General features: G+C 42.2%; 8 protein-coding genes across 19 annotated transcripts; 6 read left to right on the top strand and 2 right to left on the bottom strand.

Annotated features, from left to right (window-relative positions):
- Positions 1 to 14,679: 14,679 nt before the first annotated feature.
- RMI1 (RecQ mediated genome instability 1) lies at positions 14,680 to 18,991 on the bottom strand. 2 transcript variants are annotated; one of them, XM_028749604.2, is made up of 2 exons: positions 18,862 to 18,991; positions 14,680 to 17,063 (listed from the first exon to the last, which is right to left on the bottom strand). In XM_028749604.2, exon 2 carries the CDS (start codon positions 17,027 to 17,029, stop codon positions 15,317 to 15,319), a length of 1,713 nt encoding a protein of 570 aa, XP_028605437.2. In that variant the 5' UTR covers positions 17,030 to 17,063; positions 18,862 to 18,991; the 3' UTR covers positions 14,680 to 15,316. The 2 variants fall into 2 exon arrangements, with proteins under 2 accessions (XP_028605437.2, XP_028605436.2); XM_028749603.2 differs by lacking the exon at positions 18,862 to 18,991 and adding an exon at positions 18,513 to 18,672.
- HNRNPK (heterogeneous nuclear ribonucleoprotein K) lies at positions 18,719 to 35,924 on the top strand. Of its 5 annotated transcripts, none has more exons than XM_028749606.2 (16): positions 18,719 to 18,853; positions 21,026 to 21,089; positions 21,202 to 21,274; positions 22,040 to 22,137; positions 22,776 to 22,832; positions 24,110 to 24,153; positions 25,036 to 25,108; positions 26,068 to 26,181; positions 29,028 to 29,156; positions 29,346 to 29,647; positions 29,916 to 29,970; positions 31,780 to 31,830; positions 33,449 to 33,470; positions 33,550 to 33,632; positions 33,936 to 34,105; positions 34,850 to 35,924. In XM_028749606.2, exons 3-16 carry the CDS (start codon positions 21,226 to 21,228, stop codon positions 34,881 to 34,883), a joined length of 1,281 nt encoding a protein of 426 aa, XP_028605439.1. In that variant the 5' UTR covers positions 18,719 to 18,853; positions 21,026 to 21,089; positions 21,202 to 21,225; the 3' UTR covers positions 34,884 to 35,924. The 5 variants fall into 5 exon arrangements, with proteins under 5 accessions (XP_028605439.1, XP_028605444.1, XP_028605438.1 ...); XM_028749611.2 differs by lacking the exon at positions 18,719 to 18,853 and adding an exon at positions 19,043 to 19,177 and having other exon boundaries at positions 34,910 to 35,924; XM_028749605.2 differs by lacking the exon at positions 18,719 to 18,853 and adding an exon at positions 19,043 to 19,177.
- Positions 35,925 to 40,469: 4,545 nt separating this feature from the next.
- On the top strand, positions 40,470 to 51,840 carry QNG1 (Q-nucleotide N-glycosylase 1). Its single transcript, XM_028749006.2, has 5 exons — positions 40,470 to 40,619; positions 43,199 to 43,550; positions 45,111 to 45,370; positions 50,446 to 50,641; positions 51,133 to 51,840. The coding sequence occupies exons 2-5, from the start codon at positions 43,214 to 43,216 to the stop codon at positions 51,363 to 51,365; spliced, it is 1,026 nt and encodes a 341-aa protein (XP_028604839.2). The 5' UTR covers positions 40,470 to 40,619; positions 43,199 to 43,213; the 3' UTR covers positions 51,366 to 51,840.
- Positions 51,841 to 55,114: 3,274 nt separating this feature from the next.
- Positions 55,115 to 83,497, top strand: KIF27 (kinesin family member 27). 3 transcript variants are annotated; one of them, XM_077936013.1, is made up of 18 exons: positions 55,115 to 55,385; positions 56,613 to 57,009; positions 58,907 to 59,107; positions 61,751 to 62,733; positions 64,039 to 64,182; positions 64,966 to 65,166; positions 66,711 to 66,886; positions 67,563 to 67,687; positions 68,270 to 68,425; positions 68,982 to 69,187; positions 69,884 to 70,081; positions 71,342 to 71,449; positions 73,140 to 73,316; positions 74,910 to 75,125; positions 76,557 to 76,763; positions 78,122 to 78,320; positions 79,115 to 79,270; positions 79,907 to 83,497. In XM_077936013.1, exons 2-18 carry the CDS (start codon positions 56,712 to 56,714, stop codon positions 80,341 to 80,343), a joined length of 4,188 nt encoding a protein of 1,395 aa, XP_077792139.1. In that variant the 5' UTR covers positions 55,115 to 55,385; positions 56,613 to 56,711; the 3' UTR covers positions 80,344 to 83,497. The 3 variants fall into 3 exon arrangements, with proteins under 3 accessions (XP_077792139.1, XP_077792138.1, XP_028604435.2); XM_077936012.1 differs by having other exon boundaries at positions 55,116 to 55,385; positions 64,042 to 64,182; positions 79,112 to 79,270; XM_028748602.2 differs by having other exon boundaries at positions 55,116 to 55,385; positions 79,112 to 79,270.
- Positions 83,498 to 84,617: 1,120 nt separating this feature from the next.
- On the top strand, positions 84,618 to 99,431 carry GKAP1 (G kinase anchoring protein 1). Of its 2 annotated transcripts, none has more exons than XM_028749453.2 (12): positions 84,618 to 84,984; positions 87,512 to 87,778; positions 89,045 to 89,188; positions 89,749 to 89,826; positions 90,432 to 90,564; positions 91,390 to 91,412; positions 92,386 to 92,535; positions 95,074 to 95,175; positions 96,397 to 96,460; positions 96,728 to 96,798; positions 97,485 to 97,562; positions 99,120 to 99,431. In XM_028749453.2, the coding sequence occupies exons 2-12, from the start codon at positions 87,560 to 87,562 to the stop codon at positions 99,165 to 99,167; spliced, it is 1,110 nt and encodes a 369-aa protein (XP_028605286.2). In that variant the 5' UTR covers positions 84,618 to 84,984; positions 87,512 to 87,559; the 3' UTR covers positions 99,168 to 99,431. The 2 variants fall into 2 exon arrangements, with proteins under 2 accessions (XP_028605286.2, XP_077792137.1); XM_077936011.1 differs by having other exon boundaries at positions 84,618 to 84,988; positions 87,516 to 87,778.
- A 1,775-nt stretch (positions 99,432 to 101,206) lies between these two features.
- On the top strand, positions 101,207 to 126,144 carry UBQLN1 (ubiquilin 1). Its single transcript, XM_028749452.2, has 11 exons — positions 101,207 to 101,661; positions 110,157 to 110,308; positions 115,820 to 115,929; positions 118,027 to 118,289; positions 119,392 to 119,550; positions 120,976 to 121,216; positions 121,489 to 121,631; positions 123,083 to 123,166; positions 123,428 to 123,543; positions 123,820 to 124,018; positions 125,007 to 126,144. Exons 1-11 carry the CDS (start codon positions 101,503 to 101,505, stop codon positions 125,160 to 125,162), a joined length of 1,782 nt encoding a protein of 593 aa, XP_028605285.2. The 5' UTR covers positions 101,207 to 101,502; the 3' UTR covers positions 125,163 to 126,144.
- A 1,873-nt stretch (positions 126,145 to 128,017) lies between these two features.
- On the bottom strand, positions 128,018 to 139,489 carry IDNK (IDNK gluconokinase). The gene is made up of 5 exons (XM_028749454.2): positions 139,354 to 139,489; positions 132,246 to 132,276; positions 131,531 to 131,617; positions 129,334 to 129,377; positions 128,018 to 128,516 (listed from the first exon to the last, which is right to left on the bottom strand). Exons 1-5 carry the CDS (start codon positions 139,395 to 139,397, stop codon positions 128,165 to 128,167), a joined length of 558 nt encoding a protein of 185 aa, XP_028605287.2. The 5' UTR covers positions 139,398 to 139,489; the 3' UTR covers positions 128,018 to 128,164.
- Positions 139,490 to 153,266: 13,777 nt separating this feature from the next.
- FRMD3 (FERM domain containing 3) lies at positions 153,267 to 283,946 on the top strand. Of its 4 annotated transcripts, none has more exons than XM_077936010.1 (16): positions 153,267 to 153,892; positions 207,579 to 207,683; positions 220,505 to 220,547; positions 230,489 to 230,567; positions 236,017 to 236,114; positions 237,706 to 237,829; positions 250,585 to 250,672; positions 252,109 to 252,197; positions 262,282 to 262,345; positions 263,070 to 263,158; positions 264,878 to 264,952; positions 265,910 to 265,978; positions 266,787 to 266,908; positions 268,555 to 268,698; positions 271,923 to 272,032; positions 279,944 to 280,027. In XM_077936010.1, the coding sequence occupies exons 1-15, from the start codon at positions 153,743 to 153,745 to the stop codon at positions 272,030 to 272,032; spliced, it is 1,449 nt and encodes a 482-aa protein (XP_077792136.1). In that variant the 5' UTR covers positions 153,267 to 153,742; the 3' UTR covers positions 279,944 to 280,027. The 4 variants fall into 4 exon arrangements, with proteins under 4 accessions (XP_077792136.1, XP_077792135.1, XP_028604271.2 ...); XM_077936009.1 differs by lacking the exon at positions 279,944 to 280,027 and adding an exon at positions 274,290 to 274,393; XM_028748438.2 differs by lacking the exon at positions 271,923 to 272,032 and having other exon boundaries at positions 153,277 to 153,892; positions 279,944 to 283,946.
- Positions 283,947 to 288,358: the final 4,412 nt, after the last annotated feature.

The following is a 288,358-nucleotide window of genomic DNA, read 5'->3' as shown; positions in this document are numbered from 1 at the left end:
GTGCCTATAAAACCCCTTCTCATCCAGTCATGTCTGTAGGGCAATTTGGTGTGGCTTGGCCAAAACAGCCTTGCAAGCCAAATAGGGCAAGCTGGTGGGCTTAATTACACCCAAGGGCCAAAGACTCCATGCAGCTGATCTGCACTGACTTGGCTTTCCAGGGTCTCAGGCAGGGGACGTTCAAAGCCCTACCTAGAGATGCCAAGGATGGAACGTGGTGCTTTCTGCATGTAAGCAGATGCTTTCCTACACGGCTACTTCATCAGATGCCTCCATCATCACAAACCAGGCCTGAAAAAAGGAAATGCTGAAATGCAACTATTTGGCAATGATGTCATCTGGACTGTCTGTTGCAACCGAGTGAATAAGTGATGTCAATGCCAGATAAAATGACTCTTGGGGAAGCAGCCCTAATCCATTCCTTTGCGTGAAGAAGGATCTCCTGTTTAACACACAGCAACGGTCCGACATTAATCTCTACGTTAATCAGAGTAATCTCTAGTCCATGAAAGCTTATGTCATAAGCAATCTGCTAGACTTCAAGGTGATGCAAGCCGCTGTTAATCCCTATCATCCAAACACTGGCTGTCCTCCAAAGAAGAGATATGGTGTCTAAGGGTGGAAAGCCCACGCAGTAGGCTTTGGTTTTGCCAGACTCCACCGGATGAAGAGGCAAGCTAGTGCTAAGATAAAATGCACACTAAAACAAAAGAACAGCTTTCAACCTTGGAGGCTGAAAGAGCTACTGCTACAAAAATGTCAAAGAAAACACCATCTGTGTGTGGTTATTGTGGTTTGGGGTCCCAGGATGTTCAAAGCAGATGGTACTTCCATTGCCACTAGATGTGTTGTTAAAAACACACACACACACACACACACACACACACAAATCACATATGTGCATAAACGGATTATTAGTTTGAAATCTCTTCAGACAACCACTTTTCCTGTTTCCGCTTATTGCCATCAGCTGAGGAAGAAGTATATTTAGGTTTGGAACTTTCGTGCCTTTTGAATAAAAAACTAAAGGAGATCAAGATGAGATGGAAAGAGCACTAGAAAACTTTCTCCCGTTTTTGTAATGGGATGCGTGACCATTACGCAGGGTGTACTACAATCTTTTTAAAAGGCTCAGCGGTAGAGTACATGGTTCGCATGAAAAGGTCCCAGAATCACTCCTATTTTTTTACTGTGCGTGGGTGATGTCTCAGAACATCAGAAAAATGTTGTTAATCAATATAGAACACGACGCATAAATGTCATTGGCTGCTCATAACTACATTTTCTGGAGCGGAGCAGCCCACCCTGACTTTGCTTGGGTCTTTAAAGTAATAGTTTTCTGATTTTCTGCCTTTTTATAAGTCCTTGAAAACTAAAGAAACTTTAATGACCACCTGCGTCCCTTGACTATACATCACGAATACAAAAAACCCCCTCTATTCTCAGATATTTTGCTATTATTGAAGGAAATATTTCCCGTTCTTCAATTTCAAGGACAGCACAATATATAAAAACATGATAAAAGGATGACTCAAGGCCAATTTAAAAACTGAGCTCTTCAGTCCAAAGGTTGTTATCCAACCAAATCAGAGAAGACCCACAGCTATCAATAGACATATAATGTGCATCCACTGATTTCAATGTATCTTGCTTTGAGTATGATTAACTGCTGAATACCACCCAAAGTCTCAGTGACCTAGCTAACTATTTTAATATATAGGGAGGCTGATTCTGCAATCTTATACGCACTCAGGAAAAGACCACACCAGATGCGGTGAGATTGACTTCTTTATAAATGTGTTTAGAATTGCAAATTCTTTCAACTTTATTTTTTCCCCGTGAACACAGGATTTTATCAGATCTGTCCACACAACACTATCCCATATTTACTGATTATTCCTCATCCCATTGTTTCATGTCGTTTCTTTGTTTTTGTTGTTTTTTGTTGCCAATAAGTGTCACAGGTGATCGAAGTCCTGGCTGGGGATGTCAGGACCGGGGGCAAGATGGAGGGGTGGGAGCAGGAACAGGAGTCCAGAAGCCAGGAGTCAGAAAGCCAAGAGTCCAAGAGTCCAAGAGCCAGGAGTCACGAAGCCGAGGGTCCGAGGGTCAGGAAGCAAGGAGTCACGAAGTCAAACGCAGCAAGGCAGGGAACGTGTTGCTGTGGCAAAGAGCTTAAGGGAAATGCTGACCTTATATCCCTTCCCAGCTCTTGCCCCCAGGTGCTGTGAGTTACCAATCAGCCTCACCTGTGAGGTCGCACCTTGCCTCTTCAGAACAAACTTAGGAAGGCCCCAGTCCTGCAAAGTCCTATTGGTCACAGGGCCTGGCTCCTGCACACACACCTGACAAAAAGGAAAGCAGAGAGGTGGCCTCCCATGGACGTGAATTCCACAATCTGGGAGTAGCCACCAAGAAAGCTCCCTCTCATGTTCTCACCAAATGTGCCTCTGGCAGTGGCAGTGGCAGGACCAAGAGTAAGGTCTTGTCATCTGGTAAGGATCATCTGGTAAGATATGGTCCTTCAGAAAGCCTGGACCCAAGCCATATAGGGTTTTGTTGGTCATGACCCACAGTTGGAAATGTGCCCAGAAATGGTCTGCTAGCTGTGGAGCTGCTGTAACAAGGAATTTCTCTTCTCCTTCTTGTCAGCAACCTGGCTACTGCATCTTGGAGGAACTGAAGTTTGGAAACATTTTATTTTCCAAAGGCAGCTCCACGTTGAGTGTGTTCCAATAACTGAAGCAGATCAAATATTCCCAGTAAAATAAAGCAGGCGTTTGACTTGTACAGAGTTTTAAAAGAGGTGGTTTACAACAAAGAGAACACTGAGGCGTTCCCACAGAGAAATCTGATGCATGTTTACTGAAGGGGAAAAGCTCCACTGTGTTCAGTGAGGCTACCTTCCAGGAAGGAATGGGTGAATCTGTCAATTTTTAATTCTCTCTGTTTCTCATTTTCCTGAACTTAAAGTCCAGTTCTCCACATTTTCCACATCAGTTTGGGATTTTTTAAAAAAATCACGAGCGTTTTAGAAATTCAAATTTCTCCTATACACATTTTTGTATACAGTTTTGCCTAATGTTCACATTTTTGCAATTTCCCCAAATATACATTTTTATGCTGCTTTCACAAATATATTCATTTTTATGCACACCCTACCCTGCCGCATGCATTTTTGTACATGTCACTGGCTAGATAGCTGCATTGCAAAATTCAAAGAAGTTTTGGTTTTGAAGGTTGGCTGTGCGTCAGTTCGCACTGGAAAGTGTAAATTATGCAGTTTCGCCTTTAAAAGCAAACCAATTTGACTTCTCCCCATCCCTGCTTCTAGGTCTAAGTGCTTGTCCAACTGCAACCCCCAACTCCTATAGCATATGTGGCATCAGCATGCAGAAACTTCAGCACATATATGAATATGCATTCTGGGTTGCCGCTGCAGTATTTGTTAACTGACATTCATAGTAAATGTTCTTGTCTAGAGAAGTTCCTCAAATGAAAGAAATGTTAACAAATCCCAAATTAACCATTTGTTAGCGAAAGAAAGTTCACCACACTGCGCGTCCTTTTTTTCAAAATAACTTGAATCATTTTAGCATTGTGTGCATCGAGGACTGCACCCCGCCTCAATTAATTAAGTACGATTACACTTGAAATGTGGACTAATTACTCAAAAAGCATTAATCAATTTGTTAAGAACTCTCAAGAAATAATGCAGATCTCTTTACTCCTGCCCCTGTAAGATTTATGCTGCACAGCCATAATCTACTTATTGATACAAATGTCTCTCCCCCTCCCCCTTAGTTAATTTAAGGGAAACATTGTCAAAGTACCCTAGGATGAAAGGGATAATAAATAATTTTTAGACTCAAAGTTGAAGTGGATTGATTAGGAGCAATTTTTATGTTTTGCACAATAAAAAGATGAGCTCCCAGGGTTCGCAGAGCCAATTTGCAGAGCAACCTCTTTTCTCTAATTGCTGCTAGACTAATGTAGAAGCACACTCCTAGGAAGTAGAGAAATCCATTTACCCAACCATGTCATTTAAGTAGGGCGCACAAGTACTGGATTTTTCTATTTACCCTTCCTATTAGCCCTGCCACACTCCACCTGTGACCCTCATTTTACGAGGGCAGTGCTCTTTTATACAATTTTGCCACTATAATAGAGGCCCACTTTAAAAATTTTCAGAGCAGACCAAGAACATTTTTTTAGGGGGGAAAAAACATAATTAGGGTCCTAACCAATCTCACTAATTCCTGGTAATGCATTGTCAGGCCAAATTGTTTGATAAAAGGCCTAATAAATCCACATCTTCAGGAGCAGAAAATAACATTTCCTCTATTACAAGAGCGTAGTGACTACCCACGTCGGATTACAGTTTGACATTTCTGCTACATACATCTATCTGCCCTTGAGCATTTGAACGCACAGAGCAATGTCTCTAAGTGAAAGCAGCAGGGAGCGGGGGGGGGGAACGGACGGACGACATTAGTGGAGCCAGCTGCAACCTGAAGCACACCAATGAGGGAGAAAGCCCCCTCTCGCTCAGTGGGACTTGCCCACTGTAAGAGATCTCATGACAAGCAGTGCGGACAGGTATCCACCATCACTTGCATATGGAGCCTGAGTAGCGCGGTTGGTTAGAGCATGGTGCTGATATTGCCAAGGGTGCAAGTTTGATCCTCATGTGGGACAGTTGCATATTGCTGCATTTGCCGAGGGTTGGACTAGAGTTCAGGGGTCAGCAAACTTTTTCAGCAGGGGCCGATCCACTGTCCCTCAGACCTTGTTGGGGTCTGGACTATATTGGGGGGGGGGAGTGAATGAATTTCTATGCCCCCACAAATAAATAAAAGCACACATCTACTCATGTAAAGACACCAGGCAGGCCCCACAAATAACCCAGAGATGCATTTTAAATAAAAGGACATATTCTACTCATGTAAAAACATGCTGATTCCTGGACCGACCGCGGGCCGGATTGAGAAGGCGTTTGGGCCAGATCCGGCCCCCAGGCCTTAGTTTGCCTACCCATGAACTACTAGACAATCCTCAGGGTGCCTTCCAATTCTATGATTCTATGAAACAGCAGAAAGCAAAGATTGCCAGTTCTTCAAAAGGGAAGGGGCAAACGGCACAGACATAGGACTTGATGGAATATAGCTCAGCCGCGTTTGGCTCCCTAATTCCCAGTCTAAAGGGGGGGGGGGAGGCCCATGGAGGGAATTCTGCCTGCAGCGACAAGAGATGAGGGCTGAGATTCAGAACTTGGTCTTTTCATCTTCACTCCGTGTTCAAAGTGGCCCACTAACAGCCCGATCCTATGCAGTTAGGTCTGCCCAAGCCTACTGATTGCAGTGGGTTTGTGTGTACCTAATATAGGAACATAGGATGCTAAATAATAATAATAATAATAATAATAATAATAATAATAATAATAATAATATCTTTATTGTCATTGCCCCCTCTCGGGGACAACGAAATTACTTGGCTGCTCCATCCACCCAGGTAGGGCACTCCACACAAAATCAAAACAACTATAAAAACACTAATTAAAACAATACAGTATAATACAGCAAGGAAGATTAGATGACTTTCAAAGTCCAGGCTTCCCATTCAGGGCCGAGATCGCTCTGGAGAAGAAGCTGTTCTTAAGACGGCTCGTTCTTGTCTTCATCGTCCTGTATCTCCGTCCCGACGGCAGGAGCTTGAAGAGACAGTGACCATGTCATCAGCTCAGTGGTGCACCCAGCTAAGTATTGTTGAAACTGATTGACAGTGGCTCTACAGCGTTTCAGATAGGGAATATTTCCATCCACAAAATATATGCACAAAGTATCAAATGTGGTGACAGTAATAATAATACAACAAAACAACAACACCACAAACTGGCTTATAAGTATAAAACCAAATTTACTAGAATAATAGCTAGAATAGAGATAGACTTGTAACCATTCAAACAACAAACATACTCAGGTGCCATGTGCAAGACAAAGCCTGGAGATACTGTAAACATGGAGTGGATAATTGTACAACTCTATCTTAACAAGTTACGTGCGCAGTAAACGTTATACAGACTGGATAAATGAACCGTTCAACAAGTAGGGTAAGTCCAATCACAGAACGGCAACCCCATGCCGCCACAATGGCAAGGGTAGCACACTGGAGAATATGAAAAACCTTTTCAAAGCTGTCTTTCAAAGATTGAACTGGATGAGATGTTCTTCAAGGGGTCTTGAGTTGGAAACACAAAGCCGTGTGCATGGATCAGTCACGGGAAGGCAAATCAAAGCCACCACCCTGGTGAGAATAACGCAAGTGGGGAAAAGGAGACCTGTTCTCTGGATATATGACAGGTTTCGCTACACGCTTCATCAGTCCGAAAAGCTGCATGATACAAAATAGCACTCCAATTACAATGTGTGGCAAACCATAAAAATTAGAAAATATCAGTCTCGTACTATACCTTACCCAGTCATACAAAACGGTTTGATTCTTTATCCTGTTTTGTATGTAATATTTCCATCCACACCTGGAGATGCTGGGGGTTGAATCTGGGACCTCTTGCATGCAAATCAAATGCTCTACAATTGACCTACAGCCCTTCCCTGAACTTTGGAGAGGATTGGGCTGCAATAAAACTTGTGGCTGACCAGGAATCTAGAGCAGGGGTCTTCAAACTAAGGGCCGCAGGCCCACCAGGGTCCTAAATCCGGCCCGCTCAGCCATTGCAGAACCTGCCACGAAGCCATTGAGGAAGAGACTCAACATGCTTTGGAGAGCTTGCACCACTGTGCCTTTAAGCAGAGTAGGCAGGAGGGTAAGAGGCGGGTCAGGATTTGTCCGCCTCCCTTGATCCCCAACCACCATGCTGCTTGCTTGCACCATGCGCTCCGCCGCGGTGTGCTGCCCGATCCAGCCTCGGCCGCTGTTGTCCTTGCAGCCCAGTTCGGCGGCCCCAGTCACCTCCTCCAGCCAGGCTCGCCCTCCGTTACCTGCGCCTGTGGTGGCCTCCACACTGATGGTGAGCTACACACGAAGGGTAGGGGAAGGGAGAAGAAGGTTGCTCACAAGGAATGCAGGGCTCTGGCGCTTACTCACGAGGAAGCCCCCCTTGGGGGTCACTGGGGATCACGTTTGAGGAAAAAGACGGCCGCCATCATCCTAGCCAGTTTTTGTCCTGGGAAAAGTGCTTGGGGGCTGGGCTGCGATCCAAGGTGTGCTTGCTCACGAGGATCCAAGGAGCGCTTGCTTGTGAGGAATCCCCCTCGGCATCGGGTTGCCCGTGAGTAAACGTCTGCCTGCCATCCAAGAGGAGCCCAGGCAGAGGCAGGCTTTGAAAATAAAATAAAAAATGAATGCGGTGAAAGTCTTTTATAACATTTTAACTAGGATTTATATATTATAAGGTTTGAAGCATGAATTTGGTAATATTATTGGTTATGAAAAGTATTTCTTTTCTTTTCTTTTGTCTTTTTTTTAGTTTGCATTTTGGAAAATGTGTATAAATGTGTTTACAGTGTTATGTATTGTTCTTTGTTTCTCTTTCTTTTTTTTATAAAATTCAATAAAAATCTAAATAAAATAAAATAAAATAAAAAATGGGTATGGGTTCATCCGAATCACCCCACCCCCAGAAGTGGGACTGAGCAGTTCCTGAATTTCCATCCCACATTTTTTCTCCCAGGAGCTCAAGGTCTGTGGTTTTCACCCTCCGCATTTATTCCCCACAACCCCCAATGAGATGCATTCAAATCAAACAGCCTCACTAATTTCTATGCATCTCCCCCCTCTGAGACATATCTTAATCTCAGAAACCATGCACTCAAAATTACAACCATCTTTGGCAACACCTATGTCTGTGAACAGACTTTTCCCCAAATGAAACATCTGGAATCTCCAACCAGATCCAGACTAACTGGTGGACACTTGCATCACTTGCTACGACTAGCAGTGACAAATAAGGAACCGGATATTGATGATCTCATTAGCCAAAAGCAGGTCCATACTTCCCATTGGAATACTTATAAGTTTATGATTCAATTAGGTAGCAGTGTTGGTCTGACGCAGTCGAAATTTAAAAAATAAATAAATTTTATTTTTAATTTTATAAGTTTATGTTGATTAAAATCATTCTTCATTTTAAATATTGTATTGTTTTTCTTTTCTTTTTTTGCACTAAAATTAGGAATTTGTTCATATTTTTTTCAAACTATATTTTTTATATGATATTTATTAAGCATTTTTCAAAAAAAAAAGAAAAAGGAAAAAACACATAAATTTGCAAAGTAAGAAAATTACAAACAAAAAATTACAATATTAAAAAAATACATACAGAATGTAGAAAAACTAAGAAAAAAAATACAGATAGAAAATACATACAAAAACAAAAAAAACAAAATAGCTAAAAAAGAAAAAAGTTTAAGAGCAAATTCAATTTTCAAAATTTTTAAACTCATTTGCTTATTTTCTTGACTTCCTCACACCTCCCCTTTTTGTATTCCCATTTATATAATTGCTTCAGCAAATCCTTGCCTTCTTTCATTTATCTTAACTTCTGGTCTTAACCTATTATAACAATATATTTTCATCCATTTATCAGTCCATATTTACATATTCTTTTTACTCTTATTGCCAACACCACTTATTTTCAATCCAACCTCATTCTAACATTCATTAATTTTACAGTATTTCTGCAGATAATCTTTAAATTTCTTCCAATCTTCCTCCACCAACTCTTCTCCCAGGTCTCGGATTCTGCCAATTCCATGTAGTCTATCACCTTGGTCTGCCACTCTTCCAGTGTGGGTAGTGATATTTTTTTCAAACTATAGCCCGGCCCCCAACAGTGTCTGAGGGACAGTGAACCGGCCCCATTTAAAAGGTTTGAGGACCCCTGAACTAGAGCGTCAGTCTTAATGAAGGTTGGTTAAATTTTTATGGTGTACAAGAATCTGTCCAGAATCTTCTTTGGTGACTCCTCCTGGAGGCTTCACCTTCCTTTGCAGGATGCCAGAGAAAGCTTCCCTTACTGTTTTGGGTTTTTTTTGCACAGTTCCTTTAACTGGGATTACTTTAAAGTGAAAACAAAGGATGGGCCGATCAAAGATTGGATTGAAACAAAACAAAGAAAATACAATTTCCTTTCAGAAGGAGAAATCAAAGCTGGACAAGTTTAGATTTCCAAACAAAACGGTTTCATTGGGAGATTTCCTGACATGAATGAATTATGCAAAACAAACAAGACTCCTGTCAGTATAAAAAAAAGTCACATGGGAAGTATTCCCCAAACTAGTGGAAATATTAAGTAACAAATTGGTTAATATTAACATGTGTGTTTGTTAGTAATTGGTTTATTACTAACTTTGAGTTGCTAATTATGAATATGGAATTTGGTGTACATTTCACTTTTAAAAACCAATTATTATTTCTAGAGCTGTGATAGTAACTAGTCTCTACATGTTAAGTCACAAATGTAGGCTTTTCTGACTTGTACTACAGAAATTCCCATTTCTCTCTCCAACAATATCACTCTAATTTTTGTGTATTATACTTATTTTGTTTACAAAACCTTTTCTCACACACCCAGGAGGCAATATTCTGTGTTAACCTTGGCATTTATACATGTTTGTAATGTATTCCGAGAACTCATTAAGACTCATGCTTGGGAAAATCTCATTTTAAGTGGTATAGTTGTTAAGCAACTTTACAATTTAATTAGAACCCTCTACTGCATTTCATTAGAAGGTTATTCAGTAATTACTCAGCAGGTCTTGGGTGTTTACAAATGGAGAAGTGACAGTACATAACACTCTTAAATTATAACTGCACAGCGGGAGAAGATGCTTTAAAATGAGGAATACATTGTTTTAAAAGCAGCATGGGAAAATTCAGTGTCAAATATGATCACCTTTTCCTAGCTATAGTTCCCTTATCAGACAGATGCTTCTACATTCAGAAAATGGAAGTTATTGTATAATTTGCCAATGCCTGCTTTAAATGTACCTCTACAGTAGAACTGATACTAGCCGCCAGGCGCTGCCAGCCGCAGGATTTTGGTACCACATGGGTTGGGCATGTCTCCAGATTGAACAAATAACAATCTGTCCATGCCATTGTGATAAGATTGGACCTAAAACCAAAGGTATCCCATTGACCTATTTAAAAAAGTACATTGAAAACAATGTTGCAAGCAGCAGATGCTATTAGGACTCCAAACACTTGTTGGATATTTCATATTCCTACTGCAATGTGAGGGTCTAGGGCAAGTAGCTAAAGGTAAAGGGACCCCTGACCGTTAGGTCCAGTCGCGGACAACTCTAGGGTTGCGGTGCTCATCTCGCTTTACTGGCCAAGGGAGCTGACGTTTGTCCACAGACAGCTTCCGGGTCATGTGGCCAGCATGACTAAGCCGCTTATGGCGAAACCAGAGCAGCGCACAGAAATGCCGTTTACCTTCCCGCCAGAGTGATACCTATTTATCTACTTGCACTTTGATGTGCTTTCGAACTGCTAGGTTGGCAAAAACAGGGACCAAGCAACGGGAGCTCACCCCGTCGCGGGGATTCGAACTGCTGACCTTCTGATCGGCAAGCCCTAGGCTTAGCAGTTTACACCACAGCGCCACCCGCGTCCCTGGGCAAGTAGTTACTCTGCCCTAACAAATTAGCACATCCCCAGCACATGAATTACCTGGGGTTGCCATATGTCCAAAATTTCCCAGACACTGCTGGGATTTGGCTGTCAGAAAGTGTCCGGGTGGAAATCGCTGGAATAGCTGGGGAAGTCCGGCTATATGGTTGCTCAGGTCGTGCCAGAGGGGACGCGGGTGGCGGCGGCTGCATCAGTGGTGGTGGCTTCATGGCCTCTCCGGTCCTTCCTGGGTTTTCCCATCCGATGTGGCTTGAGCACTCTGCTGGGGCACTCTGCTGCCGCCGGTGAAGGGCCAAGCAAGACCAGAGAGGCCGCGAAGAGATGAGCCTCCCTGCCTGGGCCTGATCCCAGGCACAACCTTACCAATGGCCACTTGGAGGCCGAAGGCCTGAGAGGGAGAGGTGGCTCCATAGCGGAGTCCGCTCAGTGGCCCAGAGTCAACCCCCAACACTGGCAAGCAGCAGCCCTGTTGCAAACCACGAAGCTGGAGCAGGTGCAGGAAAGGAGTTGGGCAACAAGAGGGAAAAAAACCTCCGCTTGGCTGCAGCCTTCACGTCAAGGGTAGGTCTGTCCAGTAAGGCCATTTTCAAAATATGGCAACTCTAGAATTACCCAGGGACGCGGGTGGCGCTGTGGGTAAAAGCCTCAGCGCCTAGGGCTTGCCGATCGAAAGGTCGGCGGTTCGAATCCCCGCAGCAGGGTGCGCTCCCGTTGTTCGGTCCCAGCGCCTGTCAACCTAGCAGTTCGAAAGCACCCCCGGGTGCAAGTAGATAAATAGGGACCGCTTACTAGCGGGAAGGTAAACGGCGTTTCCGTGTGCGGCTCTGGCTCGCCAGAGCAGCGATGTCACGCTGGCCACATGACCCGGAAGTGTCTCCGGACAGCGCTGGCCCCCGGCCTCTTGAGTGAGATGGGCGCACAACCCTAGAGTCTGTCAAGACTGGCCCGTACGGGCAGGGGTACCGTTACCTTTACCTTAGAATTACCCAGTAAGAACTGTGGTATTAGTTGGAAAGTAGCCTTGAATCCCGATCTAGGTTTGTGTTGAGACGATCAATGTGGCTGATAACATCTTGTCTCTAGCTTTGAGTATTTTCCTGAGGGTCTCCCTGTCAGCCATTCAAATTTACAATTCTTCCAAGTTTCTGTGTTTTCATTGCTTCTCTTATGGCAAGGTTGGGAACCCTTTTCAGTCTGAGGGCCACATTCAGTGGTGGGCACTGATATATATATGTTTTTAAAAACTGCTCCTTTTCCCTTATGGGGTATCCAAGAGCCCATATAGGGTCCTTTTGTAGGTTCTCTATTGGTAGGAAAAAATAACAGAGACCAACCAGAGAATATTGAGAAGCAAAGCAGCTAGTAAGCTTGATCTTTATTAACTGTTGCAACAGGGTGCTCCCCCCCCCACACAGCAGAGAGGAGGAGGACCCCGAGCCATGCATACAAGCCCTTATATAGACATTTTAAATTTCCTGCCCTAGAGTCCAAGACCACCCCAGAAACATCATACACACATCACAGAAAAGGCAGTTTACAACAGAAATCTGAATGCGTTTTTACCCTGCCTGCCAGGTTACCTGTTAATGGTCACTTGACTGGATTACCTGGGAAGCCTGGCTATCCTTTTGTAATGATAATACGGTAATTTCTGAGCCAGGTCACAGGCTCACCCTATTCACACCTTAAGGCAGGATTTGTGAGGACAGAGACAATGGGGAGGTTTCTGCATTTCCTTCGACTTTGTAGAGAAATATTTGAGGTGACTGAAAGAGTCAGAATGGCTTTAGGACTTTTCCAGCGGGTTTTGGACATGTGGTTTATATATTTATATATGTGTTTGCTTGGTACATTTATGAACATTTATTATATAGAAGACCTAAAAATTCTTATAACACACACACACACACACACACACACACGGGAACAGTTAGGGCCAGAGGCTACAGCAATTGGGGGGGAGCATCACGATGTCCTGATATCATGTATGTGGGTTTTATACTTCCTTCCTTACCCTGGGCAGAAGTTTCCCTGACTTTGGGAAGGAGGTTCCAAAGCTCTTACAGGATGCTGGGTGGGCTTTGGGAAGGTGGTGGGAGGGCTCTGCTCTTGAAAATTTTAAAGAAATGGATTTTCCTGAAGTCAGGAATGCAGGTTTCATATATTGTTCTGCGGAGCAGTTCCAAAAGTCAAAAGGTCCCCTCCCCATTTCAGCCAATCTCCCTTCCTTTTTGGAGAAGAGATTTTGTGTAGGAAGTGGCTGCATCCAAAGGCCAATCTGCCTTTTGGAGATTCATTTTTTATTTTTTTAGGGTATATGTACCAATTCCCTGGGGCCCGGAGCACCCACAAAATTCCCCATGAAGGGACTGGGCACTTGCACATTTCAGTGCCAGAACCATGCACACTGCACGCCACCCACGGCCCTGGGCACCCACAGTTGCAGCGCCAAGCTGGTTTGGGGGCAAAAAACAGCCATGCGAGGTTGGTTGGTGACTGACCCAAGGTAGGAAGTGAGCAAAGAAAATGATGAGTTAAGTGCACATGCTCATAGTATTTTCTTTTTGTTTATTAAGGCCATTTGTGATTCAAATCCTCCACCAATCTATTCAGCATTCCTCAGCATGCCCTCTCTTTTTTTCTTTACAAGGCAGATTAGCCTTGTAAACAGTTTTTTTGCTACAGCACTGGGTCCTTTCTTGGGCTGTGGAGCATGAGGTCCGCAGAACACAATGGCCTCTCAGCCGACTTTCCTTTTAGCATAGAATAACTCTGTAAAGGTTCAGACCTAGAACGTATCTTGAACTACAATCTGCAATCTAATTTTTTTTACTCAAATGTGACCATTTTCTTGTCTTTCTCTTAGTTGAGCAGGTGTAAGAAAAGACAGGGCTCCTATAGTGGAATCAGTTGTGTAGGAGCAGGATTTGGGGCAGGTATTGGTTATCATACAGAGCGTGTCTGCAGAAATTCCCTCCTATAAAACTACTGTATTTAAAGGTATAAGGCAGAAGTTGCTTCTGGAAATCTTTTCTTTTTTTCTAAATCAAAGATTGAAAATGGTGAAGATGCCACCACTACAACCCACTTTAGGTCAGTGTGACTCATTTGTTGCTCCCAGTGCGCCAGCTGAAAAGCAGTATTCCAAAAGTATTAGGATCAACCAACCCAATTAATTATGACTTTGACAAGCTTACAAAATAATGCAAGCACTCAGTGTGAAGAACTTACATATTGTATCACTAAAGGTATGATGAACCTGAATGATGGGGGATATGCAAAATATCTGCATCAGAAATGCCTTCCTGAGAGATGCCTGGATCTCCCGACAACAAATGATCACAACCTGCAATTATTGCACAAAAAATAATTGCCTAAAATGTTTTGGATCCAACTGGGTTGACTCACAATGGATAATTAAATAAACTCAACTATCAGCTATTTTAAATTCTAGATATTATTTGAGCTGTTTGACTAATCAGTGTTTATAAATAAGATCTGCTAAAGGCACATAAGTCCTGACACTGTTACCATGAAGATTTTAACAACCTTAGCAAAGAGGGAGATCAGGTAGTCATGGTTTATCCTGCTAGTTCCTTCTGCCTTCTCTACTCCTAGGGCAGTAGTGTCCAAACTTTTTTCGGAGAGGGCCAGATTTGATGAAGTGAAGGGCTGTGAGGGCCGACCAAAGTTCAAAGTTATTGATATTTTTTTAGGATTGAAGTTGTTGAGGTAGTTTTAGGATTTTACCCCAGGAAATAAACTGCCACAGGGGCCATATTAAATTGACCAGAGAGCCAGATTAGGCCCCCAAAGTGGACTTTGAACATGCCTGTCCTAGGGGAACCAGGCGAAAGAAAATAGGGCTCTTACACCTCGAATAGTTGTGTAGAAAAGGGAATTTCTATAGGTGCAGATTGTTGTGCAAATAATACCCACTGAAATTAAAGGCACAGGAGCCTAGTCCTCTGTTCCAGGCTAGCTTGGTTGTCTTTTGTGTTTCAGCTCAAGACATTGGTCCACTAGGCTTACAAATAGTTTTATTTCAGGTTTTTCAAAATGAGTAAGATAGAAATGACATGATGCACAAATACCTTAAAAGTAGCAGAAAAACACATTGCAAATTGAACAATTCTGACTTGCCCATCACAACAGTTTAAGCATCAATTTATTTTCAGAAAGCTTATAAAGTCTTAGAAATGCGCTCCGGTAATACTGGATTTTCATTTACAGTATTTCCAAAACCTTCAGTTATGTCCAACAGTGTTGCTTAGCCGATAGTCAGGTTCTCATCAATAGAATAGGAGGTAAGCAATTTTGAGTGATTCCCCGTCCCACCTAAATCCACTCCAGAATGTTGAAGGACCCTCCAGGGCAGATGTGGGGTGAGGGCATAGCTGAATATCGCTTCACACTCTTATCACTGGCTATAACTCTTGTTTTTTCCTGATAGCATGAGAAAGTATTTTTGAAAAAAACCAGCACAAACCTTTGTTAAAATAGACAAGTACCAATGAAAACACGCTGCAGTACTCAAATATTTTCCTACTATCCCACTGATTTTTTCTGAATTCAAGCGCCCACAAAACGCCATTTCACCTAATAACTAAATATGATTTGTGATTTAACAACTTTATGGGATCGCAAACAAGAGTTTTACTTAAATGCAGCATGTATTTAGGCGTTCTTTTAAATTATTGAAATCATTTGCATTAATGTCTTGCAAAACTATTACTGTTGCTTTTGTCTGAGAAGGGATAAATTTGATGGTCATCAAACAACAGAGGTCTATTAGTGCTCGTTGGCAATTCTGTAAACCTTCCTTAATTCTAGGGCCTAGGATAGGATCTTTCTTTAGTTGTTTCATTTCAGGTGCTGAAAACCCGATCAAGCTTGTTAGAATCTCATCAGCAAAATCAACTTCTAAATAAGCTGTACCATCAGATATTTTTGCTGATAAACTTGAAAAGCCACCACTGCTTGTCAGATTTCTGGTAAGAGTTACTATAAATGCTCTAATTTTCAGAGTTGTAATAGCCTTGGGCTTGTTACTTAATAAAACTGATAAATATGTGAAGGGAAGGGCATTTAAATCAACTTTGTGGCACTTCTTTTGTATTCTGCAAGTCTGTTCAGGTTGAGGATATTGTTCAAGTTCTACATTAATGTCTGTTAGCCTATTGTTAGAATTATTGGAGGGCTTTTCATTGTTTTTCCCTTGTACCATCATATTTCCAAAACGGCCTTCCATGTTTTTGGTTCTCTGGGCATTATGTTTCATTAAAAAATCTCCTGTGCTTTCTTCATGTATATCACACATTATTGTTTCGCCAGATTCCCCAGCACTATTTATGCTAGGGCTTCTATTCAGAACCTGTATCTGTTCTTGCATGATCTCTTCTTCTAAAAGTAAATCATCCTCCAATGGAAACTCATAGAAATCTCCTTCCATGTTTCCCAGAACTGGAACACTTTGTTCTTCATTTTCTGCAATGAACGCTGCAGGGTCTTGCTGCAAACAGCTTTCAGTAGTGGGAAGCAGAGATGTGGTGGAATTTAATCTGGTACTTCGGGTGCAGCATCTACTTTCAAAAGGGGCCTCATTTATCATTAATTCTTCATTTCCCCCAAGACTTGCCAGCAGCTCTTCATCAGAAGGGCCCACTTCATCAACAGGTATTGAAATGTCACATTCAGCAGCATTTGGTTTCTCAGCATTAGGATTTCTGTCTTCTTCTCTAATAAGCCTAGCAAGAACTCTTTCTTCAGAGTTTTCTTCCACAAGGCTATCCACTTCACCCCCCAGCAATCTTACATTTTCTGGTTTAAGCAAAAGAACACCTAAGCGATATGCAACTTTCCCCTGTATCATAACCTTTGTCCCTGGAGGAAGATTGCTATGGAGAACAGGAATAGGCTGGTATTCCATGCCTTGAATGTCATGTATGCCATCTGTCAATTGCAGCATCAGCATTCGAGTAGGCTTTGCTTCCCAGGGCCTCAATGTTCCCTGTGTATTAGCAGTTATTTCCTCATTTACAGTATTTTTCTTTCTTATCTTTTGCAGTTGGGAATAGGCAGGCTGACTCACATCAACAAGTGAATCAATCTGTATGGAATAAAAGCTGTTCAATTCTCCCTTTGGATTGTTTGAAATGCAGTCAGGCAGAACTGGGTATTCGAGATCTCGGAGATCTGTAAGAAGCCACTGTTCAAAAACTTGCTTGTTAATAGAAGCCTGAGCCAAACTGCCACTGCCATTTTCTTGTTGAATCCAATCAATACATGCTTCTAGCCATGGTGCAGGAACCTTCACATGCCATGTAGATGAAAGCCAAGTTTCCACTCTTGCTGCCAGACCTGATGCAGCCATTTTCTTTTGAGGTGAAAGGAAAACTGTTAATGCCCTGGAATGAAACAAAATAGGTTTGCTGACTTTGTTAAGTTTTTACTAAATGTCTGTTTAAACAACCTATTGCCTGTGGAAACTCATGCAGCAAAATTTAACCAATCGCAACTATCTGGTAAGCTAGCCAAGTAATTTGCCAGCTCTACCTGTTCATTTAGCGAAAGTAAGTTGTTTGTAGGTCAGCAACTGAGCAGCTAAAAGTATCCCCCCCCCAAAAAAAAACTATCATATGATTACTACATTTACTGGACTAGTGTCTCTGAGGAAGTGTCTAACAGCCCAACCCTATGCATACTTTCCTTAGAATTTACTCCTTTAGTGCAGAACTATACTTCTCCAACACCCAATGCTAATTCTAGACAACAGAGATAGTTGGTTGGCCACTGTCATAATCCAGCACTGCAGAACAGAGAGGGAATGAAAAAGCAAGGGATAGAAAACGAAGAAGCAAAAGACAGAAAGAAGAGCAGGGTTTATAAAACCATCTGAATATGTATAGTTCTATCCTAAATATATTCCGATGTAACCCCAACTGAATTAAGGGGTTCGGCCCTATCAGCAAGACTGTGAAGAATTAGAGAAATCAATCCACAAAGCATTTACTTTGAAGTAGATGCAGTCACTTAACTAAAACCACAGCTAGATAAATGATGTGTGAATGACCAGGCCACCCTGTGCACATGTGCAAATCTTATGCAAATAACTGAACCATGGAATGAAAACGCGCACAACCAAAATTTTAAAGGAACCAAAGCAATAGAAAATTGGGGTGGGGACATAAAAATTGTCTAAATGATGAAAACATTTTGTTGATTTGAAAACCCTTCTTAGCATTGTATTAGAAAGTAGAGGTTTTCTAACTTTTTTTAAAAAAAAAACACCTCTTTTTTGCCTCCCACAGCAGTCTGGATTGCAGAAATTAAGCACATGAGGTGAAAGTTGCCCTCAGACAATTAAAGGCTGGTGGAGTTGTTTTTTGCAGGCTGTTGTTCCACAAATCATCTGGAAGGCAAGTTAAGGAAAGGCGGTGGTTGTTTTCCCTCTTTAGTTCCTTTTTATTAACAAATTTGCGAGAATGGGCTAAATATTATGACAGGGGAGGTTCTCAAACCTCGTGGCCTTTGCAATCAGACTGCGATACGGATTCCCCACAGCCAACATTTCCATAAACGGATTAAGACTGCACTACTTCCAACCAGCGAACATTTAATGACCGCGCAACTCTTTTTGTTTCCTAAGCTCAGCTATTTAATAATTATTTATTATTTATTATTTATTATTTATTATTATTATTATTATTATTATTAAGAAAGCTTAGCCCATGGGTGGGTCATCCTCTCATTGCGGCGCTCTCTCTCCTCCCGTTCCCCGGACTCCCCGGGACCCGAGAGCAACGGGAGACGAGAAACCCAAGGCTGCCCCTTTCCCCCGCCATCCCGCGACGTACGTGAGAAGCGCTCGACTCGCGTCCTGCCGCCACACGCGGGCCCTCGGGAGCCCTCCGCCCTCCCCCGCTTTTGTTTTAAGCGCCAAAGCGAACTTCCCAGGCTCGCGAGAAGTCCGCCCCGCCGGCTACCCGGCGGGAGGACGAGACGGAGTTTGCGCCGGCGCCATTTTGTTTCGCTCCGTCTCTCTCGCTCCCTTTTCCCCTCACGCGCGCGCGACCTCGGATCAGTTCCGTTCTCCTTGAAGCCCTTCGCCCCCTTGTCATTTCCGTAACGAGATTCGGACTGATCGCTTTGGTTCTTGCGGTTTTTGTTTTGTAATATATATATATATATCTTAAATGTAAGTACCAAGCAAGTATGTGGAAAATGGAAACAGGCCGGGGGATAAGAGGATGACGCCTCAGGCGCCCGGCCGGCCCAGAACCCCGTTTGCGAGGTTGGCGCCGCCGCGGCAGCCGCCACGGAGGGCGGGCCCCGACGGCACAGCGTGCCTCGCTTCGAGAAGGGCGGCGCCGTCAGCCAATAAGGGTGCGGCGGCTGGGCCGGCGAGCCAATAAGCGGGCGGCCGTGGCTTGTGTGAGTGTGTGCGCGCGCTACGGCTGCTTTCGGCTCTTTTCTCTCGCACTCCTTAGCGACGGATACGGCGGAGTTAGTGCGCTGCGCGGTAAGGGCCTTTTTCCCCCTCAGAGATTTTCCGTTTGCGGCGGTGGCGCGGTTTGTGTGTGTGTTTCTAAATATTTCCGTATGCTGGGTCTCCGCCGCGTCGGGCCTAGGAGGTTTTCGGGGCGCTTGTGCCTGAGGGGCGGGTGAGGGGCCTGTGGGGGAGGGGCGACAGGAGGCCCCGCTTATGGCGGCCAAGGGGGGGGGGAGGAAGGCCGTTTCGGCCGTTGCGCTACGTGGCGCCGCCCGCTCAGCGCCACGGCGTCCGCAGCCGCCCGGGGAAAAGGAGGCGGCGCGAGGAAACAAAGCTCCCCGGGTTTTGCAGCGGCTGCTGCTGCTGCTGCAGAAATCATGGCGGCCGCGGTGGGTGGAGAGGCGGCGGGGAGGCGTTTCCTTCCCCCTGGCGGAGCCCAGCAGCCCCGGCGCTCCCTGTAGGCTTTTCCCGCCGGCGAACCCGGAGCGAGGCGGCGCCGGGCCTCTTTTGTGTGCTCTTGCCCGTCGGGCGGGTGGGCCCTTCGCTCGGGGCCGCCGCCGCCGCGTGGCGTTACTCCTTCCGCTCCCGGCTCCTCCTAGCAGCTCGTGGTCGCCATTACAGCCGAAGCTGCTCTTGAGAGCCGCCATTTTTAGTCGCGTTGCTCTCCAGTAAAGGCAGATCAAGCTTATGCAACTAGAGGGAACCTTCCTTCTCCCCCCCGCGCGACCCGTTTATTGGGGGTTTGTTAGCTTTATTTTGACGGGTTGTGGCGAGGGTTGTTGCGGTTAAAATTGGGCCCTCCTGAAGCCTCGGGGTCCCTAACGGAAGTACTTGAGTGTCTTGTGCTGTGGGCCGCCTTGTCCGCAGCGCGACGGGGAGGAGAACGGGGCGATCCTTTTTGTTGAAAGCTGTTTATGAGGGGCTTGTGACACCTTCCACCCCCCTGCTCCCCACCTAGAGCCCGTGTTCATACGTCGTGTTCTTGCTTGGTACTGCCTACTTGGTACAATAGCTCCTTCCCTCTTGCTAACACCGTTAAATCGCTTTAATTGAACTCTACGTTATGGTAGATCCCGAAATCCGTTTGTATATTGCGCTTGTATGTGTTGGAGTTTATCTTGTTTTCCTCAAATCAAATGACTTGCACCAAACACAAAGATGAAATAGTAAACCAAGGTGCAGTGAGGTTTTTTTTTTTTTTTTTTTTTTTTTTTTTTTTTTTTTTAAAAGCAATATCTAATTTATGGAAGCAAAGCCACTTCTTCCCAACGGTCGCAACTATTTTCTGCAGTTTATCACTGTTGCAATTATTCATCAGTTGCAGTGCCATGAAAATGAATTCAGTTTCTTTCACTTTGGGATAGGAGTCCCTGGCTTATATTGAGCTGTATTCACTGTTGCGTTGCTTTAAGAAGAAATAGCACCTTTCAAAAAATTCAATAAAGGGCATGTTTTTCATGTGGAAATAAGTTCTGAAGTTTTCTAGGATAGAAGTTGCAACTAGCAAAAAATTTAAAGGTGGTATTAATTAGCTGAGAAAACTAATCAGATCTGGGAAATAATTCAGAGGAATTTCTTTAGTTCCTGAAACTGAGAGAACTTGGCTTCAGTAAGAAAAGTGAACGGGCATTAGTGTTTTTTTCCTGTAAAACTAGAGTGAAGTCAAGATTTTGCATGAGATGCAATTCATAACTGGGCTGCAAATAAATATATTTGATATAGTATGTACTCTTATACAATTCTTCAGAGAGATTAACTTAGGAGAAAAGAGGCATTGTTGGACAGACATTTGATATGTTTCATTTTTTTCTGTATTCTGGAATACTGAACTGTAAAATAATGAACAAGACCAAAATGGCTGTATGTTGCTTTTCATAGGCTGGCTGATCTTTGATCCCGCCCAGAACGTTTAAGGTTTGCTTGGCGAAGCTATATAATATTGGTAAGTGCTGGAAACCAAATGTCACTTCATTTCTTTAGCAAGCTGCAGAGTTGGCTGCTCTCTACTAAGCACTTATGGGGTTTTATTTATTTTTATTATTTTTATTTGACAGGTAGTATCTGCGAGGCTAAAAATAATGGAGACTGAACAGCAAGAAGAGACCTTCACTAATACAGAAACTAATGGTAAGCTATCTTGTATGTAATCAGAAATTACAGCTCTTATATGTGAAAGTAGTAACTGTATGGAATATCTGTGAATAAAAATCTCGTTTACAATCTGCACTGCAGCCACCGTAGACAATGGATGTTGGTTTAATAAAAACCTAAATTAGATGCTGCAACCAGGTCCTATTCATTGGTCATTTTAACATGTGGATCGCTCAGATTTCTGAGGGCATTTGAATCGCCTGGGGGTTTTGATTTCCAAATGTTGTATGGACTGAATGCATTTCCAGTGTAGATACTTAAAATTATTGCATAAATGATGAAAAAAACTTGGTGTACTTAAAATGGTAACCATAGTGAGCTTTTTACATTCCATAATTGATAATCCCAATATAAGCATTTTGATGGGTTAGATGCTAATTGGTATTGTTACTGTTAATGTGACTAAAGCTAACTTCACAAACATACAGACTTATAGTTAGGTTTTTTAGAGCTTTCAGTAGAAATGGACAATAAGGTTGCTTTGTTGTCTCTTCTATTGCACTTACTGTCTGGCTGTTCATTAAAGCTAAAAATAGTACTGAACAATATGGATTTGCCAAAGTTACTTTTATTAATGCTGTTAGGATAGTAATTGTTTATACCTAAATAGCCTTGGCTTAAACTTTGAGATCCCCACATTTAAAAGACTCCTTATTCCATTTAATAAAATGACTTGTGCCCTACAGCTTGTAGAAGCTAAAAATTTGGATTGTTAATCCTCTCTGTTTTCTAAAATATTAGGCAAACGTCCAGCTGAAGATATTGAAGAGGAACAGGCCTTCAAAAGATCAAGGAACACGGATGAGATGGTGGAACTACGCATTCTGCTTCAGAGCAAAGTATGTTCTGTTACATAATTGCAAGAAAAGTTATTGAGTATGTGGTATTTTGTTGTAATAATTTTACTATCCACAGTTGAGGATGAATAGTGTTCAGAATAAAGAGAATACCTGATAATCAGTTTAAGCATACCAGGGGTTATATCACAGAACTCTTAACAGATTTCTGTTTGGAGAAACAGCAAAATGTTTCTGCCATGTGAGACAATAAACCTGATTTTAAGAAGGACCTGACATTTTTTTAAAGAAAAGATTAAGCTGTATGACATATCTGCTTTTCTGAATTTTGGGAAACGGCAGCTCATTTATAGGGTTGAAAGCTGGTTCCTAGTTAAGCATTACAATATTCTGTCATAACTTGTACCGTATTAAAACATATCATTAGTATTTAAATTTGAGCAAATCTGCATTAATTGTTTGAATTTATTTTTTATCAGGAAACCAAAGGCAAGTCTCTTATGTTTGCTATAATAACTTAAAGCTCTGTGTTTAGGTTGGATTTATTTGCCATATCCACTTTTAAAAATCTGAGAGGTTTACTAAAATGAGTGTTAGTGTCAGCTTCCATGTCTAATCACAGCCTTATTATCATAATTGTATTTGTGAAAATCAATTTCAATTTTGGCTTTTTTTTATAGAATGCTGGAGCAGTGATTGGCAAAGGTGGCAAAAACATTAAGGCACTTCGTACAGACGTGAGTATTTACAAGTTAAACTAATTTGCATAGCTATTGTGAAAATTTTAAATAGGTGTCTAGTACAAGCCACTTGTATTGATTTTTAAAAAAATCTTAAGTGTCAGGATATTCCATTCATATAATTAAAACACAATAATAATTCATATGGAAAAATTCCTGTCCCTTATTTTACAAAGCATTAAACTAAATTGTATTTCATTGCTTTGGCTTGCAATACCAGAGAGCTTAAGCTTCCAATTAAAATAATTCAAACCTGGATGGCCATTCTTTATCCAGCTATAGAATTAACTTTGCTTAAACAGTCTATCTCTTCAGGAGAGAAGTGTTCAGACTGGCATGATGCTATGTACAGAACCGTTTAGCTGCATTTAATCTGGAATGAATTTTTCATGAACATCACAGTAAATATACCTACCTTTTTATAGTGGGTTGACTCCTGTGAATAGACACTTTCAGTATTAAGTCTCAATAGTTAAACGCTATGCTTTGTAAAAAGCAATTTTTTATATTGTGCATAGTCTTCAGTTTTTGAAAGTGTGATATTGGTATTTAATGAAATATTTGGCACGATATCATTTCACATTGTGTTTGATATTTTCATTATATTGTAAAACGCCTGCAGAATGTTATAACTGTCAACTTTGGTTACTAGATCTGAGGTATAAGAATGAACTTGGGTAGTAATCACATGTGCATTAACTGACCTTTCTGAAGCTAGTGTACTTAAAAATTCACCTGCCTAAATCTAGATTCCATACATATAATTCATGGATTAGTGGCTTTCCCAATTTTCCCAGGATTTCAGTAATCTGAATCTCTACAGATTTTGTGTCTACCCTCACGAGCCAGCCTGCTACTGCAACTTCTAATGTTAAAAGTAGTTTAGGCCAAGTAACTCATTTTTACGGTCCATAACTGTTAAGCCACAGTCAATGTAGCTATCCGTTATTGTGTTAGTCTTCAGAACAACTTAAGCTTGTTTCATTGAGAGTAATGAGTATAGTTTGTATTAAATTAAAATTTATTGCTTTTCCCCCTCTTCCCTCTCCTTGTTTTTTTGGCCATATATCTCTCCGTTGCCCATGTACTGGATCGACATGCCCCTGCGTTGCCCACCATGACGTTGGCCCATCCGCCCCTGAACGCCCATGTGAAAACCCTGGTTGGCTATGCCCAAAAATGTGCTCGTTGCCAAACGGGTGCCTTACTTGACAACTTCTGATTGAATGCCCATGCCCAATGCCAACATCCACGAACGCCAATGACCAATGCAGTACAATGCCAGTGTTTCAGTCCCAGACAGCAGTGGCCCCGAGCGGTATGTCCCAACAGTTTATGCCTCACTGCCTGATTAGAAAGAGAGAAATGTATATTATTACCTGCCTTTTATATAATTAAATAGTATCCCCGTAGACGGTGTATTGTTTTTTTTAAGTTTTCTGTCTTATTTTCCCCATTAAGTCTTTTTTGTCACTGAACTTTTACGTGAGTTGCCCACCCAACAATCCACTAATTTTATTTCAATGGAAGGAGCACAGCTTCAATTGTTGTATATTTGCTGCATTGTAAATCAGATTGTTTCAAAATAGTCTCTCGCTCTGCTCTGTCTTTGTGGTCCACCTTGCTCCCCCAGCATTGCCTGTTCATAATTTTTTCTGATGAAATGCTAACTCCTGGTTCACTCTCCTTCACTTCTCATTTGTGTTGTCTTTTTTGTCTTGCATTTGTATTCGTTTTCTTGCAGAGCCCATTAGTAACCTAATTTCTAACTGGTCTCATAACCCTATTCCAAATATAATGTTCACCACTTGCATATTCCCATGTTTCCTATGAGAAGGTGTGCCAGTTTAACAATGTAATAGTGAGGGTATCCTAAATTAGTGGTGGCGGGGAACATGAGTATTCACTCCTGCTTTCAGTTCTTCGTTAATTTCTTGTCCACTTAATCTGACTCCTTCCAAGAAACTCATTCTCTTATCTCCAAAACCTTATTTTAAACTTGTATCGTTTATATTATTGGGCATAAACAAAGGTGCATGTGCTGTATCTTCAGTAAAAGGTTTACTTAAGTGGGGAATATTAACTCGTAAGTTCAGCTCTGTAAAGTTGACTTATAACACATAAAATTATGAATACACAACTTACTTTACCTTTCCCCCTATCTTATTTGTGACACCTGATGCTTAATGCTATTTGACAGCATACTGAGTATAAGTGCAGATATCGAAACAATTGGAGAAATCTTGAAGAAAATTATCCCTACTTTGGAAGAGGTAAGTGTATTTGGGTGTATACATCTGAATGGCGAGCTTCAAATGCTCTTGTTTTCTGTCGCTAACTTGCCCTCTATTTAAAATACAGATATGTATCCCAGTTGGAGTGTCAGCAAGAGTTGGTTGTGTATAACACACCAAATAAAATTAAGTTTGAAATTTTAATGTACTGAGGCAGGCCATAGGTCCATATAACTCAGTATTGTTTTGTATTTTGATTTTATTGTGTGAACCGCCTTGTCATCTCTGGGTATAGGGTGGTATATATATTCAGTTAATAATAATAAATCATCATCATCACCTTGCCTACACTGATAGCAGCTCTCCAAAGTTTAAGAGGGGACTTTGCCAGCCCTTTCTGAAGATGCCAAGGCTTGAACCTGGGAGCTTTTTATATACAAATTCTATCACTGAGCTGTGGCCCCTTATTTTCTTGGGGTGCATTATCAATAGCAAGGTCACTGTGTGTGGTCATAGACCTTGATAGTAGGGGTTGATTTTATTTCTCCTATATGCTGAATATTCCTTGACTTAAATAAAACCCGCTAAGAATGGCAATCGGAAAGTATTTTAGGCTGGTCTACTTACATATGCACTCCTTCCAGTGAGATTTTCTACTTGGAATATTAGGAACCCCCGCCCCGCCCCGCCCCCACTACAATATCACAGCTGTGTTTGAAACACCTTTTAGATTTTTAAAAGCAGCTGGCTGGACTGCATAAACTTGTGTTAGAGTAAAATCAGGCCCCTGAACTCTTGGATAATGGTACTACTTTAACATTTAAATCGTAATATATAAACTGTTTGGAGAATGATGTCTGGATTTAGTGGGTGATAGGTACTGGAAGTTGGAAATCAGAAAAAGTAACAGTATGGTACTGTACTGGGTAGTAAATGGGTACTTATTCAAGCAAACATCTTACTACTTTTCTCATTCTTCACCCTGAATATGTCTATAGTATCAACATTACAAGGGAAGTGACTTCGACTGCGAGTTAAGGCTGTTGATTCACCAGAGTTTGGCTGGAGGAATTATTGGTGTCAAGGGTGCTAAAATCAAAGAACTCAGAGAGGTAACATAATTTTTGTCTTTTGATATAAGCATAGTTACCTTAAAAACAATCACTTTCTTGAAGATGATGTTCAGTTCATAGTTGTTACTAGTCATTGGGTGGCAAGAATGCCTCAACCTTACTAGAATTTATTCATCTTGTGCTGCTAAAGAATTACAAACCCAAATATGTGATTAATTTACAAACACAGAGTTTCCTTTGAGTAAAAGAAAGTGTAGAGAAAGAGATCAATTTTATTCTGGTTTTAACTTTGGTTACTAAAATTGGTGACAGTTTCTAATACTTCTGTAGTATCTGAAGCTGTTTCTCATTGTACAGCTGAAATGGCTAGCGCAAAAGGTTTGTTTGTGGGTGCCTGATCCCCTGATGGAACTTGTACTCCAGAGATTCTAGAGAAACAATTTCTTAGCAGTTACTGCAAAGGTGGTGGTTTCCACATAATTTGTACACCGTAGTTGGAGGTTCACCAAAATCTGAGCCTGTGTAGTAGCGTCACTAAGTGTAAAAATGGAATACGAAATCTATAGAGTGAAAACATAGCCTAATAATTGTCAAACACTTCACAGTGGTCTTTGTTAATCACATTTCACTCCTGGTATAAGGAACCAACTTGGGCTGCTGACAAAATAGCTCCTTAGAGATTCACTCAGTTTCTGGAGTGCAGGCCTCTCTATAAATTAGGGTTCCGAGGCTAAAAAGTCTGTCTTTGATTTGAGCACTCATGGGGGAATACTCGGGCAAATCCAACTACAGTGGTACCTCGGCTTCAGGTTACAGAAGCTTCAGGCTACAAACTCTGCTAACCCAGAAATAGTACCTCGGGTTAAGAATTTTGCTTCAGGATGAGAACAGAAATTGTGTGTTGATGGCGGGAGGCCCCATTAGCTAAAGTGGCCCTAAAGATTAAGAACAGTTTCAGGTTAAGAACGGACCTCCAGAACGAATTAAGTTCTTAACCCAAGCTACCACCATAAACATGACTTGTATACAACTTACGAATGTGTTTAAAGTTGATGATAAAAGCAAGTAGGTCTGCCACAATTGTGTCTGCACAGTTTTCTTCAGCAGACCTTTTTATGACTGTTGAAGTGCTTTTGCAGCCTGGCGATCTTTCACTGGAAAATTTTGAACCTTTAGACTCATTGTGAAGACTTTCTTTTACTCATTTTATTAATAAAGGACATTGTTTCATCTACTCTTAGAGGCAATAGTAAGACCAGTGTTGCAGAAGCTCGCTTGATCCCCAATTAATTAAATACTTAAAGTCAAACCATTTGCTAGCTGTGGTGGCTGAGCACTCAATTACTTAGACATTTAAAGACCAGGGTTTGGTGCTGGGACTTCTTTGGCTTCATCTTCTTTCTGCATCTTTGTAGGAGAGAAATTTAATGTGGCCCTGTTGAATGTCTTGCACGCTTTGAGGTTATTGAGAATATTAAAAATATAACCACACTTTATTTCAACCCTGAGTTAGAGTTTTTTTGCAATGGTTCCTTCTATTTCGTTGGGACATTAATGTACTTCTCGTCATTGGCTCTTGTGGACTTCTGCCGGGGTTTGTCCTAACTAAAACTGCTGAAAAAGTTCATCTTGGATTTTGGAGCGGATTCATGATGGTCCAGCTCAATTTATTCTGAAGCATTTGTGGCAATATTCCTTGAATCACTTAGCATAATGTAGCATGCTAGTATTACTTAGTAAATAGTAATACAGTTGTACCTTGGTTTTCGAACGCCTTGTTGTTTGAACATTTTGGTTCCCGAACACTGCAAACCTGGAAGTGAGTGTTCCAGTTTGCAAACCTTTTTTGGAAGCCAAACGTCTGACACAGCTTCTGTGGCTTCCAGTTGAGTGCAGGAAGCTCCTACAGCCGATCGGAAGCTGTACGTTGGTTTTTGAACATTTTCGGAAGTTGAAAGGACTTCCTGAACAGATTCCGTTTGAGAACCAAGGTACAACTATGCTTAGCATGATGTCATTAAAATGTCCAATTTAGAAGAACAGGATTTGTTGGTAGCCCCAGAAGTAGTTCAGGAAAACTGCTTTGTGATGTGGTTGTGTTACACTTAAAAGAGCAGACACGCAATTGGAAGTGTTACTATGTCCAGGCCTCCTATATCAGGTGGAGTTGGTAGCCAGGAGTGTTTGTCTACTGACTTTGGCTAATGTACCAATGGTTTGAATGCCTGCTAAAGAAGGATTGTACAGGCTCTAATACCCTCTTGACTGGACCACAGTAATGTGTGGCAGCTTGGAAACTTTACTTGGTTGGTTAGATATGTCAGCTGACAGAAGCTTATAATAATAATTTGTTGGTGCTCTTCTGGCAATAAATTTTTTTCCCAGACCAAATTTAAGCCCAGAAATCAAGCTTTAATGCAGTTAATATATCATAAATGGTTAAATTTAAGGAATAATCTTTGGAGGGAGTATGTGACATGTGTAGCCCCTCATTTGGGTTGGATGTAAGTTGTGGAACCAAGCATGTGAAAAAAACATCAGTTCTGCTTTTAAATGCATTTTACAAATTTCTATTTTGAATTGGGGAGGAAGGAAGGAAACTCAATAGGGGTGGGACCATAAATCATTCCTGTATTGTTGAATTTTAAAGATATCAAACAGTGAAAAGTAGGTGAACCATAACTAGTGTAATTATATGGTTTGTATGTACAAGCCATGAGAGTGCATTTTGAGAATGGAGTTTTCTTAGCTTCCTGTTTGTATTTTTTGTGCCGCTACTTGTTCAGCATACAAATCTCAAAAACAAACTATGTTAAATAGTTTTCAGCTTTCTTATTGGTTAGAGTGGATTCTAAATAATTTTTTACTTAAAATTTTCTTGGCAGAACACTCAGACCACCATTAAGCTTTTCCAAGAATGCTGTCCACATTCTTCCGACAGAGTGGTGCTAATTGGTGGAAAGCCTGATAGAGTTGTGGAATGCATCAAAATAATATTGGATCTTATATCAGAGGTAATTTAATCTTTACAGTAATTTGTTTTCATACCCCCACGCCTTTTTTGTGCAAAGATAGTTGCATTTTTTGCTTGAAATAAGCTATACATGTAACTTCAATAATTGGTAGTCTTTTAATATATGTGTTAAAATATAATTGTGGGAAATGTTCAGAAGACTAAAGTTGTTTTCCTTTTTTCATATTAGTCACCAATCAAAGGACGTGCACAGCCTTATGATCCAAACTTTTATGATGAAACGTACGACTATGGTGGATTTACAATGATGTTTGATGACAGAAGGGGGCGTCCTGTGGGATTTCCAATGCGTGGCAGAGGAGGCTTTGATCGAATGCCTCCAGGTCGTGGTCGTCCAATGCCTCCACGAAGAGATTATGATGACATGAGCCCTCGCAGAGGACCTCCTCCCCCTCCTCCAGGCCGTGGTGGTAGAGGTGGCAGCAGAGCTCGCAATCTTCCTCTTCCTCCCCCTCCTCCTCCCAGAGGCGGGTACGTCAACATTGTAATGATTCCGAGTGCTTTTATAGAGCAGTTCAGCTAACAGCCGCTTAGAGTAAGGTTTGTGCTTGAGGGAGAACATAGTAGTTGATAAATGGAACTGGTTTTTATGTTTGTTTTAAGTGGGATGGATGGATTTATAAAACATGAATTTCTGTGACATAATATTAGTCAAATTGCTTATTTATGTATTTGACAATGTCTTTATGTGAGACTTTCAATTGTCAACACTCTAAATTATATCATTTGCTTTCTTAAGGGATCTTATGTCTTATGACCGAAGGGGCAGACCTGGCGATCGCTACGATGGAATGGTAAGTTATGTTCAATAGAACGCCGAATACAGTTTTTCGGTAATTGGGTATCTTGAAAGCATTGTTTTATGTATGACTTGGGATATCAATGCCCTTTTACAATTTTACCTTTCACAATTAATTTTCAGTTTTCTTTAAGAAAGTGTTCATGAATCTTGAGTATTTGGAGACTTTAATAGTATTGTAGTTCAAGTTTTTCTCTTCACTGGCACTTGTGTACTTAGAACAGAGCTTTTGAAACTGTGTCACGACAGGTTAATGTGTTGGCTGCAGTCTGTAGGCTTTCCTGGGGCTGGAAAGGGGTTAGTTTAACCTCCAGTTTCCTAGTAAAACTGAATTACTATGTCACGAAATGATGCATGTCTAAAAAGTGTGTGGCCAGCATGAGAAGTTTGGAAAGCTCTGACTTACAGGATCTTAATCTTCAGGGTTAGGAACATGATTCTAATTGTGGGTCATCTTTTTCAAAATGAGTAACAGGTCTGATGAGGAAGAAATGTACTTTGACCAAGTTATTTAAGTCAGATTCATGTAGGGCTGTAGTTCCATAGTATTTTATGTTTGCAGTATGAAAGGAATATAAAGTTATATTTTACTGCTACCAGTTACCGGGGAAAAAGACCCATTGACTTCAGTAGGATTATATCTAGGTGGGCAGGTATAGAACTGCGCTGCAAGGCTCTTAGCGTATACAAGATTTCAGCCTAATTTACTGTGTACAGAATGCTTGCTTTCCTGCATGCCTAAATCAGAATTTACACTTTCTTAGGAATTACCAGAGGGGAAATGAACTCAGTAACTGCCCATAACACAAGTTCATTGAGTGACTCAGAAGCAAATGAATTTTAATATAATATAATTATATAATATATAATTAATATAATATAGACAGTATAAATTTTAATATAGTTAAAATACATAGTAATATAGTACAAATTAAACCAAACCCCAAACTGTATTTTAACTTAAAACATGTAATAACTGTTTGATACATTGAACCAAGTCAGGCTTATTTATTTTATGTTACTTTATTCGGGGCATTGTGAGAGGATTTATGTAGGTAATTGAAAAAATAAGAGCAGTATCCAATATTGCGTGTGTACAGGGCCTGCCACTTACATGAGGGTTCAGCTCCTGGTGTCCATATGCAAAGGCAAAATCACGTAAACCCAGGAAACCCCCAGAACTACTCCCTCACCCTGCGCAATCATCCAAACTTGTCCAGAGCAGGCCTGGCCTCTGCCTTGCTTTCTGAGCTCTGGGAAGGCTGTGCAAGGCCCTGGCGGCATCCCATAACCCTTGAACATCCTTCCCAGAGGCTGGTAAGCAGTGAGTTTTCCCTGCCCTTCTTTTATTTCTTTTTTGACTGCCCAAGGTCACAATTGTGTAAGTAAATTATGCATAAGTGGTGGCCACTGCACACTTCTCACACAATTGGATTTTCCCTGCACCCCCACCAAATCTCTAGGGATTCTCAACCTTTGTAACAGAATGGGGTGGTCTGCATGGGGAAGGTATGGAAAAAGGAGCATTCTCTGCATCTGATTGAAGTCAATTCTGCTTGCATATGGACTTCACTCACGTTGCTTAAGAGCTGCACTTGGCTGCAGAATAATATAAGTAGTGCATATGGAAATTGCCTTAAATTGTCACCTATCAAGCTTGTTTTGCATATATTCTAACATGCAAACTGGTTTATGCAGTCTGTATCACATAAGTTTACAGGCACATAAGCTTTATGATTTATGAGTCTATAAAGTCCCAAGTAACTTGTTTCAAATGTATTTCTTCTTTCTTCTCTTTGGCAAGATGATGCAATGTCATGTCAATGCTTGCGATGACATAGAAACGCCAGAAATGGTGAGTACACTAATTAAAAAGCCTGCTTTGATTGGTGTTCTTGATGGTAGGAGAGAGGCAATAAGGAACTGGTTTTGAGCACAAACTGCCATTGCTAAAAGCTTCCATTTGGGGGTTTGCTAGATTTTAAGCAAGTAATACTTTTAGCAACAACTTTCTCCTACATCTTCTCCTAGAAGCTTGTAGTTGAAATGGATATGTTTAGATTAAACTCAAATACTTGTAGAGGCAAAGGAAACAGTTGCCTTAAGTATGGATGATGCAAAATTTCCCACCTACTGCTTAATTTGTACTGTGGAATTCCTTCTCATATACTCTTTCAATCCCAGAAATGTTACAACATATTGTTTGTATAGTTAAGTAATATGGGATGAATGAAACATTAAAATACCTGAAGCAGTGATTTGAGTTCCTTAATGTCTCCTGAAATGTGTGTGCCTCTAAGTTGGCAACTGAAGACCTGAAAGATTCCAAAATGTTTTTTTCTCTTAATATGTTGTTTGATAGGCCTTAACTGAAAATGTTTAAAAAATTTAAAAACCTGTGTGCGCACACTGCCATGATGAATGTATGCATACCCATGTGTATGCATAGGCTGCTTGAGCTGGGTGGGAACAGAGGGAGAGCTTGCCAGTGCACCAGGAAGGCATTCCATCACATGTTAAATTAGCGGAGCTGAATTTGTAACCTACCTCTGACGAGAACTGAGAATGTTTTGAGTGTTGATGGGAATGTAATTAGCATTACTGCCTGGCTTTTTTGTACAAGGTTGTCAGAATGTTAAATAGGGGTAATAGACTATTATTGAGGGCTATATAGTTTAGTCATTATCTGGTATTGGAATCTAAACATTTCCACTAGAATTGTTATTGCTGACTTTGCATGAATCATGCTGCATAAAATACGCCTGATCAGTTACTGATTTGGTGTTCTCCATTGGAAAGTACAGTGTGGTACCTTGGGTTACAAACTCCGCTAACCTCAGGATGAGAACAGAAATCATGCAGCAGCGGGAGGCCCCATTAGCTAAAGTGGTACCTCATGTTAAGATTGGTTTCAGGTTAAGAACAGACCTCTGGAACAAATTAAGTTCGTAACCAGAGGTACCACTGTATTTTGAGATTGTTGAGATACCTAGATTCATTGGGGAAGGAGTTCCACAATGCTGGTGCTTTGGTGGTGAAAGGCCCTTGAAATCCAGAAATGCACAGATTTTACCTATGGTTTTATGGCAGAGGTCCAGTTATATATAGGTAGAGCTATATAGATATATATAAAGGTAAAGGGACCCCTGACCATTAGGTCCAGTTGTGACCGACTGGGGTTGCAGCGCTCATCTCGCTTTATTGGCCGACGGAGCCGGTGTACAGCTTCCGGGTCATGTGGCCAGCATGACTAAGCCGCTTCTGGCAAACCAGAGCAGCGCACGGAAACCTTCCCGCTGGAGCGGTGCCTATTTATCTACTTGCACTTTTGCGTGCTTTCGAACTGCTAGGTTGGCAGGAGATAGATAGATATAGATACAGATAAAGATATCAGCTGTTTAGAATACTTTCGTTAGCTTCCATGTTACATGAAAAGCTGCTAAGACTTTTTCTTTTTGTTTCCTTTTTGCTAGTTCGAGGGTGGATCAGGATATGGTAAGTTTTAATGCATGTGTACTATATACAATTTACTGTTCAGTCATTAAAAGAGCAAGATGCATACGTTTTAAATCAGACTATTCTTATGCAGGGGGTCGTGGCTCTTACGGTGATCTTGGTGGACCCATAATTACAACACAAGTAACAATACCCAAAGATGTAAGTATATTCCCTGTAGTTAAAATATTTTCAAATCTTGCGACATACGGTTTTTTAATCTTTGTGCAGTATGTTAGACTTACTGTTATCTTCAGGGTTATATGTTAAGCTTGTATTCTGCTTTGAAGGAAATGAGCTAAAATTTCCTCCCCAACTTGTTATTGAACATACTATCCAGGAGTGCTGCCTAATAAATTGTCGTATTGTGTAATGGTATGTTTTTGTACTCTGGTAATAATTTTGTATGTTGTAATGTTGCAATTACTAGCTGTTGGTAAAAAAAACCCTCACTTTTTTTTCTAGCTGGCTGGTTCCATTATTGGAAAAGGAGGCCAGAGGATCAAACAGATACGCCATGAATCAGGAGCTTCAATCAAAATTGATGAACCCTTAGAGGGCTCGGAAGATCGGATAATAACTATCACAGGCACACAGGACCAGATTCAAAATGCACAGTATTTACTGCAAAACAGGCAAGTTGCATAGAACTGCAGCTGTAAACTAAATGTGTAAATCATTACTGAACTTTGTCTCTTGTATGGTATGCCTTTTTAAAGAAAGCTATTTTTAAAAACAAAAAACACCTTTACGCTGGTAGTGTATACTAACTTCTGCACTTCGTAGTATGCCTTTCTCTTCTGTTTTCCATTCTTACTCTATGAAGACACCCTCAAAACTAATCTTGCTGGAAGTGACCTTAACCAAGCAGTCCTCATTTCTCTGGTGAAAACTGCTGCAAAAAACCTACTTGTAATCTATTACATAGAGCCTGTAGAAAATATAGAAGATTTCAGTGGATGTTGGTCTAGTTCTGTGTGGAAGACTAGTGATTTTGTTGTTTTTAGATAACCAAATCGACAACAAATCGCAGTCTGCCATATGGCACAGACCATGCCTCTACAGGACAAGTTGAAAACTATTGGTGCTGTTTAATGCAGCATTTCACACCTCACTGGCATTGCTTCCTTTTCTGCCATGTATAACAGCTCTAGGTTGTACTTGCTTTATTTCCTCTAACATCAGCTGTCTAGTGAGCATTTTGCAATGTGTAACTTGTCTTTTTGAAAGTAGATAGCTACTAATTACAAACTGTAAAATTTTAACCAGTATGTATTGTCTAATATTTATAATTGTGTAAAATGTATTTGCAAATATTGATTCAAGTTGTTTGTTCAACCATTCTAATACATGCCTTTTTTTTTTCTTTTTCCTTATAGTGTGAAGCAGTATGCAGATGTTGAAGGATTCTAATGCAAGATATTTTTTCTTTTTTATAGTGTGAAGCAGTATTCTGGAAAGTTTTTCTAAGACTAGTGAAGAACTGAAGGAGTCCTGCATCTTTTTTTTTTCTTAAATCTGCTTCTGTTTAAAAAGCCAACATTCCTCTGCTTCATAGGTGTTCTGCATTTGAGGTGTAGTGAATTTTTTTTGCTGTCACCAGATGTAATGTTTTTAGTTCTCTACATATAGGTGGGTGGGAGTGGGGTGGCTTGCAAAACTAACATTGGTATTTTGAAACAGCAGCAGAGAAGGTGGATTTTATTTTTGTTCTATGTTGGTTGTAAACTGTAATGTTTTTTCTGTCACGTGTGAACCATCTGCTTTATACCTTTTTTGTTTTGAAGAGGGAGAAGAGTACTGGTAGTTCACTTACCTATCCCTGGCATCCATTCAAAGCAGTGTGCAGAATGTAATGCTCTTTTGTAAGATGTTTTATGATTTTAAAAATAAATTTAGTGAACCAATTCTTGCAGTCATTTTTTTAATGCATACTTCTGTAGCTAAAATACACTTTCTACACCATTAATTGAGCTTGGCTTTTTCCCTATACCAGAGAAGCAGAACACCCAATTTCATTGTTTTTGCAAATTGGGAGTATTGATAATGCACTGACTCCAAAGTTTGATGTGTGAAGAAACTGAAAAATATTGAAACAGTTTTGCGTTCTTGTTACTCCAAATGTATGCCCCTAATTATTGTACTGCAACTTGTTGGTTTGAATAAAATTTCACAAAACTTGGTTTGTCATGGAATAGCAATTAACTGTAGAGGCTATTGGAATTTTAGTCCTTTCTAGCATTGGCAATCTTGCCCATATCCGACTGTAACTTGTTTAAAATGTTTCTATTGTATAAAAACTGAATGACAAAACAATTGTATCTCACTGTTTGAGTTGCATAGAAAATGTGTGTGGAATCAAAAGAACCTGGATATTTTCATGTAAAAATCTCAGCATTTGTATTAATAGTTTACAAGTTTATTTGTCTCGAATAAACATTGTAATAACATCCAGCTGCATGTAACTTCGAGGTTTCAATATTTACTCTAGGTCTAATTCTCTACAGACTTAAAATATTTTCCTCTTTGTGTTTCACAATAAATTAAAAGATAAATTGAAATCTACCATGCCCTTCTTTCTTAGCTCTGAATGCTACACTGAGAAGCTATAGAAGAACATTTGCCAAAGATTCCTTCATTTGAGATACCTTTAGTATTTAAGGAAGAACATCTTCATGAGGGCTTTTTGCAAAACCTGATCATGTAAGTGCTACTTATGTCAAAGTTAAAAAATGGCATATAAAGTTGCAAGTGGAGAGGAAGCTGTGCTGCAGTGGAGTGCTTTAGAGCAAAAAGAACAATGTAGATCTGGATTGTCGGCAGATCTCTGATATGAAGTGGATCGGCAGTGATACTTGATACCCCATTGGTGAAATGAAGACTTGGATTAATCGAAAGTGGATTTTGAGTACAGAAGAGCTCCATTCAGTTTTGGTCCTCGAACGGATATTTTTGGACTATTAAGTTTTATGCCATTTGCACTAAGCTCTGATTAATGGACCTTTAGGTTTTCACAGAAAATGAAACGTCCTTGCATTAGAGTGTATTTTTAATACCTCCGGTGAAATTCACCTAAAACAAAAGACTGCCTTTAGCTAGGTGTTTGCATTTCATGTAGGAGGGATGCATTATGCATCAGGATTTGACGCTGTTGTGTCCTGTTTCTGAACATTGAGTAAATGGGTCTTTAATCAGAAGATTTATACCCCTGTGCAGTGGTGCCTCGCAAGACGAAAAGAATCCGTTCCGCGATTCTCTTCATCTAGCGGTTTTTTCGTCTTGCGAAGCAACCCTATTAGCGGCTTGGCTGCTAAAAGGCTATTAGCGGCTTAAAAAAGGGGGGGAAGCGGGGGGGGGAATCGCAAGACTAGCAAGACGTTTCGTCTTGTGAAGCAAGCCCATAGGGAAATTCGTCTTGCGAAGCAACTAAAAAACGGATAACCCTTTTGTCTAGCGGGTTTTTCCGTCTTGCGAGGCATTCGTCTTGCGGGGCACCACTGTACCTCTGTTTACGAACTTAGTCCGTTCTGGAAGTCCATTCTTAAACTGAAACCGTTCTTAAACCAAGTTGTGCTTTCCCTAATGAAGCCTACCACCACCAGTGCCCTTCCACTGTTTGGACTCTGCTCTTAGACCGAGATAAAGTTCGCAAACCGGGAGACTACCGGTTTTGTGGAGTTAACGGAATCGTTCGTAAACAGGACTGTTCTTAAACCAAGGTACCACTGTATTTGCTGTAGCCTTTGGCTATGTTGCCTTTTAAGTGTGATTAAGGGAAAGATTTTTAACCAGGGGTGGTACTTTTTGTCAAGATGTTTATTTTGTCCTAGCATGTTTTCATGATAACAGTTAAGTCCCAACAGGTATGGAAGGGATGCTACAAGCAAATATTTTGCCTCTTCTAAACTTCCTTTAGGGAAAGGTGGGCAGAAGGCAGATGGGGTATTTTTGCAGTACTGGAATGGGTTGGTAGCCTTTTCCCCTCCTAAATTGTGAAAGGGAGAAAAACATGTAAATGTGAGATCTAGTTCAACTACTGAAACCTGTTCAGAACAGTACCTCCCCACTCTCCTATGTTCCTCTTCCTGAGTTCCAGCTGGTGACCTGGGTTCTAGTGAAAACCAACCTAGATCCTATGAGACTGAAGTCTGCTGACTCTTGCTCTATGGAAATACATTGTAAAGGAAACGAAAATATAGGAAGTTGGCAACCATTATAATAAAGGACTCAGTTTGATGGCAAGGTTAACATTTCATTAAATGCAACTACAGTACTTCTTTAAAAAAATCAATCATTTGTCATGTTGAGATCCCTTTCTACTAAGAATTGAGTTCTTCTTTGTCCCTACAACCAGGCTTTTGAAAGGTTTGCAGAGGAGTGATACTTTTCTCACGAAAGGAGGCAAGAATCTTGAGTTTACAAGTGAAGCCTATAGTGTGAAACAGACTCGCAAAGTCACTACTGAATAAACGAGCCTGCTTTCTTGCAGGCTGTTTAGACATTGTCATTTTTCATTTATTAAATGCGTATATTATTTATTAAATTTGACATCCCACCACTATTCTGTAGACATAAGTTCGACGATAAGTCCATACTTGTTCAATCGTGTCCACTTCCAATAGGGCTTCCCCCATGCTAAGAACTAAGGTGCTGCTGCTTTTGCTCGAATGCAGCAAGTTCCCCTTGGAACAGTAACACGAAGGGGAGCTTCCCTTCCAAACCCTTTCCTGATTGCAGGAAGGACTCGGGAGGGGGGGGGATTCGGCCTAGGAATTAGCAGGTCAAGGAATACAGCCCACTGCACTTGGCAGTGCAAGGGATCGGGGTTGAGTTCTTAAAAGTGCCAAGTAATGTGCATAGTTGGGCACCGGCTATTTAAGCTGATTTTTAAATAAATGCAATTCCAGCAACCTTTGAGAAAGTCAAGCTGAGCAAGTGATTTGCAGGGACTGGAAGCCCTAAACCCCTTTGATGGGCACAGGGCCAGATTTAGGTTTGATGAGGGCCTAAGCTACTGAAGGTAATAAAAAGGTAAAGGGACCCCTGACTGTTAGCTCCAGTCGCAGACTGGGGTTGAGCCGTTCATCTCGCTTTCTTGGCCGAGGGAGCCAGCGTACAGCTTCCGGGTCATGTGGCCAGCATGACTAAGCCGCTTTTGGCAAACCAGAGCAGCGCACGGAAACGCTGTTTACCTTCCCACTGGAGCGGTACCTATTTATCTATTTGCACTTTTTTGGTGTTCTTGCTGGGACCGGACAACAGGAGCTCACCCTGTCGTGGGGATTCAAATCGCCGACCTTCTGATCGGCAAGCCCAAGAGGCTCAATAGTTTAGACTACAGTGCCACCCGCGTCCCACTGAAAGTAAAAGGGCCATTTAAATGTCCAGCTGTCCTTTGTCAACAATAAATTGCCGCTGTTTTTTGTTGTTGAATATATGCTATATGTCTAGTTACAGGAAGGTAGCCATGTTGGTCTGCCATAGTCGAAACAAAATAAAAAAAATTCCTTCCAGTAGCACCTTAGAAACCAACTAAGTTTGTTATTGGTATGAGCTTTCGTGTGCATGCACACTTCTTCAGATACTTCTGAATAGATTGTAGATAGATTGTATCTGAAAAAGTGCATGGACGCAAAAGCTCATACCAATAACAAACTTAGTCAGGTGGCGCTGTGGGTTAAAGCACAGAGCCTAGGACTTGCCAATCAGAAGGTCAGCAGTTCGAATCCCCGTGACGGGGTGAGCTCCCGTTGCTCAGTCCCTGCTCCTGCCAACTTAGCAGTTCGAAAGCACGTCAAAGTGCAAGTAGATAAACAGGTACCGCTCCGGCGGGAAGGTAAACAGCGTTTCCGTGCGCTGCTCTGGTTCGCCAGAAGTGGCTTAGTCATGTTGCCCACATGACCCGAAAGCTGTACACTGGCTCCCTCAGCCAATAAAGCGAGATGAGTGCCACAACCCCAGAGTCGGTCATGACTGGACCTAATGGTCAGGGGTCGCTTTACCTTTAAGGTGCTACTGGAAGGAATTTTTCTTATATACTATATGGTAATTTATGGACATAAGGTAAAGTAAAGGTAAAGGTACCCCTGCCCATACGGGCCAGTCTTGCCAGACTCTAGGGTTGTGCGCTCATCTCACTCTATAGGCCGGGAGCCAGTGCTGTCCGCAGACACTTCCGGGTCACGTGGCCAGCGTGACATCGCTGCTCTGGCAAGCCAGGGCAGCACACGGAACACCGTTTACCTTCCTGCTAGAAAGCGGTCCCTATTTATCTACTTGCACCCGAAGGTGCTTTCGAACTGCTAGGTTGGCAGGCGCTGGGACCGAACGACAGGAGCGCACCCCGCCGCAGGGATTCGAACCGCCGACCTTTCGATCGGCAAGTCCTAGGTGCTGAGGCTTTAACCCACAGCGCCACCTGCGTCCCTATTTATGGACATAATAGGTATCTAAAACCAGTGATATTTTACAGAGCAGTCTAGCAGGCGGGGCCCATTACATCATAGGAGCCTACACAACACAAAACACTGTTGAAACAAAAAAAATCCTTCCAGTAGCACCTTAAAGACCAACTAAGTTAGTTCTTGCTATGAGCTTTCGTGTGCAAGCTATCTGAAGAAGTGTGCATGCACACAAAAGCTCATACCAAGAACTAACTTAGTTGGTCTTTAAGGTGCTACTGGAAGGAATTTTTTTGTTTTGACTATGGCAGACCAACACGGCTACCTATCTGTAACTAAAACACTGTTGCTGTATGTAGGTTTTATTTTATTCGTTTTTAATCTTATGTTTCTAATTGTACATACAGGGTGTTTTTTCCCCTTTATTTATTTATTTTTTTGGGTGCCCCCAAGAGAGTGGGGCCCTAAGCTACAGCTTGTTTAGCTTATAGGCAAATCCGGCCCCGGGTGGCCACGAGGCCTGCCAGGCTGCACGCAGCTACTTTCGCTTTCCGAGTCCGGCCCTCCTGCTTGTAAATACAGCTAATTCTGATTGGATCGTGAAAGTGGGAGGGGGCTGGTACGAAGGTGGGGAAGGAAGGCATTTGCGCGCGCGGAAGCGGGGCGGGGGGGGAGGAATCTTGTCGCCTTTCCCGCAACCGGAGTCCAGGTATCGTCTGAACGTGGTAACACCTGCTCGCTTGCGGAGGTAAGAGGGCTTTGAGCGCTCGGAAGCGTCGCGATCTTTGGTTCAGGAGAGAAAAGCGGCGCTGCAACTCTGCAAAAAGTCACAGATCCCGCGCCCGCACCTATTTTCCGCAGGCCTGCGGGAGAGCAGCGGGTCTGGCGCGGCCACGTGCGTGGGAGAAGGGGGCCCGATTCTCTTCTGCCCCCCCCCGACTCGCGCGGAGACCCTCCACTGGGATCCGGTTGGGGAAGGGAGCGGGAGGGAGGAGAACAGCGCCTTTTTTGGTATTGTCTGAAATGCCTGGCTTTGTAAGAATCCCCGGAAATCGGTAGATCCGCTGGCATTCCGCATCTGGAGGCCGCTTTGCACAAGACGGCAGGATTTTAGATCAACGCTTTAAAAAAGAAAGAAAAAAAGGATAAAATGAGAAGTGAAAAGTCACCTGGAAAGCCTAGTTATGAGTGAAACCATTAATCTGAAGTAGGCGGTGGCAGAGAGTCCTGTTGGCAACCCTGGAGAGCCCCTGCCGGCCAGTGTCGGTAATGCTGGACTCTATGGGGATAAGTTACAGATAGGAAGCCGTGTTGGTCTGCCATAGTCAAAACAAAAAAATTTCCTTCCAGTAGCACCTTAAAGACCAACTAAGTTAGTTCTTGGTATGAGCTTTCGTGTGCATGCACACTTCTTCAGATACAACTTATGGGGATAAGTTGGCCAGGGAAGCTAGAAGAAGTGCTGTCTCTTCCTCCCCTCCCAGATTATTAAGTGGGCTAGAAGAGTACGTACTGTATTGTACAAGAGAAGCCGTCTTAAATGAGCTCCCTCAAGTTCAACGCTTCCCTAAGTGCAAGGAGAAACAAGCTCTTGTAGGCGATGTTCATTCAGTTTTTGTTGAGGCAGGTTATACCCGGAAGAGCGTGATCCCAGAAGCAGCAAGATGGGGCTATTGGCAATAAAATGCAACAATTGTGGAGGAAGTAACGCCTGCTCAGGCATCTGGCTGCATCTCTGTGGGGCACCCTGGATTTCTTTGCAGGGTTGCAGGTGCTGTGGGCCAGCGAAGGGACCTGCTTCCTGTTTTTGTGGAGCTTTTTCCTCTTCCTCCTTCTAAATCACAGGCCCTGCTTTGGGTCCTGTGCTCTGAGCTGATAACTAGATAGTCCAGCAAGCTGAGCCTGCAATAAGCTATTTCCTTGGAGAGGCTTGGCTGGTTATTTGCTTGACCTTTGAGACTCTTGGACCCAATCAGAAGCCTATTTATTCGATTAATGAGGGCTGATTCACGCATATTCCACTCAGTGGTGCAAAGTGTGCTGGAAAGCTTCTGTTAGTCACACATCCCTAATCATGGAACAATGAATGCGTGTTCTGCTTTTTTTACTGACAACATGCAGTATCAGAAATCATTCCCTTGTTCTTCAAGTATGTTCATTTCCCCTGCACCTACTGTCCATGTGCCGCAAAATCAGCTCAGATGGGAGTCCTGGGTTCCACTTATGTTCCACTTATTGTTCCACTGTGTTCCACACGGCCTAGGACCCTCGTACCTACGGGACTGCCTCTCCCGGTATGCCCCACAGAGGGCCTTAAGGTCCATAAATAGCAACACCCTTGTGGTCCCGGGCCCTAAGGAAGTCAGATTAGCCTCAACCAGAGCCAGGGCCTTTTCAACACTGGCCCCGGCCTGGTGGAACGCTCTGTCTCATGAGACCAGGGCCCTGCAGGATCTGATTTCTTTCCGCAGGGCCTGTAAGACAGAGTTGTTCCGCCTGGCCTTTGGCTTGGAGCCAATTTGATTCCCTCCCTCCCTCTCTGTCTTTTCCTTTCTCCTCCTGTGATGAGGCTGCATTTTAATATTTTAATGTTTCAGTATTTTAATGTTGTCTTTTAATCTTGTTTTTAAGTTGTATTCATTCAACTTGTTTTTATTATTGCTTGTTAGCCGCCCTGATCCCGGCCTTGGCTGGGGAGGGTGGGGTATAAATAAAAATTTATTATTATTATTATTATTATTATTATTATTATTATTATTATTATTATTATTTTACTGGCAACATGCAGTATCAGAAATCATTCCCTTGTTGTTCTTCAAGTTTCTTCATTTCCCCTGCACCTTCTGTCCATATGCCACAAAATCAGCTCAGATTGGAGTGCTGTGTTCCACTTATGATGTCCCAATCCATTACACTCAACATACAGATACCAGAGCAAAAAGCACCCACATGTACAGCCTACTGAATGGAAAACTGACCAATGGGTGACATCTAATGCTGTCCATGTGGAGGGTGGTACAGACTTCCACGCAGAGCATCCTTTTCCTCTCCCTGCCACCAGCGGCCCTTGGCATAGCTGTCAACTTTTCCTTTGTGAGGAATCCTATTCGGAATAAGGGAATTTCCCTTTTAAAAAGGGAAACGTTGACAGCTATGGCCCTTGATGAGCCTGAAAATCTGGTACAGAAGGTTGAGGGGGGCATGGGGGGAGGAGAATAAGGACTGGGGGGCGCTTGGGGAGAAGAGAGAGCAGAATTAGTTTTTCTGCTTGCACGATAATTGGATTTCACCCAGATCAGATTAACAGGCAATATTATCTTTACTTAGAAACGTAAGAAGACCATGGAGCCATTCTTGAACCCTAAAGAATCTGCCAAATTCATAGCAGAACACAGTAAAGATGTGTACATCGAAGATGATGGTGTACGGAAAGTTGCAGAGATGTTATTTGACAAGGTCTTGGAGAAAGAGTTCAGTGTGGCCGGCTGGAAGTCATCTCATGAGCTGAACCCTCAAGCGGCAAATGAAGATGCAGTGAACTGGGTGTTCCTTGCCGATACCCTCAATTTTTCCTTTTGGTCCGAGCGTGAAGATCACAAATGTCTGGTGAAGTATAAAGGCAAAACATACAGTGGTTACTGGTCTCTTTGCGCTGCCATCAACAGAGCACTTGATGAGGGTTAGTTCTTAATTTTCAAAATTAAAGAAGAGAATTTGTGGGCAAATAACCTTGATTTGGGGGGAAATGCAAAGCTCCATTCAAGTCAGCATTTGAAATCTTTGTGTTACTCATTCATCTGCAACTTTAGGTTTGGATCCCAGAGTCACAGGTGTGAGTTTCATCATTATTTTAAACAAGCAGGGCACTTGATACCTAACCTGCCATGCTTCAGAACTCCAGTACCAAAGGACCAGAATTAACAATAAGTCACAGGATTTGCCTCTCACAGTCTCTGCACCTGTGGGATAAACCTGAACACTGCTGGTACCTGTGTGGTCTTTAGGTAGCTTGTGGAGCCTGGAGGCAGGCTGGACTGGATGGTACGTTAAGTAGCTGCTGAGATTGGGCAGCAGCTATCATTCTTAAATTCCTTGTCCTGAATCCTACAGTCCGACACAGGAGAGCTCTGGTGAATGACAGAAATGAGTGAGGTGAGAGAGCAAAGGGAAATGATAGTTTGTGGTATGAACAGAGTATTGATAAGAGAGAGGCGATTGCCTCTGGGAAGCCTATTTAGCAGAGAGTGCAAGGGAAGTGTCTTCGTCGGGTGGGAGAGAGGTAACAGCCTCATTAGATCACAGAAAAAGCAGCTCCTCTGTTGAATAGTGGGTAGACATAGCAGACGACACAGCGATTCTTCCAAAGCAGCTCTTTATTTGGTAAGCTGTCACAGAACTGAACAGCAAACAGCTCAGCCGGCCTGCTTTTATAGGCAGCCGGGTGTCAATATTGTAGCAACAACAACCCAGGGTTTCCCGCCTAAAATAACTGACGTGGACCTGAGTGAAAACTACATACACAATACTCCTGGTGGCCAGGGTGAGAACTTCAATACATAACATCCTCGTTATTAGATCACCATCATTACGAGATCACCAGAAAACCAGTTGCTCCTGTAATCAAGGGTGAATCTAAACAAAATATAAGCAATATTTCTTTTAGTAGGGTTGAGGATTCATTTGGAAATAATATTGTTAGCCCGTTTGGACTTTCTGTGAGTGGGGATTCCACCTTCTACGAGGTGGCATTTCGAATACAGTACTGGGGGCTGCATAGGCTGCCTAAGTGTTGGGTTAATTAATATTTTGGTGCTTTTGGTAGGGGATGGGTATGCTAGAGCCTTCTTCCACTCGTGTATCACCCTCCTTGGCGGCTGTGCATAGGAGAGTTAAGTTCTGCTTTATATTGTTTTTAGGTATTTATTGTGATTAAAGTTAGGTGCTTTCAGAAGCTGGAGCTGAAGTTAGAAATACATGCAATAATAAACACAATTTGAAGGGGGGAATAAAAAAATATATTATTATATAATAGGTTAACTCAGGTTCTGTTTTCAGGCTTTCTGTAGGCATCTGTCTGGCAGGAGCAGGATGCTGGGCAATTTAGAAGTAAACAGTTTAGTTGCTTTAATAACGCGAGCAACGGTAAACTTTGCAGTTCTGTAGCCGGGATATAAATAAATAGAGCTTCATCTGTTATTGTATGGTTGTTACTGTTCCTTGTTGTTTTTGCTTTCTGAAGGAATACCCATTACCAGCGCTTCATATTATGCCACTGTGACCCTGGAGCAAGTGAAACATGTCTTTCGCTCGGACACAGAGGTTCCCATGCCTCTAATCGAGGAGAGACATCGGGTGTTGAATGAGACTGGGACAGTTCTCCTGGAGAAATTTGGAGGCTCTTTCCTCTCATGCGTTAAGAAAAGTGGGAAAAGTGCCCAGACATTACTACAGCTAATAGTAGAAAATTTCCCATCTTTTAGAGATGAAGCTTCATTTCAGGTATTCTTTTTATTTTTATTATAGTTGCTTTTTTATTTTTTTACAAAATGTAGTTCAGCTAAAAACACATTCAGCATAGCTGTCAACTTTCCCCCTTTTTAAGGGAAATTCCCTTATTCCAAATAGGATTCCTCGCAAGAAAAGGGAAAAGTTGACAGCTGTGCATTCTGATTTATTAAAAGACAGGATTAAAACATCCCACCAACTGAAGGGAAGCCACTTCAGGACAGGACACCACTAAATATTGTGAGAATGACGCTTACCTGTCTCTTGCCTGGGTGGCAGCCATCACCCATTTGGGGGAATATATTCTGGATCTACTCTAATTTTCAGTGTAGAAAAATTTCTCTTCTAAATATTCATAACTTCCCATTGCAATTAGACACCATTCTTCTCTGGGGAAATAAAATGCAAACACTGTTAAATATTATGGATTGGTGTTTCATTGACTTCACAAGACAGTGGCTCTTCTCAGACATCACACCAGGCAATGGCCTGTTCCAAATGTAGTTTAGAACCCAAACAATGGCTTGGGCTTTCAGATAGTGAGGAAAGCGTGGTTTAGAACTGCTTGTTTGCTTTGCTTTTCTGTCTGCTCAGCAGTCTTGTATCCAGGAGCCTTAGCCATATCTGGTTTATTGTCATAAAGCAGTTTATGGTCACACTAATGGGGTCAAACTATCTCTTAGCATGAGAGAGGAGATTGGGGCCGCTTTGTTCTTCCTCTAGTTCTCCTCCTGTTATTGCATTGCTATGAGCAAAGTGTGTTGCCTGAACCTTGCCTTACAGTTTTTCTTGCTCCAGAGAAACCATGAGCTGTCAGCTATGTTGTTCTCAGTTTACAGATCATGGTTTGTTTGGAGAAGTCAAACAAGTCTTGGTTCAGATGACACCATAAGCCAAACCATGGCATACTCACAGAAGCTCAGCAACAGTAGAAGCAAAGAACTAACAATATATTCTCCGACAGCCCCTGCATGTGTGTTTGCTTTAAGCTGCAGATTGCTTTAGTGTTAACATGCAAACTGAGCCATGGTGTTTTTGAAAACTCACTTTAAACCATGCTTTCTGATTTGCTAGTGGATCACAAACTGTGGTTTGTTAGTTGACACTTCGCACTAAACCATAATTACAATGCAATCCTATGCACGTCCACTCAAAAGTAAGTACTTTCTCCCATGTAAGTGTGTAATTATAGCCATAAGCACCATTAACCAGGGTTTAGTGTGATCTTTGAATAGAGCCAGTTACCTATACATTTACAACTATATAGATATAGATATAGATTAGATATAGATAGATAGATGATAGATAGATAGATAGATAGATAGATAGATAGATAGATAGATATGACTTCAGTGTGCAAACATGGGTTGTATAACATAATATATTAAAATGTAGTAATTTGTTTTCAGTGTCCATGGATTTGAACACTGTGGCTGCTGCGTATTCAGCTACAATATCATTTGTCATTCTTGTATTATTTAACTTGAGACTTGAAGTGTCAGTTCAGAATCCTCGTTCTGCCAAATGTATGCAGTTGTTACTTATTTGCATACAGTGGTGCCTCGCAAGACGGAAAACCCGCTAGACGAAAGGGTTTTCCATTTTGGAGGCGCTTCGCAAAACAAATTTCCCTATGGGCTTCCTTCGCAAGACGAAAGCCCATAGGGAAATCTCCGGGACAGCGGGGAAGCGCAGCGCGTCTTCCCCACTGTCCTCGGACCTCCTCCGAAGGCTGGCGGCGGGGCGGAGAGACCTCCTCCCGCCGCCAGCCTTCGTTTCTCCGCTATCCCGGACGGCTTTTGAAGGCAGGTGGGGGGAGCAAAGACTTTCGCCCCCTGCCTGCCTTCCTGGGGGCTTTTAAATCGCCCCGGGACAGCGGGGTTTTTTAAAATGCTGGCGGGCGGCAGCGGAGGCTTCGCTGCCGCCCGCCAGCATTTTAAAAAACCCCGGGACAGCGGAGAAGTCTCCGCTGTCCCAGGGTTTTTTAAAATGCTGGGGGTGGGAAGAAAAGCCCTTGTCCCCGTCCCCCCCCCCAGCCTTCAGAAGAGGTCGGGGGACAGACTGTCCCTGGACCTGGTCTGAAGTCGGTTTCCATAGGAACGCATTGATTGATTTTCAATGCATTCCTATGGGAAACCGTGCTTCGCAAGACGAAAAACTCGCAAGAAGAAAAAACTTGCGGAACGAATTAATTTCGTCTTGCGAGGCACCACTGTAGTAGTTTGTTACAATTGAACTGTCTGAACTTTTCGTTTGTAAAGTTTTAGGTCTTTTTAAAATGCAGAATTTAAGGCCCCTTAAGGGTTTTTAAAAATCCAGCGTTCTCTAAAAGCAACAGTAGTAAACAACAGCCTCTGTAATAGAAATAAGTCCTCTCATCTTTATACAATTGGACTGTAACTTTCTAAGGGAGAGTCCTTGGCTATTTTATCCTACCAGGTTACATGTTCTGAAGGAAGACCAAATTTTCACCATTCTTCTAACAAGATGGATGCTAGTATCTGTTCGCATTGTCAACACAGTTGCCCTGGCAACAGATTGAGATATTGCAGAGATTTGCAGAACCAGGAAGGGGTGTGAGACAAGATTTAAGTGGTGAAAATGAATTAGATTTCACCACTTTAGTAAAAATGCATACTAGAACATGGTAAATTTATTAGAATTGCATCCTAATCCTAAACATAATTATATTGAAGCGAGTTCTGTTGATTTCCATGGGATTTCTATGTATCTGTTTTGAGACATAGCCATAGATTTTCTGCTCATTTTACAAGGTGCTATATGAGATCTCAGCCTGTGACAGCAGCTGAAAACTATTATTCACCTGAGGGAGCTATGAAAAAATAAAATTAAGTATTAGTTCCATTATGTATTTTGGGTTGTGTATAATTTTGATTTGCACATTACTTCAATGAACTTGCTTCTCAAAGCATCCTAGTCAATGGATAAATATTACTTTTATATTGTTAATTATAGATATGAAAATGTTTACAGTTAGCAATGTAATGAATCATTTCATGCTGGTGCATTTTATGGTGACGCACTAATGTTAACAGGTGTGCTGAATATATCTTAACCACATCTCATGCAGTATAACTAAACCAGTAATAGTTTTGAAGTTCTTAGCCCCAGTGAAATCTACATACAGAAGTGTTATTTGCTGCATTGGAATGTCAGGTATAAATCAATCATGCACTTTGACCATATGCACTGCATTACTTTTGATGAGATGTACACATTTGATGGCTTGGTTAGTTTGCCCTATGCTATTTTGCAAAATTTAATTAAAAGTGAAACATAAATTATGGAAGTAAAATAATATTGTGACAAAAATTCTGCTTTTATTCTTGATTAGAGCTGCGTCAGGGCACAAATGTTTTGGAGTTGTTTCTTATTACACTGCTAGTTTTTTAAAGATTGGAACTTTTGTAAATTTTACAGCACACTAACAAAAAGCAGGGACGCGGGTGGCGCTGTGGGTTAAACCACAGAGCCTAGGACTTGCCGATCAGAAAGTCAGCGGTTTGAATCCCCGTGACGGGGTGAGCTCCCGTTGCTCGGTCCCTGCTCCTGCCAACCTAGCAGTTCGAAAGCACGTCAAAGTGCAAGTAGATAAATAGGTACCGCTCCGGCGGGAAGGTAAACGGCGTTTCCGTGCGCTGCTCTGGTTCGCCAGAAGTGGCTTAGTCATGCTGGCCACATGACCCAGAAGCTGTACGCCGGCTCCCTCGGCCAATAAAGCAAGATGAGCGCTGCAACCCCAGAGTCGGCCACGACTGGACCTAATGGTCAGGGGTCCCTTTACCTTTTTAACAAAAAGCAAGGAAAACTTACATAATCATTGAAATCCACATTTGGGCAATGCAGTTTAGTAGGATCAATCAAAATGTTGCAAAAGCAGTGCTTGAGCTTTTAAGTTACTTATAACTCTTCACCAAAGTAGATACTACACAAAGCTGAAGTTGGATGAATGAAGGAAAAATCCATTGAAAAAATAGTCTGGATGTTAAAGCCTTGAAGTCTGCATTTATACTCATTCTGAATATAGTGATTGCAGATCGATTAGTCTCTACTGTATGTTTGCAAGTATCAGGTTACACCTAGAATTCTGCGATGAAGAAGCATCGGCTGCCTCCTATTTTTGTACACGAAAAGCCTGTTGTCTTGTCTCATGCCTTAGGAAAACACACAGGTCAGGGAATAATTTAGCAAGTGTAATATTTTGATATGGCACTGGAGTTTTGAGGTAATGAAAGGATCGTTTCAGATCAGAATGTGTGTGCAGATCTGAATAGATAATCTGACCTTTGAAATTTTCCAGAAACATGTTGCTTCAAATGAAATCCAATATATGTATAGAAATATATATAGAATCCAGAAATATACTGATGTTTGGAGATTTACAAAAATAATCCAGTGTAGAGCACAGATGCAAACATTAGTATATCAGCACAACCCTTTGCCAAAAATGCAAAATCCCTGAAATGACTGAAGTAAATAGGTTTATCAGTGTATAAAGCAGGCATGGCCAAACTTGGCCCTCCGGCTGTTTTGGGACTACAATTCCCATCATCCCTGACCACTGCTCCTGTTAGCTAGGGATGATGGGAGTTGTAGTCCCAAAACAGCTGAAGGGCCAAGTTTGGCCATGCCTGGTATAAAGTGTGCATAAAGTCTATGATCCCTCACCTGCACCTAGAGCTTTGGCAGGGCATTGCAGCAGCGGTTCCTACTGTTGAAGAGGATTTCTTTATTATTGAACTGGGCAAAAGATTCCTGCATGGCAGGGGGCCGGACTAGAACGCCCTCCTGGTCCCTCCCAACTCTATGATTCTGTAACATTTATATTGCACTCCAGAACCAGATTAGAAGCCAGTGTACATGACTAAGTGCTGTTGTAATGCAAGTGAATCGTCCAGTTCTAGTTGATAATATAGCCCCCCTCTTTGGAAGTCACTGAAGTTTCCAGGCTGTTTTCAGAGAGAGGTCTCAACATGCACCTATGCTATAAGTTGTCGAAAAGAACTTTGAAGTATCATAATAGTGTATATTTTTCCTTTGCCTATCAGGGTAGAAAGGTGGCTTTCTACAAACGAGCGCAGATTCTTGTGGCTGACACTTGGAGTGTTCTGGAAGGAAAAGGAGACGGCTGCTTCGGTGATATTTCCAGTGTGACTATATTTGCTGATTATAGAATACCACAGGTGCTTGTTCACTTGGGAGCAATGAAATATTCCGATGAACTAATGAAAAAACTCAAGGAAGGTATGAAACCATTCAGGATAATCAAAAAATGTAATATTTGAGAATTTGGACCACATTGTTAACCTCTTTTGCTAAATGTATCACCACCTATCTTAGGCTATGTACACATTAGTGGTTTAAAATGAAAACAGGTTGTTTCCCCTTCTGCATTTCAAGTTACATTGGCATGTTGCTGTACACACTAGTGAGGAGGCATCCTCTCCTGTGCATTATCTGTTTTACCCAGGCATGCGCACACACACCCCACACGCATGTACCAGCAGTGGGAGTGCACGAGAGCCAGAGCAAACCGTATTGTGTACACAGCTCCTGTCAGGTTTGCAGGTTAAACCATTGAATATATATAACCTGAATTATCCTGATTAAAGTTGAAAGCGTTAGAAATGCCACCTCTTTTTTATATATATAAAAGTGCTGTGTACCGCAGGTATGTTTAATATTCTGAGCGTCCTCCCTCTTCTGTTTTACTAATTTATATTCCTCTCCTTTAGGGCACATGTTCCCGTCTGGAGACTATCAGGAAGTGGAAATCCGAGGTTGCTCTATTTGGTGTTGTGATCTCATTTGCAATCACTTGCTGGAGCTTTACAAAAAGAAAGGCCAGAACATGGATGAGAAGATCAATGCAGTTCTCCTTGATTATTATCTATGGGACTATGCCCGGGATCATCGGGAAGATATGAAGGGAGTTCCTTTCCATCGTACACGTTGCATCTACTACTGAATACTATTTTAATGATTGAGGATAAAGTATAGTATCAAAAATCTAGATGCTGAGTTCTGCCAAGTAGTGTAGTGCCATTGAAATCAGTAAGACTTAAGTTAGTCATGACTCATTTAATTCCTATTTGTTACCCAATAACGGTTTTGTATACAAACTTGCAAAGAGTAAATTGAGAGCACTTATCATGTATTTTTCAGAATCTACTCTTTTAAAAGCTATTATGCACACTATCTGTATCACAGGAAAGGTGTTTTCTCGTAATGTTTACACCATTCCTTTGCTGCTTTGATTGCTTTGTTTCAAGCGCACCTGAGTCTGTAACTGATAAAGTTTCTATTTCTGTTTCAGCAATATTTTTGTATTCAGTTCAATGAAGAAAATGGTGTGAAATAATATAAAACACAATTCTGGATTATATCTCATAATGTACCAGTAAGCTGAATACGGCATCGTAGTAAATGCTTCTTCAAATTAATCACCTGTGTGCTTGTGCATATATGCATATATACATATGCCTCATATACCTTCTTGTACCACATATCTGCTGAACTAAAACCACCAAGTTTTATTTTTATGTAAAGCATGTTTGTTTTTGCCCGTTATCCCAGTGGATTCCAGGATACTTTATAATTTTGTTTATTAAAAAAATACAAATATACAAAATAAAACTGCATAAAGGAGAGACCAACAACCAAAAGGAGCAGTCAACAGCACTTTTGACTTTTAAAGACAAAGCTAATGAAAAGGTTTTGGCATGATACCTAAAGATATAGGAGTTGGTACCTTCTGCATGCAAAGCATGTGTTCTACGCTCTGATGACTCACCCTTGCAAGGATGCAAATTTAGGCACACAAAATGAAGACAATTGTACGTTGCTGTATGTAAGGGGCTTTGGATGGATACTTTCTGAGACCTGAAGAAATCCCTGCTGTCAGGAGCTCGTCCTACACTCGAGTAGGACCCTGGTAGAGACACATGCCCGACTGGCATGTTCCCTCCCTCCTGGTCGATCGTTCGGGAGCTTCAAAAGCTTTCTTCAGCCCAAATGTCACAGCGACTGATGCCAACAGACGTCGACACACTTAGGGATCTGGAGAGTCTTTGCAGCTTGCATAACAGACCTCAATAACTCAGCATTTTGGCTAATCTACTTTATATGTAAATAAACACGGAGCACTGCAACATGGCTCCCTCTCTCTCTAGCACCAGACAGCAGAGAGAGAAAACAAAGGACATTAGTCCCACTTCACGGAACACAGTAACACAAACATTCTGTCTCTGTCACTTCTCACACTCTGGAGTCAAAACATACACCGTCATGTGATAGACAAAAACCCCATGACTGCAATCACGGCGCAGGAATTCTAACACCTGCTGCCGTGGCACATGTGAATCAGAGCACCCATATGCCTACGTGGAGCATCTGTGGTCTCTAAACCACTGAGCCCCCTGGGCTTGCTGATCAGAAGGTTGGCGGTTTGAATCCCCGCAACGGAGTGAGCTCCTGTTCCTCTGTCCCAGCTTCTGCCAACCTAGCAGTTTGAAAGCATGCCAATGCAAGTAGATAAATAGGTACAGCTGCAGCGGGAAGGTAAATGGTGTTTCTGTGCGCTCGTTTCCCTCATGGTGTCCTGTTGTACCAGAAGCGGTTTAGCCCAGCTGGCCCCATGACCCGGAAAGTTGTCTGTGGACAAACATTGGCTTCCTTGGCCTGAAAGTGAGATGAACGCCGCAACCCCATAGTTGCCTTTGACTGGACTTAACAGTTCAGGGGTCCTTTACCTTTATGTGGAGGATCTCCACATAAAGCGGGGAGAGCCCGGGCGGGCGGTCTATGGAACCAGTAAACCCATAGCCTGGTTGTACAGGAGTGTGGCCACTTCACACACTGGCTAAACACGCAGCTGGCAGAGACATGAGCTGGCAGAGTTGTGAGAGTCGTGGCAGCTTCACACAACACCGTTTCCTCTTTTGGTGGGTGAGGAAGGCAGCCTGCCAAAGCTGAAATGGGGGCGATTGAGGCCTAGTAGTCCATAAACATCCAGTAATAGCTCCAGTTAAGCCCTGCCAGGGCCGACCCACCCCTGAGGCAAGGAGGTCAGGACTCAGGTGGCAAGATCCACAGGGGCAGCAGCAGCAGATCCAACTGTCAATCTTCCACCCTTGTTCCTGATATGTGGGTCGTCCCTCACGCCTTCTCCCCTGCTGGGCAACCCACTTTGGGGTCCGCCTTGGGTGCTAAAGCCTCTTAGCCCAGACTTGAGCTCTTCACATGTGAATGGCCACCCGTGGATACCACAAAACGTTCCTGTTGCCTCGGAGATGGCCAGGATCAAGTGCTTGGGCCGGTTCCATGGGCGAATCCAGTGTTTTTATTGGGGGGCGGCAAAAATTGTTGAGCTTTTTTTGGGGAGATTGGGGGGGCAGGCCTCTGCTGGGGGGGCAGAGAACCTCAGTTAATGGAGTATTTTTCATGCTTTTTGATACTTTTTGACAGCCCGCCGCCTTGAGCATTGTTTTAACTATGGAAAGGCGGCATACAAATAAAACGATGATGATGATGAAGAAGAAGAAAGGAGAATCTGGCGGCAAGGGCAGGGGTCAGCAAACTTTTTCAGCAGGGGGCCAGTCCACTGTCCCTCAGACCTTGTGGGGGGCCGGACTATATTGGGGGGGTGAACGAATTCCTATGCCCCACTGATGATAATAATAATAACAATTATTATTTATTATTTATACCCCGCCCATCTGGCTGCGTTTCCCCAGCCACTCTGGGGAAATAACCCAGAGACGCATTTTAAATAAATGTACACATTCTACTCATTTAAAAACATGCTGAAGGTGAAAGACTTCTGGGAAAAGATATATAACGAATTGGAAAAAAATGTTGAAATATACATTTATAAAGAAACCAGAGGCCTTTCTTCTTGGAATAACAGGTTTGGAATTGCCCAAGAAAGATGTTAAATTATTTTTGTATGCCACAACTGCAGCTCGTATTTTGTTAGCTAAAAAGTGGAAAACCCAAGAATTACCAACGATAGAAGAAGGGCAGATGAAGATGATAGATTTTTTGGAGCTAGCCGATCTAACCGGAAGAGTCCGCGACCAGAAGGAGGAGGAGTATCAGGAAGATTGGATCAAATTTAATGATTACTTAGTTAAATATGTTAAGTTAAATTAACTGAAAACAGCTTGCAGATACTTAATTGGCTTAGGATTTTATTTAAGTGATGAATTAATATGTTTAATTTCATAATGTGAAGATCTAAGGGTGTTAATGTTTAAGTTAATTTTTTTTTTAAGAACAGATTTGGAAAACCGTTAAAAGGACATGCAATGAAATTCAACTAAGGGGAAGTGGGGAAGTCACTTAACAATGGGAATAAGTGTAATTTTTAATAAGGCTGTGATTTATGTTTGTTTGTTTTATGTGTTTATTTGTTTATAATGTTGTGAAAACCAATAATTTTTTTTAAAAAAATAACATAAAATAAAAACACGCTGATCCCGGCCTGGATTGAGAAGGCGATTGGGCCGCATCCGGCCCTTAGTTTGCCTACCCGTGGGCGAGGCAAAGCGCACGGCCTCGGCGGGAAGCGCGGCTTGCGCCTGCAGGGGGCGCTGCGCCCCGAGGGCCGCGGCGAGAACGCGGAGGCGGCGCCGCTCTTGAGGGAGCCGCCGGCTGCCCGTCGCCAGCGCGAGAGGCCCGCTCGGTTGCCTAGCGACCGGTGTAAACAAACGTGGGCGCGGGGCGAGGAAGCCGCGGATCTTTGCGGCGGGAGGGAGGGAAGGAGGGCGGTTTCGCCTCGGGTGCGGCGGGACGCGGCGCCCCGCTCCTCCTCGTCCCGCCAGCAGCGCAGGCTCCGTGGCGGCGGCGGCGGTGGCCGGAGAGGCGTCGCTCCCGGGGCGGGCGAGGAGAAGCGCGCCTCGCCGGACGGAGAGTTTCCGAGTTCATCCTTCCCAGCTGCTGCTTTTCTCTGAGGGGCGGCGCGGGGATCGCAGCCCGACGGCGAGAGGCAACTATCCCAACTTTTGCTTTGGGCCATTTAGCAGCATCTGAAGCGCTTGCTTGGGAGGGAGCCCTCTTGGCCGCTTTGGGAGGGGGGCGAGGCTTACTTCTGAGTAAACAGGCCTAGATAGGTTCGGGCTGTAAAGGATCTTTAGGCTGTGTGGCTTGTGAAAGTATTTTGCAAACTGTTTTGTTCTTTGCGTGGTTCTGTTGCATCCCTTTTCCCCTTACAGTGGTACCTCGGGTTAAGTACTTAATTCGTTCCCGAGGTCCGTTCTTAACCTGAAACTGTTCTTAACCAGAAGCACCACTTTAGCTAATGGGGACTCCTGCTGCTGCCATGCCACCGGAGCACGATTTCTGTTCTCATCCTGAAGCAAAGTTCTTAACCTGAAGCACTATTTCTGGGTTAGCAGAGTGTGTAACCTGAAGCGTATGTAACCCGAGGTACTACTGTACTTGTTATGAGGAGGGTCATACTGTAATATTATGCTTTTTATTGGTTCCAGACAATGTTTCTTACACGAACTTGGGGGGTCCCCGCATGCTCCCAACTCCACCCCCCCACCCCACAAAAGAGGTAGGTTAGGCGAGAGATAGTGACCTTGTGTGATTCTGGGTCTCCCCAGTCCTGTTTGTATGGTATCCAGTCTAGCATGGTCACACACACACACACACACACACACACACACACACACACACACCTTTGATTCCTGTGGCTATTATACAGTCCTACCTCGGGTTACAGACACTTCAGGTTGTGTTTTTTCGGGTTACAGACCACCCAAATCCGGAAGTACCGGGTTACTTATGGGTTTCAGTGGTCGCACATGCACAGAAGAGCAAAATCACACTTTGCACATGCGCAGAAGCGCCGAATCACAGCCCGCACGTGCGCAGATGTGCAGTTGCGGGTTGCGAACACTGCGGGTTGTGAACGTGCATCCCACAAGGATCATGTTCGCAGCCCGAGCGTCCACTGTATATGCATAACACGTGGGAGTTCAACAGGTTGTGGCTCTTGACAGCATTTAGAAAAATGTTCCCCTGTCAAAGTTCTGTCTGTTGGTTTTATTGATCTTGAAGAGCCTCCAGGAGTTCTGGGATATAAAATGAGAGAAGATGCTACTTCTGCATAACTTTTCAGAGCAGTTCTTCATTATAGGTAAGAGTAGTTCTTTTCTAGGTAAGAGAAAAGTAATCTCTAATATGTTGCTCTTTGTTCCCCGTTAAGTGCTGAAGACTGAGAATATAATGAGGACAGAAATAAAAAGAAACTCTCTCAAAGTGAAGTTTGCAAAGTAAGCGGGAATTGTTTCACACACAAGCTGCAATGGAAGAGATTCCAGTTAAAGTAGCAGTAAGAATAAGACCTCTACTTTCAAAAGAAGTCCTTCACAACCATCAAGTATGCGTGAGGTTAATCCCAAATACTCAGCAGATTATTATCGGAAAGGACCGTGTTTTCACTTTTGATTTTGTTTTTGGAAAACATTCAACCCAAGATGAAGTGTACACAACATGTATTAAGCCATTGGTGGCATCTTTGATAGAAGGGTATAATGCTACCGTTTTTGCCTATGGACAGACAGGCTCTGGAAAGACTTACACTATTGGAGGAGGTCATGTTGGTATGTGTTTGAAACCTTATATTTTATGATTTAATCATAGTTTTCTTGCAATGTTATTTTATGTCTCACCATTGGTAAAGAGACAATAAGGAAACTTCTGCATAAACTGCATACTCTGTTGATATCTGTTGTGTTTTTGTTTTTGTTTTACTTCTCTTCCTCTTGAAAAAAAGACGTAGCCAAAACTCTTCACTAAAATGTGCTTTTTCTGTTATGCAGTGCAAAGAGTACAGCAGTCTGCCTAACAGCATTTTTATGTTAATTGCTGCCATATTGAAGTATTCTTAATTAGCCAAAGTATTTAAAATGTACCAAACTATTCTAATCTTAGTTTTCTGCTGAAACATGGAATACAGAAGCTATCCAGAACAGAGAGTTAATCTAGATTACTCTCATAGTAGTTAAAAATAGAATTTATGAAACACCACTTTCTTAGTAAGGGATTCACTTTCGTACAGTACTTCCCAATAAAATAAAAAAAATCTATTAGCCACTCATTATCAGTTAGATTTTAGAGAACATAATGTGTTTGTGATAGGTGGTCTATCTCCTGGCTTTCCATAGTAAGATTTCAAGTTGTACTGATGTGAAGCTGTGCCATAGGTAACGACCACAAAGTAATATGGTGTTTGTGCCAGTCATTGTCCATAAGGATGCAGAAGGAAGTATCATTGTCAGGTCATTCTGTGCTATGGTGTCATGTGACATTTTTAAAAATGCATTGGCAGTACTACAATTTATTTATCTATTAAATTTATATATCTCCCTTCCTCCCAGAGGATATAACAATGAGCACTACCCACTTTGTACATTTCAGCAATTTATTCTTTTGCTGAAGAAATTGGGAAAAATCATATTGTGTCATATTAAATTCTGTTAAACTAAGCAATAAATTTTGCACTCACTTTTTAACTACACATCTTTAGGCGATTTGGATAGTACCAATTTGATCTTGAATGCAGACTTAGGAATATAGAAAGCTGCCTTATACAGAGTGAGACAATTGGTTTATCTTGTTCAGTATTGTCTATGCTGACTGGTAGCAACTCTCCTGGGTTTCAGACAGGATTCTTTACCAGCCCTGTCTGGAGATGCCAAGGATTGAGCTGTCTGCATGCAAAACACGTGTTCTACCATTGCTCTAAGCTAAGGGTCTTGGTTGTTTTTGTACCATGACTCAAAGTCAGAAATGCTGGCCTTTTAAAAAACAAAACATCGTGGTTTTTTTCTTCTTTCTTTTTTACTTCCTGCTAAAGTTCAGAGCGTGGTTTGACTCCACAATTCTAATAGCAGGAGACTGTATCGCTTCCAATATGTTTGCAGAATTCTGAAATCAGACTCCTGCTGTTCAAATATTGATGTTGTCAATAGATAGGCTGTTCCATTGTATAGGAAAGGCGCAATTTTATGTTTCCAGTGACCTGGGCTTAGGTTGATTATAATATCAAAACTAAGTATTATAATGAAATAATTGAAGACAGCATTTACTCTCTTGAATCATGTTTACTGGCTGTACGTAGCCATCAGTACTGGACTTCATATTTGGTTCAGGCCATTCTCTGAGGGTGTTGAGGGCTCTTTTTGGTCTTGTACATTGTTGGATATTTTCAGTTTGGGGGGGCATAAGGATGTGCACAATGTGCTCTGTAGGCTTTGACCAATTCTTTCCCCTCTTGGATGAGCATATTTGGCAAATACTTTTTTCAATTTGTAACCAACTATTTGTTATCTCTGAGAGAAAAGAATTATTTGTGTGACCTTGACAGGATTAAATGACTCATATTCATAAAGCTAAGAAGCCTTCAGAACCTTTGTGGAATTTCCCTGTGTACATCTTTAGCATTTGAATGTACAAATTTTAGCTGGGTGCTTAGGCTGTTTTCTTGTTTCATTTTAGCATCAGTTGCAGAAGAAGAGAGAGGAATCATTCCACGTGCAATTGAGGAAATATTTCAGATTATTTCAGAAAACCATAATATTGATTTCACTGTTAAGGTTTCTTACATCGAGGTCTACAAAGAGGAACTCAGAGATCTTTTGGAATTAGAAACCTCTATGAAATATCTACAAATTAGAGAAGACGAAAAGGGCAATACAGGTAATTATTTAAACTTAATTTGTCTGTTTGCTCTTGCTTGCTTGGCAGTAAGCAATGTTATAAATGATTTTTTAAAAATTTGTTTAATCATTTTTTCGATACAAAACATCAACAAGACACATACAACAAAAACCATAATAACAATAATAACACAATTTGACAATTCAGATTTGAATACACTGATATACCTACGACTATACCTTTTTAAACAATATTTTCCCACCTCTCATCCACCTACTTCCCACCACTATCCGCCTTATTGCTTAAATATTCGTTCCAGATTTCTTCATATTTATCCATTCTTATTTTGTGTTGACATGCAATTCGTTCATATGTAGCTAATCTGTCCATATTATCAATCCATGTGCTCAAAAATAAAAAAAATGAATTTTTAAAACATACAAGTATTGATGTCAAAAGTCTACTGCTAATAAGACAATTCTAATAGCATATCATTACATCCAAAATATTACATGAAAACAGTTGCCTCTGCTGTGGTATGAATGTAACTTCAAGTCTTTACAGAGATGAAAATATATATTGGCTTGGAGCAAGAATTCTCCTGCAGGAGGAAGTGAGGAAGGCAATATACTCTGATTTCCCTTTTCTCCTGCAACCCAATGTGTCCCCTGTAAAGCTGGTCCCCAGAAGCAACTTCTTTATGCTGTGCATCATTGTTGATGATAATGTCACTTGTGGTTTAAGTAGATGCTTGAAATTAGGCAAGTCTTTAAAACGGATGTGATAACTTGCTGTTTTAATACCTAATAACATTCTGTTTATAGCTTAAACATGTCCACTGTTGCCCTATATTTTTTAGTTAGAGTAATTTTTCTCCACCTAAACTGTCTTCCAGATGTAATATTTCATGACATTTTCATAGAACACATTTGGCCCTCCAGGCCCCTCTATCCCCACACCCCTGGTGTACTGGTTTTACGGATGCCGATGCTTGTTCCGAAATGAACAGGGACGAGAGAGTGACACAGAGTTTTTTAAAGGTCACCAAAACATACAGCTATGAACTTGGGAAGCAAATTACCTGTGCTTGAGCTTGCTTTTCCCTTCTCCCTCCTCTTCTTTTTTCCTTGTGTGTTGTGTCTTTTTAGACTGTGAGCCTGAGCGCAGGGCCAGTCTTAGTACTGATTTTTGTGAGCTGCTCTGAGAGCCCTTTTTATTGGCTAAAGGACAGGGTATAAATGCTGTAAATAAATAAATAAAATATAACTATAGAGCAGCATTGTCAGCCTTTTGTCTCCCATTAATTCCAATCCCATTTTTTATGCCATTTTATTTTTTAATATTATTTTTATTACATTGATCAGTCACTATATACAGAAGAAAAAAGATATAGTATGAAACTTAGTGTGTTTTTACCAAGTCTGACTCTTGCTCCATCTAGCTCAGTATTGTCAACACTGTCTTGTCAGCAGCTCACCAGTTTTAGACAGGATTTGTTCCCAGCTGTCCCTGAGATGCCTGAGATTAAATACACTTTGTGTGATCAGCTATGGTGTGTGTGTGTGTGTGCACACTCACTGTTAAGTTGTGGGTGAACATATCAGACGACACAGCGATTCTTCAAACAGCTATTGTTTATTCAGAGGCCAGAACAGAACTGAACTGAAGAGTTCAGCCAGCCTGCTTATATAGAGCTCCACTAGAAAGTAACTGTAACAACTTTCTGTAACTATCCAATCACTGAACGTCACTCTCGATCCCTTATTTGCATATGTGGACCTGAACTATCTGCAGTATCCCCCTGCTGGCCCAGGGTGAGAACTTCAGTACATAACACTCACAACACTCTTCCAGATGCTCCTAGTGATTCCGAATTATTGCTTTTCCATTGTAAGCTACAAGTGGAATTGCAACTGATTTTCCCTGCTGTTAGGAGCATTGTGCTTTCTGTCTACGCCAGTGAGTGTGACAGAGTTGCTGTAGATAGGATCAATTGCAGCTCAGCACACATTCCCTTGTGGAGAGTGTCATTTAATAACCACACTGTTATTTTTAAAAATTAAAGAGGTATAGTGCTATAAGAATACTGTTGTGGTGCTGTAACACTGTACTACATTTTAAAATGTAGGCAGAGAAGCATTGGCAATAAGTAGATTTAACAAACAAATCAGGGTCATAAAATGCTGCCCACAACAAATGTTGCAATGCGTGTTGTGTGGTGATAGGTTCACTTTCCCAATACATCACTGCCACTGTCAAAACTTTGTCCTTTTTAAAAACCTGAAAGAGTAGTATAAAAAGTGACTGAATGTGGAGATTGTGCTTCTGAAAAGAGGTGGACTTTCTGAGGTTAGATAATAGGGAAATCTAGTATGACAGTGACTGGATGATGGTGTTGTGTGAGGGCCCCATAAAAGGTAAATGAACAAAGTGGGGCAATTCACCCTAAATACCTAATGTGGAAACACACATAGAACACACCCCATTCAAATATCCACTCTTCAAACGCTTGCAGTTGTTTATAATTAACAGCTGCATACTTCCTAATGCCATAATTAATTTGTCAAATGTCTTCTTGAATGAGGCATATGATTTTTAATAGTCTATATTTTGCGGTTAGCTTTGTTTACTATTCTTTATGGTTTGCTCTTTAAAAATGTGTTTTTAAATTTATTTTTAAAGTAATTGTTGGTGCCAAAGACTGCCAGGTTGAAAACGTGGATGAAGTAATGAGCTTGTTAGAAACCGGAAATGCCGCTCGACATACAGGCACAACCCAAATGAATGAGCATTCTAGCCGATCTCATGCGGTTTTTACAATCAGTATTTGTCAACAACAGCAACCGGGTCAGACTCAGAAGGACACAGATTCTGCGCAAGATTCACCTCAAAGTTCAAGCCAGCTGATTGCTTCCAAGTTCCACTTTGTTGATCTTGCCGGCTCTGAAAGAGTAACAAAAACTGGGAACACTGGTGAAAGGTTCAAAGAATCAATTCAGATCAACAGTGGCTTATTGGCTCTGGGAAATGTGATAAGTGCGCTTGGAGACCCAAAGAGAAAAAGTGCGCATATTCCATACAGGGATGCAAAAATTACACGTATTCTTAAGGACTCCTTAGGAGGCAATGCCAAGACTGTCATGATAACTTGTATTAGCCCATCATCTTCGGATTTTGATGAATCACTAAATTCCATCAAATATGCCAACAGAGCCAAAAATATTAGAAACAAACCTATTGTCAACTACAACCCAGACTGGGACCTTATTGACGAAATGGAGTTTGCCATCAAGATACTCCGCGAAACTGTGCAAAACCAGCAGATTAGCGGACAGGTCCCTGGCAGTCAAGGGTCACAGGATTCATTTCGGGACAGAAACAAAATCCGCTCTCTTGAGGAGCAGCTTGCCCAGCTTCAGGTGGAAAGTTTTAACTACCGAAATTGCATGGAAGAAGCCTATGTGTTCCTTGCCGAATTAAAAAATATTGCCAGCCTATCAAAAAGTCAACAGGAAAGATTGCAAGATTGGATATGTGTGGCTCAGGAACTCAGGAGAGAGGCTTCTTCAGTCATTCCCCAGGTAAACTGTGGAGGTGGAGGTAACCAAGAAGGACCACATCACATCACAATTCTTCAGCTGAAGAGAGAGCTGAAGAAGTATCAGGTATTTTACTGTAAATTTAATGCAAGTGGTGAGAGTACATAAAAAGGAAATCTACGCTGTAACTGGAAAGTTTATCCATTCTTAATCAAGGTTCTTTGTAAATTGCACATACATTGTTTGCTCATCTGGAGGGCAAATCAAATTTGCTAGATGTCCAAAAATTAGATTTTATTCATTGGGATAATACTTTAAGCAGAATTGTAAGGTTTGGAGGAATAAAAATCTGCATCAGCTTTACATGGCTGAATTACATATTAGTTCCTTATTTTTTATATTCTTCTGCAGCTTGAATACAGACAATACAGCAAAATTGAAGTATTGGGAGAGTCTGACATAAGGGTGAAAGAATTATCTCATACAAAATGATGTCTTATATATGGTTTGATGTGGTGATACCTGTTTGTAAGGGAGGAAATTTGCCTTTACCTTATTCAGAATTTGCTTTAGGACACTGATAAAACACAATGCGCTACATTTATTTTCTACTTTTATTAATAATAACAAATTGGCTCCTAATTCATTGACAAAATTGCAGAATCTCATTGAAAATAACTGAAATATTAATAGTTGTTTAGTTCTGTGGGGCATCTTTCTTTGTGTGTTGCCAATTTGCCTTATATTTACAGTCTTATCGCTGCTTGGCTAGTGCATGATTCTTTGTTATGTATTGTGGTGACAGAAGGAATCAGACTACTGTATATCTCTCTGCATTCTGCCGCTGAGTGAAAAACTAAAAATTCTCAGCAGGGGTGTTATACAAGGGAAGGTGAAAGTGCACCTCCCATGCTGGTAGTTTTGAACAGCTGTTTCTGCTAGGTCGCACATACCTCGTTGGTCTACACTTCATAATAGTGCTAGACACAAAACCTGTAAAGAGAAACTCATTTTCCCTTTTCAGCCAAGGTTTACTGTTCTCATTCTAGTCCCTACAGCCAAAAAAAAATCCCACATGAAACACAATATATATATAGAGTTGTTGTTTCAGCCAGTTTTGATTACTTCGTAGAAAAAAATCCCTTGTTTTTGCTTCCTGTGACTTAAAGTCATATACCCTAATCAAAGGCTAAGCATTAATAACCAATAACATCCCTCTTTTAACTTGCTGTTGTCCTAGATTGTAATGAATACTAAGGGCTGTATTTAAATTATATATATAGTAGCTTTGCTTTCTAACAGTTTCTATTCAGATAAAACATATCTAACTAATGGAGGAGTACGGTAAATACATTCAAGTTCCAATGTGCAATTTGTGCAAGACCCTCCATTTCATATATTTGGTATTCTTTTTAACCCCTTATTACCTAGCAGGCTCTTGCTACTGATGCAGAAGTGTTTAGTGAGAGAGAGCTTGAGATAAAAGTATTGCAAGATCAAATACAGAAGCTGATAAAGGAGAATCAAGAATATATGGAATTGCTGAAGGAGGCCCAAGAGACAAATAGGCTACAGGTAACTTTCCGTTGTGCTGGTTATCGGTGAAGGCTGTATGAAGTAATATTAAAGTTGTCAATCTTATATAAATTATTAAACCAACATAGTGGAAATAATCTTAACCCAAGGGAAGTAATCTGCAACGGGCATTATCTGAAAGTCTTAATAGTGATATTCATGTTCGTTTTTAAATGTAAGTATGTGTAGGATTGCAACCAAAGTTTGGGTTATGCTGTGTCAGAATTGCACAGTATCGTTCTAGATTATTTTTTTAAAGGTGTGTGTATAATGTATTTTGGTTTTTGAACTACATTTATTATAAAAGTTTAAATATTACATTCCCAATCATCATACTGTTAACGCTTTGGTGGACTTGACTTGAATGAATCTCAGCATTGCAGTATCCCAACTATTTAATTCTTAGCCTGAGTTTTGTTAAGTTATATAGCAATTCTTAATGCTGTTAAGCTCACAGAGTTCTGTTTACTTACAGGCAAACAACTCTAGTGCTTAAATTGACCACACCTCACAACATTTAATTACCAATTAGAGCAATCAGAACTTCTATTTATTATACTAACTCCAAAGATGTATCAATTCACTAGAAAGGAATACAAGAGAAATTCAGTATCTCAGCCTAATCTACCTCACAGTGTTGTTGTGGGAGGGAAGGAAGGAAGGAAGAAAAAATTCAGTAGCAAGAACTGTTCAGGCTTATGTATTGGTCAGCGAGGGCAGAAATTACTTAGTTTTGCAATTTTGTCAGATGTTTGATAAATACATGTTTTGTTTTGTTTTAAGAATGATAAAATGGTGGAGCAGCAGCTTATAATTGACCGGCTAAATGACAAGTTAGAGAAAATTACAAAAGCCTCTGCCTCCAGTGGTGGTTGTGGAGATGGACCAGCTGGTGTAATATCTTCAAAAAGACCATACAGTGTTCCTCTAACTAAACGTTTGGTGCAATCCTTTAATGCTACCGTGGGGCTGGATTCTCGAAAGGTATTTTTTATTTAACAAGTTTTATACAGTGCTTGATTGTAAGAAAGCCTCTAAGCAGTTTAGAAAAATATAAAATAAAACATTAAACTGCCAAATAGACAGTTAAAAACAGGTATTAAAAACATTCAAAATTTGATTTGAAATTTGATATGAAAATTACCATCTTTTTTCTGATATAAGTACGGTACAAAAGTGACCATTCTCCACGACAGTAAATGGTATATCTGACTTTTTGAATGCCACTTCTCCAACCATATTGAGAAAGTTTCTGGTAGCCTGCAGGTTTGCAGCTTCATCTTTAATTGAAGAAAACCATCTAAACAGAATTCCTCCCATTGGATTCAAGAGGCAGGGCAAAGGTGGCAGATCTCCTGATTCATCTGGAAGGTTTTTAAGAACATTCGAAGAGCCCATCTAGTCCACAATAATGTTCTTGCACCAGCCAGCCAGATGCCTATAGGAAGCCTGCCAGCAGGACCCGAGTGCCATACCGCTCTCCCCACCTGCAATTCCCAACAGAATTCAGGGTATTCTGGTATTCGGAGGCATACAGCCTCCAACAGTAGAGGCTGAACAAAGCCATCGTGGCTAGAAGCTATCAATAGCCTTATTTTCCATGGATATCCGGTCCTCTTTTACAGCAATCGAAGTTGGTGCCATCACTATGTTATGTTTTATGTTACACTATGTAACAGGGACGCGGGTGGCGCTGTGGGTTAAACCACAGAGCCCAGGACTTGCCGATCAGGAGGTTGGCGGTTTGAAACCCCGTGACGGGGTGAGCTCCTGTTGCTCGGTCCCTGCTCCTGCCAACCTAGCAGTTTGAAAGCACGTCAAAGTGCAAGTAGATAAATAGGTACCACTCTGGTGGGAAGGTAAACGGCGTTTCCGTGTGCTGCTCTGGTTCGCCAGAAGTGGCTTAGTCATGCTGGTCACATGACCCGGAAGCCGGCTCCCTTGGCCAATAAAGCGAGATGAGCACCGCAACCCCAGAGTCGGTCACAACTGGACCTAATGGTCAGGGGTCCCTTTACCTTTATGCTACGGTTTATAGGCTGCCTTTTGGCCAAAAAATGCCTCCAAGACAGCTCATAAAGAGTAACAAACAAATACAGGGTGGAATTCAGTATTGCTCTATGGTGAACATAGTGACAGCGCAAGCATTACAGCTTGCCAGATGGAACGACGCCCCACTTCCCCATCCTGCACTGCTCTGGAGGCTCTGCTAATACCATCACCACCACTGCCCAAGCCAATATCTGGTTAGTATGTATGATTAGGACTGTGGAGACCCAGGCTCAGATCCCCATTCAACCATGAACCATGAACACCCACTTAGGCAAACCTATCTCACAGGTTTGTTGAGAGTAAGATGGGCAAGTGAAGAGAACTCTATACCCCACTTTTTATTTTGTTCTGTGTATATCACAATGTTCTTTTGTTGCTATGGCCGATGGCTGAATGAATGAATGAAGTTTCATTCATTCATTCATTCTATACCCCACTTTGAGTTCTTTGGCAACCATTTTTTAATGTCTCTAAAGGTACACACAAGCCCGCCAACATATTCGCTCAACAGAGTAATGGCTGGATTTCGAACCCGTAGCCAAATAGTGTTGGATCATGTAGAAGAACAAGATGAAGTTCTTCATTGCTGCTTTTCTGATCAGAGTGATGAAGATGAAAGAAATGCCAAGAACAGAAAGAGAACCCTATTTAGGTACATATTTTGTCCTGTTTTATGCCTGTGTATTTAGGAGGAAATACTGGCCTACTACAAACCTGGGTCAAAATGTAAATGCATATCAGTGTTATGCTAGGCATTCATACAAAGTTGAATGTACAGGTGATTAGCATTGGAGTAGCTCCAGGTTGTAACAGAGATGTACTTGAATAAATAGGGCTGGCCTGTTAAATATGTGTCTTTTAGCACAGGGCATTAAGTTGAGGTGGGTGTAAGGCAGGAACAGTGGAATTCTAGCTCTGCACCGGTAGAACAAACCAGAAGGCAACTTGGCTACAAAGGAACATCAGAGCATTCAGTGTAACTATTTTTAGTAGTACCCCACCCATCTGACTGGGTTGCTCCAGCCACTCTGGGCAGCTTCCAGCATATATAAAAAATATAGTAAAACATTAAAATATAAAACACTTCCTATAAAGGGCTACCTTTAGATGATTGCTAAATGTTATATAATTACTCATCTCCTTAACATCTGATGGGAAGGCATTCCACAGGGTGGGTGTCACTACTGAGAAGGCCCCCTGCCTGGTTCCCTGCTTATGGATTTGGCAATCGTGAAGCATCGCCAGAGAAAAACACCTCATACATGTGGTCTCAAAACTGTATTTGTAGGGTTTAATCAATTAAAATGCGTGGTTTAATTTTACTCTAGACGCTCCTTAAATCGTACCTGGACACGAAAACAAGCTCCTCCCAGCTCTACACATGAACCAAAAGAGATGCAGCACAATTCCATTTCACAAAATGAAAACATTTTACAGATGGAAACTGATACAGGTAAGGAAAGGAAATGGATGCTACGATGAAAAAACATTTTCATGTATCATGCATTCTACTAATAATTATTAGGGACATTAGGGTCTTGTAGTGTGGAAGCATAGCTCATAGCTTCTCTGAGTTATTCAAGCCCCTTCGCCATGGCAAGGCAGTGATCCATGAAGGGTAAATTTCTATACCACCCTTCATTTAAGGATTGCAGTATCTACTTCACAACATTGATTGCTCATGTTCAAATGTGAGTGGCATTGAACATGCCTTTTACCATGTTCTAGCACAACATACTACCACAAACATATTAACCAGTGTGGCACAAATTGTTAACCAAGGTCTGTACCAGGTGTGGGGAAGTGGCTGTGGCTGGAGGACTAGATTCTGAGTTGGTTCATCCTCTGTAGACTACTTTGACAAGTGGGTGGTATCTGAGTGTCCTCTCTTGTTCAAAAATATAAATTAATTTTACTTACTAAATATGTAATCTACTTTTGCTCCATGGGTGCTAAAGCAGAATTATAGCTAAAAATCTCATTAAGTTCTGAAATGAGCTGTACATTCTTTAAAAGATGATTCTTTCTTTCCGAGGTGCTGATATTGAATGTATTCAGAAAAGTCAAATACTGAATAGGCAGAAATTGAAGAACTCAGAACTAAAGCTTATTGCTGCTAAGCAAAAAATGAGTGAACTGGCCCTTAATATCAGAATGAAGGAAGAACTTATTAAAGAGCTGGTGAAAACAGGTAACTGGCTTTTGCAAGTTGAATTTTATAAAACTGGAAACATGTCAAAAATGATACCTTAATTACTGTTAACAGTCAAACCTCGGTTGTCGAATGTAATCCTTTCTGGAAGTCTGTTCAGCTTTTGAAATGTTCAACAACCAAGACTTCTGATTGGTTGCAGGAACTTCTTGCACTCAAGCAGAAGCCACATTGGATGTTTGGCTTCCAAAAAACGTTCAAAAACCAGAACACTTACTTCCAAGTTTTTGGTATTTGGGAGCCAAAACGTCCCAAAGCACAGAATTGATAACTTGGCCCTCTATTCAAGGAAATCATCCATATGCACAAGGAGTTCCACTTATACAACAGAACTTCCTCTTGGAGTTCCTCCAATTTCCTCCAACTTGGAGGAAAGGGTGGTGATATATATGTGTATACAGAGAGAGAGAGATAAAGATTAATAGGTTTGTGGGGTTTTTTTTAAAAAAGGGAAGACGTTCCTTTTGAGCAGTGAGCTGCTACATTGTCAAAAGTTACAAATGATGCCTTTGCTTTTAATTTGTGGATGTTTAAGGTAATGATGCCCAATCTGTAAGTAAGCAGTATTCACTGAAAGTAACACAACTTGAGCACGAAGCAGAGCAGGCCAAAATGGATTTAGCCGAAACACAAAAGCAACTGCAGGAGCTAGAGAACAAGGAACTACGAGACATTGCTGAAAAAGCCAGGTTACAAAAAGAATTTAGAAAGAAGATGGATACAGCAAAGCTAAAAGTACAGGTATGTGTAGTTGGGAAACTAATTTCCCAATTTCCTTACATGGCAAGTTAACGTAGGATCTTATGTACTCCATTGAATCAACTTTATGATAGTATTCTCTCAAACAAATGAATAGTTTCGGGTTGGTAGAGCATGGTGGCTTAGAAACAGAGCCATTGATCAGGAAGTCATTGGTTTGGAATTACTAGGTAGCATCTATGCATACCACTTCCTATACTACCCACAATTCTCTTTCAGGCTTGCAGCACATTCCCATCTATCGTGCATTTTGTTTTATTAGCCAGGTAATTCTTCTTGTATAGCCCAGGTGTATGTGCCATATAAAACCAGCAATGCAAATTTAACTATTCACAAGTGATTTCCCAGTCAATAGATTACTTTTGTGAATATGCAGTGTTAATAAATTCTGCTTCTAGGCAAATAGCCATGGCCGTGGTTGATGATATTTATACATCATAGTACCCATTGCTCCCCACCCCATGCAAGACTTGGTTTATGTTCCGCCTACATGTTTTTCTTCAAAGTAAAATATATTTTGTACAGCTTGCCTTTCTACTTAAAAAACAACTGCAAGGAGGCTTAACAAAAGTCACATAGTTAAACATATTAAAGTGGTCCACTTTACAATTATAAGCAACACAATAATAGTACAATACAGTATAGCAATATGGACTAATGATGGCTATGTTGCATTAGGACTTGCAAAGAAAACAGCAGGACACTAAGAAACTGGCATCGCTGTCCACCCAGAATGAGAAACGTGTAACTGAACTGGAGCAGAATGTCAGTCACATGAAAAATCAGCAAGCCCAGCTTCAGAAAAGATTGCAAGAGGAGAGTGAAAAAAAGAAAAGCTTGGAGGCAGAAATTCAGCAGGGCCAGCTGCAGATAAAGGCAAGAGATTTCATTTCTGTATGTCCTAATAAAACTGTAATACCAGTTTCACAGTCTTCTGTGAGACGTATCTTTGGCACTTTTCCTGTAGAACATCATGCAGTGCTAAGATGATTTTTGTGTCATTTGTAAACCAGGTAATCCCTGGTTCAAATTTCACAACGGCTCTGAATGCACTAGGTAACCTAGGCAAATTGCTGTCTCTCAGGATCACCACCCACCCGCCCTGGGTATGAAGTACAGTGGTGCCCCGCAAGACGAATGCCTCACAAGACGAAAAACCCGCTAGACGAAAGGGTTTTCTGTTTTTGAGCTGCTTCGCAAGACGAATTTCCCTATGGGCTTGCTTTGCAAGACGAAAACGTCTTGCGAGTCTTGCGATTTTTTTCGCTTCCCCCCCTTTTTCTAAGCCGCTAAGCCGCTAATAGCCTTTTAGCCACTAAGCCACTAAGCCTTTAATAGCCGCTAAGCCGCTAAACCGCTAATAGCACTAAGCCGCTAATAGGGTTGCTTCGCAAGACGAAAAAACCGCTAGACGAAGAGACTCACGGAAAGGATTATTTTCGTCTTGCGAGGCACCACTGTAATAAAAATCTGCCTTACAGAGTTCTTTGTAAAGATTACTGCATCCAAAGAACTCTGAAGATTCTGAAGTGATACATACACATCTTTTCTTGATATTTATATTTTAAAATACTTGTAACCCATCAGTTTGTTTTAAGGCTCATATGTTAGAACTTCCAGTGCTGTCACGACTACTTTCTGTTACTAAAATAACAGACATTAACTACCAGGCTAGGTTCAAGGGGCTGGTTCTGGTGTAGAAGGTCCTGTACAGCTTGGGACCAGGATACCTAAAGAATAGTTCCATGCTTTATACGCCCAGTCAACCACTGCACTCTGCAGGAGAGGGTTTCCTGCAAATACCATCTTATTAGGAGGTCCGTTCCACACAATATTGGATTTTGACCTTTAGTGTTCTGTTTAATATTAAACACGTGCCATCTCTGTTATCTTTTCGGCACCCACTAAAGACCTTCCTCTTTAAACCAGCCTTTTTATTTCCCAAGCTGCATCAGTACTGGAATTGTTTTTGGATATTTTAATTGTTTTATTGCTTGTCTGATTTCTGCCCTGGGCTCCTTTGAGAGGAAAAGCAGGATATAAATTTAATAAATATATGTAGAATAACAACTAAACTTTAATTTTCCTTTCAAAAACTGATCTTATGTGTGAAAAGGATTCTTCCTTTACTTACAGGAGCTCCAACAAAAGACAGAGCAGCAGGAAAAGATTCTAAAACTAAAAGATGAAGAAATTGCTGCATTTAAGAGAAAAAACTCATCTCAAACCACTCAGCAACTGCAGGTATGCAATATTTTGTAAAGTTGGCAAGTTGAAATTCTACTGACTGATTTTTGTGGCAGAAGCATCTTCCTTTACTAGGATTTACTGTAAAGCTCAAGGGCTGCAACTTGTTAACTTAATTTTTTAAAATAGAAATTCACAAGGAAAAAATGCTTCTCTAATTGAAAACAACAAGATATTACAGTGTTTCAGTTATTTGGTGTGCTTAATCAACCATTTTTTAACTGTACCATTAAAAACCCTCTGGTTGATTAAGCAATTACTAAAAAGCTTGAGATGCAGTTCTTAACATGTACACTACCCTGCAAGCCACACAGATGGAGACTATGTTGACATGTAGGGCTTGAAATACACAGGGTTCTTTTTTTGCAGAGCGCTTTTATATATAACACTTTGCAAAGGTGCATTCCTTTGCATTCCTTCTGACAATATTGTTGCTTAACACAGAAGTTGCCGTTTGTGCTGTGTGGATGTACAGGTGGGCATGTTGACAAAGTAATCTGCACCAGTGTTCTCTGCTCCCCTCCTCTGTTAACACAGAGTCATCCATATATACCTTTTCAACAGAAAAGGGTGGGTATATAGTACAGGGTGCCTTTTATGGTTGCCACTCCTGCTGCTCTAGGGTCATTCCACGCTTCGAGTCTGACACTTATTGCCTAAATCCTTTGGTTTCATTCACAAGAAACTTGTTAGACGTTTTTAAAGTACAAAAACAAATGAATCCAATCCATTTTTTTCTTGCTGATTCAGAAAGGTCATATTGCATACAGTGGTCAAAACAGCAACACTGACCACATTACATGTATGGGAAACAAAATAGCTTTGACGATATCATTGCAGAAGTGTTTTACACACACAAAATGAACAAGGGCTCTGAGAGGTACTTTGTTTTTATTAAATAATCAATAAAACTTAATTTTTAAAATAACTTCAGATGACATTGTAACATAATAGGGTACAATTTTAACTATTCTCATGAATGGGTGAGTTATTTCAGGTTCAAAGAGCCCTTAAACCTGTCAAAAAAAGTAATATTTTTTGGTAAAAAATTTACCTCAAAATCTATTTATTTTATAACCACAAAAACCCTCCTTATTTTTAAAACATAACACGTACATGGTTAGCCCACTCTACAACAAAAGTATGATACACGTGTTAGTTGTGGTTTGCGCACAATGGCTTATTGAACCTACTAGGAATAAAATGAAAAAAATCACTTTGAATGAATTTTTTTGATACCAAAATAAGCCCAATCGGTTGAAAAATAAGTGAAACAGGAGGCTTTTTCTAAACGGACGCAGAAATTGCATTAGCCTAAATCGTGCAAAAATTGAAATTTTCAAAAAAATTCTCCTTTTTTTGTAATTGGTCTGAATACAAAGGTTTCATATGAAAGTGTCCTTTTACTGAGATTTGTTAATGTGTAGAGTTGATTGATTATCCGTTTATTTCATTAAATTAAATATCTAGATGGCAGTTCAGTACTTAGTCAACTGAAACCGAACAACTGTCTGGTCTTAGTTCCACCCCTTCTAGACATGTCAATATTAGTTCTTGTCCAAGAAATCTGAGATTGTGCTATTTTTTTTTAATGTGGGGAAAGTGACTTTGTTGAAGACCATGTAACTGAGAATATATTTATGAACATATACAAGATTCCTCTGTTTTCTTCCTTGCCTTGATAAAGAAATTAGAAGAGAAGAAGAAATGGCTGGATGAAGAGCTAGAGAAAGTTTTGCATCAGCGGCAAGAGTTAAAAAATTTGGAGGAAGATTTAAAGAGAAGAGAAGCTATCGTTTCCAAGAAAGAAGTGCTGACACAAGAGAAGAGCCATTTGGAAATTAAAAAACTGAGATCCAGCCAGGTGCCTTATTTTTGTAATAATACTTGCTGCTGTCTAATTGAAGAGGTGTCATGGACGCTCCCCAGCCAAACAAATGCACATGGCAGATAGCTAACTCATTATTGCCAAAGCTGACCACTTACAGTCATTTCTATGGCTCACGCGCACCAGTCTTGCGTGTAGGCAGCTATTCCCAGGTCTGCACTCTATGGAGCAGTTGCAGCAACAAGAGGCCACTTCCCCTCCATCAGTTTATGTAGCTTTCCCCAAAAGGCGCCATGCATGCAGCCTAAGACTGTGTGGAAGTTGCTTCTGCTCTTCCCACTTCAATTATCTCCTGGTTCTGGGAGACAGTAGTGCAGGAGACAATGGCGAAGCACCCACTTCACTTGCCTGGCCAGGCTTTGGCTCCTCTTCTTCTGACCTATTCTGTGCTCCACCCTACTGCTCTGAAGCTTCCCCTGCCTCCAGCTCTTGCCTCCTGGCTGGTACAGTTCCCCCCAGATCACTGGCCCAGACTGCTATTCCCCTACATCAGGCACCCCCAACCTTAGCCCCCCAGATGTTTTGGGACTACAACTCCCATCATCCGTAGCGAACAGGACCAGTGGTCAGGGATGATGGGAATTGTAGTCCCAAATCATCTGGAGGGCTGAGTTTGGGGTTGCCTGCCCTACATGGTGAAACAGCACTGCTGCTATGGTCAAGAGGTTGAGGTTCAGACAAAATATACATAATTCTCCCCTTCCCTTTTTTTTGTAAATTTGGGCTACGCCCATACGGGGTGAGATCTCACGTTATGGCTAGCTCAGATCCGGTTTTCAATGTGTGCATTGGTGCAAGGACATTTTACATTTTCTGCCTAATTCCTAAACCACACAGCCACACAAGTGGGCACTCTTTGATGGGGATGCATGTGCTTAGTACATACACACCCTCCATTACCATTCCCCCCCCCAAACTGGACAGGTGTGCAGGTATTTCTTTACCAACTCACACACATTTCTCTCTATATATGGACACCTCTTTTTATTTGCAATGAAAAGAGAGTCCTGCAGAAGTTTCCCCCTGGATCTGTCACCGGACAGGCAGCTGAGGAAGTCTACCTGCCTGCTTTCCTCCCTCTCTTCCCTGGTGTGCTCTCCTTTCAGTAGGTGATGGCTTTCTAAGAAACCCTTAATGTAACTCAGATGTATTGCAAAGATGCTCCACTTCAGGACCCTTCTGATTAGGGAGAGCTGCAACACAAGTTGAAGGGAAGGAAGATCTCTGAAAATGGAGCAGAGGCAGCTTCCACAAGCAGGAGCTCAGCTCGCTGGGATCGCTCCCTCAGCCCCATCCAGCACAGTCCCCTGACCTTGGGAAGCCATGGGAATCCAGCCCTGTTATGTTCAATTAGCTTTGGATCCAACCCTATACTGTCAGTGAACTTTGGAAGGATTTGTGTGTTAGTTGCTAAAACTTCTGCAAGTGCAGAGTTTCCATAGACATGATATGGACCATATTCATTGTATTGTTTTGTAATCAAACACTCTCTAATAAAGTGGCTATTATGTTCTATTTCGGGGAGGGGTTATCCTAAAATAGATTTTGTTTTCAATTGCGGCTTTATAGGCCCTCAATAAAGACAGCTTAAGATTATCGACTCGTCTGAGTATGCTGAATCAGGAGTTGTGTGACAAAAATATGCAGCTGCAGAGCAGCAGCACTGATGAGCAAGAAAAGATTATGGGAGAGATCCAGGCTCTACAAAAGGAAAGGGATCAGCTGTTGAACAGAAGGAATAGTGTGGATGAGAAACTGAAGAATGGCCGGGTGTTGTCACCAGAAGTAAGTAAACTTTTCCATTCAGTTAAGCACAATTATCAACCAGCTGGAATGACTCTTTTATATTAATGGTAGCTAAAGAGCTAGTGTTTGGAAATGCTAAAATAGAAATGAACCCCAGATTTTTTCAAAACACAGTTTAAAAAATAATTGTGAGGATACGTATCTAAATAACACTGAATTCAGCGCATACATACATTGTACTAAGGTCATTCAACTCAATGAGACTTAATTCTCAGGAAGCATTCAGAGGACCAGGGTGTACTTTAATAGCACAATTTTAGAAGTCTGACACTGAAGTGAACCTACATGAGGAATGGATACTATTACCACTTGTATCTCTGGGCTGATTTTCCTAGTGCTGCAAACATGTAAATAATTTGGGGGCTTTTGACCACAGGTTGGGAGTATGAGAAATCTTATTTCCTGCTGACAATCATATGAAGGATTTTTCACTATATTGCAAAATATCCCAGGGGAAAGCAACCCTATCCAATAGTATTGCCACCACCTCTAAAGCCCCCAAATGTAGAGGCAGGGGAAGCCCAAGTTGTTTCTGGGATCTTTTGGCTCTTGTCTTTGTGAATCCCAACAGTCTGGCCACTGTCTTTTGAGCCCCAAGTCCAGTAGCATATGACCAAGCAGCCATATACCAGATTCAGAGCCAGGCTTACCTCAAGAAGCCACACAGGGAATGAATGAAATATTTTATTGAGGTTACAAACAACAGAATAAGAACACTTTACCAATAAAAGGCACTTGAGGAAGCCTCACCATGTAAATACACTTTTGGGAATTAAAGTACAGAAGAAAATAACAAAGCTACCGGTAGCTTGCCTCACCTTAATCACAGCCATTAAAGCAAGCTGCATCAGGCACATGTGGCTTTTGCAATATATGATCCTTCATCTGATTGAAGGCTACTAGATCCAGGTAAAAAAGATCTGGATATAGAAGGGTATATTTTCCTTTAGCCAGTCGGGGCGCAGGGGCATATTTCCCTAGCATTAGTGGGTGTCCATGCTGGAAGACAATGCAGCTACTCTCTGGTTTTCAGCGCAATCATTGTGACCTGGACACAATCTTGCATGGGGCACTCACACATGTGGCAAAATGGACTAATTAATAGAACTTTCCTTCCCCAACAGCCTGCACCCAAATCCTAAGTAAAAACTTTAAACTGAGCCAAAGAACTGGAGATTCCTTTACACAGCTTAACTTAAACTATATACTGTATTTTTCCATGTAAAAGACGATGTTTTTTGCTTAAAAAAATTAGCAAAATCTTCTATACGCCATTTAGAAAACATGGTCATATGCATGTTGTTTGCAATGTATTTTGAACGTTGACAAATTTTAATAATATTTCAAAACTTTTCCAATAGCCTTCTGCTGTGAGCCGTAATGATTTGATAATCACTGCTCTCTTGCCAGGAGGAACATGTTTTATTTCAGCTTGAAGAAGGGATTGAAACCTTAGAAGCTGCCATCGCTTACAAGAATGAAAGTATCCAGAATCACCAGGACTCCATCAGAGCCTCCTCTCAAATCCTCACACAGAGTGAGGCCAATGTGATGGGAAAGTTGGTTTCCTTGTCTGCTACAGAGCTGAGAGCAATTCTTTTAAAGTATTTTAATAAGGTTTGTTGTTTGAACAATTTATAACAGAGAAAATTCTGAACATGCTTTCTGTTGGCATAAAATGGCTTCATGGAGAACTTTCTTTTGCTAATTAGTGATCGTTGTGAAGATACTTAATTCTGAATAGGGTGTATTTCAGACACACTGTATATTCTGAAGCATGGATAGGGACGTGCAGCCCTTGTTCTCTTTTCATGGGCTGGTTGGTAGGAACCCAGAAGAAGAAAAGTGTGGTAGTGAGAAAGCAATTGAGGGTGGAAGGGGGAAAAGGGAAAGACCTCTGCAAGCGATCAGGTAAAAGCTCAGGCAAGAGTGATGTTGCCCTGTCCTGGCAGCCCAGTGTGAGCGAGGGTGAGAAATAGGGATGTCAGAAAAAAGAAAGGCCACCGTGAACTCTGGCCCTACCCATCACCAGCTGTGGCCCATAACAGATTATCTCTGGGGCAATGTGGCCTTGGAGAGAAGAAAAGGTTCCCCACGCCATTGTAAAAGATTACCTTGCAAACTATGAGTGATATCCATTGTGTTATACTCAGAATGAGGTAAAGGTAAAGGACCCCTGACAGTTAAGTCCAGTCGTGAACGACTCTGGGGTTGCGGCGCTCATCTCACTTTACTAGCCGAGGGAACCAATGTTTGTCCACAGACAGTTTTTCCGGGTCATGTGTCCAGCATGACTAAGCCGCTTCTGGCAAAACCAGAGCAGCGCATGGAAACACTGTTTACCTTCCCTTCCGGAGCGGTATCTATTTATCTACTTGCACTTTGACGTGCTTTCGAATTGCTAGGTTGGCAGGAGCTGGGACCGAGCAATGGTAAGCTCACCCTGTTGCGGGGATTCAAATCACTGTCCTTCTGATCCGCAAGCCCTAGGCTCAGTGCTTTAGACCACAGCGCCACCCGCGTCCCTACTCAGAGTACACACATTTAAATCTATTAACTTAAGCAGGTCCACTCTGAGAATCACTAACTGTATCCTGTATACTGTCCTCTTGATAAATACATGTAGCGTAGCCACAGATAAAGCCCAGTATGTTTTGTTTCTGTTTGTTTTTCTTTTTGGAAGTTTGACAGTTGTGGAATCTATGATAGTTAATAAATTATATATGTTTCCTGGACATTTGGATTGGATGATTAAATTGACTTTCAACTCAAGTATAGGACTCAGAATATCTTATTAGTGAGACTATATAAATGGTGAAAGATGTAATGTATTGGCTTACCATTGTATTTTTTCATACTTGGACTCATTGCAAATATGACCTCCATATTTCATTATTATTTTGAAGTGTGGTTGCCTGATTTCCATGGCCAGGCATGCTTTGATTTGTAAAAAGGAATGGCTGTTTCTTTTTTAGGTTGTCGGTCTCCGTGAGACTGAACGCAAATTGCAACTGCAGGCAGAAGAAATGGGAATGAGGGTAACGGAAAAAGAGAACATAGTAAGAGAACTTGAATCGGCACTTGAGCATCTCATGCTTCAGTGTGACAGGCGTCTGACCCTCCAACAGAAAGAACATGAGCAAAAGATGCAGTTAATATTGCTTCATTGCAAAGGTATTTTGGCTTTGAGAACTTTGAAGTAACATCTGGTTAATAATGATCGTGGGAAGCAGGATGTCAGTCTGATCCAACAGGATTCTTCTACTGTTCCTAATTTTGAAATTATATCTAGCCACTACTAAAAGTGTAATTCCATCAGAAATGTTCATATGACATGGAATATTTGTATATTTTACAGTCGTATGAAATTACAAATTTCATTTCACTCTCTTGCAATCCAAGGATATCATGTCTAAGAAGCTTACCCACATCCCTACAAATTCCTACCCAGTTTTAGGCAGCCAGACAGTGCCTGGCCCACCAAGCATTGGATTTTATTTTAAGATACAAAACATAATTGTAACAAGCAGAAGTATTGAAAGTAAAATTATCTGGGTTCCCTACCCTATTCTATAAGAATGCAAATGTTCAGATTTGCTTAATATTTCCCCCCACCTTTCAAATAAGTCACATCTTAAACTTGTTAATGATCATCTTCCTTTGAGCTGAAGTATTAGTATTATGATTATCATTTTCTCTCTCTACAGCTTCAGTTATTTTTCTTTCCTCCATCTCTCCTTCCCTCCCTCCACTGCTAATCTCTTGTTTTTATTGGTAAGAACAATACCTATCTTTCTGCTGCACTTCTACTAGAACGTGATTCTTAGATTTATACATTTAAACATACTGTAGCACGTAACATTTACACTTTGAGACAAATTACAAATGAGATTCAGTATACACTATCCGCAACTCTGTTTGTGCTATAATGAAGTTTGAATCTAAACTTTGTTCTCTCTTTCTAGAAGAAGATGGGGAGAGTATTGCAGAAACTTTTAAGACATATGAAACTAAAGTCCAACAACTGGAAAGAGACTTGTTCTTCTATAAGAAAACTAGCCGTGAATTAAAGAAGAAATTAAAGGAACTGGTTGCAGAATCAATACACCATCCTCTGACACAAAGTAAATATTAGAAGTATTGTAATTCTAAAACATACATAGCTGCAATGTAACTCTTACTCAGCTTGGTAGCAAAACTCCTATTAATCACAATGAAGTTGGATTTATTTTAACATTATCAGTATAGAGGATATTTTAGATTTCAGGTCTCTTTAATTTTCTTAATAGGTTTCAGATGCATAAAAAAACATTTTACCCCTTTAACTTTTGCAGACTTCGATCATTAAGTTCGTATTCAGAAATGGAGATGAGGGAAGACAATTTTCAATGATTTTCCCCATGCTCCCTGATTTTCCCACTATTGAGAGCTGGTGTTGGGGGCTGCAGGGGAAATGGGCAAAAATAATTCCCCCCTTGTTTCCTCCAGCAGGAGCCTCTGCTAAACTACACTTCCTTCCATGAATGCAGCGAGCCCTTCTGTTTTCCAGCAAGGTAGCTAGGGATCTCAGTATATTTTACTCTTTTTATTTTTTTAGCTAGCAGTGTTTTTCATTTATTAATTAGCGCCCCCAGGGGATACTGTAATAACAGCAAACAGCTGAACCAAGTTAGAGTCATAACATTACAAAACAGAACGAACCATAATAGTTCCCTCAAAGCATCTAAGCCAACTGCATTTTTAAAAATATTTCTTTTTAGGTAATTGTTCCAGTGATGGGATACTGAATCGAGAAGAAGTAATTACCTTGTCAGAAGAATTCAAACAGACATCCACACCAACAGGAAAATTAAAAGAAATAAACTCCCCAAGGGGTGATTTAGGAGCACAACAGAATTCATACAGATTTGAAGAGGAAGCTGCAGAACTGGGACCTAACACATCCAGCAGTCACGAAGAGCAAGCAGGAAAAGTACACCAGCCTGCAAAATCTCACCCACAAGTGTGTTGCCCTTCTCAGGCCAGAGAGACTATGACACAGCTTCAAGGAGTAACCCCAGTAAAACTTCCTCGCAAAGAATTGCGCTATATCCCTGCTTCTGAGCTTTCCTCAAGGCGTTCCGGCCTTGCAGTTGGTATAAATTCTGTTCCTGCTGATTCTATTGAAATGCCTAGAAAGTCTGACTATAATATATAATTATCCTTGTAATATTTCGAAAGCAATTACACAGTTCCCTTTATTTCCAGTTTATTTCAGGCAGCTACGATATTTGAGTTATTTCACATTGCGTGTCTCACACTGCTGATCATTTATTGTGCCCCATAGAAATCTGACGCCTTAATAGCAGAGAGATTATATCAGGGGTTGAAACCAAAGGACTTTTTGTCCTTAAAGAGTAAATTTTATTTGTACTGATTTTTCCTTCAGAGTAACTGATGGATTTTTATTCCACATCTTCATAAATGCATTCTTCTATACTGCAAAGAATCTTAGGGCTGGTTCACAAAATACGTTTTTAGCTGCATGAGTTATCATGATCATTCTTGAGTGCATATTTATGAAGACAAACAATGTATAAAAGCAACCACAGTTACAGTCTTATTGTATAGCTGTGGGGGGCGGAAATCACATTAGGTTAAATGCTGCTGACTGTATAATTGGTTATTTTTACACATTATTTGTCCATATGAACATGGTGGTGCTGACAGCCTGGAACACACACATGGAAAAAAGAAATCTGGTGTGAATCAGCCCATTGTAATAAAGGTCTTCATAGATACATCAGCAATACTTGGTTTCCAGTCCAGGCATACTTATGCTGAAGTTTGACAAAGCACTTGTGACTGACCAAAGCCTTGGGTTGTGAATGTCCTTTAAAAACAAAACACGACTACAATGTTTCTAAGAAATTAATGTTTTCGCAAGGAAATTTATTTTGCCCAACTCATATTTTAAATGAATAAAAGCCCCAATTTCTCTTTCTTATAACTAACTCTGTTGTTATGTGACTTTGAAACTTTCTGTGGGGATAAAGTTTTTTTCCATAATAGAAAAGAAACATTTTTATTGGCTCCAGGGAAATTACTCCCTGCTGCTAGAGCTTGCCAGAGCTATGTCACGTATCACTGAGATAGATGTAGATGTGTTGTCAGTGAACTAGGGCAATAAAAAGTTACCCTGCTTGGAAGGCACAGCTGTGTATCTCTTAGCGTGAAGTACATGATAAGTTAGAAAACTGCTTTGTCTACTCGACTTGGTGTAGACATAACACTTACTGTGGATAAAGGGACCAGGAGCAGACTTGCATCATATATACTCACTCTTCCTATGATAATTCCCTTGACCCCCGTTTGTCAGTACATAAGGTCATTGTTAGTTCTAGATAAAATGACTCCAGGGGCACTTCTAAATTTTTGTTTTTCTCATTGGTTCCCAAGTTGTTTATTATCTGTGCACAGGACGTGTTTTGTGCACGGAAGGTATTCCAATCCAGCAGAGTCTCCCGCTGGCCGAAGATGGGTGACTTCTCCCATATTGTCCCCCGGCCTCCTGCAGTAAATTTGAAAGACACAGAATGGTCAACTAGCAAAAACTGCCTCCACCCCCCCTTTCCATTGGCTGGAGCATCCCAAGTGGTAGTCCTTTCATGGGTCCTCTAAAATCTAAGCCAATGTGTGCCTAGTTTCTTAAAAAATAAAAAAATAAAATACAGGATTGTATCAAACTCTGTCCCTCTGCCAACAAATGACACTTTTGATCCAGTAGATGCTTGCATGAGTGGGAGGTCAAAGGTGATTTGGGCAAATTTCCTTATTCCTACTGCTCTCTCATTCTTTCCATGTTGTTCCAGAGGATCCTCTAGCCTTCTGGAGCAGGGTTGGGAGACATAAAAAGGGAGGAAATTACGGCGGTGAGAAGCTCTCCAGACTCTCTCAGCACCTGGATGAAACCTTTACTACTGATCTTTGGGGTAGACTATTGTGCATTAAATATTTGTCATGAGTGTGAATGTTCAGATGTACTTTACAGATAGTTAATTGCCATTTTTGCAAATTTGGGCACATCAATCTTTGCACTTAAAAATATTGAGTACATGGCACTCTGCTGGAAGAAGAGTTGTCAATTCTGGCCTTTTCTCCCTCCCCTGCTCTGCCTGCCAGAGTGGCAGGGAACTCTGTTCAAGAGTGTAGGAGATTAATTAATGAAACCCACCTCTATCCTCCTTACTCCAATGGGAGCCTCCTCTGGATATTGTACCTTTTCCCTTTCCACAGGAGTCTGTATCCAGCCCATTGCTTTGAATTATTTTTTTGCTTAGGTTGCATTTTTTTAAAAAAAACTGGATAATATCTTACACAGTTGCTATCTATCCACTTGTAGGCATCATTAACTTCCAGTAGTGATTCTTAAGAAGAAACCTTTCTGGTCAGGATATCAGGATATCATGTTTTAAGTTAAGCTGTGAACATGCTAAAAACCATAGTTCATCCTACTCTGTGTCAGTGTGTCCAACTGCTTTATTTGTAAACTAAAATATTTTACAATTTCTCAAGACGGAAATAATTGTTTTAATTGCATTTGTTATTTGTTGCTTTGTTGAATCGTGATTTGAGAGTTTTGCAAAGGGGTGTGGTCTTAAGTTCAAATATTTTACTCTCTTAAAATGTACTTCTACAACCCAAGTACAAACATTCTAAAACACAAAATGAAGTACAGTAAATGGTTCCTACAGTATGCAACTTATTTAAAAAGATGCAGCAAAGGGGGCTGTGTGGGTCAGTTCACAACATCACAAAGCTAATCAGCACAGTGAACAGCTGCTGTAAATGTATGGAGCTTTCTTTTTTCTTTTTAACCCTTAGCTTGATGCTGGAGAGGAAATGGTGCCGAGAACCTTTCAGCATGGTTCCACTGTTGAAACAGTATTATCAACTAATTGCTATAAATTACAAATGTCTTAGCTTTCATAACACATACCCACATACTAAATTAATAATCATCTTTTAAAGCATGGGTTTCCAACATGGACACTAGGGCTTGCTTGAGGTCTTCCATGGGTGTCCATTCCTTAAAGCCTCTTATGTGCTTTTCAAGGTTCATTATTAATTTTCTTGACTCTGACTTTTACACAGCAAGGTGTGTCCGTGGGTGGGTGTTCTCCGTTTCAGGAGCAGGGATAGTAACTTTAAAGGTGTTTTAATCTTCTCACTGCTTAGGGCAACCAATGTGGACACCACCACCTGTTCAGAAAATGTCTTAAGTCATTGCAGCGCACAAGTAGGCATGTCTAAATTGATTTCAGAGGTGTAAAGCAGCACTATTGGCCTAATAAAGTTTGCTTTTTAATTTAGCCTGTGTGTGTGTGTGTGTGTGTGTCTGTATCTGTACAGTGGTACCTCTGGTTACGTACTTAATTTGTTCCGGAGGTCCGTTCTTAACCTGAAGCACCACTTTAGCTAATGGGGCCTCCCGCTGCTGCTGCTGCTGCGCCGCCAGAGCACGATTTCTGTTCTCATCCTGAAGCAAAGTTCTTAACCCGAGGTACTACTTCTGGGTTAGAGGAGTCTGTAACCTGAAGTGTTTGTAACCTGAAGCATATGTAACCCGAGGTACCACTGTATCTACCTACCTACCTACCTATTGTTGTTTAGTCGTGTCTGACTCTTTGTGACCCCATGGATCAGAGCACGCCAGGCACTCCTGTCTTCACCTATTAAAAAGGTAAAGGGACCCCTGACCATTAGGTCCAGTCGTGGCTGACTCTGGGGTTGCGGCACTCATCTCGCTTTATTGGCCGAGGGAGCCGGCGTACAGCTTCCGGGTCATGTGGCCAGCATGACTAAGCTGCCTCTGGCGAACCAGAGCAGCGCACGGAAACGCCGTTTACCTTCCCGCCGGAGTGGTACCTATTGATCTACTTGCACTTTGACATGCTTTCGAACTGCTAGGTTGGCAGGAGGTATAGGTATAAGTAGATACATAGATAGATACTGTATAGATACACACACACACACACACACACACACACACACATATACTGTATTTCTTTCCAGAGAGCGCTACTAACTCTGATTTAAAAAATATATGTAAAAGATAGATATTGTATAGATATTTATATACACACACGTGCACACACACATATATACTGTATTTCTTTCCAGAGAGCGCCACTAACTCTGATTTAAAAAAAAAAATGTAAAAGAGCATATATTAAAATGCTAAAACCACAAGTGCGCAGTCAACGCCAATAGCAGAATGTCAACCACGTGTTTCCCCAAAAGCGCAACGGAACAGAACCGTTTTGACCCCGGGGGACGGGACCTTCCCCCGCCCACGGAGCGCACCTGAGGGAGACCCAGCAGAGACTGCGGGGGTTTAGGGGGGGGGCGTCTCCCTCTCGCGCCCCCGCCCCGCCCGCGGCGACCACGTCAGACGTCACAAACCCGCTTTGTTGCGCATGCGCCCCCGCCCCTTCTCCCCTCCCTCCGCGTCGCCCCCCCCCCCTCGAGCGAAGCGGCCCGAGACATAAACAAACTCCGCGAGCGAGTCCGGCGCGGGAGCCTCTCCTTCCGCCTCCCTCCGCGCGACCTCCGCCCCTCACGCGACGCCCCGAACCGTTTCCCGAACCGCCGCCGCCGGTTTCCCTCAGCCCCTCCGCCGTCCGTGAGGCGGCCTCCGTGGCCCCTCGCTCTCCGCACCCCTCGGAGCCGCCATCTCTCTCTCTCTCTCGCTCCGGCCGAGACGGGGCCTCGTCGGAGGGGGACCCGGAGCCTTGCCTGCCCCCTTCCAGCCCCTCAGAGGAGGCGGCTGCCCGGCTTCAGCAAGGCGCCCTCCGCGGTGGGTGGCGCCCAACGGTTTGCCTTTGGGGGTTCAATTATTATTATTATTATTAGGGGGTTCAATTATTATTATTATTAGGGGGTTCAATTATTATTATTAGGGGGTTCAATTATTATTATTAGGGAGTTCAATTATTATTAGGGGGTTCAATTATTATTATTAGGGGGTTCAATTATTATTATTATTAGGGGGTTCTATTATTATTAGGGGGTTCTATTATTATTATTATTATTATTATTGGTTCAATTATTATTATTATTATTATTAGGGGGTTCAATTATTATTCAGACTAGTTTTTAACGTGTGACATTTTTCTGTATTTTTAATCCCCGTTGGAAGCCGCCCAGGGTGGCCGGGGAAGCCCAGCCAGATGGGCGGGGTACAAATAATAAATTATATTATTAAAATTATTATTATTATTCAAACTGGGGGTGGGGGCGGCATGCTGCCCTCTGGGGAGACTTTCTGCTGAAACGAAAGAGCGGGGAGAGGGGCTAAAGGTGTAAGCTCACCCCACAATTTCTGATCATCGCCTTAGCTTTCATTAATGCGCTTTTTTATTTTTACAGGGTCTTCTCCAAAAAGTAGGGGGATTGGGGTTTGCTTCTGGGCCTGTTCATCTTGGGGTGTCTCTCAAGTCACCCCTTTCTCGAAGGCAGAACCCAGAACTGGGCGGGATATATGGCATTTCAGGAGCGCCAACCTCCACCCAGTGTCAACTCGTTTATGTGGGGCAGAATTAGAAAATGGGTCCCCAAACATGAGAACTTTAAAGCTTTAGCTGGGGTCGTGCCCCTGTTGATATGGGATAAAACTGCAGAAAGCTATTGGCATTGGCAAGTGTGTGAATGATCTTTTTAAATGACATGTTTTCTTGAGAATGTGCAGTTGTCTGAGCTTTGCAGGACTGTTCTTTAGGTATATACCGTATATATATAAGTAATTTATAAGTAATAGTTTAACTGCATGTCTTGCTATGTTTACAGACACGTAAAGCATACATATTCATTTTCATATATTTATCGTTCTGAAATTGTGTTTATTTAATCCATTTTATAGAGCAGTGTCTGCTCAGTGTTTGTACATTAATGGGGCATTCCCAGGCTACTGCAAATAAGATTGCAACCTATTTAGCATCACAGAAGGCAATTTCATCCACTTTCTAAAACATTTTGTGAAAACCTTGATTCTCATAAGTACACGCCTAAAAGCAGAAGATGGAAAGACTGTTTTAAGAAGATCTCTGTACCTTTTGAAAAAACTTGCACCTTCTTCAGAAAACATCTACATGGAATATATTAGCGCTGTAGATTTTGATCCATAGTTTCTTGTTATTTGGGCCTTCTTGCATGTGGAAGAAGAGACACCCTTATCATATTGAATTCTTTAGAAAGCAGGGAAGATGCCTCATGCTTATTCCTCTTGATTAAAAGATCTGTTAGTTTGAACCTTGGAGCTTCCAACAGTGGTGCAGCAAGATCCACTATAAACATTTCATCTGATACTTTTTCACAGTTACACTTCCATGAAATTATATAGCTCTTTTTGTTCAAAACATGTTCCTTTGATGGGAACCATAGTTCCACAGACTCCTAAACTTAATCCTTAAGAGTACATGATACTTTCTTAGAAAATCCTTGTTAATCTTCTTCTGAAGACTATGCTTGTGTGCCAGTGTTTTCAAAAGATCAATGAGCTTCCCTTTTGAAATCGTACATAGGAATAAAATGACAGCTACATTGTCAGTAATAGTTCCTATTGGTGACCTTTCTGTCATCTGAAGTGTTTAATAAGCACAAAGTTTAGAGAGTGAATAACAGTATTTATTTAGTTATCTATTTTCCAAAAAAACCCCTATAGTATTAAGTTAATTTTTTTTGCTTTATTTTTATCACCATTCTTTATATTTTGCACAGAAAGTAGGAGTATAAATTAGTCATCCAAGGCTGCTACAAGAAATTCAACAAAAGCTACCAATTAAAAATATCTGAAGAAGTGTGCATGCACACGAAAGCTTATACCCAGAACTAACTTAGTAGGTCTCTAAGGTGCTACTGGACAATTTTTAAAATTAATTTATTTCAATTAAAAATAGTTATTAAAGAAGTACTTTGGGGCTGCAATTCCTCATTCATTAAAAGTATTTCTGCTTTCTTGCAAAAATTATTACCCTGTCCCTTGAACAACTTATTCAGGGTGTTGTCCAAAAAGGGGCCAGCTATTTCTGGGCCTATTAATCTTGGGCATGCTCTCAGTCACCACATTGATTAATGCACCTAGAGCTTAACGGGATATGGTATTTCTAGGTTACATAACTCTGTAAAATGGGGGAAAAACTTATCAAACCTGATTCAGAAAAATGTGGTAGTTTTGTTTGTGAGATCTTTTGGTTACTATATAAAACTCGGTAATCCATTTTTTAAAAAGTGATTTAATGTACCAGTTCTCTTATAGTAAAATGGTGGATCTTTTTTCTTCCCCCACTCCACCCCACCCCATCCTTATATTGCTGTTATTTATCCAGGTAGCTTCTTGAAACAGCGGCTTGCTTCTAGACGCCTCCAAAGTTAAAATGGCCTCTGCAGTTATTAGTTCGGTTCCTACTACTGCATCACGGTTTGCTCTTTTGCAAGTTGATAGTGGCAGTGGATCCGATTCAGAATCTGGAAAGGGAAGAAACAGTCGAAATGGTGGAAAGTCCCAAGCTTCAGGCAGCAAGTCAACCACAAATGAAAAGAAAAAAGAAAAGAGAAGAAAAAAGAAGGAACAGCAGCAGAGTGAAGCCAATGAGGTGGTGTGACTGTTATGTTTCAATACTCAGTTGGGCCAGGTATCCACATACATGCAAAGGAAAAGTCAAAAAGTGAGGGATCAAGAATTAAGTATACTTGAGATGTGGTGAAGATTCCAGCAGGGGTTAGAAGTGGGAAGGTGTTTATGATCAGGTGAATCCTAAACACTTTTCTTTCAAAACTTTCTTTCAAACGTTTATCTTTGGAAGGAGATGTTTCTGAAGAAATCTGCCCTAAGGTAGGGCAGATGTTTGAGTGCTTGTTTTCTTTAATGTAGGTGTCTAGGTTCATAGCATATATTGGTGCATATGGTTCAGATAGTTTAAAAAAAAATACTGTTTGTGGGTGACAATGCCTATATACAAATATTATTGAGTAGTATTAAATGTTATTCAGTTTTCAAACAAATACTAAATTAGCAGTACTTCTAGAACATACTATGAATTATTTTGAACTTGGAAGACTTCCTCAATTTTGCTTCCTATCTTACTATATTGTAGCTACTCATGATATTTGTAATGCATCTGTTGCTGTGGAATTCATGTCAGGTTATATCCAATTGTGCTAGCAAAAGCACTTGAGGCAGGGCACCTGATTTTCACTGATTGCCCCTGAAGGTTATGGGACCATGTGGAACAGTGGGATATGGCACAGAGGACTGGAATTGATGGGAAGGGTTTGTGGCAATGGGGCACCTCACTTTACCTTTACCTTTTGAGCTTTACATTAGGAGAAGCACTTCAGCTTACATAAAACCACCATTGGCTACAACCCACCATTATTGATATTTTAAAATACCATACTTTTATTCCTATTTTCAGAGAAAACTAGTCTCCCAAAGCATCATGTCATTCAGTAATTCAGTATAGTTCTGGTGGTAGGTGCAATACATAAATGAAAAAGAGATACAGACCCTGCATTTGTGCTTACTAATTACAAGGGGAAGGGGAAAGGTAGGGGGGGGTCAGTTTGAGAATGCTGGAATGATGTGGTGAATTGTATATTTACACTTACAGTTTGGGCCCAGCTGATCTTTCCTTGTTCCTCTGGCCATTAGTCCACAGGGAACCTAATGTGTGTTTATTGTTCTAGCCAGTTTAGACCACCAACATTATGTGAGGGTTTCTTCTTAAGCAAATCACCAGAATAATGTAAGGCACTTCAGAGCAAACCTACACTGAGGTTTCACAGTGTTTGATACACAGTGTTTGTCACAGTGTTTGATACTTTATAAAAATATTTATTTATGTTCATTGTTTTTATAGCTCAGAAATCTCGCTTTTAAGAAAATCCCTCAGAAAAGTTCCCATGGAGCTTCTTTGTCTCAGCACGAGCAAGCATTAAATAATTCAGCAAGGAAAGATTCTCAGGAAGAGAACTGGCAAGAGTGGAGACAAAGAGATGAACAGGTAATTCATCAAATATGTTATTTTAAAGTTTTAAGTGTTTGTGATTATTCATTTTAACCACTGCACCTGCTTTGTATGCAATAGCATTGGCAGGCATTTGGGTCAGGTTTGAAAGAAAGCTCTATTAAACACAATAGGACTTAATTCTGCATAAATGTGCAAATGATCAGGCTAATACTTTCAGCAATCATGAGCGTGCGTGTTCTGAGAAAAAAGTTATGTTTAGTTCATTGAGATTTATTCTCTAGTCAAGGTGCCAAATAATATCATTTGCTAGCCACCCCTTCACCCTTTGGTTCCCGGTAGGTTACAACAATTAAAACACAATGCTAAAAGCAGTTTAAAACAACCAACAATCAAATAAGGTGGATCCTAAAAATATACATCTCTAGCGTCAAAAGAGGTGTGTCCTCGGCGATTTCCCAAAGCTATATAATGAAGATGCTAGATGTACCTCTTTTGGGGAGGGAGTGACTGATAAGTAACTGACATATGATACTAAGAGGGTGGTGTACGTAAAACCCTGCCACATGGTACACTTTTTCATCTTGTTTCTTCAGTTGACTTCTGAAATGTTTGAAGCCGATCTTGAAAAAGCTTTACTTCTCAGCAAACTGGAATATGAAGAACACAAAAAGGTATTCCCTTCTCTAAGTGTGATTAAAACACAAATACAGTGGTACCTCCGGTTGCGGACAGGATCTGTTCCGGAGCTCCAGTCAGATTGAGGTTTCCACAACTGGAGGGACAGCTTCTGCGCATGCACGCATGGTGGTAGACCGCTTTTGCGCAGGCGCGTGCAGCGAAACCCCAGAAAATACTTCTGGGTTTGCCGCGTTCGCATCCTGAAGGATACGCAACCGTAGGTGTGCGTATCCAGAAGTACCACTGTATTAACAGTGCACTTTTTTGAGCCTATGTATAGTTGTAGTTTCTTTGCTAGATTCAGTTGAGTTAATAGCAGATCAAGAAAATATTGCCTATGGTAATAGTAGTGGTGAAAACAGAATTATTTCTTATGTAGTTTCGTGTACCATGCTGGATGTGTGGTTTACTTGTTTAGAGAGCCAGTTGCATAGACACAGGTTCAAAATACTAAGCAAGCGACTAAAATACTTTATATTGTTTCAAAATATTTCTTTGCGTAGCTTGTTTTCCCTTTGGCAGTGTTTAACCATAATGTCCTATGATTTAGCCTCTCAAATTAAAGACAGATGTATAAGGTGTTTTTTTTTCTTTACAGGAATATGAAACTGTTGAAAGTGCTTCTCCTCCATCAAAAGCTGTACACAAGAAAGAGAAAAGAAAAAATCAGCAGGGAAAAGACAAACCTCTCACTGTGTCTTTAAAAGATTTCCAGTCTGATACTAACATTGGTAAGTTTTTAGTGCTAAATGTTTCGTAGAATCATTAGGTCTGTTAAAGAGTCACAAGATGTAGACACCTGTCAGGTTAGGAATTCAGATTCAGGATTCAGGCTTCACTTCCATCGCCAACAGTGTGAGTGGGGGGACTTTTGCCAATTCCCCCTTTGTACCCTCAGATATGTTCCAGAGTATTGGAGGATTAATTGAAACAATCTGAGAAGTGTTTGTGTTCTTGGGGTAGGTGGAGAATTGGCAAAATATGCTTTTTCCCCTTTGATTAGTGAGATCTCTCTGCTTAATCAGAAGTCTCCCATGGACAGAATGCCTGTACAAAGACCTAAAGTCTTAATGAAACTTTGCACTGCTTTGATCTTTTATGTTTAAATACTCCTGAGAGAAGGATATAGTAGAATTAGCATAGTTGGACTCTCTCCTTCTATTCCCCAGAAAAGGTGGTCCAGCAGGACAGCTAAAGCAGTTTTAGTTTCAACACCAAAAACTACTTTGAAGGATCTCTAAATTGATTTCATCCCGGAAAACCAGAGGCCATTTTGCAAATCACACACTTCATCACACTTTGTGGCAAATTTGATACCGAGTTGCAGTAGTTTAGTTTTGGTGGATCAAGTGGTGCTTTGTTACTAGATTTATAAATCTGGCAAAACAGAATGCAAGGAATTTAAAGTACAAATGAAAATGTTAGCTTAGACTTAGAGAATCTTATTTTATAATTTAGCAGAGTATGGCACTGAAATATTCCTGGATAATCAGTTTTAGGGTTTTCGTCCACAAATTAAATTTAATCTGTAATTTACATTTTTCATGTTGTTTCAGATCACCTTCCCAAAAAGCAGGAGGTAAGTACCTGATCAAACAAAAATAATGCTTGAAGTATCTAATGAGTGAATTCTTTAAATGGCACCGTTAATTTTTCCACTTTCTTGGCAAGCATTAGGGCATGCTCTGTTCTAAATAAGTCACATGAAAATATTGTTTGTGGTTCTGTTGTGGAGACTTAAGTGAACAGCAGGAATCTAGATATTGTGAAAAAAATGTATATGAAAGATTGTGCTATTAAATTAACATTTCAGCACAAGTTTTTTAAAGATTTCTCAGTGAATAATTTCTGTGGCTGCACCAATTTTTTTGCACTTTATATTTTTAACAAGGAAAGTGGGCTCTTGAAAGTTCAAAATGGTCCCTTGAGAAACCTAATCAGTTCTTATTAGCTGTCTCTCTTGTACCTGTTCACAGCCTGATCTTTGGTTGTTTAGTTGCTATAATTTTTTGTTTCTAGCTTCTCTTTTGGCTTTTTTCTGAATGACTATGTGATCTCAGCTAATCATTGTCCAGGTAGTGAATGTGATGACATCATAGTACGCAGCAGTCGGTCTAAGTGTACTACATGATGACATCACTTTGGGCAAATTAAGCCTTGGCTTTACCCTCAAACTGAATGATGCAACACTTTCTTGCTGTGCTGGGAAGGCAAAGAATGAAAGCATTGTAGCAAGAGAATGGTTACTTGGTTGTTTCTGAAAGACATGAATGTATTCCATGTCTTGCTGCATTACAAGGCCAGCAACTTTAGAATGTGATTAAAATAGTATCTAAGCATTATTAAAATAATGCTAAGTTTTTGCCTGATGCAATTACCAAGACCTATTGTAAGGATGAAGGGCATTTAGGAAAAAAAATGTATTATTGTAAATTGCTTTAAACCTGAAATTTCATATTTAGATTGGGATTTCATATATAAGCCTTAGAGTAATTACTTATTGTTAAGTTGCTGAATTGTTTTACTAGAGATTAATTATAGTTTCTTGGCAGGAATTGAGCTCTTCACATACTGTCTTGCATGATGGTGAATTCTTCAATAGACTGGAAGACGATGTGCACAAAATAATTACTAGGGAGAAAAGAAGAGAGCATATCACAGATAATGGAATGGATAACAGTACATCACGTGATCCCACACATGTATGTTAAATGTGTTAAATTCCTGATTATAATAGAGGAGGTGAAATTGAGTAGCTGCTTAAAAGTGCATATAGGTATGAAAAGGCCACTAAATTTCCTCCTCTGAGAAATATCTGACAAGGAAACTGTAAGAACGGGTGCCTTAGTTTCTCTGTTTTACTCTTCCATTTTTCATTTTGTGTAGTGCCTTTGGATTGTAAGCCTCTGGCACAGATTGCCTTGTTTTTACTTTTTTATTCATCTTTTTGGCTGAAGAGTCGAGTAAAAGTGGTTTAAATAATGTGTGCCACAGGGATTGGTGTGTTCGTTCACCTACCCTAGGAGTGGAGAACCCGTGGCTCGCCAGATGTTGCTGAGCTACAGCTCCCATCATCCCTGGCCATTCACTGCCCATGCTTTCCAGGACTGATAATATAAGCATGAAATTGTAGAGTTGGAAGGGACCCTGAAGGCCATCTAGCCCAATCCCCAGGAATACAAGAATCTCAACTAAAGCATCCATGGCAGATGGCCATCCAACCTCTGTTTAGAAACCTCCCTTTCACAGTAGTCCATTCCACTGTCGAACAGCTCTTAACATCAAAGTTCTTCCTAATATTTAGTTGGACTCTCCTTTCTTGCAACGTGAAGCCATTGGTTCAGGTCCTACTCTCTGGAGCAGGAGAAAAGAAGCTCGCTCCATCTTCCCTGTGAAAGCCCCTTAGAGATTTGAAGATGGCTATCTCCTCGCTAGGCTAAACATACCCAACTTCCTCAGCCGTTCCATATAAGGCTTGGTTTCCAGACCATTGATCATTTTGGTCACCCTCCTCTGCATACATTCCAGCTTGTCAATACCCTTCTTAAACTGTGGCACTAAGATCTAGACACACTATTCCAGGTGTGGTCTGACCAAGGCTGAATAGAGTGGTATTATTACTTCCCTTGATCTGGACACTATTCTTCTGTTGATGCAGCCTAGAATAGCATTAGCTTTTCTTGCTGCTGCATCACACTGTTGACTCATGTTAAGCTTGTGATCTGCTAAGACCCTTAAATCCTTTTCACATGTATTACTGGCAAGCCAGGTGTCTCCTGTGCAACTGGTTATTCCTGTCTAAGTACAATACATTTGTCCCTATTGAAATTTATTTTGTTAGTTTGGGCCCAGTTCTCCAATCCGTTAATGTCATCTTGAATCCTGATTCTGTCTTCTGTAGCATTGGTTACCCCTGCCAGATTGGTGTCATCTGCAGATTTGATGAACATCCCCTCAATTCCTACGGCACCCCACTTGTCTTTTCTCCCCCAGGATGACAAGGAACCATTAATGAGTACCCTTTCAGTCAGTCAACCAGCTACAAATCCACTTCACATTTACCTCATCCAGCCCTCATTTTACCAGTTTCTGCACAAGAATATCATGGGGGACTTTATCAAAAGTGTTACTGAAATCAAGATTTACTACATCCACAGCATCCCCCCCCCCCCGATCCCCTAAGCTTGTACAATAACTTGGTCAAAAAAAGAAAGTGGATTTCAACAGGCATTACTTGTTTTGAGAAACCCAGGCTAGGTCTTAGTAATCACAGCATCCTTTTCTAAGTATCCCTAGTCTATCTGTTTAATTATATGTTCTAGGACCTTTCCTGACACCAGCATCAAGCGGTTCAGTAGTTGCATGGGTCTTCTTTCCCCCCGTTTTTCAAGATGGGGACAAGATGTGCCTGCCTTCAGACTGCAGGGACCTCACCTGGGAGTTGGTTGTAGTTGGCAACATGTGTAGAACCACAGGTTCCCTATACCTGCCCTACCTGAACTCTGGACAGGTCACCTTTTAAAGCTGCTCTGAATTTCAGGGGCAGCTTACCCTCTGGGTAATGATTGAAATTCCTTTGTAGTGAAATAATTTTTGACCAACTGTAATAGCTTCTTGAGGGGACGCGGGTGGCGCTGTGGGTAAAAGCCTCAGCGCCTAGGGCTTGCCGATCGAAAGGTCGGCAGTTCGAATCCCTGCGGCGGGGTGCGCTCCCGTTGCTCGGTCCCAGCGCCTGCCAACCTAGCAGTTCGAAAGCACCCCCGGGTGCAAGTAGATAAATAGGGACCGCTTACTGGCGGGAAGGTAAACGGCGTTTACGTGTGCTGCGCTGGGTCGCCAGATGCAGCTTTGTCACGCTGGCCACGTGACCCGGAAGTGTCTCCGGACAGCGCTGGCCCTCGGCCTCTTGAGTGAGATGGGCGCACAACCCCAGAGTCTGTCAAGACTGGCCCGTACGGGCAGGGGTACCTTTACCTTTACCTTTAATAGCTTCTTGAATGAGGAAACATTTTGGACTAACAATCAGTGTTATATGCCAGTTTCCATAGAGGTAATGAGACCATATAGTAAGTTCCATTCTATTTTTGAAATACGAAAAGTTTAAATTGCTAACATTTTAAAGCATACCTATGTTCATTTGTTACTTTTGAAAATATTTTGAATGATAGTTTACATCTCCTCAACCTTGTTAAAGGTGTAAAATTCATTTTACATTATATCTCTCTTTTTAAAATCTGAAGGATTTTGTATTGAAAGACGGAAGAATAGAGAGACTAAAGCTGGAACTTGAGAGGAAAGATGCAGAAATCCAGAAATTAAAGAGTGTAATCACTCAATGGGAGGTATGTAATGGGTTTCTTTATGCAGCATTTAATTTAAACAAATGTTTAGATTGAAAATATTTATTGTATTAGCCTTTTCAAAACACTGCTTTTCAAAATAAAAATTACATTTAATCTATATTAGCAGGAGAAGGTGGCATCTAGATAAGGTTATTATTTCAGAAGTAAATAAAAGATTTTTACTTAGTAAAATAGGCTTATCATTTAAAGGCTTTCAGTGTACGCTGTCAGTCCTCCATCCCCAGCCTCAGAAAGTCCACGTGATGACATAGTAGTTGTAAATCAACCTTTTTCTTACTGTTTTCTTACATAGATATTCTTTATTCTACCAGTTAATGCTGCTGTAAGGAGAGAACTTGGTAATTATAGGTGTTTCTGCCACATGAGAGAGTTGGACATGTTGCATTAAAAGTCCACATTTATAAATAATTAACTACTTGTCAACAGTTTGTTAATGTTCAGAAGAATTTGGTTCAGTGGGGGGGGGGGAGAATAACCACAGACTTGTTATGTGTTTACTAGAATCGTAGAGTTGAAAGGGACCCCAAGGGTCATCTAGTCCAACCCCCTGCAATGCAGGAATATTTGCTAAAGCATCCATTGACAGATGGCCATCCACCCTCTACTTAAAAACCTCCAAGGAAGGAGAGTCCACCACCTCTCATGGGAGTCTGTTCCACTGTTGAACAGCTCTTACTGGTCAGAAAGTTTTTCAGAATGTTTAGTCGGCATCTCCTTTCTTGTAACTTATTAGATATTTTTGTTGCATTTATGAATGTTGCCAAGAGTAATTATATTTAGCACATTACCCACCTCATCTGTTTAATTGTCAGTAGGGATCAAGGAAGATTAATTGATCTTTGAAGGCAACAGTCAACCTTATATAAATGGGGCAATTTTGTGACTTTTAAGCTCAAAAATATATTTCTCTTTTTCTCTGCCATCCTCTCCTCTTGATTCTTGAAGCTCACCCACACATACACTTTTATCAGAAATGGAATTTGGGGGATCTTGAGTGTGCTTGTGTTATTATATTTTCCTTTTGTCCCATTGATTAGAGATTGATTTTGAAATGTTAAGGCACCAATTCTAAATACACTGACTGGGCAGTAAGTTTCAGTGAGCATAGACATGGATAAGATTGCACTGTACAACTAATACGCTAATGTCCATATTGTTTAAATATGCCGTTTGCATTAATTGAACTTTTAAAACGTTTAGGCAAAGTATAAGGAAGTGAAAGCACGAAATGCACAGCTGTTGAAAATGCTGCAGGAAGGAGAGAGTAAGTACTGCTTTGTTTGTTAAATATTAAAATTCTTTTAAAAACCTATGTTTCTTAAATCTATCTGCAAATTGTTTGGACAGTGCTAAGACAAATAGGCTTGTTCAGTTTTTATTTCATAGCAGCCCGATGCAATCTGTGACCCTGCATGGCTGAATGCAGCCCATCAGCCATGTTTCGTGGTGCTTGAAAAATGTGCCTCTAACTATTCTCAACATCTTTAAAAATAGCAAGTCTAACCTTTTTTGTTTTGTTTTAAAACTTTAGTGAAAGATAAAGCCGAAATACTGCTTCAGGTCGATGAATCTCAGAGTATTAAGAATGAGCTGACTTTACAGGTAAACATTTCTGCAATAAATTTTAAAAAGCATATTAAATCAAAATATCAGAACTGGGTTGGAAGAACTATGAGTAGTGTTACGTTCATGGAACAGGACCTTCCCACTGCACCCAGCTTAGATGGATTAATTTCAGTGAGTAAAAATTAGTAAAATGCAATTCTAGCTTTTCTCTTTGCAACAGCAACTTTACTGAGAGCCAGTGTGGTGTAGTGGTTAAGAGCGGTAGTCTCGTAATCTGGGGAACTGGGTTCGCATCTCCGCTCCTCCACATGCTGCTGCTGGGTGACCTTGGGCCAGTCACACTTCTTTGAAGTCTCTCAGCCCCATTCACCTCACAGAGTGTTTGTTGTGGGGGAGGAAGGGAAAGGAGAATGTTAGCCGCTTTGAGACTCCTTAAAGGGAGTGAAAGGCGGGATATCAAATCCAAACTCTTCTTCTTCTTACATAGCTTCCAGTAATTCTCAAAATATTGTAAACTTGCTGCCAGAAATGGTACATGTTGCCACATTTCCAGGAAAAGTTATCAGGCAAGAATTTTGAAACTCAGCTAATGGGCAAAATAGCACATACTGATTTTCTTTTTCATTAGCGCTGTCATAGGGATGTAACTTTATTATCTTCAAAATGTCACTCTGTTAAGAGACAAGACAGTAGTTGTTGAGCTTTTGTTTTGTTTTTTTAAGGTTACCAGCCTTCATGCTGCTCTGGAACAAGAACGATCTAAAGTGAAGTTACTGCAAGCAGAGCTAACAAAATATCAGGTAACGTTACTAGCTACTTCATAAATAAACAGAAACTCACAGGAGAAACTTTTATTATACCCATCCCACCACTGCAGCTGCCTGTACTCCTAAAAAGCCTCTCCAGGAAGGTTGGAGGTCTTGAACAGTGTCAGGGAGGCAATGGGAGCTGCTAGAGGAAGGGGGACAAGAAACTTTTCCTTCAGTGAACTTACTTAGGATCCAAGCCTGTTTGTTTATGTTTACATACCAAGTTTTTGTCCTTTTGCTCTAAAAAGGAGCTTTTAAAGCAGACTTTACAAATATTTCCTCTGGATCCACTGTATTCAGTGAATCTCCTTTTCTGTCTTGTCGCTTAGTGATCTGCACAATTCCCCCATCACCATAATTGTTTATTACCTGTTATCTCTAATTGACAGTTTATACACACACACACACAGACACACACACAGAGAGATGATACCTATAGATACATATATAGATACACACACAAAATTACCGTATTGGCCCAAATGTAAGACGCACCCACAGATAAGCCCCACCTTTAAAATTCAAGGCTTATTTGCAGGTGCGGCCTGCCTGCCGGCACTACTGCCCTGAATGGGGGGCGGCCGGCGCCCCATTCCCCAAGCCGGCGCTTGGTTTTGAGTGCACTGCTCACCTACCTCCCAACACAAACCGCCTCCCAGCACTACCTCCCCAAGCCGGTGCCGGGGGAGGCTTGGGAGCAGTGGGTGGGCTGCGTGTCGTAGCCCCGCTCTCCCAGGATGCTAGGGGGGGGGGGGGAGGAGCTGTGCTGCTTTGCCGGTGGCCTCCACCCCTTCCCCCTTCCTTACAGAGGCTCGGGGGGAGGATTGGGAGATGCAGTTGGGACGGGCACTGCTGTTCCACACCCCCGACGGCCCTCGTGGGCAGCTGTTTCAGCAATGATACCGTAAGGTTGCGAATATAAGCCACACTTTTAACTTTTCACAATCAGAATGGGGGGGGTGTGGCTTATATTCAGGCCAATACAGTATATATCTTGTGTGAGGGAGGCATCCAGACATGGGTCACTTCCACCCAGGACAGGCAGGGTCACATAATACAGCTATGAAGACCCGGGCAGGCAGTTCTTAATTCTCCTCTCACACACATTCCTTTGTTTGTGTATATGTTGTACTTCAGTGTGCAATAAACAGCAACTTGAGGATACTATTAAGTCTCCTCCCTAGTATTATGCTCAGGATCCACAAGCGTATTCACTTGTTTCAGCAACAATGAGCATCCGTCTAAAGAAAGTGGTGCTTATGGGTGATGAATCACACCTTGAGAAGGGAAAGGACAAGTGATTTCTATTCCTCCTGGGAAAAAATAACCTGTGAAAAGGGAGAGAATCCACCCATTCTTTCAGGAGTGTTTCTCTCCCTTCCCAGAGGGCTCTTGTGGGAAGTGGCAGTATTGAAGAGGCACAGCTAGTGCTTTCTGCAAAAGCCCTGTTTTGGGGGGGGGGGGGAATAGCTTTTTTTTTTTTTTTTTTTTTTTTTTTTTTGATACTTAGGTTTTCATAACACAAGCTTTTTTCCTTCTCTGTTATAGGCTGGAAGAAAAGGGAAAAGAAATTCAGAGTCTGATCAGTGCAGGTGATCACATTTGTACCAAAATCAGAGCAAAAAAATAAATTTGATCTTCAGGGGTTTTGCAGAAATGTATTTGTACTACTGCTTAACTATGCAGTTTTCTGGGTTTGGGAGTGAAGTTTAATTGACTAATGTTCTGAATATTCAATCTATTGCACTTCTAGTATAAAGAAGAGAAGCTGGAAACTAATGTTACAGTGATGCTCAAACCTTGTTTGTCCTAATGCTACACCTAGTTTTTCATCACTCAATAAAGTTTTTGTCATTTTTATGACCCTGGTGTGTTTAATGTTTTTAGCCTTATTGAAATTGTTGGCCCATACTGTATTTCTATGCCATTTCCATCCTTTGTACCTTCTGCTTTTTCACACATCCACTCAATGATGGGTGCTTGACTTGTTTAACCTAGTACTGAAGAGGGCATAATAAAAAAGGGCAAAGCAGTGGTTCTGGACAAGGCCTTCTGAGGGTAACATCAGACCACAGGGTCTGCAACAAGAACTCCTGCCAACACTGTTTTGAAGAGTTCAGTAATTATGTAATGAACTTTAAATGATTAATGCTGTCACTTCACCTTTAGTCCTATATATAAACAAAATTCCTTAAGCTAGGGTTGTCATGTGCATTTATTTGCTTTGTGTTCCCTTTTTTGCTCTTCAAGGTATGGCAACCCCGCATGGTACGCTTCTTTCCAAAAAGAAATAAAACCTTTTCCCCTTACTCCTGCCACATAGAAAATGTCCTAGATTTATTTATTTATTTGGTGCAAAAAGATTATCTTAAACCATGAGATTTATAAAATTTTATTTAACAGGTTTATAATTCTACAATTCTTCAACATGGCTTACAAACATGTTTAAGTAAACATATTTATACTCTCATTAAGGGCTTGCTTAGAGTAGAGCAGCAAGGAATCCTGTGCCCAACACATGCTTTTTCTTCAGACACCTTTCACTTTAAAGTCCCAAGGCAGGTTACAACATTAAAAGGCAACATTAAAAACAAGTTACAACATAACATTGGAGCTGTTCCAGTTCTTCCTACAAATTGAACAGAACCTAAGAGGACAATTGGGTTCCCTTGCTAATTTTAGTGCAGCTCTCATTTAGTTTTTCTTTAAAACACACCAACCAAACATCAGTTTATCAGATTATGCGGCTCATAGAAGGTACCAACCCCCAGGTGTTTCTTCACACCACCTACATACTGGACAAGCAGTAGCTTTGAAGATACGATCAGTATGCAAGGCTCAGCCCTGTTCCTTTGGATAGAAGTTGGCAACAGCTCTTATTGAACCCATTCCTGAACTTGTCAGCGATGGACATCTACAGCATGAATAACACTTTTAAAAAGTGAAGCTGGAGGACAATGACAGATAACAAGCTGCCACTGCTGTGAGATGCAAGCAAGTACCCTTTTCTTGAAGGTTAACTGAATAGGAACAGGCTTGCTGAACAGGAAAAGAAATAAGGCAGGGGTGGGAAGCGCCAGCCCAGGGGACTGCACTCAGGGCTCTCTCTATCCAGCCTGCAGGACTCTTGACTTGCCAGGCCCACCTCAGTCCTTAATCTGTGGCCCCAGACAGCTGCTGTCTGGCTGGAGCGCCCTTTGAACCATGACAGCGCCTCTTGCTTGTCCTCAGTGGAGCCCAGAGAGGGACGTGGTTCTGCAGAAACCCGCCTTGCGTTGCTGCGTCCAGTTGAGAGAGCACTCCAGCACCAGTTCCTCCCTACAAAAGGTGGGAGGCCAGTATGCGCTGAGGCTGCAAAAGGCAAATGGCTGTACGGGGCTCCACGTGCAGAGTAAAAAGCAGCGCCACCGTCACGTGAGCAGCAGCAGAGATACCGTGTCTGCGCATGCGCGAGCACCTCCTCACGGTGTCGTAGCCAGCGTTCGCCTAACAATGCCAGCCTGGGCCTTCCGTGACAGCTGCGCTTGCGCAGTGGGCTTCCGATGTGCGCAGGCGCACCGTGCTCCTCTTCTCTCTCTCTCCCCTCCCCCCCCCACCATTTCTTTTTTTTTTACACATGCGCAACACGCTCCCGAGTCCCAGCTCCTCAGTTGCCGGCCAAGTCGGTTCCTCTTTTCTAGTAACTTCCCCGATTCCTGACGTCATCAGCAGGCGCCGCGGCTGAGCCGGGCTGTTTCCGTTGAACTCTCCGAGAGTGCGAGAGCTGTGGCGGCGGCGGCGTCGCGGAGAGAGGAGGCCGCGAAGCGTGAGGCGAGGCGAGGGGAGGGTCTGCCTTTCCCAGCGTCCCCCGCGCGGCTGGGCTAACGAGTCCCGGAGGCCCCTCGGCCGCCCGTCCTCCCTCTCCCCTCCCCCCCCTCCGCGCGCGCGCGCCATGTCTGAGAGCGGCGAGAGCCCTCCTGGGCCGCAGAGCCCCGACGAGACCCCCGGCCCGGCCGCCTCGGCCTCCGAGCCGCGGATCATCAAAGTCACCGTCAAAACCCCCAAGGAGAAGGAGGAGTTCGCCGTCCCGGAGACCAGCAGCATCCGGCAGGTGAGGCCGGGGACGGGGGGAGGGGCGTGGCCGGTACCACCGCGCGAGTGGGCGGGGGGGGGGAATGTGTGTGTGTGTCTGAGGGGGGAACCGGCGTCTCCTTTATTTCCACGCCCGCCCCGGGAGAGGCGAAGACGGAACCCGGCCGGCGCCCCTGCGTCGTCGTCGTCCGTTGGCGGGCGGAGCTCTTGCCTCACACCGAAGGCCTCGGAGTGACTCGGCTGCCAAGGGAGCGCGTCTCCCTCGTCGCTCTTCCAGGTGCGTTTCCTCTAACGACGCCGCCGGCGAGAGAGGCGGGGAGATGGCTGGCAGCCCGGTTCTGGACGACGTGTCCGTTTGCGAGCGCGGCCCGTGCGGTTCGGAGAGGCGGACTCCCAAGCAGGCGCGCGTAGGATTGAACCGGTCGAGGAAGTCTTGGTGGTGGTGGCAGGCGGAGAGAGCCTGGCGGGGCGTCGAGGGGAAGCCCCGGAGATGCGGTGGCTTTGTCTGGGAGGGGAACACAAAGGAGCCAGGCAGATCGGCGAGGCGGGAAGGCGGGCAAGCGACCAGCCGGTTTTAAAGTGTAAACCTCAGGGGAAAATGTGGACTCTACAAACATAGAAGATTCTCTAGCACTTTGGTGTAACACTGCTATATAGAACACAAAAGTACAAGCTGCGCCTAGGAGGTTAAATGTGGTAGAGGATCTTCTATCTGTATATGGCTTCTATGCTGTTCCCTACATGGCGGTACTTTCTGACAGATTTTAAGTGCTCCTCTGTATCTTTTCATTACAGTGGTGCCTCGCAAGACGAAATTAATTCGTTCCGCAAGTCTCTTCGTCTTGCGGTTTTTTCGTCTTGCGATGCACGGTTTCCCATAGGAATGCATTGAAAATCAATTAATGCGTTCCTAGGGAAACCGCCTTCAGACCAGGTCCGGGGACAGTCTGTCCCCGGACCTCTTCTGAAGGCTGGGGGGGGGGGGACAAGGGCTTTTCTTCCCACCCCCAGCATTTTAAAAAACCCTGGGACAGCGGAGGACTTCTCCGCTGTCGGGCGATCTTAAAATGCTGGCGGGCGGCATTTTAAAATCGCCCCGACAGCGGAGGACTTCTCCGCTGTCCGGGGCGATTTAAAAGCCCCTGGGAAGGCAGGCAGGGGGGACAAAGACTTTCGCCCCCTGCCCGCCTTCAGAAGGTGTTCCCGCCCCCCGCCCCGCTTCGGAACAGCGTTCCGAAGTGGGCGGCTGGGGCAGGTCTTCCCGCCCCCCCCGCCCCGCTTCGGAACAGCGTTCCGAAGTGGGGCGGCTGGGGCAGGTCTTCCCGCCCCCCCCGCCCCGCTTCGGAACAGCGTTCCGAAGTGGGGCGGCTGGGGCAGGTGATCCCGCCCCCCCTCCCCGCTTCGGAACAGCGTTCCGAAGTGGGGCGGCTGGGGCAGGTGATCCCGCCCCCCCTCCCCGCTTCGGAACAGCGTTCCGAAGTGGGGCGGCTGGGGCAGGTGATCCCGCCCCCCCTCCCCGCTTCGGAACAGCGTTCCGAAGTGGGGCGGCTGGGGCAGGTGATCCCGCCCCCCCTCCCCGCTTCGGAACAGCGTTCCGAAGTGGGGCGGCTGGGGCAGGTCTTCCCGCCCCCCGCCCCGCTTCGGAACAGCGTTCCGAAGTGGGGCGGCTGGGGCAGGTGATCCCGCCCCCCCTCCCCGCTTCGGAACAGCGTTCCGAAGTGGGGCGGCTGGGGCAGGTGATCCCGCCCCCCCTCCCCGCTTCGGAACAGCGTTCCGAAGTGGGGCGGCTGGGGCAGGTGATCCCGCCCCCCCTCCCCGCTTCGGAACAGCGTTCCGAAGTGGGGCGGCTGGGGCAGGTCTTCCCGCCCCCCCGCCCCACTTCGGAACAGCGTTCCGAAGTGGGGCGGCTGGGGCAGGTGATCCCGCGCCCCCTCCCCGCTTCGGAACAGCGTTCCGAAGTGGGGCGGCTGGGGCAGGTGATCCCGCCCCCCCTCCCCGCTTCGGAACAGCGTTCCGAAGTGGGGCGGCTGGGGCAGGTGATCCCGCCCCCCCTCCCCGCTTCGGAACAGCGTTCCGAAGTGGGGCGGCTGGGGCAGGTGATCCCGCCCCCCCTCCCCGCTTCGGAACAGCGTTCCGAAGTGGGGCGGCTGGGGCAGGTGATCCCGCCCCCCCTCCCCGCTTCGGAACAGCGTTCCGAAGTGGGGCGGCTGGGGCAGGTCTTCCCGCCCCCCCTCCCCGCTTCGGAACAGCGTTCCGAAGTGGGGCGGCTGGGGCAGGTCTTCCCGCCCCCCCTCCCCGCTTCGGAACAGCGTTCCGAAGTGGGGCGGCTGGGGCAGGTGATCCCGCCCCCCCCCCTTCGGAACAGCGTTTTAAAATGCTGGGGGTCGGGAGCGAAGCGCTGCCGACCCCAGCATTTTAAAATCTCCCCGTGTCCCGGGAAGGTTTTAAAATGCTGGGGGTCGGGAGCGAAGCGCTGCCGACCCCCAGCATTTTAAAATCTCCAAGGGACAGCAGAGAAGTCTCTGTCCCGAGGAGATTTTAAAATGCTGGGGGTCGGGAGGGAAGCGCTGCCGACCCCCAGCATTTTAAAATCTCCCCGTGTCCCGGGAAGGTTTTAAAATGCTGGGGGTCGGGAGCGAAGCGCTGCCGACCCCCAGCATTTTAAAATCTCCAAGGGACAGCAGAGAAGTCTCTGTCCCGAGGAGATTTTAAAATGCTGGGGGTCGGGAGGGAAGCGCTGCCGACCCCCAGCATTTTAAAATCTCCCCGTGTCCCGGGAAGGTTTTAAAATGCTGGGGGTCGGGAGGGAAGCGCTGCCGACCCCCAGCATTTTAAAATCTCCCCGTGTCCCGGGAAGGTTTTAAAATGCTGGGGGTCGGGAGCGAAGCGCTGCCGACCCCCAGCATTTTTAAATCTCCCCGGGACACGGGGAGATTTTAAAATGCTGGGGTCGGCAGCGCTTCCCTCCCGACCCCCAGCATTTTAAAATCTCCTCGGGACAGAGACTTCTCTGCTGTCCCTTGGAGATTTTAAAATGCTGGGGGTCGGCAGCGAACGCTTCGCTCCCGCCCGCCAGCATTTTAAGATCGCCCGGGGCAGGCGGGGGAAAGGCAGGCGGGGGGGAGCAAAGACTTTTGCCCCCCGCCGGCCTTCAGAAGAGGTCCTCTTCTGAAGGCCGGCTGTGGGCGAAAGTCTTTGCTCCCGACCGCCAGCATTTCCCTATGGGCTTTCGTCTTGCGATGCAAGCCCATAGGGAAATTCGTCTTGCGAAGCGCCTCCAAAACAGAAAACCCTTTCGTCTTGCGGGTTTTCCGTCTTGCGAGGCATTCGTCTTGCGGGGTACCACTGTACTTGATACTTAAACTAGCACTACAGCATGTTTTTCTGATTGTATACAGTATTCTATGTGTATGTATTACTGAAAAATCAGTGTGTCATTATACTTGAATATGGTAGCTGCCGAGTCATCTGCACGACTACTTCAGTGCTTTGAATTCGTTTCTTCTCAGCCTTTAATGTCTTGGACGAGTCATATTAACTAGGCCTGGTCATTTGGTAACAAAAGGTTACTATAAAATTTTAAGATTCTAAACATGCTAGCTCAAACACAAACTCCGGAGACGAGAAGATATATGCTAGCAAGATCTACATTGTGTGGATGAGTAGCCAATCCTTTGATCATGCAAATGATGAGACTCCCAATCACATTGTCATTAGAATGTGCTAAAGACATTGTATAGTATGTATCTGAAATCTTAATTTTTTACAGCTGTGAGAAGACTTTCTCAAACTGACACTTGGTAGTAGAGGGGCTACCTTTGTCTAGGGTTCTGCAACCTTGATTACTGTCTAGCTCATAGAGCAAGAATATGCAATTGGGATGACACTAATTTACTACTACCCAAACAATAATAACAGTTATACCAGTCAGTATAACAAAACACTGCAGTTTTGTTGCTTCTAGGAATAGGCCATTTAATATTTAAAAACAATGCAGGTACCTCTGTTCTCTCTGGAGTTGGAATTTCTAAATTGTAAGTAACTGCAGTATAGGGTCATTTTATATACTCACTTGGTAGTAAATAAAGTCTTGCAAGTCTTTAAAAAGAGCTTGTGGACTTCAGTTTTCTTCCATTGCTATTAACACTGGACTCCTTGTAATAGGTATAAAGTGGTAAACTTTGTTTGACTCCTTGATGTAGAAGGAATTTATGAACTCTTGTCCACAAATGACTTGCATTTATAAATTACTTAAGTTTCCCTACTTAAAATATGCAGGATGTATATCTTGGTTATGGCTATTTTAATTAAGCTAAAACTAGTTCTACCTGAAAAACTAAGGCTTGTTATCACAAGTACTTTGTCCAGTTTAATAAACTCTTTACTATTACTTTATTTCTTGCAAGCACTTGCAAGACTTGAATTAATGATACTGGAAGCCAATTTGTATTCAACTTTTCCTCTGAATTCTGGCATATAACCCAGTTTTTGTGTATTCTTGGGAATCACTTCCTTCAATCTCCCCATTGTAAGTAAGAACATATGAAGGTGCCTTGTAAAAAGTCAGATAATTTGTCCATCTATTTCAATATTGTCAACGCTGCCTAGCAGTGGCTCTCTAGGATCTCAAACGGGACTTTTGGAGCCCTACCTTGGCATGCAAGGGATTGAACCTGGAACCTTCTGCATGCAAAGCAGATGCTCTGTTACTGAGCCAGAATTTTATTGCTGAGCCAGAATCCTTCCAGCCACAATGCACAACTGCAGTTTATGGGATATGCACAGATGAGCAGGGGGAGAACGTGGGGCATCAGCAGGAAAAATAACATAAATATGAAATCTAGATCAGAGTAGTTATGAAAAACCGTGAGAAAGTTCAGCTTTGGGACACATCTTTGAATAAAATCTTGAGAAATACTTGAAAGCCGTAATCCTGTTATTCCAGGTTTTCAGTTGCTGTACACCTTGGGGTGCTGTTCCGGTCTCAGCTATCTTTTAAATTATGGTGGGTACTGCACTAGCGCAGGAGTGGAGCCTAAGTACTTGGATTTAAACAATTTCTGTGTAATCAGGTTCATGTATAATTGGAGATACATTGATTCATTTTGCCTATAATTTCAGCGCCCTTTAATATTACCATGACTAGCTCGAGAAAGGTTATGTTGATTTATCTAAAAACAGTTCTTAAAAATGTGTCTTACTCAGTTCATGCAGAAAGGGTGATGTCACCAATCAATAGATTAGATAGTTACCGGTACTTTGATGAAATTTGCTAGTGTATTTTGTAGATGAGTTTGTGTTATGCCTATGAACCAAAACCACCAATATTCAGGGTGCCTGGTTAGCCTGTACAAGGAACAACCATTTTGTACACTACCATGGCTTGCACAACTGCCAACACGGGCACCGCTTTCTGCCCTGGAAGGGTGCAGAACAGGCTTACTTCCAACCGCTGACATGCACAAACAGAGAGTTGCCTGTAGTATTGTTAGCTTCCATTCAGAAAACCCAAACTGTAGTCACAATACAGTCATTTCCACAGAAATTGAAGCATTTCCGCTTTGCTTAACCTGTGAAGACAGGTGTAAGTTATTGGGAAATTGATGGTCATGAGGTCTGCCTGTGGTTGCAAAATCACATAGGAATCCACAAATAAAGCATGGTGTAATTGGCCACAATGTAGCATGGTCAGTGTTTTCCTTGCTTCCACAGTATGGTGCAATGCATTGCATGTTGATGTGGGTGGACCTTTTTGCTGTTTGATGTGGTATAGGTAGGACTCCTAATAAAGCCATACAGTACTCCCCTTCAGCAAAAATCTAATCCATGTTCCTGGACCAATAGAATTGTGTGCTGTGATGATGGCAAGGCTAAGGCCAAAGTTAGATTCCAGTTTCTTCAAGAAAATTCTATTTTTTATTGGTGGGAAAAGGACAATCATGATTTCCTGGAGTTGTAACTTTTCACATCCAGCTAAGCAAAATTATAGTAAAGAACAAGTGATTTCAGTCTCCACTGGATGATTCAAAGCTAAAAACTTTGTTTGGACAAAGACTGGTATGCTTGGGTTGCAATAGTAGGTGTCCTTGGTAACATTGGTATAATCCTGATCTACTAATAGTAATCCTAACCACTAGACCTGCTGTCTGAATGTAATATAGGGCGATTGCAACCAGAAAAATCATCTGATGCTTTAGAGAGTGATCTAATTAAGCATGTTTGCTTTATTTTATATTTAGCAAATAAAAGCTTCTTGTGTTCATTTTTTTTTTTTTGTCCCAGTACCACTGTACTTTTCCAGGGCAGTTTCTACATGTTATTAAATGTTTCTACATTCTTGTTTCATTGTTTGCAGACTCCTTCCAATAATATTTACATCTATTTAGTTTTTAATTTTTTTATACCGCTGTTTACCTGCAGATCTCAGGGCAGTTCACAACATAACTTCCCTTCTCAGTGGCTTCATTATGATGATGCCAAATACTAGGTTTTTTCCTAGTTCAACATTGTTATGACTCAGTAACCAGATGAACTACCAAAAAAAAAAAAATAGAGGGGGGAAAAAAGATTTTAGACAAGCATTTTCATCTTCTCCAGCTCAAAAAAAGAAATTATATAATGCTCAGGAATTTTTGCTTTCACTGAAAGTGAAATTAAAATGAATCTCCATTTTACTTTCACTTTCACTAGCAGTCTGAGGGTAAATAAGACTGGTTTGATTTAACCTGCATAGCAAGTGAGGTGAATTCAGTTAATTACTTGATTTATATAAGGATGATAAAATCTGTCTTTATAAATGTTAAGGGAGATAGGACAGCGGTAAATAAATAAAAACAATAATAAATAGTAAAAAATGTAGAATAGTTAAAAACCAGAACAATACATAATCATTCATGGCGAAGTATTCTAAAATTATACATTTGTTGTTTCAGTGTTCTTTCAAATACAAATCAGTGGCATATATGTATTATCTCACATTAAAGTTTTGAAGCTGTCAGCCTTGCCTAATGTTATACTTGCATTTGGCATCTATTCATTTTTACTAACGAATTTGTGGACCAGTTTCCACACCACACCACTGGGCCTGAAGTTGGGCTGGATAACCTTGGATGTGCTTGATCCACAGCCGCTCTGTTCTCCCAAGAAGGCCCAAGATTAGACCTGTTAACTATGCCAACCTGGAAGTAGCACGCATATTGGTTTTGTTAGGCAGTGGGGGTTAAAAGGGGGGGGGGGACGACACACTGGGAAGTATCCCACTAAGTCATACCCAGAGTAGACCCATTGGAATTAATGGACCAAATTTAGTGATGTCCATTTATTTCAATAGGTTGTATCCAGCACAGTTCTGCTGGCACAACCAGTTTTAGCTGTGCAACTAAACTTCCCTTCCCTGTCCTCTCCCCATGCACTCCCTAAATATGTTCTGGAGAACAACAGCAGCAATTCCTCCAACTGTCTGAAGCAGCTTTGGGGGAGGGGAAGTCCATCATGTGCCATATCATATTAAAGCCTATGAAGTTCTAAAGAGATTGGTACTTTTAGTTTTGAAATATCTAAAATCTGGACTGAGCTTTTAAGGTTTTTGTGTTTTTTAAGGCCAAAAATGTAACTTTTTGAAATTTTAAACCCTCATAACTCAAAAACTGGATGAGATAGAAAATTAAAAACAGAGACCCGGGACCTTCTCTTATACTACTTTTAGGAAACTGAAGCTGAAAGCAATATAAAATTGTGAGATAAAAGTCCCTGGATCACTTGACATGGAATGACCCATTGAAAAGCCCCCAGTTACTGCAAAGTTTGAGCAGTCTCACCTCCCTGCCAAATCTGAAGGAGAATTAAATGAATAGTGATTTTCTGGAAACTGAATTCTACAGTTGATAACAGACTTGCGGTGATCTACTGGAGTAATCTGTTTCTCTACATTCCCATTGATATGTATAAACCATTTCTTAAGTATTTAGCAGCAATAACTTATAGCTAATGTGGTGTTATCTTTAAATATATATATAGAAAATGTCAGTAAAATTATTCCACACTCAGGGTGAACTCCATTGTACTTTTAAGGCTATTGCTCCAACAGTACAATAATTTCTGCTTGTACAATTGGAATTTTCTCCACTCCCCCAAACACCCTCCTCCAGTCTTTTCTAAGATTTCCTTCAACCCTGGATTAATGTTGGATGTGTTATCTCCTTAATGTATTTGTGCATACTTATAATACTACATATCTTATCTTTAAAAGACATCTGAAGGCAACCCTGTTTAGGGAAATTTTTAATATTTAATGCTGTATTGTTTTTAACATTCGATTGGGAGCTGCCCAGAGTGGCTGGGGAAACTCAGATGGGCAGGGTATAAATATATTATTATTATTATTATTATTATTATTATTATTATTATTATTATTATTACTACTACTACTACTACTACTATGATACATTGGTAATGCTTAGAAGAAGTGTATTAAATAATTTAATCCTGAGAATGAAATTATGCACTCTTTTCCAGTTCAAGGAAGAAATCTCGAAGCGTTTTAAAGCTCACACTGACCAACTTGTGTTGATATTTGCTGGAAAAATTTTAAAAGATCAAGATACATTGACCCAGCATGGGATCCATGATGGGCTTACCGTTCACCTTGTCATCAAAACACAAAACAGGTAGGCTGGGGGGGGGGTATTATCTCCTGATCAGTTAGTCGTGGTTACTTCCATCTGTGACAGTCTTGGTCAAGTTGAATTGCTAAAGAATTGTATTTAATTTAAACCAATAGAACAAAACAAAGCCAGTAAAAGGTTGGGTTGCTGCAAATGGCAAAGGTATCTTTATGTATCTTATATCTGTGTGTGCTTCCTGGGTAGTCTGAACTCTTGGCAGTTTGTGTAAAATTTCCGGGTGCATTTGGCTCTTCCTGCAGAAGTCATGCTTTCTCACCACTCATGTCCCATTGTAGAACTGAAGGGGTTGGTCAGTCTCAGTCTCTCTATCTGCCAAGTTGTTGTCTATGTTACTTTTGCTTAAGGAGTGAAAGTGTGATGAAGAATAGGCAGATTCCAGAGAAACTGGGCAAAATACAACAGTTCACAAGCAGACAACATTGGATAAGCCTTCAAAATCTGTCAGCCAGGTGCAAAATGCGCCTATTGGCCACTTGCAACCAAGTGAAGATACCTGGGCACTAGGATGGCACCTGACATCTTCACCATCTGGAGGTGCATGCCTGGGGATCCTTGGATCTTCACTCTTTTCACACACTAGCAACACATCCTGTAGAATTCTATTCGTTATATTTTATCTGCACAATCAGAAACTGAACAGAATTGTTCTTGCCAATAAGTGCAAGAACGTAGTCTTGTTAACTCTAAGTTCTTGCACTTAACTGACAAATTTTAATAAGCTACCATGTCCAGATGGTATCATAATCTGTTTGAGTTCACACGGACAAAACCTGACCTGCAAGTTTCTCCTAAAATTTGCTTCTGTAACACATTACTGGAAAATAGCCATTGAAACACTGATCTTTAGAAGCAGATCAAGGAATCAACAGTCCAGTTAGCTTTGTATCAGCACTGAGTAAATTGGTGGAAAGAATTATTAACTGTTCATTTTTAGACACACAGAAAAACACGGTTTGATATGGAAGAATCAGCATGGTTTGTCCAGAGGGAAATCCTCGCTCAGCATGCATTGGGAGCTCTTTGAAAGTGCCAGCAAACATGTAGTTAAGGATGATCCTGCAGACTTTATTTATTTGGCTTTCCAGAAAATGTAATGATGGCCACTGGTATAGATGGCTTTAAAAGGGATGATGTATAGCTATTGACAGCTGTTAGTAATGATGCCTATATGAAACCTCTGGATTTGCTGGAGAGAGGCAGTGGGAGAGAACTTGCTTTCTTGTCTTTATTGTGGACCTCCTAGAAGCATCTGGTTAGCTATTGTGGGAAAACAGGATGCTAGAGTGACCCTTTGGACTGATCCAGCAGAGTTCTTATGATCACGAATGGCCAGGATTTCAGCAACATTAAGAGCTACTTTCCACATTTCGCCCCAACATGAGCACTTAATATTGTGTTGGAAAGACTGTGTACCTTGGAAGGGATTAAGACTACAGGAGTGCCACTTGTAGTGACATCCTGTTACCATCATCTGCATCATTAGGAGATGTGCTTGTAATAAATAGCACAAAATCACTATATGCATCATTTGTACTTTCCCCCAATACAGTTGGTCATATTTATGTAGGAAAAAATAATTTATAAAGTCTGGTGTCACACAAGTGGAAGCCCACTTGCACAACAATATTTATTCTTCCCAGCCCCGCCCACCTTTTCACAGAAATTGAGTCTACTTGCTTGTGGACACAATTGGGCAAGACCCTTTCCTCTTCTCACATGGTGGAGGAGGAAGAGAGGGAAGGGGAACATACAAACCCAAAGCTGGCTGTGGTTCATTCACTATCATTTAAAACATAGCTAGGGTCGTCTGAACTAGGCCTTTAAAACCCACACAAGGATTCACCAGTCTCTTGTTGGCATCCATCAGTCTCAAGAGACAGTGGACGAGTCAAACCGTTGGAGAGTTCCAGCACTTGCTTTGGTTCTTAAGACACAAGTTTTTCTCTGTCCTTCCTACCAACACTTAATGGTCACACAATTCAGCCTTGTAATTAAATAACACATACTTCCTTTGATATGTAAAATATTTTGCATTCATTAGGCTGATTGAAAGCCAATTTTATGCAAATGCATCCAATAAGCCTGGTAAATATTTAGAACTGGAGTGTCAGACAAATGCAGTTCTGTGAGTCAGCTCGACTCACAACGAGATATTTGACTATCGGGAAGCATTTGTGTTTGAAAGATTACTGGTCCAAGAGTAGCATCAAGACAGACTGGCTTCTAAATTCATGAATCTAGGGAAGAACGGCAAGCAACCCAAGCTGTTTCATGTTGGACATGAGTTAGCCGAGAAAAAATGCCTCTGCCGTTTCAAAAAGCAGATCTGGGCTTTGAGGAATTTTCGTTTTCCACGTGGAAAGAATCAGGAGCCTGGGATATATTCCATTCTGTGTTTACTGCCTTTTAAAAGCTTTGCTGTGTCTGTATGAGAAATGAGCCCCAGGAGCAAGAATCCTTCTGGAGTATTTTTCTTAGCAGGCTGACTAGACAGCAATCCTTTCCTGCTGTTGCATCATGTCACAGCTATTCCAACAATTGTAATACTAATTAATTAAGCAATGAGCTGCAGCAAACATTGGATGTACTCAGAGTACACCCATTGAAATTATTAGATAAGGCTAACTTAGGTCTCTTAATTTTATTAGGTCTACTCTGAGTAGGACACAACAAATTAGTCTTATAGCTTGGAAACTTGCCACATAATTTTGCTTGTAAGTAGAATAGTGTTTTGATGCAGTAGCACCACTATTCCCTGCATGTTGAGGAAAGTGGCTAATTGAAGTGCTAGATTTCCTTTGCAAGTGTTGATTCCACAATCATCCTTTAGTTTCTCTAGCTAAATTTGAATGGTTAAGTTATTTTTTTCCTGCTGTCACCAAACCAGATTGTATCAAAAAGAGAAAGCCAGGTAATCCAATAATGAAAAGAGAATATTGGAGCTAGTTAGCATGTAACTTTGAGTTTGGTAACAATGAGTTTTCAACTAGCTTGTGAAATAGCGCAGATGATTACGTGAATGCAAATACTATTTGTCTTCCAGCCCTGTACCTCTGATAAACATTACAGAGACCTGGCAAGCAGCCTATTCAGTAGGAGCGGATCTAAGTTTTTAGTGCTCTTGCTTTCATCTTTCTTTTTCTGGCCAGTATGTGCTACTTGCATAGAAAAGTAGGAGGCCTTTAATACAATAACTACAGACTACAGATGCCTGTTAACTACATGCAAAATTGATATATTCTCATTTAACCACGGGTTATTAAGAGCTAAGGGACGCGGGTGGCGCTGTAGGTAAAAGCCTCAGCGCCTAGGGCTTGCCGATCGAAAGGTCGGCGGTTCGAATCCCCGCGGCGGGGTGCGCTCCCGTTGTTTGGTCCCAGCGCCTGCCAACCTAGCAGTTCGAAAGCACCCCCGGGTGCAAGTAGATAAATAGGGACCGCTTACTGGCGGGAAGGTAAACGGCGTTTCCGTGTGCTGCGCTGGCTCGCCAGATGCAGCTTTGTCACGCTGGCCACGTGACCCGGAAAGTGTCTCCGGACAGCGCTGGACCCCGGCCTCTTAAGTGAGATGGGCGCACAACCCTAGAGTCTGTCAAGACTGGCCCGTACGGGCAGGGGTACCTTTACCTTACCTTTATTAAGAGCTGGTAATGGGTTGGTGCAAAGGTTTTCAACCTTTTTTAGTCCATGGCTCCCTTGACTAACTGCATTCTTTCTGCAACACCCCCATGGGGCTCAGGAGCCCAGTTCTGTCACCCCTTGCCTGCAGACCTGGCAGCCTCTCACCCTTTTTTGAACACCCTCCCTTGTGGAGTGTTCCCTCAGCCTCCTCTCTCCTCTTCTTGGGAGTCCTCTGGGCAGCCGCTGCTGCTGCTCCTGGTCTCTGAGCTGCACCCCTCTGCCCCACAGAGAGGTACCACCTCACACTGCCCCACAGGGGCCTGGGAAGAGGTTGCCCTCCAGCCTTAGTGACCCAGCGAAGACTGGCCAAAAGTGGATGTAAGGCCAGCACCTTACCTTGGGAGGCAGCAGCGGACGCTGCCAGGCCTGCATGGCGGAAAGGCTCTCCTTCAGCACCGGGCACTCAGCTCCCAGGCAGGCCTTGCACACAGCAAGCACAAGAAAGTTCAGCATGGGGCCTGCCTGCCCGTCGAGCCTTCCACTTGTCCATCCAATCCCAAAAACAAGGGCTGTCGGAATGGCTGGCTGGGCTCCCTTGTCCACTTGCTTGCTTACTCCAAGGCGGCCTCAGCTCCTGGTAACCAGCACCCCCTGGCCAGCCCAGAGGCACCATTCGCCTGCTGAGCTTGAGGCCAGGGCTGCTGCAACAAAAAGCTGTGCAAGACTTTGGGAGGCAGAGACATGAGAAGGCATCAGAGGAGGGAGGGAAGGAAAGGGGGACAGAGGCCAGTGTTGCCCACAGCACCCCTGACCATCATTTAAGGCACCCTAAGGTGCCATGGAGGGACACGGGTGGCACTCTGGGTAAAAGCCTCAGCGCCTAGGGCTTGCCGATCGAAAGGAGTGCTCCCGTTGCTCGGTTCCAGCGCCTGCCAACCTAGCAGTTCGAAAGCACCCCCGGGTGCAAGTAGATAAATAGGGACCACTTACTAGCGGGAAGGTAAACGGCGTTTCCGTGTGCGGCTCTGGCTTGCCAGATGCAGCTTTGTCACGCTGGCCACGTGACCCGGAAGTGTCTCCGGACAGCGCTGGCCCCCGGCCTCTTGAGTGAGATGGGCGCACAACCCTAGAGTCTGTCAAGACTGGCCCGTACGGGCAGGGGTACCTTTACCTTTACCTTTTAAGGTGCCATGGCACACTGGTTGAAAACCACTAGGTTGGTGTGTCATGTGCTGTACTAGAACAATAGTCATTAACTTTTTCAGACCAAGGGCTTCTCTTTATCAGCACCAGACGGTATACTCTTACATATTGAAATAAGCTACTAAGTATATTCCTCTCTGTAGTAGGACCACATGCAAACAGTGGAATCTTCTCCGTGTAATGATCAAAAGTAAACTAGCTGTAGTCTCCTTTGCATATGGCTACCTTATCCCCGTTAGGGTTTTTCCTTAAGATGAAAGTGAAGGCAAAAACAAACAGCGAACAAAATGTTGGTGGTACTTAATTCATGTGACTTGTTTTAGGTTGGAATACAACCTACATATTGGTCCTGACCCACCTGCTGAAGACCAGCCTACTACTAGAAGACACTTTACCATATCATTTCCTCATTTGTAGTGCATTTCTTCTCCCGTGATAGGCAAAAAATAGAGCCCTGCGTTTAATTTTATATTCAGGAAATAGTATTGAAGTGATCTATTAAAATATGAATGAATAGTTCTGGTTTAATAGTTCGTGTTTAACATAACTGTAAAATGAGAGGATTGAATTGCTAGATATTTGTAAATTGGCCTTTCCAATAATCTTTTTGTTTTGAATCTCCTTTAAAATTCCTCATTTGTTGACGTGTTCTTGTTCTGTATGTCTTTAGATCACATGACAATTCAGCTCAGCAAACAACTACTGCAGGGAGTACTGCTACCACAACCGCATCCACCAGTAGCCCTACAAATTCAACAAACACCAGCCCTTTTGGTTTGGGTAAGGCTCCATAGTGTTCTAGAGCTTCTTCAATAAGAATGCTGCTTTTCCTAATGTCGTTCGGTTGTTTCAATCGTACAAATAACTTTTTCAAACATATTTATCTTGCTGTAGCTATATTTTTCAAGTAAAATATATATTTGTATGTTTTATAGAAGCTGTTTCTTACTAGTTTTTAGTGAGTAGCCGTGAGACTGAACTGTTCTATATGTCTTTTCTCACCTTTAAATAAGGAGCTGTCGAAAAATCTGCTGGGTAGCTTAAGAGAATAAGAAGATGGGTGTTTTCCAATTGAGCTCTAGCTGGATATGATTATACTGCTGGATTACTAGATACATGTGTTCTCTTGAGCGAACAGATGTGTGTAGGTAGTCCTAGGAATAAATGGTTCTAGGTTCCTGGAGTCTGTAGTGAAATCCAGCGGTATCTGCCAATGGATCAAACACTGCAAGTGGAAGAGAGTTCCTCTCTTAAGGCCGTCCCCAGAAGGTCTTCTGGGGTGTTTGTTTTTCTTTCGTCTTGTTAAAAGTCACAAATAAATATAAACAACAATAAACAGGTTCGGAGTGCACAGGAGATTAGAGAGGAAGGAGAAACCCCATTGTACGAGTGGAGGTCTGATTGCACAACATTGGAGGTGTGCATACAACTGTACATGTTTCAAGCTGTACTTTTCCAGACAGCCAATGGAATGGCCCTAGGCCAGGGGAGAGCTTGCTACTGTGTTCCTACTCTCCTTCTGAGCACATTCTGCAGGACATACTGTGCGAACAGGACTAGTGAATATCAGGTTTCAATAAAAGGTGTTAGTTTTTTGAGTTGTCAAGACAACGGTAAAGCACTAATTAATAGTACTGAATGGCCCAGTGTAGCTTTTTCACTGAATGAAGGAAAACAAATGATAAACTCTACATCTTCTCACAAGTAGAAGGAGGATCTGATTAGCAGTTCAAAATATCAGGGGTAAACTGCTTTTAATACAGCTTAGGGTCAGATTAGTTATTACCAAGTTATTCTAGGCATCAATATACCAATGCCCCAAATCTGAGTACTAAAATCAGAGAACAGCAGTATGTTTGGAATAAATTGTATAATTTTGGGCCGTTTTGTACAATCCACCTTGATTTACTTCATTGCCAAAGTATGTTCAGTGCTGTGTGAAAGAATTGGTGCTATGAGTTCTTAACATGTAATTAATGTAGGTGGGAGAAAACTTTGGTGCAAATGTTTGGCTTCATTCAGTTAGTTTGAGATGTTCTGTTTGATAATGGATAGAGTGTATTGAATGTCCAAGAAAAGAGAGAAGTTAAAACAGGAATTTTGTGGAGGGAGAGAGAGCTCCACTAGAGGTTTTTTCAATATTTAACTCTTCAAGAGATACATTCTGAATCAAAAGGATTGGAGCTTGCTTTTTAAAACTAACAGAATATGCCTTTTTATATATTTGAATATTGAGAGAAGATTAAGAACAGCAACTCCTTTTCTTCATGTAAAACTGAACAAACAAGTGTGTTGTATTGAATATTGTAACCCTAGATAAAATGTGGGTAAAAGCAAATTGCTGTCACAATAAAATTAGGGAAGGGAAGAGAATCCTTATTTATTTTTATTACATTTCTATCCTTGTTTCCTTTTGTGAAACTCAAGGCATACATGGCGTTTCCATGCAGTCACTGACCAAGAGCTAGGCTAGCTTCAGCAAAATTGCTGCATCATGGGTATACAGACCAGGCTGCAGGGGACCTATGCAAAACTTCCGCTCTCCAGAATTAGTTCTGATAAAAAAAACTTCTGGTAGATAACATTTATAGTGTGTTATTGAAATATTCAGATACTTAGAATGCAGTCAGTTTTATCAGTGTCCTAGTCCTTATTTTCAGTAGACTTAGTAGTTAGCCAATACTTCATAATACAAGTTGTCAATCAGTTGAATATGAAAACTAGCACGGGGATAGAGTATTTTGGGGGTGTTGCTGCTAGAAAATGGTTTCTGTTGTTTTATGATACGAGAAACATTTGCACAAATAGAAACTGATTGAGGAACATGTTTAGAAAGTGCATTTTCTTCTTTCTCCCCCCCCCCCCCCACCCCCCAAGGTGGTCTTGGAGGACTTGCAAGCCTGAGTAGCCTAGGACTGAACACATCAAACTTCTCAGAATTACAGAGTCAAATGCAACGACAGCTCATGTCCAATCCAGAGATGATGGTTCAGATTATGGAGAATCCCTTTGTTCAGAGCATGCTTTCAAATCCAGACCTAATGCGACAGTTAATTATGGCTAATCCTCAGATGCAGCAGTTGATACAGCGAAATCCAGAGATCAGCCATATGCTTAATAATCCAGATATAATGAGACAGGTATGTGAATAGTTGATCTATAAAGAAGGTGTTTGCAGTTTGTATACTGATTCATCTCTACACACTACAAATTCTGTGACATGTTAAACTGCTGAAACATTTGCTAAGAGTGTTTTTCTTGTTTTTGCTACTTTCCCAAATTAAAAACTTACTTTCTATTGACTTTTCAAACCATTTAGCCCAGTAATGTCAACTATGGCTTGCTGTGACCCTCCCAAGTTCTTAGGCAGAGGCATTTTCCAGGTCTGCCTACCTGAGATCCTTTAATTGGATTTGCCACAGATTGAACCTGGAAACTCATGCAAAACATGTGCTCTGCCATTGAACTAAGCAGGTTAAGGCCCAGCACCATTCATCCTGACCATGTTGGTTGATCATCCATGGGTTCCTAAACAATAGTGCCATGAATGTGCACTCCTCCATCTCCCCTGCTAATATTCTTAGCTTCTTTATCGACTTTAAGAGGGAGTTGTCCACTTCAGACATAGTGGAGTACCCTGGTTTAATGCAAGGTAGCGTCTGCACTGCTAGTATGTGGCAAAAAGAAGGAATGTAAAGTGCCAACCTTGAGGTAGTGCCTGTTATATTTTAACTACACTGTATACCTAGCGGTTCGAAAGCACGTCAAAGTGCAAGTAGATAAATAGGTACCGCTCCGGCGGGAAGGTAAACGGCGTTTCCGTGTGCTGCTCTGATTCGCCAGAAGCGGCTTTGTCATGCTGGCCACATGACCCGAAAGCTGTACGCCGGCTCCCTCGGCCAGTAAAGCAAGATGAGCGCCACAACCCCAGAGTCCGCGACTGGACCTAATGGTCAGGGGTCCCTTTACCTTTACCTTTATATTCAGCAATCAGAAGAGCCACACAGCCAATTCCATGCATCCAGGGGAGCTTTGGACTTAGTTTTGCTCAAATACTTTTGAAACTGACTAATTAAAAAAGAAAAGAAAAGCTTAATACCAGCTGGGTTGTAAACATTTCTTTAAAAATATGTCCACTCTACATTTGCAAGCCTCTGAGCACCCCTAAAGTAGCTCATTGGACCCCAGTCTTAGACCTTTAAGAATAGTTGTATTTCTAATGTGAATTATTTTATTTCCCAGACTTTAGAACTTGCTAGAAACCCTGCAATGATGCAAGAAATGATGAGAAACCAGGACCGTGCCTTGAGCAACCTTGAAAGTATACCTGGTGGTTATAATGCTTTGCGACGCATGTATACAGATATTCAGGAGCCAATGCTCAATGCAGCACAAGAGCAGGTGAGGAGGACTGGTGGTGAGGGCCCAAGCTGAGTTAAAGTGTTTTACCTCAGGTACAAATAAGGATTTGTCCCTGCTTGGATTCTTTCTTTCTTTAACCTTTGTTTCATTCAGAGCTGCTGCCAAAAACAGCAACCATGTCTCTTCCCACTTCCTGTAATATATCAGTACATTTGACCTTTGCCATTTCCCTGCCAGCCACAGTCAGTGATAGTCTACATCACTGGGGATGGGAGAACATAAGACATGATTTCATTATCTGTTAAATTCATACTTCCTCTCAAAGGAGTCCAGGGTGACCAACGTATGATAAAACAATAGAGTTAAAAATAAAATCAAGCAGGTAAGGAAGCTTCATGACACAGCTAACAGTGTCTAAATGTTATATATGATGGGGGAGAATGATCACAAGGCTGCTGTTTTTCAGTTACAGCCCAATAGTTCTGGTCTAAGGTGAAGAAATGGTTCAGCTTTAAATCTGTTATTTTATTTCCTTGGTGCTTCAACAGCTTTGGAGTATAACATTCTGCTTTTAAAAAATGATAGTGGTTCACTTAAGTTGCATCAGATCATGGGTCAGACTAAAAGTCCAGCCTTGTCTTCTCACTGTGGTCAAGCAGGTATTTGTAGGAAGCTTGCAAGCAGGCCATGAGTGCAGCAGCACTCTCCCACTTGTGTTCTCCAATAACTGGCACTCACAGGCCGACTCCCCCTGACAGTGGGGGTGGCAAGTAACCATCATGGCTAGTAATGATAGCCTTATTTTCCATATACTTGTCTAATCTCCTTTTAAAGCCATCCAAGCTGATGGTCATTACTGTATCTTGTGAGACTGAATTCTACAGCTTAACTCTGTGCTGTGCTATAGCTTAATCTCTGGATGGCCAGAATCTTTCAACTTTCAGCTTTGTTGGATGGCCTTCATTGAAAGTTCTCGAAAATGACTGAAAACGTTGCTGAATGTTTTGCCTTCAGATACATGCCCTGCTCCTCAGTTGCTTGTTCAGATAAAATAAAGAGATGGTGTAAGGTGCTCCATCTGGACAACATCTGGGGACTACAGGTTTCCCATCTGTAACTTAATCTGCACCAGACAAGGAAGTGTCCCAAATTAGTTTTGAAAGGTAGCTCATAGTAGGACTCTAAAACAAGAAGAAAACTCATTACAGGACTTATTGTCTGTTTACGGTGTGCTGTAGGAATTATAAAAAAATGGGACCGCTAATCTTGACCATGGCCACTTCAAAATCTTGAGCAAGCTGTTGGCAACTCTTCTAAGGACCACAGTTCTTTAACAAGCAGCAAAGCAGTGCAATCATGGTCATGCACCTAAGTGTGTATTCAGGGACTGCTCCAAAGCAAGTTCTGTTGAATAAGAATGCTTCTCCTTAATCCTGTTTATCCATAAGCACTTTTCTTTTGTAGTTTGGGGGCAACCCATTTGCTTCATTAGTAAGCAATTCATCAGGTGGAGACAGCCAGCCATCTCGCACAGAAAACCGAGACCCATTGCCAAATCCTTGGGCTCCTCCGTCCACCACACAGAGCTCCCCAAACAATAGCAGCAACAGCGGAGACAGCGGGGGAGGCAGCAGTGTTGGAAGCAGCAGCACTGGAAACACAGGGCAAAGCTCAACAATGCCGAATTTGGGACCAGGTCTAGGAGGTATGTTCACTACACGGCAGTTATATTGGCTTCCTTGCAAAATGATAGCCCCCAAGGGCATGGCTGTTAGCTCTTTTCTCACTTCAGTTTGGACTTCAATTATGAGTTAAATGTAATTTTTCAAGGAGTAGTGGCTACTGTCCACTACAAAGCAGCCACAATTTGTTGGTTTTCCTTTTTGCCGTTGGTTTGTGTGTTACTTTGAAGTGCTGTTAACTCACAACTGGTACCGCATCCCTGAATTGCTGAAAGTTGTCTCCTCCTCTTTAAAGCTGGCATGTTCAACACACCCGGAATGCAGAGCTTGTTGCAGCAAATAACAGAAAACCCACAGTTGATGCAGAACATGTTGTCTGCCCCCTACATGAGAAGCATGATGCAGTCATTGAGCCAGAATCCTGATCTTGCGGCCCAGGTAAGTCCTGAAGTGCATAAAGATTTGGAATGCAGAATTGCTTCTGGTATGGTATCCTATCCTGGACATCTACAAATACAATTTTCCAAGTCTCTCATTTTATCCAAATTGTCATTCTGGAAGGGCTGTAGCTCAGAGGTAGAGAACATGGTTCAATCTCTCTGACATCTCCAGGTAAGGATAGGAATGTCCCCTGTCTGAAGCCTTGAAAAGTGGCTGCTAGTGAACTGAGCCAGATTGACCAATGGTCTGATTTGGTATAAGGCACTTCCTATGTTCCAACATACTGATGGGATGTTACTGGATTACTGGTTGTAGCTGGAGGTTATTCCAAAGCTTTTTGCTCCTTGGATAAATTGATGTAGACAAGCTTTGTAAACAGGATAAACTTGTACATAGCCAGATCACCACCAGCAACAAAAACTACAGCCACACTGGCTCCCAGGTTGTAGACATGATCCTTGTGGATGTTTGCACATCCCACTGGTCAGTCCGTCCCGTTTTAAACTGTATAACATCAACACAGTTGTGCAGATTCTCTGAACTGTCTCCTAACTATCCCGTGACTGACAACTTCTGTTTCATTGCTCCTGACTTCTGGCTGTTCTTGGGACTGCTGCTACTAATTGCCTTTTCTAGCAGCTCTAGTCAACTGCTTTTTTGTTTTTAATCTATCCTGCTTTTCAAGATAACTCCTTACAAAGTAGCTTACAAAACTCAAAAGCAGTATCGCGTCTTGCCCTGCTTCGGGGCCTTTTCTCCTGCACTTCAAACTGCATCCTGTAGCTCATTTTTGGTGGTTAGATGTTTGTCTTTCTGAGGAGCCAGCAAAATGTGCTGAAGGATCAGGTTGGAGGGAACAAAAGCTGAACCTTGCTGGTACATAACCCTCACCCCACCCTCTGCACCCCTGGCTCCCTTTTTTTGTTGTTCTTTTTCTTTGGCTGTGCTTAATTTTGTAAAATGCTGTCAGACACCCATCCTTTTGAAGAGTATGTATGGGAAAGCCTTGATCAGAAACCAGCTTTTCAATACCAGGCATGTGTGAAGCACTAGTATCAGAATGCTTCTGAGTATATGCCCAGTGAGCATGTCTCACCATTGAATAAATGCAGCTATAGAGGAGAGGAGAGGAAGGGAGAGGAAAACAGATTGCTGGTTTGGTTTAGGGACAGTTAGGAAGAGCGGAAAAGGAAAACTGAGGTGGCTAGCAGGCTTGGGGATGCTGTGGAGGAGAGAGAAGTGTGGCTGCTCGCTGCAGTTAATTGATGGAAGGGAAGGTTTTTAAGTTGACTGAGGCATGTGTTAATATGAGAAGGGTGTGTGTGGCTGCTTGGGGAATTTGAGGGGTGGGCTGGATGGAGGAATGAGAATAAGCAAGCTGCCAATTTCTGGTGATGTTTTTAATTCTGCAGCTTTTTATAGATAAAAATACTCACTTATCCCTACAGATGATGCTGAATAACCCTTTGTTTGCTGGGAATCCTCAGCTTCAAGAGCAAATGAGACAACAAATTCCAACTTTCCTTCAACAGGTAAGCCACCTATTAGGTTCTTATCACAATTCTTCCCTTAAAATTCTTAAAATCCCTTAAAATTCTTAATTCTAAATGGTTACAAAGGTTGCAAACCACTTTGTGGTTGCAAAGGTGTAGAGCCATCATGCAACCACCCAAAGCATTTTACTGGTCTCCAGGGGTTCATGCATTTGCACATATTTCCATAACCAATTGTTACCAAATGATCATTTTGACATGTCTGCACATGTATGACGCATCATATGTTTCTCTTAATAGATGCAGAACCCAGATACGTTATCTGCAATGTCAAATCCTAGAGCTATGCAAGCTTTGCTACAGATTCAGCAAGGTTTGCAGACTCTAGCAACAGAAGCACCAGGACTTATACCTGGGTAAGAGTTGGCAAGATTTTTTATTTTCATAGTCTGACTGTAAGTTTGCACCCATACCATTAATGTACTGAGCTGCTTGCAATTTTAAGAGTTTGGCTTCTGAATTGGTAACTAATTTTTAGTAAGGAATAATTTGAGATTCTGATTTCATGAAGAATTTGATACTTGGGTGTTCCTTATATGTGTTACAAATAAAATTCTTGTTTGTGGTAAACTGAGGTACGATTCTTACCTCTCGGGTATAAACAACTTGAATGTGTCTTCTATTTTGTGCAGATTTAACGCTGGAATAGCTGGATTAGGAAACTCTGGCTTAGGAAGTGCTGGACTAGGGAGCACTGGCCTTCCTACTGCAACAGCCGTGCCCACTTCCGTCCCAAATGAAACGACAAGTCCAGCGTCAGGAACTGGTGAAACTGGACACCAGCAGTTTGTTCAGCAGATGTTGCAGGCTCTTGCTGGAGCCAACGCTCAGGTAACATAGTAGATTGTTATGTTTTTATTTCTCTCCTATTGTATCACTAAAATAAGCAATCAGCATATACAGCTTTCAAGTCTATTCACCAAGAAAGCTTCAAGTTTTGTTGATGAAACATTACCTTTTGTCTTCTAAACCACTGTCTTATGTAAAGGGCCCTTTGCTCAAGATTCTGCTTAATCTTTGGGTTCTACTAGTATCATAGGGGGGGACGCAGGTGGCGCTGTGGGTAAAACCTCAGTGCCTAGGACTTGCCGATAGCATGGTCGGCGGTTCAAATCCCCGTGGCGGGGTGCGCTCCTGTCGTTCGGTCCCAGCGCCTGCCAACCTAGCAGTTCGAAAGCACCTCTGGGTGGAAGTAGATAAATAGGGACCGCTTACCAGCGGGAAGGTAAACGGCATTCCGTGTGCTGCGCTGGCTCACCAGATGCAGCTTGTCACGCTCGCCACGTGACCCGGAAGTGTCTGCGGACAGCGCTGGCTCCCGGCCTATAGAGTGAGATGAGCACACAACCCTAGAGTCTGGCAAGACTGGCCCGTATGGGCAGGGGTACCTTTACCTTTACCATCCTAGGACCCTGACTACCTCCCTGAAAGATGTGTCCCCATTTCCCATGAGATGGCTGGACTTTCCTTCTTGCTGATGAAGTCCAAGTAGCATTGTATTCCTTGAGTTAAATATATAGGCATATCTGTAGTCTGGTCCCTAAAACCTCAGCTTCAGGAACTAATTGAAATACTTGATAGCCCCAGTGTCAGTGTCCTTAGAATAGGAGGTAACCTTTGAATCCTTATAACTTTGAAACCTGTCCATCCTTCAGCAACTGCTTCAACATTTTTCATTTCAGCCTGTTTAGAAAAATAGTTATTTGCAAAAAGACTGGCTGGAAAAAAAAATTCTAACTTTGGCTCCTTCTTTAGTTTTGCATGTTGGGTAGCCATGTTTGTACAGAAATAACACCAATTTATCTTTTTATCTTTTTAGCAATTACAAAATCCAGAAATCAGATTTCAGCAGCAACTGGAGCAGCTCAGTGCAATGGGCTTTTTGAACCGTGAAGCAAACCTACAAGCTCTAATAGCAACAGGAGGTGATATCAATGCAGCCATTGAAAGGCTACTGGGTTCCCAACCATCATAGCAACATTTCTGAAACTTGAAAAATGTAATTTATTTTTGATAACAGCTCTTAAATCTTTAAAATACCAGCTTTATTTCATTCTGACTCTTGGGAATTGTCTTGTTCTAACTAAACCCAGTCTGATGCATTAAGGTGGAGTGCAGTAGTTTTCTTCGAACAGTGGGAATCAATGCTTTTCACTTGGTTGTTGCATGCATCAAACACTTCTTCATTCTGCATTTATTGTGATTTTTTTAAAAATGGAAATTGCTTATACAGTTGGGTGACCAGGTTTTATCTGACCTTCAACTGTCCAATTTAGTTGCTTCTTAAACATTAGCCTTTGATAGTAATTTATGTAGAATACAAATTAAAGAGGAAACTAATTGAAGCTATGATTTGTGGGTACATATTGCTTATTGTGACTTGGCATGTCTCTCTTGCTAGGAAAATGCTGTAAGATTTATACCACTTGATTTAGCTACTTTCTTGCTCTTTTGTCTCTATAAAAAAAATGTATAACACGGAAACAATATTTTTCCAAGCAAATCTTCATCTCAAAGCCAGAATAAGTGAAAGACATGAGACACCGCCAATGGAGTAGAATCTTACAGCATCTTTAGCAAGTATCTCTTAGCAGAAGTGCTTTGGCAAATTCTTTTAAAATACTAGGATTGCTGACCTGATCTTTACAACTGTACAGAAACCTGCATTGTAACATTGTCTCAAATATTCACAAGGATTGATTGTAAATTACCTTCGTCTTTGTGCAGATTGAAGGGGCACAGCCTTTTGCTCTGAAACTGCTTTTGCCTAAAGCTCTTTGGCTCCCCCCTTGAGATTCTAACTTGCATTATGATTTGTAATTGGACGCATACTTTCACTGACACTGTCATGTGATATTCTAATTACTTTTAACCACCATGTAAAAATACTGTATATCTTTTGGGTTTTTATTGGTAGTTATTTCTCTTGTGCACAGGTAATAAATGAATTAAACTTCTTTGTGAGCAATTATTTGCAGTCATTTTATCCCTAGCGGCAGAAATTCAAGTCACCATATTAAAGGCTGGGACCATCTTTGTTCATCTTGCCCTTAACAGTAACTTGCATTTGTAGTTCTTTTCAATACGCTATGATGAAGATTATTGTCATAAAGCAGGCCGCCCTCACTGGTGTGAGCTCCTAACATTCTGTCAAACATTTTTTAAAACTGTTACTAAGGGCTCCATGTAGGCATTTCTGATGTTCTATACCAGCAGATGTGTTCCTGAATCCATTTCTTTGGAGACCCCTAAACCACAGGAAAGATGGTTTTTACTGGAACTCTTCTTGTAAGAATGATAAACATCATGAAGTGGCTCACTTAAGATGAAAAAATCATGTAAAAAATGTAAATTACTCATTTTAACCTACATCCCTGCATCTAGGTTCATTTAATAGAAAAATGTGGAGTTGCATTTTAGGGTGTGCCTGTTATTATACCACAAGAGGGCACTCTTTATTTGAATTTTAGTGAGACTTGGAGTAGTCAAAACATGAAGCAATTGTTATAATAGTAGCTGGGGCGAGTTAAATGTTCAGATTTCTCATTAATAAAAAATCTACCTTTGCTTCCATGAGGCAGGCTCAAGTGAAGCAAATGTTGTATCACCTCTAGGTTTTTTTATCCCTTCCCAATTTTACTTTGGTGACATGATGGCTCTACAAATGTGAGAATCTCTATTGCTTGAAGTATTGAGGTCATGTATTTCAATTTGTTTTAACTTGTTTTATGTGTGTTTCAAACAGCTGTATGCAGCTGGCTAAAAACATTTATTACATAACTGGTTAGATTTTCACACTGGGTGGTATCCATTGCTAGTCACTCAAGTAGACCCGCTGGAATCAAGTAAGTTAAACCAATTGTATTTGGTCTACTTGAGTATGACTTATTTGGCTACCCCCCATTTCCCCAAAAGCAAAATAAAAGTGTGTGCTCTAGAAATTTCTTAATGTTCTATTGAAGTTAGTGAGTCATAGGCTGTAGACAGTGGTTAATTTCAGCTGGTAATGGAGCACAATTTCATGTCAAAGAACGTGGCTTGTAGATTAGAAATTGTGTACCTTATCAGAGTTGCAGTATCGGAGACTTTTCACACTTTGCCCTTGGAATACTTTAGAATTGTTGGAGGCAAAATAGTTATGGCTTAGAAACTTAAACACTTACTAAAGAGAAAAAATGCCAAAGTTCCCTTCATAGCTGACGATCAGTACAACTGATGATGGGATGATTCTAGAGTTAATATCTGTATATTATGAACATCTCTGTTGTTATGACTTGTGTGTGACTTGGTACAGTCACGATAATACTGACACACACACACACACACAGAGAGAGAGAGAGAACTAAAACTACATCCACATCCTTTGCTTTTAAACATCTGTCAGCTGCTATTTCCAGTTTTTGTGGAACTCTGCAATCTTAACTCGTGGAGGTGGTAAACATGAGTCTGCTGTCACTTTAACTGCAAGTGTGCCACTTATTTTGCACATAACTCTGCTGTTGCTGCAGAACTAGAGACCAAGCACTTCCCCAATTCCACCTTATTCTCCCATCTGTTCTGCTGCCAGTTTCCTACCACTGTAAGGATGAAAAATAATAGTTGTTGCCAGCTCAAAAGGTTGTGTGTGTGTGTGTGTGTGTGTGTGTGTGTGTGTGTGTAGAGAGAGAGAGGGAGAGGGAGTCAGAAATAAGCCTTCCCTCATCCGACACGTGGAACTGTGCTTCCCTCTTCTGTTGTAGTTCCTGGAGTCAATTGAACTTTTTAGGTCAGTCTTAAGTGCTTTACAAAATCCTCACAACTCCAGCTTGTGTACAAAAGTTAAATATCATATGACTTAAAATGTCTTTTATTTTGTGCTCTTCATGGGGGGGGGGGGGAGCCAATGCATAAAATTCTACTTCTTAATTAAAGAGAAATTGTAGGAGAGATGTCTTTGTTTTGAGATGGTATTGTAGTGCAGGAACCAACTTGGTACAATTAACAATTCAAGTTTTTAATATATTCTTCGATTTCAGATACAATTTCTGAAGCGGACTTTTCTAAACTGACAGTAATAGACTTTTCTGGGGGTGATGGAGGTTCGAGAGTATCAAACTGAGACTGGAGTAGAGCAGGTGGCATAAAATGTCCCTTTCTTTTCTCCAGCCGTTTAGCAATTAGGCTCATAGGGCCGGCTAAGTGGACAAAAAGGATATTTAGTGATGGAGGTGTCTCATGTTCCTCTGGGTGACCACGGTCACCACCAGTCCCTCTGTTTTCCAAAATGCATCTATACATTTTTTTCAGGGCTGAGCAGGCTAAAATTGCATTCTGTCCTGATGCTTGTTCCCTACAAAAAGGAAAAAAATATTATTACTTGCACACCTCAGTAAAATATTATGCACATTGTGATTAAGCTTCTTTAGGACCGAGTTTAAGGAACAGCCCAGCTAGTTTGCACTACCTTCAAACACATATAGTATTTCTGAATTCTCGCTCATGCAACAAGCCCCCTGCATGTAGAAAGGAAGCTAGGGTAGAGTAGAGTAGTTTTTCCACAAGCAGAAATAGTGACATGGGGGAGCATTTAGTCACGTATCCCCCCCTGACATACACAAGTGGTATCATCCCCATTAGGGCTATGTTGTATGATCCTTCCTGCAATTAAGCCATTTACGGTCAGTTTGCTAGATTACACAAGATGTTACCGCAGAACTAAGCTTTGATTCCAGCTCTCCAAGACCTCTAGCAGGGCTGGGGAACCTTTGGTCCTCCAGCTGTTGTTGGACCAGAACGTCCCTCATCAATGGCTGTGCTGGGTGGGACTGATGCGAATTGGAGGCCAACAACATTCAGAGGCCCAAAGGTTCCTTGTCTATAGTCCTACCTACTGGCTTTCTAAGAGTTTGCTCTCACTATAAGCGGTTAATGTGTGTTACAGAAATCTGTCCTAGTCATGGAAGCAGAGCTAAGTAAGGCATTTAAGACTGAGCTCTTGACTACTGGAAATCCTATTCAGCTATATAGTCTTAGGGGCTAGAAATCTATCTTTCAACAAAACCTAATGCGCTCCATACTCAAGCAGCAGTTTTTGGCAATTGTGTGGTTTCTACAGCAGAATGCACAACACTGGTTTCAAGTTTCTTAAGATTCAGTCACTTTCATACCTCCTTAATATGTCATGCAGGTGGCAAAGCCATGGGATTCTGTCCTAAGAAACAAGACAGACAAAACAGACAGGCTTAAGCAAATTCTGCCATTTTACCTGAAATAACAATGCCTAATACTCTCAGGTTTTCTGCCAGAAGTACATCATAGCCTCTTCATATTAACAGCAATCACAAATCATCATCACCATAGCCACATCTGCTTCAATATGAATCTTTAGTGAGGGATTAACTTCTGCCTGCTAGTTCACTTGGCTCAAATGAGTATGGCAAATACAATCAAAATGATTGATCAGCTTCTCAACGTAATCCAATTTAAGCTTTATATTGCCTGCAGATTTCTTTGTAATTGCTCAGCATTAAAGCTTCACCTTTCTGTCTAGCTTGTGTTAGGGCAAGTTTTATAAATGACAGCTCGAAAGTCTGCCGGGCTGGGAAGGAGGTGGGAGACTGTTCATTCACTATGAAGCGCACACCTGCCTTCCAGGCGGCTTTCATGCTACCAGTTCATTCATCAGAAAGCATCTGCTCCCTTCACCAGCATAAGCTTCGTAGTGTTGGCAAGGCCAGAAAAGAGACACCTATAAAATATGTTCTTAGGTGTATCCTATGAACTGTTATTTTGAGGGTGATACTGCTCCTTGCAATGACATCCTTAGTAAATCTTAAGTTTAGCCATGTGAAAATTGTATAGTAATGTGCACGAGAGATATGCTGGATGTAGCATAATCGTTTCATCCACTTACGCAAGGTAGCTATTTCCGTATACAGTATTAAGAAAATGGTTGCATTTTTGCGTGTTATAAAAACGATTGCAAAGGTGTAAGTAGAGTCTGCTTTTGGCCAGCCACATTCCAAAGCAGTGGCTGATATTCATATGTTCAGTTTCCTTTAAAAAGTTGCCTGTGCTGGTATGTTATATAATATTTTTAGTTGATTTTCACTGGCAGTTCCTGTTAACTTGTGCATGTCGATTGAAAAAGCAGAGGCACTAACTGATATAAAATGGAAAGAAGGAAGATCCACTGTGATGGATCTTTCTAGTTATTTCTAAGCTGGTAAAAGTATCCTGCAAAGAGGACAATTCACAGACAGTGTCTAGCAGTGTAGTCCAAATGGCTTCCAAGGAATTAAACCCAAAGAAGTAAGATTTGTAGACCATGCCTTCGGAAACGGCTTCAGTGAGAACATTTTTACTTCACTGGGTTTGCACTTGTGTAATAAGTGGGTGTTTTTGTCTGCGAACACAGCTCATCCAACCAAAGCGAGGCTGCAATCCTATTCACTAGGGGTAGCCAATGTGACTACAACTTCCACCACCCCTGATCATTGACCAAGAAACATCTGGAGGGCATCACATTGGCTACTCCTGCTATACACACCTGGGGAAGTAACACCACTTGTTTCTGAGTTAAATGTGCATAAGATTATGCTGTCACTAAATTTTAAAATCCTACTGATTACAATGACAGAGTTAAACATATGCAATTATTGCACTGCTAGAAGTTAAGAATTTTTATAACCAACTAAATCACTGCACATGCGGAACAATTTCCACAACTTCAGTGAAACTTGCCTTCCCTCTACTTCCTCTGTGCACCCCCACAAATCTCTGTGTTTCCCCTAGCCTCCCAGAGCAGATTGGGGAGGGGTGTGGGTGGCATGCAAGGGCAGGAGAACGTGGCTCATGGAAGTCATTTCGCGTGCACAGCAATTTAGCTGGATGCAACCCAGAGTTGTATAAGAGGAAAAACACGGCTCACCTATTCAAATGTAGCCGGCATGTTTACTCAGAAGTAAGTCTCCCTGTGTTCAGTGGAGCTCATTTCCAAGTTAAGTGTGCACAGGATTGCAGCCTCAATTCAACAGGCAAAAGAAAAAGAGAGTTCTTGGTCTACTGGCACAGCAGCAATCCATCAGAGCCCAAGTAACCTGCAGATTATGGTTGACTGGGATGTGGGATACAGAGGCTTCCTGTTTCCCCTAATTGTAAACACTTTGCTTGTTCACAGGCAGCTGAGAGGGGAAGATGAGGCTTCTCTGTCTATAGATGCTGTATTCATGATGCATAGTGAGTGATGGTTACATGAAAAAGGACAATGGTGTGTGCGCATGTGTCCATGCAGCTACTCTGCAATCCATTTAACTGGGTTTGCTGTTTCAAAGAGTTATTTGGCTTCTGGAATATATGCCATACCTGGTCATTCAGAGGTATTCCTGCGGCCATTTTCTTTTTGTTTTCTTCTGGATGATAGTTGTCGCCATCATAGAATTTCCATCCGAGCTAAATAGGAATTATAATTAGGGATTACTTCATCTTAGTTTTGCAGCAACAAATCTTAGCAAACACACAATAAGGATTACACAATCCTTATGTCACAAAACGAGTCACCATTTATATCGGCCTTTCTCAACGTTAGGTCTCTAGAAGTTGTAGGACTCCTATCATCCCTGACCGCTGGTCCTGCTAGCAAGGGATGATGGGAGGTGTATTCCAGCAACATCTGGGAGACCCAGGTTGAGAGAGGCTGATTTACAGTCCTGGAAAAAGAAAGTGCACATTCCCTTCCAGGCAACCTCCCAGGGTGGGCAGGGCTAAAGGCAGAAAAGGGTGGAGCAGCTGATGTAAATTATGCCTTTGCACAGTGGGCTGGTTTGTATGCACACACTCACAGCCCTCTCTGCATATCCAGGCAGAGTTACAGGGCATATTCCAGCCAGGCCAAAACATTCAAGGAGAGTGGAGTGGCTGGGGAAAGGGTGTGCCTTGCAGGGAGTCCCAAGGGTCAGGCAGAAGGCTGGGGGGCTGTACTTTGCCCCTGGGTCTGAGGTCCTTCACCCCTTCATAAACATTTGGAAAGCGCAGCAACAGACAATGTACCCATGTATGAAAAGTAATATATCAACGGTACCTTATCTCCCAGCTGGGAGCCCACAGTTGATCTGTAAAACAACACGGAGAAGTATAAGTTCTGTATCTGGAGAATAAATTCACTAGATAAAATCAACAGTCAATTCTGTTATCCTGCTTATAAATGCCAGAGGTGTTTAAAATCTAAATCTAAAGTGGAAACTCTCAAGTGGGAGAATTATGCTGGTTAACTGGAGATAAACGTATAAGATATAAGTTACAAATGAGTAATATATGTAAGTGGGTGACTCACAGAAACTTCACTTCAATTAGCCTAACTGAAGTTACTATTCTAAACAAATGCAAATGGCCCAGCTGAAACAGAAATGAGTGTAAAATGCAAATTATTATTATTATTTATTAAAGTTGTATACAGCCCTATAACCATAGATCTCAGAGCAGTTCTCACGATGCTGGCAGAATATAGGAGCTGACCAGGTCTCCTCATAAGGCACCAGAATCATCTTGTTCCCCCTTCCTGAGGGAGAAGATTAAACTAGTCCTGAGATGTGCTACTGGTGAGGACTAGAGAGAGCTAGAAACACAGAAATGGCAGTAGCAGTGAAAAGCTGAGCTGATACAAAGTTTGTGAAAGTCATGGGTGGGATGCTAGAATGCAGAAAACACAACAGAAATAATTCATCATAAAGCAAGGTATTTGCATCTTCCGCAGTGCTATTTTTCTAGAAAGAGAGATGCCGGAACTCGCCATGAATGCCTCCTTCATTCTCTTATAATGGCAATGGTGCCAGAACTGAGTTCTGGTAAGTTTCCCCTGAAAAAAACCCCTTCAGCTAGGCAACTTTTGTTCAAGTTGAAGGCCTGGGAAGCTTTCTGTCCCTGTAGCAATGTTTGAAATGTAAAGGCAGTGATTGCTAACCAAGGTCAATGAGCCACATTTGGCTCTCCAGAAGGTTTTTTAGGTTCCCCCCAAAAGTCATATTTTAAATTAAATTTATTTATCACTCTTGCCAGTCGCCAGCTGTGATGCCATGATTCCCCCCCCCCTTTTTTTTGCCTCTCTGCCCCCACCACTCCCAGCATGAGAGATGTACAATCATGGCTGATCTGTACCAGTAATTGTAATCTTGACTCTATCACAATCTCCCCAGGTGGCCTTAAAACAAGCCATATATTTCCAGCCTCAGCCCCAATCTATATCATGGGGAAAATAAGAGTGACCGACCTCACAAGGTTCTTGTAAGGCACACTGACATAATTTCTGTGAAGTTCTTCAAACACTCAAAAACACTGAATAAATGCTGTGAATTGTTATTAGAATAGATATCCATCCCACCACTGCAAGTTTGTGAGGAAATATTATAAATTGCAGCACCTCTGGTAAACTTCAAAGTCTCCACATCTTTTCCCTCTCCCCGCCACCCAAAAACAGCAGCCTGTCTTTCTAGTTCATACCACTTTGCATGAGGCTCCCAGCAATATTTTCAACCGTAACAAACCAATTTCAATTTTCTCATTGCTGAAGCACAGAAAGAATAATGTACATTGTCACACACAGACCCAAAAGCTGAGACAGGCGAGTCAAGACGCTTCACGGAGACACTGAACATCTTTAGAGTCTTCAGGCTGAAGTCCTATAAACACACTTGGGAATAAACTCCACTGTAACTAAGGGAGGAAACTTTCTAAGGGGGGAAAATGCATAGGATTGGGTGCATGCTAGCCAGTTTTCGGGTTGGTGCTTAATCCTGAACTAAAATAGATCAGGCGCTAGAGTGCTGGAGACAGAGGTAACGGGTTCAAATTCTGTTGTAGGTGTGAAGCTCACTGGGTAGTCGAGGCCTGTCTTATACCGAGACAAGCCATCGGTCCATGTAGTTTAGTACTGTCTGCACTGAGTGGCAATGGCTCTCCGGAGTTCAGACTTCTGTCTTTTCCAGCTGCACCTGGAGATTTCAGGGATTGAACCTGGGAGCTTCTGAATGAAAAGCTTGTGCTGCACCACAGTCACTCCTAAAACCTCAAAGAATTGTCGTTCTTGGTGTCTGCATTCATGCCTATGGGATCTGTGCTAGAGATTTCTAAAAACTAGCACTCTTTCCTAGAATGGTGAGGTACCCTTACATTAAATGGAAGGGTAAGCACTTTCCTTCCCAGTTCTAAACAGTGTGCGGTAGCACATTTTCTGCAACAGTATATTCCTGTGAAGATCACTGTGTGACTTTGGGAAAGTCTGTGTCTCTCAGTTGAACCAAACTCAGAGGGATGTTGTAAGGGTAAAAGCAGGAAGGAGACTATGTATTCTGATGGGATACAAATGCTAAACAAACAAACAAACAAACAAAATTGTCTTTTTTGACACTCTTTAGTGAAAACCTGATGACTGTATCTGCATCATTGAGGCTGCAACTCTATACACGCTTACCTAGGAGCAAGGACCACAGAATTCCCTGATTAGACATGCATAGGACTGCGCTGTTAAGTGACCGACACTCTTGGTGTGTGCAAATTGCCACAGATAGAGGATATTGCCTCTGATCTCCTTTAACATGCCCTGTATAAGCCAATCAAAGGTTAGATCTCTGTCCCCAATTCTAGATAATGGGAGCTTGAACAATGCAAAGTGTCAGTGCTGTTATCAGGTTATGATCATTTATAGTCTTCCTTTTGCTACTGCGGCGAACCGAACTTTTTTCAAGAGGTTGCCGTGTCTTCTGAAGCAGAATACTTAACCTAGGCAATGACATGATTTGTACAATAATTGTTCTTCTGTCTGTATGTTGAATAGGCTGGTCCTTAAGAGTGAATGGGGCAATGTCCCACCAATGTCAGCCAGCCTCCACTTCCTCCTTACATCCAGCCCAGGGTACGGCACTGCATGACATCTGCTTTAGCTGAATTTTGCTTTAGCTGACATTCCCGCATTGCAGGGGTTGGACTAAATGACCCTTGGGGTCCCTGCCAACTCTACAATTCTATGATTCTTAGATTCCTAATCTCAGCGCTGCCTTTGCATAACTCAGCTGGGAGGTAGATGTGTGCAAAATTAGAATTTGTTGGCTCTGCCTGTTATTGGCCAAACTCAGCCTACTGCTCCTCTCTCTGCTTTCTGCCCTACCAGCCACCACTATCAATAATAATAATAATAATAATAATAATAATAATAATAATAATAATAATAATTTATTTATACCCCGCCCATCTGGCTGGGCTTCCCCAGCCACTCTGGGTGGCTTCCAACAAAATATTAAAATATCGTAATACGTCAAACATTAAAAGCTTCCCTAAACAGGGCTGCCTTCAGATGTCTTCTAAAAGTCTGGTGGTTGTTTATCTCTTTGACATCTGGTGGGAGGGCGTTCTGCAGAGCGGGCGCCACTACCGAGAAGGCCCTCTGCCTGGTTCCCTGTAACTTGGCTTCTTGCAGTGAGGGAACCGCCAGAAGGCCCTCGGCACTGGACCTCAGTGTCCGGGTAGTACATATGCTTCAAGATTTGACGAGATCTGTAAAATCCTATAGTTCCATAGCTGTGTAACTGTGAATGACTGTGCCAATAGCCAATGGCATTCAACACATGAACGTGACTGAGGGGAGCTGTATGTTTCGTCTACCCTATTCTGGTGTATGCTTCAATAGGACTAGCATTGCCCTGCAGAATCAGTACAACACGGAGGATTGCTACAGGGCTTGCATCAACTTTCAGTACTAAAGGTCAACGAAGCAAGTCTCAGTTCCATGCAAGCTTACATTCTCTTCCCACTGAGCCCTGCACTTTCTTTTATTCTTTGTGAAGTATTTGGCCAGACTTGCTTTGAGGAGATCCCAAAACAAACAGCAATTATTCACATTTAGTAAATAACCCTATATATAAAACTGATGTACAAAGAGTTGCTCCTGCGAAGCAACACCCTCTCAACGTGCAATTTGAACAGTACAATTATGGCAAGAAGGCCTATTAAAATACATACTGTCTCTTCCAAAGTAATATTTGGTAATAGGTTATCAGATTAGTTTTGACATGCATGTGTGGGTGTTGAACACGCCCACAAGGGTTTTTTCATGCAGCATGGAATTAAGTTTTCAGATCACAAGCTCCCCAACATACTCTGGGGAAAAAGAAAGCTGCTTTAAGTGCACATATCAAAAGCATGCAGATATGCGAGTTCATTTGGTGGTATCTGAGCTCGCTGTGGAGCAACGACTAGACCTCTGCAATCAAAACATTTTTCACTGTCATTCTAAATGCTGTTGTTTTAGCCTGTGATGTTGCCAGCACCACATAATGTGTTTTGCCATCTTGTGCTAGCAAAGCTGGAGGAACACCCAGTTTCCACACACAGATTACCACTATCCATTAATTAACTGATTAAAACAGTGTATTATTGAAATGTAGGTGATAGTTTGAAAATAAGGAGTAAGGACCTTATGATTTCCAGTGGAATATTACACGTCTACGAAAAAGGTCATTGTGTTCCTTGTGGTTTATTCATAGGAAACTGTGCATAGGATTGCAGGCGCCTTCATTGGACTACCTAATCAATCCTGCCAGCCTACCATTTCCACTCCTGGAAGAGTATGCAGAATTATGACCTGAATCTATAGGTTGCCCTTCAGAGAGTTCTGGGGACCTGATTCTAGATTCATCTCTGCCTCAGAGTAACTCTCAGGACTGCTGGGCATGCAGACACTTCACCACAGCAAGGGGAACAACATGATTGTTGCAGTGCTTACAACAAAATCCCTCCCCACAAATGGCTGCTTGCTACCATTTTTCCTGCCCAAGGCTCTGTGGCTTTAACCTGACAGGCAGATGTTCAAGAGCTCCATGGCTTCCCTAGCATGGAGATGCAGCGAGACAGAAAAGCTGTCATTTTTTGCCTGTCCAGTAACATAGCCTCTGTCAGTATATATTTTAATGGCTCCCCTTAAAAGCCACGGTGCTTGATATAAACCCACATTGGACATTCCCTAGAGTAAGAATGATTAGAATAGGGTTTGGATTAAACAAAAACAACTTTAGTAGCTACTCTGTTTTAGAAGGGGGGACATTGCGGTCTATGGAAGAACAAACAAGGAGGGGCATTTGGGAAAGAGGCTCATATAGCCTTCCCACACAATGAAGCAACAATAATTGTGAAATGGATTGAGATGTCTATGCTAAATACATATGCAAAGAGTGAGGTATGATGTAATGTGGCAGTTAAGTGTGTGTAATCCAGGAGCCTTCTGTTTAACTGCAAGACATTTTATGTAAATATATGAGAATTCAGTGCACAAATTTTAATGGGCAGGATTCAACTAATGAGTCCTGTCCGCCAAAGCCCTGCACACAAGGACCTCCGCTTGCACAATGAGGCTTTTTCCTCCCTCGTCCTGCTGTGTTCCCCATATGTTTTGTGGGATTTCAGGAGAATCCTCAGAACAGCCCACAGGTGCAGAGGAGGGCGGATCATGCCATCCAGCAAGCCAAATCGCTCATCCCGATGGAACCATCAGCCTAGAACAATGTGGAATTCCTCCCTGTGCCATTTATTTGGGAAAGGGCAGAACAGCAGCAGTTTTTAGCATGGCTGACAAATTGAGGTATCTGCAACTATATGAATCCAGCTATTTCTTGTGATCACCCACAAAGCCCCTGCTTCATGTTTCCCCGCAGGTATGGTGAGTGGGCCCAAGAGACAGAGCCTTTTCTGTGGTAGCACCAATACAGTAGAACAGACTGGCAAACATGACTGGATGCCTGGATATATCCTCTGTTCTCCTGCAATCAATGCCCTAGCCAGCACTGGTTTAGCATCTACGTCCCCCTCCAACTACAGCAGCATTAATAGCTACAGCCGCAGAATGTGTGCCTTCTTGTCCCTCTCAGTCTGGCTGGGTACTGTGTGGGCTGCTTTGCTCTGGCAGCACTGCTGGGAAAGTGGAGTGAAAATGCTGACACGTTCTTGCAGGAGAGCAGACGGAGAGTCTTGCACCCATTTAAACTAGGTTAATTGTGAGATAAAAGACATGCTGGCGGTCACTACTGCCTAAGCAAGAGAACTGCTGTGGGGAATGAAAGCTGTGCTCATCCAGTGAATTTTCTTGAGGTAAAGTGCTTATGGGGCTGCTGTGAGAGGTGGGGTTTGGGTGGGAGGGCAAAGTACAGAAGATGGCTAAGAATGGAGTTTTTCTCCTCCCATTAAGAAAGCTCTGAAGTAAGGCAATCACTGATGCCAATGAGTTTCTGAAGCTGGCTAAAGACAGATATGCTCTATGTTTGCTATTAATATGGAACTTCTGATGCAGCACTGGTTCAGAGTAGATGGCATTTTAATGTGCTGATTTTTATAAAAAAATATCTTTGTACTGCTGTGAACGGCTCTAGAATGACTGATGAAGAGCAGTATAGAAGTAGTTTTAAAAAACAAAACCAGACAAGATTTTAAAGATTTCAAATTGGTAACCTGGCAACTTCCCCAACTCCCGCCAGCTGAGAATGCATAGGCAGTTCTTTCCCACAGTTTGTCAACTCAAATCCTTCTTCCAGGGCAACAGCTGTAATTAAAATATATTCCAAACCGGTTTTTAATCTCCAGCTGGGGGGAAAAAACCCAATAATTAGCCGGCTCTTCTATTCACACACCTTTGTTTATGTTTTAAATGGCCCCATTCCTGCTACTTCAGAGCAAAAGAAAAGTGAAAAGGACTTTGCTCAGTTAGCAAGCAGGCATTTGACCCCTTCTTCTTTCCTTGCTCATCCATTTCCTTCAGCTGCTCATTCCAGAGGGCACAAATCTCCCTGTGCATGGAACTCACACACGTGTCCTGCGTTGCTGGGCATCCCCTCGAGCGTGAACCCAGCAAGACAAGGCACGTGGGGACGGGGGAACACGGGAGCTTGGCGGCACATTTGTCTCCGCGCCTCGCCTCTTGCGCTTTCACACTGTTGCAAACCCCCCCGGGGACCTGAAGGCGAAGGTCGGGGAAGGAGAACCACGCTGTCAACATAGAGAAGAGACCTTTCAGAGCAAAGCTGCCAGAGGGCAGTTCTCGGAGACCCGGATGAGGAGGAGGAGGGAGGCGGCGAAACGAGCTTCTCCTCCTCCTCCTCTCTCCCGCGCCCCTCGCCGCCCCAGCCGCCCGCTCCCCCGCGCCCTCTACCTACTTCCCGGAGCCGCTCACTCCCATGACCACCAGCTGCAGCGCCATCACGCCCAGGCGGCTCCGCTCCGGCTCCCCGGCCGCCTGCTCTGCTCTGCGCGGCCCCGCCTCGCCGCCTGCCCCGCCCCGCGAACCTGGCGGGCGGCTCCGCGGGCCAAGTGCACGGGGCGCCGCGCGCGAAACGCGCCCGCTTCGCCCTGGCGGGCTGTGCAAGCAGCGCCTGGGGAGGGGGGCTCCGCCTGGGTGTTCGTGGCTCCGCTTTCCTGGGGCGCGCGCGCGGGGGGCGGGTACATCTTGCCCTTCCTCACAGCAGCCAACTTCTAGGGGTCCCAATAAAATACTTGAGGGACCAGCTTACCTCCCTCCCCCATATTTTATTCAAGTGGACCTCCCTGCCCCTCCTCGAAAGGAAGGATGGCTACCTGCCGTCTACGGTTGCCCAAAGGGTGCCAAGGCCTTAATATTAATACTATGTAATAGTAGTAGTAGTAATAATAATAATAATAATAATAATAATAATAATAATAATAATAATAATAATTATTATTATTATTATTATTATTCTATTATTTATACCCCGCCCACCTGGCTGGGTTTCCCCCAGCAGCTCTGGGCGGCTTACAGCATATATAAAACATAGCAAAATATCAAACATTAAAAACCGCCCAATAACAGGGCTGCAAAAATTTCTCTCCACCCTCTAAACAAGCCATCAATGCAACCTCAGCAACCATTGCAATTACAGTGGTACAGTACCTCAGGTTACGGACGCTTCAGGTTACAGACTCCGCTAACCCAGAAATAGTACCTCAGGTTAAGAACTTTGCTTCAGGATGAGAACAGAAATTGTGCGGTGGTGGCAGTGAGAGGCCCCATTAACTAAAGTGGTACCTCAGGTTAAGAACAGTTTCAGGTTACGAACGGAAGTCCGGAACTAATTAAGTTCTTAACCTGAGGTACCACTGTATAGGTAAACATAAGGCTGGATTAAGGAATAGCTGTAGAGCATGAGACTTCTTGTCAGGATTGCCCCCTTGTGGTCCCTTCCAAGTCTATGATTCTAAGGTGGTTGGGAGCCCTGGATGGGGCAGCCTGTGATTCCCCTCTCCCTTCCCTATTGAACCCCAGCTCCCCTCAGCCCCAACGGGCAGCAGCGAGGGAAAGGGTCCAGTTTTGGTCTGGCATGAGTCTCAATGGGGGATGAGGCCTTTCCCCCCTAGCCACTTGCCACACACCAGACGTATGAAGTAGAGGAGGTATGGACCAGACTGGATCGACTGCAGAACAGGATTGGAGCACAAAGCTGCCTGGAAGTCACCGCCCATCAACTGAAGCCTGCCCAGCAGTGTAAAGTCCCAGTGATCATCATCTGACAACAGGTGATTGAGAAGTGGGTGGCCTCGCCCCACCCATCTACCTGTCAAATGAGCTTGGGAGAGGTAAGGGAGATAAGGATCTGGCCTGCTGGCATCTGGAGGACCTCAGGGTCTCCATCCCTCCTATACTAGGGATATAATCCTACCCACTTTGGAGTCCCTTGAGGCCAGGGAAAAAAACCCAGTATCAGTTGAAGAAGGAGACATTTTGCAGTAGTTTCATATGTTAAGTTGGAATCATTACCCTATGACAAAATAAAAACTAGGAATGCAACACTGACAAAAGAGTATTCCAAGACTGGCTGCTAAAACATATATTTTTTTAAGCTGTTTTCTCCAACCTGGTGCCCTCCAGATGTTTTGTTTGACTACAACCCCCATCAGCCCCAGCCAGCATTTAATAATAATAATAATAATAATAATAATAATAATAATAATAATAATAATAATTTATTTATACCCCACCCATCTGGCTGGGCGTCCCCAGCCACTCTGGGCGGCTTCCAACCAAATATTAAAATACAGTAATATTTATGTACATTCCAAAACATGAGACAGCACCAGGTGAAGGCTGCTTTAAGGCTTGACCACAGAGTAATTACTGTAACAAGATTATTTGCTTTTGTTGCACGGATTATATTGCAGGGCAGTAATATATCTCAAATGGAAGAGATTAAGACATTGACTCATTTTATGCATGAAATCATTCATGTAGTGTTAAATTATACTCACAACTATATTTATATTAAGATGCAATTTTTAATAATATCATAAGTAAGAGTGAATTTTAATTACTTTTCTTATAGTTTCTACTGTTTGTAGTTTCTTATATACAGTTTCTTACAATTTCCACAGTTGTCTATGATTTCCACCGTTTATTAGGATTATATGCAGGTTTATCTAGGAAAAGCTGCATATCACCCTAAGAATAGAACATATCCTTTCTCTGTCAATACTGCACTCCTGATCAAATTTGCAGGAAATGAACTTCAGTGGAAGATTTAAAGCAAGCCCATAATTTCCCCCCATTTGGATGATGCTCAGGCAATAGCTGGAGAAAATTTAATTTTGCTGCCTTGATGACAAAGCACCTCCCTTTTGTTTCCAGACTTGCTTGTGATAATACCTGGGGCTTGGCTTTTTAGAAATCTTGGATTGAAATGGAATGCTTATCTGTATATTTATTCATGAAGTCAAAGCCAACTTTGGATAATTTTTTGGACACTGTACTATGGTCATAGATAGGCAAATGAAGTATCAAATTAAAGCACAGAACAAGATTTGAAGAAAAATAATAGAGACCTTGTGAGGGAACATGGCAGTCCAGATGACCACTGGCTGTCAATGTCCTGTGCCACTTGAAGTTGCATTAAAAAAATTATATTGAAGTAAAAACAGCTTTTTTGAAATAAAAAAAGTTGACACTGCCCTTCCTCAACAGTTCAGCCTCCACAATCTCTCCTCCAGATTGATTTTCTTTTCCAACTTTCACCCACTCCCAGTCTCCATGAAATTCAGCAAAAAAAGCAAAACAAAAACAAGCAGCTGTTGCATGATATCCAGTACATTTAAAGAAATATGTTCTGGAGCTTCCTAATCGGGGGCAAGGTTGTAAAGGGGAGGCAGTAACTAAGTAACAGGAATTAAGAATGAAAATGAAAAAATGGAACTAATCTCCCAGCAAACAACTTGATCATGTAATGTGCTTTTTTTAATGCACTCCAGCACAGAAGAAGACACAAAGTTGGTGGCAACATTTTAATTTCCTTATGGCACCTCAACCCTTTAGGCTGGCCTTGGCCATGGGCATCCTAGGCACTCTGCAGAAGCTTAGTAGGAAAGGAAGAACTCTCAGGTGGTTGGAACCTCAGTTTTTTAGGGTCTGCTATATTTTCTATATTTGGGACGCGGGTGGCGCTGTGGGTAAAAGCCTCAGCGCCTAGGGCTTGCCGATTGAAAGGTCGGCGGTTCAAATCCCCACGGTGGGGTGCGCTCCCGTTGCTCGGTCCCAGCGCCTGCCAACCTAGCAGTTCGAAAGCACCCCCGGGTGCAAGTAGATAAATAGGGACCGCTTACTAGCGGGAAGGTAAACGGCGTTTCCGTGTGCGGCTCTGGCTCGCCAGAGCAGCGATGTCACGCTGGCCACATGACCCGGAAGTGTCTCCGGACAGCGCTGGCCCCCGGCCTCTTGAGTGAGATGGGCGCACAACCCTAGAGTCTGTCAAGACTGGCCCGTATGGGCAGGGGTACCTTTACCTTTACCTTTATATTTTCTATGAGGGACATTGGTGGCGCTGTGGGTTAAACCACAGTACCTAGGACTTGCCGATCAGAAGGTCGGTGGTTCGAATCCCCACGACGGGGTGAGCTCCCGTTGCTCGGTCCCTGCTCCTGCCCACCTAGCAGTTCGAAAGCAAGTCAAAGTGCAAGTACATCAATAGGTACCGCTCCGGTGGGAAGGTAAACGGCGTTTCTGTGTGCTGCTCTGGTTCGCCAGAAGTGGCTTAGTCATGCTGGCCACATGACCCGGAAGCTGTACGCCGGCTCCCTTGGCCAATAAAGCGAGATGAGCGCCGCAACCCCAGAGTCGGTCACGACTGGACCTAATGGTCAGGGGCCCCTTTACCTTTACCTATATTTTCTATATAAGAACAAGCATTTGTCCAAGGAGTCAAGTCTTGGAATTTGCTGCTGAGCAGTCTTCAGCCTGAAACAATACTGATAGTCTAATTTTGCATGAACATATCTAACATAGATCTGATGTCTGGACTGGCTTTCAGTTTAGCCACCTTCATTGAAGCCATCACTGACTTCAGGCACTCTTTAATGAAAGCCATAGCTCCTCCTGGATCTCATAATAGTAAGATAAATAGGGTGAGTGTTATCAGCATAATAATGGCACTTGTTTAAAACCAGGAGAGACAACATTATCTCTGGAGGCAGTCAACAGGATAATTCTCAGGAGGAGCAACGAAAGTGCCTGCCATGTAGAAGTGGAACCACTGCAAATTGGAGCCCTGGCTACCAACCCACAGAGATGTATCTGTTTGTTTATGAAATTGCTATCTTGCCCTTTCTCTCAAAGGAGCCCAGAGTGGCAGACAAGAAAGTAGTAAAAGCAATACAATTCTGATAAAAGAAAACATATTTAAAACAAATAAAAGCATTTAAACACAAAAAGAGCATTTACGAACGTTGAAAAACAGCCACAAACCCTCACAACTAATCATTTCAGAGTTGCTAGGAACGTATCTTTCACCCATCAAATGACCCAGAAGGGCACATATATTTAATATATTGGGCATCTTACACTATTTTTATGATTTATACATCACCTAATATGCTTACAAATTATAAAATACCAAAAACAGTTGTACGTCTTTCAGATTTAAGAAGTTATATTTAAGCTCCAGTTGCAAAGAGAACAGTCCAACTGGTATGGGTTTTGATTGGGGAAGCGGCTAATATGTGCTGATTGCTGCAACCCTAAATTATGTACATGTACCAGGGAGTAAATCTCATTAGACACAATGAGATTTGCTTCCAAATAAACAAACATGGGATTGCTTCATAATCTCCACCACATATATTGGTACTGTCTTTATGAATTCCATTTCTAGGCTGTTATCCCTGTTGAGTTTGCTAGATGGAAAAAAGCAGGATGGAATTCTGAAAGCATGCATACATATGTAAACATCACTGTTGCTGATGAACTACTGATGTTCTGACTGTGCACTTCTTCAAAAATATGTCAGATTCCCAGTAAATCACACAGGAATAATTTAGATTCTCACACCCGAATATTCTTGTAATACAACAGATTCCTGTAATACAGTATTCCCAAAGGCCGCAATTGCTTTCAGATTCCTCTATACATAGATATATAAATTTTCCTCATTATCTTCAGCCTCCATCAGAACACCCTGGAAACACATTCTGCAATCTTATGGGAACTCTGATGCCACTGATGCAATACGTGGTGGGGGAAGTTCTCTGAGGGCAGTGCTTAATGAGAATGCCAGCCTCTAGGCACCAACACAGTGCCACTGCTGTTAATTAAACTTTAATATGTAGCATAAAAGAAGCGAGGGAGGAATGCATGACTGGTAGAATTTACACCAGAACAAATTTATGACGAAAGACCATATCTCTCTGCCCCCCCCCCCATTTTGTTTTTGAAGCATTCCAACTTCATCTAAGATACAGTCTCCCCGACAAAATTAATCCTATCTTTTGATCTTCTGTTTTATCAGCTGGAACTTACAACTTTATTTCAACGTCACTTGGAATTACAGTACCTTTTAAAAATGAAAAGTGACAAACGGAAATCCACTTGTGCAACACAACTTCCACTTTCTGTTCTTTCCCCTCCAACCTCTCCTCCAAATTTGCTCTGGCGGGTTCTCTCCCAACCTTTCACAGCAGACCTGGGTGATGTGTTGAGGCCTTCCCTTTCGCATGTTGGGTCTCATTCACAGATGGAGGGCTCTGTGATCCATGAGAGGATGTGATTTCTTTTTGCTGATTCCCCTTCCTTTCACAGCCCAATGCACACACACACCCCAGTCTGCTCCAGAGGATTGGAAGACACTTTGGAACACCATGAGTGGTGGCATGGGAGACAAAAGCTCTTATCCCTTTCCGTTCATGGAAACCACTGCATTCAAGAGTCCTCCATGAGTGGAGGGATATCGTTGGTTACAACTCGCTGCATATAAACTCAGAATGGCCCTTATTCTGATACTTACCTTGCACACATGTTCTGTACTAAAATAAGTATCAATGGTAGCTGAAGCCATGCAATTTATACTCTCACTTGTTGAGTCTGGGCTAGTTGAATCAGTCGGGATGGGTGCCTCTTCAAAATATGCCGCTAACTGCATGTCAGCTACCTAAAGCATACAATAAAGTAACTGTTTCCTAAATGCAGTTTTCCATGGTAAATCTTCGTGAATATGATTAAATTTATAATCATCTGCCAAGGGGGTCCAGAAACATTAGAGGAGTGCAGGAATGGAAGCCCAACTCTGGCCAGAAGTATCATTTTTTTCTCGCTTTGACTGCTCTTAAATTCTCTGCGTAAATGTTGCGTGTATATTCCCCTCCCTGCAAAGTACACATTAAGGACCTGTGTTCTGCATTACAATGAGAGCGTTACTCCTGCCATATCTGAGAAAGAGAATGTTGAGCCAGATTTGAGTATTGTGAAAGTGGCTCGATAGCACAGAATAACTCCTGTGAGATAAGCATATTTAATTGGTACAGAAAACATGTACAAAATAATTATCTCTATATAACACGTGACACCGGCCTGTTATTTGCATTCATTTTGTCTCATATACTCTCAGAGCACCACATTAATTCAAATGAATTCAGTAACTCTCTTTCAGCCTCAGCCCCACCCCACGGCTCCTTATACCTATGTGAGCATCTAGCACATGTTTTCCCACCAACACAGCATTGTGATGAGAGATTATGTTCCTGTGGAACTTCTGTCTTCCTCAGATGTTTTCCAGAGACATAAAACTTATTCCATTTGGTGATAGGCAGCATAATGTTTCAGCCAATCCTTCTGTTAGAAAGATCCATTCTATTCCTGTTAGGGTGGGCAGCTTGGGTAGCCATTTCCCAGGATTCTTTGGGAGAAGTGCTTTGACTGCATGGTGTAGATGTGACTTACAATGCAGTGCCTTTATTCATTCAGTCCCAAACACTGAGGATCCAACATGCTGCCTTACTTTTGAGGTGACCCAACTTGTATAACCTCATCAAACCTTTAGTGTTTGTTTGCTTTTTCAAAGTACCATCCAAGGAGCCTTCAGTGGAGTGGAGCAGAGCCATGGAACCACGCTCCTGACACTGCCATTGCTACAGCTTATCTGGACTATGCTGGTGTGAGGCTGTGGGGGGTGAGATGAGGGCTGGGGTGTGTGTGCACTGCTGAAGTCAATCTGGCAATCCTACATAGGCCTGGCCTTCATGGCCTAGGATCCTGGTACCTACGGGACCGTCTCTCCTGGTATGTCCCATGGAGGACCTTACAGTCTTCAAATAAAAACATCTTGGAGACCCCAGGCCACAGGGAGGTTAGGCTGACCTCAACCAGAGCCAGGGCTGTGGCTCCGATCTGGTGGAATGCTCTGTCACAAGAGACTATGGCCCTGCGGGACTTGACATCTTTCCACAGGGCCTGCAAGACAGAGCTGTTCCACCAGGCCTTTAGCCAAGGCACAGCCTGACCCCCTCCTTCTGTAATCCTCATAGAACTCTGGCCCAATGGTTGCCATTAATTTGATTTTGAATTAATTTTAGAATGAATTGATTTTAGAATGTATTTCAATTAATTGATTGTGATTTTATGAAAACTATGTTATTTTTACTGTTAGCCGCTCTGAGCCTGGCTTCGGCTGGGGAGGGCGGGATATAAATAAATAAATTATTATTATTATTATTATTATTATTATTATTATTATTATTATTAATTTTGCCCTGCTCCAACCCAATGCTATTCAGCTAAGCTGCTGCAATGCCGTTACTGGGACGGCAGCTTCATATTCGCCCCACTATAATGGGCGCTATTACTGCTTTAAAAATATTTTTTAATAAACATTCTTACATTGGTCTTGAGGTTTGGCACGTGTCTGTGACAGGCTCAAGGGATGATGTTTCCTCCAAAGTGCTTAGATTGCTTTGGCTCCATGCTGCCCCTGCATTAGAGAAGCCTCAATGAAAGCAAGCAGATCCCTGCCCTGCAAGAGACAGCGAAAGTGGGGCACTCTGGATGTTGCCTTGCCTAAGTAAGCAATGTGCTGGCATTGTTCTGGACTTCTGGGAAGAAGCCATGACTGTTTAAAGTGGAATGAAACTGCTTTAAATGTGTAGCGCAGATGAGGCTCAAATGTGTACAGTGGTACCTTGGTTCCCAAACTTAATCTGTTCCGGAAGTCTGCTCCAAAACCAAAGCGTTCTAAAACCAAGGTGTGCTTTCCCATAGAAAGTAATGCAAAATGGATTAATCTGTTCCAGACTTTTAAAAACAACCCCTAAAACAGCAATTTAACAAGAATTTTACTATCTAATGAGACCATTGATCTATAAAATGAAAGTGATAATCAATGTGCTGTACTATAAAGTAAAGAAGACAGTATTGTAGATGAGAATTTTTTTTAAAAAAAAATTCTTACGTGCACTGATGATAGTCATTGTTTGGATGGGGGGCTTTTATCCATTTCTGCAGTCACACAATCAATCAATCAATCAGTAGCTGAACTGGCTTCCACACAGTCACAAAAACGAAGTCACAAGCCACAGTCACAAGTCAGTCCCATAAAAGGAAGAACAAGTCGGTCAAAAAAATGAAAAAGCGACACAAACAAAACTGCAAAAAATAGCAAAAGCAAAAGCTCCAAATATCACCTCTGTGTTGCGTGGGTGCTCGGGACTCAACAGCCAACAGACTCAACAGGAAGCCTCTGATTAGCAGCAGGGGACTCAATTTAGAAATGGAACACTCTCAACATGTTCAGCTTCCAAGGCAAAGTTCACAAACCGGAACACCTACTTTTGGTTTTGCAGCATTCAATTTCCAAGTTTTTCATAAACTAAGCTGTTCTAAAACCAAGGTACCACTGTATAGGATTGCAGTCTAATTCTCACAGACAGCAATGAGGTGATAAAGGTAAAGGTACCTTTACCTTTACCTTTAAAGGTACCCCTGCCCGTACGGGCCAGTCTTGACAGACTCTAGGGTTGTGTGCCCATCTCACTCAAGAGGCCGGGGGCCAGCGCTGTCCGCAGACACTTTCGGGTCATGTGACAAGTTGCGTGACAAGTTGCATCTGGCGAGCCACCGCAGCACACGGAACGCCGTTTACCTTCCCGCTAGAAAGCGGTACCTATTTATCTACTTGCACCCGGGGGTGCTTTCGAACTGCTAGGTTGGCAGGCGCTGGGACCGAACAACGGGAGCGCACCCCACCGCGGGGATTCAAACCGCCGACCTTTCGATCGGCAAGCCCTAGGCGCTGAGGCTTTTACCCACAGTGCCACCCGCGTCCCTATGAGGTGATAAACCTGTATCTTAATTGGGGGGGGGGGCGGCATTTCTACAGATATTAAACTGTCATGCTAGGCTAGATTAAAATCCTCTCCCTGACATTATCATCTACATAGTGCATAGTTGGTTAGAGAGCATGGTGCTGAGAATTCCAAGTTTGCAGGTTGGATCCTTGTATGGGACAGCTGCATATTCCTGCATTGTAGGGGGTTGGACTAGAATGTTCCTCCCTGCTGTCTAGTTCTACTGGTAAGAAACATCTGCTGAGAGAATTAGATCTCTGTAATGCAACCTTTCAAATCAATGCCTTACATTTATATTTGTGCTCCTTCACAACAGTTTTATTTTTTAAAATGCCATTACGTCAGGCATAGGCAAACTCGGTCCTCTAGATGTTTTTGGGACTACAACTCCCATCATCCCTAGCTAACAGGACCAGTGGTCAGGGATGATGGGAGTTGTAGTCCCAAAAAACATCTGGAGGGCTGAGTTTTCCTATGCCTGCATTACATTATAACTATTAAGTGCTCAGGTGTCTACTCGTTTCATGCTAAGAGCAGAGAAGCTCAATGTTTCTAGTTGAATTCTGATGTTGAGGTCTGTTAAGAGGACCTAAGAGGACTGAAGCCCCAGTGTTTGTGGACTGTAGTAATGAGATACAACATGATAGTATATCTGATTTTAGCATGGTGCAGATGCGTTTTAAGAGTATGCCTCATTTCATGGTTTACATATTTGATTTCGTGCAGCATTGCATATAGCTTATTTGGGCTTGTTTACTCCTTCCTGGGCTCCTATATTATGCACATTGTCTGAGCAGAAGGAATTTGCTGCTTCATCCTCCTTTTGAAATTTTTATTACGCTGCCAGAATTGCACAGATGTGCACTTGTGCGATGTTGGGAAAATGTGATTGTGACAGCTTTCAAATTACTCCATTAACATCTTGATTGCCACTGTAATTAGCAACAATCTTGTGGTTTTGGAGTTCCACAATGTGAGTCCTACAAGTCAGTGACTCACTGCAAATTTGTTTTGTTGATAGTTCGACTTAGGCATGGACAAAAAGTAGGAAAAGACAGGCGACAGACAGGCAGACAGATACGTACACTCCATAAATCTGTGAATGACCAAGGTTTACTTACTGATTTATTTACGGTAAATAATTCATAAACGATGCACCATTTGAAAATATTGAGGCAGTGTAGAAAACAAAAAGATAAAAACAAAATATAAGGTTTTAAAAATGCATTAAATCCATCCATATGAGAAGGGAGAAAGGATACACTTGCAGGACCATAAGGAGAAAATTAATTGTGACAGGATTTTCTAGTTGTAGTTCTGGACAAGCACAGTGGTAATAACTGATTCCTGGCTATGCTTATACAGTACAGTCATACCTCGGGTTGAATGCGCTTCAGGTTGAGAGCGTTTGAGTTGTGCTCCGCGGCAACCCGGAAGTAACGGAGCATGCACAGAAGCAGTGAAAAGCAATGCACGCGTGGGCAGACATGCCATCGTTAGTTACGTTTGCTTCTAGATGCGAACAGAACTCCGGAATGGATCCGTTCGTATCCAGACGTACCACTGTAGTGGAGACCAGGCCTTAAAACTGCACCTATCCGTAGTATAGATCTTAGGAGTCAGCTGATCTTTCTCATAAGTATCTATCTGTTCCGCTAATTATGCAGATGCAGAAAATGTCAGGCCTCTGGCCCATATCTGACCCCCTGGGACAATCTTCCCAAGGCCTGCACACAGTCCAGCAATTCTGATTGTTCAGAGAAAGCCTTGATGAGCAGTCACAGCCTGGAGATCTTAAATTGCTCCTCCAGATTTAATGCAATTAACTCTTGTATATGATTGGGATCATGTATAGTAAAACCAGCACTTTATTAAATATTAACAGAAGCAGAGGTAATTAGCTTTTTATCCTTTCCACTCTGCTTTTGCCACTCTATCCTGAATTCACCAGGACATGGTTAGGTCTTGATTAATATACTACTATATCAGTTGTTTACTGGGGAAGGGGGTTTAACTGTACATTCCTCTCTCCCTTTCTTAATTACTTTACTATACAGTTGCCTGCTTATCACATCAAAGGAGAAGTACACTGAATTAAGTGCTTCTCTTCATCCTTATGCTGTTTCCTGACACTTTCCCACAGGTTGGTAAGGTAACAGCTGAAGATTCACAGTACGAAGCCATGACCCCATTCTTCCAGGCCTGATTTGGGTGCCAAGAAAGGCGCCAAGGAGCTAATAATATCAAGATTTACATCCTTCCACTTGGCAGAACAAGTCATTTTTAGGAACTGGGAAAGGCCGGCCCCCAACAGCTGCCAAACCTATTGTGTCTAGCTGTTACTCGAGTGCAACAAAGCAACTAGATCAGATGAAGGATGGGGTAGGGGACGGGTAGGAGAAAACGGAGAGGGTGCAAAAGAAAATGACCGGTAAGACTTTCTGTTGTAATTTACAGTCATACCTCTAGTTGCGTTAGGTTCAGGTTGCGGATTTTTGGGTTGTGAACGCGGCAAACCCAGAAGTGTATACTTCCAGGTATCGCCATGCGCGCACACACAGAAGCATTTTGCGTGCTTTGCGAATGCACAGGAGTCCTCTATTGCATCATGTGCACATGCAGAAGTGGCGCTCTACTTACAGACTTTAGGGGTGCGAACGGCACCCCGGAACAGATCGCATGCACTTTGTTGCAGTAGAAGTACCACTGCATTTAAAATATTTATGCACCTGCCCTCACATTCAAAATTCCCAAGGCAGTTTATAAGAACTAATACAAATCACTTTAAAAACAGTAATAGGCAGTACCAAAAAACGATCTATGTGCGGGGGGTTAGGCAGAGGTTAATAAAGCCTGGGGAGATAAAAAGGTCTTTGGAAGGAAAAGGAGGAATGAGTAAAAGCTTATTTATTTGGCACAAAGAGCATTGCCATACTCACTGTGAAATAAGCAGTGATGCTCCTTCCCTGCCTGCTCCACAGAGCTGTGAGTGCCATGCAGCCTGCCCTGTGCCCACTAGGCCAACCTGTTGCAGTGACCGACTCTGTTTTGTTAGCAGTGAAGTTTCATCTGCCAGTCTGGTGGGCCTCTGTAGTGTGGTCTAGTGGTTAGAGGATCAAGGAGAGCAGTGTTCAAAGCCACTCATAGGCCCAGCCTCTTAGCCTAACCCAGGGGTCAGCAAAATTTTTCAGCAGGGGGCCGGTCCACTGTCCCTCAGACCTTGTGGGGGGCCGACTATATTTTTTGGGGGGGAGGAATGAACGAACTCCTATGCCCCAAAAATAACCCAGAGATGCATTTTAAATAGAAGCACACATTCTACTCATGTAAAAACAGGCTGATTCCCGGACCATCCGTGGGCCGGATTTAGAAGGCGATTGCGCCGGATCCGGCCCCTGGGCCTTAGTTTGCCTACCCATTGCCTGGCCTCTTCTATAGGCCTGTTGCACAGATAATGGGGGAAAGAGACATGTATGGGGAAAGACGAGGTAGAAACCCAACGAATTACTAAATGCATAGGATGGGAAGAGTGAACTCTCCTCCTTGGCCTCAGGCGGCAAAATGTCCTGCACTAGCCCTCAGGGGAACAGCTCAGCAGGAGACTTTCATCAGATGTCATCAGACGCCCTCCCATCAGATGTCAAAGCGATAAATAACTACCTGACATTTAGAAGACATCTTAAGTTCAGGGAAGTTTTTAATCTGTGATATTTTACTGTATCTTTGGTTTCTATGGAAGCCGCCCAGAGTGGCTGGGGAAACCCAGCCAGATGGGCGGGGTACAAATAAATAATAATAATCTCAGGCTTGTGGGTTTGAGCCCCATGCTGGACAAAAGATTCCTGCATTGCAGGGGGCTGGACCAACTCTACAATTCTACGAAATGCAGAAGCCCCATTGATAGTCACCCCCCCCCCCCGTTTTCGCCCAAGAAAGCTTCCTTATTGCTTTCCAAAAGCAGTAGCCAAGGGAAGCGTCCCCCAAGCGACTGGGTCCCCTCTGGGTCTCTGCCTGGGCGCCAAGGGGAAAGGAAAAGGGACTGAAGGAGCTGAAGGCAATATAAGGCGAGGAAGCGAATAATATGCGACGGAGGGAAAGTGGGGAAAACAAACGAAGGAATGAGGGGAGGAGAGAAGAGATAAGTTGCGGAGGAAAATGGGAAATGGCGCAAGGAAGGGGGTAAAGTGTGAGTGGCGAAGGCTGAAGGAATCTGAGGCTGGGGTGGAAGAAATGGAAAGGACGCGAAGAGGAGCAGGAAAGGAGGAAGGGAAAGGGCCAGGAAGCGAGGGAGAATCCGGAGGAGGCTGAAGGAGAGCGGCGGCGCAAAAGGAGGGCGAGAAGGGGAAGAAGGAGCGAGGGGCGAAGGGGAAGGCAGGCGCCCGAGGGAGGGGCAACGGCGAGAGAGAGAGAGAGAGGCGGCCGGGCAGGCGGGCGGGGAGGGAGGCGCGAGAGGGAAGAGCGAAGCCTGACGCAGCGGCGGCGGCGGCGGCAGCGCAGTGAGCCCAGCCGTCCCCACCGCAGCCGGCCGCTGTGAGCGCGCGACGGGCGCTCTTCCTTCGCCCTCCGGCGCCAGCGCTGCGCGAGGCCCCCTTTAGGCCGGGACAGGAGCTGCCTTGGGCAAGGCGGGGGGGCAAAGGGAGGACAGCAGCCGCCGCCTCCTCCTCCTCCGCCGCCTCCCCTTCGTCTCCGCGCCTCCCGCCCCGCTTCTTCCTCAGCATGATGTTCACCCAGCAACAGCAGCGGGAACCGCCGCCGCCTCCTCCTCGGGCTTGAGGCGCCCGCCGCCTGGCGAAGGAGGGAGGCGCTCGGTCCCTCCTTCCTTGGCTCCCTCCCGGGGTCTCCTCCTCCTCCTCCCCGTCGTCCATCTCCCCTCCCGGCCAGGAGGGGCCGAGGCAGCAGGGCTGGTCGCCGGGCCCCCCCCGCTCCGGACTGCGGTGCATGTTCGCGCCCTGCGAGTGCGTGAGGCGAGGCGGCAGGAGGACCATGAAAATGATCCGGTTCCGGAGCTCGAGCATCAGGTCTTTGAGCCAGGAGATGAAGTGCACCATCCGGCTGCTGGACGACTCCGAGATCTCCTGCCACATCCAGGTGCTTCTAGCCGGCTGGGCTGCGAGGAAGGGGCTCTGGGGCGGGCACCCCACCCCACCCCTTGCAAAAAAGGGGGCTGGCTGGCGGACGCCCCCCGGCATCCCTGCTGGCTTCGGGCCACCCCCTCGCCCTCCCGCCGTCGCGCAAACTCTCCCTCTCTCGCGCGCAATTCCCCCGAGCGCAGCAGCGCAGGGAGAACTTCCTCGCAGGCGAAGGGCTGGGTACCACCAGGTGGGTGGGTGGGAGAGCCGCGCTTAGAAATGGAAAACTGGTGCTAAAAACCTGGGAAGTTAACCAAGGAAGGGCCTTCCCAGGCTATTGGTTTGCAGCGCAGCGATTCCATAGCTGCTGCGCATTCCTTGCGTGACATCCAGACGTGCTTCCTCGAGAAAGCCTTTCTGCTTTGCAGGGGCTGCAGCTCTGCGATAGCAAAAGCTGCATGATATTGTTGCTTTTGGGGGAAAAGGAGGGGATGCGATCCTTTTCCCCACTCAGAGGGGCCATTGTGAGTTGGGGTTCTCTCTGGATAGCATGGGTGGCACAGCTCTGGTTGGGTGATGCCCGTGACAATGCAGATGACGGGAGAAGCAACTTTTCTCCACCATTTATTAGTTGTGTTGTGTTTTCTACTACTATAGGAAACTTGTGCATGCTGAATTTGACTCTTGGTCTGTCTGGATGGTACTGATGATTCTGAGTCAGGGCGGTCAGCACTTTTTATTTTTTAAGAGTTGAGCACCGCCTTACTGTGCTGTTCAAATACTGCACAGGAGTGGTCATGTAGTCCTTTGAAAGAAAGACATAAATAAAGCGGAAGCACCACAAGAGAAGACTAAAGTATTCTGGTGACGAAATAGTGTGCCGATGATTTTTGCTCATTGAAAACAGGCTGTTATGGATAGAGATGAACTCTTGCTATTATACTTCCCTTATATGCTCCAGAATAGTGTATGGTATTTCTAGGGACATAGAATTCAACGGGGTGCTGGGTGGCTGGTCCTGTTGCACAGGAGGTTTCAGAAAAACAAGGCTCTTGGTATCTATGTATGGTGTCACTAGGTATATTGCAGCACAGAAATCCTCAGCCTCTAGATGCTTACTTATATTTACATTTTGCATCTGTATATCGGGATGGTTAACAGTATGTGCAGCAGCTTTCCCTTTTCCCTGTGTGGTTAAAAATAAATAAATCTCAGACCAATACACAATTCAGCAACTGAATTAGGAGCTAGGGAACCCCCTGGCAGCAGCTCTAGCTGTGTTCGGTAATAGAAAAGTATTTATGCTGTTTGTGGGGCTTAAGCAAAAAGAATCATCAGGGCTGGCAACCAGACAGAGAATGTATACTGTAGTTGATTCCTGACAGGTTAAATCAATTAATGAATTGATCACCTGGAAATAAATTTTGAATATTATTCCTTTTTGAGATATTGAAAGGAGTACAATATAGCTTATTAATTAATAAGCATACGGAAAGCCAACATTCGCTGTGCAAGGGCCATTTTTAGTTTTCTCATTTTCATGAGCTCTTACATGAAAACCAAAATAGCATGGAAAAATAAATATCCCAGCAAATTAAAACTAATTATCACTTATTAATCAACAAAACATTCAGTTGATTAATCTACTAGCCTAACTGATGAAAGATTTCAGTTCTATTCTAGAAGGAATGTATGGGAAACATAACCTCTGCTGAGAGTGGTTGGTAGACTGCATTTTTCAATGCCTCTCTGACAAGTGGAGATGGACAATACAATTAAGAATCTATTAACCTCTTCCTCTCTCTTTATTTCCAACTGCCAGGAATTTTGTTCCAGTATGTTGTGCTGTTAACACACCCCAATGGCTTTTAACTGGAGGATTTAGTAGCAGGCTTCATTTAATACAGGAATGGCTGAAATCTATTGAATATGAAAGCTACTATCTAGTTCCCCAAGGGGGGAAAAGATTAGTGAACCACTATGCACTATATAGAAATGGTTGACTGAGTGTGTGTGGTGTAAAGGAATTTATTTACCTGTAGTAGGAAAACATTCATTTGATATATGTTTACTACAGAAATGTTGATTTGATAGATTGCCAGGGAACTGTAACATGAAGAGGTGGAGTTGTTGATATATTGGCCATTTAAAAAATAGAGTACATATCTGATAATGTTCAAGATGGTTTAGCACAAGTGGATAAGTATTTCTGCTTCAATGGAAGAATATTTTGAAAGGGATAGTTGTTTCTTTGTTACTTGCAAAGGTTTGGAGATATTAAGTAGGTGAGGCAATATAGCTTAAATCACTAACTTTTGTTTTTGTAAGTATATGTAAATGTCTGTGTTTGATAGCATTTTTTTCATAGGGCAGAAAAGAAAGAATTTGCAGTTATGACAGCAAATTTACTTATAGCAGATAAGTTACAGATAAGCTGAGTACACTGATAGGGAGGGGGCTATCAATTGCTGTACAGTGGTACCTTGGGTTACAGATGCTTCAGGTTACAGACGCTTCAGGTTACAGACTCCACTAGCCCAGAAATAGTACTTCGGGTTAAGAACTTTGCTTCAGGATGAGAACAGAAATCGTGTGGCAGAGGCGTGGCGGCAATGGGAGGCCCCATTAGCTAAAGTGGTACCTCAGGTTAAGAACGGTTTCAGGTTAAGAACGGACCTCCGGAACGAATTAAGTTCTTAACCAGAGGTACCACTGTACTGACCCAAGAAGCTGATGCCAAAACATAGGGTTTGATCCTGTCCTTTGTACATAAAGATGGGCTTAACTGCAGGGACCATTCCTAGGTTTCCTCATCACAGTTGGTTGATCAAGTATAGGAGGTCAAGAAGACCCTATTCAGTTACTGGATGATGGAGAAGTGGGTGAGGATATATTGACCTGCAGTCCAGAGTCTATGATGGCTGGCCAAAGTACACACCCACATGCATCAATCTCTGCTCTGCTTTGGCCCCAATCAGGTATATGGACCTGCAGAATCCCTTCCTCACACAAACCAGTCCCCAATTGCTTAGACTGCCAGTGGATTAATTACACACTGCAGGCAGGAATAGCCTTGGCTGCTGGACACCATGGTTGAGGTATGCGATCAATACTTTGCTATGGCCAGTGAGGAATCATATGCATATGATACAGCAGCAAGTGGGCTTCTTTCTGTACACTATGTGTGCTGGTCCCAGGGGGATAAGGTACTATTACCGTAGCCCAAGATCAGTCCAGAGTCTCTAGCAGGGTAGACGAAGGAAGCCAGGCGAGGAACAGGAACACTGGTAGGGCAGAAGCAGGAGTCCAGGCGAGGAACAGGAACACTGGTAGGGCAGAAGCAGGAATCCAGGCGAGGAACAGGAACACCGGAGAGTCAGAAACAGGAAGCCGGGCGAGGAACAGGCACACTGGGAGTGCCGAACAAGGACTGGGTAAAACAGGTACTCCACAACGACGTTGCTCCCGCAACCTGGGACCGGGCTGCCTGACCTTTATCTTCTTCTAAGGCCGGGGGCGGTCCCGGCCCCCAGAAGCCCCGCCTCTCTTGGCCTTAAGGCGAGCACTCCTCCTGGGAGACACCAGTTCCCTTCGCCTCTCTGCCCTAAGCCTCTGCAGTTCAGGAGAGGCCGAAGGGTTACTGGGCCCCGGGGGAGGCTCACCTGTAGACACTGAGTCCTCAAGCACCTCTGGGGCCAGAATGGTTTCACCTGGTGCCTGCTCTTGAGGTTCCTCAGCATCTAGGCCTTGCCCCAGTTCAGCCGGCCCTGGAGGCGGGGACTCCTGTGCCGGCTGGGATTCCTCCGGATCGCTCTCGGACTCGGAATCCCAGGCCATCACACTATGTCTAGTTGAGAGGTGGGAGTCAAAGCATATACTCCTATTCATATTTGTTGTCACTCTGCACCATGATATCTATAATTATGGGGTAGAATCTGGATCATGCTCATAACATGGTGGAGTGGATGACCCAGCCTGGGTACTTGGTACAGCAGCAATGGCCAGGGAGACATAGCCATGAAACTTCATTCTCCTTTGCCAGAACACTTCTCCACCCTGGGGCAGGATTTGAGGACCTGTGTCTGGTGTTGGGCCAACAAGACTAATGGGATGCAGCTTTGCTTGGCTTCTGATACCAGTTGAATGCTTACTGGTTACTCTGAGTGTAAAAGTTGTTTTTATTAGATTGCTTCAGGAGGAGTTATGGGGCAAGGTGCTACCAGTAGGCTGATGACACTCAGCTCTATTTCTCCATAACATCCAAATCAGGTGAGGCTGTGCAGTGCCTGGGCCAACGGTGGTGGGATGGATGAGGAATAATAAGCTGAGCTTGAATCCTCACCGGTTGAAGGCACTGTGGGTCAGTAGTTCCTGTGGTTGGGAACTTGGTCAACTGCCTACCCTGAATGCAGCTGAACTCCGCTTGAAAGAGCAGGTTTGCAGTTCTGGGTGATTCTGGATCCAGCTTTGTCCCTGGAGTCTCAGGTACCCTCAGTGACTAGAAGTGCCTCTTCCCAACTACAGTTGGTACAACAACTGCACCCATTGCTAGACCAGGAAGGCTTGTCCACAGTAGTTCATGCACTGGTTACCTTAAGACTGAATTAGTGTAATGTGCTCTATGCGGAGCTCCCCTTGCACTTGATTTGGAAGCTGCAGTTAGTGCAGAATACTGCAGCACGATTACTGACGGGAGCAAGATCTTGTTAGCATGTAACACCTGCGCTCTGAGATCTGCACTGGTTTCTGCCTTGTACTGGGTCAGGTTCAAAGGTTTAGTATTGGTATGTAAAGCCCTTAAAAACTTGTGACCCATCTGTCTGTGAGATTGCCTTACACCCTTTTGCTCTGTGAAACTGGCACTGTTACAGGTGCCACGTAATACAGTGGTGCCTCGCAAGACGAAAATAATCCGTTCCGCGAGTCGCTTCCTCTAGCGGTTTTTTTGTCTTGCGAAGCAACCCTATTAGCGGATTAGCGCTATTAGCGGTTTAGCGGCTTAGCGGCTATTAAAGGCTTAGCGGCTAAAAGGCTATTAGCGGCTTAGCGGCTTAGAAAAAGGGGGGGAAAGCGGAAAAAAATCGGAACACTCGCAAGACGTTTTCGTCTTGCGAAGCAAGCCCATAGGGAAAATCGTCTTGCGAAGCAACTCAAAAACGGAAAACCCTTTCGTCTAGCAGGTTTTTCGTCTTGCGAGGCATTCGTCTTGCGGGGCACCACTGTACCTGTTCTGCAGTCGTAAGAAATCGATCTTTTAATGTGGCAGAAACTACACTTTGGAACTTCATGCCTATTGACGTTAGGCAGGTGGCTTCACTTTATTCTTTTCAGTGCCTTCTAAAACTATTTTTGTTTCAACCAGCCTACCCAGATATTTAGAATGCTGATGGGTTTTTAGTTTATTGCTAGTTTTTAATTCTTTGAATGTTTTAATTGTTGTTACTAATAATCTTGTTGTTTTATTCTTTTTGTAAGCCACGTTGAGGTTTTCTATAATCAAGCAGTATATAAACTTTATGTAATAAATAAATATTGTATATTTTATTGTTTTCCAGTGGTTTGTACCAAACTGTTTTGTTGAACACCGCCTTGGTATTATTTTAATAAAAAGTACATAAAATATTTTGAATTACTACTACTGTACTATTACTACCACAAACTATAGCAACAGCAACGTTGCAAAGTTTGTGCTGCATCTAACGGAGTAGAAGTGCAACTTTCATACAACTTTAGTCAGTTTTACTTGGGTTTCAGTCAGTTTCGTTTCGTTCAATCAGGACAGTTGGAATTCAGATTTGCTGGTGTAAGGGAAAGCTCAGGGATCAAATTCTTCTCCAGTCTTGGGGAAATGGTCCTTGTTCTGCAGAAGTTTTAAAAGCTGGGTCCGTACAGACTGTCATGGCTGCTGGCTTTTAAGAGGTTTCACATCAACTTTTATGTTTTTTTCTATATGAATGGAAAGCATTCAGCATGTTTCTGTTAAATGTTCCTGGGACAAGTAAATGAAATAAAAATGTACATGTGGTTATGTGTGTTTTACACATTGTAAGTTACATTAATATTTTTTTTCTGACTTGTGTTATTTATATTCATATTGCAGCCCATTTCCAGCAATTCAGAGTTTGGATTCTCTTTTGGGGGAATTCTCCTATCTCATGCAAATTTTTGTGTGCTGCTATTGATAAAACAGCCACGGAGGCTTGTGTAAACATCCACTCTTTACGCTGCCCGTATGAATCTAATGACCTTAATGGAGTCATTTGAGGACACTTCCTGACATTTTATGCTAGAAGAAAAGACATGTACTTTGGGAGGTTCATGTTCTTGTAGCTCCAGCTGGTTCTGTTCCATGTGGACTAAATTCTCTGCAGATAGTGCCGTGAAGCATCATGCGCTGGCATGTGTTCACTGACAGGCTGCCAAGAGGGTAAATGAGTATGGAACCTGCCTCAGGTTTAGTGGAATGCCAAGCAATAGGAGGAACAGTCTCTGAGACATTGTATGTATATCAACAATTATTTCATAATGGAATGTTATAGTGATGATCTCAAAGCTTACATGAGAAAGTGAGCATTAATGTCCTCCATAATGCCATTAAATGAAGCATTATTAGAAAAATAAAGTAAAACAGTCTCTAAATATAGGATTTGAAACCAGCTTTTCAGCTGTGCTTGTTTGGCATTGCATATTACTAGACTGTGGGCAAATTCATGTTGATGCACATAGAGAATATGGGATTTGGTGCTCTTGGAGCTGCGAAGGGAGACATATGCTGAAGTGAGCATGAAGTGACTGGCTTCCATCCAGTTCAGACTTCTATTATCCCTATGCACATCTTGCTTAGATGTGTGTGTTGTTAAATATAGAAAACTGTTACTTTCACAGTCACAAAGTCATTTTAAAAAGAGAAGAAGCAGGAGAGCTGTGAAACCTGATATTATAGTACATGGTGCTCTTTGGTTCAAAATATTCTGAATTACCCAGTCTGCTTTCAGGTGCCCTTCAAAGCCTCTGCAATAGCCTAGGGACAGCAGCCAATAGGTGCTTCAGAGTATACTTCCCTTTTAAGATTTTGATTTACCCGTTCCAGCCAGAAGCACCACAAACGACTAACTTCCAAAGCGCCCTTATGCTGTCGTTTAGCATTCTATACCAATAATCTTTCAAACCAAACATCTGCAATGACTCTTATTTGTAGTGCATGTGAAGTTCCAGATAAACACTTATTCAAAACAATCCCTTCTCCAACATTACAGAAAGTGTTACAGCAGCATATGGAGGTATAGCTCAGTTGGTAGACTATGAAACTCTGGATCTCAGAGAGTCATGGGTTTGAGTCCTAGGTTGAACAAAATATTCCTCTGTTGGACTAGATTACTCTTGTGGTCTCTTCCAATTCTACAGTTCTATGTTTCTATTATTAAATCAAAGTAGCAGGCTATTAAACACACCAGAAAGGACATTATTGGTTATGTGGGATGTCTTTAGTTTATTCTTTTTTTGAAAAGCAGCAGCAGTAGTTTGCCCTCTTTCCCCAGTGTAATTTTTTTTAGTGTTCCTGTGAAAGTAGCACTAGCACTGGAATGTTAATGTTCTTTGAAAATTGGATCTCAGGCACTCAAAAAGGAACGTAGTGCCTAACACGGGTGATGAGGACTCCCTTTGTGGAATCATTGAGTGGGCTGAGGAATGTCTCAAATGAATCAGGCTATTACAGATTCTAACCAGCTGGTTAAAAGGCAGTAGCGCTATCATATAGGTTATTGCATGGCTTAGGGCTAGATTTCTTGACCAAAGGTCAACATTCAATATGCTGTTTTTTCATACATGGGACTTGATGATTAGCAATTAGGTGAACCAGGCAAGTGGCAGTGGAAAGGGTCAAGACCCATGGCAAGACATAAGCAGTCTTTCTGATGACATAGTTGCCCTGGTGTTTGATTTATTTCTTAACCCCCCTTGGGACTCAGTTGCTTTGCAGCATCGTTCAGTAAAACTGCAGTGGCACAGCGGAAAAAGGAGACAAGTAGAATGGAAAATGACCTGAAATAATAACGGCCACAGTCTGTAACACGCAGACTCTTTGTAAAAGATGGTTGACCTGCCTGACCAAACGCAAAGCTAAAAGGATTTCAGTGAAGATTTAAAGAGCAATTGTAGACAGAGGTAGCTTAAAGCAGTGGAGGATTTTTTTCCAGTCAGGTTGGCAGATAGATAGTCCATGTCTGCAAATACAGGAATTATAGAAAAACAAATCAAAGACTTCTTATTCTTAATTGAATTTATATACTGCCCTATACCTGGATGGTAAGTTTGCCAAACCCATGGATAATACATATATTTCAGTGCCTGTAATATAAAGACCTTAATCTAGTGTGGGCAGTCTTCAAACTTGTAGGATCTTTTTCTTTTTTAAAATAAAATAAAATGGTGGCCCAAAGTTTGCCAACTAGAACCAGGTGCACGGCAGTAATTGGTGTGTGTGCCAAAGGCGCTATTGAGGGGGGTGATGTCACGTGACATTGTGAGAAGTGCTGACATCACCACTCAAAACTGAAGGGTTCTCAGTCCTCTCCTTAAGAACTTGGGGGGGGGGGGCAAAATGCTTCATCCCCCCCAGCTGGTGCACCAGATATGGATACAGGCGTACACTTAGAATTAAGAAACAGAATGCCTCTGGGCATGATTCTGTGCTATGATATTCTGTGTGCTCAGCCTGGGAATTTGTTTTCAGCTTACACTCCCAATTTTTTTTAGATTTCTCATTTTCCTGGGGCTTTTAATTTAGATTTGGACCAACATACTTAGGTCGCTTCCAGAAGACTTGCTTATTGAGCATTCATCCTGATTTGTTTGCAGGGAGATTCGACAAGGTTGATGATTTAGTGAACATTCAATCTGATGTGTTTGCAGGAAGGCAAGACCTTGTTAAATCAAAGCAAGTGTTATCCCACACTTTCCACTGCGCACCCCCCCATCACTTTTCATATCACAAAATTCTGACCTTTTGGGGAAGCGTGTTTGTTGTGCAAGTCCTCCCAATCAACCTGAATTTGTGACTCAATCTTACCCCCCCCAAAAGTGGCAGCCTGGGAGTGCCTTTGAGTCTCACTGCCCTTTTGAAGAGTGCCTGCCCTTTGTCCCACCACTAAGGCCAGCCAGGAAGTGCTCCTGAGATTGACAGTGAAGGAGGGCAAATTCATAGCGTATAGTTTAATATCAAACAACACCAAACTAAATGTAAAGCTTTCAAGTGCTTGGTGTTTAATGTTGCCATATTTTTTGGAGGGATGTGGTGAGGAATCCACTTTAGAAATAACAACAGGGCTGTGTAGATTCTGCACTTTAAAAATATCGCAACGATACCCTCAAAGCTCAATTTTGTGGTTTATATTCATTACCCAAATTAAGAAAATGTGACCATATTTGCTTGTTCTGCCCAACTTAATCTGCTGCTGCTGAATCTCAGGGAAAGGCTTCTGAGATTTCATGAGCCCCGTCCAACACACTTTCAAGAACATCGTCTTGCTAGTTTTTAAATAAAAGCTGTGATTTTCAGAAAGTTAAATTCCATGTCAGTACCAACTTCTGTGTTTATGAAGTGATGAAGAGCTGCAAAATGCACACAGCCATGCATATAAATAATTCAAAGTCATGTAGCTTTTTGCATTGTGGGAATGCAATTCAGTCTTCTTTCCTTTTCCTCTCTCCTTTTATATACTTAATTTAAACTATCATCTTATGGCTGTGTGCGAAGAAAAGTTTTGTTTTGTTCAGAGAATGCACAGCTTAGCTGCCACCACCAAATTTGAAATAGAGGTTCTTAAGGAATTTGAAAGCACCACTAGTATCTGTGGTTCAGGAGAATAAGCCCTGTTGAGATCACTTTTCATCTGGCAATGGAGGATGTTCTCACAGTAGTTAATAAATTTGCTCCAGAAAATCTGGACTGTAGGGAATTCCCATCACAGATGGTAGAGTGATCCAATCTGCCTACTCACTTTCCAACAAAGGGGACTTAATGTCTTTTTGATTATGTGCAGTCTGACAGGTGTTGTATACCAGTGGTTTAGCAGCTCGCTCTGGCAATTCTTCATGCAGATCACCCAACTCTTGTTCCAGACTTCCTCCTCTAGTTTCTCATTCAGGTCTGTGTTCCATGCCAGGGTGTGAAACCTGCATTTCCTAATGAAAATATCTAATAAAAGTAATACTTCAATGAAAGGGGTTTTCTTTGGGGGGGGGGGAGTGAGTTTTTCCAAGGCTAACTGAAGTAAGTTAAGAAGTGACTCTGACTGATTTGCAGAGAGCAGGGCATTTTTGTAATACTCTTGGTGTGTGTGTGGGGTGTGTGTCAGATTTTATTAAATCATCATAGATCATGTTTTCAATGTTTATATTGAAGCCTAACTTTATTCCTTGCTTGATTATTTGTAGCAATTATTCTGTGTGCTGGTTTATATATGCCAGCCTAGTTGTAAAACGCACGTAAAAAACTCTCTTGACCTCCTTCAGTAGCAGATGTTGCACCAGAGTTGTGCTTTCATAAATATAATACAGTAGTATTTAACATTCTTATAGGCTCATTATAGGTTATTTCTACTCATTCTACTGTGATTGTATGTTTAAATTGTTTTCCCTTAGGAGCAACCTGTGGTGTAAAAAATGAAAATGTAGGATGTTGTTTTGATATACTGCTAGTTATTGTACAATTAATGTGAGATTGTCTAGTTTTCTATTGCTTTTATGCAGTTTTATTATGTGCAGTTATTGTCTTTTCTACACAGATTTTAATTGTTTAAATGTTCATTTTTTAAAAAAAAACAACACCAAATCAATTACATTTGATAGTACATTTTCAGAACCATTTCCTGTAAGCAGAGCCTCTCGGCAGCGCACCTGATATCTGCTTGTACACTGCGCTCTGAATTGCACATAGACTGATCTTTTCAGCTTGCAGGATATCCTACTGGGCAGGAAACTATTATGGAGGCAATTGTAGGATATGATGACCTTTGGTAGCATCTAACTCTGTTTCTGACATTAGTGTACCTTTGAAGAGTTCACTCAAAAGCCAAGTTATTTATCTGCAAAACGGAACTTCTGATTACATGTGTTCCATGAGCCCTTTACTGCAACAGGCAATGACACAGTTGACTTCTATCATTTTCATCTGCACAGTTACCATTGTAATCACCTACTCAGATGGTCTCTCCCCCCTCCCCGACCTTGAGCATTCATGTGATATGCTCTTTTAAAAATATATATTTAGTAGTATGTGCTAGGCTTCATATATTATGGATAGGTTCTCTTAAAAATTAGTTCCCTTTCTCCAGAATCTCTTATTTGAAGTTCCTCCCCTTAAGTGATGCTTCATTGCAGCATATGTTGACGGCAGCCTTGAGGCACAGGGCCAGTGGTGGCTGGGAGATGAACCCCACTGTCAAGAGGCGACAGTTTGAGAAACAAGGAAGAATAGGAGGACAATAATGGGAATACTGTAGAGACCAATGGGGCCCATGGGTATGTGTGCAGAAAAGTGCCTTGGACATGGGAAACAAAAGGTTAAAGGATTATGCAGACAGCACAGCAGGCAGGAGATTTAGTGAATTTATATTTATCCTGCGAGTGATGTCAGAACCTCAATAAACAAGAGCTCTGATCTGCTGTGACAGTTAGCTCATAAATAGTAGCGATATAAGAACATAGAGTGGACACATTTAAAGATTGCTGTTGATGCATGATATGCTAGACTCTGTGAATTCAGACCCTACTCTTTTCTCAAATAGCAGACGGAGCACAGCATTTCCTCTTGTCCAGTTTTAGTGCCTGCATGTTTGTAACTTATATTTATCAACAGGATGCTCCACATGAGGCCATATTTTAGGATAAATTGGTCAAGCTGAAAATGTCCCCAGAGCCAGTGAGAAAAAAAATTATTGAGCTCTGAAAAATATAGTGCCCATATGTGGTGGCTCTCTCTCTCTCTCTCTCTCCCTCCCTCTCTCTCTCTCTCTCTCTCTCTCTCCACCCTGGGTTCCTTCAGGAGGAAAGGCAGGCTATAGATTAGATGTAATTCAATAAATGGCATTTTATTGAATATTTTGTTTTAATATGTTTTCTGCTGCTTTGGGGGCCTTTGGGCCAAAATTTGATATGCATAGAAATAAGGAAATGGCGCTGGTGGTGATGCTAAGTTTGCAGAGGAATTGTTGTTGTTCCCGTGGTGCATCTGCTGGTTTGCTTACTGCTCACATGGATTGGTCTGCAGGTGTGATAAGCAATCTGAATAAATTTTAAGTGAAAAGCTGGTCATGGGGAGCACCTAGACAGGCAAGTGCCCTGTTTAAATAAGTTGGTCTACTGTATTGGACGTTAAAATATGCATTGTTTCAAGATATCTTTTTTGCTAAATACGTTTATTTTAATTTATTACTGTTGGATTTTTTTCTCAAACTGACTTGCCTATTGTTTTGAACATCAGGTGGACTTGCTATGCTTTCTGTGAAATACAGCTATCTAATCACGTACAATCAAGTATAACACTGCTTGTTTTCTGACTCATGCTGATGTCTGGGGAATAAATTGGGGAGATGAAATCCCAAAAGTGGACAGGAAATAATTTTTTGGGGGGGCCAGAGCCTTTTTTTCAGCCAGAACCCACTGGAACTCAGTTCCAGCGGCTCTCAAGTGGGTGCCATTGCCATTATAAGAGAACAAAGGAGGTGTTCATTATCAGTTCTGGCACCTCTTCTTCTAGAAAAATAGCACTGTTTGGGGCCAGCACACTTTGAATTAAAATTATTCTTCTTGGACACTTAAGAAGCACATCACTATGTGATTTAGTGAACTATATTTGTTTGTATTGGGCCAATTTATTTTTCATTTTGTTGCATCCTTGATATTTTATCCCTCCCCCCTTCATTGTAATTTGTGCCTTCCCTTTTTTTGGTTTTCATGCTAGTGGGTACCCACCTCTCTATTTTTGTTGTTGTGGCTTTGATAGATTTGTTAATCTCATACATTCTGAGACTTTCATAGTAGCATGAAACTGGATATACATTCCCACCACAGTTCAGCTGGTCTCTCTGTGTGCAGATTCTTTTATACTTTCTCTGGAAAACTTAATTACTTCACCTGAATCCTTGAATTAATTTTCATTCTTGGTATGACTATTTGTATCGCAGAGACAACTCTGGGGGCTGCTGAGGTTTGAAGGATAAGAGTAATCAGTTCAAAGTTAAACAAAATCTACCCAGCTGAGCAGAACAATATCCCTAGAGAAAAAGAGGCAGAATAGCTAAGTGAAATGTGAAGTGTAAATTGCATAGTTGCAGAGCATTCAGTTTCAATCAGTTTTAAAAATGAACCTTCTCACTGGCTTAATTCTTCTTAGGAGCAACAAAAACCTCTCGTAGTCAAATTCATTATATTGCAGGTGCAAGACAGGCAACCAGAGCACATTCTATTTGATTATATGCCGTTCTGTTGTCCCTTCATCACCATGAAATTTCTTTTGGAAGTCCAGCTTCTATCACTTTGTTTATTGTAAGAACACAGGAAATTGCTTCGCATTGAGTCTGTTTCATGGTCAACCATTCAGTACTGTCAACCAGACGGGTAGAGCTCTCCAGCTCACAATCGCATACCGTATTTTTCGCTCTATAGGACGCACCTTTTCCCCTCCAAAAATTGAGGGGAAATGTGTGTGTGTCCTATGGAGCGAATGCAGGCTCCTTGGCTTCAGCAATGGCAACGCTAAGCCTCCGAAGCGCAGAGGGAGCACTCCCTCCATGCTCCAAAGGCTTCACGTTGCTTTCGCTGAAGCCTGGAAAGCGAGAGGCATCGGTGCGCACCGACCCCTCTCGCTCTCCAGGCTTCAGGGGTAGCCGCGCGCAGCCCCTCCGGCAGGGAGAGGCTGCACGTGGCTATGGCTTCTTTAGCCCCACGCAGCTTCTCCCGGGAGAATATTCCCCCCCCCCTAAAAACTGGGTGCGCCCTATGGTCCGGTGCGCCCCATGGAGCGAAAAATACGGTACTTTTCTTTTTTTAAAAAATGTTTTTATTAAAGATTTCCTTGGCTTACAAAAGTACACCCCAGCCTTCAGGATCTTTAACGTTCAGTGTGTTTTACCACTGAGCTTTTGCTCCTTCCTTGAGGTAACAACCCAAAGGACTGACATTGCCTTCTGTGGAGTTCCACTTCCTTTGAAGACAGGTTCACAACTTAAGTGTCCTTCTGCATCCAACTTTGAGTTTGGATGCCCAGGCTCCAGCAGTACAGCTGAGGCTTGCCCATCCCTTGAATTACCATACCCAGCCATAGTGGAACATGTCTTCTGGATTACTGTAACATGGTCTATGTAAGAATGCCTTTGATGAGTGTTCAGAAGCTTCAGCTGGGTCATTTATTAGGATAATGAGACTCCACTGCTTCACTGACTAGAAATATATTCCTAGGCACAATTCAAAGTACTGGATTTGAACTTTAAAGCCCTAAACAAAGTGGAACATGGGTGCCCAAAGTGGTGGCTTCTCCTATGTGAACCCTACCCAGGTCTGAGAATTTATAAAACCTATATGCAGTTGGAGACGTCTTGACTCTCTTTCAAAATCCCCTGATTATGTGGGCACCAGTAGCATAAGTTGAGCAGAGTTCCAATGGAGATAAGCTTCAAGACAGTATGCATCTGAAAAACAGTGCTGAAAATCAAAGGAGAGAGAGAGATAAATTAATTTGTTTTACAGGAAATCAGAGATGACATGGCAATGGAAAAGGAAAGGAAGAAAATGCTTCTAAAACTGACCGAAACATGTGAAAAATAGAAAAAGAGCAAGGTTCTTTAGACAAGTGTCTTACTGCATTGGCTGGTAATGATGAAACATTAAGTAGGGCGCTCAAAACCTCCATTAATTCAGGAGTACTTTTATTCTCTGGGATTTTGATACTTCAAGGAAACCATACACTTTACCTAGGTATCAGAAGGAAAAGCTTGATTTGAGAGAGAGAGAGAGAGAGAGAGAGAGAGAGAGAGAGAGAGAGAGAGAACTGAACTTGCTGAGACACCCAAGTCCCGCTTTTTACAGAAAAAAGATCACTATTGACAAAGGGTATCGGCTCCTATGGTGATTCAGACCAGCTGATAGCTTGTAAGCCCTCAGAGAGTCTGTAAGGATGAATGATGTCATATCTGCAGTAAGAGAAATCTGCCCAGCAGGATTGCCCCTTCAGGTGGTACAGGGGGAGTCCTAAGAGAGGAACACAGACAGTCAGAATTTATAACGTTTCTTGACAAGGCCTATTTGATAATTTGGTTTTCACATGTGCTGAAATGATGAGAGTGAGCATTGCCAAGTCCCAGCCCTCCAGTGAACCAACTCTCCTTCCACACAACCCACAAATCAGAATTTGTAACAATATCTAGTAAAGGTAAAGGGACCCCTGACTGTTAGGTCCAGTTGTGGCTGACTTTGGGGTTGCGGCGCTCATCTCGCTTTATTGGCCGAGGGAGCCGGCGTACAGCTTCCGGGTCATGTGGCCAGCATGACTAAGCCGCTTCTGGAGAACCAGAGCAGTGCAGGGAAATGCCGTTTACCTTCCCGCCAGAGCAGTACCGATTTATCTACTTGCCCTTTGATGTGGTTTCGAACTGCTAGGTTGGCAGAAGCAGGGACCAAGAAATGGGAGCTCACCCCGTCACGGGGATTAGCTCACCCTGTCGCGGGGAATATCTAGAGCTGAGTAAATGGTAAACAACTAATGATTTCTCTAACTGGTTATGCTGTGATACAAAAACAGGTTCCCTTTCCCCTCCCTGCCAAATATGGCTTGTCCACTGAGAAACTCCCCCCGGCTTCATTGGATTTAAATGGTGGAATGTCAGTTTGTGAAATCCAGTCCAGTGAATGGGAACTTTACAGACGGGTGCAACTCTAAAGCAAAGTGCTGCAATATGTCTTAGTTTGACAAGCAATCTTCATGCTGAAGCAGCCTCACACAGACTGGGAAATTATTGCCAGCAATTCCATTTGATTGGCTGGATACTTCTAGTTTTAATGAAATATTTATTATTTGATAGTGCTAATCATTATTTTATCATGGTGTCCTTCCTGTTGACAAAGAGTTTCTTTCGTTAGAACATTGAGAACTGCCAAGGCTCTGATTGTTTTGCCTTCTTGCTTGTTTCTTTCCAAAGGATTTGTCAGTGTCTTTTGCTGGGAATTGGAGATGTGTTTCAGAGCGCAGTTGTGCCATTTTTGAAGCAGCCCAGTGAAGAGAAAAGTTAAACACTTCTTGTTATAAGCAGAGAGGGTGGGTCATAGGACATGCCAACCTCATAGGATCATTGGAAGAGGCCGGGTAGTTAGTGACTCTAGCTCAGTGGTGGTGAACCTATGGGACACGTATCAGAGAGGGCACTCAGAGCCCTCTCTGTGGGCACGTGCGCCATCGCCCCAGCAGGGCCATAGCTTCCATGTCAGGGGTGGGCGGGGAGGAGGAGGAGGAGGAGGAGAGGAAGGCTCGTGCACGCAGTCCAAAGCCTGCAGCACCAGAGCCTGGCGAGCATCAAGGGGCTGAGCAGGCATTGACTTTCGATGCGCCAGGGCCTCCCACAAGTCTCTTTTTCCTACTCGGGAGCAAGTCGCCTTGAGTTCAGCAGGGCTTAACTATCAGGTCAGTAAGCATATAAAGACGGCAATCTTAAGAAGGGGCTGCTGGGTTTACATGTTCGCTGGGCTTTCCCGCAGAAGCCAACAGAGAAATTCATTCCGTGGAGGCTGCGATCAAACAGCAGACAAAGAAATGGCAAAATATAACAACAACAACAACAACATTATTATTAATACCCCGGGCATCTGGCTGGGTTTATTTATTTATTTATTCATTTATATTCATATGTATGTGCGCACGCAATCATTATTATCTCATATTAAAAATCGGGAGAGGGTGACTCTTAGTACAGCCCTCGAGTGTACACTAGTGGCCAGAATTGTGGAACTTTCTGGAAAAAATGTATTTCCGAGGTTTGATGGCTGATAACATCACTTTGTTTTCGAGTAATACCAGTGCTTTTTTTTCCTGTGGGGACGCAGACCCTTAAACATTGTGAATTTAACGGGAGAAGAAATTCACTATATTTATTTTTCCTGATTTGAACTGTATTTATTTCCCCCCGGTGGCGATTTTCTTGAGTCAAAATGAGAGTACCCCTAAACATTTTTTTAGAAAAAAAAGCACTGAGTTATACCACAAAATTATATATCAATGGAAAGATAATTTAATGAAGAATGCAATGCAATAACTTTTATGAAGGAATATTTATTACAACAGCAGTCATGAAGAAGAAACGAGAAACACACAGGAAAAATGAGATATACGGGTTAAATTGCCGTGTTGGCACTTTGCGATAAATAAGTGGGTTTTGCTTTGCAGTTTGGGCACTCGGTTTCTAAAAGGTTTGCCATCACTTACTCTAGCTGTTTGCTCCCAAGGCAGGGGTGGCGGGAGGAGGGGGGGGGGTGCTGTTTGCCCTTCATCAGCTCCTCATAAATCAAGCTACCCAATCCAGACTGTGTGTTCCTAAAAGAGAACAAAAGTTAACAATGTGACGACAACTTGCATGTGTAGCGGCAGTGTTGGCTCTAGCTAATTCAGATAAATCATCCTAGCTACATGCTCACTAATGCAATCCTGTGAGTGTACCACATTTAGATTTCTAAACTATTAAACTCAAGACTGGGTTGCATGGCACCTGATAATCAATATACAAATTGAAGAGAATAATGGGATATATTTTTCCTGGATGGTAGGTGAAAGATCTCATGTTTCTAAAGATAAATAAATTGTGCTTGTAACCTTTCTCTTTAATATGCATGTTTACTACAGGTGTGGGGTTTCTGAGATTTGAGGGATTGGGAGGGGCATTCCAACATGAGAGATTCACCACCCGCACTTTGGGGTTGTGGCGCTCATCTCGCTTTACTGGCCGAGGGAGCCAGTGTGTGTCCGCTTCCGCAGACAGTTTTTCAGGGTCGTATGGCCAGCATGATTAAGCCGCTTCTGGCGAAACCAGAGCAGTGCACGGAAACACTGTTTACCTTCCCGCCAGAGTGGTACCTATTTATCTACTTGCACTGTGTGCTTTCGAACTGCTAGGTTGGCAGGAGCTGGGACCCAGCAACAGGAGCTCACCCCGTCACGGAGATTGATCTAGGCTCAGTGGTTTAACCCACAGCACCACCCACATCATAGATTAAATACATAAGATTAAATAAAGATTAAATGCATCCTTCACTGATGTAGGGTAGGGTTAGGATCTCACACTCATGTTACAGGGCCTCTCCAACAGATCTTTGGGTCCAGTTAGTGTTTTAGCTATGCTTTGGGTTTTTCTCTTTAAAATTTGTGTCATACCCACTATAGTCGAGTTCTCAGCTCCCATTCATAGTTACAAGATAGTTGAAGGTGAATATTAACAAAGGTTTCGAGATAACTTCAACTTTCTCTACTTTTCATTAATGGACACTATAGGACATATCACTGCTTTCTATGTTTATCAATTTCTCCAATGAAAATAGGGATGTCCTATTATTTTATTTTTATTTTTATATTATTTTATACTCCACCCATCTGACTGGTTTGCCCCAGCCACTCTGGGAGGCTTCCAACATATAAATACAGTGGTACCTCTGGTTAAGAACTTAATTCGTTCTGGAGGTCCGTTCTTAACCTGAAACTGTTCTTAACCTGAAGCACCACTTTAGCTAATGGGGCCTCCTGCTGCTGCCGCACCGCCGGAGCACGATTTCTGTTCTCATCCTGAAGCAAAGTTCTTAACCCGAGGTACTATTTCTGGGTTAGTGGAGTCTGTAACCTGAAGCGTATGTAACCTGAAGCGTATGTAACCTGAGGTACCACTGTAATAGTATAAAACAGCAAACATTTAAAAAACCCTCCCTATACAGGGCTGCCTTCAGATGTCTTCTAAAGGTTGTATAGCCTTGGCACGGGGGGGGGGGGGTCACATAACTCCATACCCTCCAACATTTCTCCAATGATAATAGGGACGTCCTAAGGAAAAGTGGAACATTCTGGGATCAAATCAGAAACCGGGACAGCTTCTGTAAATCTGGGACTGTCACTAGAAAACAGGGACACTTGCAAGCTCTGTACCACCACGCATTGCTTAATGCCATAACCATACAGTTGCTATAACCTTGGACTTACCAGCTCTACATACAGTGGTACCTCGCAAGACGAATGCCTCGCAAGACAAAAAACTCGCTAGACGAAAGGGTTTTTTGTTTTTTGAGCTGCTTCGCAAGACGATTTTCCCTATGGGCTTGCTTCGCAAGACGGAAACGTCTTGCAAGTTTGTTTCCTTTTTCTTAAAACCGTTAATACAGTTGCGACTTGACTTCGAGGAGCAACTCATAGCACGCGGTGTGGTAGCCTTTTTTGAGGTTTTTGAAGACTTTGGTGATTTTTGAAGCTTTTCCAAAACTTTCCCGACACCGTGCTTCGCAAGACGAAAAAAATCGCAAGACGACAAAACTCGCGGAACGAATTAATTTCGTCTTGCGAGGCACCACTGTAGCTTTGTTTATCCTATCTTATTTACAGTATTTATATTCATATGACAGTTCTCTGAGCAGTTTACAAGTAAAAATAAAACCCGTAACATACAAAGTTAAATAGTAAACATGAAATCTAAAACATAATAAAGACAGCAAAATCCAAACAAAAGTAGCGGCAGAAAATAACATAATTAAAAAGCAGTAGAAGATTTTAAGATTCAAAAGGCTGGAAAAATAACATGCCTTTGCCTGGTGCCAAACAGACCACAATGTAGGTGCCTGGTGAGCCTCTGGGAAAGGCATTCCGTCACCAGGGAGCCACCATCAAAAGGGACCTGTTCCTTGTATCCACCCCCAACACGTCTGCACCCAGAGCAGGGCCACAGATGGCAAATGTAGTAAAATACATAAAGCAGAGTCATTATGATGCCTTTCCGCTAATGGTGCTGTAGACTCTCTTTCCACGCACTGCTCTCTATTACCACTTAGTGATGCTTCCAGAGTGCTAAAAGCTTGGATTCCATGGAGGTCTAACATATTCCAAAATGTTTCCAGATTAAATAGGAACTTCTTAAAGTGCGCCATTTGTGATGCTGACTTCCTAGCTTTTAAATGATCTTTATCGTAACATAATAAAAACCACACATTCACATTTAAGGAACAGTGCTTATTTTAAAGTCTGGAAGTAATGCTCAGACATTACTGGCTCATTTACCTTGGATAAATGCATAAAACATGCATGGCATCGTAACGGGTGTTCTGTTCAGATGAATGTTAGGAAATGGCAAGGTTCATCTTTGTAAAATAACATTGCTAATATGTACTCTTTTTCAGCAGCTGCTAAAAACATTCATGTTTAGATAGATCTACCCAGATGCTTAGAAAGTTAAGGGAATTTCTTAAAAAGCAACAAAAAACCCCTTTTGTATGTTTTGAAAGTAGGGCTGTGGGTTTTCCCTTATTTTACTGTTTTATCTTCTGTAAATCACTTTGAGTTTTTGTTTTGTTTTTTCAATCAAGCGGTACATATTTTATACAAAACAAACAAACAATGCAACAGGTTAGAATCTCACTTTATTTAGGTTCACACAAATTACTTCTCACTTGCAAAAATATTTTTGGCATGCAGCATTTGGGAGAGGGGGGTTGCTGTTTAGGGGGGCTGGGGGAACCCAATTTCCTTGGTTTAATTTTAGAAGGATGTTGACGAGCTGGAACACGTGCAGGAGGGCAACCAAGATAATGAAAGGTTTGCAAACCAAGCCTTATGAGGAACAATTAAAGGAGCTGGGTATGTTTACCTTGGAACAGAGGAGACTGAGAGGAGATATAATGGTCCTCTAAATATCTGAAGGGAACAAACTTTGCTTTCTCTGCAGAGGCGTAGCAAGGTCAGGTGGTTCCTGGTGTGGAATTATTTTGCACCCCTCCCCCATATTGCAATTTTTGGGAACGTTGCCCAGAATTGTTGAGCTTTTTTTAGGAAGGGTTGGTCGTGAAACAGATACACCTGCAGATCACGCCCACAGGCAGGTCAGTGCCGCCAGCCCGGGGGTGTGAACACTGCCCCCCAGTCAGCACCGCCAGCCTTGGAAATGATGTTACAGGTGTGGTAAATGAGGATACACAGAACTGCTTTGAGTGTGGCCCCTTCAGTGGCAGCAAAGCTTTTACTTGTTTTTTTAAAAAAGGGCAAGGCTGTCTGGTGCCTTGTCTTAAATAACTATCAGCAGACTCGACAAAAACTCACTTTAAGTCAGTAAAAACGTTTATACTTAATGACCATGCCAAGATGGGAAGAGGGAATATTTGGCCCCAATCTGCTTTCAAGTCCCTTGAGCTCTTCCATGAATTTGCTTTAAAATTACTGGAAAGTACAACAATTCTGGTGTGAACATTACCATTTAAAGCATGAAAAAAGGATGTTAAAAAAGTTATTGTTAAAAATATTCTGTAGCAGGAAAGTGTAATTTAAATTGGATGCTGGAAACTCTTTTGATTCTTACTGTTCAATCCCGAGCAGCCACGTGCTGACTCACTGCACAATAAGAAGTGCAGGTTGTAAGTGTGTTGCTTCAAAAGTTCCTAATGCTCTGAACAGGTGTCATTGCTTAGTCTGTTGACAAATTTCTTGGGAAAGAAGGGCTCTGTAAACATAGTTTCTGGGAGTAAAAATAGAGAACAATTGGCAGCTATCAAACATGTTCAGTTTTGAATTTGTTTGTTTGGAATGAAATTGTAGGGCAAATGAAGCAGACTGACAGCGTGGGCAAATATCCCTCTTTTCAGCTGAGGTCAGGAAGTAGATGGATTTGGGCAGAAGAGAGAAAATAAGAAATGTTGTTTAAAAAATGTCTTTTATAGCAGCAGTTTCCAAAATTAGACAAGTGCACAAAGGAAAAAAAGGGTTACCAACTTGGAGCTAAAAGAGAAATAAACGATTTCTGTGTAATACAGTACAGTATAGTAAATCTTCCCTATTAGACATTTAATGAGCAGAGGAATGTAAATGTTTTTTAATGAAACTTTTACAGTTGATTTTTAAAAGCATAGTTTAATATGATTAAGGACAAGAATGCTACCAGATTGAATCCCAGAGATCAAAAATATAAAGGGAATTGGTTTCCTGCTTGTTCCATTATTCATATCCCACTCTAGGATATTATGTATTAAATTTAATGTGGCATTCATGAATTATGAAAGCAATTTGCTTATTTGCAACAGATTCTCCCATAGCTTTACTGACTGATCTATAACACCAGAAGTGAACATGAAAACCTGAGCGAGCATTCATTGCCAAATCAAAATCTTCAGGGTACTCAGAACTCTAAGTGAGTACAATAGTTTTTAAGATGTAGGAATGTTGCCCCCCCCCCAAAAAAAAGAATTACAATGGACCAGATGTACCAGCACAAGGTCTTTGCACCATTAACAAGAACGGGGCTTTAATTGAATGGAAATGCTTCTATGTGGCGTTTGGTCCGGAAATCTGAAATAACATTAGTTTAATTGCCAACACCTTAAGCTTATGTTGGAAGCACAAACCAAATACAGTGCCGCAAACCTGTTCTTTGCTTCCCAACAGCTGTGGGAACTGGAGCATACACTTGCTTAGCCTGAGGCGGGATTACAAATGCCTAGGGAGGAAAATGAAGCTATAAAACTTTTTAGGAAGGTGGAGTAGCTGGGATCATAGCTTTACTTTGTCAGACTTGCAGCCCAAAATCCAGGGCAGATGGCACTTGCACCTTCCTACAAAATATATGGACAAACAGTCTCCAATGGAAATGCCATACAAACAGACATAGATAAGTTGGTGAAGGAGTAAGTACCAGTCTGAAGGAAGGAAGCTTAATGGTTTCAAGTGTTCCACCCAGCATAGCATTTTGCAGTTGCCTGGACCTAGGGCATTCCTAGCCAGCTTCTTTTTCCAAGGCATTGGACTACTTTGGATTTATTGGCTATCATGTGTGTGTGTGTGTGTGTTCTCCTATAGTTGTGACTGTAGGTAAAGGTAAAGGGACCCCTGACCATTAGGTCCAATCGTGGCCGACTGTGGAGTTGCGGCGCTCATTTCGCTCTATAGGCCGAGGGAGCCAGCGTTTGTCCACAGACAGCTTCTGGGTCATGTGGTCAGCATGACTAAGCTGCTTCTGGCGAACCAGAGCAGCGCACAGAAACGCCGTTTACCTTCCCACCGGAGCGGTACCTATTTATCTACTTGCACTGCGACGTGCTTTCAAACTGCTAGGTTGGCAGGAGCAGGAACCGAGCAACAGGAGCTCACCTCGTCTTGGGGATTCAAACTGCAACCTTCTGATCAGCAAGTCCTAGGCTTTGTGGTTTAACCCACAGTGCCACCCACGTCCCGCAGTTGTGACTATATTTTCCTTCAAAAGAGCATGCATTTCAGCTTTAATGACACACCCAGCAATATTTTAATTAAAAAATAAACTGGCAAGGAGTTGCTCCTACCTCGGTCGTAAATGGAGAAGCTGGTCATGAGTGAAGAGAAACAGACAAGGGAGTTTATCCAGGACCTCTAGTACCAGAAGCAAGTGGGGGGGGGGTGGAGTAGAGGAAGGATGGATGGAGAAGATATTGGCAGAGGGAGACAACGTAGACAGGCAGAGAGGTGGTTACACATCATCACTTACTCCTTGCTGGTCTTCGGTGCAGGGCAGATTGGGCCAATATCCAAGGCAGGCAAGTGGAGGAACACGTTTCTCTCTCACTTTAGCTGGAATGTGTGTGATGACATATAAAGTGGGGAAACTTTTAAGCTGTGAATGGTGTTGATATGCAGTTACTGAAATGGGGAAATATTCTTGAATGATGTTGAGACACCTTAGAATGAATGTTAGATTTTGCCTCTGGAGTTGACAGTGTATGCAGGGCCTATCATATCTTAATTCGAAAAAGGGGAAAAAAAGCTGTATGTGAAGCATTCCTGACACATCTGCCCCCATCCCTCTACAAAATAAAATAGCTGGGAGGAAACAACATTTGCATGTGGAAACATCTGAACATTCCAGTGGTCTATACTGCTTCCAACAAAGCAAACAGGTATTTAGCGAACTGCTTATTTTTAGCAAAAACCAACATTTCTCTTCACCTGAAATATATACTGCCTGTCATATAATGAGAGGGTGAAATGTAAAAATATTTCAACAAGTTAAAATTTGGCCTGTAGTGTTTTTAGTTGAAGATGATCTGCATTGCAAATGAAAATCTGGGGTATAGCTACCATTTAAAATAAAAATAAAATAAAAGTGAAGCAATACATACAGGCTATTTAATTCTTCCAGCTCAATAAGTTATTCAAAACTAAGGTGCAGTTGCATCTGCTCAGAGCAATGTCAGTACATAATAAGCAGTGCATGTCAGGTCTGTTGTACTAAGTGGATCTCTTTTCTATCTCGTTATAGATATTAAGGTAGCCTGTTACTATAAAATGGCATGGGAAAAGTAACTCAGAAATCTGATCTAAAAGCGTAACTATAAAAAATCTATTTGCATATTTTGCTTGCTCCAGAACTACAGCAGGCAGTTTACAGAGACTCCACGTTTAAGAAATTGTTTGGAAATATGTTCTGGATCAACATTAAAGTATTGTATAGGTGATTAATTTGAACTTTCTCTGCATCATGTACAAACCTGCCAAGAAGAAATCTGAGTGCTCTAACATGTTTTACATCCTGAAAATTGGCACATTCACTATTAGTTATGCTGTGATGGGTGTAGCTGTTAAAAGCTGTAAAAAAACCCAAGTAGCTTTGAAGATATGGGTGGCCAGACTTCAGTCGTGTTGCATCTACTTTTTTATCTATCAACTAGAGTATTCCTTCTCAACCTTGGGTTCCCAGATGTTGTTGGACTACAACTCCCATCATTGCTAGCCAGTATGGCCAGTCATCAAGGATGATGGGAGCTGCAGTTCAAGAACATCTGGGGACCCATGGTTGGGAAAGGCTGAACTAGAGTAAGGTGCAAAAGACAGCATTAAAGAACAGGATTCTTCTGAGCACCTTCCGAGCCTAGCAATTTGTTTCCAGTATCAGAACTGTACTAATGAGTTTACAGTTATTTCACCCAAAAGCCAACTACTGATTCAATTTCTTCATTTCAGCAGCCCAACTTAGGTGGGAAAGGTATCGATGTTATTGTTAAATAATTGGAAGACAGAAACCCTTGGTAATCTACTGAAAATCAACCTAGGATCTACCTTCTGCTCACCCGTGTGTTAAGAGGATCAAGCGTTGCTTTAACCCAGTCATTTTTAAATTGCAAATTCTGACTCATGGATGGCTTGCTGAAGGGCCTGATCTATAGACCACTGCAGTATCCCCACTCCCAGCATATTACTTGAGTGGCAAGGAGGCACACAATAATTTACTTTCTACTGTTTAGCTTATTTTGTTCTTCCACGATAAAGGAAATATATTTGGCAGTTTTATGTTAGTCAAACTCTGTAAAATATCTTAGTAAATAGTGTGCATCAGGCTGGGAAAGAGACCTTAGAAGCTGCAAGAAACAGACTTAAGAAGGGTATCCTGAAGAGAAATAAAATATTTTTTGTGCCTTCCACTTAAAGTAATGGCTCATTCACACTTGCACTTGTCCCACACTTTCTTCTGCTTGTCCTGTGCTTTCAAGAGGATTTTCTTTTGCTCCACCACTTTCCCTGGGAAACCCCACTGCTTACCACGGAATCAGAACAAACTTCAATTTGCAGAAAACCTGATTGACATTTGTTATGATTCAGCTGTGAACAGGAGAAAGCGACAGAGCAAACAAAAAACCTATTTGGACCGTGCCTAGAAAGCGTGAGACAAGTGGGAATGTGGGCAAGCCATAAGAGGTTGAGAAATAATTCTTTATGAAGTGCTTGGTCTGTTGCAGTATAATTACAATTACAGTAACTGACATTACTTTGAGGTCACTCTGTGTTGCCTGGACTGCAGTCTGACTGTTAGAACACAACGTGGGAGTATAGGAATGCTGGATATCTACTGTCATTTATTTTACAGTTGGTCTTGTTCTTTGGACTTGACTCATACCACTTCACTTTTCAAGCCTTTTGTGTTAAAATGGGTATTATCCCTAATTCACAGAAATAGCTGCCAGAAATAACACGCAGAGGTGTAGTATACAGCAGTGCAAAAGAATTAAATTCTAGTGCTTGAGGTTTGTTGGAGTGTTTGCCTTTTCTACTTCCTTTTGTGTCCAGTGATCTATTTGCACACATATGCAAACCTTGCCTATATTTAATAATTGTGGCATTTGAATGAGAACCATTTCCAAACAAAGAGCATATGATATAGTGAAATCTCTTTTGACAGATATTAGTGAATACCTTTGAAATGAGATGAGGCACTCTGAGCAAATCATCTGCAGGTTAAAATGTGCTGTTGGGGTAAAAAAAGAGAGATCATTAAGGGAATGAATGCTACTGTTTGCTGCAAGAGCAATAGCTTGGTTTCTTTAATTGTGAGACACATAACATTTGATTCACTCTGCCTAAAGCAGCGAATCAGAGCTTGCTAGTCAAGTACTATGTCTGAGATGGCAATTTTCTGATTAAAGAAAGAGGGCACATCCATGCAACTCTCTCCTAAAAATGCAAAAGAATTCATTACACAGACTTTTGTGGTACATTGTTACCAACAAGCTAGCTCACAGCATACTAAATGAATATGCCAAGGGTTAGAAGATAACAAAGTTACTAATCAAATAATACGCCCGCAGCATAATTGGGTCAACTTTCCCAGTGAGATTGGATACAGTATTCAATTATACAATTTTTAACAAAAATACGCGGTCAACTATCAGCACCTTCCCATGGTTTGCACTTCATTTTTACAGCCAGGAAGGGGGTGGCATGGCATGTTAGCATAACTGAAAGCCAAACAAAACACGTGACAATGGAGAATATTTTAATGGTTGGTGAAACATACTCGGAGTCAAGAGTGGATTTCATGCTCTTTATTCAGCTCATAGTGGTGAGGAGGAATGGAAGTTCCCCCACAATATCTGCTTTATATACATTATTTACACAATGGGCTGCACGTGATTGGCTAATTCCAGGATTCTCCTGTAAGCCAATCAGGTTGTGGATTCACTTCCACCTGGAGCTGGCTTGGGTGGCTCCTGCGGAACAATCATACTGCTGCAGTGTTCTAGGACCAATCAGACTGCTGCATTTTGGACCCTATTGTTCCAGGACCAATCAGACTGCTGCATTTTGGATCCTATTCAACTCAATACATAACAGTTGGAATATAGAAACTGGAAGCTAAGAGAGAGAGCAGAGTTTGAGTTGCTCATGTGTAGGACTGGTGACATGAGTGGTGTTCCTGGTGATGCCCTTGGCCAATCTGGAACATCTGAATGGCTCAGGCCCGTTTGGCTTCCGTTATACTCCAGGGCTTATGAGGAAAAAGGCTGGGAGATGGCTCAAACATAAGTGGAGAAAAATTCCAGTCAAAATTGAGCCTACATAGTGGCAATAAAAGCAGCAAAGAAGGCATATTTTGCTGCCTCCATTGCATTCTAATTGTGCTGTCTGGCAAAACCTTTCTGGGTGCTGGGGGCCTTTTACAGTCTGGCCCAATGGAGGTGACAGATGGTAGCTTGTTGTGACTTGTCTGCAAAGCATTTTGAGGATAAAACTACTTGTGTGTGCCTTGACTCCACTGTTACGGCAGATGAATCTCAAGGGGTGTTCAGAGCAAAGTCAACTCCTAGGGGCTGGGAGTCTTTGGCGCCTCCAATAAAATATTTGAGGGGGCCACCTCCCCCAATGTTGATGGACACTGCCATTCAAATGGTGTGTATGTGCCATATCATGTAATCAGTTATACTTAACTGCCCCTCCCAATATTTTATTCAAGTTGGCACCCCTGCCTGTTATGTTAGTTTCAGTTAGTAAGGCTCGAGGATGCGTACCAGGTGCTTGGATATGTCTGGGTGACCACTTGGGCTCTGGACCTGTGTCCCTCTTGGCTAACAAAAACTAGGAGAGGAAGGGTCAGCCGTCTGGGCCAGTGGGGTGATTAATACCGCCTTGTGAGAGGCAGTGGTGGGATCACTGCTCAAGAAAACCTCCCTGGATTTGGAGTAAATCTTAAGTAATTACTGGCCAGTTGCCAGTCTCCCCTTCTTGGGCAAGGTTCTTGAACAGGTGGTTGTGGACCAGATCCAGGGGCTCTTGGAGGAAACTGATTTTCTAGATCCATTTCAATCAAGGTTTTGGCACAGAAATGGCTTTGGTTGGCCTGTATCAGGGGTGCCAGTTCCTGGGGGCTGAGCCCTTTCCCCAATATTTTTTGGGTAGGAGCCAGCCCCCCCCAATGTTCAAAGAGCACAGAGGTGAAGTGCAGAGCTGACTGTGGCACAGCTCCAGTGGCCAACTCCTTCCCCTCCTGCCGTGGAGAAGGAGGAGGTTCGAAGCAGCCTCCTGCCAGTGGCGTCACTAAGAGGATGTGGTGGAGGAGCCTCTGACCATGGTGTGGCCATGTTCAGCTCTGCTCCTGGCTGCTCCCAATGTCCTGATGTCATGCCTGTAACATCCACCCCATCACCCTTTCAAGCTGGCACCTCTGCCCTTTATAGCAACCTCTGTTGGGGGAGAGCCAAGGGAAATGTGTCCTTGTTAATTCTCCTCTACCTCTCAGTAGCTTACAATACCATTGACCATGGTATCCTTCTGGAGCGGCTGTCCAAGTTAGGGGTGGGTAGTGCTGCTTTGTGGTGGTTCCTGTCCTACTTGGTTGGTCGTTGGGATCATTTGCTTGCGGAATGCTCTTTGGCCCCATGGATCCTTCAGCATGGTACTCTTCAGGGTCTGATTTTATTCCCCCATGATGTTTAACATCTACAAGAAACCACTGAGTTGGATCATCCAGAATTTTGGAGTACAGTCATACCTGGGTTGAAGTAGCTTCGAGATGAATATTTTTGTGTTGTGCTCCACAGTGACCCAGAAGTAATGGAGCACATTACTTCCGGGTATCGCCACTCACGCATGTGCAGAAGCTCAAAATGATGTCATGCGCATGCACAGAAGCGGCAAAATGCAACCCGCGCACAGTTGCGTGTTACGTTTGCTTCAGGATGCGAACAGGGCTCTGGAATGGATCCCGTTTGCATCCAGAGGTACCACTGTATGTTGTCATCAATGTGCCGATGGCACACAGCTCTACTTCTCCTTTACAATTGCAGGTGTGGCAGTGGATGTACTGGACCATTGTCTTGCCTCAGTAATGGACTGGATAAGAGCCAATAACTGGAGCTCAGTCCAGATAAGACTGAGGTACTGTTATTGAGTGGTTCTCTAGACTGCACAGATGGGAGATGGCTTTCTCTTGATGGGATTACAGTCCCTCTGAAGGAGAGGGCACACAAATTGGGAGGGTACAGAGGTGTTGCTTGAGGAGGCCTAAGTGGTGCTTCTCACTGCCTGGTGTGTCTGCAGGTAACATGACATATTGCTCTGCCAGTTTCTCTTAAGTCCAAGTGCCCACCCCTTCTGTGAAGTGATATATCTATCACAATAATATAACATTTCGTCTTAAGCTTACCTTATCTTCATTTTAAGCAACAAATTTGGTTGAGTCATACAGCATATTTTGATCAAGTTATCTCAATTTGAGATTCTAAACTGTCACTTGTTATTTATTTTTCGGCATTTCTCCCACTGAAATTAGCATTCATAATTCATGAAGGAAAAAATAATGAGTTGATTATTTAGGGATAACTAACATAAATCTGAAGGATTGTATGTATGATTAAATGAATTTAGCTATGAAGAGCCAATTTAATGTGTATTAAAAATGAGTGAAGTCTACAGATTAGAAGAAGAAAGTGTCTCATGTCTTCATTCTCCACGTTCAGCTTTTGCTTTCTGCTTAAATGTGTTACTATGTGTTATACATTGTATAATATAACAAGTCCATGCTGATTTTAACAGAATAAAAATGGTACAAAAGAGTCAAGAAATAGTCAACAGCAGAAGCACATTACTAGTGGATAACAGATCTTTTTGATTAGTTTTCCCCCTTTTTTCAGCCAAAAGATTGTTGATAAGCACCAATTATACATCATTTATGTTTTATTGAACTGCTTAGAAATTTATGATTGGGTTGACATCAAGGTTAATTTCTTCCTGTAGAAGAGAGCTAAGTTAAAATTGCAAAGAAGTTCTGGAACCTAAAAAAAAAGTCCCAGTTTGTTATTTAGTAATGGTAATTACTGTTATATACACAACTAGGGGCTATTTACAGGTCAAAAATGTCCCTCAATGTGGAGACTTAAGAAGTATGAAATACAGCTTGCTTGTAAGCAGATACTTATTTCACTGTAGCATTAAACATCATATCCTGCAATAGTGATATTGTTCTTACATAATTTTGTGGATGTCTGTGGAGAATTTGTGATCTCCAGATGCTGTGGTAATCCAGTTTGTACCAGCCCCTGTCAACATGGCCAGTGGTCAGAAATGATGGGAATTGTATTCCAATAACATATTGAGGGTCACAAGTCCCCTATCACTGAATTATGATAAATATGGCTTAATCCTTTCCCTCAAGCTGCTGCGCCGCTCATTTTATCTTCTCATCCATAATATCTAACAGGATTTCCCTCAATCTATATTTCCTAGCCTTATCTATGCAGAATATTCTGATGTCACAGCTAGGGATGGACTGACCAGTCTATGTCCATTCTGTGCCAAGTTCACTGGCTCCGAATTCTAGATCCAGTCCATCCCTTTTTACTGACTTAGAGAATGCCTGAAAGATATGCTTGTAAATTGGACACATTTAGTATGTACCTGTTTACTTAAAATACACATCTCCATTGTACATATTTCTGTGCAGTTACCCCTTAAAGTTCATATTTTATATGCATTTTAACATAAAGTATTATTTTTGAGAGGCACTAGGTAAAAGGTAAAGGTACCCCTGCCCGTACAGGCCAGTCTTGACAGACTCTGGGGTTGTGCGCCCATCTCACTCAAGAGGTCGGGGGCCAGCGCTGTCCGGAGACACTTCCGGGTCACGTGGCCAGCGTGACAAGCTGCATCTGGCGAGCCAGCGCAGCACACGGAACGCTGTTTACCTTCCCGCTGGTAAGCGGTCCCTATTTATCTACTTGCACCCGGGGGTGCTTTCGAACTGCTAGGTTGGCAGGCGCTGGGACCGAGCAGCGGGAGCGCACCCCGCCGCGGGGATTCAAACCGCCAACCTTTCGATCGGCAAGCCCTAGGCGCTGAGGCTTTTACCCACAGCGCCACCCACGTCAGTACTTGAGAGGCACTATTTGGGACCAAAGCTGGCTCAAATCCAGAGAAGTGTGGTATCTTACTGATAGTTGCATTCCGATCCACAAGCAAGTTCAGGAACATCAGATTGGGTTGGTCTGCTGTGAAAAGTGGGCTGAATGAATTCCTGCCCCAACCCTAGTCACACTATGAAGGGTAAGGGGGAACCTAGATATTCAAGCTATTTGGTGGCAGTTATGCATTCTCCTAATTTCTAGGTTGGCTAATGTCTAATTATTTTAGTATAAGCTGAGGTCATATTCTGCCCATTGTTTTATCTCCCTTTTCCTGTTTTAGCTTTGGATGACTGGGCAGAATTTTAGCTGGTTTTTAATGCTCAGCTGAAGCACTGGAAACCTTTGAATCTCTTTCCATCTGACTCTGACGTCAATAGAGTTGATACAGAGCAGTACTGTATTATGAAGCTGGCAAGGCATGTACATCAAGTTAACTTTTGGTGAAGGGAAGTAAATGTTCAGCACACTTCATTCAGCACACACAGTTGCATGCAAACACTTTGGGGGGTGGGAATTAGAATTAAGGCAGGTGATGTTTGCCCATCAAAAATATGTATGAGAAGTTAGTGGAGACTGGAATTGTGACATGAAGAATAGGATTCCCTGACTAGAATTGTCATGCATAACTAAGCCTTAAAGGAGCTAGCAACTGCTAGTTCACCAAACAAAGAAGGCAGTATTTGGCATGAACTCTTATTTTTTCCCTTTTAGTAAACACAACATCCAAGGGCATGCTCTAGATAGGAATTTATCTTAGCCATTGCCTTGTGGAAGATACAAAGTACATCTTCTAGCTTATTATGAGATCTTGAGCAGTAATTTGCTTTCAGATTTTTCCTGTTTGTTATTATAAGGAACATCAGATTAAAGCTTTAAAAAAAACTTGATTGTCATGTTCTGTCCTTACAAATTGCTGCCAAAATTTGCAAATCTTCTTTTCCCTAAGTGCCTACTTGAAAAAGACCACAATTTTCCCCACAGCCTACATCTTTGACCATTGTAACCATGGAAACTTCCCCCCAAAACTCTTGGAGGTCCCAGGCCACAGAGAAGTTAGGCTGGCCTCAACTAGAGCCAGGGCTTTTTCAGCTGTGGCTCCGATCTGGTGGAACGCTCTATCACAAGAGACCAGGGCCCTGCGGGACTTGACATCTTTCCGCAGGGCCTGCAAGACAGAGCTGTTCCACCAGGCCTTTGGCCAGGGCACAGCCTGACTCCCTCCCTCGGCAATCTTCGCGGAGCTCTGGCCCAATGGTTGCTAGTGGCTTGAATTAATTAATTTTTATAATGAATGATTTTAGAATGTTGTTTATGTTGTACTTTTGTACTGTTTTATTGTTGTTAGCCGCCCTGAGCCCGGCTTCGGCTGGGGAGGGCGGGATATAAATAAAATTTATTATTATTATTATTATTATTATTATTATTATTATTATTATTATTATTATTCCCTTGTGCCTCTGAATGGCTTATCTCCCAGGCGATGTCTCAGTCCGGAAAAACAAGCTCTGCCTGTATTCTTACACTGTTACATCGTCTGGCACCCAGGTGAAGACTCCCAGCATTTAGTAAAGGTAAAGGTACCCCTGCCCGTACGGGCCAGTCTTGACAGACTCTAGGGTTGTGCGCCCATCTCACTTAAGAGGCCAGGGGCCAGCGCTGTCCGGAGACACTTCCGGGTCACGTGGCCAGCGTGACAAGCTGCATCTGGCGAGCCAGTGCAGCACACGGAACGCCGTTTACCTTCCCGCTAGTAAGCGGTCCCTATTTATCTACTTGCACCCAGGGGTGCTTTCGAACTGCTAGGTTGGCAGGCGCTGGGACTGAGCGACAGGAGCGCACCCCGCCGCGGGGATTCGAACCGCCGACCTTTCGGTCGGCAAGTCCTAGGTGCTGAGGCTTTAACCCACAGCGTCACCCGCGTCCCTTCAGCATTTAGTAATTCCAAATATTCAGTAATCTCTGACATTTGCTAACTCTAGGAATTATGGATGCCTTTGCACCCACCAATTCTGGGACCCGAACAAATAACAGTATATAATCTTTAAATGCTTCAGTTAAAAACGTAAGAATTGCTTTTCTGTATCTGATGCCTCATGCCCACCCAGCCTTGCACTTGTCTCCAGTGGAGGCCAGAATTTTTACTGTAAAACTCAAGGTAGCATATTATGCAGCCAGGATAAAACTAGCTTCACTGTGTGGCAGGATGCTGGAGATTACCAGCTCTTCTATGGTTGCAGTTACTCTGTAGCTCTTTACATGACTTTTTACAGAGTAGGAACAAAAAGGCAGATCCGTGTCCCAACACAGGGAGCAAGAGGATGTGCTTGTTAGTAGTCAGAGGGGCTGCATGACAGGCCTCTTCAAGTACCCAAGGGGCCATCAGATAGAAGAGGGCAAAGACTTCTGTGCTGCCCCACAAGGCAGGACTAAATAAGCTGGGCTTAATTTACAGAAAAGGGACACGGGTGGCACTGTGGGTAAAACCACAGTGCCTAGGACTTGCCGATCGTATGGTCGACGGTGCGAATCCCCGCGATGGGGTGAGCTCCCGTTGTTCAGTCCCTGCTCCTGCCAACCTAGCAGTTCAAAAGCACGTCAAAGTACAAGTAGATAAATAGGGACCGCTTACAAGTGGGAAGGTAAACGGCGTTTCCGTGTGCTGCGCTGGCTCGCCAGATGCAGCTTGTCATGCTGGCCACGTGACCCGGAAGTGTCTGCGGACGGCGCTGGCTCCTGGCCTCTAGAGTGAGATGAGCGCGCTGAACCCTAGAGTCTGTCAAGACTGGCCCGTACGGTCAGGGGTACCTTTACCTTTTACCTTTAATTTACAGAAAGGTTGGCGTCAGTTGAAGATTGGGAGAAACTTCTTGACAATAATAGCAGTTCAGCAGTGGAACCAGGTTCTCCTTTTGCTGAAGATCTTCAGTCAGAGGCTGGACAGGCATCTTAGACTAGATGGCCTACAAGACTCTTCCAACTTCTGATTGTGTGGTTATTAATGCTGAAAGATCTGCTATGGCTGCCTATCAGCTATCAAGCCATGTTCAAGGTTTTTGTTTATTAACATTTGAAGCCCTAAACAATTTGGGACCAGATATTCCCAGGATACTTCCAGTATAGACCAAACCAATCTTTAAGGTCTTCCGAGGAGATCCAGCTTTACATAACCAGCAGATTATCTCTTAGTAACAACACAGAAGCAGGCTTTTTCAGTGATAGTACTCACCCTCTGAAATGCCCTCCCTTGGGTAATTTATAAGTGGAGATTGCAATGATTTTTAAACACAGCTTATTGAAGCTTTCCTGGACTCTGACCCTCAGTTTTTAATTCTTGTTTTGTACACTACACAAATTTTATTTGTGATATACACGTGTTTTATTTTTCTCTCATTTTTCTCTTGCTTTTAGGATATTTTATTGAATTTTTTGTATTTTTATGTAAACCATTTAGAGAATTTTTTTATTATATGAAGTGATATAATTATAACTAATATATAAACCATGGGACAAATTACTGATTCAGCATCCTATTTGCTTTCTTGCTGCAGTTCCTATAAGACAATTTAATTTAGGAATGCTTTCCAGGGGGAAAACCTATCCCAAATGTTATATGACATCTTTAAAACGGTAACCGTGGGTCCTGTTAACAACAGATACTATAATGCAAATAATGTATCAGCAAACTATAACTGTATATTAAAAATAGCATATTTAATGTTGGCTTTTCTGTGTATTCATTTTCCTTTGTGCTTTTAAACTGCTGTAAGAGTATTTTGTGTATGTGCAAACTCTGCTATTATTTCTCCTCCCTTCGAAGAGCCATAGCCAGCAGAGATACAATATGTTTCTGAACTGACCAGAAACTTAATCTTATTTTTCATATGTTCTCTCTGGATGATGAGTCCCCACTTTCTTTCCTGTATTACATCATCTGCTTACTTCAGCCTCCTTGCTTAATGGAAGTGCTGGTGGTTAGCCGGCATCAATAAGTGCCTCATCTCACTTTCCGTCACCAAATCCTTTAATACCTTGCACTCCTTTTTCCTTTGTTGTTCTTTCTAGCAGCATTGCTCCTGGGGGGGCTCTTCTTGCAGCCTTTACATTCCATATGCTTCCCTGTGCTCTTTAGCACACTCCTCTCTACAGTGTCTATAGTTCAATGCTGTCCCATGAGGTATCATGTTATCTGGCTCAGGTTTAGAATTTGACAAGAGACACGGCTCAGTTTCAGCAGCTGATGTGAACCCAGTCAGGTATCGCAAATGCCTCTTCCTATTTATTTCTGCTCACTCAGTTTTGCTATTGTCAGTTTGCTTTTAATGGATCTACTTAGTGTATAATCCATTGCCAGTCTGTTTTTATCTGTCAGTAAGCAATTTCTGCTGTCCTGTATTTCTCTCTTCCTCTTCATCTTTGCCACAGGTACACACAAGTAGAGAGATAAATTATGCCGTCGATCCGTGGCCTGAATGTGCTGCTGCACTCAGGCTTATGAGGAACGGCTAAGGGAGCTGGGCATGTTTAGCCTGGAGAAGAGGAGGTTAAGGGGTGATATGATAGCCATGTTCAAATATATAAAAGGATGTCATATAGAGGAGGGAGAAAGGTTGTTTTCTGCTGCTCCAGAGAAGCGGACACGGAGCAATGGATCCAAACTACAAGAAAGAAGATTCCACCTAAACATTAGGAAGAACTTCCTGACAGTAAGAGCTGTTCGACAGTGGAATTTACTGCCAAGGAGTGTGGTGGAGTCTCCTTCTTTGGAGGTCTTTAAGCAGAGGCTTGACAACCATATGTCAGGAGTGCTCTGATGGTGTTTCCTGCTTGGCAGGGGGTTGGACTCGATGGCCCTTGTGGTCTATTCCAACTCTATGATTCTATGATTCTAGTGGGAACAGGATACTGGGTTAAATGGGTCCTTGGCCTGATATAGCAGGACTCTCCTTATGTTTTTAAATTAAACAACCCCACACAGAAAATGAGGGTGTTTTCATAGCACACCACTCTTGGCATCAGCACAGATGAATTCTTAAGCTTTCCCAGTTTCCGTTGGTAGTGAATTAAGTGTACACTTTGGAGGAGTCCTAGTGTGACAGCTCCACAGCTTCCTCAGAGGACTTGCTTGTGCCTCAGGGCTTGTATACACGTATGCTTCATTTCCATGTTTGCAAGAAATAAATATTCATTAAATCACAACATGCACAAGGCTTGACATATTGAAAGTATCTTGGGACCCCCTCTGTGAATATAAATGAAAACAAAAAGATATATCTTTGATCTTATCAGTTGAGTTTTTGATTTGATGTATTTTTAATTTTTCCATCAGTTGGTCTGGACTCTTAGTTCTGACACTCCCATGATGCTTCCATAGACTTAAGTAAATTGGACAGCTTAGCTCTATATCGGCTTCTTTCCTGCCTAGGAATGGGTAAGCTGAAATAGACAATATCCTCAAGCACATTGCAGTGTGGAAATAGTGATGTACAGATTCAAATGGGTAAGTACGTGAGAACACACAAATACACAATGTGCAAAGCATAATATTGGCTTAAAAGAACCCAGCATTGGTGGTCTTTGGGGTCTCAAATTTCAACAGCACCCTGTGTGATCCCCAAATTCGGCACTCCCAGCTTTTTGCCATCCATTCTACATCATAGCTGACCAAACTGGTCGTGTTCCCTTAAATTAAGGTTACCAGATTTTTTTCAATGAATCCAGGGACACTTTTCAACTTCAATGGATTTTGTACGGGGACTGATTTGTAAATCCAGGGACTGTCCCTGGGAAATGGGGACGTCTGGTAACCTTACCTTAAATCCGCCTCTGAACCTAGTCATAAGGGTTTTTTTGTTCTTTGTTTCTGAAGACATGATTTAGAAATTATTGCAGCCTTGTCAAAGGAAAAAACACATATCTTTAGCAATGCCACACGCTAGAAAAAGAAACAAAGAATAACACCTCACTAATCTATATGCTGGATGTTGCCTTGCTGTAGGGGGGCTGCTTCAGATGTTACAAAATAGGCATGTAAAAATGTCATTTTTGAAAGGTGACGCCTTGCATGCATTCTGCAGATAAAAGCATGATTTATTTACATATGTTCCCATCATAAATGACATGTGCAAAGGAATAATTTCCTTGGTATAAAGTGTGAAGCAGCACCTGCAGTTGGGTAGAACTATGGAAAGGTTTATTTTTTTAGTTGCTTAATTATAAAGATTGCTCACTCATTCCAAGGGTGGGTGATGGTTGACTCCAGCCTCAGCCAGCCGCAGGCGAGAACTGGATTGACCAACCAAAAATGTAAATCAAATGGACCAATAGTGGCCTTTTGGGAAAGCAGGGTTTCAGCGATGGACTAGAGGAAGCAAGGCTTCACTCTGGTCCACTGCTACAATATATAAAGGGCCGCTGTGCTGAGGGGTAGGCAGCGCATTTGGTGATAGATAGTCATGCAAACCCAAGCATCTGTTGTTTGGATGTTACATGTTCACAGCACTCAGATGTCAATGTGCGATTACTGCAAAAGATACAATTCACCCAGTCAGCTAATAGTTATAAAGCAGTTAGGATGAGCATGTGGAATCCAATTGTATGAATGGGCATCTGTTGGCTTTTCTCTGTGACACCATTTTCATTAGTAGGTTGCTTTGGTTGTATACTTTATATTTTACTTTCTCCAGTAATGTTTCATTCTGGGTTGTTCTGTTTGATGTTTTAATGTGCTGTAAACCACTTTGAGATTTTTTTCTTACAAAAAATTAGAGTGGTATAGAACTGAAATGAATAATAATAATAATAATTTTTCATGCTGAAAAGATACATTTTTAGACTCTAGGCTTTACAGCTATTTCCACTGGCTCAGCAGACCACTCGTGAATAAATGTGGGGTTGTTTTTTTTACTCCTTCTTGCTACCACAAGCCAGATAACTACTTTAAGTATGCCACATCTATGTACGCATACCAAAGATATTTTTTTTTAATGGCCATTTCCTCCTGGTACACTGCCAAGTTGTTTTTCCAGATGCTACCAACCGCTACAAAAGGTATAGAATTTATTGTGGTTTTCCAGCTTGCGGCCCAGTATCAGTAGCAAGAACAAAACTGAGGAGAATGCTTATATTTATGTATTCTTTTGCATGCATTAAATATTTTACACTGAACATATGACTGGCTCTCTCATATGACAATGTGACACAGCCTTATTCTTTTGCCAAGTATTTCTTACATAAGATTTTTTTTGGTGTAATTTATTGGATATACTGAGTTGAAATGGTTTGCTGTTTAGCCGTGCCTGTCTTATTACCATATGCTTTATTCAGTAAGTTGAAAACGCTTTCTAATTTTTCTCAGTCTAAACACTGGGGAACCAAGTCTGCATCCTCCCACCAACTTTCCATCAGGGAAAATTGTGTGTTGTAGCCGTAGGCTGTCTTCCTGCCTTGGAGCCAAACTACAATTAATACATAAATTTGTCTTGCGGTTATAAAAGAGGGATCCATTGTCTGTGATGGAGGTATTGCTTTTCTCATTATTTTTTTTAAACTGAATTTTTATTGAAGTTTTAACATACCAACACAACACAATAGCAAACAAAACAAAAGAAGAAAAGAAAAGACATAATAAGAAATACAAAATTAAAACACGTATAACTTCAGTTTTTACTTTCTTTTAGCTTACTTTCCCGACTTCCTCATGCCTTCCCTTTCTGTATTCTAATTTCTGATTAAATTGTCAGCAAATCCTTCCCTTACTTTTAAAATAATTTTAATATTATTTATTTTCTTTAAATTATCCCTTGCCGTTTTTAACTCCTTAATTTTCAATCCAGCATCATTCTAACCTTCATTAATTTTCTTTTCTCATTATTTTCATCCTGGCAATCGGCATTCTGCACAGAATTTTGCTTGATGGTTGCCATTAATTTGATTTTAATTTGATTTAATTAATTTTACAATGAATGTTTTTAGAATGTCGGACTATTTTGATTGTTGTTAGCCGCCCTGAGCCCAGCTTCGGCTGGGGAGGGCGGGATATAAATAATTTTTTTTATTATTATTATTTCCATTTAGTTAAAGTGAGACCATATGCTTTCTAGAGTATTGCAGGTTTTTTTTTTAAAAAGGTGAGCTGTTTGTTCACAGTTTGTCACAGCTGTTGACCCAAATTCTTGCATTATGAATCTCTCTGCTGGGGTCCAAAATAACAGGGGAGTTTTTATCTTTCAAGGCACCTTTGTACATTTGTGCAATTTAACTTGAAGATTTGGGCCACAATCCATATCAGAGTGAAGCACACTTTAGCTCATGGAAATAAATGACATTGTCTGTTGGCAATTCACATTGTACTTTTCTTACATGTCTCAGTGAGACTTGTCAGGATGACCACAACTGTACAAGCATCCCAAGCAGATGGCCAGGATGGCAATATTTGGATTCCTGCTTACATAGTCACACAATGTGATATGTAAAACTCAGAAGTAGACTACACTAATCGGATCATGCCCAATCGGATCATGCAGAATTTGGGAATTGCTCTCTGTCATTTGCAAGCTTCAAGAGATCTTAGGATGGATTTTCCAGGTGGTGCTTGGGGCAGCAAAAAGTCTTGAGCCAGCTTCGAGGCTTATACATAGTTTCTAGCCCACGGAATTATGTAATTGGCACAGTCTACACATTAAATGATGTGAGTGCATCTCGATACAAACATGCAAGTTTGCAAATCTGAAAATCCCACCTGATGTCATTTGTACTGAGGCCTAATTTTCTGAGCATGCTTTGTGTGCCGGTTAAGTTGTTCATTTTTTAAAAAACAATTAAAAATGAACCATTTGATTGGAAATGTTTTTAGCAAACATTTGTAAGCTGTTCTGTCTCTCATATCTTATTCTAGTAAGCAATTATAGAAATATATATCAAGACAGCATTTTTCTTATATATAGGAAATGGTCATATTTCTCAACAATTTTCTCAAATTACATTTTTCTTTCTTACCCTTGAGGATTTTTCATAAATGGGTAGTTCTCTAATCAACTTGTTTTGGGGAAGAGTCTCTTTAATAACTTTCTGACATTTCTCAGCAAGCTTTTATCTTGACAGGTAGCACTAGACATACGCTGAAATCAAATGGATGCTTGCTGCATGAATAAGAGCGATTTTAAAAAATCAGCTCTGAAATTTTGTTTTTGTTTCTTCCCTTCTTTCAATCAGTGGAACAGAGCATTCCCTGCTGTGTTTGTAGTAGTAATTCATTGGAAATGTTTCAGTGGTTTTACTACTGTTTCAAGAAGCCTGCATGTAGCGATGGATAAACCATGCGATGTGCCTGAATCTGGGAGGTGAAACGGTTGTGAGATTCCCTCAGCAGATATTTCCTGAAACAACAGAGCTGTACGAGGAATGATGATGTACTGCATATTATTCTCCTCCCCTCATATTCATCTCCCTGCTGTTTATATTCATTTTTAGATAGATTATGCAACTCAGATTATGCACATGACATTAAAAAAAGGTTTCAGAGTGGAAAAAAAGAGGTTTGCATTCATTCAGGGCTTCACAATGAGTAACACATAATCTTTTAGGAAACTCTGATCTACAACAATTTCTCAGAGACAAAGGGTGTAGAAGCAGTCACCTCCAGGCCAGGCGATACTCCTTTAAAAAGCCACACTCCTTAGAGAGGAGGTGGTGGAGTTCAGGAGAGGTATATCACACTCACTCCATACAATTTATAGCATATTTAAAGCACATGACTTTACCCAAAGAATCCTGGGAACTCACAGAGCTACAATTAGTTTGTTAAGTACTCCTAACAAACTACAGTTTCCTATGATTATTTGAAGGAAAGCAATGTGCTTTATCATATGGCTGTCATATAATGTGATGTATGTTGTGATTGGGGCAGGAGGACTTATACGACCTCAGCCAGCCTCCACTTTTTGTTGTAGCACTTTGCTATCACAGACATCTCCAAGGCGCTTCCCAACCATGCCCCATTGGTTTGAAGAATAGAGAAAACAGTGGTTAGCAACCAAGAAAATCAGGTAATTGTGATGTGATATTTAAATCCGGTAAAATTGCTACATGTACACATGAGTCTTAGAGTTCCCTTTGAAGAGTGACTGGTTCTTAAACCACTCTGAAAATTGTAACTCTGAAAAGGAAATAGGAAACTCCTAACAACTCTCAGCATGTGTAACAAACTGAAGTTCCAATGATTAGGGTTTTTGGGGGGGGGGCATGATTATTAAAGTGGTATAACAGTGCTTTAAATGTTTGGTGTGAATGTGTCTTTAACAGAACAGCATTACATACCCAGTACATTTGAATGTGTGTGTGTGTGTGTGTATAATGTTATTTCAAGTACTGAATATATACTGGAAAACACTTATAATGCATTTTACTAAACCAAGCAACCTAGGAGTTCCTTACCTAAATGATTATATTTGCAGGTTTTGCTCCAGGATAATGTATTAGTTGGTACAAATGAGCAGCAATCATATTTTGGCCTCCTGTTCATACTGGGCACTGGTCTACCCTGGAGTGAGAGTGCCAGGCAATGGCCTGTGGGCACTGATTGGGAAGAATGGAGTTGGCTGGCAGCCACTGCAAGTAGGAGGTGCTGTAGCTGGTTGCTGGTAACAGAGTTGTGAGTATGAACTGCAGGACCCAGGACAGCTCCCAAAGATTGGTAGAAACTGAATGGAACTTAAATGTACTTGCCTAATGTCTTAGTCAGTTAGACTGAGGCCAAGACAGGTACCAAATCAAGACATGTTACAAATGACATGTACCAAATCTTCTGATTGCACTACTGTAGTCAATAACATCATTTAACAGAAGGCGTGGAGATGTGACTTGCCTCTGTTTGGGACAGTGTGAAATTCTCTGCCTTTGGTTCAAGGCTGATCTTTACCTAATCACCTGCTTCTTATTGCTACTCTGTAAATAGGATGATATTCTAGTTTGGCAAGCTGTTGAGTAAATGTGGGGAAAATGAGATAGTTCAAACCATTAAATTGTATATTAGCGTTAGAATTTATTGCTCAGAGTGCAATCTTACAAAGTAGGCCCCAAAGAGTTCTATGGGGCTTACTTCCAGGTAAGGATTGCAACTCTGTTAAATCTGCTATCCAGTATCCAGTTTTTCCTAATCCTAATGTATTCTTAAAGCATTAAAACAAGTCCAGATGTCCTGAAATAATAATGTAACTAAAATATGACTAAATGCATCTAATATATCTTAGCCTTTCATTAACCCCTCTAGTGTGATTATTTTGCAATCTTGGCTGTTTATGAATTTGCTTAAGCAATTCCTTTCTAGAGATTGAGTAGTTTTGCTGCAGTTCCCTATTTTTTAATTTAAAATTTAAAATAAACCCAGAACTTCACCTTTAACACTAAAAACATTCAGCAATGTTAAGGATGGTGTCTATTAGGGGATAATAGTAGGTAACTTCATAATAAAATGATTTCTCTTTTTAGGAAGGAGAATATGCTGCAACTTTTGCAATTCCTGACTACCAGGGCAGGTGTGCAAACAAGGGCCTCTGGAGTGAGGGTAAATCCCCCTGCTTAATTTATAGAAGACTGGAGAAGACACTTCTGTGATCGAGTTCATAGCCTCTGGGATAAACCAAGTGTACGTGAGAGTAGTCACAGCCTTTTCCTCCTGCTTTTTTCTAAGCTTGAAACTGACATTAGAGACACTGGGGAATCATATATGATCTGAAAAGTGGATATAAGAGGAAAATATACAACACCCCCCCCCCCAACCTGAGCTTCAAGCCATTCTAGCCTCTGGTGTATTAACTCTTGTGCCAGCATTTCAGATAAAAGACTTAATCCAAATCCAAAACCCTTCTGCTGAACCGGCCACTGTGATAAGGAGAAAGAGATGAATTTGCATAAACTGCACATAATAATAACCAGCAGCATAACTAAGGTCTCATGGGCCCTTTGGCCAGGAATCAACAATGCATTTATATAAGCTTGTTTCCGTAGGATAAAAATATGTAGAAGAAGCTCTGAATTTAGTGTAGCAAATATCTCCAGTAATTTAATAAGCATACAGAATATGAATAGCCCCTCATTTAAAGTAACATCATATCCTGTTCAAAATGTGTTTTGAAAAAGTATCCTAAAGAAAACGGAGAGTAGGAAGCCCACAAATGCACCCTCTGTCCTTACAACACCAACATTAACTCTTCAGAAAAAGCATGCTAAACTATTAAATGAGAGCTAATTTTCATACCCAAACAAGCCCATACCCGCAAACCATTATGTCTTTGTCAATTAAAACTGTTCTGAAATTTCTAGATGTTGACCTGCTAAATGTGGTTTCCATTTTTTTAAAAAAAGATACCAGTTCTGCATTTGATGGCTGGAAAGGGACTGTAATTTTGCAATGGTTTCCTCTTCGTAAAAATAATTTTGCCACTGGGATAATATTATTCAACCAAGGATGAAGTATGGTGCACGTCTCCGCAAATAGCATGAGCTAGGAACTGGTTTAGTGGACTAATTAAATGATTTCTTTGCATGGATTTACTCTGATGCTTTATAGTGCAATCTTATGCACGCTTACACAGAAGTAAGTCCAGTTGAGGTCAATGGAATTTACTGCCATCCTAAGGCAGCCTTAGCAAAGAAGCTATTTGTCACTTGATAAATTTCTCATATTTGTCAATTGATAAATTTGCCTGCAGAGGCATGTGCTGTTTACACATGACAAGACAGTTTCAGATGCAGCAGCGATTTAATGCAACCTTTCTGTTAGGTGAGAAATTGCAGCAGTTGCTGGTCAGTCACATAAACCAGGCTATCTCATGTGGAAGAATGCACGTTACTATCATAGTGGCAATGTGCAATTGAAATAAGAGGGCAAACAGCAGAATAAATAGCTTTCTCTCTCTTTTAAAAAAACGAGCTTTAGAAAACTTGTTTAAAACACTCTCATAAAGAAGGCAAAACACAAGTATTCATAGCAATAAGCTTGTGCGTCTCCCCTCCCCCTGCTCTCTGAGTCACTGCAGTCATGGGAAATTATTTCAGAGTGTTAAATTTAAGATAAGAACTGGGACCAGCTAAATAAGAGCAGAACGTATCTTCAAGGCAAACTTTCCCATTAATATGAATTAATTATACAATGTGACAGAAAATCTTGGCCTTAGCTGTTAATGCTCTTTTCATCTAAACTGGTTTTTCACTGATATCTGTATATTAATTTCATGAAGTGTATTTATTTAAATTCCGAATTAATAAAGTTTGCCACAGATGGCAAGAAGCATTTAATTGGCTTCCCCCCTATTTTTCACACTTTAGTTAAAAAGAAAACTGTCCAATTAATTATGAGCCACGTATATCTTCAATATTTGAATAGTAACAGGATTCAGAATTTTCTTCAATTTTCTTCATGTAGCTGGGTAACAAAATTAATATTTAATACAAGGTAGTCCTTGGAGTTCCTTGTGTTTCGATATTCTGCAAACCACTCTTCCTCATCTAAAATTTATTACTGGTGTTGTTTTACACAACACAGTCCAAATTAGTTTTAGAAGTTCTAATAACAAAAATCTTACCCATGTATGGTTTTGAAGTGTGGTATGTCCAGCTGCTGAGACTATCCCACTTTGACAAAGTCTGACAACTGCTGCTGTATGTAATTTTTTCTAAAGTAATGATTAAAACTTTTTAGACCGTTAAATGCATTTAGGAGACGGTTTGCATGAACACATTTCATACAAAGTGAGTTTGTTGTTGTTATTGCTGTTGTCAGTCAGTGTATAAGTCAATGTTTGTCTTTTCTAAGGAATAACTACTTACTGACCAACATACATTTATGAAGCCTGACATTTCTATGTTAACTAAAATATTAGATAGGATAAGGAAGCTGAATCAGTGGTGGGTAATATCTTAAGATAATGCTTTTTATAAAACCTACAGAATCCCTATACCCTGCCTCTACCTTTTATGATAGAGTCACATCTTGAATGTCTTATCTCCTTCCCTGTTCTGATTTTAGTATTTATCTCAGCCCTTCTGTCTCTCTGCACCCTTCACAAGTGCTGTTGCATAAGTACCTGATTCAGTTCTCTGGAGTGGCAGATATATTGCTGAATATGCCAGATACTCAGTTACAGTGCTGAGATAGATGGACCACTGGAAAACAGCTGCCGATATGTTCCTAGATGTGGTTTATGTGTACAACAGCTGTCATGCCCCATCAGTTCCAAAGAGGTGCCTAGAAAATAACATTTTTGAGTGTTTGTAAATTTCCAAATGAATTTTTTTTTAACGTTCAATTTTGGAAAAAAATAGTTCAATTCCATTAGTACTGGTGTTTTTCTTAAGGAAGCAGCTTTAAAAATAATAGATGTCACATGACGTGGTCTTCAGAATATTGTTCTACCATCTTCATTATAGTTTCTTTTGAATGCTTTTACTAAGGTCCAGTCTTAATATTTGTCATGCTAGAAAAAAGGAATGTATTTTGTAAAGCAGAATGGGAGCATGAGGGTGATTTCTGAACAAGTTTCAAATGTTTTCTGACTGACTTTCAGATTTGTAAAAAAAAAGCAACCCTTCCCTGTTACACAGAGGCTATCTCCACATAGGAAACCTTGTCTACTACAAAGCTCTCACCGACTGAAAATACTGTCTCATCATTTAGGAATTCCTAAATGTCTCAGTGCAACTCAGTACACCTAAGATATTGTAGCAGTTAAAGGTGTTTTAGTAGGAATTCAGATGGCATGTCATATACTAGCATGTTTCTCTTGCCTCACAAAGGGTGTCATGTCTTGACGAATCAAACCAATTACTTTACAGCTTATGAGAGCCAGAGGATATAGTCATGATAGTAGTTCAAAACGGCCACATATCTGCTCATCTGTGGAGTAAGATTCATAGCCTACAGATGACCAGGAAAGGTAACTCTTGTACAATGAAATAATTCAATCGTCTCTTCTTTCAGGCTGTCACAAATGACTATTCCAGGTTTATGCTGCCTGGCCGACATATCAAGATGTCTGTGTCTTGTGCTGATAACTTATGTGGACTTCAAAGAAGATTTTGATATTATTTCCCTTTTCTTACCTGGATAAAAATGCTTTTCAGTGGTCATTCTCTTGAGCAACATTTTTTGTGTGGATCTGTTCAGAAGTAAATCCCACTGAGTTCAGTGGGACTTACTCCCAAGTAAATGTGTATTGAATTGGAACCCAAGCTGACTTTGGTTTTCACTGCTAGATCTTAAAATAGCGACCACATTTAGTTTATGTAATTTGGATTAAATGTTACAGATGGGAAGAAATATAATCTGGTACTTTCGAGGTCAACAGACTCTCCTTTTTATATGAATGCAATTAATTTAAAGAGGATTTTAACCACATGAATTCTGTTTGGGACTAAAGTGTGCTGTGTTTTCTAGCTGCTGAATGGTCTGATAGAATCATTAACAGAATACTATTTCTCCACTGATTTCAAGGACTTGAATGTGATTGATGGATTTGATTTTTTTAAGCATGAACACACATAGTGAATTTATGTATTAACTGGTGTAAAACTGGCATTCAATAGAAATGGACTGGATTTGCCCATTACTATTTTGCCAGGCTGTAAGCAACTCTCTTACAACTGTCACAGAAAGGAAAAAGTTTGGAGACTGAGGTTATATCAACCATAGTTCTGGGCAGAGGACTAGAAAACTCAGCCCTTCACCACATTTCAGTTCCCAAAATTCTTTGGGGAAGCCATGACTGTTCTTCGGCAAAGTGGATAAACTGCACATGATGGCAAAATGGGAGACATGGATATTGCATTGCATGGCCTTTCAATTCATATTGCATATATCATTCTTCTTCCATTGTATAAAGTGAAATCTCATAGCAGATTGATACTTTTTGTGATTTTACTTCCACCTCTGACACAACTCAGTACCTGGAACAATAGGAGTATCATAGGAACACAGGAAGATGTCTTATCCTATTGGTCCATCTAGCTCAGTATTCTCTACACAGTGGAAGTAGCTCTCCAGGGTTTTAGTCTGAAGTCTTTCCCAGCCCTACTTGTAAACCTGGGATCTTCTGCATGCAAGACAGATGCTCTCTCACTAAGCTATTGCCCTTTCCCATGTCAACGTAGACTGGGACAGAAGTGAGAACACGTGGGCTAGGAAGAGCACATCTTTGTTTGAGACTCTGTCCTGCCACGTGGTGCCCCAGATCTTCCTGACGCATATGGAAAACATTGAGGCTTTGCTCCTGGCGGGTTTATGTTGCCCATGACTCATTTCCATAAAGCAGTGTGCTCAACACACACGCCTGGTAGGCCTTCATCTTGGTATTGGCCATTAGCATCACATTATTGTATAACCTTTTCAAGAGGCAAACAATTTCCGTAGCTGCCTTAGGCTTGCCCAGCTCAGTGTCAATAGAAAGGTTGCTGGTTATGGTGGAGCCCAGGCAGACAAAATTGTCTACCACCTCAAGTATGTGGTCAGCAGTGCTGATGCTGGTGATGACCTGACCAAAAACGTTGGTCTTCATCAGGCTGGTGGGGAGGCCAAACTCCATTCAGGTTTGGACAAAATGGTTGATGAGCCTCTACAGAGCTTCCTCAAAGTGCACTCTCAAGGCTGCATCTAATTAAAACATAAACATCTAATTAAGGAACGTAACATCCATAACAAGTAGTCACTGTATACAGAATGCTCATATCCTAAGTCGTCTTCTTCACAACCATGCTAACTCCTTTACATATGCTTTCTTTAACTTTCTCATTGCATTCCCTCTGTCTCTTGTAGCCACTGTCTTTTTCAAAGCCCCTAATGGGACAATGCCTTTTCGGCCAACCATTGTTTACCTGTCACCCACTGTAACTCAGCCCAGCATTCTATTCCTCTTGTGTCTCATTCTTCTGCCCACTCTTCTGCCACACAGTCCTTATCCCATTGACAGTTCCCTTGAGGGTTTCCCTCCCCCCCTCCCGATTTCACCTGCAGGCTCTTCTCATTAAAATTGACTGGGACATAGTTTCAGTTTCCTCTTCCTCTCTATCCTTCGTTCTATCAACTGAAAATCCTTGGTTTCTCCATTCTCCTTGGTCCCCTTAGTCATATTCACAATTTAATACATCAAAGCCAGAGCAAAGATGTTGCTTTGTACTTTGGGGAATTATTAGTCCTTAACGGGTTTCCAGAACATATTCTTTTCTACTGTCCATTGTACAACCAGCTATGCAAAGCAAGCAAGCAAGCAAGCTTTGGCCCTTTTTTTCATTTTAACACAGAACTGAGTTTCTTAACATTGCAACCATACTAAATTGGACTGCAGAAAATGTGACCCAGAGCACCTAGTTAAGATTCAAAGGACATAGGAATGTAATGCAGACATTTCATCCTTCCTCGTCTTCTGTTGAACAACAGAACTCCTCACCATGCAGCAGCTTGGGAGAGTTTCAAAATTTGTTGTGGGGCATATGGATCTGTTGTTTGGTGAACAAGCTAAAAGCTTAATCCTGCTCAGGCACGCATCTGCATTATGCCTAAAGCGTTTGCCGGAAAGGTGGCATTCTGACATTTTAATAAACAATAGTGTGTGAAGCTGCGATTCTAGCCCCACTTAACCTGGGAATTAGCTCCATTAAATTCAATGGGACTGTCACGGTCCGGTCTACGGGTGATCGAAGTCCCGGCTGAGGACGTCGGGACCGGGGGCAAGATGGTGGGGTGGAAGCAGGAATGAGAGTCCAGAAGCCAGGGATCCAAGGGTCAAGAAGCAGGGAGTCACGAAGTCAAGGTCCGAGGATCAGGAAGCAAGAAGCCAAATGCAGCAAGGCAGGAAACAAGTTGCTGTGGCAAAGAGCCAAAGGGAAATGCTGACCTTATGTTCCTTCCCGGCTCTTGCCACCAGGTGCAGTGAGTTACCAAGTGGCCTCACCTGTGCGGCCGCGCCTTGCCTCTCCAGAACAAACTTAGGAAGGCCCCCAGTCCTGTGAAGCCCTACTGGTCACAGGGCCTGGCTCCTGCACGCACTCCTGACGGGGACTTTCTTCTGAGTAGATTGATATGCACTTTATCGGCATATGTTCAGATGATGAAGAAGCTCAACTAAAGATACTTTTTGCTGCTGAGCTAACTATATCATCCGTTTTGAGTGGACTGGGTTTTGTGCACACTGCATTATAATGAAGAGCTTCATTCGGACTGGATTTGAATTAGAACTGTTAAGAGTTCTACTTCCCTTCTTGGTTTAGTGAGGAAGGCTCTCTTTACTTTCACGCCTCTCCCTCTTGCATTTTAAAGGAATGTAGGAAACTGCCTTCTACGGAGTCAGTCTCTTGCTTCTTCTCTCTCACTGTCATCTACACCACTGACAGCATCTCTCCAGGGTTTTGGACAAGGGTTCCCAGCCCTAGCTGGATGATTTAAAAATGTATTTTCTGAATTGGAAGCTTTCCTTTAAAATTGTACAGCTCAACTCCAACATGGGAAATAAAGGAATTATTGTTCATTTGTAGATGCAAATCTATGAGATGAGGCATTTTTTTGTGGGAAGAAACTGTATATACTTCATACACTTTCAGAGCAGTCTCCCGAGGAATGACGCATTAGGAAAAATAATCCATATTTTTTCCAAGCTGCCTCATGAGTGATGACACTTTAGAACAAACACACAGCCATTTCTTTTTTTTTTAAGTTAGCAACATTAAATTGCCTGCAAGTGGGTGAAGAAGACAATACACAAATGAGCTGAACATAGGTCCTATGTGACATGAGGAGCATCTTTTCATTTATGCCAGGAGTAAAAACTGTATGCCCCCCCCCCCAAAATAAACAGGTTTACCATGCCAAGCAGCTCTCAATAGTCCCACCTTTACATCTGTGAAAAGCTCCTACCCATTCACTGCCATGGGACAAAAAGATTTTGTTTTCTTTGGCATTAAATTCACTAAGCAGCATTTCAAGGTTGGGCTGTTTACTACAATATCCGGGGCGAGATGAGGAACTTGAGGCCCTCCAGATTTTGATGGATAACAAATCCGGTCATTTCTGTCCATAAGCTGTGTGGGTTGAGACTGATGGAGTTCAGTAACATCTGAAGGGCCAGAGGTTCCTTTACTTCTGATCTAGGGGAACCAAAAGAAATGTATAGAAGGGATTTTATGAAGAGACTCTAAGTTTGTAAAAGTTTTCTCTTGTGCAAAATCATGGTTTTTTTCCCCAAAGCAAGCTTTGAAAGTTCAAAGCAAGCTCTGAAAGTTCAAGCAAACTTCTGGCTTGAAAGCAGGATTTAGTCAGTGACCTGGTGGCCATAGAAACTGAAGGGCACCAATGGCTTGGTTTTATGGAATTATTCACTTAGGAATAGTCTCACTCAACTGACTCAGTGAGATTATTCAAGAAATGCAATTAACCCGCCTGCCTCTACTGCTCCCATGTCTAAACATGTATCTCACAGGAAATTGGTGAGGAGCAGATGTCAGGGGTCATCTATTAGCATTACTTGAAATGGTGATCTATAACTGAAATTGCCTGTGTGCTTATGAACCTCTGGGAAAATATATTTCAGCTCACCCTTTAATTATGCTTGCTTGGAAGCATGCTGTATTTCAATCCTAAACTGAACTAATGTAAATGTAAACGCAAAAGAAATGACTTCATATTGTAATGGACGTAAAGGTGACTCTGAATAACAGTTTCCATAAAGCAGATTAAAAACTTTTATCTCTCAACATTTTCTAACAAAAGAGAGAGAAGAAATTTAATAATAGTTATCCAAAGAAGAAAACATTTCTTACTTTTACTCCCTACCTGTGGCTCAATATTGGTGATTTTTGCTTTAGAGCTAAGGTTCTCAAATGTTCTGAGGCTGCAGCATTACAGAAGCTAATCAAGTATGGATCTGGTTAATAACCTGAGATGGAGTCTATTGAGAGCTGATGTAGATGCAGGATATACATACCTACATGTATCTACTATATATTCTGGAAAGTTGTTTCTCTGTGTTCTTGGCATTTGGATGCTTTTTGAGATATTTCCACCCAATTTGAGATGAGGGTTCCTGTGGTGGTTTGGGGCTGGATTGTGGGTCAGGAGTTCCCTGGGTCAGGCTGGATCCCTGGGTCTGGGGGTTGGACTGTGCACAGCCATAAAACTAACAGAGTGCAGTATTTCTTTCTAAATCTCAATTTAAAAAAAAATATTTTTGGTTCCTTAGAATTGCTGGCCAACACTGTGTACTGTTTCAGCTAGTCTATTGTGTGTTTGGGAAAGTTTCTTGATTGCCTTTTTGCTACACATTTGGACACCATTTTGCATGGTAATGCCTAAGATCAAGGAGCAGTTTTTAATCATGTACCATTTTGAACCAAGGTGGTAGACTGAACCTTTTAAAACTGCACTGATTTTAACTACCGATTTCAAAATTGCACAGTTTTCTTTGTTTCTTTCTTATAATTTCAGAGCAACACCAGGTATAAGGCTGCTAATTTTAGACATATTAAAAAAACAACAACTGCTGCCATGGGGAGCTTCCCTAAGTTAAGAAAGATGTACATAGAGTACCTTACCAAGAGAGTTTGAACATCTACTAAGTAGCTTGGATGTGGCTATGACTTTGTGGGGGAAAGTCTTCCAGTCTTTGCTTCACTCTGCTTCTTTGCCTCCTCACCATCCGTATACTGTGGCTGCTGCTAGTGATCCTTGTCTGTCATTATCATCTCTTGTGACTGACAGAGTACCAGACAGGCAGCTCACATAGCAGTGCATCACAGGGCAGTACTGTATGGCCTGATCACAACTCTGCTGCTGAGGAATTGGGGCACTCAGTTGCCTGCCACAAGCAACAAGACATGGGTTAAACGCCAAAGCTCATATAGCTCTTCAAATGCGTACTTGAGCAGGGGCAGCCAGTATGTTGTCCTCCTGATGTTGTTGGACTATAGCTGCATTGGCCTATTGGTCTCCACCCCCATCGTTCTGCCTGGACGCTGAGGTCCAGCGCCGAGGGCCTTCTGGTGGTTCCCTCATTGCGAGAAGCAAAGCTACAGGGAACCAGGCAGAGGGCCTTCTCGGTAGTGGCGCCCGCCCTGTGGAACACCCTCCCATCAGATGTCAAAGAGATAAACAACTACCTGACATTCAGAAGACATCTTAAGGCAGCCCTGTTCAGGGAAGTTTTTAATGTGTGACATTTTAGTGCATGTTTGGTCCCTGTGGAAGATGCCCAGAGTGGCTGGGGAAACCCAGCCAGGTGGGCGGGGTACAAATAATATTATATTATTATTATTATTATTATTATTATTATTATTATTATTATTATTATATTGGACTATAGTTCCAATAGACCATTGGCCGTCTGCGGCTGATGGTTCAACAAGATGATCCGAAGGGCACCACGTTGGCTACCCCTGTGCTTGAGCGCAAAGGAGCTATCTGATTGCATTTCTCCCTAGCTGCTTATAGATCCTGGTACTTGTTACTGTATATACCAACTACATTTCCACTGAATGAGATTCTCAAAATGAGTGATACTAACAAACTTGCATCTCAGTCATCGTATCTTTTGTTCAAACTTATCTGTTGCTCATGTACCTAGCTTTTGGTTTAGAAGAAGAGCTTTGGTGTTGGTTTGAATAAAATGATTGCATTATTCAGCCTTTGATCGGGTACTAATTAACTCAAGTACTCTGTGTATAGGGATCAGGAAGATTGATAATCCAATAAAATGAATGGATTAGAGAGTAAATCCTTGAACGCTGTTGTTCTTGGCTTCATGCTTATCTATTTTTTGTAATAGAAATGCCGTTTCCAGGTGTTGTGCTTGTAAAATGTTTGGCTAAAAATGATACTTTCCTTCTAGGACTTTTTAGCTTCTTAGCTAATTTAATAATTGGACACTTTGCTAAAATGTTTTTCACAATGGTGGATGCAGCAGGCTATTCGCATTCTTATGATCTTAAGCAAACACACATTCAAGCCCCTTTCAGACCTTGTGTCTGAACCCAACAAGATGGGAGGTGGAAGGGGCAGAATCAGTGTGCCCAGCCGTACACTCCATTCACTCTTAAAACTTTGTCATGCCTGAGAAGGACTTTAGACTGGTGAAACTGTGGTGCTGATTGAAGGGGAGAATAGATATTTCTAATGGAATAGAATCCCCACTTCATGAAGCAACATAATTAATATATAAAGTGTGTTTAAACATTAATTTCAAAAGCTAGGCATAATAATTATGTAGAAATAACCTATACCCTTACTATATATATATGTCCTTTTTCCTTTTCAGAGAGAGACCAAAGGCCAGTTTCTCATAGATCATGTTTGCAATCATTACAGTTTGCTGGAGAAAGACTACTTTGGCATTCGCTATGTGGATCCTGAAAAACAGCGGGTATGTATATGAACTCTGAACAGAGTGCATTTGTCAATTTGTGTCAGGTCTGTAAAACTTCTAAGCTGGCAAGCAGAACCAATAATTTCTTCTCATTTTCATTGCCCTAGTATAGATTCCTCAAATTGTGATGTCGTAAGGGTCAGGGGTAAGTGTTAAATCCCCATTTATTGAGTTGATGAGCAATCTGCAATATACTAGGACAAGTGCAAGAGTTCTCCTGTGTGGGATGGTTAGGACCCTGCCAGTCTCTGAGCTGAGATACATACTACAGTTGCCATGGGGATCAGTATCCCTGTGGTGGCTATAATGTGTAGCCTAGCTGTATCTCTTCCCTGTTTTTATAGCATGACCAGGGAGCCACAACTGTAGAAGCTGAAGATCCACTTCCACGTTGTACCGCAGTGTTTTGATGCTAGCCTTTTCATGGTCTGGAACATATATAAACAGTGCCGGATTTACGTATAAGCAAAACAAGCTATAGCTTAGGGCCCCACTCTCTTGCCCCCCCCCCCCCCATTTCACTATTAATATACTTCTTCTTAATTGTATTTCAGTTCAACAATTACTTTGATAAAATACATATTTTGTTATGTGCAAATGGCTTTAGATACCTATTAGGTCCATAAATTACCATATAGCATATATTCAACACAAAAAACAGTGACAATTTGTTGTTGACAAAGGACAGCTGGATATATAAAGGGCCCCATTACCTTCAGTAGCTCAGGGCCTCATCAGATCTAAATCCAGCCTCCTATATAAATATAGGAGTCTTCTTATTGTTGTTTTCACTATAGTTCATACCGTTGGAGCCACATTGGTATTTGGGTACCTTTGAAACTAAGATAATGGTTTAAAAATAGACATTCAAAGAATTAGTGAATTAAAGAATTTAAGTTTTGCATATCGCTCCACATTTTAAATCAAATCATTCCCTCCCCACTGCTCTGGGTTAATCTTCTTAGATTATAATAGTGGGGTTATGAATATATAAGTTGTGTTCTGAGAAGCTGCATCCTAGAAGCTTGTAAATGTAATGCAAGATTTGTGGCTGCAAATAAATCACAGGAACAATAAGGCTGGAAGATGCGGCTGGCAAGTGGCTGTTGCAAGTCTTCAACTTGCAAACAATAGAATCCTTAGAAAAGCTTTCAAAGCCTTTTTCAAAACTATAAATCTTCAAGCGAAGGAAGCCTCCTAGTTTAAAATTATAACAATGAGAGATGTTTACCAGTGACCTCAGTAAATGACTATTAATATTGTGTATTAATAGGCAAACATTTAGTTTTATACTGTGTGAGTGGGGAAATTCTAACTGAGTGTTACTGTTGTGCATCACAGAAGTTGATGCGCCCTTCCTGCTAAGGATTTGAAATAGCAATAGAAAAACTCCATCTTCTCATGCTTAACATCCTATTCGATTTAAATGAAGAAATAAAATCACTTCAATTTTTAGTGATTTTGCAAAAGTCAATTTTTAAATCTTCTGTATGGGGTTTTGATGTCCATTACATCTGTCTACCTCAAACCATAACACTGCTAGTGGAAACACTTTTTACCTCCCTCCTTGGGAAATGAACTTAAGAGGTTTCCACGTGTGGACTTTGTCACTTGGTTTTGCATACATTATGCGCTTAAATTCCCATTGTATGTTGAACACTATATTAACTACTCTTGGGAATTGTATATTTTACTGCTGTAAGCAGCTTTGAGACCGACATGATGAAAGTGGGATATAAATCTGTAAATAGATGAATAAAGATAGCATTAGGAATGCATTGTTCTGTTTTTTAAAAAGACAAAAATCCATTGAGCTATGGCAATGGCTATGCATATTGGGTTGAAAGCAATATGCTTGTCAAGATGCTTTAGAGGCCCCCGTGCCAATAAACATTATAAATAATATGTGGAGATGTACTTGCCTGCTTTAGGTGACAAAGACTCATATCTCTTGCCTTCCTTTAAATGATCACTAAAGAAGCAACTAGGGGGACGCGGGTGGCGCTGTGGGTAAAAGCCTCAGCGCCTAGGGCTTGCTGATCGAAAGGTCGGCGGTTCAAATCCCCGTGGCGGGGTGCGCTCCCGTTGCTCGGTCCCAGCGCCTGCCAACCTAGCAGTTCGAAAGCACCCTCGGGTGCAAATAGATAAATAGGGACCGCTTACTAGCGGGAAGGTAAACGGCGTTTCCGTGTGCGGCTCTGGCTCGCCAGAGCAGCGATGTCACGCTGGCCACGTGACCCGGAAGTGTCTCCAGACAGCGCTGGCCCCCGGCCTCTTAAGTGAGATGGGCGCACAACCCCAGAGTCTGTCAAGACTGGCCCGTACGGGCAGGGGTACCTTTACCTTTTTAAAGAAGCAACTGGTGATATTCTTGAGATGAGTGGCAAATTTAAAAACAGATTTTTAAACACATTGGTAGTGTCTCCTGAGGCTACTAAAGTTTTTTGCTGGTTCAGTAGTTTGATGCCCCCGCCGGCCCCCCCACCACCTCTGATTTCTGCTGCCTGAGTGTTGCATACAACCGAGTTTGCTTAATTGCAGTCTGTGCAGCTGCTTCTGCTTCCAGAAGCATGTGGCTCAAACTCAGATTTATTGCTCATATTAAAGGACTCATCATGTTTATGAGTGCATTAGTAGTTTGCTGAATTCCACAAAAGTCAAGGATCTTCAAATGGAAGAGCTAACAAGCACACTTGGTTGGATAGCATTGCCTCCCAATAATATTTTTATATCATTGGCAACATTTATTCTTTTGGATTGATTTCTGTCAGAGCTTTATTTCTCGCCCAGTTTACCTCTTTTTTCTTACAGTTTGTCCTTTTTCCCTTATGAAAGTCATACAAAATAATGTCTTGGTCTGAAGTAAAATCGACAGAAACCACTACAGAATTATGCACATAGGAGTCCAGGAAAATAATCCTTTGCACTGTTGCACTGACTGGTAATAACTTGGACAACTTGCTTTCTCACCTGCACAGCTGACTGCAAAACAGCTTACAATGTGAAAAGTATTTGTTTGTGACCTATATTAATGCACATCTGGACCAAACCTTTTGGAGGGATAGCTTTTGAATTTATGTAGTCAACTGATGCGTTATCTGCTTTTACACAGCAGTTGTGGCACTGTTAAGGATGAAATGACAGCATGTGCAATTTCCCCAAACCAGTAATTTCAGAAAACTCCTGCAGAGTAGCTAGAAGGAAGAAAGGAGAATAGTCTGCAGAAAACAGAAGTGAGAATACTGGATTTCTGTCTATGAGCAAACAATCTTGCTTCTTTTACCGGTTTCCCAAGTGAAAAGAACACCTAAAATTTGTAGCCACAAAGGAAGTGCTGCCTGGAATTGTAGGCTATCACAATGGGCACCATGTAGAAGATTCTCTGTCTCCCTCACCCCAAATTTCCCTTGTAGTGGGTATTTGCTTGGGCCATCACTTTGCCAGATTGGTTAGTAGTTGAGGGTGACTTTAGCAATTCTAAAGAAACTTTTAAAGTAAACATCTAAAAAAATGTCCTGTGGTTAAGGTAACCATTTACACATGTCCCTCCCCAAAAAAGAGGCAGGGGGAGAGAAAGGAAGAAAGGAAGGAAAGAATGAAAGAAGTCACCAAAAAGGAGGAAGAAAGAGGGCACAGACGGATATAAAACTTGCATATGCTGATTTATTTGTATAGATGCAAATTCAGAAAGCATTGCTTTAGAAGGCATGTAGTTTAAACATAAATACAAGGCATCTCACTGTAGCAGGAAACACTACAACCAGGAGGTGTGTGTTGTGCCTGTTCAGCCTGCTGTCCAAATGCTAACTGTGGATGGGGAACTTCAAGGCCTAGTCTCCTTTTTATGATTCTTTGTCCTGAAACTGAACTTGGAGCAGCTGGCTCTAAAATAGAGGTGTGTCCTCTGTAAAGTAGGTCACATGGTCTTCCAAACAAAGGCCAAGTTTTTTTGTGGACCAGAGCCTTCATCAGATACATATATTGGAAGTGGGTTCTGGTCCATGACAGCCTATGCTACAATACATCTAATCATATCTAAGAGGTTATAAGACTCTGTTTAAATTAGGGGTGGGAAACCAGTGGCCTTGCAGGTTCTGTTGGACTGCATGTCCTATCAGCCACAGCCAGCATGACCAATGGTCAGGGATGATGAGAGCTATAGTTGAGCGTGTGTGTGTGTGTGTGTTTCTGTTGAAAGGGCACAGTGCAAAGCAAATTGTGAGTGGCATTGCCTGTGAGTAATGCTGGCAATATTTCAAGTAAGTCTGGCAGTAATAAACAAGGCTTTTAAATATTTAGTTCCCACCAAGTGGCAAATCTATTATGATGGCTGTTAAGTTGGTATACTGGGATTTCCTTGCTTCTATAATGCACCCTCTCATGGCTTAAAGCATGTTTCGCTTCTGAAAAATAGTGCTAGTATTTCTGCATAATTTCCGCATTCCTGGGTCTAGGGAACATTTTAAAATTCAATTTATTTTGTGTTTTCTAATTTGGAGGTGGGTAGCACTCTTAGATGTTCAGTAACCTCAGTGGCGTAGCGTGGGTTGTCAGCACCCGGGGCAAGGCAAGTAATTTGCGCCCCCCAACCTGTGGATTTGCGCCCCCTAAACCGTGGATTTGCGCCCCCTAACCCTAACCCCCAGATGTTGCGCCCGGTGCGGCCGGCCCCCCCTGCACCCCCCACGTTACGCCACTGAGTAACCTATTTAGGTTCTTAACTATGTTTAGAGCTTTACAAAGAAAGCAAACAAATTTTCTGAATGCATGAAATGACAGGAACAATATAATTTTAAAAGTCATTCCATTTAATCCCAGCAAATCTTAAGACTTCTGCCGTAAAAATCTATCTCATTGTTGCAAACCTTCCTGAAACAACCACCCCCACCCCATTTTATTTAACTGAATATTGAAACAAATCATTCAGCACTGCAACATTCTGGCACTTCGAAATTTATTTCATATAGAACTTGTATCTTTTAAAATGAAACGTGAATGAAAGGTTAAGCAATGCAGGGTTTTTTTTACTATATTTGTTATCTTGATCTGATTCATGCCGCACAGCACCTTTTGCATAACGCCAAAGCACATTTGGTACATACTGACAATGCAGAATTCTCTGGAGGTGTCAACAAAACTGTAGATGTGGCGACTGAGCAGAAACCGTATACCTGGATTTCCTGCAAGCTTTTACAGAGTTCTGTACTTCCCTTGTACCCTGTAGGTTAGGCTGATTTGTTAGAGGAGAATTTTCCACTGGTGGCAGATAACAGAAGCTATGACTCCATGAGACCGGTGTAAAACCAAATTAAATAAAGGTTTTATTTCAAAACAACAAACAACAAAGCTTGTGGGTGTTTTTCCTGCAGGCAGAGTTCAAACTGCAGCTTTTCACCTTTTGTAGCCATGGCCAGCTGTACCCAATTTGCCCAGAGCATACAGAAACTGTTCTTAAAGGTATAAACATCTTTACTGTTTCTTTGCAGAATGATTCTTTCCCAACATGATTATGGGCCCAAGGCCACACAGTGAAGTGTTTATTCTGCCAAGGGTGGCTATTCTGCTGGCAGACATTGTTGGATTTCACCACAGACCATACAGGCGTTCAGCTGAACCAACCACTATGCATCTTAATTCACTCATCCTGTATCTAGTAATCCAGTTGTCTAAATCGTGCTAAACATCAGGAATAACTTTCTGACAGTAAGAGCTGTTTGACAGTGGAATGGAATCTATATAGAGGAGGGAGAAAGGTTGTTTTCTGCTGCTCCAGAGAAGCGGACACGGAGCAATGGATCCAAACTACAAGAAAGAAGATTCCACCTAAACATTAGGAAGAACTTCCTGACAGTAAGAGCTGTTTGACAGTGGAATTTGCTGCCAAGGAGTGTGGTGGAGTCTCCTTCTTTGGAGATCTTTAAGCAGAGGCTTGACAACCATATGTCAGGAGTGCTCTGATGGTGTTTCCTGCTTGGCAGGGGGTTGGACTCGATGGCCCTTGTGGTCTATTCCAACTCTATGATTCTATGATCTCTTGGTAGGTTGTGGACCCTCCCTCGTTGGAGATTTTTAAGCAGAGGTTGGCTGGCCATCTGTCTTGTATGCTTTAGTTGAGATTCCTGTATTGCAGGGAGTTGGGCTAAATGACACTTGGAAGATAAACCTTCCAACTGTACAATTCTATGATTCTGTGATTCTATATCCAACTACAGTTCAGCTAGGAAATTCTCGCTCCCCATTCTCTTAAGGGAGCAGTGGTAAGATATCTCCATACCTCCTTAGTGAAAGGTGAGATGAAGCCATGTTCGGCCTCCCTGCTAGCCCCTAAAAACTAGGAAGAAACAACTTCTACAAAACAAATACATTTTAATTGAAATGAGCCTATCTATTATGGGATATTAAAATGGGTCCTCTTTTGAATAATAACAGGTGAGAAGACAGGATTAAACAAACAGTGATGATAAAGCAGGGAAACAAATAGAAGATCTATTTTAGGGGGTCTGGTGCTACTTTAAGAGATCTGTAAATTAGTGAGGTAGCAAAGTCTGGAGGTGAAACAAAATGATTCAGGAAAGTAAATTTTCAAGCAGACTCAAGATTTCCAAAAGGTTCTGCCCAAACCGGCTGACTAGATAGCAAAATGGCAGGTGATATTCCACATTAGGTACACAGTGCTGCACATCAGGGACATCATTGTAATCTTCACTTATATGCCGATGGAATCTACGTAAATAGTCTGTAACCAGACACAAAAATATCCATGTATATCCCCCCCCCCCCCCCCGATTTGTTTCTGATGAGGCAACGATGATGCAGATTTTCTATCCTAAATCAAATTGGGACCTTATGATGATTTGAGGGACAATATTTGAAGTAGCATTTCTTCAGCATCATTTTCACTTATAAGCATGTAAGAGACGGGAACAACCCAAAGTATGACTAATTTAGATGCCGAAATAGCATATAAAGGCACATACGGAGAAGTGGCCATTTGACAATGTTGTTAAATCATACTTGGGTTTTTCTCCCTTTAAATATATTTTGAGCTTTGTGAAATGACCTTTCCAACACGTACGCTTTTTTTGCCGGGGAGCCATGCATAACATATAGGCCTACTCAGCATTGTAGATAATCATCCTGAGGGCACCTGGCCTGGGAAATGGCGACTCAGGGACATCGAAATGCTGATCCAGGATTAATACAGTGCTTAGAAAGTGAAGAACATTACAGGTCAGCGCACAGCAAGCAATGGGATACCATATTGCAGGTGCAGTTGCCTCCCTAGCAAAAGAAGATAGAGAGGTCACATTGCTTTAGCAATTAAAAAATACTTCTCTAAATATTTTCAGTCTTGACACCTTCACAGATATTGAAATTAGCTCATCATAATGCATTTATTGGGACGCGGGTGGCGCTGTGGGTAAAAGCCTCAGCGCCTAGGGCTTGCCGATCGAAAGGTCGGCGGTTCGAATCCCCGCGGCGGGGTGCGCTCCCGTTGCTCGGTCCCAGCGCCTGCCAACCTAGCAGTTCGAAAGCACCCCCGGGTGCAAGTAGATAAATAGGGACTGCTCCAGCGGGAAGGTAAACGGCGTTTCCGTGTGTGGCTCTGGCTCGCCAGATGCAGCTTTGTCACGCTGGCCACGTGACCCGGAAGTGTCTCCGGACAGCGCTGGCCCCCGGCCTCTTGAGTGAGATGGGCGCACAACCCTAGAGTCTGTCAAGACTGGCCCGTACGGGCAGGGGTACCTTTACCTTTTTAATGCATTTATGCCGTTTGATTTTGTCCACTCTGACCGTAAACACCATGGTTAATTAATTGAGCCAGGATGCAAACCTGACATTTTCAAATCACTTCAGCATATGACGGTTTTGGTTCCATGCTTGTTAATATAGCAGGTACTGTACTGATCCCTGTCAGTGGTAGTCATTTTCACCTTTTACATTTGTTGCTATAATTTAATTAAATTCTAATAATTTAATTTGCCTGTTCAGTTTTGCTAAATTTGTATTTGAAGAAGAGATGAGTGCCGATTGATAGTAGGAGAAACTTCATAGGAATGAATTAATAAGCATTTTAATGAATTATTAAGTGGAAGTGATAGAAAGATTCCAGCTTTTTATCACATACCCTGAAAGCAAAATTCCAGCTTCTCTGGGACAGTTGTAATAAATAATAAGTGAAATGAATGTAACCTCTTTTGCCAGAAGCTGAGAACAAAAGAGGACAGATTGCAGTGGTTGAGTGTTAGAACAGGGAGTCCCTGCTTCGAATCAATGCCAAGCCTCATAGTTTGCTGGGCCATCTTGGTCAGTCACAAGCCTAATCCAGAAATCCCTAACTATTTTGGCCTGGGAGTTCATTTGTGAAGCTATTATGTGCACTGCCACAAAAATGCTTGCCATGGGGAGCTTGTCTAGTGACAAAGTGATGGCCTAGCGAGTAGTCACAAAATGCAAATAACCTGTCCATGAAATTCAGTACCAGGCAGAGGTTGGGTCTGAGTTCCAAATACCAAACCACTATCCTCCCACTGAAGGAATGGGTTTCCAAAACCCAAAACTGACTGTGCAGGCAGTTTGAAACTGCACCAAAATCCCTCCTTTTCCTTAGCTAAAATCCATTTACTTGAGCTCTGCGCTCAATGCATAAACAAAAGCCCGGCTGTATAGACAAGTGCTCAGAGCCCTCTCCTTTATCAGTTGTGACAGCAACTATGGCCTTCACTGTACCAGTAGTAGAACATGACAGAGAGAAGACACGTCTGTGCTTTATCTTACGTCCTGGACACACTCTGACACACAAACCCAAGTCTGGGAACAAACGCCAGAGCGTGTTCCTGGAGATGATTACCTCTTCCCAGATAAGAGTAGGAAGAGGAAGATCCTTTTATGGTCAGAAGTAGAGGAAGGAAATCCCATTTATGGTTAAGAGTCCCGGAGCAGGAACACCTGTGATGTCAACCTGCGTGTACAAGCTGACGTGGCTGGGGAAGGAGGGAGAGGGTGCCTGGAGGATATATATATTGCATGAAACTTGTCATTTCTTTGGACTTGCTGTGGACTCACCACGCAAGTGCCTTCTGCTATCCGGAGAGCAGAATAAACTCTTTCTTTGAACCAACTCGGTGTCATTTGACTTCCTTCCTCCTGTCCCTGAGCAACGCAGACCCAATCGGTGAACTCCAATAAGGCTACACCACCAGTGCATAACAAACTAAGCATTTTGCAAAAGGAAAACTGGTGGTGCTCAGAGAAACACAAATAAATACCACACATATGCACCTCAAAACCAACTGGCAAAATATCCAAATATTCCCCCCCCCCAAAAAAAACACCCAAATGCCTGCCAGCTTCTCACTGCCTCCTGGCACATCTGGCAGTTTTAGCTGCCCTGTCCTCTTCCAGCCTATGAAAGATGGCTCTGGGTCTACATGGCAACCAGAAACACTTTGTGGAAAAGAATGGAAGAGGCTGTCATGGCTGGAGGTCTTTCCAGTGAGCATAGCCGTTGCACAAAGTAAAAAGGAGCATCTCCACCCCCATCGTTCTGCCTGGACACTGAGGTCCAGTGCCAAGGGCCTTCTGGCGGTTCCCTTGCTGCAAGAAACCAAGCTACAGGGAACCAGGCAGAGGGCCTTCCTGGTAGTGGCTTCCCACCAGATGTCAAAGAGAAAAACAACTACCAGACTTTTAGAAGACATCTGAAGGCAGCCCTGTTTAGGGAAGCTTTTAATGTTTAATAGACTATTGTATTTTAATATTCTGTTGGAAGCCGCCCAGAGTGGCTGGGGAAACCCAGCTAGATGGGTGGGGTATAAATATTATATTATATTATATTTTTGTTGTTGTTTAGTCGTTTAGTCGTGTCCGACTCTTCGTGACCCCATGGACCAGAGCACGCCAGGCACCTCTGTCCTCCGCTACTTCCCGCAGTTTGGTCAAACTCAAGCTGGTAACCTCGAAAACACTATCCAACCACCTCGTCCTCTGTCGCCCCCTTCTCCTTGTGCCCTCTATCTTTCCCAGCATCAGTGTCTTCTCCAGGGAGTCTTCTCTTCTCATGAGGTGGCCAAAGTACTGGAGCCTCAGCTTCACGATCTGTCCTTCCAGTGAGTACTCAGGGCTGATTTCCTTAAGAATGGATGCGTTTGATCTTCTTGCAGTCCATGGGACTCTCAAGAGTCTTCTCCAGCACCATAATTCAAAAGCATCAATTCTTCGGCGATCAGCCTTCTTTATGGTCCAGCTCTCACTTCCATACATCACTACTGGGAAAACCATGGCTTTAACTAAACGGACCTTTGTTGGCAAGGTGACATCTCTACTTCTCAAGATGCTGTCTAGGCCTGTCATTGCCCTTCTCCCAAGAAGCAGGCGTCTTTTAATTTCGTGGCTGCTGTCACCATCTGCAGTGATCATGGAGCCCAAGAAAGTAAAATCTGTCACTGCCTCCATTTCTTCCCCTTCTATTTGCCAGGAGGTGATGGGACCAGTGGCCATGATCTTCGTTTTTTTGATGTTGAGCTTCAGACCATATTTTGCGCTCTCCTCTTTCAACCTCATTAAAAGGTTCTTTAATTCCTCCTCACTTTCTGCCATCAAGGTTGTGTCATCTGCATATCTGAGGTTGTTGATATTTTTTCCAGCAATCTTAATTCCAGCTTGGGATTCATCCAGCCCAGCCTTTCGCATGATGTATTCTGCATATAAATTAAATAAGCAGGGAGACAAAATACAGCCTTGTCGTACTCCTTTCCCAATTTTGAACCAGTCAGTTGTTCCATATCTAGTTCTAACTGTAGCTTCTTGTCCCACATAGAGATTTCTCTTATATTATATTATATTATATTATATTATATTATATTATATTATATTATATTATATTATATTGTATTATTATATATCTTATCTTATATCTTATCTTATCTATAAAAAACAAATGAGCTCAAGGCACCCTCCATCTTGTTTTGATTTTTTAAAACGAGTTTTTGGTGTCAGTTTTTAAATTTTTCAATAAAGTTTTTTTTTTGGGGGGGTAGGAGTGACAGATGGCCTTGATGGTTGGGGAGATGGTTGGGGATGGGGGCATCATGACATTACGTTGGGGATCCTAATCTATTTCACAGGGTTAGATAAAATACATGAGAAGAGAACCATCCATGCTGCCCTGAAGCTTCTTTGAGGGAGGGAAAAACAGTAACAAATGTAATAGAAATGTTGTAAGTGAATCATGCAAAAATTGTTCTTTGCTCACATTCCTTTGGACTCACTCCTGACATGCACAGTGTTTTGCAGAATGGTCTGCAGTTCCTGCTGTTGCTGACTATTAGCCTTGCTGGCTGGGGTTGATGGGAGCTGTAGGCCAGAAATCTGGAGGGCATTGCATTAGCTACGCCTGGCGTATTTGATTATGTCTGTGGTTGTATGAGGCAGCTATTTTTTTTACCTGGCTTTCAGCAGAAAGCAGACCTCTTTAGACATGGCTTTGTGAAATCTAATCACCAACATTATTACCATCAGCAAATTTTTATTTGTTTGTTTGTACGCTTATGCTAAAACTTCTGTTTCCTTTGTGAACAATTTACAATCTGTCTGACTTTCTGGAAATGCATAATGGTGGGAATTTGCAGTATATATATATAAGCAATTATAAGAATTATATTTCTTTTTCATGCAGTGTAAATATAGCACAGCTTACCTTTTACATTAAATATTTGTCTTTTGAAAATACTGCTATAAATCAGCCTTGACTAACTTTCACAGTGGGGATTTAGAAGTGACATCAAATTTAAATGGGAAAATGGTTTCCTAGTTTCCTGCTGATTTATTTTATTCTATTATGTTTATTTATTAAATTTGTATGCCGCCCTATACCCATAGGTCTCAGGGCGGTTCACATGATAAAATCATAATATACCGTATTTTTCCATGCATAACACACCCCTGTGTATAAGACGATCCCTATTTTTTGGGTCTCCAAATTAAGAAAACAATTTGCTGTAGAGATACTTCCTAGCAAATATACTATATTTTTCGTTTATAAGATGCCCCCAGGTATCAGACAACCCCTATTTTGGGGGACTCACCAATCGGCAATCCACCCCCAGCACTATCTGTGTATAAGATGCCCCCTAATTTTTGACATTGTTATTTAGGGGGGAAAACCTAGTCTTATACATGGAAAAATACGGTAGTTTCTCGCTCTCATCCTAACCTCTCTTACAGGGTTCTTTTTGAGGATAAAATGAGAGAAAAAGAACCTGTAAACCATTCGAGAGTTGCTTGGAGGAAGCAATGGTGTATAAGAAATAAATAATATCTAGAGGTTTAAGTTTGTTCTAAGGAGCCTTCTCTAGCTCCCTGTATTAACAAGTTGTGGGTGGTATTTACTCAGAGTAGAATAATTGAATTGACTAAGTTAGGTCCATTAATATAAATGGGTCTAATTTGTTTATCTAACTTAGTTGAATGCTACCCTATAAATAAATTTCTGTTCCACTACTGAAGCCCCTGCTTGCTTCATAGTTGATTCAGTTCTTCCCATTCCTGTCCCCAAGGTCCAGACTTCGAACAAACATAAATACGCCCATTGTGTATACTCTTACTGCATTAGCTATGGCTTTCACGTTCAACTGATTCTTTTTCACTATCCTTCCACAAGTATAAGCATCCCTTTGAAGCTCTTTGACACAAAACACAATAGAAATCACAGCTGTTATGAAAACGGCTTGTCAGTTTATGATGACCTTGTGGCAGTAAATAAAAGTGATGTCTTTTGCAACGCTCTAACCATTTATCTCTGCCTCTCTTTTCCTCAGCACTGGCTGGAGCCCAACAAGGCTATCTCCAAGCAAATGAAATGTAAGTGTTGATAGCTCAGTTTAAAATGTGGCGGGCTAGTTTAAAAGTGCCATGTAGTAGCATGTTTCTATCCCCTTCCCCACTGTATGAGATGGTTTCTTTATACCTGCTATACTTATTCTTGCTTGATTTCTTGGGCCATTTCATGTGACTGGGTTCATTTTGAACCCAGATCCAAAGAAGCGCCTGAGCAATAACTCAGTTCATTCAGAGAGAGCTGTGAAGTGTTGAGTAACATAAAGAAATGAGCGCCATATTCCTACCCATTTGTTTTGGTATTCACAAACTTTATGCAAGTCCTAAAAGGGACTTACTGGGAAATATTGCCCGGTTTCAAGAAAGAGCTATGCAGTTTCTGATATAGCCCCAAAGTTGTGGTTTCCTAAAAGCATCTGATTGGCCACTGTGAGAATGGGATGTGGGATTAGACAGGCTGCTGCCTGATGTAGCAGGCTCTTATGTTCCAGTCCAAAGCATCTGGAAGACAGCAGGCCGGAGAAGGTATATAGGATTGTGTTGTAGATTGTAAGGCAGGCTTCCTCAAACTCGGCCCTCCAGATGTTTTGAAACTACAATTCCCATAATCCCTGACCACTGGTCCTGCTAGCTAGGGATCATGGGAGTTGTAGGCCAAAAACATCTGGAGGGCCGAGTTTGAGGAAGCCTGTTGTAAAGGATAAAAGTTGTCTGATTCTATTTAAATATTTCCTTCCTTCCTTCCTTCCTTCCTTCCTTCCTTCCTTCCTTCCTTCATAAATGGCTGCAACTACTGTCATTTGCTAGTGATTTGATATGATGCCTGAGACGAAAGCTCAGTTTGCAGTATCTGAAGACTTGACTTTAGATAGTGAGATCTGCTGCTTGTTTTACTTATGTAGGTTGTTGTCAACATGGTTAATTTATGAAAAGGAGGGAAGTTCTGTCCCTTTAGTAGCATTGTACATTTTCAATAGAAGCATAAGTGATTCAGCAGCTAGCAGTGTATGACAGAATTTAGACATGTATATCTGAATGAATAAAATTGAGGCTGCAAACTTATACTCAGTTAGGTAAAGGTACCCCTGAACGTTAGGTCCAGCTGCGGACGACTCTGGGGTTGCGGTGCTCATCTCACTTTACAGGCTGAGGGAGCCGACGTACAGCTTCCGGGTCATGTGGCCAGCATGACTAAGCCGCTTCTGGCAAACCAGAGCAGCGCATGGAAACACCGTTTACCTTACCACCGGAGTGGTACCTATTTATCTACTTGGACTTTGATGTGCCAGGGACCACGTAACGGGAGCTCATCCCGTTGCGGGGATTTGAACCGCTGACCTTCCGATCGGCAAGGCCAAGGCTCTGTGGTTTAGACCACAGCGCCACCCGCCTTGTATAGAATTGCACTATATATTTTTAGTTGTCAAGAGGAGTCTTCAATGGTCTCCTCATTTCCTTAAAAAGGTAAAGGTATAAACCCATAATTTTAAAACAAGATGCACAAGAGACATAGACAACATAAGAAGGTCAATGTGTCACATATATCCATTATACAGAGGGGCGGGGGGTCTGCCCACAATTTTCCTGATGGCCTCCTAGTGCAGTATGATGATCTTTCTTTTAGTGGCTCTCATGAATTCTGTTTGATTAGCTATAATTTGTTGAAATTAAGTGTGAATAGATATTATCAGTCTCTAGGTGACCCCCCACAAAGAAACATGTGCAATCTGCTCTTAGCATTCAGAAGGGGAAGCAAGAGTGAAGTTAAATAAGCAAACTGATAAATTAATGCCACTATCTGTGGCAAAGAGAATAATAGAACCAGAAGCCCATAAAGTTTAACAGAAAAGTGAGTATCCTTCCAAGTACTGGTGAACCCGGCTGAAAAATGGCCCTGGGTCAGAGAATATTCAGGTTTTATGGGATGGTCAAATTCATATCCTGAACCAGCTTTTTTCATATTCAGTGGCAATTCAATTCTATTGAACATATTACAAACCCCTCTAATGTGTGGGGCCCTTGTACATGGGATTCCTTGCCGTTAACAGTTTGTGCATGGCTGTCAGGCTACCATCCCAAAATACGATTGCAGTGACTCTTACTTGAGAGTAAGGAAGAGATCTTTATTTGGGGTAATAGTGGTACATGCTCAGCAGCAAGTGCAAGGGCCAGAAGTCAAGACTCCAAGGTATAAGAGCAAGACAAGAGGTTCATAACTGAATGGAAATTACAAAGATGTCCTGATAGCTGACAAAGCCCTTCCAGCAAGCTTTTAAAGAAGAGACAGGAGGAGCTCACCCTGTGGGTCTGCCCTGGGTCTGAGCCCACCTACGAAGTTGATGCCTGATTCTTGGAGATAAATTTTTCCTGCCTTTCTGCCTCCAGTTCTGCCACTCCCTCATTTGGTTCAGCATCTCTCCCTGGCTGAAGTTCTCCTTTCTTTTTCTTTTCTTTTTTTTTAAATAAATTTTTTATTAAGGTTTTTGCATTACAAAATAGAAAAAGAAAAAGGAAAAAGCACAAAATAAAAACAGTTAAAAACAATCAATCTTTTCTTCACATTATTTTTCATTTACTTGTTTCTCGGACCTCCTCATACCTCCCTCTTTTGTATTCTAATTCAATTTATTAGCTCAGCAGTTTCTTTCCCTCTTCATTTGAACTTAAATTATTATACCCTTAAATTTTTACTTATAAAAAACCATTTTTTCATATTCTTTTATACCATTACCGCTAGAAACCACTTAATTTCAATCCAACATCATTTTAACATTCATTAATTTTACACTATCTCTGTAAATAGTCTTTAAATTTCTTCCAGTCTTCTTCCACTGACTCTTCTCCCTGGTCTCGGATCCTGCCAGTCATTTCTGCCAATTCCATGTAGTCCATCACCTTCATCTGCCATTCTTCCAGAGTGGGTAAATCTTGTGTCTTCCAATACTTTGTGATAAGTATTCTTGCTGCTGTTGTAGCGTACATAAAGAAAGTTCAATCCTTCTTTAACACCGATTGGTCAACTATGCCCAGGAGAAAGGCCTCTGGTTTCTTAAGGAAGGTATATTTAAATACCTTTTTCAATTCATTATATATCATCTCCCAGAAAGCCTTAATCCTTGGGCACGTCCACCAAAGGTGAAAGAATGTACCTTCAGTTTCTTTACATTTCCAACATTTATTATCGGGTTCTCCTTTCTCCCTGATGAGGCTCTGCACTCCACAGAAGGGGTGATGGAGAGAGTTAGCAGATCTGCTTCCCCCTCTCTGATATCTTCCTTCATCCTCCCACCTTGGGTGCCGTCCTCCCAGCCCTCCATCTGCTTCTTCGTCTTCCTCCTCTTCCGTCCGGGGCTACTAAGCCATGCCAGTTCTTGGCAGAGCGGAGGGGCCCCTGACATCGGCATCTTATAGGAAGCTTTTATCTTTCCCTTCCCTTTGTCCCTTGAATACTCTTGGTGCGTAAGCCAGCGAGTTATTAGCATCACTTTAAAGATGCTGTACTGAATTCATGGCATGGTGTGTAAAATCCTTTTAAACGATTATGATTATGAATCCATTTCAGCAAAAGAGCTGTTCCTCAGATGACAGGAAAGTCTGTGACAAATCTTGGGCCCTCCAGTGTACCAGCTGGGCCTTATCTGTCAGATAAAAAGGCTGTTCTGAAAGGAAGGACTCACTGCTACAATAAACTTGATTATTTATGCTTCTTTTGCATGAGAATACTTTAACCAAAATGACATCTTATTTTTCTTTTCCTGTTCCAGTTTTCCTTTTCAGTTCTTTGAGTGACTGCTAGGCAATAGGTCTGTTGCATTGTGCACATGTGTGTAATTTACTGGCCAGTGCTGTTTTTCTCATGAGTCACTAACCTTTGTTTATTGTTCCATAGGCTTGTGCCACAGTGCCGCATTAAAAATTGCAGAACCTTCATAATGAAGTCCACTAAACATATGCAATAGAACTACTGAACTATTGGGCTATTGTCCCCTGCTATTAAAATGGCAATCCTTGCAGCACTTTCCGTCCTAGTTACAACACGCACAACTGAATGATCCTTTAGCACTTTATGCAGGGTGAGGATGAAGACAAGGCTATGTTCGATAATGGCTTGTGTTTGTTGAGTGTCCATAGAGAAAAGGCTATCCCAGTGAGAAATTTATAGAAAAGGTTATTGCCTGTTCTGGTCAAGACCCCTGTAGACTCCAGTTTTTGTTTAAAGAGTGTATTATATTTCCCTTTATGTTATGGATGGGCAAACATTAACAAAAAAGCCTGACTGCTTTCAGATCTTATGCCTGGCATTCACCAAAGCCAAGGCATATTCTGTGTAAAAGGTGTGAAATTCAGCCTTAGAGTTTTAGTTTTGTTTTGTTTTAGGGTCCTACATTACTGTTGTTCAATGGACAAATGGAATTGATAGGTCTTTTTAGTGCAGTATTTTAATATCTTTGGTATGCCTTTTTTTGCCCACAACTCATGCCAAGTAACGGATTCATCCTCAAAGCTTTCAATTTTTTAAAATTGACATGGGCTTGAAAGTTTTTTTCTACAGTGTGGTAGAGGTAAGATGGAAGTAAACTGCGAGTTGGTTGGTTTTCATCATTTCATCACTGAAACAAGTTCTCAGTGAGGTAATAAGTGAATCCAGGTAGGGAATGTAGATGGACAGGTATAACTCTTCTGTGGATTGGCTGGGATATTTGGCATGGCTTTTTCTGTTGTTTGGTTTGTCCAAGTGCTTTAAGTTCTACATTCACTTCATCTGTCAGTTTCACTGTTATTGTGCTAAATGTCTCCTCTTTAGCTTCCCTGTGCTGTTCCATTCTTCCCAAAAACTCTTGTGTATGTACTTTCATTTCTTTTACATCTAAATGAACAGATTACAGAGCTTGGGTGTCTGGTTCTAGCACTGAAGAATATTTGCTTATGGTCACAAGATGAACAATTCAAATTGATGTCCATGATACACATAATAAGTGGTACAAAAGTTGTCTTGTCTTGGCATTGCTTGATCATGCTTATTGTTTGAGATGCAAGACAACACTTGGGTAACTTTATGCAAACATAGGGATACTTGTGTATCGTTGAGTCTACTGTGTTTCACATTTCATTGGTACGTTAGGTTTTGGATGTCATCTTTAGATGCTCTAATGGAAAAAAACTGGCTCTAATTGTGCCAAGTGTATTACACACATGATTACACTATTCAGATAATGTACAGTTAGATTAAGTCTATGGGATGAGCAGTGGCCAAAGGTTGCCTGAGGACAGAGTGTCCTGATTTGTGCTTGAGTCCTGCCTTCTTTTCCTGCCATGATTGAACAACCATCATATCCTTGTCCAACTAGCTTATTGCGATCTACTCCAAAAATCAGAACAAGCAGATAATATTGTATTTGGTATGTCTACAGCAGTTTGGTCTGAGATTGAAATGAGCCCAATGATTCATTATGTATTCCCACTATTTTTTTCTATAAATCTTACACCTCAAGATGGTTTTTCTATGCCAGAAATACAGTGGTACCTCAGGTTACATATGCTTCAGGTTACATACGCTTCAGGTTACAGACTCCGCTAACCCAGAAATAGTGCTTCAGGTTAAGAAATTTGCTTCAGGATGAGAACAGAAATCGTGCTCCAGCGGTGCAGCGGCAGCAGGAGGCCCCATTAGCTAAAGTGGTGCTTCAGGTTAAGAACAAATTAAGTACTTAACCTGAGGTACCACTGTATTCTCTTTCATCTGCTAAAACTGAGAATCCCATGGAAACTCTGGCTTTCCCAACAATGCCTTTCTGCAGAATTTCACCACACAGCTTCATTAACTCATTTCCTCATTCTAGCAGATGTGTGCTTGGCCTTACCTGTCCCAGGTTTTTTAAAAACAAAACAAAATTAAACAAAAATCATCCATTGAATTAGCACAAAACTATAAAACCTCTATCATGTTACCTGTTGCACTGGTCTTACCATGCTGAACATGATCATGTGGTCCACAATCCCCAGGGGTTGATATGATAGAGTACAGCTTCAGTTTATTTTCCTCTGGCTCTTATGACTTAGGTACTAAATTTCTGTTCAATTGACAGCATTTTCCAAAATGAAAATAGGCAAAAACAAATGAAAACCTGTAAACTAAAGAGCAAACTGAAACATAAATATTCTAAAATACTAAAATGTTGCCACTATATATGCCTTCTTGGGAACATAGTATACTAAATATTGTTGAATGTGTCTGAGATGCTACTATACAACAAGATATGTCTGAGAGTATTTGTTCTAGTAAATATTATTATGCTTTTTAATTACAAGTTAATGATTATAGTCAATTTAACATGCAGACAGTGGGAAAGAGCTCCAGAAATGTGAAAGGAAATCAACACCCGCTCCCTCCTTCCCTTCCCCCTCCCTTCCTTCTGTATAAGGAGTTTCCGAGCAAGTGATCCTTACTGTGAGAATAGAGAGATTAAAAATATGCCAGAGTGACTCTGATGTCATGTGTTGAGTGTTAAAGGATCTGCCATGTTTGCAAAGTCCAGATAATGTTTATTGAAAGGGATACAGGGTCAGAGAGAGGATTGTTGTACCTAAGATCCTGATACCACTAATCTGTCCAACTTTTCTCCTCCCAGTAGTTTATAACAATTCAAAAATATAGCCACTTGCCCTTTACAAGTGAACCATAAACGCCCTTGGCAGAACGTGATTTTTCGGAGCTGGTTCTTAAAACCAGATGAGTCTTTCCATACACTTTAATAGACTTAGATCTGGTTTAGGATCAAGTAACATGAATATTCACACATTGAGGTATCCTTGGCCAATACCAAGGAAACCAGTGATCCAAAACATACTGTCGTATTTGTTAAGTTGTGGGTGAACATATCAGACGACACAGCGATTCTTCAAACAGCTCTTGTTTATTCACAGGCCAGAACAGAACTGAACTGAAGGGTTCAGCCAGCCTGCTTATATAGAGCTCCCGCACAATGTAACTGCAACAATTTTCTAAAACTATCCAATCACTGAACGTCACTTTCTATCCCTTATTTGCATAACTATTTACAGTATCCCCCTGCTGGCCCAGGGTGAGAACTTCAGTACATAACAGTATTTCTGTACCTAATGAACTGAGCTAGCAAAATGATTTAAAATTTACACAACAGTCTGAATGTATTACATTGTTCTTTCTTTCTTCAGCCACTTGCTTCCTTCATCTTATTTATCCATTTGCGGCTGACTTTCACACTCTGCTTCCCAGCTTCCCCGCTTTGCACTGTTTTCCCTTAACCCTCCTCCATTGTCCATTTTACAATTTGTCAATTATTTGCTTCATAACAGTAAGTCAGGTCCTCAAAAGATGAAACTGAGAACTTCATAAAAAAAACATTGCTGGTTTCACAAGAGCTGCCTAACTGGTTTTTAAATTATGTGTAATGATGCCATATTGACCCACCCAATCATTGTTGGACTGTCAATGTACTTAAGTCTTACAGTTTCTTCTTAGAAATACTTAAACTTGAATGCATATGATGCCATATCGCAGTGAAATATAACAATACAAAAGAATAAAGGAAGAAGTTTTGCCCCTATAGAAGAGCCTGGATGTTGTGTTTTATTATGGTGAGGGATGGCTTGGGAGATAATATATCTAATTAATAGCACAATCCTATTATGAATGCTTATTCAGTCTCCACTGCGTTCAATGAGGCTTATATGGAATAAAGTAGACATAAAATTGCAGTCCTCCTACATACATTTTCTCCACTGAATGCAACAAGACTTTTGAGGATGCCTGCTTAGGATTACATTATAAGACTGTACCAGTTTCTGGGAACAAGAAGCCACAAGTTTCCAAGATCAAGTAAATATAATAAAACCTCAAAGCAGTTTACAAAGGGGATAAAGCAATAAAATTATCAGTAAAAAAAAAGTTCAAAACAACTATTTAACATGTTTTTTAAAGAATCAGGAATGAACCAAAAACAGAAAACACATATAAACAGTCTACATATCTGGGCAGGCTTGTCTAAACAAAAGCGATTTTAGCAGGCGCCGGGAAAGACTATAGTAATGGCACTGCTTGGTGTCAACATGCAGAGGATTGATTTTTTGCAAATGTGGAACAGGTATTATGTGGCGCCCATAATGTTGCCAGTCCTGCTAGTTTATTCAGTGCCCGTTCATTCAGAGACTTGCTTCTGAACAAACATGCACGTTTAAATTACAGCAGGAGCCGCTGCTTACCAGGTGGGGGAGGGGAGGCATTGGCGAGGACGCGGCTGCAAGGGTGTAGTGGCAGAGGTGTCGGGGGAGGTCCACAGGTGTGTCTGCACAACTCCAACCTCATCACCACCTTGCCCCTCCCCCTCCCAGTAAGACACAGTGACACCAGTGCTGAGAGGCTCTTGCTATATCTCCACTCCACTGGATGGAGGCCAAATAGTAATTTTATTGCCGCTTGAGAAAGTACCTTGTATTTCTCATTCCATCGCAATCTACATTCTTCTCCACCACTAAAGACAATTACATAAATAAATAATGCAAGCAGTCTTTTATTTCCCATGTCTTTTCTACCTGCATGTCTAGATTACGCTACACATAACGTACCGTATTTTTCCGTGTATAAGACTAGGGTTCCCCCCTAAAAAATAATGTAATAATAATAATAATAATAATAATAATAATAATAATAATAATTTATTATTTGTACCCCGCCCATCTGGCTGGGTTTCCCCAGCCACTCTGGGCGGCTTCCATAGAAACCAAAGATACAGTAAAATATCACAGATTAAAAACTTCCCTGAACAGGGCTGCCTTAAGATGTCTTCTGAATGTCAGGTAGTTATTTATCGCTTTGACATCTGATGGGAGGGCGTTCCACAGGGCGGGCGCCACTACCGAGAAGGCCCTCTGCCTGGTGCCCTGTAGCTTTGCTTAATGTTAAAAATTAGGGGGCGTTTTATACACGGATACATCTCCCCCTATTTTCTTAAATCTGAGTCGCCCAAAATAGGGGGCATCTTATACATGGGGGCGACTTAGAGACGGAAAAATACGGTAAATCGGCAGAGGTGCCAGCTTGCGAGGGCGATTAGGAGGAGCCAACGTTGTGTGCATGATGTCATATGTGATGTCAATGTCCTGACATCACGCAGAGCTGGGGGTGGAGTTGAACACAGCAGCCATGTGTCTTCAGTGGCTTCCTCCTCCTTCTCCTGGCACTGCCACCAGTGGGAGGCTGCTTCGACCCTCCGTCCTGTCCACAGCAGCAGGAAGAGGAGAAGGAGCTGGCCACTGTAGCCATGCCATGCTCGGCTCCACAATTCGCCTTTGCGCTTTTTGTACATGGTGGGGCAACCAAAGCCACAAAAATATTGGGGTGTGTGTGTGTGCAAAAAGGCTTGGCCCCTAGGAGCTGGTGCCCCTCCTCTCATGATATAGTTGCAAAACTGGTGTGTGGATTTAAAGGTGCTACAGGCTGCTGGGCCAAGTAATTCCTAAGCAATATCATCTGAAATCTCTGGAGTGGCAAGGCCTGTCTAAGTACTGAGAGCCTAGCCTTCTGTCCTTCTCTGCACAACAAAACAGAACTTTCTGCCTGCTGAATGTCTCCAGACTACAGGAACATGGTTTATAAACCACATTGTCCATATACGGATCATTGCACAGCCCCTGGTCCAGCCCAGATACAACCAATAATTAGGATTTTAAAAAAAATCTTTATGGTGGAATTTCTCTGGCTTCCTTTCTTCAATTAAAAAAATGACATGGTACACCTCTCTAGTTTAGACTGACTATATTGTGCTTATGCTTGGATCTTCCTTATCACACATTAGATCCGCTTTTTGCTTGTTTCTCTTCTTAATTTGCTGCACTGCATCTCACAAGCTATTCTGAGATTTCCTGCAGTGCAAGAGAGGCCATGTTTTATGCTGCTTTTCTCATGCTTTTTCTTTATAATGTTTCAGCTCATCCACCATATACCATGTGCTTTAGAGTGAAATTCTACCCACATGAACCACTGAAGATTAAAGAAGAGCTCACCAGGTAATTTTTTTTTATCCCTGTCTGTTCATTTAGTCAATATTTTGGGAGCATGGCTATCTCTATCATCAGCTATGATATGCTAACCTACATTTTAGCTAACTAAAATTGTCCACTCATATGCTGGAAATTTTAAAAACTGCTTCTGAGAGCTAAAATTGGGCCACCGGTGATTAGCAGCAGAGTAAAGGTGTTTATATGAAGCACGCGATGGTGAGGCACTGGTAGAAAATGGGATGTGAAGCTAGATTCCTGGGCTCCTTTTCTTCTCCTCTAGCCCAGTAGGCCTCTTGGGATACACTGCTTTTGAAATTCCTGCAGGGTTAATCTGTGGCATACTTACTCAGGTGTAAGTCCCACTGGGTTCAGTAGGCTTCACACCCACATAGATGTTCATAGTTTCATCCTGGTGGGGCAAGGACACCCACTTGTGCCATGGGACTTCCTCTCCTTTCCTTGTGTGCCCTGTGTGCTCCCCCCAACTCTCTGGGGCAGATGGGGGGGGGCTGCAGAGAGAGGAGAGGGCAAGGAAGCCCCATTGCATAGGTGGAAGCCCTTGTATCGGGGGGATGACATAGTTGCATACAACTCACAGTTCGAGGTATTCATCTGTTTCCAAACAGAGCTATGGGTTTGGACAGTTCCAGTGTGCATAGAAATAAACCTCTAGGTCATGGGTAGGCAAGCTAAGGCCCGGGGGCTGGATCTGGCCCAATCACCTTCTAAATCCTGCCTGCGGATGATCCAGGAATTAGCGTGTTTTTACATGAGTAGAATGTGTGCTTTTATTTAAAATGCATCTCTGAATTATTTGTGGGGCCTGCCTGGTGTTTTTACGTGAGTAGAATGTGTGCTTTTGCATGTCTGGGTTATAAAAAAATATTCCGGCCCCCCACAAGGTCTGAGGGACAGTGGACCGGCCCCCAACTGAAAAAGTTTGCTGACCGCTTCTCTAGGTTCTGGAGCAAGCCTGACACCAACCAGCATGCTAACTTATTGTTTTCAATTAATTTTACTTCACTTATTGTTTTATTTTCTTGCAACGTCTTTATTCGCCCTGCCTATGAACAACCCTGAAAGTGCTAACATCGTAAAAAAGTAAAAAACAAATAATAATTAAAGTGTGGCCGCCAACAGAAACAAAAAGCCAAAATGAAAACGGCCATGGTGAGAACTGGTTTTTGTGTTTTGGTTTTTTTACCAAGTTGTGCTTCATAGGAACACTTGCTTTGTAGCTGAAATTATGGAGCTAAGTAAACACAACAGTGGTAGAAAAGCCTTGCCCAGACTGGGATCTTCTGGATGTTTTACGGAAGTTTTACAACTCCCATGAGCCATAGCCATGAGACTTGTGCTACCTGGGTCTGCTGGGAATTGTATTCCAAAATATTTGGAGGACACCAAGCAGTGGAAAACTCTGGAAGACGCGCTTCCCTACCTCTTTCAATCCCTAACTTCTCCACGCTAAAAACAGGGTGAGATCTGCTTGCACAAGTGTTTGGGGGGTTAGATGCTTCCTGTATTCCAGAGGGCTGGGAGACACCCCCAGACACATTTTGGCAAAGTGTGGGTAACTGGTGTGGGGGTGAGAAGTCTCACTGTGCAACTGGATTTCCATCATGCCAGTGAGTGGAGAACCCTCATTTTGCCCTCATTTTTATGCTGTGCCTTCCCTGGGCATAGCCAGGATTTTTGTTATGGGGGGACAGAACTGATGTGATTGGTCAATTAGTTAACTATTTCTATTGTTTTACTTGATCTAAGGGGGACAGCTGCCCCCCCGGCTATGCCCATGGTGATGAATGTTTTTAGATTCTGCCCATTACAAACTAGTAATTGTTTATTTTGAGCAATTCAAATTATTTATAAATCAAAACGTAGTTTATTAAAAAATAAAAAAATGCAACACTGCGTATTGGCAGGAGGCATTATAAATTATTTTTATCAGCGGCATAAATATTTGAAATAACGTCAGTCTGTCTGGGAAAAGAAAACATTGACAACCCTAGGGAGAGGCTGTGTGAAAATGATGTTTGTTTATTTTGACAGCACACTGTGTGTAGCAATTTGCTCTGTTGGCTGACATTGCCAATTAAGTGTTTTCCTCCATAGGTTGTAAAGATCTTTCACTAAGCGATGGGGGAAATAGTTAAACACCTGGGAGCAAAGCTATGGTAAAGTCACAAATTTAGCAAAAGGAAAATCACCTTAATTTTTATCTCTCTCTCTCTCCTCTTTTTTTGCACTGTATGCAGCATTGCTAGCGAAGCTTAAAGGGTGCAAAATCCTTTACAGAGCTAGTGTTTTCTATCAGTTTTTGAGAATGTTCTTTTGGAATTTGTTACTGAAGAATCCTTTGTTACCCAACTTTCTAGTTGTCCCTAAAGCCGTAATGATGAGACATTGGCAAAGTAAATTTTGGAACAGTCGAATAAGCAAGGGAAACCTTTTAACACAGGGGGCTGCTTTGTATACTACATTTTTATTTGGGACTCAGAAATGAATACCAGCATACATGCCTAGTATTATCATTATTAAGAAAAACATTTCTAAACTGCTCTTCATCCGATGGATGCTAGAAAAATGTACAGCAAACATAAAAATTAATCCAAAATGCAGTTATAATAGCCATCAAAGCAATTACTTACTGAGAGGCAACAAAAGATTTTAAAAGCTAACGGGAGGTTGAAGCAACAGTTATGATGAATGACCCACTTCAAATAGTAATCCATGCATTTTGCATGCTAATTGCACATGGAAAGCAACTGTTAAAGGATTGGACTGCTATTTTGGAGGTAAAATCTGCAATTTATGCAAATAGATTCAGTTCATATAAGATGTTATACATATGTTGTTGAAACAAAATATAAAAAATCCTTCTAGTAGCACCTTAGAGACCAACTAAGTTTGTTATGTGCACGCACACTTCTTCAGATATGTTGCTTTTTTCCATTTATTATATGCATAATAGGCATTTTTAATGTTTCAAAATGAGCTCCAGTACTGCTACTACTACTATTAATAAAATGTAGATACTCATCACACTACTGTGTTTTGCAGTGCATTAAATGCTGAATGAATATACTTTTTGAATTGTGGGTGATTTCTGTTGCAAGGGAATATGGGTATGTTTGCCTTCATTTGTGAGTGAAGATGAAGGACAAAGTGTGCTTCATGAAATAGTTGTAGGGATACTTTAATCCAGCACTGTCCAACTTATGGTTCAAATTGTATACAAATATGAGCTGTCATCTGATAAGAATTTGGTTTTGGAAACCTACACACTGTATGCTGTCAGTCAGAAACAGGCAACACTAAAAGATTATGTCACCACTACTGATCTCTTCCTAAAAACCTATTTACGCATTATCTCACACTTGAGCCTTTCTTTCAACCTTTGAAAACATAAACTTATAGCGATGGGGGAATCCAATGTATCTTGTGTATAGAACAGCGTAGCATGTACTGAGATGAAAACATTAAATTCCTCTCTGTGGAATTTGTATGAGTTCTCACCAGAATGCAACCAGTTCCCCAAATGTGCTCTTTAGCCAGAGCAAATTCCCAGGGTAGTGCAAACTGATTTACACAACTAGGAAGTGTTATTAAAACTCCCCCCCTTCATTTAGAGGCTAGTGTGGTACCTCAAAGTATAACCATGCTGTGGACTTATTTAGCACAATGCCTTGTGAAGTAAGAATTTTTGTATCTGTTCACTATGGTGGAACAAATTTTCTCTCTCGAGAATCACTTATGTAACGTGAATTTTTCAAAGGAGTTTAATGAACTGTGACTGGCCAAAGATTACATTAGGAAGATGCCACAAAAAGGGCAATTATGAATGAAGCACAACAATAATGAATTCTGCAGTAACCTTCCTTATTGGACCCCACTCCCAAACAACTTTTTGAACGATTTCAGAGTAGAGCTGGGATCCAAATTACTAGAGGACTGGGTGTGGGTTGTTGTTGTTTTGTCGAGAAACAAAAGTCCAAAACTTCCCCATTATGTGTGTGGAAATAGTTACACAGATCTTCAGATCCTAGTCTAGGGATGTAGTTTTTTAATAACCTATGCAAAAAATGTATGTGGCGCACAGTTGCGAATATATTTTTGTGTGTGTTTTTAGGGTGGCGCTGTGGGTAAAAGCCTCAGCGCCTAGGGCTTGCCGATCGAAAGGTCGATGGTTCGAATCCCCGCGGTGGGGTGCGCTCCCGTTGTTCGGTCCCAGCACCTGCCAACCTAGCAGTTCGAAAGCACCCCCGGGTGCAAGTAGATAAATAGGGACCGCTTACTAGCGGGAAGGTAAACGGCGTTTCCGTGTGCGGCTCTGGCTCGCCAGAGCAGCGATGTCACGCTAGCCACGTGACCCGGAAGTGTCTCCGGACAGCGCTGGCCCTCGGCCTCTTGAGTGGGATGGGCGCACAACCCTAGAGTCTGTCAAGACTGGCCCGTACGGGCAGGGGTACCTTTACCTTTAGTAACCATAGGAGGCAGCAATCTTGAGCAGAAGACCACTAAGAAAAGGAGGCTGCTTGATCCTTGCCTTTCCAGTCCCTTCCCTCACAAAACAGTCCCTTCCCCCAAGATCCTTTTTCCACTTGTGGAGAAAAAACATAAGGATGCTCCTACCTTTTCCCACAAGGAGAGAAGAGAGCAGCTGGGAGAATAATTCTGAGTTGGAAAATGGCCAGAGGGCAAAAGCTCAAGCAGCCCATTCCATCCCTCTCCTAGTCTTTTATTTAAGATTCAGTTTCCCAAGATTCACCTGCTGTTGGTTAAAAAAAAAAAACATGGAAAATGATACCTGAACATGAAGTGGGGTCCAGCCACATAGGAAAATGTGTTTTCTTGCACTTTTTCTTAGCATTTTGATTAGAATTGCATGGCAAACTTCCACTTGAATGCCTTAGTCTGATGGCTGGAACAGAAACACTGAGCATGGTTTGACTCAAGAGTAGACCCAATGAAGTAAATGAACCCAACCTAGTCATTTATTTCAGTTGGTCTACATTGAGTAAAGTACCACCCTGTGTAGATTTATACATGGGGGGAAAATGAATGCGTTTGCTATTGTCCTGAGAGTCTTCTGTAGGAACCAAGAATATATTGGAATCTTTTAAAGGCACAGCTGTGATAAAAGGAGTATAAATTAAATATTGCATCTCAGCTTTGTTCATAAGCAGCATGCTTAATGTCATTCTTTCTTTTTCAACACATGGCCTGGTTGGTAGAAAGGAGAAAATATATTCGTACCAGCAACCTGATTTTTACTTCTACATTGGCTCTCTGGCCAACTACATTAGCTAATGTTGTGATGTACATTGCTTAAATGAGAATAAAGGCAAAATAAATATAGAAACAGAATCTGCATAAGATAGGGTCCCGTCCAACTCTACAATTCCATGATTCTATGTCTGTTATATATAGTATTTTTCCTTACACCATGCAGGTATCTTTTATACCTACAAATCAAAAGAGACATTTTCCATGGCCGCTTGCTGTGTTCATTTTCTGACGCTGCCTTCCTGGGCGCATGCATTGTCCAAGGTAAGTGTAGACAACAGCATCTTCAGACCTTTTCTCAGCATCACGACTATATATATATATATATATATATATATATATATATATATATATATCAAAAACCATATGAAAGTTTTATAAACTAATTTGGTTTGGATCCAGATTTAGTTAGTCATAGTTTAGTCCCATTGAAATTGATGTGATCTTAGTTAGCAATAGCAGCTGCTGCTGGGGGTGTATGTGGGAGCAGGGACATGGGTGGCGCTGTGGTTTAAACCACTGAGCCTCTTGGGCTTGCAGATCGGAAGGTCGGCGTTTCGAATCCCCATGACGGTGTGAGCTCCCGTTGCTCGGTCCCTGCTCCTGCCAACCTAGCAGTTCAAAAGCACGCCAGTGCAAGTAGATAAATAGATACCTCTGCGGCGGGAAGGTGTCCAGTTGCGCCAGAAGCGGCTTAGTCCTGCTGGCCACATGACCCAGAAAGCTGTCTGTGGACAAACACCAGCTCCCTTGACCGGAAAGCGAGATGAGCGCCGCAACCCCATAGTTGCCTTTGACTGGACTTAACCGTCCAGTGCCTGTGGGCGCAGTCTCCTCCTGGCAAGGGCAGTGTTGCATTTGCCGTGGTGGAGTAAGGCAGCAGTGCAGCTGGTGGAGCTCCAGGTTGGTGGGACTGATGCCATCGCTGGCAACCACTTGCAATTTCACACTGTCCCACCCTATCCCAGTACAGTGATACCTCTGGTTAAGAACTTAATTTGTTCTGGAGGTCTGTTCTTAACCTGAAACCACTGAGGTACCACTTTGGCTAATGGGGCCTCCCTCTGCCGCCGCCACGCGATTTCTGTTCTCATCCTGAGGTAAAGTTCTTAACCCGGGGTACGACTTCTGGGTTAGCGGAGCCTGTAACCCAAAGTGTTTGTAACCCAAGGTGTTTGTAACCCGAGGTACCACTGTACCAGGAAGCAGTAGCATCCACTGCAGGAACCACTGCAGCTCTGCCAGCTAGATATTATTCATTCATTTGTTTATTTTTCACAGAACTGATATACTGTTTTGCTGAAATAACAGCTCAAAGCAGATTTCTGACAGAATAAAACAATAAGATTATTTAAAAGAAAATAAGAAACGATAAGCTTAAAACTAAATTAAAATGCGTGCTGACTAACTTGTCCCATTAATTTCAGTGAGACTTATGCATGACAAGCTTAGTCTGGAGCCATCCAAATTATAAATAAATACATAGCTGAAATAACAGGCTGTGCGTAGCTTTTTCTGTTTCTCTTTGGGGAGAGGGTTCCAAAGGCACCACAACCAAAAAGGCCGTCCCTTCAGTAGCCATCTGCTTAAGATTTGGAACTGCCAGAGAAAGGCTTTCTGAATGACATTAACTTTGCACAGGAGAAAGAACCATTCAGATACCTGAGTCACAGACTATATAGGGCTTTAAGGGTAACCACCAGTGTCTTAATATTATATGTGGAGGTCTATTCATATATTAATTACAAATAATTCACTGCCAGTTTATTTTTTGTGACTAGGGATTCAATTTAGGTAACTGCTCACATATTTGGTATTTCTTCCCTAATCTTTCTTTGCATTTTTATCTGTGCAGCTGAGTTCGGTGACTATGATCCCGATGAACACTTGGACAATTATGTCAGTGAGTTCAAGATTTTCCCCAAACAATCCCAAAAGCTGGAGAGAAAAATACTTGATATACATAAAAACGAATTCAGGTAATTTTGAAAGCTGATTAAAGGATGTATTAAAAGAGGATTATTTAACTATTATTTGTTAGAGCTTTCTGCAGGTTGTAACCTACACAGGTAGAAAATAAAAACCTGTATTTTAAAGGGGTCAGTAGATGACAATGCAGTATAAAATTTTGCAAGTCAACAGATCTGCTCAATATGTCATGATCCAAAACTGAGCCGAAACCATGGTAAGGCCACAATTAAGCTCATTGATTTCAGTGAGCTAACACAGATGCAACTCCATATTTGATTGGTTTAAAAACACTTTGGTTTAAGAACGGACTTCTAGAACAGATTAAGTTCGTAAACCAAGGTAAACTACTGTATAAACTCTCAAAAGATCAACATATAATGACAACATACATATTGTTTTATATTTCTCTATTTTTTACCTGGATGTAGCAATTACTGAGCTAGCGTATATGAATGTCACTGCTACTGACAAGTGGAAATTTTGGTTTTCCTGTTGAATTATAAAGAAAAGAACATGCTTGCTATCTAAAGGTTTAGAACATACTTTGATGTTCAGTTACTTTCTGGTTAAACATTTTACCATTTCCTGAAGAGCAGCTAGTTAGTTTGTGGTGCCTTCCAGTTAAGACTAACTTGTTTATTACTGCAACATATTCACAGGCAAGAGTCTACCTCTTTGTTTTTCCCCAAAAATAATAATTGTATTTTTCATTTTCAGCTTTTACAAATATTTTGACAAGAAAAACAAAATCTTTGCAAATCTAAATTACCTTCCCCTCGACTTCCCTCTGCTCCTTTCTGCAGTTACTTATTTCATATATTTTTATTACGGCATATAGAATTCAAATATATTAACAAATTTCCCCAAATCTTCCCCTTAATTGTCTCTTACTGCACATGTTTATATCAGTCCTGCTAATGTTTTAATTTGTTTACAATATGTCTTCAAATAGTCAATAATTCCCCCCCCCCCGTTTTATTTTTAAAAGTCTACTTTGATTATAGTTCTCTTTCTAGAAGAAAATCACATGAGAGGTTACTGCTTTCATTTTAATTGCCATTCTGTTGATTTTGTGGTAATTATCCTTTGAAGGATATTTTCTTATTACTGTTGGATGAGCACTTTTAATGTACATTACAGTTTTTAAACATTGTTGCTTGGTTTTTATTAGTTTGAATTTCTAGTTCTAGTTGATTTGAGACTGTTCCGATGTAAAGCAACTCATAAATGTAATGAATATTAATAGTTTATCATCATCATAATCATCATCATATATATGTAGAACATTTCTCTCCTTTGACATATTATTTGATAACAAAACAGAATAGAGAGGACAAACCATTTCTCTCTTGCTATAGACATTTGCGGCCTCTTATTATTTTGGAGATAAATGTTGTTTTGGGAAAGGCTGCCCCCTTCAGGCATACTTTTCAACTGAAGAATTAAGAGCATAATTTAAATTATCCTGCAGTAGATGTGAAAAGTGTCATGGAATGTTGCTAGAAAACCATTGGCTTTGTTTATGTAACACTTGCAATTACCAGCAGATTCCAAGACCTAGAAGTAGTTGGAATTTCATTTAGGGAGAGATAAACTGTGCTAGCAGAATGCAGTATCCGAAGGCAAAAGGCCAGCACAAGACCATGCAGGGAACAGTATCTGCAGTCTGAGAAAGCGCCTGTTAATGTCTGCATTTTTGCAGGATGGGCTTTACGCGTCGAGGTCCCCAAGACACCCCAAATAAGAACACAAGGACACTTGATTTTTGTTTAAGGTTTCTGGCATAATTTTGGCCACAACTTTATTAAAAATACAGCAATGTGAGTGGTTGCTTAGGCATTGGTAGCGACTAACTGACCCCGCGGGACGTGGGTGGCGCTGTGGGTAAAAGCCTCAGCGCCTAGGGCTTGCCGATCGAAAGGTTGGCGGTTCGAATCCCCGCGGCGGGGTGCGCTCCTGTCGTTCGGTCCCAGCGCCTGCCAACCTAGCAGTTCGAAAGCACCCCCGGGTGCAAGTAGATAAATAGGGACCGCTTACTGGCGGGAAGGTAAACGGCATTTCCGTGTGCTGCGCTGGCTCGCCAGATGCAGCTTGTCACGCTGGCCACGTGACCCGGAAGTGTCTCCGGACAGCGCTGGCCCCCGGCCTCTTGAGTGAGATGGCCGCACAACCCCAGAGTCTGTCAAGACTGGCCCGTACGGGCAGGGGTACCTTTACCTTTTAACTGACCCCGCACAGGGACAGCACCCCCCGCGAAGTCAGCAGGGGTAAGTCACCTGGGGAGAGAGACGGGACTGGGAACCATGCCTCACCTCTCCCCAGAATGCTCCCAAGGGCTTGCGTGGCCCTAGCCCCTTGACAGGGGGTTTCGGACAAAAGCATGGGGAGCCCCTGGGTTCCTTTAACGGAAAACCCTTGCAGCAGCAGCATTTGGAGGGGCAGGCACAGCCAATCCATACCCCTCCACCAACCAATTCTCAAACCAATGCCTAACTGCAGCCTTACAAGTTGTGACGATTTGCTATGCAGTAGGCAAAAACCAAGTGGCACACACTAATCAGCCAAATGGACAAAATTCCTACCAGGCCCCTGCTCCAAAGCAGACGACCCCATGACAGGCATAGCAAGGTCAAGCAAACAGCCTAAAATTAGGGAAGGGAGGGCGGGTGATCCAAAGCACGCAGCAAAAAGAGGAAGCTCGTCACTGCGTGCAGTGTATTTAACAAACAGGGCTGTCAATCATTAAATGGCAACATATAAATCTCCCCAGTAACAGCCCACCCCTGCTTAAAGATGGCCAAACTCTTTTGCCCAGCAACAGTGAGGTGTCTTGTCAGCCCCGACTGCAACACCTGCTCTCCATGAGGGAGAAGACACTTTGCACAAAATGACAAGGTTGGTCTCCGTGATATAGATACACAACTAGGGTTGCCACAGTTGATGAGCTTTTTTAAAGGAAAAACCAAGTTGAGCTTTGTTTCAAAATCCCAGGCATTTTGCCAAAATTCCCCCTAGACGGTATTTCCGGCAGGAAATTCCGGGCGTAGGGCAACCCTATACACTGCCTCCGTGGTTTTGCGTCTTGCTTTGCATGCAGAAGATCCCAGGTTTTGAATCCTGGGCCTCTCCAGGTAGGGCTTGGAAGTCACCAGCCTAAGCCACCGCCAGTCCGTATAGACAAGTATTGAGTCAGACAGGTCAGTGGTAAGTTTCAGCTTCCTATAGTCCTGTGTTCCTAGGGAACGTATGCACACAAATCTGTCCGCCTCTGTCAAGTGTAAATAGGTTGCTTATGATCTCTTCAGGTACTACTTCAGGGGACACCCCCACCCACAAATGGGTGGGTAAAATTGAGCAAGCGAAAAAAGTGAATTTTAAAAAAGGAACTATGGAGCCAGACAAGCTGATACAATAAATGTTTGAGTGGGTTTAACGTGTTTGGCTGATCGCCGAAGAATTGATGCTTTTGAATTCTGGTGCTGGAGGAGACTCTTGAGAGTCCCATGGACTGCAAGAAGATCAAACCTCTCCATTCTGAAGGAAATCAGCCCTGAGTGCTCACTGGAAGGACAGATCCTGAAGCTGAGGCTTCAATACTGAGGCCACCTCATGAGAAGAGAAGACTCCCTGGAAAAGACCCTGACGTTGGGAAAGATGGAGGGCACAAGGAGAAGGGGACGACGGAGAACGAGATGGTTGGACAGTGTTCTCAAAGCTACCAGCATAATTTGGCCAAACTGCGGGAGGCAGTGGAAGACAGAAGTGCCTGGCGTGCTCTGGTTCATAGGGTCATGAAGAGTCGGACACAAGTAAACGACTCAACAACAACAACAACAACAACGTGTTTTTATTTTTTTAAAAACAGCTGCCTGTTTGGGGTTGGGAATTAGGATCAGGATTGTGCTATGCAAGGAGGGGTAATGCTTTCCCTCTGTGTCATAGTCCTGTTGAAAATGCACCCGTCCTCAAAGCTGACGCTACCCCTGGAATGGAAGCTGATATCTGTCTCATTGCAAGACTGACTGATAGGCAGATGAAAGCAAGACAATCTGTGTAGTGCTATAGATAAGCATATATTTCAGGAAATAGTAAATGAAAATGAAAACAAGCTGCACAAAACAGCAAGTGAAGTCACATCAGACTGCAGGTAGTCCAAAGTTAAATCCTGTGATTGGTAGAAGGGGCTTAGAAACATTTTTACTTAATGCAGGATGTTTAATTCTAGTTCGGCAGGGGATCCACAGGTGCTTAGTATAACTGTCACATATTCTACACTTGAAAGCCTGAATTAAATGTTCAGTATTTGTAATATTGCCACATACTCATTACTGGCAGATAAAATATTGCTTCCATCCTCTATCCTCTATGAGTTTTGAAAGACTGTCATGGGATCTTGCCAGCTCAAAACATTTTTCAGATGTTATTTCACTGCTGGTGATTTTTGTTTCTTCATATAGCGCATTGTGCCATATTAAATTAGCATAAAGTGTCTCTGAGAACATTTGCAAGATCTCACTCTTTTATTCCACATTAGTTAATACACATTAGTAAATACTGACATCCTATCTTTCTCTCTGTTCAAAACCCCTATCACAATTTAGAATTATCAGTCCAGACTACAGAGTGCAGTTACAATATCCTTTCATGTACTGTATATTAATTAGTCTTAACATGCTTTGAAAAAGTGTTGGCAACATGTTTCAGGTGGCTAATGAATGAGTAATAATTGTCTTATGCACATATTCAGTGCTTTTTTATGGCAGCATTCTAACAATTCAGTGATGATACTCAATGCATTTTTAAAATAATTAACCCTGAATACCATCATTGCAAGGGATGCAGGTGGCGCTGTGGTCTAAACCACTGAGCCTAGGGTTTGCCAATCGGAAGGTTGGCGGTTCGAATCCCTGCAATGGGGTGAGCTCCCGTTGCTCAGTCCCAGCTCCTGCCAACCTAGCAGTTTGAAAGCACATCAAAGTACAAGTAGATAAATAGGTACCGCTCCGGCGGGAAGGTAAACGGCGTTTCTGTGTGCTGCTCTGGTTTCGCCAGTAGCGGCTTAGTCATGCATGCTGGCCACATGACCTGGAAAAACTGTCTGCGGACAAACGTCGGCTCACTTGGCCAGTAAAGCGAGATGAGCGCCGCAACCCCAGAGTCGTTCGCGACTGGACTTAACTGTCAGGGGTCCTTTACCTTTACCTTTACCTTCACCATCATTGCAATGGTTGAGTTCTATGGAAATGCTGATCTCTGAGCCTGACTGCAACTGAATCTCCTAAGAAGGTGCTGGTAGAAGGCATGGTAGCTTTAGAGGACTGTGATTAATTAGGCCTTGTAAGCTTTACATCAGTTTGTCCACCATAAGGAACAAAGAGGATGCTACTCTAATTGACTTAGAAACTATCAGGTGCTAAATTTCTGTGTGATGAGGGAAGTTTTAAGCAGATATCCAGCATTACTAGTTTTCATGTTGCCTTAAGAAGTATGCTATATCTGTGACAAAGTGAAAAGAGCAAATCAGTAACCAGATGTTGAAATAAATAGCCGAGTGCTGTAAATTAAGGCTCAGTAGAATGATATAATATAATGTAGTATTTAATTCTGGTGGTCAAAAAAATTCCAGGTACTAAATTTCTGTCTGCTAATTGAACATACTGTAGAAACTTCCTGTGGCCGCATCAGGATAACAATTTGTCATGGGGCCCATGGATACAACAGAGCAAAACAAATTATCAGTGAACAAACTCCGTATCACATGCATGAGCTGCTAGGGAAATGGTGACTCACAGTGACAGGTGCCAAAGTGGGGCACAAGCATCTTTTTCAGGTGTAAGAACATTTGCCATTTTCTTCCTCATGAAGATCTATCAAAATGTGGAGAATAATCTTTGTGAAAAGCAAACAGAATTGGTGTCTGAAGGCTGTTCTGTCTGAAGTAGATGTCAGATTTCCAGCTGTACTTTCTAGATGTGCTTCTTGTCGTTGTTTTAAATGCACCACCTTACACTTTTATCAGAAAGAAAGTACAATTCACATTTATTCAACAGCAATTTTAGGGAGTTTGTTATTTTTGTTTTTAATGCATACATACATACATACATACATACATACATACATACATACATACCATAGTGGCTAAATGCTGGTCTAATGTAGTTTTGCTCATAGGGATGGACCTTCATATATATTTCATTCATTTTTACCTCCAAGAAGCTCAAGGCAGACATAGGGGGTTCGATCCTTCAACAGTGTTTCCTTTTCTCACCCCAGCAGCTTCCTTTCAATATTTTCCAGAGGATCTGGGGTCATTGCTGGGCGGTGTTACCAGGGGGATGAGAGGAGAAAATTCTAACTTAGGCATTCTTCCCTCCCATTTTAACCCTACAGCAGCCCTATGAAATTGGTTAGACTGAGAAAGAGTGAGCAGCTCAAAGGCATCTGGTGAGCTTCACAGCTGAGTGAGGGAAGGCCTAGTCCATCACTGTCTGTTCAACAAACATAGGAGTCATATGGAAGGCTAACACATTTATCTACTATTGCATGGCATGGTTTCAGCCTCTTCTGGGATTCTTCACAGAGCATTGTCTGACTCGTAAGAAGAGACAGATAGAAATCCTTACAGTTGTACTAGTAGCAGCAATGTGTACATGGGCCATCACATATCTAACTTCAGACAGAACTTCAAGTTCGCTTCACACAATGCTTTTCAGTATAGTCAGCTCACACACTTGGCTACTAGTCACCAAGTGTACAGTAAGTGCTTTGAAAATCCTGATTTTATTTTCTGGTGCTTTGAAAATCCTGAAAATCCTGATTTTATTTTCTGGATACACATTGGAACATTAGAGCCATTCAGTATTAAAGGTGCACATTTTAAATAATGTGGACTTTCTTTCTAGATCTGTGATCCAGCTATTGGTTTATAATTTTTCTTTCCTGCTGAGGAGATGTTTTCCTGCTGAGGAGATGTGAAGGAGGGTGTTAAATTTGAAGGTGTCAATAAATCTGAAAAGGATTTTTGTTCCGAAGTTGTTTAGAGTCCTGCTGTATTCTCTGTTTTAAGGTCTGATAAATTTACAAATGCCATTTGAAAAATAGCAGTGTTAAGTCTAGAATGTCTCTTTCTAGAGATAATGACCCCAATTTGTAACTCGGGTTGTGAGAAATTAGTCCTTCTACCTCTTCTGTAGTAGCTTGCTGTACAGATTGTAAAATGGCGTTTCTTTTTTACTGATCAACGTGGAGGTTCTGTAATTTCAGCTTGTTGAAATTCTGCTTATCCTTCTCGAAAAAGATCTCTGCAAAGTTCATACTCTCAACAAGATGTACTTAATGTGAAGAGTACCTATTGGGATGGTGTGCTATTTAAGCAGTCCATAGTAGCTACAACCGCTCCTCTAAATTCCACTTACCCGGTTTTGATTGCAGCTCTTCTGCTTTGATCCTTGCAACTTCTACATTTGTTTTTAATTCAAGTGTGAGACCAGCAGCTGTCCCAGATTCCAAACCCGTCAGCAAAGACTGTACAGAATTTCCCCTCTCACACTATTATGACACACTTAAGATCATTGCTCAGCCGCTGGCCCCTCAGTGGAGCTATAAGCAAGCATGATATTAAATCTAGCTTTTGGACTTGAAATCCCCTCAGTGGAGCTATAAGCAAGCATGATATTAAATCTAGCTTTAGTTTGAAATCATTTGAATCAAGGTCTGGCTTAACAATGACGCACGCTGACAAGATAATAACTTTCTGTCCTTTTCACGTTACTTGAATGGTTTCCTAGGGATATTCCCCTAGAAATGAGGGGCTGGGGGATATTTCTCATGGCTGTTTGTGTGTCTCTGTGGTGGCACCTTCTTATAGTAGTTCCATCACCTACTGTGCCATGTTGCTCTTGCTACACAAGTTGGCTCCCAAAACACATGTAGCCCACATGCTGATGGCAAATCATGCTGCTGGCATCAAGCTGGTACAAAGGAGATGCACAGACAATAGATGTTTCAGTGCCATAACTACTTGACACTGTAATAAGTAAAATTATGCCTTAAGCCCTGCAAGGACCTATGGGACCGCCTCTCCTGGTATGCCCCGCGGAAGACCGTAAGGTCTATAAATAACAACACTTTGGAGGTCCCGAGCCTCAAGGAGGTTAGCTTGGACCCAACTAGGGCCAGGGCCTTTTCAGCACTGTCCCCGACTTGGTGGAACGCTCTGTCCCAAGAGACTAGGGCCCTGCGGGATTTGACGTCTTTCCACAGGACCTGCAAGATGGAGTTGTTCCGCCTGGCCTTCGGCTTGGACTCACTCTGACCCCTTATATGGGATTTGGTATATAAATTTTCCCTTGGCTTTTTTGCTGGCCCATGTAGGACCAGCATGGATAGCTGGCTCGGGTGAATATCTGATGTTTCATCCTTTTATGGTCTTGATTTATGGGCAACTACTAAAATGAGGCTGCATTTTAAACTGTATTTTAAGCCGTATTTTAATTAACTGTTTTTTTCTTTTTTCTTTTTTCCTATTACATTTTATTGTAATTTATATTCAGTGTTAGCCTCCCTGAGCCCGGCCCTGGCTGGGGAGGGCAGGGTATAAATTAAAAATTATTATTATTATTATTATTATTATTATCATCATCATCATCATCATCATCATCATCATCATCATTATTAAGTGGGCAAAGGCATTCTGCTCTTCCAGACTTACCTGCAAATTCCTTTGCTTCCAGCAACAATAGTGCAAGGCTGTTTAGCTGTTTCCATCTTTGGGCCTTTAAAACTACCTTTAGATGTTGAGCTGTCTTGAAGGGGTCTGTGACGTTAACATATGGTAGTGCTGGAGGTGAAATAGTTAAACAGGTTACCCAATCAGAACCCAGGGGGGTGGAGTCAGAGGGACTATAAAACCAGCTCTGGGAGGGGCGGAGAGGAAGAGTTCGTTGGGAGTTGGGTGGTTGGTTGGAGTGGGAGTGAATTGGGATAGAGTCTGTGGGCAGGTTGAGTTAGTGTAGCCAAATAAGTTGAGTTAGGAACAGTTAGGAGCTAGGAAGACAAGTAAATATCTGAGAGGTGGTTTAGTGAGTGAGAGCAGGTAGCGGAAGTTATAGGTCTGGATAGGCACCCCATGATTGTAATGGACCGATACCGTTTATGAAACCACACGCTTGTTAAACTGCAATAAATAAACAGAACTTTATGTTCCAGTTTAACCCTGATTGGACCCAGTATTGTACCAGGTAGGGCCTGGGTGGTGGCAGCGAGAAATAAAGTGGTGGCACAGGGATCAATAGACGGTGAAACGTCCGGGGACCCTGTGTGATCGCCACGGGGTCACCCAAAGTTCACTGTAGTATTGTGCAATGATACTTCAAAGAGAGCAGGAAAAGTGCTCTATTGCCACAATATCCATGAAATGCCCTCCAAGGGTCCCTATTTTCTGGGGACAGTCTTAGAATTACAAAACCCATCCCAGCTTCTGATTTGATCCTAGAATGTGCCCATTTCTCCCTGCCAGTGCCACCGCCGCTGAGCTTGGGCAACTTGTAGCGGCTGCACGGAGCAGGTGAAGAGGAGGAGAGGCTGTCGCTGCCGAGCCCAGCCTTGTGGGACGCACCATCTCAGAGGTGCAGGCAGAGAGCAGGGCCACCCTGGATGCGAAGAAAGCGAGAGCAGAGCAGAGTCTTGTAAAAAAAATAAAATGCTTTGTGCGCCCATGTCTAACCTTGAGGAGGTTTGCGGAGGGTCAGTTGGGTGGGGAGTGAGATATGCCCCTATTTTCATCTAAGGGATGTTGGAAGGTATGCTATGAGTCCCACTGAAAGAGTAATTTTACTGGATTTAGGTTCCGCGCATGTGAGTAAATTAACACCCCCCCACACACACACCAGGACAGGCATCTGCATGACTGATCCCATAAGTCAGTGCTTTAATGAGGTAGCTTGTTCAATTGGGCTATTAGATGGAAATCAATTAGTCTACTAGGTGCTTTTGTTGGTTTTTGTTTTGCTTAGTTTGACAAGAATAAAATCTAATAGCCCAATTTAACGTGCTGCCCTTGAGTACCCATAGAAAAAAGCACTGCGTGTTGTAGACCAGCATCAGAATTCTTTCCCTGCATTCAGTTTTATGTTTTACTGCATTTTTTTGAATTGGATGGGGTTTGGGTTTTTTTTGTCTTGATAGTCAGTGGATTTTGCAGATTTAGGTACTTTTCTTCTCTTTCATCCACATTGTTTGTGCAGCCCTCCCTGGTACAAAAGCAGATTTGTATTTTTCACTCTAAGAATTTCAGAAATGACTCCTTCCTGTATTTAATGTCTTTGTCTATTACTGTCCTCACTCCTTTTCTCATTTGTGACATGAACATGTGACATTGCTTGTGAAGTGGCCAATTTCTTTACAGTTTGCCTTGGTTAAAATGTTTTAGTTGTTCTAAATCCAAAATTGATAATTACTAATATATTTTCATTTTCTTGGCTTTCTACCCATTCCATTTCCAAATCTGGGAGGCATTACTACTTTAAAACAGTGCAAATGCATAACATAAATTCTATCTACTACTGTTAAACTGATTATTCTATATTTGACTGCTACTTAATATTGAGTTAGACCATTGGCTCAACTAGTCTAGTAGTAGTATTTATATCCCACCCTTTTTCCCTGACAGGGACTCAGGGGGATTACAGATAAAAGAGAAGCAGCTACAAACATAGAAAAAAAGCTATTATTAAAAACAGTTTAACATTAATACTATATAAATACGTTCTATTAAGACATATAGATCATTCTGACTGGCAGTGACTCTCCAGAGGTTCAGAGGACATTCCTTAGTTTGGGGGCACAATTTTTTTCTCAGTTGCAGATCCTGCAATTGCCATATTTTTCACTCAATAAGACGCACCTAGTTTTTAGAGGAGGAAAACAAGAAAAAAAATATTCTGAACGAAACAGTGGATGTATGATTTTTGTGGTTCATGCTGTGGTCACAGACATGTGATTTGACAGTGAGTTTGGGGTAGCCCAACACAAAAATCCTGAGAATCCATGTGGATCTGTGCTTTGTAACCACATTTTTGCACCATTGCGGCCCCACGAAACAGTGGATGCGTGGTTTTTTTGGTGCAGGCTGTAGCCATGGAAATGCTATGTGATCTGGTGGTGAATTTGGGGTGACCCAATGCAAAAATCCCGAGGATCCATGCGGATCCGTGCTTTGTAAGTCTGGGTCCAACTGCCTGCAGTTGCTCTGCAGCAGAACTCTGCACAAATGCTGCATATTGGTGAATCATTCTGCAAAGCCAGGAGTGATCTGTATGGTTCCCTCCAGATGTTGGTGGACAACAGCTCTCATCATCCCTGACTGTTGGGCCTGCCGACTGAGGCTGATGGGAATTGGGAAGACTTAACTTTGTTCTGATTTACAATTCAGTTAATCTGTAGGTGGGAAGCAGATGGGGTTGAATATCTCACACATTGAAAAAGTAGTTTTTTTGCTTACTTTGGCTAGCTTAGCATGGAAGGAGAAGGACCCATGCTTTCCCCCATATCCTATTCCGCAATGCAAATCCATAAAGAGGTCACTCTGTCCCAGGGAGAAGAAGAGCAAAAAGAAAAATAACTTTGAAATTAAGCACGGCTGTGCAAGTGTGTACCGAGAAGTAGCATCTGAAGTGATCAAATCAATTATGATGACCATTCGGTCGCTGAAAGCAAAATAAAGGAGAAAACTTCCATCTCACAGATTCACTTCCACCTGCCCCAGGGCAAAAAGATGAAGGTGGCGCAGTAAAGGAAACCAGAGATGAGGGGGCCCAACCAGTTATGCGGGATCAAACTCATTCCTACCATTAATTTTATTGATCTTGCCACACAGCTGGGTCACATGGCATGTGGAGGGGAGCTTCCCAGGTGGAATGATCCCCTCCCGCCCCTCCCCACGATCCCACCCCACCCCCACACACTCAGGGCATGGGAGGAAAAGATGGGGCAGGGGGAAGATGGTGCAGGACTTCCGCTGATGGGGCATATTAGGTGATTCCTTCCCAGTGGGTTTGTCAGGAGGCTGGAGGTTACCAACGCCTCTGCTCTCTGTGCATGGATTACTGCACAGCATAGCCTTAATTGTGGCTAATGCTAACGGCTTTTGATAATATTCACACTGCCACAAAGCATTTATGCAGACACTCTGTGCAGTAGATTTATCTGAAGTATGTATGTCAATCCTTGCTATTTGGAAAAACACACTACTGTGCAGGTATGCATGACATGGTTTACCATTTGGGTCACGTTCGTGATTTGGATGCACGCATCGTAAAGTGGAGTGTTCCACAAGAATGCTGACAGATTCAAGTCTCGGCCTGGAGAGGCAGCCATGACCAAAATACCCTTGTTTATTTGCTTGTTTATTTCCAGAGTAGGAAAGAAACACATCTTAATAGGAGTGCTTCTTTAAAATGAATTTAGGAAATAGGTCATTGGAAACCAAGACTGCAGCTTATTTCTCACTAAGCTCCAACTGTCCCATGTGCACCAGAAGAGAGCAAATATTTGAAAGATACTTGATAGCCCCTGATTAACTGCACAGCTCACTGGAGTCCTGAGAATATGTCAAGAGCATCTAGGCTTAATCCAAAGGGATTAGGTGCTGTGAGAGAGTACAAACAGAATCATATGAAAGATCTCCTATTTCCCCTCGCATGATAGATACCTTTGGCAGAATTTTTTTGTATTTTAATTTTTTTTCCATTATGCTTTTTTTTAGGGGTCAGAGTCCAGCTGTTGCTGAGTTTAATTTATTATTGAAAGCACATTCTTTAGAAACCTATGGTGTTGATCCCCACCCTTGCAAGGTAATGTATTTATTTTAATTTTTTAAGCACAGTTAGTATTTTCCATATTTAGTGCCTGTTCAATCCCTCCCCTATTTATGCCATTAAATATGCACTGCTAGAAAAATGCAACCTGTGCTTCTGATAGAAGTAGTGCGACTCATGCAACACGCTGGCGATTAATATATACAGAACAATAATTATACATACTTTATCAACCTTCTGAGAAAAATACAAAACATTAAACAAAGCCACAAAGACTTGCGAACTACCCAAAGGCCGCTGTTCGCCCCCGATGGAGCCCTTTAACTGGGGCTTGCAGGTAGCACACTCCCAAGATAGTTTTCCGGGCTTCTTCAGTGGTCTAATCTCAAAGTCCTGATATTCAATCTTATAGAGAATCCTTTTTCTTGGCTTAAGTTTAAGAGACTGACTTGCTTAGCAAAGTTATCCTGTTTGGATCTGCATAAACTCTTTCATTGTTGGTACGCCAGCTCCCTTGGCCAGTAAAACGAGATGAGCGCCACAACCCCAGGGTCGGCCACGACTGGACCTAACGGTCAGGGGCCCCTTTACCTTTACCTAATCAGAAGACCTATCACTCATTCAAAAGCCAGAATCAGCAAATCAGCATTCTGGGCCAATATATGACTGAGTGAAATGACATCAGCATACAACAACTGAGATGACCCTCAGATAAGTGAAGAATGCATCACTTAATAGCAGCAAGCAGTGCATCTAAAACACACCTCAGTTGGAGTCCAAACTAATGTAAGCTGGATGCCAACATGGAAAATGACAGGAAAGTTTCAAAAACCGGTTCCTGAATAGACCAAGTGGAGCTGATTAGGAATATAGTACAGTACTACCTTGGGGTCATGGGCGTAGCGAAGAGGGGGCAGCAGGGCAGTTGCCCCCCGCATCAAGTAAAGAAATAAAAAAACTAACTGACCAATCACAACATAGATAGCTCAGTTCTGACCCCCAACATATATCCTGCCCCCCTAACATAAATTCTGGCTACACCCATGCTTGGGTTTGAACAGAGGGGAGAAATCACTCCGTTATTTTGGCATAATAGTGTAGTGCCTCTGTAAAATTTGAAACATGCTTCACTATTATGTGTCTCTCCATTGCTACAAAAGTGTCTTGCACTGGTATAAACTACAAAACTTAGCAAGAGAGACTATCATATAAATGTACTTACATTACATTTTTATGCTAACAATTATATATGACCATTATGTTAATCCTCCTGCGCTGCCCGCTAAACCTGATTATATTCTGGCAAATGCGACAAGCTGGCTTTCTTAAACAGCTGGAACACCAGCTTAAAAGCAAATTCATAGGATCTTCTACAATATGAGGAAATATATGTAGCCAAATATTGAATTTTCTGCATGTTTGAACACCCCCCCTACAGTTTCTAATTTGTTTTATCTTTTTTCCCTTTCAAGGATTCAACAGGGACCACAACATTTTTAGGATTCACAGCCACAGGTTTTGTTGTTTTCCAGGGAAATAAAAGGATACATTTGCTAAAATGGTGAGCTGAAAATGGTTAACTGAATATGATTTTTAATGTTATAACATGTCTTGGTTTCTTCCCTTCCAAAAACTTATGTTGGAAAGTCTTGCTATTTATATATATATATATTCATTAATCCTGAAACAGGATTATCAGTCCACATTTAAAACATGCGTTTCAGTTTAGCTGATGGGGGTCCAGGGATTGTGTGGTAGAGAAACTTCCAGTGGTGAATTGATAAAAAGAAAGGTGATGTGCTTGAACCTTCCTGGAGACCATGTCTCCTGCTTTCTAAGCCATACTTCCTCATCTAGATGTTTGAGAGACTGTGATTCATGTATGAGTAAAGTCCAGATTTTTGGGACGTGGGTGACGCTGTGGTCTAAAGCACAGAGCCTAGGATTTGCCGATCAGAAGGTCGGCGGTTCAAATCCCCGCAACGGGGTGAGCTCCCGTTGCCCGGTCCCTGCTCCTGCCAGCCTAGCAGTTTGAAAGAACATCAAAGTGCAAGTAGATAAATAGGTACCGCTCCAGCGGGAAGGTAAATGGCGTTTCCATGCGCTGCTCTGGTTTGCCAGAAGCGGCTTAGTCATGCTGGCCACATGACCCGGAAGCTGTATGCCGGCTCCCTCGGCCAATAAAGCGAGATGAGCGCCACAACCCCAGAGTTGGCCACGACTGGACCTAATGGTCAGGGGTCCCTTTACCTTTACCTTTATGTGAGTATATTGTATTTAGATTTAGATTTAGATTTAGGTTTAGATTTAGATGATTTAGATTTAGATTGCTACCAACCACCATGTCCATTCACCCTTGTGAAGTCAAGACAGCTGATGGTAGGGAAAGTCTGGATCAAGGTGGTCCAATGTGCAGCCCAAGAGCCAGTTTTTGGTGGCTCTTGGCAACATTTGACTTTCACCCTGCCTTCCCAAAGCCAGCCAGTGAGGCGATGGGCTTTGGGAAGGAGGTGTGAGGGCTCTGACTGGGTGCTAGAGTCCTCTGGCCTCCTTCCCAAAGCCTAGTCAGCACTTTCCCAGCTTTGGGAAGGAGGTGGGAGTTCTCTAGGACCCTGCCAGAGCCTTCCCAAAACTCAGCACCAGGTGAGATAGAAGGAGGTCATCCACGTTGTGGGAGCTAAGCAAAAAGAAATGGACACTTTCCATACATTCAGAGAAGCACTTACATCTCCAAACTTCATGCATGTATAGCAGTCATGTCAAACCAGTCGATTGTGCTCTACCAGTCGATCGCGGGGCGTCCCTGCTTGATCCTTGTTGATCGCGTGATCCTGATTGATCGTCCCCCCCCCCAAAAAAAAAAAACCCTCAAGAACTTTGGTGAATTCTCCTCCAAAAAAGGTCAACAACTTTGGTCAGTCCAATATGTAGATCACTGCCAGTTTTTTTACAGTGGGAGTAGATTGCAGTCTCTTGGGAGCTGGACATGCCTGATGTATCAGGTGAGATTCAGGGTTTGTTAAAGCATTACTTTTAGGTATCAACATGTCTTAAGATCTTTCATATCTCTTACACTGAGAAGTAGTACTATATATACAAACATAATTTCTCCCTGACTTCCAGACTCATCCCCAGAAAGAATGGGTTTCTCTACAACAAGGAAATCCTTTATTTTAAAAATGTGACTCAAATATGGATCAGGCATTACTCCTTACCCATAGAGAGGGAAGAACATGCCCAAGACTCATACTAGATTGAGTGTAACATTATGCTGGATGTCAGGGAACTGCCATCGGAAAGACAGGAGGTGCAAAGGCTCACGGAGGTTGAGAGAGACGTAGCAGCTGAAGAGGGAACCAGTAGGGGGAGATCAGGAACTCCAAGGGAAAGTGAGTCGGAGGGATGGCTCAGAGACGCTTCCAGCGAAAACAGTGGGGAGGTTTCAGGACCTCCTATAGGGACACCCACTCCTCGCCGGAAACTGTCACGCCGAGAGTCCAGGAGACGTGTTTCCGTTAAGGAGCTTTTATGTTGGAAACGATTCCGAAAGCAACCACTTTCGGATTCTGCTAGCGATTGACGCAGCCATGCTGGAGGGGCTCCGTCACAGGCAGAGGTTTGAAAACCTGATCAAACTCTGAGGGACTTGCATTTTACGCACAAGCAGCTCATCATCCCATCACAGCAATCCGAAAGTCACCGAAAGCCAGCTTGTGCAGGGAGAGGCATCATGAGCGACCCAGCCGGAACCGGAGGAGCAGGAGCAGCTGGAGGGGGTCCAAGCCTGGAAGAAAGGTACAGGGCGTTGGAAATCCAGCTTGCCATGCAAACGGCGAGGCTTGAGGAGAGGAGGGCTCAGGATGCAGAGAAGGGAAAGGAGAAAACCACCCCGCTCGCCAGAAAGGTGCCAGGATTGGTGCAGAAATTCGGGGGGGATCCCAGAAACTATCATGCCTTTAGAACAGAGATGCAATACGCTCTCAACCTGCAGTTTGATGACTTCCCCGACGAGGAATCGCGAGTGGCTTTTGTAATTGGCCATCTCGAATCGGGGGCGAAGGACTGGGTTAGACCCCTGATGGCAGTGAATAATGAGATCCTAAAGGACACGAGGAAGTTTTTTCGTGCCATGGACCTGATGTTTTCCAGCGACATTGAGCAGGGAGTGGTGCGAAGGCAGTTAATGGCTTGCAAACAGGGGAGCCGATCTGTCCGTGAGTACTGGACTGAGTTTACTATGTTGATTCATAAATTGGGGTGGGACCTATCGGCGGAACCCATCCAGATGCTTTTCGAAGAGGGGCTTTCTTCGGCCGTTAAAGATGAACTTTCCCGGGGGCCCAGGGCGGAGTCTATGGATCAGCTGACCAAATCCGCGCTGGCCATAGGAGCGCGCCAGGAAGCGAGGGCTTTGGAAAGGCGGGAAGGGAAAGGAGAACGTTGGAGGGATTTCCGCATTCCAGACATTCCAGAGCCACCTTTCCCGCCAGCAGAGCCGATGGAAGTTGGAACAGCGCGGGCGCGCGCAGTTTCAAATCCCAGTGAAGGGCGGAAGAAGGAGGGAAAGAGCGCCAAGAAATGTTATCTCTGCCAACAGCCAGGGCACTTTGCCAGAGTCTGCCCACAAAGAAAGGAATGGCAAGGGATGGCAGGAGCTGTTGGGGAAAAGGAGGAGGAAAGCAAGGAGCAAGTAAAAGCCAACGCCTGGCTGCCACCGTCGGGGCACAGCAGCCAGGCCAAAGAGCAGTGAAAGTGCCCACGCCAGAACGTCCCAGACCTGCTTTAGTGATAGAGGTGTTGCTAGAGCTGCCAAACGGACACCCACTACAGATCAAGGCGCTTTTGGATTCAGGCAGCTCCTGTAATTTCATGAGTAAGGAGTTTGCAGCTGAGCACCAGATACAGACCATCCCTTTAAGTAACCCCTTGCAGGTGACCACGATTGACGGCAGAGAGCTGTTGGGAGGAGAAGTGAGCCAACAGACTGTCCCGATGATAATGAGGGTGGCAAGGCACACCGAACGGATAGCGTTTAATGTGGCCACCTTGGGAGGAGCTCCCATCATTTTGGGGATGAGCTGGCTGGCGCTACACGATCCGCTAGTGGGCTGGCATCAGAGGGTGGTCTCCTTTGGGTCAGCGCATTGCCTAGAACACTGCAAGCAGGGGAAGGTTCCGGGAGGAGCCAGAGTCACCCTAGCCGGGATGGAAGTAATGGATAAAGGGAAGGTGCCCCCGCAATACGCAGATCTGAGCAACGTATTCAGCGAAAGGGAAGCAGACAAACTGCCGCCGCATAGACCCTTTGACTGTCAAATCAAACTACTCCCTGGGGCCCAACTCCCAGTGGGCAAGCTGTACGCCATGTCAGACAGGGAGATGCAGGAGTTGAGGGAGTTCATTGACAAAAACCTGAAGCGAGGTTTCATCAGAGAGTCTAGAGCGGTGGGGGGCAGCCCAGTGTTTTTTGTGGACAAAAAAAACACAGATAAGCCGAGACTTGTAGTGGACTTTAGGGCCCTGAATGCAGTGTCGGAACCCCTGGCTTTTCCTATGCCCCGAATTGATGACATTTTGACCAGGGTGAGGAAGGGGAAGATTTTTACAAAACTGGACCTGCGGGGGGCGTACAATCTGATACGCATAAGGAAGGGGGATGAATGGAAGACCACCATGTTCACCCCTCTGGGAGCCTTTGAATACCTCGTTATGCCCTTCGGTCTACAAGCGGGCTCGGCGTGCTTTCAAGCTTTTATGAACCACGTCCTGGGACCTTTGCTCTACAAGAATTGTGTGGCCTTTTTAGACGACGTGTTGGTGTATTCGGAGAATGAGGAGCAGCATGTGAGGGACGTTCGAGAAGTGTTGGGCAGACTGCAAGCCAACCAGCTGTGGGTGAAACTGGAGAAGTGCCAGTTTCATACCAAGGAGGTGGAATTCCTGGGGTACCGCTTGTCAGACAAGGGATTGGCCATGGATCCAGGCAAGGTCCAAGCGGTACTGGAATGGAAGACACCGAAGACCAAGAAGGATGTGCAAAGATTCCTGGGGTTTGGGAACTTTTATCGGAAGTTCATCAAGAACTTTGCACACTTGACGGCGCCCATCACCGACTGCCTCAGCAGCAAGAAGAAATTTGTTTGGACGGCGGAGGCGGAGCGAGCTTTTGAAGAACTGAAAAGGGCTTTCGCCTCGGAAGAACAACTTCTGCATGTGGACTTACGAAAGCCCATGAGAGTGGAAACCGATGCGTCCGACCGGGCAATTGGGGCGGTACTTCTTCAACCGGGGAGGAATACGTCGGAGTGGAGACCGTGTGCCTTCTTCTCGAGGAAGCTGAATAAATCCGAGAGGAACTACACGGTGTATGACAGGGAACTACTCGCCATTCACGAAGCGTTCCGGAGGTGGAGACATTTATTAATTGGGGCACAACACAAGGTGCAAGTGTGCACCGACCACAAGAATTTAGAGTATTGGAGAACAGCTCGAGTGCTCAACCAACGACAAGTGAGATGGGCACAGGAATTCTCCAAATTCCACTTTGAAATTTGTTATGTGCCAGGACCAGAAAACGTCAGGGCGGACGCTCTCTCACGCAAACCAGAGTATTTGGAGGGGGAGGGGGCAATCGAAGAGAGACATGTCATCCCTGAAGACCGCTGGGTGTGTGGGGCGGCGCTGGTGGGGCAACGAGAACTGGTAGAGGAAACGGAAAATGATGAATATGCCCAGGATAAGCTCAGAGGTCTCAGGGGGGAGGGCGAGAAACCCGGAGGTTTTGAGGAAAGAAATGGGGCATTGTATTACAAAGGGGCACTGTATATACCAGAAGGTGAATTGAGGGGGAGAGTACTCAAGCAGTTGCACGATAGCCCCACGGCGGGACATTTTGGGCAACACAAGACCATGTGGTTGGTTACCAGGGAATTTTGGTGGCCCAAGGTGAGGGAAGATGTAAAGGAGTATGTAAGAGGGTGTGACCAATGTCAGCGAGCCAAAGGGGAAAGAAGGGCGCCGGCAGGGTTATTAGAACCATTACCCACACCAGAACGGCCTTGGGAAGCGGTATCAATAGATTTTATGACAGATCTGCCGAAGTCCAAGGGGAAAACAGCCATCATGGTAGTAGTAGACCTGTTAACTAAGATGTGCCACTTTGTAGCATGCTCACATGCAGTCACAGCGGAAGAAACAGCGAAGTTGTTTGTAGAACACATCTTTAGGTTGCACGGAGCCCCCTTGAGGGTGATCTCAGACCGCGGCAAACAATTTACTTCCAGGTTCTGGAGGAAGCTCATGAGCTTGCTACACGTGGAAGTCAATTTTTCGACTGCCCGGCACCCTGAAACCAACGGGCAGGCGGAAAGAGCAAATGGCATCCTCCAACAATATCTGAGGTGTTATGTCAATGACAGAGAGAACGATTGGGTCGAAAAGTTGGCGCTGGCAGAATTTGCCTACAATAATGCGGAGAATGTGTCCACAGGGATGAGCCCCTTTTTGGCTAATTACGGGTGTCACCCCAGGGCATTTCCAGGGGATGGAGGGGAGAGATGGAGCGTTCCAGCGGCCGAACATTTTGTAGAAGAGATGGAAGCGATCCATCATCAGCTCCAGCTCAACTTAGAAAGGGCCAAGGCACAATATAAGAAGCAGGCAGACAAGAACAGAAGGGAAGGTGAAACCATAAGGGTGGGGGATCAGGTGTGGCTGTCAACCCAAGGGTTGCCGTTCAAAGGGGGTTGTAAGAAATTAAGGCCCAAAAGATTGGGACCCTTTGAGGTCATTCAGCAGGTCAACCCAGTGGCTTTCAAACTCCGGTTACCCAACCACATGAAATTGCACCCAGTGTTCCACAGGTCGTTACTGTCACCATACAGGGGGGGACGTGAAGGGGAGCACGCCAGGGGACCAGCCTTGGAAGAAAGGGAACGCAGCAATCATGTAGCGGAAATCCTCGATTCTAGGTGGAAGGGAAATCAGGTGGAGTATTTGGTGGCGTGGGAAGGGGAACCGGAGTCAGAAAACACCTGGGTGACTGCAGGGGAGGTCAATGACGAGGTTTTAACAGAAACGTTCCACCAAAGATTCCCGAGGAAACCACAGCCGGTAGCAAGGTTTAGGAGGGAGTATTTCGGCACCACCGACGAGGAAGAGGAACTGGAAGGATTCGCGGAGTCGGAGTTGGAAGAGGGAATGGACTCCGATGACGAGGAGTACCGAGAGACCAGGGACAGCAACAAGTGGAGGGAAGTGTTCGAAACTTCGGATGATGAGGAAGGTTCTTTCAGGGGTTTTACCTCCTCACAGCCCGTAGGGGAGGAGACGGGAGGGGGTGAAGGGGGCCCTGGAGGGGAGGTGGATGTCAGGGAACTGCCATCGGAAAGACAGGAGGTGCAAAGGCTCACGGAGGTTGAGAGAGACGTAGCAGCTGAAGAGGGAACCAGTAGGGGGAGATCAGGAACTCCAAGGGAAAGTGAGTCGGAGGGATGGCTCAGAGACGCTTCCAGCGAAAACAGTGGGGAGGTTTCAGGACCTCCTATAGGGACACCCACTCCTCGCCGGAAACTGTCACGCCGAGAGTCCAGGAGACGTGTTTCCGTTAAGGAGCTTTTATGTTGGAAACGATTCCGAAAGCAACCACTTTCGGATTCTGCTAGCGATTGACGCAGCCATGCTGGAGGGGCTCCGTCACAGGCAGAGGTTTGAAAACCTGATCAAACTCTGAGGGACTTGCATTTTACGCACAAGCAGCTCATCATCCCATCACACTAGCTTTTGAAGCTGATTCCAATTTACTGCCCTGGCAAATCCAGTCTCAGATTAAGCACTGAAGTGGCTTCGTCTTCATTTCTGCTTGTGAAAGTGACCTTGCTGTACAAATGTAGCCACGACACAGGACCGAAGTACACGGAAGTTGTATTCTGAACAATATTTCAGTGATTTCCTTTTATTTATTTGAATGTTTTATAGGCCACTTACAATCAAAGTGGTTTACATAAAAAATAAATACATCCTGGTACACAAGTATGCAGTAAATATATGCTCAACTGTTTAAGAATAGAAAAAATCCAAGTCAATAGATCTAACATATATTTAACAATAATATACATTCTAAAAAAGAGAAAATGTGTATAATCTAGCTTTCAAAAACATCCTACTCACATCATGGCTGTCACAACCTCTCATTTTCATCAAACACTCTCACCCACATACACAACCATTACAAGGGCTTTATTTCAATGTTTTATAACACATTGGAAGGACAGATCCTGAAGCTGAGACTCCAATACTTTGCCCACCTCATGAGAAGAGAAGACTCCCTGGAAAAGACCCTGATGTTGGGAAAGATGGAGGGCACAAGGAGAAGGGGACGACAGAGGATGAGATGGTTGGACAGTGTTTTCGAGGTTACCAGCATGGGTTTGACCAAACTGTGGGAGGCAGTGGAAGACAGGAGTGCCTGGCATGCTCTGGTCCATGGGGTCACGAAGAGTCGGACACGACTAAACAACTAAACAACAACAACATAACACATCAGCCATAATAACAATTATAAAGTGGCCAAAACTCAATAATAATCAAAGTCTCCACAACAACAATGCCACTCCCACAAAACTGACAGGTTTTCTCTTTCTGCCTCTCAGTCCTGTAGCAGTGCAGCCTCCAACCCAGGGGATAGTGCAAGTAGCATAAGATCCAGGTTGTACAACCTACACAATTGCTCCTTAGCCTCCTGGTTCATCCCCAGATATTTCTTTTTCTTCTTTGGTGTGAGTGTATATAAAGCTACATTCTTGCCAATAATGCCAACCCAAATCATAACACATACAGTACTCCACCAGTCGCACCCCATGACAGATCTACAGCATGAATCCAGCAACAAATGCAACACAACATCAGTCTGGTTGCACTCTCTCTGCAACCCTAAAGGGTGGCAGGTTCACTTTTATGACTGCAAACTGGTTTTTCCAACGATATTGTAGTTAGACACAACTTTGATCCAAATGCAATCCTTGCCTGCAATTACACGTGCTACCTCTGTGCATGTGTATATAGAACCCTCATTGAAAATTGAAGCATTTGGAACTAAAAGATTGCATCACTAATGATTCAACCCTGTTTCAAATATACTGTACCACACCTTCTTTGTTAAAATGCACTAATTGCATATGTTTTTATGTGTACTGTAGGCCACCCAGGGTGGCTGGGGAAACTCAGCCAGTTTGGGCAGGGTATAAATAATATTTTAAAAATTAATATTATTATTTTAATGCTTTATTCCATGCATTTAAGGGTCCTGAAGCATGAGCTATTAAAGCTGAAGTTTGCTAATAAAATATATAGCTTAGTTATGACTTGTACAAATAAATACGATGCATTTGTGTGAAAGTTTGTAAACAAGGGCAACAGGGCAATTTATTAATTAGGTGCAAATTCTGTAACTTTCCTTTGTCTCTGGTTGATTTCAATCTTCTGTCTGAAATGTGGATATACAGCAAATGAAATCTGGATATACACTTAATTAACTAATGAGGCTTCCATTGTACCTGTGATTAAGTCTCAGTGAACTCAGCAGGTCAGGCTTATTAGTAAGTCCATGAAATTTCTGATGACTTGTCCATATTTGGACTGAAAATACCAAACCCAACACAGGCATGCTCTTCTACCCATTTTTAAGTATAAAGCTTTAACCAATACAAGAGATCTATAATTTAATGTTTTAAGGGTATTATACCTGTCTGTGCATCATCTGTTTCCAAATAATACATTACTTCTCGTTTTCCAACTATCTACCTCCCAAGAATTAAAAATATCCTGATGTGGGAAGAGCACCTTATTAACATATTTTGCTGCACCCCAAATTAATCTCTTCAAAACCAGAAGAGACCAAATGTGGCCCTCCAGGCCTCTCCATAAGGCCCTTGGGACTCTCCACCGGCAACGCCCTTCTCTTCCTCCTAGAGTGCTTGATTGGGACAATGCTTCTTTCCTTGCACGTGTGTGTAGAGCCTTCTGAGTTTTGCATGGCTGGATTTTAGCCTAATGTACAAAGGTGAAGAGCCACATCTATTGTTCCACCCACTTTTGCCTTTGGCCCTGGCCACCCCCAGAATATGTCCCTTTAAAAGGTTCCCCAACCCTGCTTGCTTTTTTGTTGTTGTTTCATTTCTCCCATGTATTATTTGTTTTGAGTTGTAGCCAGTGCTGCTGCTGTTCTGCTTCTACAATGAAGATTGCCCCCTTATCTTTCCTGCACACCTTAAACATCTGTTTTAGGTGGTTGAGGGAGCAGATTTTGGGGGCGTATGGGGAAGTTTAGTTATGCAAGCAGGTTAGATATAAGCCACTATAGATATTATTCTCCTTGGAACCATTCAGAAATTAAAAATAATGCCCCTACCCACAAGTTTTCAATCTAATTTATTGAATGCACAGCATTAAAAAATATATTGAACTGTTCAGTTTGTCTTATGTTATGGGTTTTAATAAGCTGTCCTTGCTCTTCGCACTGAAAAATAATTCATTTCACAGCAGCTTATTCTGAATGTTTTGAATTGGCTATATTTTAATGAAACTGCCAATTGTAAAAAAAAAAAAAGTAATGTATTTTCCTTATTTAAAGCACTTTCTTTTTACAGGTGTGATGTCTGCAAATTAAAGTTTGAAGGAAAGACCTTCTATGTGATTGGAATTCAAAAGGAGGTTGGATATTTTAAGTTCCCTGCATAGTAAAATATTTTAATTTAACATTTGTGTATTTCTAATGGATAGCAAGCATGTTTGTTCTTGATCTTACAAAATAGGCTTCTACCTTGCATATGTGAAACAGTCAACTCATGCTTTTAATTAAATATAGAATTTCCTTTTATAAAATGTAGCCCAGTTTTAGACAAATGCAACTGAAAAAAACTTAGGAAATCTATATAGCCTGTTGCAAAGGATTCTTCTTTATTGACTAATTTTATGCATATTCATTATTTAACTTGCACTTTATATAAGAAGAGTCGGGACAATAATCTTATCAGTAGCAAATCTTCAGAAATGAAACCGTGTCAGCACTATTACAAATTAGCCGATTCAAAGTTTCTGTATCTGGACTTTTTATGTTTTTCAATAATCCCAACTGGGAAATCTATACAAAGTGACACAGCAGGAGGCCAGGGGCTTACCAAGATACAGCGTAGACCTGCTCTAGAAAAGGCAACCAGGCTCCATGTTAGGTAAACATGGAGGCAAGATGGAAAGGCATCCGTAGTTTGCGGGTGGTAGATCATAGAACTCTTAGATTTGGAGACCTTGGGTGGGGGAAAGAGACCTAGTGGATCAGAGAGCCCGCACTTCAAATTTTCTAAGTTGTAGGTCCTCCCCCAGCTTGAAGAAGTCAACTGTTTATCTACTTTTGTTTAATTTTTCTTTGAACACATAGAAAAAGGCTATGTTGTCATTCCATACCTCTACACCAGCAGCCTGCAAACATCTCTGGAAGTGTGGAGTGGAGAACCAGGCTTTTTACAAGTAAGCAAATCTATGTAATCCCAGGTTATAATGCAGAATGTGTAGATGAGCAGAGAGGAGTGAGAGATTCCTTTCATGTTCAGTGACCATGCTATAATAACAAAAAGCACTTTGACTGTTTTGCACATCAGTTTAGTGATGGTCCAGCCTAAGGTGATATCTACATCAATTGGTATGGTGGCTTTGATGTTGGAAGTGAAGAAATTCTTTTCAAATAAGCTAAAGTTTGGTTAGGTATATTCAGTCCATGTTCTTTAGACACAAAGAAGAATAAGTTTTCGTTTTTATAAAAAAGTGATATTTTTAAAGGTTCACCTCACACAAGCAACAATTTAGCATTTGCCACCCAGAGCTGTCACAGTGCTGTTCTGTCTCTGAAACTCTGGAAAAAGGGGGAATTTATGGCACACATTAGCGTGGCAAAGGGTAAAAACGAGATAATCAAACCAAGGAAATCATTGGAGACAGGAGACGGCCAAGCAGTATTTAAACAAAGTACAAGAAATACTAGGCTTGGCATTTGTACATTGCCTCAAAGCACCACCAGTCTCTGCCTAAAGCTCCATTGTGCCTATAAATGAAGTCAGTGCAAGGAAGTCTGACAGTTATGAGATATACTGTTGTAAGTCATGCAGTTGAAATGAGCAAAGCAGAGACATGGTTTTCTCCTCAAATGTGGTGCAGTCTGGGAAACCAGTGGGCCACTGCCCATTTCAAGTTTCTGGGATGCAAACCATACCTTCTGGTTTGTGTAACCTCAGTTCCTTATTATTTTTCGCTCTATTGGATGCACCGGACCATAGGAGGGGGAGAACAGGGAAAAAAAAATTTTTCTTGTTCTCCCCCTCTAAGTCAAGGTGCGTTCTGTGCGTTCAAGGTGCGTTCACCCGCTGGGCTCTGGAGGCTTTGGGTTCCTTTCGACCTGCTCTCTGGGGCTGGCGGGGGGCAGGGAGCGCTGCTCCCCCCCCCCCCGCCAGCCCCAAAGACCAGGTCGGGGAACAGCAGGAAGGCGGCGCTCCGCCTCCCCGCTGTCCCCCCAGCTTGTGGGGCTGGCGGTGGGGAGAAGCACTGCTTTCCCCACCGCCAGCCTCCAAACCAGGTCGGGTTTGGAGGCTGCTATCCGCAAGCCTTGGGAGCCTGCAGGAACTCCCGCCGGGCTCCCCAGGCTTGCGGACATCATACCTACATGGAATTACATATGTCCTGACTGTAAATGCATGTGTATCTTTGCAAGAAGTAACTGAGCAACGTACCTGAGCAAGAAGTCACTATTGAACACCAAGAGACAAGTTTCAGGCTATTCTTTCTAAAGACCTTCCACTTAGGAAATGCATGTAATGACTCTGAAACTGGAATGTTTGAGTGCATGGAGTGGATTTGGTTGACAGAGGACTGAACCCAATTTTGAAAGGCAGAACAGGAATTGCACTGGAACTAGACTGTCTGCATGCTGGCTTTTATATACCCCTCCCTCTAATAATGGGGGGCAGGGAGGTGGCAACTTGCATGTTTATAATGAAACAGATTATTAAACAACATTCAAAGCACATGTACTCTGTTTGTAAAGGTTGCTTTGATTTCCTTACCTCTCAGGAAAATGAAACAACATAGCAAGGAGTTTGCAAGTGATAGTGCTAACATTTGTGTATTAATGCATTCCTTTCCCCCCCATCTTCCTGGAAATGTAACTGCCTCTGCTTTGCTTTTCCTCCCCTGAAGGTATGCAAAATCAAGCCAAATCAAGACAGTGTCAAGCAGCAAAATATTTTTTAAAGGCAGCAGATTTCGATACAAGTAAGTGTTTACTTATCCTTGTAGCAATGTCTGCGATGGGGCAATGGGAGCTGCCAGCGAGAAGATGGGAAACTTTCTTTCTGTGATCTTCCTTACCTTAGGATCTATGCTTTTGGGGCATTTACATTTTAGTTGCTTTATTCCTTTTTGCAAACTGCCTTAGGGAGATGGTTGAAGGATGATATAAATATTGGAAGGGGGAAGTAAAACTGGAGACCAAGACTGTAGTTCTACACACATTTACTTGGGAGTAAGTTCTGTTGGACTCAGAGAGACTTGCTTCTGAGTAAACATTCCTTCACCAATTATTCATATGAAATGTCTATGAGGAGATGAAGGCACATTGTGTTTGGTAGGCAAGGGCCGTATTGGAACCAACCACAGATAGAACCTCTGCTGTAAATCAGAAATCATTAAGCTGTCGTCTTCCAAATCTTCCTGGTCAACAACTCCCTGACCACTGGCCACTCTCACTGGGGGTGATCAAAGTGGGGAGTCCAAAAGCATTTGGAGGGGTGAAGTTTCCATATTCTTCTTGTAAATAAAGCTGGGATTTTAGCTACAATTCTTTCAAATGAGTTGAATTAATTTTTAAATATAGATCACCATTATACAGTGGTACCTCTGGTTACGTACTTAATTCATTCCGGAGGTCCGTTCTTAACCTGAAGCACCACTTTAGCTAATGGGGCCTCCTGCTGCCGGCGCGCCGCTGGAGCATGATTTCTGTTCTCATCCTGAAGCAAAGTTCTTAACCCAAGGTACCATTTCCGGGTTAGCGGAGTCTGTAACCTGAAGCGTATGTAACCTGAAGCACATTTAACCCGAGGTACCACTGTATAGGCTAATATCCTTTAAATATAGATATTGATTGGTTGAAGTATTCAGTTACCCTACTGCACATAACATCTCAATCTTTCAAATAGCTCTTATGTTAAACTTTGTGTTTTGTTATAGTGGGAAAGTTGCAAAAGAGGTTGTTGAAGCAAGTTCTAAAATTCGGAGGGAGCCGCCGGAAGTGAACAGGTACTTTGTCATCTAAATGCCGCTAGCAAAAATGGCTGTGAATGTCCAGAGAAGCCCTTAGAGCTCTTGCTCTTGGCTGCCAAATTGGTCATCATCCTAGTTCATGCCAACATTGCCAATGTCACCTATACCTTCTAGACCAAAGAACTAAAGTAAAATTGACATGTATTCCCAAATGAAGAAGTCACACAGTGTATATTTGATGATGATGATGATGAAAGCAACTATAAGGTTTCTTTTTCTGTTTTCTGGCCCATTCCTGCAAAGGAACCACAACCTCGTAACTTGGAAGCCCAGCTTCTATTTCAGAAAATCCCAATGCTCCCCAAACAAGAAAATAATAATTGATCAGAGCCACAATCACTGGCCACTATAAACACTGCATTGGCCAGGAGGTGGTGAAATGAATCTAGACATAAACCTCTTTACTGCCTGGGCTGGGAAGGTGTGAAAATAAGGTGAGCATATTTGATCTCACTAAAATCTATACAGTAAAGACCATTGAATCCCCCCCCCCACCATTGCCATTTCCTTGCTTTTCATTATTTCACATTTTACATACCTAATTTTCTTGCTGACCAAATATCACACAATAATATTCTAGGGACTGTGTAAAATAAGGAAAGGTAGACCTTTACAAAGTGCTCTTAAAGTATAAAGTATTCTGAACAAAGAAACACTATGAAGAGGATAGACTGGCACCAACTGGCCCTGCCATGCCTTTTGTTATATGCTTTGAAATATTGGGGTTTTATTTATTGGCAAGTGTTTATTGGTGAGTAAGGTCTCATTTCCCGCTTCTTCTCAGAACCAACATTACTCAGAGTCGCAGCTCTCACTCTTTGAACAAACAGCTCATAATTAACATGGAGCCTTTGCAACCTCTGCTTCCAGCCTCAAATGATCAGGAAGAAGTCCTCTCTGATGAAGGCAAGTCTTGTTTGTTTGTTTGTTTGTTTGTTTGTTCGCTCTATTTCTCTCTATCTCTCTCTCTCTCACACACACAGCAAACAAAAAATAGTCCAAACCAAGCAGATTTTGTGCATAGAATTCTAATTTAACTTTTGAGAGATGTACAGCAATCCTGAACGATCCTTTTCATTTGGAGTAACAGGAAACAGCAGCACCACTTTTAAAATAACAACAACAACAATCTTTATTACGGTCCAGAGACCCAATAAATCGCTACAAAGCAACGCACAATTCATACAGCCTACCTCCAGGTTAAACAAGCATTTTGTTCAGAATATAGGGATTATCGGTTCTTGCAACCACCGATAAAAACTTTGCCACTGCTAATGTTCTAGCATTTGTCCGGTCTTCCAATAGGAACCTGACATAAAATAAGTATTCTGTGTTTGAAAATGAAACATTTCAGCTGTTTTTGCTTATATTAGAAGCTGCTGCAGGCCTAACATGAAGAGTAGGAACTGGGACTCCTTCATTTGTATCATAATCTTGTGAAGTAGAACCCTCATTCTATAGATGCAGGACTTGGGTTGAGGGATTACAAATTGTACAAGGCTTCCCATTGAGTCTCATGACTGAACTGGGATTTGAACCCAGAATCTGAGACTTCCATTGTCCAGTGAAGGCATTGGCTTTTCTTGTTGAAAGCCTCATGGTGAGAGTGCAGTATAACCACATTTACTCATATGGGCACAAATAGGCTGGATTTTGTGTACTTTCAAGTGGATTCTGTTTAGAAACCTAATAGGCCCAGGTGGAATTGGGGAAGTCCATTAGAATATCAGGAGGCACAAGACTGTCTTCCTTTTGTTGGAGGCTGTCTAGTTCTGAGTACGAGATGCTGGAAACCACAGACAGGGAGAGTGCTCTTGTGTTGGGGTCCTGTCTGCTTCCATGGGCATATTGTTTGTTGTGCTGGCTAGATGCGCCACTGGCCTGAGTCAACAGGCTCTTCTTAAGTTCTTTTGTTTGCAGTATCAAAGGAAAGGTACTATTAGGAAGAAAGAGTTAGGGCTATTTTAGTAAGCATGTGATAGAAACAGCAATAGGAGTTTGCAGAGTCTGCTGAAGATGGTTGGGGAGGAAGGTTTGTATGTGAACTGATACTAACTAAGCACCATCAGAGTGGAACCGTGCTGTTCAATCTCTTATTCACCAGCTTTAATGGGGAGCTGCAACATCTAAACTTATTTGTTTCACAGGGTGGTATACTGTAGGTGGTGATATTATTGTGCTAACTTCACAGTTCTCCCATTGTTTTGTTATTCCTGGGCAACACCCCCTATTTCCAGCTTTCGTGATGTGGATGTATGTGACTGAATTTCCCCATCTCCAGTCCTCCATCCTTTCTCCCCGATCTTCTACCTTTGTCCCTACATGAAATGCACAGTTTAATGAAAGCTCAGGTTTTCTTTTTAATGTGTTCCTTCAGAGCATGCAGCTGGTATTATTCCTATCCTGAAAGCCTCCTTGGCTTTTTTCTTTTACTGGTTCCATAGACCTTCCTAATCTTTAAAAAGTCTTCAGCTTCTTTAGTTGGGTGGCTGAGAAGCTTCTCCGTCTGGGATCTTGCTCTCACTGCTGCTGCTCCTTTTATACTCTGGCAGGGGAAGACCCTGCCATCAGTCCTCACCTGGTCCAGCATGACCCCATCCCTGTGTTCCTTCCTGGAAGCCTGGCAGCTTGGGAATCTGGCTCCTTCTCCGTACCGCATGATTCTCCCTCCTGTGTTCGTGCCCCCAGGTGTCTCGGTGAGTGATGCTTTGGGGTGTCTTGGGCATTTGGTGGCTAGAGGAGGGCTGGCTAAATAACTACTGTATATATATTGCAGGTATATATATGTGTGTGTGTGACTACTGGATTAAAAAATGCATTTATTTGTGTAATAGATGAAGAATCAGGCAGACATAGTGTACACTGTCTTCCTCATTGAAACATGGTCACATTTCCGAGCACAATTCTAACTGTTGGTGCTGACCTTTAAAGCCCTAAACGGCCTCGGCCCAGTATACCTGAAGGAGCGTCTCCACCCCCATCGTTCTGCCTGGACACTGAGGTCCAGTGCCAAGGGCCTTCTGGCGGTGCCCTCACTGCGAGAAGCCAAGTTACAGGGAACCAGGCAGAGGTCCTTCTCGGTAGTGGCGCCTGTCCTGTGGAACGCCCTCCCACCAGATGTCAAAGAGAAAAACAACTACCAGACTTTTAGAAGACATCTGAAGGCAGCCCTGTTTAGGGAAGTTTTTAATGTTTGATGCATTACTATATTTTGTTGGAAGCCATCCAGAGTGGCTGGGGAAGTCCAGCCAGATGGGTGGGGTATAAATAATAAATTATTTATTATTATTATTATTATTATTATTATTATTATTATTATTATTATTTCGGGACTGGATTTATGGATTATTCACAGTGTCATTTTCCAGAACCTTGAACCTTTCTCTGAAGATTGCTCCTTGGGTTTAAACACTGGTCATTTGGGGAATAAGAGTAGTACAGGATTTTCGACATACTGCATTCTGGCCTTGCTATCACGCTTATTCCAGTTTGGTCCAGAGGGGAGGGCTATAACTCAGTAGTAAAGCATCTGCCTTGTATGCAGAAGACCCCCAGGTTCATTCCCCAGCATCTCCTGTTAAGGCTGGGAGAGAAACTTGTCTGAAACCCTGAAGACCTGCTGCCAGTCATTGCTGAGCTGATGGATCAATGGTTTGACTCAGTCAGAGGCAACTTCCTATGTTCCCATATCGACTTCTGCAGACTGCCATGAATAAATTGGCAGTATATTCTCCCTTAGTCATTAGATTCGTGAAGGGCTTGGTGCTTTTGAAATCTCTATCCAAGAGGATTCTGTGAGTCATGAACTATTAATACAGTCCGCATGAAGCTGCTGGATCTCTGTGATCTCATGTTCCTTATCAAAGGTTGCTGTCCTGATGACAGGGACTTTGCTGCTGGTCCATAGTATAGATAGGCAGTACCCCCGCCCCTCTTCTCAGTTATATGGTGGGTTAGCCCCAGTCCTGCAACAGGAAGGTGATAGTTAATTGTACAGATGCCTTGGGATGCCTTGCAGCAATAGGAATAGCCTTTGCCTCGTCTAAAAAGCAAAGATGTGCACTTCTAATTCTGGAGAGTGGGAGCAAAGTACGTATTTCAATGGACACCCCTCAACCCTTAATACACATAAGGAAATGTTCTTGAAATAGTAGGCATTGCTGCAAGTTGATGCTCATGTAGCCTTGGTGTAATGCAGTTGTTGTTAAGGATCTAGATGACATTCACAAAAATAGAGCGTGCATTATGGAGAGCCCTATATGTATTCAGCAAAGCTAGCACTTCCGCTGCAAAGAAGCCACATTTAACCAGCAAGATACTAAGGCAAGCCTTTCAATAGCTAAATGGAGCAGAAATGTTCCAAAGCAATATGCCTCTGAATACCAGTTGCTGAAGGGTGCAAAATTATAGGTGTGTGCATGTGTGCGCATGCAGGCACATGCAAGGGCCAATAGCAGTGAATTTTCAAAAATATGAATTTTCCAAAAAGAGAGAGAGAGAAAGTGGGAAAAATCATTAGCAAGCATTACCTAAAAACAGAGGGCCACATCTTCCAAAGAGACAGGCTAAAACAACAGATTTGTTGGCTGGTGTTTCTGAATGGGAGCTAAGGTTATTTTAGCTCTGTGGCTTCAGCGAGGATTGTTTTCTGTATGTTTGGTGTCACTGAAGCAACCAGGCCTGAACAGAGATGACGGCTGGAATTCAGTCGCCAGAAATGTGTTTGACACCTGACCGCAGTAATGATTTTCAACACGAGGAGTGCATTTGTGAAGAGAAAGGATCTGTTTCCTGCTTGTAGACAGTTTGATTTAATGGCTATGAATGTGTGTGGCTGACTCAGCTGTATGATTTCAGGCTATATGTTTCAGCACATGTTCTTCATCCCTCCGTATGTGGGTTTTTCCATGTAATATGATACGATTTATTTCTTTATTTCACGCAAGTGTATCTGTTGACCTTGAACATAATTCACCACCTTCATCGATCCATTTGCTCACCTCGGGAGGCTTGTCTGTGAATTAGGGAACATGTTAATAACTTGGTGAGGCCCTTATGATTTTATGCATTATAAAAATAGCACATCAGCACCACTTCTTGGCAGTTAGAAGCTTGCTTTTTATATCCTAGAAACTGTTCCAAGGGGTGTGTTTTGCATCAGAGGATGACACAGGGATGCTGTGTCTGAAAATATGACACAACAGTCCAAGGCAGTTGTTCCTCTTCCCCAGAAAGAGACAGTTAATGGAGAATCCACTGAAATACTTGAGTGGGAAATGAAATCAACAGAATTGCTCATGTACACTTTGAAATTTGTTTGTGCCTTTATATATAAGGTTGCCTAGTAGAACAATGGAACATGGTATGCATAGTAAACAAAATTGCCATTTGTGGGAATCAACATGTCTTTTGCTGACTTGCAAAAATGACATTGGTTCTGACTGATGCATTGTGGACAGCATGATAATTTTGAGTCAAACATTAACCACCTCTCTTCATTCTACATCTAACCTGACCCTTATTAACTTTTCCTTTGAGATAGAATCATTCATAAGAACATAGGAAGCTGCCACATTCCAAGCTGGCATTGTCCTATTAAACTATTTGGGAGTGGCTCTCTAGGTTTTATCTCTAGTCTCTCCAGGAGATTCTGGTGATTACACCCGAGACTTTCTGCATGAAGCTAGAGATGGGCAAGGTTTTCATTTTTAGAACCTTAAGTTTGGCTCTTCACATTTCCATGTAAGACTGCAATTTCTTTTAAAGCCCTTGGGGAAACACTTCAGCAAATTCCTCCTAATACACACATTTTTTTCAAAGCATTCTGCCTGCTCTGCATTTTTTTACCAGGCAATATCTCCTAATGTAACAAATTTTAAATATTACTAATATATGCATTTTTATCTACTGTTTACCCTAGTACGTGCATTTTTGCATGCTGGAAATCCACACTGCAAAATTCAAAAAAGTGTGAATCTTGAAGGATGGCTGCATTTCGGTTTGCATATTGTTTTGGAAAGTGTAAATTAGGTAGGTTCAAATTCCTCCCCCATCCCTACGCACAACACCTGTATCCTACCATGGTGCTGTAATCCTCTCCAGGAAACTCATTCTGTTCTTTTTGCATTTCCCCTAAACTCTCAATGACTCAGCATAACAACTGACAGATGGGACACACAGATGGCCCCAGATTCTGCTGTATTTTACCCCGGCCAGATTTTTGCCTTCAGCTATTCAAGAAGCATCAACTTGACAGGAGCCAACAGTGTGACGCGGCAGCTAAAAAAGCCAATGCAATTCTGAGCTGCATCAATAGGAGTATAGCATCTAGATCAAGGGAAGTAATAGTGCCACTGTATTCTGCTCTGGTCAGACCTCACCTGGAGTACTGTGTCCAGTTCTGGGCACCACAGTTCAAGAAGGACACTGACATACTGGAACGTGTCCAGAGGAGGGCAACCAAAATGGTCAAAGGCCTGGAAACGATGCCTTATGAGGAATGGCTAAGGGAGCTGGGCATGTTTAGCCTGGAGAAGAGGAGGTTAAGGGGTGATATGATAGCCATGTTCAAATATATAAAAGGATGTCATCTAGAGGAGGGAGAAAGGTTGTTTTCTGCTGCTCCAGAGAAGCGGACACGGAGCAATGGATCCAAACTACAAGAAAGAAGATTCCACCTAAACATTAGGAAGAACTTCCTGACAGTAAGAGCTGTTCGACAGTGGAATTTGCTGCCAAGGAGTGTGGTGGAGTCTCCTTCTTTGGAGGTCTTTAAGCAGAGGCTTGACAACCATATGTCAGGAGTGCTCTGATGGTGTTTCCTGCCTGGCAGGGGGTTGGACTCGATGGCCCTTGTGGTCTTTTCCCACTCTATGATTCTATGATTCTAATTCTTCAGAGTGTGCTTTCTTCCTAATGTCTTATCTTTTGCCAAACGTTCTTTATTTATTATTTTATTATTTGCTTATACGTTCCACTTTTCTTCATGGGAACTTAAGGTGCCACACATGGTTCTCCCTCATCCTCACAACCAGGGGTGCCAACTTGAATAAAATATTAGGGGGGGGGCAGGTAAGCCCTTCCCCCGTAATCAATCACATGAAGCGGTGCACACACAGTATTTGAATGGCAAGGCCCATCAACTTGGGGGCGGGGGCTCAAATATTTTATTGGGAGGGTCGAAGACCCCTTGCCCATAGAGATTTGGAGCCCAGGGTTCTTAATTACACAGGGAACATCCAGGATTACCAGAGGTCCTCACTTCAGAACCTCGCCCTCCAACTTGCACAGTTTGGAATTTGGTGTGCTTGTCACTCCTTGTGTGTTAGTTTCACATATAGAGTGTCACGTGCTGAAGAGATGTCCATATCAGTAAACAGTGTTTCCATGCGCTCTGGCACTCGTCATGGTGTCCCGTTGCGCCAGAAGCGGCTTAGTCCTGCTGGCCCCATGATCCAGAAAGCTGTCTGTAGACAAGCACATTGTCAAGTTTGACTGGATTTAACCATCCACAGGTCCTTTACGTTTACTTTACTTTTACATATCCAACCCCTTTGTGGTCAATAGTTTGGCCTGACAACAAGAACTAGATCAGAATTTCTGTCTGTTGCAGATTAGTTCTTTCTCTACAATGCCAAATGGGTTTGCTCTAGGAAATGTAGCGGATGTTGCAGCCATGTCCCGCGTGCTTTGCTATCACTCTTCGCTTTGCACAGGTCTTTTTCTGCACAATATAATAAACTTCAGATGCCAGTCTTTTCTTTAGCAGTTGCTAGTAAACAGTCAACACTGCACACCCCACTCTAAACCCTTAAATATGGTTACTGTGCCGAAAATCACGACAATGGAAAACCTGCAAATATTCAAGTCACAGTTGTTTCTCTGACATTTTAGTGATTAAATGCAACCTTTTAATTTCTTCGTTCATTATACCTTACCACTAGAAGCTTGAAGTAACAATTAAAGAGAAGGAAGAGTCTGCTGCTTAGTTAGAATGCAAGAGAGGTCAATACAATTTGCTTTTATTTAAATATGAGAGTTGTGAACTTCTACTGCCTGTTGATCTGCTACTCTGCATGATTGTGCAGTAAACTAGTTTAAAGGCTTTAGCCCGGTATGTGCGGTGCAGCTGTTTACTAGCAACTGCTAAGGAAATGGTTGGTATTTGAAGTTAATTGTATTGTGTATTATAAGACAGTTGGAAAGCTCTAAAAATAGCCTTCTACTCTGTTCTCTGGTGGGCTATTTCTATTGGCTGTGTTCGAAGCCTGTTATTTGATTCATTCAGCAGGACTCTCCCAGGCTGAACGCAGTGGAAACTTAGCAAAGGTCACAGCCAGTATGGGTGACTAGTTCATAAGGCTGCCACAGAAAATCACAGCAATTATTCAATATGGTGAAATGCCTAGTCAAAATCCAGACCAGGAGAAGTATTCATTTGCGAATGGTTAACCATTGTAGCAAAGATGTGTGCATTCGCCTGCTGAGACATGGGTCTAGGATCACAGCTACAAGTGCTGGTAAGTTGAATTGCAATTTTGCTTAGTTGTTTTATGGACAGAAAGGTCTGCTTTCAGTTTGTCATACTAATAAAGGTCCACATTTTGTGTGTGGTAAGCTATAGTATTAATATCTGAACTGTCACCCCCCCCTCCCCCCCAAAAAAACCCCTGACACAGAATAGGATAGAAGAAGTAGAGGGTGGGGAAGGGTAATATAAAAGTCATACTCAGACACATTGAAATCAATTGACTTAAAATATCACCCAAAAATTTCAGAAGTAATCGCTTCTCAGTGAGGCGATTCAGGAGTAAATGAAATCATCATTCCATCCACCTACTTGAGTTGACAAAGAAAAATAAACTATTGGTATAAAGTTTTTTTTTTTTAAGTTATTTCTGAAATTTACATACAGGACTATGAATCTAAGAAAGTGAATTCAATAAACTATGAACTACAGATGGTTCACTCCCATGGCATTTAATGTTTAGCCTTGGAATTCTATACAACCAAGCACAAAGAGTTACAAACTTTAATTTTGTGCTGAAAACAAAGCTCTCACAGAAAGCATTAATTAATACTAACTTTTCTTAAAACTGCATGACATTGAGAAGACAGTTTTGAGTTGAGAAATAGCAAAAAGATTTTCAAAAACATCACGGTCTATGTGTGGAAAAAATACAGCACTCTGTGATGAAGTCTAGGATGTTTTATTCTCTATGGAATAATATTAAAATCACTGTGATGTTTTACTTTTTTGGGGGGGAAGCTCATGATCTTCATGATCTTAGTCAAAATTCAGATTTTGTCAAATGTAGTTCATCAAAGCTAAGAGATATTTCAAAAAGAATTAATTAATTAATTAATTAATTAATAGTAATATGTTTTTATTTAAAAAACAACAACCCAACCCAACAAATTTGCAGGTCAAATTAAAGCACTGCTGCTGTTTCTTGTCATTATATAACAGAGCAATCAAGCCTCCTTTGCAGCAGGCTAGGCTTGTTGATATTAGATTGGTTGGAGGTGTTCCTCCAGTTCTTCTGGATCAATCCCCTATATCACTGACAGAGTGGCACTCCCCCTTTGGCCCACGAAACATGCAGGCAGGAGTGCCGTCAGTGAGATGCCCACTAGAGATTCATCACCAGAAGATCTTGAAACAGGGCATTTTGAAGGTGGGGAGGAGCTAAACTAGTCTCATGGCCATCACATGACAGCATTAAGCCCAGTCTGGATCTGATTGCTGCACCAGCTCTAGACTGTCTTAGCAGTCTTACTGCCCCCGCCATCTGCCTCTGCTTCCATGAGTCGCAGGGCACCAGCCTATAAACCCAGGCAGGGGAGGTTTGAATTGCAGCCTAAAATATCAGGGTTGTAAATATTGTTTATTGTGAACAAAATAAAATCCACCTGCTTCTTCTTAAGACAGAATCCAGATTAGTTTACAGTAACACAGAACCATATTACAACAATAAAAGCATATTTTAAAGGCAGCAGCACTCCAAGTGAAGGAAGCAACATCTGATCAAAGTGGGAGGGGAATAATAATAATAATAATAATAATAATAATAATAATAATATCAAAAGAGAAGGCACAACCAAGCAATCCTCAACTCTCTCCGAAGGCTACCATGTAAGCAGAGCTCTTAACAGTGCCTAAACGTATTCAGTGCTGAAGGCCACTTTAGGGAGGGCAATTCAGTCCCAGAACTCCTGCTCCTTTTAGAGCAGGCATGGCCAAACTTGGCCCGCCAGCCGTTTTGGGACTACAACTCCCCCCATCCTTAGCTAACAGGACCAGTGGTCAGGGATGATGGGAATTGTAGTCCCAAAATAGCTGGAGGGCTGAGTTTGGCCATGCCTGTTTTAGAGAGACCAGCGAAATCCAGAGCAGAGCATCAGGTGCTGAGAGAAGATCCCAGGCAGAAAGGACTTAATGAGTGGAAGTTGGGCAGAGCTGCTCTGATGGGAAGATGTCTGGGGTGTCAGATGGAGCTAGCCTCTTCTTCAATGTCTATTGCTGTTGACTAAAAATCACACAGGTATTTCCAGTATCTGATATCTGGCCCCATCAAAGCATATACAGTTACTGGGGTTGCATGAGTCAGGCAAGCACACATGGCACCCTATCACAGCTGTCAGTATCTCTTTAGAAAAGATCTCTAGCTGAGGTCCCATTCACATATACTGCCAGCAGCAAATTGCTTCCCATTCACACCTTAGATAAGGTCATTGTAACAAAGATGGAGAATTCTGATGTCACACTACTGCTGGAGAACGTTGCCCACTCAGCGCCACCATAAGGAGGTGGACTATCATGGATGCTAAGTCTGGATTCAATTGATAGGAAATGTTGTTTGGATAAGCACGATTCTGCTAATTCATCTACGGAAAAGCAGTGTTGGTGGTAGATTGCACTTCATGGTGGTTATTAATACTACATCAACTATGTCACTATGCAGGGAATTAAGAATTGCTGGTTCGCTGCCCAGCACCTGCATGAAACAGCTGGGAATGCATATATGCCTTTATCAGACACAGAAAAGATTGAAATCTCAAGATGAAAGCCAAATGAAACTGTTGCTGCACAAAGGACCAGTGTGACTACAGAAAATGTTTTAGACAATGAGAAGATGTAATGATAGTAGGAGAATTTACATCTAGGTCAGCAGCCATTCTGAGATAATTTATAAGTTCAGTTTCACATGTGCCATTTAAATGATTGATGAATCTGTGGTGTGTGTTAGACAGAAATGCAATTTTCAATGACTCTGCACAATATTTTAATTTATGGTGTTGCAGGTAGAAAAATGCATGTACGGTTCCACTTCAATCTTCCTACTGCAGTTTTACCTTTGAACAGATGCATTCTGCGTGAAATGCTTTATTAGTTCTCTGCTTCTTTCTCCATATAGAACTGTATACATTTGGGGAAAGCTGTGGCTCTGTAAATTTGACACGTCATTGGAAAGCATCATGCTTTACATACATCAGTTATTTCCTTCACTCTCCCTTGCTCTGGTCTCCTGAAACTGATGTGGTTGGAAAAAATTATTATCATTTTCAGCAGTGTGTTTTTGCCCTTGAAATGGACATGTGGGCCTATATATTCACACCGACACTGGTATACATATTTCTATCCTTTTGGGGGCGGGAACGCTGATGAGGCTTTCTTTGGAGTTTGTCAGTTTCACCCATAGGCCAGAGAAGAACATGGATGAAATTGACAGTTGTCTCCACCCCAGAGACTAGAGTGGAAGGACAGTGAGGGAAATGGCAAGGAGAAGATTGGGCAGGTAGTATAGAAAGGGTGATACACACTGAACCAGTTTGCGCATAACACTAAACCAAGCTATGATTTAGCATGAATGTGTAGGCTTCCGGGGAGAATCGTGTGGTCATGCTGCAATGTGTTTGGTGCTGTACTTTAAGCCATGGTTTGGCATAGTGCGCTCACGGAACCCTGGCTTGTGGTTTATCTCAATCCAGACAAACCATGAGCTGTAACCAAAGTTTCATGATTTGTTCTGGTCACAGGGCAATACGGAAGACAAGTATGCTTTCTCTTCTTACAGCCGAAGAAAGTGTAGAAACAGTTGAAAAGCATAGCTTTTGTACATTGGGAAAATGTTCTCAAGTGACCATTAAGTACTTGAAAATGAATGTGTGATTTTGACTTAGGAGCTGCAACATCTCGCATAAAGTTTATTTGTTTCACTATCTATTCTCCTCTTTCGCCATCTAAATAGCTGCGTTTGTATAAGTGGCATTCTGAGCCTAACAAAACAGAAAATAATTATTCCCCCCGCATTGTGCTGTGCTCACTCAGAAAACTGATTTGGAAGAACAATAATTCATCATGTTTATGTGGGGGCACATTTGTAACCTTAATCTCATGTTAATCATTCAGGAATGGTAACTGATGATAGGATCTAGGAATTCTGCCAAATTTATGCACAACATAGTTGGTCATGCAGTTGCTTCACTTCAGTTCCATCTGAAAAAAATCCTGTCTCCGCAGTTGGAGTCTAAATACTTCTTTTGCAGAAGCTGAGATTGAGACAGTGTTTCTGCAGTTCATGACTAGTGAATGAATGTAGATAATACAAGCTGAGTTTTTTAATTGCTTTGGGTGTGCTTTCTATTAGTGCTTATCTGAGTTTAATGTTTCTCTTACATAATTAATTCAAATGGAGCAGTGTTGTGAAGTTTGATACCAAAAACAGAGCTTTCAATGTATTTTGATTTCTTGAACTTTGCCTTTGAGCTTTCTTCTTCTTTTCTATTATCTAACCTAATGTGCAAGAGGGCGTGATGTGGGTGGGAAGGTATATGGGATGAGTACCATTTTCATGGTACTAATGAAAATAGCTAAGACATGATACAGACACAATGTTGAAGGGGCAAATGTAAAAGCCAAAGTGAAAAATAACCAAAATGTGTCAATATCAAATAGTTCTATAAAGATTTATTTAAATTCACAATTACTGAAATATTCACAAAATTATAAACAAATAATTTGCCCTAAAACTCTTACAGCAGAGGTGTATTGTTGCATTTTAAACATATTGCTAGCAGGATTACAGATCACACTGAAATGTAAGCATTGTGGATTAAAACTCAGATTGGCAGACACATTTCAGCTTCTTGGTCTTCTTCGGTGGCCAAATAGAGAAAACAGTGTTTGCTCCTTCAAAGTTCAGTCAGAGTTCAGGTTTGCATTCATTCATACATGTGTTCTTTAAGAAAAATATATGTCATATTTTGATTCATCTTTTTTCATGTTTAAGGCACTCCCCTAACAATAGTCTCTACACAGAGATGTATAATCTTATAAGAGGGAAGAAGTTTTCAATAGCCTTTTTATCAGATCCCTTACTCATAGAACTCTTTTCAGTCAGGTCTGAAGTTAAAAGACAGAAGTAGGACCTTAATGTTTTGTTGCACACAACACTGTATTATGTAGCATCTTGTCACATGGAACAGTGATTTATTATTCTATCCTGAGAAACAGTATCATAAAGTTGGGAGAATATCTACTTTTATATGTATATATTGTAACCAACAGATGCTAAACTAATGCTGCATATTATTACACATTTTTCAGCAGATACATGTTGAATGTATCTGACAATACAAAGAACCGCTTGATTTCAAAACTATGGCTGCTGCAAACTGTGCAGTAACTTAACATTACCTTCAAAATTTGCAAAATGTAGATTTGCATTTTTATTTTTTTAATATTCTAATATATACATATCACAATAGGTTGAGTTGAAAAGTTAAGAAGTTCCATTCATGTCAGTTTGAATTTTGAGTTCAGTAATTTTTCATTTTATGAACACTTGTTTCTGGAACCTTTCTTGTACTGTTTTGTTAACATCTCTTTGAAATGTTTCACTGAGAGCTTAAATAGTCTATTTCAAATCTATTTTATAGGTATCCAGCTGCCCAAAGAAGATGATGTGTCAATACCTATGATATCTAACTCTCCTGCTAAGGAGGCAGATGATAGTTCAGATCTCTCTATCGAGGAGGATGAGAAAATCAAGGAAGAGCCTTTAACAATATCAGAATTGATGTACAATCCAAGCAGCAGCTTGCTTCCCACTCCTGTTAATGATGAGGAGATTGATCTGCTTTTTCAAACCTCCCCAAGGGCAGATCATGAAAAAGAAGATACGGATTCATTTGAGGAACTGGAGGCAGATGAAAATGCCTTTTTGGTTGCAGAAGAGGAGGAGCTGAAAGAAGCCCGGAAAGCACTTAGGTGGAGCTATAACTTTTTGATGGGCAACATGAAGATAAATGCTGTCCTGAAGAGTTTTTCCAGACTTCTTCTTGTTGGGCTTGGAATAATGCTGGTTGTTTTCCCTCTTCTACTTGTGCTCTTGGAATCAGATCTCGATATCTCCTTCCTCCATGAAATCCGCCAGACTCCAGAGTTTCGGCAGTTTCATATTGAATATTACTGTCCTCTTAGGCAGTGGCTGGCCTGCAAAGTAGACTTTGTTAGCCATTTGCTTGGCAGCTCCTAAACATTAAGAATATGCGACATGACTAAGGGCTATATTCAAAACTAGTGAATTTCAGTCAGTGCTAGGTGCTCATAAACATATTTAAGGCCATCAGGAAGTAGTTCTTCATTTTTAATCCATAATGGACCTATAAAGTTCTTAAGTTTCCTTTTCATAATTGAATTATTGATTTAGCTACATGGTGGCCTTTCAGTAACCAAAAAGCAGTTGTTTTTTTCTTGCTTGCTTGTTTTTATCAATAACTGAATAGAACAGAAATTTATCATCTCTACCATTACAAGCCATGATGTACTAAATTTAATTAGCGACAAAAAGAGGGTGATGCGTTTGAATATACTCCTTAGTGAAACAATCTCCACTAACCAATGCCTATACAAGCAATGTTGATTGCTGAGGTTTTCTTTCTTGGTTTGAATTTTCATTAAAAAAATAATAATATTTTTATGTGTTTACAAAATTTTGGTAAGTTTTTAGCAAAGTCAACTTCTGAAGATATTTAAATGTACAGATTACTAAAATAAATGCACAAAGGCATGTCTTGGTTTTTTAAAATGTTTTAGCAAAGTGTTTTTTTTAAAGATTGAAGAATGGGGTTCTCAGACATCTGCACAAGATGGTGAGTAGATGAGGGGGAAACTAGGCAGGGTCTGCTAGATAGAGTTGAAATGACAACACCATGTTTCTAAGGTCCAAACTACACATTGCAAAGCAAACATGGAATTCCCTTATCAATGGTGATGTAGGGGTTTCTTGCAGGGTTGAATTAACTGGCAGAAAGAAGTGCTTAAGCCTTCTTGTGTCCAACTGTTCTCTCTTTTACCATGGTCATTTTCCTATGCTCTCCCACCTTGGTAGGCTCCAGGACTTGGAGATGCCCAGCTGTATGGGAAAACAGCCTAGAGGGGAAATATCCAGGAGAGAATCTTTAATTAAGCTCTTCTTTCTGTTCACTGATCCTGCCCAGCAATTCTCTATGGCCCCTGCAGTCACATCAGCTGCCAGATATATTGGCTTTCCAAATGCATGGTGTATAATGTGTAGTTCTGTCCTGGCAGTTCTAAAGCTGAAGAGAGGTGAGTACTTTTCATAAGATGACAGTTCAGCTATTCCTGTGGTTCACCACTTGACTCAATGGTAATGAAAGGTCTTTGCAGGGCAGTGGAAGTACAGTTCTGTAAGAGGTTTTGGGATTAACTGTGGATTGTTGTACATAGCATAGAAACATGCAGATATAAAAAACTAAAAGTCTAGGTAGGCCTACTTAAATATATAAAACTTAAAAATACACTGGTCTCTGAAAACAGAGACAGACTTTATGAAATGCATCCTACCCCCTGAATCCCAAGCATCTAAAGATGATTTTCTTAGTTCTTGGTTCCTTTTATTACTATTTCATCATGATGTATCCCAGAGTTTCTTAGTTCTTGATTCCACTCATTACTGTTTCATCATGATAAATCCTGAGTCACCATTTTATGTTATTATTTCTTGTGCATGCTAACTCTCTTACCTAATATGAGTGACAATGGATGCACATAGTTCGCTCATAAATGTGTCCCTATGACAGTGGTGTGTGGTTATCTTTGTTGTCTTTGATGTGCTGGAGGTTTTGTGCCTGTGTAGCTCCAAGTACTTCTAAGAGGCTATAAATGCATAAAACCTCACGTGTGTAGAAAAGATCAGTAAGTCCCAGTGCCCAACTTTGGGAAAAACCAAAACAAAAATATTTTGTATTCTCCAGTTTGGATTTCCTGACACGGGATTATTCTCCCCCTGTATCTAACTGTATCAACTGCAGGACTCTTAAAGCCAATAGACTGATTTTATGCCAGTATGAAAAACACAACATTAGTTCCATTATTGCTGTAAGAATTGCTGCTATTTATGATTTATATGGAATTTATCAGTGTATAAACTACTCAGTTTTTAAAAAACCATTTCCCCTCACAACAACCTATTGTGGTAAGGTTATAATGTTGTTGTGTATCATTTAACCAGTTGAGCCTTCATAGTGTTTCATCCATGAGGAGTGTGAACCATGTTTAACATGTGAAAGCAGCACAATCAAAGTCACAACTGAACGTGATTAAGCCCTTCTTATTCATCTGCAACCCATAGGTGCTCAACTGCACATAAGATTGTTTCTGTAATTTGCCCAATGAAGGCTTAACAATTCTTTCCTGGGGAAACATCAGGCACTCTGGTGAAGCTTCATGTATATTCTCTAGCTCTAGGAGGTAAAACTGCAATTTGTTTCCTCTTTTTGAGCAGTTGGCTACTTCAGAATTGGGGGGGGGGGGCAATTTACAGTTGCTTGCCCCCTATCCCTTTAAAAGGTACCGGATATCTTTTTAAAATAAACTTTTCTCAACAGTAACTATCTGCTGCTCTCTGCCTCTCTTAAACCATCAGTTCCCTTGCAAACAGTTGCTGATCGATAGTTTTTATTCCATATTTAATTCTTTAACAACTCCTAGCTGAACCCTTTCTATTGAAACATAAATCCACTTAGGACACATCTGCCTTTGGTTCCCAAAACAAAGATAACAGACACCTGCATTTTAGGCACTATGATGATAGAATTAGGCAATACAGACATTGCATATAGTGTACTAAAATAAAACCAAGTTCTATTCTGAGTCCTACAGATATATAAATTTACTGAGCCCCTTAATTATAATCACTTAGGTTCCTGGCTTCTAAAATGTAGACTTGTTGATGTCATAGAGCTCCAGGAACATTAGAAACATTTGTTTGTATGATTTGATTAGGGAAGGGTTGGGTTGCATGAGGAACCGATTACCTCAGAGAATGGACTGTGCAATAAGGGTACATGTAGGGTTAGATGCAAGTGCATGTACATGAATGTCTAGATGTATATACACATCCTTGATCCTGTAGAGCTTTCCCAACGTGAATTCTACGGAATTATGGACACACCTTTTCTACATAACAGAGAGAACTGAGAAGCTGGGAGAGTGTGTGTATATAATCAACAGCATGTACTGCATAGACTGAAGCAAAGTCTTGTCTCCAGTACTGGAAGTGTCTGGCATATGAAGAGTCCATAGGTACAGTATTGTGTATTTCTGTCTGTGCTTGGAATATATTGTAAAACGTTATGTACTTGAAATCTATTTTGTGATTTGTCTAATATTTATAAACACAACTCTGGGAAGAATTAAATAGGGTTTATTTCGTTAAATGCACACACACACAAAAATCTAGGGGGAAACGTACCTGTAAACTTGGGCCTTATCTTTGTAAAGTTCACATTTCTATGTCAACATCTTGATTGTTTTATATGTTACTATAATGACAGGACTCCCTAATAAAAGTATGTTGAAAAAGCCATTCTTCAATGTTATGCTCCTTATTGTGCAATAAAGTTCTTTGCAGAAGGAGAGTCGCTGTGTTATTATGGCTTGCATCATAATCATCACATTTAGAGGGGAAAACACATTAATGGCACAGTCCTCAGACTTGATATGCTAGCTTGGGGCATAGGATTAGGTGTGCTGACAGTTGTAACAGCCCATGTAATGATGTCACTACTGGAAGATACAACAGCAGTATTTAGAGTGAGACCGTAATAAATCTATACCTAAATGAAATTAAACTCACACCATATTATACATGGCAATTATGTTTACTATATTTCAGAAACGGCCACCCAACTTCTTCGAATCATTCCATCTGCGCTTTCCAGGTAGAATGATTCCCCCTCTCCTCCCCCTGTGTTCCTCTGGAGGTTCCTCTGACACACACCCCTAGCCAATTTGGGGGGCTGTGAGGGGCTCATGGGGGGAGCAGAGGAAGGAAAACTCAATTGCGCAAGTGGAAATCCTTGCACAGAGCTTCTGATGATGGGGCTGGCCCTATGTATAGCGTGCAAGAGGAACTCGCTTTAGTACCTTCTTTATTTATAACTAATAGAAAGTGGCCAGCATTGCTTGGGAATTCTAACAAGAAAGAAAATCAGTGCAATTTTGAAACCAGTGGTTAAAATCTGTGCAGCTCTGAAAGGCTCAGTCCATCATCTTGATTCAAAATGGCGTCCAAACAATGACAAAAACCTGCTCCTTGATCTCAGGAACTATCATGCAAAACTTGCTTGATAGTTTAAGAGGTGTGAAAATCCACTGGGAACAGGCCAAGAAACAACACTTTCCAAAATATATAGTAGATACCTATTTATATTTATTACATCCAGACTTTCTTCTAAATAGCATGCATAGGTCCCCATCCATTCTATCCTCCCGTCGATCTTTGGTGCCTTAGGAGAAAATATGCTAAAAGTAATATGTATCAGTATTTGAGAGTTAGGTATACTTGGCAATGACATCCTGACAATGAACCACTCATGATTTTACTTACCATACTTAAAATGTTTAGAGAAGAATCAAGAGAATATGTCTTTGTAAAATGGGGATGGTTCCACTTCAGGAATTTTGTTTCATGAAAGCATCACACAGTTGGTAAGTGAAACCAAACAATGATGAGTCAGTGCCATCTTCTGACCTTTTAGCATAATCCTTGTCTAATGGATGCTGATTACATTTATTACCCAGCCTTCACCAGCAGGTTCCAGGGCAGGTTATAACCGATCACAGTCACAGGACTAACATAACATCCATTATGAATACAGTACCAAGAACCATCCTGGGTTAATATATTAGGCAACTAGAAACCCTTAATAAAAAAACAATGGCTAATTTGAAAATTAGGATTTGGATGATTTTTTATGGAGATGTCAGGGATTCAACCCGGGACCTTCTGCATGCAAACAGATGCTCCACCACGAAGCTGTGACCCTTCCCTCAGCTTCTCCTAGGTGACAGGGGGATAAGGCAAGGGATGGAACAGAGGCAGTCCAGATCACCCAGTACTAGGCAACCATAATAACTGCAATCCTATTCATATCTATTCTAAAGGAAAGTCCCATTGAGATCAATTATTCCCAAGTGGGTATAGTTTTGTAGCCTTAATGTCTCTGAACTGGAGTTTGGTCTCCCTCTGTTTAGTCAGTTGGTACACATATAATTTTGACATTTTGGAATTAATTCATTCAACACATTTTTCTCTGCAGGATCGGCTCTAAGCATGCATAGATATGTGCTGATACCAGTGCTTTTTCTGGGGGGGGGAGGGGAAACAGGGGTACGCATACCCCTAAACATTTTGTGAATCTAAGTTTGACCTCATTGAGGGGCAGTATTTCAATATGAGTAGGAAAATGAGAGCACTGGCTGATATGAACAAGTGTAATGCATGAACTGGGCGACTGCAGTTGGTCGGCAGCAATTGGCATTGTCACAAAAGCTGCAGCACATATGGAATTTGCTACTGACCATCAGTGCTTTTTAAAAAAGAGTTATAGTAAAGTTATAGTAAGCGCCACACTTTTAAAACACTTAAAACATTGTCCAGTGATAGTACGGAACATGAAACTCCAGTCTTGCCTCCTGTGGCTCAAGGAGGCTTTCACAGGGACCTAAGCAGAAATCTCTCCAGGCCTGCAGTCTGTGACGCTTTTAACTGGAAATGCAGGGGTTGACTGGGAAACCTATATGCAAAACATGGGCTGAACCCCTGAGTCCTCCCCACTTAGAAAAGTAAGAGAAAAACAAAGCTACCCGCCCCAACATTATTTTGAAACAAGCTTTTAAAAATGCAGACAACAAACACACAGAGAGACTCCAGGATTGTAAAAGAAATATGCTACCATCTTTGGTAAATCATTGACATGCCTGTGGAACAACTAAAGTAAAATAGCTTGATGCCGGGACTACTAGCAACAATGGCTTAAATTGCAAAGGATAATCTTACTGTGGAAATATTGGATACACAGATTACTTAGTCTATAGTAGAGTATATAAAGTCAGAGAGAAATACTGGTGTTTATACTTGTTTTTTTTTAAAAGCAGAGACATCACCTTACCAACAACGGTCCGTATAGTTAAAGCTATGGTTTTCCCAGTAGTGATGTATGGAAGTGAGAGCTGGACCACAAAGAAGGCTGATCGCCAAAGAATTGATGCTTTTGAATTATGGTGCTGGAGGAGACTCTTGAGAGTCCCATGGACTGCAAGAAGATCAAACCTCTCCATTCTGAAGGAAATCAGCCCTGAGTGCTCACTGGAAGGACAGATCGTGAAGCTGACGCTCCAATACTTTGGCCACCTCATGAGAAGAGAAGACTCCCTGGAAAAGACCCTGATGTTGGGAAAGATTGAGGGCACAAGAAGAAGGGGACGACAGAGGACGAGATGGTTGGACAGTATTCTCAAAGCTACAAACATGAGTCTCACCAAACTGCGGGAGGCAGTGGAAGACCGGAGTGCCTGGCGTGCTCTGGTCCATGGGGTCACGAAGAGTCGGACACGACTAAACGAGTAAACAACAAATACCGTATTTTTCGCTCTATAAGACTCACTTTTTCCCTCCTAAAAAGTAAAGAGCAATGTGTGTGCGTCTTATGGAGCGAATGCAGGCTGTGCAGCTATCCCAGAAGCCAGAACAGCAAGAAGGATTGCTGCTTTCGCTGCGCAGCGATTCCTCTTGCTGTTCTGGCTTCTGAGATTCAGAATATTTTTTCCCTTGTTTTCCTCCTTCAAAAACTAGGTGCGTCTTATGGTCTGGTGCGTCTTATAGAGCGAAAAATACGGTACTTGTTTTAGAATATGAGCTGAAGCTTGAACTCCCACATAAGAAATAAACAGAAACTGGAGAGGGGTGTTTAACTAAGGCTTGTTCAGAAGAGACCCCGTGAAATTACCAGACTTAACTTAGTCCTGTTCATTAATTTTAGTAGTTGTGCACTACTGCAGCCAGTCTTTATGCAGGACTCCAGGGCCCTTGGGTTCAAAATGAGGAAGTACAGCCATCTATGGAGGCATTTCTGACAGTAATGGCAATCAAAGGTAAAAAAAAAGACTGAGCCACTCTGAGCACCTCTCCCATTCATGCTTCCTAATAATTTGGAGATATTAGACAAAGTTTTACAGGGGTAAGACCGAAAAGGAAAGCTGCCCATCTCATACTGCCAATATGCAAGTCAATGGCGCAACAAAACCATGTCCAGCTCTGGTTGCCGCGCCCAGAGAGCTGGAAAAGGTTCAGAACAGGGTAAGCAAAATATTCAAGGGGTTGGATGAAGGGTTGAGGCATCTGGGGCTTTTTAGTTGGGGTGTGTGTGCACGTGTTACATGTTTAGACAAGCTATGCAAGGCGTAAAAGATGACAGTACAGCAGTACAGCAGAGGTTATATTTTCTGAGAATCCTCTGGAAAAACAATCTCTCAAAGGACCTGTTGATGGCATTTTACCATTGTACTGTGGAGAGTGTATTAACTTATGGTCTGTGTGTGTGGTTTGGGAGCTGCATGGTCAGGGAAAAAACAATGCTGTCCAGGGTTATAAAGACTGCGGAGAGAATAATTGGGTGCACTCTTCCCACCTTGGATCAAATCTATGCTTCCAGGTGCCATAAGAAAGCTTCAGAGATAGTGCAGGATAGTGCGCACCCCGGAAACAATCTCTTTCAGCTTCTGCCTTCTGGAAGAACGTACAGGGTTATTAAGACTAGGACTAGCCGCCTGAGAAACAGTTTCTATCCAAATGCGATTTTGGTTTTAAACACAGTGTAAGGTAGTCTTGGGACACGGGTGGTGCTGTGGTCTGTAACCACAGAGCCTAGGACTTGCCGATCAGAAGGTTGGCGGTTCGAATCCCCGCGATGGGGTGAGCTCCCGTTGCTCGGTCCCTGCTCCTGCCAACCTAGCAGTTCAAAAGCACATCAAAGTGCAAGTAGATA

Source organism: Podarcis muralis, chromosome 11 (assembly GCF_964188315.1).
Source record: "Podarcis muralis chromosome 11, rPodMur119.hap1.1, whole genome shotgun sequence".
In the NCBI taxonomy this organism is placed as follows: Eukaryota; Metazoa; Chordata; class Lepidosauria; order Squamata; family Lacertidae; genus Podarcis; species Podarcis muralis.
The sequence above is the reverse complement of the archived record's forward strand: the minus strand, read 5'-3'. Positions and strand labels throughout refer to the sequence as shown.

Coding starts and splice junctions, on each gene's coding strand:
- RMI1 (XM_028749604.2), bottom strand. CDS start 17,029: ATGGCTGCATCAGGTCTGGCAGCAAGAGTGGAAACTTGGCTTTCATCT.
- HNRNPK (XM_028749606.2), top strand. CDS start 21,226: ATGGAGACTGAACAGCAAGAAGAGACCTTCACTAATACAGAAACTAAT. Junction 31,831..33,448: donor ACATAGAAACGCCAGAAATG/GTGAGTACACTA, acceptor CCTTTTTGCTAG/TTCGAGGGTGGATCAGGATA. Junction 34,106..34,849: donor CAGTATTTACTGCAAAACAG/GCAAGTTGCATA, acceptor TTTTCCTTATAG/TGTGAAGCAGTATGCAGATG.
- QNG1 (XM_028749006.2), top strand. CDS start 43,214: ATGGAGCCATTCTTGAACCCTAAAGAATCTGCCAAATTCATAGCAGAA. Junction 43,551..45,110: donor CAACAGAGCACTTGATGAGG/GTTAGTTCTTAA, acceptor TGCTTTCTGAAG/GAATACCCATTACCAGCGCT. Junction 50,642..51,132: donor AATGAAAAAACTCAAGGAAG/GTATGAAACCAT, acceptor CCTCTCCTTTAG/GGCACATGTTCCCGTCTGGA.
- KIF27 (XM_028748602.2), top strand. CDS start 56,712: ATGGAAGAGATTCCAGTTAAAGTAGCAGTAAGAATAAGACCTCTACTT. Junction 66,887..67,562: donor AGAAAGAGAACCCTATTTAG/GTACATATTTTG, acceptor ATTTTACTCTAG/ACGCTCCTTAAATCGTACCT. Junction 75,126..76,556: donor GCCGGGTGTTGTCACCAGAA/GTAAGTAAACTT, acceptor CTCTCTTGCCAG/GAGGAACATGTTTTATTTCA.
- GKAP1 (XM_028749453.2), top strand. CDS start 87,560: ATGGCCTCTGCAGTTATTAGTTCGGTTCCTACTACTGCATCACGGTTT. Junction 87,779..89,044: donor AGCAGAGTGAAGCCAATGAG/GTGGTGTGACTG, acceptor TTGTTTTTATAG/CTCAGAAATCTCGCTTTTAA. Junction 91,413..92,385: donor ACCTTCCCAAAAAGCAGGAG/GTAAGTACCTGA, acceptor GTTTCTTGGCAG/GAATTGAGCTCTTCACATAC.
- UBQLN1 (XM_028749452.2), top strand. CDS start 101,503: ATGTCTGAGAGCGGCGAGAGCCCTCCTGGGCCGCAGAGCCCCGACGAG. Junction 110,309..115,819: donor GTCATCAAAACACAAAACAG/GTAGGCTGGGGG, acceptor GTATGTCTTTAG/ATCACATGACAATTCAGCTC. Junction 119,551..120,975: donor TCAATGCAGCACAAGAGCAG/GTGAGGAGGACT, acceptor TTTCTTTTGTAG/TTTGGGGGCAACCCATTTGC.
- IDNK (XM_028749454.2), bottom strand. CDS start 139,397: ATGGCGCTGCAGCTGGTGGTCATGGGAGTGAGCGGCTCCGGGAA. Junction 131,618..132,245: donor GCTCCCAGCTGGGAGATAAG/GTACCGTTGATA, acceptor ATTCCTATTTAG/CTCGGATGGAAATTCTATGA. Junction 129,378..131,530: donor GAATACCTCTGAATGACCAG/GTATGGCATATA, acceptor CTTGTTTCTTAG/GACAGAATCCCATGGCTTTG.
- FRMD3 (XM_028748438.2), top strand. CDS start 153,743: ATGTTCGCGCCCTGCGAGTGCGTGAGGCGAGGCGGCAGGAGGACCATG. Junction 236,115..237,705: donor GGGCGCATGCATTGTCCAAG/GTAAGTGTAGAC, acceptor TTATCTGTGCAG/CTGAGTTCGGTGACTATGAT. Junction 252,198..262,281: donor AGGATACATTTGCTAAAATG/GTGAGCTGAAAA, acceptor TTCTTTTTACAG/GTGTGATGTCTGCAAATTAA.